We start from the raw sequence: 275,892 nt of genomic DNA on the forward strand, positions 1-275,892 counted from the left end.
CAATTTTGTTTCTTTTTATGGCTGAGTAATATTCCATTGTATATATGTGCCACACACTTAGGTTTCTTCCATGTCCTAGCTATTGTAAATAGTGCTGCAATGAACATTGTGGTACATGACTCTTTTGGAATTATGGTTTGTTCAGGGTATATACCCAGTAGTGGGATTGCTGGGTCATATGGTAGTTCTATTTTTAGTTTTTTGAGAAACCTCCATACTGTTTTCCACAGGGGCTGCACCCATTTACATTCCAATCAGTAGTGTATGAGGGTTCCCCTTTCTCCACATCCTCAAGAAGTGGTGCATTTTGGAGCTGAATCTGTGAACACTGCTCACAGTAGGATCTTTTTCATAGAATTCACACATGAGTCAAGGAGAAGGGACATTAAAGAAGATCTGCTGGAGGGGACATTTAGAAAAGGCTTGATTATTTCCATTTTATCGATGAAAAATGGAGGCACATTAAGTGACTTGCCCTAAAATACATAGCTAGTTAAGTGGCAGAGCCTGGATGAAAGCTCAGATTATATAACTAGAAATCAGTGCCCTTTTTTGCTGTATCATGAGATCTCCAAAGCTAAACATCATATACTGTGCCAGTTAGAGTTCTTGGTTGTAAATACAAAAACTTGCTTCAGTTAGTGCATACAGTAAAGAGATTTACTGGAAGGCTATCAGGTAGCTTACTGAATGGATGGGAAAGCTGGAGAATCTGTTTCAGAAAACATTAACTGAGATAGTAATGGTCAAGCCAAACAAAGAGACCTATTAGGGTGCTGGCATTGACACTGTGGCCTCTGCACCCTTGTAGCAGCAGCAGCTGTTGCCACTGCTGTTCAATTAATGTTACTGATCACAACCTTAGTGAATATCTTAAAGTCTTTGTGTCATTCCTCGAGTCCCAGGTGGGAGCATCTGATCAGTCAAGCCTCGGTCGGATGCTCAAGCCGACAGGTGTTTGTTTAGAAAAGAAACATCTAGGCCTCTCCTTCTCACCAAAGCACATACATTCGGGGGCAGAAGATTCCAAAATGAAATGGGGGTTTTGACTGTTGGCTAAGAAGTAACAGCAAGTGTCTGCTGTACTCATTTTTACCTGAAGTGACCTCATTTTCCTATCCTATTTGAAGTTCCAGGTGGTACATGCCATTCTCATTGGAAACATGTAATGGTCTGAGATAAGGATGCCAGGAGGTGAAAGTGAGGAATGCTCGGCCACGTCCAGGAAACTAGTTATTGCAGTTCACACTCTGAGGTTTATTCTCTACCCTCTGCAGCTCGTAAAGAAAGGGAAAGAGAGGAGGGAAACACTGGCTGAAGGCTGGGACTTGTCCCTGTGCCCATGTCAGCAACACCTGTGTCTACCTGTCTTATCAGTCTAAAGCAATCAGAAAAGATGATGTGAAAGTTATTACATCAGCCTTCTTTGAGGCCAAGATTACAACAGGATGATCTGAGTAAGAATTGCATTTTTCAGAGTGACATGCAAGAATGGCTTTCAGTGAACTCCCCACATGACACCCTTAGCAGACTATGAGAGTATGATGTATGCAGTCTAGTAAATGATTCTCTGTAGACTGTAAGAGAAGGCTCAGAATGAGATAAGGACAGAGAGCCAGACAATAGTTTCATCGGTTTTGGGATTTAATCAGAGGAAGGGAATAAGTGTATATTGATTTTCTTTATAAAACCAACAGGGAAATTCAAGAAGGGAGTCTATAAGAAAGAGAATTCCAGGGTCCAGATTAAGTTGAGAGGAGAATTAGTCAGAGGAGATTATGAGTGAATTTGGCTAAAATAGCGATAAAAACAAACACAGACACTGAGCCAAGGTTTTGTTAGCAGAGAAAAGTTAGACTTGGCATTGAACTAAAGGGATATGATGAAAAGAGCAGAATGAATGACTAGGTCCATTACCAAGGGAGGAGAAAGACTAGAACAAGGAGCCAATATAGAATAAATATGAGAGGGTGAATAGGAAAATAAATTCTCCAACATTGTGTAAGATCACTTAGCACATCCAGTCTGGGTGGGATCCAGTTCTTAAAAGGCAAGAGGCTGAAACCAAGCATTTTATATTTATTGTCTCACACCAGCCAAATGCTCCTCCCTATTTTACAGATGAGCAAATTGAGGCTGAGAGAAGTTAAATCATTTGTACCAAAACCCCATATTTAGCAGTGGGCTAGCCAGGACTTAAGCACAAATCTTAAGCCCAGGCTCTTTTCCCCTTACAATGATGACCCTCTCATTCAGAAAACTTAAGTTCAGAAGTCATCTGCTCTTGCATTTATTTCCCATCTCAGCATTAAGGAAAAGAGAGAGGCTACCATGAGATTCTTACTAAATTTTAAAGGAAATGAAGAGAATTAAAATGAGAGAGACCACCCCTTGCCATTCCCCTTCCCTCCACATATATGTGATCTATTCAGATTTTAAGACTTTTTTTTTTCTAGCCCCCCTTTTTTCTAAATAGAACCATGTAACTCATTAATTCCAGGCCAAGGTTGTGAAGAAGCAGGTATGCCCCCCTTGCCATTCCTCTTTCCTTCTATTCCTTTCCCTCTATTCCTACTAGATGTTAGCACCCGGGGATGACCTTGGAAGTTACTTTGTTAAAGGCAACAGAGCTTCTGTCAGCGTGGCTCCTGAAAAACTATCACCATCTCCTTCCTGTCTCTCTCCCTAAACATGAGGATCAGTATTAAACTATTACTCGAGTAATAAATAAAGTTTTATTTTGTGTTAAATCATTGATATTTGGGGGTTTATTTGTTATAGCAGCTGGCATTACCTGAACTAATACAATTAATTAAAATTTCCAAGCTCTTTAATGTTCTTTCTTCTCTTTCTTTTTTTATTTCCGTTTTGATGCTTTATGTTAGAACTTGCTTAATTATTTGAACTTAATTTGTGAACCTGAGATTCTGCAGCTCATGGCTCACATTTTCATGGCAGATTTAGTCTATTTGTTACTCATTGAGCAAGTATTTAATAACCATGTATCCTGTGCTATATGTTAAATGACATATGGGACTATGAGTAAAACTTCTAAAAATAACTTTTTAGGAGTGACTAACACAATGATGTTAACTACAAGAATATTAAGGCAACATTGCTCATAAAAGCAAAAGAAAGGAAAATATATAAACGTTCAAGAATAGAAAAATGGATAACTAAGTCTATAGTATATTTGTTTAATAAAACACCAATAATTATTTTTAAGGGAAACTGACTTTGAACTTTATTCAGTAGGGAATTCAAGATCATTGAAGCTTTTTGAGAAGATAAGTGAAATGATCAGATTATACTTTAGCAAGAATAATCAGCCAGTAGTATGTAGGGTCAATTGAATTAGCAAGAGAATTGTGGATGAGATGACCAGTTGCCCTCAGTATTTTTTCTCCCCTTCTCTTATTAGCAAGAGAACTCTGGAGTATTAGCTGATCAAATAGCAGCCCAGCTAAAGTCAATATTTCCCAGGATAGGTGTGACCATGTAAAGTTCTGGCTAGGGGTTGCTTTAAACAGGAGATAAGACTGGGGTGTCACACCTATCTTTCTCATGTACCTCCCATGAAGACGTCTTAGCCAGATGGTGAGAGCCCACCCATTGGCAGGGTAAGCTATCTTCATATCCAAGCCTATTGTGTTAAGTTGGAAAGATAGGGTAGAATAAGCAGAACACAGAAACCAGTAATTGCCAGAGTTTTTAAGCACAAAGTTTGTGCTTGAGCTGCAACTGAACTGGTATGCTCTTGACACTGCAGTGCCTTTTCTCTTTCTGGATGCTCTCGATCTTCCCTCAGTGTATTACGATACCCTGTAGGCATTCTCTCATGGACAGGATCCCTTTTTAAAGGATCACACAGCCGAGTTCCATTGAGGATTGTTAGAAATTTAGAGCCCCAATGCTAGGAGGTTGGAGTCCCTACAAAGAAAACTTCTCACAAATTCTGTTTTCTCTCCACTCTTTCGGCTCTCTTGTAGCCTCACATGAGTGAGGTAGTTCAAAAGTTGCATCAATATTTACAGCCATGATTGTTCCACCTCTCAACTGTCAATGAGATATAGCATCTATTATCTTGCCTTAGCGGAAGCTGAGACAGGAGAAATTCCACTTTAACGCACAACCCACAAATAACAGAAAACCACAAGCTAGAGAAAGCAAACAAAGAAATCAAGAAAATTTGTTAAAAGAATATAAGAATAAAAAAGTGCACTACAGGGCCCAGGATAAGGAATACAGCCAGACTTCAGGAATAGAAAGGTGATTGAAAGTCAACACCTTGAAAGTCCTGGTGCTGGGAAGTCAGGAACCATGGATATGGCTCTGGATTCTGAGTTGCTGGCTCCTGCTGCTCTCAGAATGAATTCTTTTCTCTCAGCATATCTTCTTTTTCTGCTGTTCACTCCACTTGGTTGAAGGTAGATGTCCTGTATCAGAACTCTCTAGTTTTTACATATCCTCTATTTGAGGAATTAATCTAAAGTGAATTGGAACTTCTCAGTCCTAATTCCAAATTCCTGAAGGACAGAATGAGAATGGCCCAGCTTTCATCAGGTGTCCAACCAGCTATGGACATGAGGGTAGGAGATAAACATAGCCTCCTGAAACCCATCCTGTGAGTGAGGTATTAAAGGTTATGGGTCATTTGGAGCTGGATAGATACCGCCAAAGTACCTTCTTCATATAATGTCAGTAGATTGTGGGAAATTGAGAAATATTGTGGAGATAGAATCAACAGGCCTTGGAAGCCAATTGAATGTAAAGGGAGAAAAGTAAGAGTCAAAGATGCTGAAGGTAGAGTCAGAGTGACTTCGAGGAATATATTTATTGATTTAAATAGGGAACAAAAGTAAAGGATAATGGTTCGGTTTGGAGATATTGAGTTTAAGGTTCTAATATGACATCTGAATGGCAGTTGGTAAAATGAGCTAGAATTCAGGAGAGAGGTGGAGATATTAATTTTTTCATTTGTTTAACTGAATAATCAATTCTGAGTACCTTTTATGTGGCAGGAACTCTTTCAGGCCTTGGAATTATAACAATGGAAAAGGCGGACAAGTTGTCTTAACTCAGGTAATTGTATCCCATGGTTTCATTAATAGGCTTAAGAAACTCCATGAAGCTCTTAAAATAATTTTTTAAAAATTATATGTGCTATGATTTTTTTTGAATTTTATTTATTTTTTTATACAGCAGGTTCTTATTGGTTATCCATTTTATACATATTAGTGTATATATGTCAATCCCAACCTGGACTGAATGTTTGTGTCCTCCCCAAATTCACATGTTGAAATCCTAACCACCCCCACAATGTGATTATATTAAGGGGTGGGGCTTTTGGAGGTGATTAGGTCTTAAGGGTGGAGCCCTCGCAGATGGAATTAGTGCCCTTATAAAAGAGGCCCTAAAGCACTGCCTTGCCCCTTCTGCCATGTGAGGACACAGTGAGAAGATTAGTAGTATATGAACCACAAAGCAGGTCCCCATCAGACAGAATTTGCCAACACTGTGATCTTGGACTTCCAGTCTCCAGAGCTGTGAGAAACAAATGTTTGTTGTTCAAGTCACCTAGTCTTTTTTTTTTTTTTTTTAATTATAGCAGCCTGAATGACTAAGACAATGTGTATATGCTTAAGTGTATTTTTCTGGGAAGAAAATACCCTAGCTTCAGTGAATCTTAAAAGGATACATGATCTGAAAGAAGTGAAGAACTACAGGCACAAAACTATGTTTAGGCATTGAAAGAAAATATATAGGAAGAACAGAAGCTATTCATTGACAATGTCTTGATTAATACCATTGTTGACAGTGTGGGAGAATGAAGAGAAACTAGGAAAGAAGCGGACCAGACAATCTAACAATAAGATTTTGAAACATTACTCAATGTATTGTATTCTTCCTTCTTGCTAATTCCTTTTTATGCATAGTTGAGTATAAACCCTGAGGCTGCGGCTTAATGTGTTAAGGAAACAAAGAATAATGTGGGGAGAGGGGAATCTCAGCAAGAAAAAAAAGATTATTCTTCTGAGTTCCAAAAGAGGCCCTTGAAAGTCAGTGATAGAGACACTAACTTTGAAAAAGAAAGCTTTTTTTTTTTTTTGGTAAACCCCATCCCCTGCCCACTCCCCCTGTGGCACACACCTAAGAGTCTGGTGGACTTAGACTCTTCTTTAGACTATAGAATCTGTAAGAATTTATGATCATTCAAGAGCAAATTGTGTACCATAGAGAGAGAATTGGGAATCCTTTCTGAAGCCAGGAGAGGAATAGGAAAAAATATCAAGGGAGTTCGGATGCTAGTGAGAGTTGTCATCTCAGGGTCCAAATCTGAGTGGGAGATAGAGATGCCCAGATGGGTTTTGGGATTGAAAAACAAGGGGCTCTGCACTCCTTTGTCAAGTTCTGGAAGGAGATAGATTTCCGGAGGGTCTTTGGTCAACTGGAGTAGCCAGAGGAAAGTGGAAATGTTTACTCACAGGTCTAGGCAGAACGTGGACTGACATAGCCTCCCCCCACCTCTCTCCACTCACTTCCCAACCTTTTTAGATTCCCTTGAGATACATAAGCAATCCCAAAACGTGTTGTATGTCCAATGAAGCTAATTGAGAAATCGTCTTCTTGCAAGTGAACATCACAAAAGATAATGAGTCAAAATGGCCAGTTACTAAAGAATAAAATGAGGATAGGAGAGCCTTCAGCAGAAGCTGCAGGGTGGCCAGGGAAAGCCGTGAATAAACTAAGGATGTGACTAAGACTGAAAGGGTCACAGTGCCAATCTTCGTGAGATAGGAGTGAGGCAGCAGAGGCGGACCACCGAGCTGCCACCATTTGCAGAGCAAGAGAACAGGAGCCACTTCCAGCAGAGACAGTCTCTCCCATGTGAGAAGCAAAGGTAGGCCCCTCAGAGCTTAGGGAAGGAAAAGAGAACGCAGGAGGCAAGAATCGAAGACATGTGTGCTTTAATACAAAAAAGCCTCAGTGACACTGATTTGATAAATTTAAGTTTTTCAGCATTAATGGACATGAAAGTCACTAGGTTCATTTGGAATGAAATAAAATATCTTCTTTATTTGATTAACCGTATGGTGTGTAAAGTTTATACCTGCTACCACATAGAAGTTAAATCAGGAAAGTCAGATGTCAGAGGAAACTGGCAGAAAAGGGTTTCAAGAAAGAGCACATGGTCAGCCCTCAAATCCTGAGAAGGTGGTTGCATCTTCTTAGAACTTTGGAGTTTCCCATCCATTAACTGTGCTGACCTCCTAATTGATCAGGTAGTTAGTAGCAATAAAAAAAAAAAATGAGTTTAGCCAATTGGAGGTACTGGCAGCAAATTGGAAGGAGAGAGACCAGGACATTTTTTCCCCACTCCTCTGTTTGGTCCTGCAGTTTTGGTGCTACTGCCATGGGTGTGCTATGCTGGATATTCTTCACTTATATAGTTTGGTTATCTTTTGAGTTTGGATTAAATCTCTTCAGAACTAGTTCTACTCTTCTCTGCCCTGCTGTGGGCCCTAGAAAGACTGACCTCTGTGGACTGTATCACCTGAATGCACTTGGCCTTTTGTCTTCCAGCTGGGTTCAATTAATGGGAGGTACCAGGAGGAGATCAAGAAGAGGCTATTTCTTATTACCTCCCTTTAGTGCTATGCTTACAACTTCCTTCCTCTTTTGATTACAGCTCCAGTCAGACAGCCTCTCCTCTATGGCTCCAGTTCTCTTAGGCTCCCATAGCACTATTTCCCCTCCTATAGGTCTAGGGATGGAATTATTTCCCAATATTGCTTGTTGAATTTCTTAACTATGTCTACTCTGTAAATAATCCTTTCATTAAAATCACTTTAATTAAACACCTAAGAGGAATTCTATTTTCTGCTGGGATCCTGACTAACATATCTGGGAATGAAAGACAACTGAAAGTTGAAATTCTACACTCCATTCCACAGAAGAATTGAGACAAGAGACCCTCAGGTGGAAGAATGAGAGCCAGCATCTGAAAAAAGTGGGATGGTCAATCCCTAGGACAGGGAGATGAGCTTAAAAGAAGAAAGTGATAAACTTGGGCATATAAATCCACTGAGACCAAGAAAGGTCCCTTGGGATACTACACTGGCACTTATGGTCATACTGGTCATTTTCTTTTGGTTCCTGGAATCCAAAGTCTTATTGTGTCCTTGGAACATGGCATTTCTGCATCCTATAACAAAGCTCATTGTCTTCTACCCTTCCCCTGGCTATTGCCTTCTCAATAGCAGGCCCGGACTTCGATATCACCAACTCACTGAGGCTCTTCTGACCATCCTATCTCAGGTAGGTAACCCGGTCTCGCTATACTAGATATCAGCTCAGTGTTTGTGTCCTTTACAAGACTTATAAATTTTTAATTATTTTATGTCTTTGTTTCTTTACTCTTTTGTCTACTGTTCCCACTAGAATGTAAGTTTCATAAGGGTAGGGGCTATGTCTGACTTGTTCAACATTATATCCCTAGAGCCTAGAATAGAGCCTGGAAGATGAAATATAGTAATGAAATATTCATTAATAGGTGAACTAATGAAGAAATGAGAGAGAGAGAGAGAGAGAGAGAGATGGCATGCATACTATATTTTTACCTTTACCCCAACTAATTATAGCAAGCTATTTAAGCCATTACTCTCTGAAACTATCACTATGCTCCAAAAAAAAACTCATTCTGCAAATACAAGGAAAAATAGCAGGAAATGCTTGAGCTAAGGACCTGGTTAGGAGACAGTATGGGATATAGTGAAAAGAACATAGACTTCGAACCAATAGTCCTGGGGTAAATCTCGGGTCCCTCAGTCGGAAGCTCTTTGGCCTCGGCCATGTCATTTTTTTATTTCTGAGCTTCAGTTTCTCCAACTATACATGGAGATAATACTTGTGTGAGTGATCGGCAAGGCACTTAGCAACAGTGTGCACTCAGTAGATGCTACTATTAATGGCAATACAACTACTCTTTAATTAAATTGTTACATTTTCATTGGTCAACAATCTTGTCTGTCTTATTCACAGTTGTATTTATCCTGCCTATAATACTGCCTGGCACTCTTAGATACTCAATAAATATTTGCTGCATGAATGTTGAGTGAATGAATATTGGTACTTTAAGAACGATAGTTAAAATAGATAATTTATTCAGGAATTCTGATAAGCAATTATATACATCATCTCGCTTTACATCTGCACCAAGTGGGTACTACTATTTTTTTCCCATTTTATAAATAAAAGAACCAAACGTTACAGAGAAAAAGTGAGTTACTAAGTAAAGAATCTAAATGCCTCCCCTTCCTATCCTGTCAACTCCAACCTCTTATGAGGAGGACAGGTAACAGTAGCTTGGTTTACCCCTTCCAGAAGCTTACCAAAGCATAACCTCAGTGTTTTTAAATTGGATGATAACTTATCTGGGGATTTTCACATGTCCTAAATCTAATCTGTTTTATACTGCACTTCCAAGGCCATTTAGCGCAATTATGCACCTCTATTCCCATCCTGCATATTATAATACATAAGAGCTTTGAACAATAATGTAGCCACTAAAAGACTACATCTGAAGAGTGAATAAATTATTAATTTTACTCATAATACATTAAAAATGTATTAAAATGAGATATCTGTGATACCTCATTTTGGTGGCTCAGCTACATCTTTGCTACTTCACCAGCATAATTAAAGAAGATAGGACTTGGAGTTAGATAGAACTAGATTTGTAGCCTTGCTCCTCTACATATTAAACAAGTGATCTTGTCCAAGTTTCTTAGACTCCCTGAGCCCCAGTTACTGATCTGTAATATAGAGTTAATAACACCAGTGTCACCCAGTGGCTATAGATATTAATAGATAACCTACAGGAAAGCAGTTTGCGCAGAGCCTAATGGAGAAGCTCTATGTAAATGCTCAACTTTTTAATCTTTCATTATTTTGTCTGCTGTCTTAACAATTAAGTAAATATTCTATATTCGGTATTTTTCACCAATATTTTTACTTAGTCTTCAAGTTCAGGGTAAAGTACTTTCAGCAGTTTTGAAGAAGGTTCTACTGCCATTGTTTTCATTGTGTCTTTTTCTCAATAAACTACACAAATTAGCCTTCAGATTTACACATCAGATTTTTGTGAGCAGAGTATTTACTAAAATATAAACATGGAATAATTGGAATTTTTGATATTTGTCTTTCAACATATTATGTGTAGATAAAAACTCCTGGATCTGCTAAAATCTTTCCAGAATTTAGAGGGCTTGAGTTGATTGGTTCCCCTCCACCCCCCAAACCAGAGGTGGAGGATTACATTATCTAAAACCAAAAGGAAGTGATTCATATCAGGGCAGTCTCTGATACCTCAGGTTCAGGATCTTTATCAGAATGTGTTTTTTGTTGTTGTTGATTCATTTGTTCAAATATATGTTAAGCATCAGTTATGTATGGTGCTCCGTGCAAGGCACGGAGGCGAGCAGTGCATGCCCTCAGGGAATCTCTAATCTGGAAGGGAAAGAAAACATGTATTTAAATAGGCATATTGCAAGGTAAACTTTGGTAAGTACCACAGGAATGTTGAGGTAAAGTATTATGGGACTTCTGGGCTTCCCTGGTGGCGCAGTGGTTGAGAGTCCGCCTGCCGATGCAGGGGACACGGGTTCGTGCTCCAGTCCGGGAGGATTCCACATGCCAAGGAGCGGCTGGGCCCGTAAGCCATGGCCACTGAGCCTGCGCGTCCAGAGCCTGTGCTCCGCAACGGGAGAGACCACAACAGTGAGAGGCCCGCGTACTGCAAAAAAAAAAAAAAAAAAAAAAAAAAAATTACTATGGGATTTCAAAGGATGAAAATATCATCTCCTATTGAGGGAAGATGGAAGTGTTTTTTACGTTTTGTTAATAGCAGTAAAGGAAGAGCTTAGAATATGCTGCCATTAGGTGAGACTTTGGGAATGCACTAGTGATCTAGAATCTCAGTCGTGAGGAAAGAGAGTTTAGTTGACTGTGGTACTTGCATCCAGGAGCCTCGAAGGCTCCAAGGACACTGTCAGTCACAGGTTGGTATGGGAGAGCACTTCAGTACACTTGGTCCATCCTCAGTTTCGGCTCAAGTCACAGTGTATTCTAGCCATTTATTTTTCTGATTTCCTGGCTAGGTGATGAACTGCTGGTGTGCAGAGACCATGTCCTCCTTTTCCAGTACAGAGTCAGGCTCTAGCAAGTTATACTTGACACATGACTGTGTTATGGAAAGGAAGACCTACCAAACCAGAGAAGCCAGGAAGGAAGGATGGATTTCAGTGTTGCCTGTGTAGTTTAAACGCCTCATAGACAAAAGTTTCAGGGTCTGGCAAGAATAGTGCACTCAAGTCATGTACGCAGAAGGCTGGGGCTAGACCGCTTCCAGAAGAGGCCAGGGTTGGCTGGGCTACAGTGGCACACTGAGCCCCAGGGAAGGTGAAACCACAGCATTACTCAGCCTTGCTCAGTGAAGAAAGCTCTATTCTTCTCTCTTAGCCTCTGGCTTGAGGTTGGTTAGTGGTAGTGACATGAGGCTCAAATTCAAGCATGTGGGTGTGAAAATGCCTAAATGAGGGGAAAAATTTGGAGTGAAGAATTGACTCAAGAATTATAGGTTAGAGAATTTGTTTCATTTTTCTCCCAAATCTTCTGACTGCATATTGTTCTAAAGGGGTAAGTGACAATTCTGAAAATATCTGAAATCCTAAAGGGGTAAATAGATAATTCTTTAAGAATAATATAGAAGGGTAATTTGGGGGAAAGTCTGGGTTCTTTTCTGTCTTCTGAAAGGTAAGATATGGACAAAAATATATTACTGGCCACCTAACTTGCTGATGTAAGAATTGAGAGTCATGAAAATTTTCTGACCCTGAGGAAAATGATATCTCCACACACTCCTCCTTTTCACTACAAATTTATTTTTAGGCATAATTGTTGGCCCAATGCACAATGCTTTCCAGAATACAAGAAAGGAGTTTGTAGAAGGGACCAATATAGCAGACTCTATATTCCAGGGCAGAAACTTAGTTAAGTGTCTCTGAAATTAAGCTTCTTAGACCAGCCCGCTTCAGAATCACCTAGCATGTATCAGTAGATTAAAATGCTGATTCATTGGCCCCATCTAAGACTTCATCAATCAGAATCTCTGGGAAAAGGTTCAGAAACCTGCATTTTAAACACACACCCCAAACGATTCTGGTGTACACTAAAATATGTGAACCACTGCTACATTCTGCAGCCTCTGTGAACCAAGGAGTGCCTTTCCTTGTGTTTGAAGATTAAGCTACTAAACCAGTGCTTTCTAAGGCCTCTTTCTGCTCTCAGCCCTGGTGCAGGGATCTGCAGCAAGTGGAGGCAAGGCTGAACGAGACAAAATAGGCACGGAAGGTGTTGGGGTCATTTTAGCAGCTAAATACAGGGGGTCAGAAAGAGCTGGAAATCATCGTTTTGGCAGACAGACAAAACAGACAAAAAGAGGAGGATACAGTTGCCAAATGGCTAATCAATGTAAGTGATTAAAACTCCAAGTTAAAAATGAGGAAGCAGATCTGCAAAAATGAAGGAGGGCTGAGCCAGCCAGGGAAGCAGAAGACCAGATCTGGGAGGGCTACAACACGTAGGATGCAGCTACACAGGCTAACTTCTTCCTCAGTCAATGGCCTTCAAATGTTTTCTCTAATAACAGGAACCAATAGAATATACAGTAATATGCAGCCATTAATTTCCTCCCAAGAAACAATGTCCAGTTTGAGTTCCCAAGTGCTGCAGAAGTTCTTGACTGATGATAGTAGTTAACATTTATTGAACACTTCTATGTACCAGGCACAATTTTAAACGTTTTGTATGTATTAACTCATTTAATCCTCACAACAACCCTATGAAATAGGTAGTATTAGTATGGCCATTCTACAGATGAGAAAATTGAGGTAGAGAGGTTAAGCAACTTGCTCAAGCGCATGTAGCTGCCAAGGGCATTCCAAGCCAGGATTTGAAATCAGGCAGTCTAGATCCAGAGTCCGAGTTCTTAATCATTATTTCATGCTGTCAGTGCAGAGTAGATATGTCTAAGGATTTTACACAGATATCAACTCTCAATTGCAGTGAACTGTATTGATTCAATCATTATTGTTTCTGTTACAATGTCTGTAAAATTAGGAAGGGAATTCAGAGGTTCTCCTGTACAGCATGACATACTGTTTATGTTTAAAATGCATACAATGTCCTATGCATAAAGGCTAACATTTGACATTACAAATATAAGATCTGGGATGTGATGTGGTTTTCACAAAAAACAATGCCAACATAATTTTCAGAGTAAGAAGGTAACCAAGGAACCAAGAACCTCCAGAGACCCAAGTGCGTGCATGTGTGTGTGTGTGTGTAACAAACTTCTACTCTTTTGTTCTGTATCGTTTTTGTTTTCTTTATTCATTTTTGGCTCAGATTTTGTGGACTTGTTCAAACATTTTTTTAATGTACTTTAGCACGTACATAGAAGAAGCTATTCCTTTTATCTCACATCCTTAGAGTTTGTCTTCCTGCTTGAGACTCCAAGGCGTACCATGGCCACAGGGGAAGGGGGAACTTAAAGAAAGCAAGCCCATGTTGATTAAGAAAGCATTATGATTATAAAACAAAATGGAGCTACCCTCAAATTGAATGATAAATAAATAAAAAAGAGAAAAACATTTCCTAAAGATTTTATTTTATGACAGTTATAGTTTTATTTACATTTACAGATTGCTTTTTCTTTTCAATGTCCAGCATTCAAAGATATCCCTGGTAAAGTCTAACCTTTCAAAATGCTGACAACTGTTGGTGACTGGTCTATAGGTACCCTTAACTAAAAGCTATTTTCTCATTCCTTACGCATAGTTGAAACCCCCTTTAATATAGCCAGCAACTGAAACCACACACACAAACACACTACCCCACATCAGGAATGGGCTACAGAGGACAGAGACAAAATTGTAGAGAAAAAAAAAATGTGAATTTAACATTTTCCTCCAGAATCTGGAGAATAAAGACCAAGCCAGTATGTTTTTAAGTTTATGTGAACACATTTAATTTTACACTTTCCTCTAAGAAGCTGCAGATTATTGGTTTAGAAGTTCTCACTATGGATCCAGTTGGAAATGTAGCCCGTGCATGGCAAATACAATAGAAATTAATAAATATGGAAATCCAATATAAATTAAATTATGGCAGCAAAGATAGATGTACAAAATACATATGTTCTGATATAATTCTGTCACAAGGAGTCCCTACTTTTCTTTCACTTTTTGTTTTTCTACTGTCTAATAAGTTATGAACCCTCTATTCCCCAAAAGCTGTTTCAGCCGCTTAACAGTACAATTGTGTTCAAGTGTAATTTTTATTCTCTACTTATTACAGCACTACAAAGGCAGCCTTTTCTGACGATCCTCTCTCTCTGTCTCTAAGACACACACACACACACACACACACAAACACACTCCAAATAAATTAATAAAATAAATTCCTGGCTTCTTTGGTGAATTACAGGAAGTTTAATAAGAAACAAAGTTGTAGAAACAAAGTGGTAAGAAAGAACCAAGATATAATTCATTAGATCAAAGATGTTCTTAGATATTTCTTCCTGTAATCTTTTGGGAAACAAAACAAAACAAAAAGCAATGCTCTGAATTCTATAGGCACTTTCCTCATAATGATACCAGGTAAATAATGTGGATAGGTTTAATTTTTTTTTAAATTTAGTTTTACCAATATTTTTTCAATTTTTCCTAGTCTTCACTTCCTTTTTTTATTCTTTATTCTTAAAAACACCTGTCAATATCATGAATCCCAAATTGTCAGTGAGAGAAAATGTGAATTAAAGGGAGGAATACTTGGCACCCCTTTTTATACTTTTCAGAATAGCTGAAAACTAAGGAAGCAAAGGGATAAAGGTCAAAATAAACTAATAAATTATAGCAAGCAAAAATATATATGTGAATCAAATTATAGCTACACTTTAGAACATGTTAAACTCAGTTTCAGATTTCATAGCACCCTTTTTAAATAATTTAGAATGGTTTTTCCCCCAAACATAGCACGTGAGCTGAATTCTGTGTGTATCAAGCAATTCTGTTTACACATTATAAGGTTAGATCACGTATATGTTCCTTTGGACCTATGTGTATGTTGGAAGGCATATGAGTGATCAGAAAGGGTGGGGGTAGAAAATGATAATGATTCCTGCCTCAACGCACAATCTCTGGAGTGGTTATTGCCTTAAAGGTGTTGGTAATATTGTTTGTGCAAGTGTTTACTTTGGCTTTTAGTTATAAAATGACAATGATCCAGCAAATGCCTCACGATGGGCATGGACTGCCTGTACTCAGAAGATGCAAGGACAGAAGACTTCTATCACTTTCCAGGTTTCTTTTTTAAACTCCCTACCACCCAGGCTTGAGAGAAAATAAATGTTCTGGGGCAGTGATGGACTACATTGCAGAAGATACAGAAAATATCCAAATTAATTAAAACACATCTATAAGGCTTCCCTGGTGGTGCAGTGGTTGAGAGTACGCCTACCGATGCAGGGGACATGGGTTCGTGCTCCAGTCCAGGAAGATTCCACATGCCGCGGAGCGGCTGGGCCCATGAGCCGTGGCCGCTGGGCATGCACGTCCGGAGCCTGTGCTCTGCAACGGGAGAGGCCACAACAGTGAGAGGCCTGCGTACCGCAGAAAAAAAACCAAAAAACACATCTATATTACCCTAAGGTTTTTTTCCTTTTTCTTTTCTTTGTTTTTCTTTTTCTCTCTTCCTTTCTCTTTTCCCTTTTCCTTTCCTTTCTTTCTTTTCTTTTCTTTTTAATTTTTCTATTCTGCCTGATCTCCCAAACCTCCAACACTTCTGAACCAGACAGGTGACTTTTACCAATGATGGTCTAACCATCAGACTGTGCAAACAGCTCCCAAAAAGTCATGTAAACAACTGGGTGAGAAGAGAGGAGAATCTGAGAGTGCTCCATGATGGTAACAAAAGTAATATCCTACAGTCCACTTAGGACATTTTTAATTGAATAGTGGTAATATCATTTGGAAGTTCAAAAGAGTCACCTGATATTTAAGTGGATGGTTTCTTCAGGAATAAAGAGCCTCCAAGTGAAATTATTTAATGTGTCTGAAGTCAGATATACTTTTGGAAATAATAAACAAAAAATCTAAAATTTGTTTCTCTTAGGGATTTTGGAGAATGATTAGGGACACACAAATTGAAAGAAACCAGATCAGCTCTCTTTTTCTCTTACAAGTACCCTTTAAATTAGGATTTCTCCTAGTTTAAGGAAAAAATGCCTTTTAAAAAAAAAGATTCAGTGACTTCCATGTTGGCAATTGGTATTTTGTAGGTCATAATACATATGTTCCTATTCTACTAAGTAAAACAAATCAGGTAGGTAAAAGATAATCTCTTTTGCTGTTCTTCTCTAAAATTAAATGCCTCAGTTTTGCAAAGCTTTAAGAATACATATCCTGAAAATAAAAAATAATTGTACAAGAAAAATGTGAATCATAAGAACATTAAAACAAATTCATAAAAATTCCCTTTACTTATTATTAAAAGCAGTATTGTCCCAAGAAACTTGAAAATTCCACAGAGAGTTATGTGGTCAGTAATCTGCTCTGTACAAGAAAGATAAGTCAGCAATTCCTCTGGGAGCAAATGGCTTACTTTTGTTATCTGAATTTTCTTTTTTGGATTATTTCATCAGCATCACACGTAAACCATTTCTTCTGACATTAAATGGTACCATGGGGTGCTATAACAACCCCTGCCTCTGTACTTAGTTGACTCAATAAATAACATTATTTTCTCTGATTTTTCTGGATTATCACATGGCACATTTGCAGAGTTGATCTCCCCCATACCTCAGTGCCAAGTGGTCAGTGTGATTATTCCTTGTTTCCAGGGAAATTTAGGATTGGAGAAGCAGAATAGGCAAAGCTAGATTTGCCTATTGGTAAATTTACCTAGTGGTAAATTGGTTTGACAAGCATTTCTCAGTGTTTACTCAAAGGTTCCCATACTCCTTTATGAATGCAGACAGTGAGTTCTATTCTTCTCTGCATGGTCAGTGCCTTACACAATTCCAGCCACACGTTTGATTCTCAGTATTCAAAATTCAGCTATTATTTTTCCACTCAGATAGCCTGACATGCTACTGGGGTTATGCCAATGTAGGCTGCCTACACTCAGATACACACATGCTCTTTCTCAAGAACTACAGTCTTTCCTACCCTGATACAGGAGTGAGAGGCCGAGTAGAGACCGGTGGCATTAACTGAGCATCTCCTGGGTGCTGGCTCTAGGCTCAGTACTTTACAGACACTGTGGCGTTTAGTCCAAATTATTATCCTCATTTTACAGATGAGAAAATAGGTTCAGAACTGTTGGATCTCAAAGTCCTTCCTAAGGAGAACTGGGTTAAGATTCAAATTTAAATAAAAATTACAACAAATAATAAGTTAACACCATTTGATGGTGGTTGAGAAGTTACCATGTACCAGAAAAGAATTATGTGAATCTTAATTTTTTCTCTCTTTGATGAAACACATGCACATTATAAAATATTAAGGCAAGTCTTGGAGTTCAATCTTTGCAGGCCCCAACTCATACCCTCAATTAGTTTTAAGTCTTTAGTTTTATTAGAGAAATAAGACTCTTCCTGACTTATTTCTAACTGCATTTGAAAGGGTTTATATAAGATTTATTTAGGGTGAAGCCCATGAAAGCTTGTTTTTACTTTTTTTTTTTTCTTAAGCTCATGTCAAATTGAAAGAGAAAGTAAACCAGGCAAGGAAACCTCTGTGTTTGTTTGGTTTTTTTTTTTTTACTACAATAACACTCATTGCAGTGTTATTGCAGTTTGTTATTGCTGTATGCAGTATGCATTGCAGTGTTATTGCAGTATGTTATTGCAGTATGTAGATAAGGCTGTATTTTAAAGATTTATCTGTATTTTTTTAAATCACAAAATTAAAATTTCCAAATAGAAGTGAGATGAATACTTATGAGTGCTATGGCAAACTAAGGATTAAAATCCTGATATAAAAAAGCATTATACAGATTTATAAGGAAATCAGTAAGACCACTATGCATACCTAGGAAAAAGATGCTTACAGTTTATACAAAAGGAAATATAAGTGGCTTAATAAAACTTTTAAATCATTAACATCATTAGTAATTAAAAATGGAAATTAAAATAACACAATTTTATTTTCTCCTACTAATTAGCATGGCTTGTTTGTTTGTTTAAAATATACAATGCAGGGGCTTGCCTGGTGGCGCAGTGGTTGAGAGCCCGCCTGCCGATGCAGGGGACGCGGGTTCGTGCCCCGGTCCGGGAAGATCCCACATGCCGCGGAGCGGCTAGGCCCGTGAGCCATGGCCGCTGAGCCTGCGTGTCTGGAGCCTGTGCTCCGCAACGGGAGAGGCCACAACAGTGAGAGGCCCGCGTACCGCAAAAAAAAAAAAAAAAAAAATACAGTGCAGGTAGAAGTATAAATTTAGTCAGCCAATTTTGTAAAACAATTTGTAATTATGTATCAAGGAAGTTTTAAACATGCTTGTAGGGTTCTACTCTGAGGAAATATTCTGAAATGTAAGAAAATATTTAAATATAAAAATATCATTTTGTAAAGTAAAATACCAGGAACCTTAAATGTCCTTAAACAGGAAGCACATATGAATGGTGTAAGCACATTACACCATTTAATGATAGTAGAAAATAAATTCTTATGACCTAATAATAATGGGGAAAAAAATAGGCTATAATGCTACAATACAGCATGACCTCAAGTGTAGAAAATGATACTTATAGAAAGATGTAAATAGCAGTGATAACAATAGTTATCTCTGTTTATTTGAATTATTTCTATTTTTGCTGTATTTTTCTATATTTTACAAGTTTACTTTTATAATTAGAAAAAAATTTTGGAAGAGAGAAGAAAAATCAAAATGAAAGCAAAACTCTCTAATTATATAGGCTAAATAAGATGCAGAAAGGGAAGAGGAATTTAATCCTTGACACCTCAGTTTGACCTGAGGTTCCTTTGTAGTCCCTCTAGTGTCAAAAATCCAACTCAAACCAGGTATTGGTTTACTAGACCACAGGTTTTATGTAATATGCTGTGACTTAGTGACCATCTGAGCATATACACTACTAGGATGCATTAGTCCAATGTCCAGAGCAAAGGAGGCTGTGGCCCAGCCCACTCTGAACCCACCAGACCCTGTCTGGAGCATGTGGTTAGTGCTTTGCACCACATCTGAAGCAGAGTGGTGAATAGCTAGAGTCTGTCCAGGAAATGGGGGCTGAAGCAGTAAAATATCTGGAAATCCTATGACTTCTCAACTTAAAATTCCCCCCTTGTTTGTTACTACTCTGATAATGAAGTCCACAGCCCACTAAAGATTTAGCCTATCTTGTAAGACTCTCCCCCTTGCTCACAAAGTTCTAATCTCACATGTTCCCTTTAATATATTTAGTTCCTCCTCACTTCAGAACTGCCCAAGTACTGCTCCACCAGCCTAGAATGCCTTATTTCACCCCTCCCTATGTGTGTCTCCTCCACACACATACTTTCTTGCCTGGTCAATTCCTACATATTTTCAGGTCTGAGATCAAATATTCTTTCCTCAGAAAAACTTCTCTGGCCACCCAGCTAGGAAAAGTGCCCCTGTTATACACTTTCATTTTTACCCTGTAATTGTCTTTGGTTAATTATCTTTCTTATGTCTGTATTTCTTGCTAGTTGGTAAACTCTGTGAGGACAGTGCTATGAGTCTTATTATGTGTCTTAGTCCATCCAGACTGCTATAAGAAACTACCATAGACCGAAAGCTTATAAATAACAGAGATGTATTTCTTATGGCTATGGAGGCTGAGAAGTCCAAGATCAAGGCACTGGCAGATTCAGTGCCTGGTGAGGACCACCTTCCTGGTTCATACTTGTCTTCTTGCTGTGTCCTCACATGGTAGAAAGAGCAAGGGAGCTCTCTGCGGTCTTTTTTATAAGGGCAGTAATCCCATTCATGAGGGCTCCACCCTCATGACCTAATCATCTCCCAAACACCACCCCCTTCCTAATACCATCAACATTGAGGGGTTAGGATTTGAACATAGGAATTTTGGGGGAATGCAAACATGCAGTATATATCCCCAGAATGTAGTACAGTGCCTGGCCCATACTTTGGGCCATCTGTTGAATGAATGAATGAATTCCATGAAGTGCATTTGTCTGTCTGTTTTTATGGCTACCCTCTACTTTCACACCTAATTTCTCCTTAATGCTTAGAAAATGGGATTAATCTGAAAAGGAAAAGACAAATAAGAGAGGAGGGAATATGATAGCCACTTATCACATAGACATTCTGTGCAACTCTATTTCTAAAAAGAAATGGAGAAATTTCTAAAAATTAAGTTAAAAATGAAATTAGTAATCTTTGTGGTAATGAATTCCCTTTTATGAAGTATGTGCAAGTCATATTTGAACATAAGCATGGGTTAGAGTTGTGAAGAAGATTCCTATATTGGGCAGTTGGATTTCATGACTCTTAGGATCACTTCAAAGAGTTTGATTCTATGACATAGCAATCTCTTTGGTTGTAGAGGCACTACTTGAGGGATAGAAGATTTAAGACAAAACAGGGCATGGACTAAACAAAGACAAGCTTGGGGAAGAAAAGGAAATGTAACACTGTCCCAAAACATTTGATCTCAATCATTTTGAACCTTTTCTGAGGATGAGGTTGGCAAGCCTCCCAGAGAAACCAAAACAAAGCAACCTAACAGGGCATCACAAAACAAAAGGGGACCTAAGCTGAGAGATGAGAAGATGAAAGCCCTGCATTTAGATTCACTGAGGACAGAGGGGGCAGGGGCAGGAAAGGTAGGCTTTCTCTTCGGGGTCCCTTTAACTCACTTAAAGCACACCTCTGAAATGAACATCCTCCATAGAGAGAGGGTAGTTACCCGAATCCAGAAGTCAAGGCATTAGTAAACATGGCTAAAATGGCTAAATGAATCGGGTTGAAATGTCAGTGCAACTGCTTTCTGTATCTTCACTATCCTTAACCCAAACTTGTGTCATCATTCTGGAATGAGCAAGGCCTGCTCAACAAACCCAGGTTTTATCATCTCCTTTCTATCTCCTTATTCACAGTTCAGAAATCATCCAGTGGCCTTCTTACTCTTTAATCAAAGTAATTAATGTTGTGGGAAGACAAACAGCTTCCATTTGGTTTGAGAGAAAGACCCACACAATGTCTCTGTTTGAGGTGAGAAAGTTGAAAACTGAGCTATACTACTAAGTGGTGATTTTTTTTCCCCACCTACTGTGTGGAGATTCCTGATGAGGTAGAACACATGTTTTTTTCAATTTTGACTGCTGCTGAAAATACTTAATGCTTACTGGGTGCTCACTGTATTGCAGGCAAGGTGCTGAGTGATTTGTACACATTATCTTGTGGATCCTAACAACAGTCTGGAAGTAGATGCAATTGCAGTGCCTTTTCCAGAAAAGGCCTAGAGTGGTAGGTTGCTTACCTCAAGTCTGCAAGCTTATGAGGTACAGCCTGAGGAAAGTGTCACACATTTGAGCATCACCTAATGGGTAAAATTCAGCATAAAAATTTTGTGATCTACTGCTGTAACAGATAAATCACCCTCACACTCCTTGCTGATAGTAGACAGAAGTGGGTCCAGCAAAGAAAATTAGGTTCAGAGATGGTTCACATTTGGAACCTGTGTGCTCTCTATCACTATAAGAATTGGGAACAGTGATAGTATTGAAATCAGGAAATGTAATATTGCATTTATTTGAACTTTTTTATAAAAATTCAAATAGTGTACAACAGCGGTCCCCAACCGTTTTGGCACCAGGGACCGGTTTCGTGGAAGACAGTTTTTCCATGGACTGGGGTTGGGGGTGGGCATGGTTTCGGGATGATTTAAGTGCATTACATTTATTGTGCACTTTATTTCTATTATTATTACATTGTAATATATAATGAAATAATTATACAACGCACCATAATGCAGAATCAGTGGGAGCCCTGAGCTTGTTTTCCTGCAACTGGATGGTCCCATCTGGGGGTGATGGGAGACAGTGACACCGGAAGTGTACTGCCTATGTCCAGTCTAGTCTGTAATCTCCTTTTGGTTGCTGTCACTGCAGAAAACCCTGCTTCACAAGGATAGGATGCTGGAAATGGAAGCAGGCTTTCCAGTGCTTTTGTGGCAATCTCAGGATATTCTGTCTTGACTTTAATCCAGACTGGATGGGGATTTGAAGTTGTCTCAAACATACTTTTAAGGACACTGTCATTTGCGACCTCAAGCAGTTGATCCTCTTCTAGCACAAAGTCGGTTCACCTGGCCTGTTCACAAATGGGTCTCAGATCCATTCCTTCCCAGTTTGGGGGTCTTTTGTGGTTGGGAAATAATGCTCAAGCTCTTTTGAAACCTGAGATAGGTGATCATGCACCAGCTGGGAAAAAGAAGGCCGTGGCTCAGTCTCTTTCAAAATCTCTGCTAATGTTTGAGACATGTCAAAAATCCCAGTGTTCACTCGTTGCCCCCATAATTCCGATTTGGCTTTGAATGCAGCCACTTTATCTTCTGACAGGAACACAGTTCTCATTCTCCGCTGAAGTGAAAGATTGATTTCGTTGAGCAAGTTGAATATGTCACACAAGTAAGCAAGTTTTGCGACCCATTCTGTGTCACTGAAATGTGCTGCCAGTGGTGACTGTTTTTCTAAAAGAAATCTCTGGAGTGGCTCTCGTAGCTGAAAAACTCTGGCCAGTGATCTACCTTTAGAAAGCCATCTCACTTCTGTGTATAAGAGAAGACGTGTGTGCTCTGCATCCATCTCCTCACAGAGCTGCGTGAACAGACATGAGTTAAGGGCATGTATTTTAACATGGTTGATAATTTTAATCATATCCTGCAAAACACTGCTAAGTTCAGGTGACATTTTTCAGCTAGCCAGCATTTCTCTGTGGATGACACAGTGCGTAGACTGACATTCAGAAGCGACCTCCTTGACCCAAGTAGTGAAACCAGAAAGCCATCCAGTCATGGCAGCTGCTCCATCCATGCATATACCGACAGAAAATGACCAATTCAGTTTTCCTGATATGTGATCATTCAAAGACTTGAATAGGTCTGTAGCTGTGGTGTTGGTTGGCAACAAAAGTGCACATAACATATCCTAATGCACATCCTCTTGAAAAATATATCGCACAAAAACAAGCATTGTTGCCTTGTTGTCAACATTGGTGGACTCGTCAACCTGGATTGTGTACCACAGTGACTCATTAATCCTCTCTAACAGTTGCGCCTCAATATCCTCTGCTATTTCAGCAATTCGTCTAGTTATGGTGCTAGCCAAAAGAGGAACACGTGCCACCTTTTGAACTCAGCCTCTCTTAAAAGTTCACGACAAATGTCCTTAGCAGCAGGCAGGATCAACTCTTCACCAAGAGTAAAGGGCTTCTTACTTAGCTTTAGCAATGCAGTTAGCCACTAAGAATGATGCTCTCAGTGCAGACACACTTGATGAAGCGGTGGCCTTCAATAATTGCTTCTGTTCTTCGTGTTCACGTTTTTTTTCTTTTGGGAAAATCCAAAGGCTTGTCTTTTAATGCAGGGTGCTTGGTCTCCATGTGGCAAAGCAGTTTTGAAGGTTTCATGGCTTTGTTGGTTAGCCGGTTGCCACGTATTATACAAAGCAGTCTTGGAGAATGTGAATCACCTGTTGCAATGAACCCATAATTTAAGTAGGACTCTTGGTATTTTCCTTTAAATGCAGCTTTCTTTTTTTTGGCAGTCTTAGAGTCTTCTGCCATCTCATCATTGGGTCTTCCCCCATTTCAAAGAAGCTCTCCAGCAATGTTTCTTATTCATTTTGGCTAGGGTTAGCTTGTGGGCTTAGCAAAATTGTGACTGAGACAAATGCATAGCACGGGAAAGAGGCACGGATGGAAGTGGTAAATAAAATAATGGGCGGGCCACATGCAGACTAAAATAAGTGTCAGATTCTGACTTAAAGCCTGCCACAAGATGCAGCTGTACAACTGAAGTACATCAACTCACTTCCCACTATAAAGCCTGCCACCAGATGCAGCTTAATTTTCACTTGCCACTCACTGATAGGGTTTTGATATGAGTCTGCAAGCAATTGATTTATTATGGTCTCTGTGCAGTCAAACCTCTCTGTTAATGATAATCTGTATTTGCAGCCGCTCCCCAGTGCTAGCATCACCCCTCAGCTCCACCTCAGATCATGAGGCATTAGATTCTCATAAGGAGCATGCAGCCTAGATCCCTTGCATGCACAGTTCACAGTAGAGTTCATGCTCCTGTGAGAATCTAATGCCGCCACTTATCTGACAGAGGAGTGGCTATAAATACAGATGAAGCTTTGCTCACTCACCCTCTACTCACCTCCTGCTGTGCAGCCTGGTTCCTAGCGGGTGGTCCGTGGCCTGGGGGTTGGGGACCCCTGGTCTACAAAGTAGAGATAACATTATAATAAAATCACATATACTGATCACCTCATCTTAATAACTTATCATTTTACCGTATTTCCTTCATTTATTTACTCTTTGCTCAATTATTTTAAAGTAAGCACCGGATATCATGACATTTAGCCTCTAAATGTTTCAGTATGCCTCTAAAAGTTAAAGATATTTTCACTAATATCTATTTTCACTATTACTAGTATCACTCCTAAGAAAAGTTTTTCAATTGTTATTTTATATTGGAGTATAGTTGATTAACAATGTAGTGTTAGTCTCAGGTGTACAGCAGAGTGATTCAGTTATACATATACATGTATCTATTATTTTTCAAATTCTTTTCCCATTTAGGTTATTACAGAATATTGAGCAGAGTTTCCAGTGCTATACAGTAGGTTCTTGTTGGTTACCTGTTTTAAATATAGCAGTGTGTACATGTCAATCCCAAACTCCCAATCTGTCCCCTGCCCCACCCCCCCACTCCCCCTCCCGGGTAGCCATAAATTCATTCTCTAAGTCTGTGAGTCTGTTTCTGTTTTGTAAATGGTTCATTTGTATCATTTTTTTTAGATTCCACATCATACAATATTTGTCTTTGTCTGACTTACTTCACTTAGTATGATAATCTCCAGGTCCATCCATGTTGCTGCAAATGGCATTATTTCATTCCTTTTAATGGCTGAATAATATTCCATTGTATATATGTACCACATCTTCTCTATCCATTCATCCATCGATGGACATTTAGGTTGCTCCTATGTCTTGGCTATTGTAAACAGTGCTACAATGAACACTGAGGTGCAGGTATCCTTTCAAACCATGTTTTCCTCTGGATATATGCCCAGGAGTGGGATTGTTGGATCATATGGTAGCTCTATTTTTAGTTTCTTAAGAAACCTCCATACTGTTCTCCATAGTGGCTATACCAGTTTACATTCCCACCAATGGTGTAGGAGGGTTCCCTTTTCTCCACACCCTCTCCAACATTTATTGTTTGTAGACTTTTTGATGATGGCCATTCTGACTGGTGTGAGGTGGTATCTTGTTGCAGTTTTGATTTGCCTTTCTCTAATAATTAGCGATGTTGAACATCTTTTCATGTGCCTCTTGGCCATCTGTATGTCTTCTCTGGAGAAATGTCTATTTAGGTCTCTGCCCAGTTTTTGATTGGGTTATTTGTTTTTTTGATATTGCTGCATGACCTGTTTGTAGATTTTGGAGATTACTCCTAAGAAAATTAACAATAGTTTCTTATCTCATCTGTAGTCCATATTCAGATTTCCCATGTTGTTCCCAATTTTACCATTGGTTTTTTTATAATTGCTAAGTTAAATTCATCATGATAATGATGAGATGAAAGTAATTTAGGAAAATTGCCTCTACAGACAAAGCGAACGTGTGAGGGATTTGGAAGCAGAGTGAAGCGGGATCAGTAGCTGGTTGCCCAGGGTTTACCCCAGGCACTCTGGCAACTCAGCCTAAGTCACCCATACTACTCTCAGACCCCACCTGGATCTGAGCTTCAATGAAAAATCATAGCATAAGGGTTAAAAGAGCATGGACTCTGGAATCAGACTGTCCATATTCATTACTTATTGGAAGAGCAACCTTGGACAAGTTCATCTCTTTCTGCCTTAGTTTCATTTTATATATAAAATAGGAATATTAATGGTATCTACCTTATAGAATTGTTGAAATAATTAAATGAAATAATATGAGAATTAAATGACACTGAACAGGGTCAGGCATGTAATAAGTGCTCAGCAAATGTAAGCCATTGTCATCCATCATCATCATCATCATCATTATGTTTATCCTAATGGCAACTGCGTCCAGGTTAAAGACTGATCCTGCAGCTGATCAGGATACAGGAATGACAGGAATTGAGAATTAAGATAATGGTTGGATATCAGTGACTTTATACAGTTCTTTTTTCCAAATTCTCTTTTTATGTAGTCATATGATCTTTTCCATTAAAAGTAATTTTAAATCCACCTGCTGGGGGCTTGTAAAAACAAACAACCTATGATCTTGAGCTAGTGTCTAGCCCCTCGGTGTGGACCCCCTCCAACATAGCATCCACCATCAGCCTCTGCAAAGGAGGACTCTTTTGGCCCTTTCTAAGCCAAGGTCCTTGTGCACTCCACAACTCCTACCCCTCTTCCTCAGCTTTCCTAACTTGTCTAGACCATGAACCTCAAGTGTCATTTCCTATCATTTTCTAGCCTTGCCTTTTCACTCACCCATCAATTCAGATTCTCTTACTTTGAACTTGGATTACCCTCCTTTTACCATCTTATTTCCTTACTGTGTGTTAGCAGAAGAAAGTCACTTAATAAGCTATATAGAACAACCTACTATGTGGTAGGCACTGTGCTCAGCACTGGGAATACAGAATGAATAACACAATATCTCTACTCCAAGGAGCTCTGGATCTAATGGCTCCCAGAGAAGCCCTCCATGATCTGCCAGCTTTCCATAATATACTACCTGTATGCTACCTCTGGATAGCCACTTACCAGGTCTGTTCCTCCTTTAAAGGTATGTCACAGATAATGATACATGAGAGTCTATATTATTTATCACCATTAGAGGAGTTACATTGTACTGAATTGTATATTCAGTCATCTGTGTGAAAAAATATTTCCAATTAGTCCATTCATATTTATGACTGCCATAAAAATAAATTTTGACAGTTTATGTTATGAGAAAAACCATACTCAGTGTTGCAGACTATTAGGCAGAAATGGTAGAATAAAGAATACTAAATTAGGGACTCCCCTGGTGGTTCAGTGGTTAAGACTTCACACTCCCACTGCAGCGGAGTTTGATACCTGATGGGGGAACTAAGATCCTGCCTCCTGTGCGGCATGGCCAAAAAAAAAAAAAAAATTCTATTAAAGTCTTGTTCTTCTTAAAAAAAAAAAAAAACTAACTAAATTAGAACTGTTCCATGCCTAGCAGTAACAAAGCAAGGGAAGCTTTCTAATTATAAATACAGCCTTCAATTCTGCAAAATTTCTTTAAGAATTAATTTTCTTCCTTCCCAACACCTATTTCTGAACCTTTGCTGGTTGCAAAAGTTGTTGCTGTTTTGAAAGCACCTTGCCAAATTGGATCAAGATGAAGCTCCATAAAAAGAGGAACAGAGAAATGAAAAAACCTGTTGTGCGAGCCTCAAAGAAGAATCCCTGGAAATAAGCAACTCAGCTTTTCAGACATAACTGTTCTTGTCCAACCCCAGATGCTTTCATTGGAGGTTTAGAGCTGTCACAGTCCATCCTCCCCTCCTTCCAGCTCAGGAATTTGGCTGCACTTAACCTTTACTTTGTGCTTCTTTCATATTTGAGAGTGAAATATGAAACATTGATTGATAATGTACATAAAAAGCCTCATGCAATTCCTGATTTAGGCACCAGCCTCAGTGGTAGAAAGGATCAAGCAGGGATTCAGCAGAAGTACCAAGAATGAAGAGAATAGACAAGCGCAGAGTCTCAAGAGTCTACAGGGGGGCACAGAGGGTTTGCAGGGAACAGGAGGCAGGCCAACTATGTGGCAACAGCCTACATCGTGTCGATCAAAGGTTTTCAGTCTTGCGAACTGGAGCTGGTGGTACAAATTCAGTCCCCAGCACATACACACCGTTTTGTGTTTTTTGGTTTTTTTTTCCTTAATTTAATTTTAAAACTCAGCCCAGGCAGAATATGTTGACTTATATGTTAGCACTGGCCCTGGAACAGACTGCCTAAGTTTGTGTCCTTTGTAGCCGGTGGCTTTGATTAAGTTACTTGAATACCATGCCTCAATTTCCTCATCTGAAAACGGGCATAACAGTCACATCTAGCGCACAGAGTTGTTGGAAGGCTTACTTGTTTTGAGTGAGTACAGGTAAAGTTCTTAACTATGACAAGGACCTATTAATTAGTTATTAAAATCTAAAGGAATGTTAACCTGCAATCTGAAGCCATACTTTTCATCACAAGGAGAAAGTCCTTCCATAGTAGGACAGAATAAAGTTGACACATGGACAGAGATAGGAGAAGGAAAGAGAAAGTCTCCATTTGAGTCCTTGACCTCAGTTATCTCCGCAGTCCTCTCCACCTGCCCACACAATTTGCTTACATGAAACAGTATATTCTTCATTTTTCTTAAGATACCTTTAGTTGGGTTTCTGTAAATTGCAGCCAAAGAATTCTAACTTATAGAACTGACTTTGTGACAGACACAGGGCTAAGATTTGAGTAAATATTACATCTTACAGTTCTCAAATGAGTCCATTATAGACAAGGAAACTGCGACTCAGACAGCTCTCTGCTGCATTGTTACCCTATTAAAAAGGCATCAAAGAGTGGTGGTTATTGTATGGGTATATAATGGGGAAGGTGTATCAGTTGTTTACCCTCATGATGGAGTGGCTGACTAGGACCTGTGGTTCGATGCCTCTGCCCAGCATCACTAGAGAGTAAGTACCACATAACACTCACCAAGGAAAAAATCAAAATTCAAAATTTAAAGTATGGTTTTTACTGAAAGAATATCGCTTTTGCATCATTGTAAAGTCAAAAAATTGTAAGTTGAATTGGGGACCGTCTAAAGTACTTTCAATCAAAAAAAAAAAAAGAGTGGTGGTTAGAGGGTACTCTGGAGACAGACCAACTGGGTAAAAACTCCTGCTTTATTACTTACTAGCTGGACAACTTTGGGCTAGTTACTTAACCTCTCTGGGACTTCATTTCCTCACCTGAAAAGGAGGGGTATTAATAGGACCAACTTCATAACATAATGTGAGGACTTAATTACGATTATATGTAAAGCACTTAGCTTGTACTGAAGGCTCTGTAAATATTAGCTATTATTATCAGAAAGGCCTATCCTAATGCCCTTTTTAAAACTTTCTGTCATTCTCTGACCCTCTCATCCAGTCTTATTTTTCTTCTTAGATTTATCACACTTGACATCACAATTTTTTTATTTACCTGTTTTGTTATTCATCCTTAACTGGAATGTAAGTATTTGTTTGCTGCTTATCCTCAGTACCTAAAAAAGTACCTTAAAAAGTAGCTGAGATATATAGTAAGTGCTCAGTAACCATTTGAAGAATGAATAAATGAACTTGTCAAGGTCTTATAGCTAATTAGCAGCCAGGCTGAACGGGATTCCAGTTTAGGGCTGTCTGGCTCCAAGTCAAGCACCTTCAAATATAACCAGAAATTTCCAAATTTGTAGGTTATTAATGTGTAAGGTGTATCATTTTAAGTATGAAAATACTGCAACGAGAAACAGTGTGGTATAAAAATAAGAATGCAGGGCTTCCCTGGTGGCGCAGTAGTTGAGAGTCCGCCTGCCGATGCAGGGGACACGGGTTCGTGCCCTGGTCTGGGAAGATGCCACATGTCGCGGAGCAGCTGGGCCCGTGAGCCATGGCCGCTGAGCCTGCGCGTCTGGAGCCTGTGCTCCGCAACGGGAGAGGCCACAACGGTGAGAGGCCCGCGTACCGCAAAAAAAAAAAAAAAAAAAAAAAAGAATGCAGAGCCTGGAGACATGGGGTCTTACCAGTTATTAGCTCTGTGACCATGGGTAACTCATTTGCATCTCAGTGGACTTTATTTCCTCATCTGTAAAATGAGAAGATTAAATAAAATTATTTCTATGATTTCGTCGGTTCAGTTTTTCTCTGATTCTATTCCAAAGAATTAAATGAACCGAATTCATTAGCAAATGATTTTTGTACCATGGTATTTTGTATTCAGAGCATTTCTCTCTGTATTTTTTCCTTCTACCGTGAATAAAAGGGAAAATTATAAAAGAAATTACAAAAATCGCCCTCTAAAATCTAAGTTATTCCAAAGAAATCATTTTTTGTGTATTTGGCTGTGATGACAAGGCCCAAATTGCAAATGAGTATTGTCACTGGTGATAGAAGTGTCTGGGGACAAAGCCAAGTAGAAATCTAACCTCCCAAATTTCACCAGTCTTCTTTGCTCTCTCCACTAAACGACTCTAACTCTTAACATCTTTAACATAAAACACTGTCAACCATTGTTTACCTAGGTTAAGTGTGTTCACCACCTAGAAGTGAAGTTAGTGAGGAATTCCACCTTACATTTCTGTATTCTTAGCCAGTTTCTAGTATAGGGCGAGATTCATATTAGATGCCACTGAGTAAGTACTAATGAATTGCTCTCATCTCCGGGATTCCATTTAGACTACCATTTGTGCACCTGTTCCCAGTCTCCTTCATTCTACTTTCCATGATGTTTCGTTCTCTTTCTTTCTGCTTTGCCTTTTTCCTTTTGTGCGGCACTAAGCAAATTCACTCCTTTAGTCTGGACCAGGGACCCCCTCTCAGGTTTCTCAGGATCCTCTATTGATGGCAGCGCTGTTTTAAATTCTGATTTTCTTGAAGGAAAACATTTATTTTCAAGATTCTGTGGGGAGGGATGGCTTGAGTGTTGGTGGTGGTAAAGAGATAAATACGGAACAACAGAATATGAAATGCAACACTATTTAAACAGATTTGATTTTAAGTTCCATTTTCCAGTCCATTACTTGGGTTTTCTTCCATTCTCTTGTTTTGCCATTGAAAAGCTAGGCAATCCTCTCATTCCCTCATTTCATATCAGCAAAAGGTTTATTCCTCCAAAAATAACAGCAGGAGGCCAGCACATATATTTGGTACAAATATAAAGTGATATTTTGATCATATATGATAAAAATTATCCCTGAACAACAGAAATGAAAATGGAAAAAGTATCCCAATTATGAGACCTGTTAGAATCCAGGATAATTTCCAGAAGATTTAAATATGTGAAGAAATAGAGGCAAATGGTATTTTTCCATACACAGAAATCCCATTTTGGTAAGGGTTTGGCGTTAGGAAGTTTGGGCCCATTCCATCTCCAGTTTTCCATGATTATAAGATTAGAGCTCTTTAACATTGAACTTGTACTATAAATGTGTCTTAAAGGATTATATTTAAAATAAGATGACAAGACAAAGTGTGAGAACATATTTCTGGGAAGGCATTTAGCTTAGAAAACCAGAAATTGTATACCAGTAGAGAAGAATGATGTCATTATCAATTGGCAAGCTATACTTCTCCTAAATGCCAAAGACATCAATATCTATCTTAACAAGTAAAGAATGTATTGAGTTGGTCAACTAATATCAAGTCAGTGATTTAATCTATTTTGAGAAAGCATTATATTAATTCCAAGATACTAAAAAAAGTACAAAAATCACTAACATTCATTATGTATCAATAATTACTTTTTTTTTTTACTTTTCATTTTTTATTGCTCAGCTGCATTTAAATATAGTGAGAAAATTAGAATTAATTCTGTTAGAAGGATTTCATTTCAGAAACACTCTTTCTTTCTCTTCACAAGTTTTAACTATGGGCCAAGACCAAAAATTGTTCCTTTAGAAATTGCATATAATTTAATCACCATATATCCAGTTTTCTCTTTAAATTCTTTTGGAGGCATGATGGGTATTTATACACAATCACAATTTCAAGAGCTTAAACACAAGAAAATAACAAATGTTATAACAAGCTAGTGGATACTTTCAGCCCAGTGCTTTGCCTCTTTTAGTGGTGTTCCTGTTGTTTTTCTTAAAACTCGAACTGCCCACCAAATATCTCTAGGTTCCGTTATAGCCCACTTTAGATTTATGAATCCAGTTATATCACTTTTGAATCTATGTCATTTTTCAGGCAGCACCTACTGAAGTTTTTAAACTTTTGCAAGTTTACAACCTTATATATAAAGAAAGACACCTTTCTTATATATAAAGAAAGACACCTTTCCACCTGTCTTAAAAACTAGAATAAAAGCTGGTCTGCCCTAGTATTCAGTAAAAGTGCATTTATTCAGCATTCTGTTAACAAGAATTCATTAACAAGCATTTATGGCCATGCATAGTACCAAAATATTTAATTGTCAAAATGACACCTCTGTGGCATTTAACATTTGAAAAGAGATAATAAATTATCGTTAACATAAACAAATTGTTCTATAGCTTTGAAAACTGGTGACTTTTATATATATTATAATTATTCTTATCACACTGACTTTATCCACAAATGGACTTTTTTCTGTCCTTTCTCAAGTGTCATGGATTCTCAGATTCAGAGACCAAGTCCATACCCTTTGTTGTTTTATAAATATCAGTTGTCTTGGACTTCCCGGGCAGTGCAGTGGTTAAGAATCTGCCTGCCAATGCAGGGCACATGAATTTGAGCCCTGGTCCAGAGAGATCCCACATGCTGCAGAGCAACTAAGCCTGTGTGCCACAACTACTGAGCCTGCGCTCTAGAGCCCAGGAGCCACAACTACTGAAGCCCGCGCGCCTAGAGCCTGTGCTCGGCAACAAGAGAAGCCACCACAATGGGAAGCACTCGCACCGCAACAGAGTAGCCCCCGCTCGCTGCAACAAGAGAAAGCCCGTGTGCAGCAACGAAGACCCAGTGCAGCCAAAAATAAATAAAATAAAACAAATAAATTAAAAAAAAATCATCTTGCTGCTCCTACTATTCCCTCCCCTTATCTTCTTAGATCTATCTTTTTACACCTGATCTATCTTTTGAAAACTGTATGCCTGTTATATAAACTGTGTGTGTGCATACATACACATGCGCACACACACATATTTTCATCTTTATATTTTTCTGATAAAAGTTTTTATTTTCTATTTTTCCTCTATGTCTTGCTTTTATTTCCTATTTCTGTTTCATGTCAAGTTTCCCATTCTGTTTAAGGAAGTCATCAGAAGTGATTAAAGTGATCTGTACTGGGGAAAAGGGTGAAAAAAAAAACCTATTGGAGAGAGCAGAGGATAAACCTGCTATGCAAGGACAGTCCACTTTTTAACCTAAGAGTGAATACTCATATACACAGAGGTTTAGCACTAGTTCTTAAGAGAAAGTAAAGGCAGGCAAACAAGATGGAGTTTGTTTGTGTTGGGGCTAAACATACATTCTTTGGGGGGGGGGTGTATTGTTTTGGATGAAAAGGCTTAGATTGCTTTGAACTCACATTAGACAATAAAAGTTTATTTTGATCTTAGAAATACAGTATGTAATGAATTATACCTAGCCTTTTTAAGAAGCTTTGACATCTGTTTCATACATATTAGGACCCATTTCAACTTTAAAATCAATTCTGGTGAACAGTATCTTGTAACATAATAGTTATATAGTGAATTTATGTGTATATTGCATCTCAGTTTTTTTCTTACGGTGATTTGTTCAATTAGTGGTAATGTAAGATGATACTGAGTATTGATTTCACAGACTTTAAGGAAACATGATTAATTTGTTAGCAAAGTTGAACCTATCAGTAGTTCCTTGAACTTAGGAGCTTTATCAGTTCAAATGCTGACTTTGTCACTTCCCCTATGTCACCTTAGTCAAGCTACCTAACCTGGTTGAGCCTCAGTTTCCACATTAAAATGGGGATTGTGATTTTACTTTATAGGATTACTGTGAGAGTCACAAGTGAATGGATCTTGAACTCTGCTTGGAGGAAGGAACTCCATGATTAGTTTTTCCTCTTCAAATAAGCCAAAGAGATAGTGGGATAAAGTTTCAATGTATATTTCAGATGATAAAAACAGATTTTTAAAGGATTATGTTTTATATAAGCAATAACCATGTTTTTATAACTTCGGAGCAAACAGGATACGACAAATTCATTATTTTTTTATACTCCAATTAGGAACAAAAGACAGTCTCCTGTGTTATTATTGTTTTTCTTTTTAAATTAAAGACATGTTCAATAATCATTTTCACCCACAATTTCCATGGGTATGTAAATTGAATATTCAATGAAAAATTGCTAAGAAAAGGTTTTTAGAGAAGAAGTTTCCAAAAGTGAAGAAGTGTCTTCAAATGACCAAGAGAAACCAAAGTATTCCATGATGTCACAGGATGGCTGCTTGTTCTTTTAAGTGTGACTTTGTTTTACTCCCACTCTCAACTTTAACCTCCTTTTCCTTTATTTCCCCTTTTTGCCCAAAACCTAACTATAGACTAGGGTTGTTTATGTTAGATAAATAGAAATAATCATAACTTCATTTTAATTTGCCTCTTGATCATTTTGTTCAATAAGTTAGGGGATTTGATACTATTATAGAATAAAAATCTTGCTCCTGGCCCTATCTTCAGGGCCTAGCAAAATGCCTGGCATATGGTAGGCACTCAGAAAAAAGAGATTGAATGTAGGGCTGACATGCATCTGGCATGCACTGGTATGACCAGGTTTGTTAAACACTGATACAGCTCTGAACTAGCGATAGCTATTATCCTGTGGTCCCTCCAGTGTCCCCCCTATATCCCTGGCCCCTTACCTCTAGACATCTCCTTAACCCTGGATTCAGTATTCATGGGTTAAGTCTTTATAGATGGTGCTTTCTAGACCTCACTCCAGAGCTGTGGTCACCCTCAGCTCCGGTTGGCCAGTGCTCATGCCATACTAGATGTGATATATTTTTAATGTTATCTTCAATTAAATCAATATTCTGTGTGTTGATTTAACAATATCTACTAGCCCTGATACAACAACAGGCGGGAAAAGTACCATATTCTGAGGAGGATAAGAGAATAAAAGAGGAGGAAAGTTGAAAACGAAGGGAAGGTAGGAGAGTCAGGCAAGATGGGAAAGAAGCAGGAGGAAACCTAGGCTAAGAAGATCACCACCTGCAGGGATTTGTTTCCCACAGTCACCTTTCTCACGTGCATTCCATCAATTCAAACCGTCTTCCCAGGATGGCAAGTGAAAACTCTTTGAAAAGTATATGGTACATGTCTAGAATCAGAGCTGTAATTACCGTTTGCAACGCTGACACCATTGTCTGACAAAATATTATGCCAAACATTTCACTTCTTTTGCCCTTTGTGTTGGCTTACTTTGGGTAAAAAACATTAGTCAGATTCATACCCAGGATTTCATACTACATGAAATCCTATTACAATGCACTCCAAGGTGGGGATCTAAATTGTTTCATTGTGCTGGGATTCCATTGTATTAAGTATTGTTGAAAATCCGGTACTTGTGAATCTTTTGGTGTCTTGTTGAAAGGGTATTACCCACTGTAATTTAGAAAGCCTTAAAGAACCGCTGCAGAATGTGTGAATTGCTTTTGTTTGGATTAGAGCTGAGTTTTTCAAACTTTGCCTTGCTAAGCTCCAGAAAAGTAAAAGTGGGTTCAATGGTCAAAACTATTTGGGAAGTATATGCATGCTAGAATATTGAAGGTTCTGAGAAGTCACGTATTTTTTTAAATTGTTTAACTTTTTTAAACCCAAGTTTTCTCAAACTTGTCTGACTCTCAGTTTTTTCATGGAACACCTAATGTGGGATAGTGAGTTTGAGAAATGCAAATGCTAGAACAGGGTATCCATTCTTGGATTTGTAGAGGACCTGCCATGCATTTGGAAATGGGCCAGGCTGGCAAAACAAAGACAAATAAGGCACACTGTTGTCCCTGAAAGGCTAGAAGAGGAGATGCAATGCAAATGATATTAGTTGTTTTGGTTTGTTTTTTAATTGTGGGAAAACAGGAGACAAAGCAACTGAGCAGGAAAGAAGGGAGGTTAGGACCATGTCTGGGAAAGCTTCCATGGTGATAAAATCTCACTGTAAGAATATATTCATGTAAATGTCAGGTATTGGAGGTTTACAAAATAGCCAGAAGGGGAAAAAAGACGATCCTCTCACTATCCTCTTCTAAAATCATTTAAGATATAGCCCAGCAACATAAATGCCTCCTACCTCAGGACATTGGGTATGTGTTGACATGTCTTCCTTAGGACAGGCAGCTCTCATTTCAGATAGTTTCATGGAGGGTGAGTGGTGGCCTTAAAGATAGTCTGCATTTTTTTTTTTCCTTTCACACAGATACACACCCACAATTTGGGTCTCAGTTGGACATCTGCTTAGATCTTAGCTCTCTTCCCATAGCTGTACAGGGATTTAATGAACGTGCCAGGTTTCCCTGGCTATGAACTTGTTTTTTCTTGTATCCAACATGCACACTGGCATGGCCTTTATTAACTCGTCATTCAGTGGATGGGGAGTGGGAATAGATTGGAATCTTGATGTGGTTCCAAATGTTGCTGGCTTTTTCAGCCTTAAAACCAGCAGCCCAAAGACATCTGAAGGTGTCTGATGTGTTCCATACACACCTAATACACTAGGTGTGTAGCAGCACCATTACAGAGCTGAAGGGAAATGGAACTGGCGGTGTGTGTGTGTGTCTCTCTCCACCCCACGCCCCCATCTCAGAAAAAGAGATGCTGTGCCCTCCACTCTACTAGTCAACTCATACACGTTATTTTGTTTAATTTTTACGACAACCATATGAGGTAGGTATTACAGTGTTTTTGCCATTTTTACTGGTGTGCAAACTGAGGAACAAAGATGTTGGGGATTTATCCCAGGTAAGAGGTGGAGTGAGGAGTAAAACAGGAGATCTGTTTCATTCCAAAGCCTAAATACATTTTCCACTGCACCCACTACAATGCTACAATAATGGGATGACTAACACATACTTTGTATCACTCTAAAATAATTCTAATTTAGTGTGCTAAATTGATAAAAGTTCTTTACTTTAGGTAAGATATATTAATACTTTCTTAGAGAAAGTAGCTTACCATTACTTACCTTGTTCAGAATGGTTCAAAACAGAGTTCATCATTTCTTTACTTTTCTCCTTTTCTCTAATAAATATATTCCTTGAAGTAATCAATCCAGTTCCTTTTGAATAAGGAGAGAATGGCTAGAATTTAGGGTGGTACTTGGAACTCTTCAATTGCTGCCCTGTTACTATTGGGAGAGACACACACACAAAGGGACAGGTTTTCCAGAATCTTTAGTTTAAGTTGACCCTTAAGTATTTAGCACTTTAGAAATAGTTTCATCACTGAAAATATTTTGTCCAGACAGCTGACTGAAAGACAAAGCACTGATGCTGAGGGTTTTTTTTATGGTACTGACAATATGCTGCCCATAATGAAACAAAAAGAATGAAAATTAAAATAAGCAATGTTTTCAAGTGGATACTTTTTAAAAACTTGACATCTGAGGATTGACACAATGAAGTAAGATTTAGAGGAAAGTAAGATGTATCAGTGGTTCTTAAACAATTAGGGGCAGACCCTTTGAGAATTTGGTGAACACTAAGAGCTCTCTTTTAAAAAAAAATATATACAGTCACACTTTATATTCAGTGGATTTGTCAGCCCCTGAAACTCACTTATAGACCCAACTAGGAGGCTTTGATGTGGTCCTTGAAAAAAACAAAACAAAACAAAAAATGTCCAGAAAGAAGAAGGGCAAAGGTGATATGATTTCTCAAGGTAACTTCATGTCTCTATTAATCTATGATTTCAGTGGCTCAGTTTTTAATGTTGCTCTAAAATCCTTGCCCCAAGAATCTTGTTTCCTATTTGAGGCCTTAATAAAAATTCCAGGAGTGTTAGTGACCTGAAGATTTCTGCCTTTCCCCAGCAAGAAAAGCCAGGGAACAAAAACCACAGGATTGGAAATGTTTATATCAACGCTGTTGTTTCTCTAGTTCAGTGTTTCCCAAATATTATCGTGCACACACGTCATCTGGGGATCTTCTTTAAATATTCTGGTTCAGTAGATCTGGGGGTGGGATCCAGGATTCTGCATTCCTAACAAATTCCCAGGTGATGCTGATTCTGTTAGTCTGTGGAGCATACTTATTGAGTAATAAGACTGGTAATGGATCCAATTCTTTATCTCTACTGCAAAGCACTTTGGAGCAGCACCTCCCATCTTCTTCTATATAGCCTTGAGCTGCTCCATCTCACCACTCAACTAGAGCCCAAACCTATACAAAGAGGAAGATATCACCAGGTGTTAGGTAAGGGAGAGTAAACTGACTTTTTTCCTTAGGATAACACTGTGACCTGAGTTTTGTATTAAACAGTTCTCTATCTACTTTTGTGGTACTTAACAGAAGTACCTGTGTGTCTTGGTAAGATCTGAGGTGGATTACAAGTAATGTATATGAATGATTTATCTCTTTAAATTAGAGCAAATTTAAGATTATCCCTTTAAAATCATTTCTTTCACTTGCTTTCAAGAGAGGAGCAAGAGATGGAATCAGAGTTAGCAAGTACTGAGAATTACACTATCACAGCTTAATAAATGATGCCAAGCCCATGTAAACCTGTATCATCAATGTGTGCGTTGGAGTTGAGAATCACCACTCTCCCTTATAGGTACCACTGCCATCCTATGAGTCTTCACAATATGAATGCGTCAAAGATAAACAAGGCCACTGATCAGAAAGACAGATTTATTTCTGAGCCAGAGATTAACTTTCTATACGTTAGCAACTCGTGAAACTTTTTTAGCAGCTGGGGTTATTGATTACACTTTCAATTAAGAAAAGTTTAGTAATAGTTCCTAAAATGGGGGTTGAACTGGCAACATTGAAAAATTATGGAAACTGATTTAGCATTTAATAAATGTATAATACTTATACCTAATGGCAATTGCACAATCCAAGAATATGTCACTTCATATTTTCATTCAAGGGAATGAAAACCATTACTTTCAATAAATGTTCTTATAAAAAAACATATAAGGAGCAAAAAAGGGTATTTTTTCATATTCAGTTTATTTCAATAATATGAATATTTCTTTCACTATTCCTACTTTATGGAAGTTAGGTGAAATAAAATGTGTTTTGACTAATTGTTTAAAGAAAATAACACTAGCATGCCAAATGACATTCCAAACTCAGCATAGAATAAAAGATATATGTCATATAACATTTTCAGCTTATTCCTGTTTTAACTACAATATTTACTTTGAAAAGCATGGCATTGTTTCTTTTAGAAATATTCATTTCCCCATTTCTACATGCACCAAAAATGATTCACCACAGTTAGAACTCTTATCCAGAAAGTAGCAGGCATGAGATTGCAGCCACAAAAAACTACAGATGGAAGATAACTAAACTGTTAAAAAACTGTGTAAGGACAAATGGGGAATCACAAATAATTTTCAGTTTACTTTAATGTTTTACTTACCATTGTTATATTCTCTTATTTATTTCAATTTTTATTCTTAATTATGAGCATTTCAAAATGTCAGATATCCATATACCCACTATCTAGTTTTAACAGACATTAACTTTTGCGTAGATATCTATTCTTTTGTCTTTTTAGCAAGTTTTTTTTCACTAAAGAGAAAACAAAAGTGTTTGTCATTGTCGCCAAAGAGGTGAGTCATTTAAACTGAAATTATCTGCTTACTTCGGTATAAAAGCTTATCAGAATTTTAAAGGATGACAGAAAGGCTTCTAACTAAGAAATTCTTTCCCATGCCTCTTGCACCACTTCAGTGTTCAAAAATAATACCAATAATAATCACCCAAATTCAAATTTGCTTATGGGGGAAACTTTTTTCTAAATAAATTAATTAAAAACAGAATAGAAAGTACATCTTATACACTTTCTGTTAATGATTTGTTCCATAATTATTGTAAATATTTATTTTTGAAAAAGATATTTTAGTTCTTCTGCCGGTTTGTCCTGTACTTCATTTGTGTGGGGAGGTGGGGGTGGATGGGTATGATATACATGTGTGTATTTAAACTTGAAAGATTCTGTTCCACTCTCTTGTGAAAATCCTGGGTTGTCAGTGGATGTGTAATGTAAGGATGGGATAAGTAACACTGAACAGTTTTAAGGTACAGAAACTAGTAACAACCGAAACAATAAATTAATCTTTGCAAGTAATATATTTAGAAATTATTTAGGTGCTGGGAGAAATTTTGGCTTATTTGTTCATTTTTAGGTACAGCTAGAAAGTGAACAGTATTTCACCTTTCCCTTGCAGGTGAAGATTGAGGAAGAATTTCTCAAATTTCAGACAATGTTTTCATTATGATGGAGTAAAATGTGAACAAACAATTGTATGTGAAGTTCCCTGGGCCAGCCCTTTCGATAGTTTAAGTGAAAGATGCCTATGTGGTTTGCAGTGTGGGCCATTTATGGCTTTCTGTTACTCCTCGGTTTATTGTGAATCACACTATGTGTTTGTCTCAAGGAAAATAGCTTGTTTGCCTCAAATTGAAGTCTAAAAGATAATTCTTTTTCTGTGAGCTTAAGATAGTTTTTGTTTGGGTTGATATTCACTATTAAAGGTTAATTATCCCTTCTTTAGCTTTTTTCTAGTCATGGTATTATGATACATAATTTTAGTTAAGTAATTGTATAATCTTTTCTGTAACATTATTCAGGGCTTCTGTATAGAAGTTTAAAAATATGTTCCACAAATGAAATGCTTATGTTTGCTTATTCAGTATCTTTTCCTATTGGATTTGCATGAAGTCTTGCCTAGTGGAACTCACTTGTAATGAAATCTTTTTCTTTTTCCATATTATGTTTAAAACAGCTTTTTGAGTTAGATGATACTATGCTTTCCATGATAAAGTTAATGGGTTATTTTTTTTCACTTCAAAGAGTGATTTTAATTTTGAGTTTTCTACAAACAAGTTGCACTAAATATATATATATATATATATATACGGAGATGTATGTCACCATAAATAAAATACCACTATGAACCTTGCCTCGCTGACCTCCACCCCGTGGAATTTTTCTTTGTGGCAATCAGACTGACCTTTGCCAAAAATTAACTACATTCTCACACAGAAATAAAATCTCCCCCGACCTCCGCCCCCATCCTACATCTAGGTGCAAGGCGCCATGCTCGGCTTTCAGAGGATATCGGTAAGTAGGACAGCAGAATTTCCGCCTAGGTCATCTGGTGCGTTCTCTCTATGTACCGCTCAGTATTTGCTTGAAAAGTTCCAGAGATGAGCAATTTATTATATCCTTAACCTTCAAGGAATTTAAACCCAAGTGGAAAGGATTAGGGAAGCATAAATCCCTCTGCTTCTATACGATAGTACTGAATATGAATCCACAGAGTACAATAAAAGTAAGTACCGTCCTTGGAGACGGCCCGTTGCATTTCACAAAGCGCCGTCACCCAAAGGCAGGGCCGGTAAAAAGGTTCAGAGAGCCCCCGCAGTCCAAATGAGGGCGAAATCAAATCTGGACGCGGGTGGGCACCCGGGAAAACTGCACGGTAGAGGCGGCATCTGAGACAGGCCTCGAGGCACCCAACAGGGTTGCGAAGACAGGAGAGGCCACTCCAGATGGAAGGCCCCCCTGCTTGTTCCAAAGGTAGTTAACACCAGGGGGCCCAGGCAACCGGCCAGGTTTTTCGAAGACCCCTACAAATGCAGGGGTCCGACCTAGGAGCCACTTCCGCTGTGCCTTTGGCTAAGTTTGGATTCGGAGAGTGCACGGGGGGAGCTCGGGCTTACGCAGGTGGGCACCCTATCCCTTCCTTAGCTCCGACTCTCTGCGAGACGCTCCCACCCGAAAAAGGCTGCCGCTCCCCTCAACAGATTCCGGCGTTCCGGAGCGGCGCCGCAGGGTAGAGACCTGGGTCCCGCCTCAGCCCGAGGGAGGAGGCGTAGCGACCAGCTCACGCTTCGGGCTCGGGGAGCCTGTTCCCTCCCCCACCCTCCCGCGGCGGCGGCGGCGGCGGCGGCGGACCGGTAGCGGCGGCGGTCGGAGCGGGGGGACGGACGAGGGGCGGAGCCGGGGAGGAGCCGCGGCGGTGGCGGCCCAGGCGGCGGCAGGTGTGGACCGGGCGGAGGTGCGGGGCGTCCACTCCCGTCCGCGCTAGGCGGAGGCCGTGGCTCTGGGGCCGGGATGGCCTCCCTGGAGGTGCTTCGCGTGCAGCTTCGACCTGCGCACAACTTGGGGCGCGGCCCGGGACGCGCAGATTCCACGTACGGCGCCCCGAGGAGAAAGACGCGCGGCCCCTGGCGCGGACCTGAGAGGAGAGGCGGCGGCCTGAGGGCGGCGGGGGCTGAGGGGCAGGCGGGACGGCCGCCCCTCCTTGGGCTCCCCCCTCGCCCCTCCCCTCCGGGAGGCCGCGCGGCTCCTCAGCGCTCCAGCCTGACCCGCAGGTAAGCGAGGAACTCGCGGGAAGCGGGGCGGGGGCGCTTCTCTCCCCGAGTTGAGAAGGGGATTCGGGGCCTGGCACAAGGCCGTCCGCGCCTGGGTCCGAGGGCCGCCGGCGCCGGCGGGCACCCGAGCGAGGATGCTGCGGCCGGATCCGGCGCATCCCGGGCACGGCGGCACTGGCTCTGCGCAGAACCGCCTCCTCCTCTTGCCCAAATAGCAGGTTGTTTCCGCTGGCAGGATCTCCGAAGTCCCAGGTCCGCTCTCTTCCCCTAAACCTCAAAGAAGGAACTGTGTGTGTCCAGGAGCGAGTTAGGGGCGAGAGCTTTCAACCGGTGATGTTTTATCAGAGCCCAATTTCTATTTAAAATTACTACCACTTTACAACTTGCTCTCTGCTTTCCCCTCTTAGAGTGAAGAGAAGTTAAGCGTGTGTTTTAAATCCCCTCGTGCTAGGATTAGAGTTTGTTTTCGCCACATACAGGTGGGAAAATGATGCGCTGTAAAATCCTGGTATTTCCAACAGTACTTCACTTAAAAGAGCCTGAGATCCTACAGCGAGACAATGGCTGTCGTGAAAAGCACGACAGAAATGTTCACTTAGCGCCGCTTTGGCAGGGGAGAAGTTAAGGAAAACTTGAGCGTAAAGTGACCCCTTAATCGGCTTCTTGCAGGACGGTTTTTGTCGCTGCATAAGTGGTATTAGAACTAAGAATGACAGCTCAAGACCCACACTTGTGTTGGAGCTGAGACTGTAGCTGGACACCCCTCACCGCCCGGGGACCTCTAGTTTCTGGAGTCGGGCCTTTCAGCTTTCTTCAGTGAAATCGAGGCAGCTTTGAAGTGAATTAGGAAAATGATCCTTTTTTTTTTTTTTTCTTCTGGAGTTTATTACCTCTGCATTAAAATGTTTCTCTCATGGACACATGGACAGAAATATAAACAGTATTCTGTTTTATACTTTGTTTTAAATAAATGTTGCTTGAATTGGTACAAGTTTGATTTAAAATTGACAACCAAGTTTAGGTTTATTTGTTGTGGAGTTTTGTGTTTGGTTGGGGGAGGGGCTGTTAAGTTATTTTTCAAGCCTAATACTGGTTATTTTTCATTCTCTCCAGACATTAATCCTTAAGTGAAGGCCTTTGTCTTGATATTAAGGGACAAATGTAAAAATAACAGTGGTTTAAGCCTGTGTATAAGAACTATAATTGCTCCCCCTTTTTTTCTTAATTTGTGATAAAGCCTCATGAAAGTTGGGCAACTTCCCCAAACGTAGGATGTAAAACAACCTCTTAAGTTGAATTTTAGGCCCCCAAATGAAAGTTTTTTATTTGTGTTTATCTTCATAGAGTTATCAGACTTCATGGAATTATCAGCATGTGATGTTTATTCTTTATTTATGCCATATTAGGACTTTATTGTACATGGGGATATTGCTTCCATGATAGGTAAATGTAGGGAAACATCAAGAAGCTCCTTTAAAAAGTACAGTTACTCACTGGGTGAAGTTTTATAACTCTGAAGAGGCTGCATCAGGGACAAAGCTTTGACTGAGAACATGAACTATTGTCTCTTTTTGAAATTTTAAATAGATGATTAAGAAGGGAGGTATAAAATGCTTTTATACTTGAGCATTTTTTTAAAATGCAAGTGGGAAGAAAACTTAAGGATATTATTTTTGTACAAAGTAATAACTAGATAAATATTCTAGAAGCTATAAAATGCTTGAGGAATTAAAATTAAAAGGTAGCATAAAATTATGTATTGTACTTTTAGAATTTTAATGAGAGTGCACATTTGTAAATCTCAAATCCTCAAGTGAACGGTATTAAACTGAATGAAATAGAAGAATTTTTCCGCGTATGATTTTCTTTCTCAGATTAAAAAATATTTATCTTGGTTTGCCTTAAAATTGTTAAATTTTGTAGGTAGCTATTTGGGATAATTCAGAGTACTTTAAATCATTTACATTGACAATTTTCTTTATTAATACATTTGTAAGATGTCTTTTGCTTAGGACATTGACACTTAATGACAGTAGGTATTATTAAAATTTTTATGTAATTACCACAGTTTTTCTTCATTTAATGTATCTAAGTAGTTTTAACATATAAACACCGTGGGGTCTCAACAAATTTAAGCTGTAAGAAAGAAATAGATTAAGTTCTTGATTACTAACATTTCAGGGATGAAATCTAGCTTTAAGACCAAATGGCTTTTTGAAGACATTTTAGAATACATATAATGGTATGATTTTTAGAGAATAATATTTTTATAGTTCTTTTCTAATTTTTTGAAATCTTAAATTAACAAAAGAATCAATAATTATGTTTTAACTCTTGATGTATTTTACAGATTGTTTCCTTAGGAGTAATCTCCCAAGTGTTTCAAACATTTGTATGAGAGCAAGAAAGGTTTTTTTTTGTTAAAATGTATTTCTATAGACTAGAAAAAAAAACTTGTTGAATCTAGAGTAGGTCAGTCTTAAATAAGAAACAGTGAAACATGATCTTTGTATTCTGAAATGTATCTTCACTGAGGACTTTTTAACTTTGTCCTCTTTTTAAAAGCGTGTATAGAAGGTAAATCAGTTATTGCATTGGTACTGTATAAGTGCTTTAATGTGCTTACTTTATTCATGGGTATTGAGACTTTTTTCTCCACATCTTATGTGAGGAGTCCAGGAAATTATCAAAATAATTTTGAAGAGGATTGAGATGAAGGGGAAGAAATTCAAACATGATTATGGTGTACATGTGTGTTGGTTTGCATCAAGGAAAGGGTGAAAAAGAAGAGCTTGGGATCAAAATTTATACACATTAATCAGATTCCCTAATACTTTCTTTTTTATTGTATAATTGCCTTTTTAGCCAATATGTAGTTTTTGAGTGTATTAAAATACACAGTGGACAACGGAAAAAATAAATCTCCTTTGAAAATACTTAATCATGGCTTTATCAAATATACAACCTACTGTATGCTACCTATATACCACTTTCCAAGCTATTCAACATTTGAGACCAATTTATAAATTAAATGTATTATAAAAGTTAATTAAATAAGTAATTTCCATTTTGAGAGAAATTCCTCTTTTGAGGGACTATTTTTTAACATCACAAATAGCACCAATCCTTTGAGTAAAATAAGAATGGTTATATTAATTACAAATTATACTTTTAGCAAGGGGAAATGCAATTTTTACTGGCCTTGGGGGCATTCATGCTAAGTAGTTTGTGGCCCAGTTTCCATTTCTCTAATCTGCCCTGCCTCTTACAAAGGACTGGTACTGAGAGAGATGAAAGACTGTGAGGAGAAAATTAATGAAACCAGCTCTATGGGCTGAGCATAGTTCTGCCTGGTAAGCCTATGTCCACATGAATTCAGAACCAAAAGAGGAATTCTGAGAGTCAGATTCCCCAGCACCCTTTTACACTAATTCTAGTGGCAGGGAAGGGAGTAGTCGTCTTCTGCCATTTGCAAAGCCAACTTCACATCCACAGCAAATCAAACCCACGAAATCTTTTAGTCTTGTCCAGTTCATTTCTACTTCCTTGCCAAGGGCATAACAGCTGAAGTTAAAAGATATACTCAAACGGGGAAATTAGTGCCATTTTTTAGCCTTGTTCAAACTGCTTTCAACCTTAATTGGAAAGAAAAAAAAAAAAAAACACCAGAATATGATTTGATTATAAGTCTTCCAGGGTTGGTAGTATGTAGGAGACTGTTGCTCAAGAATGCAGTTAGGTTTTTCACTTATTTTGAATTACTTATAGTTTATATTGTAGTTCTCTAGTTTGTGATGGGAGGTGGGAGGGTTACTTCAGCCTCTACAATTTGAAAGAGGCGAAAAGTACAATAAAATGATGCATTTCAATGTGACCAAGATGATAAAGCATTGGTCACGTAAAAGCTGTTCCACTACTGCTGAAGTAATTCTCTGTTGGACTTTCTTCCTTGTATTGTAAATATAAGTTCTTTGCTTAGAAGTAATCCTGATTTTGAGAAGGGTAGCAGGAAAGGAAAAGAGCTATGTCTAAAAACCAAAATGCCATCTGACGACCAACATTGTAAGTTATCTCTATCAAATTTCAGGTGGACTTCGGCCACATTAGTAAATTGGATATGTATAAAATAAGATAAAGAAATCAGCTCGGAAAGGCCTGTGTCAGAAACTTGTGGTACGTGTGCTTTTCTAATTGATCTGAATGTGGCATCCAATGATCAGTCAAGACCAATCATTATTAAACATTTGAGGTGAAACTTTTGGAGTTTAAAAGTTGATGCAGGTAAAGAATTGGTCCCCCAAAAGTCAAACTGATAAGATCTTTCTGAAAGAAAATAGCCTGAGATTTGTGAATTACACTGCATGCTCAAGTGGAAATTCAAATCATAAAGTCATTATTGAATAACCCTGTGGGGTTCTGGTAATTTTTTCCTTCTTTAAATCTGATCTTTCACCTATCATCTCAACTTCATTAACTTAAAAAAAAAAAAAGGCTCAGGAAACAATAGACTAAAGCAATAAAGGTGTGAGAGCTCCCTGTCGTAAAATCTACATATAGTGAATGAAGCCTTTTAAATTAGGATTTAACTGGCTTTTAACTAGAATGGGTTTTCGAGTAACTAATAACTGGTAATACTGTCACTTGACATTTCCTTTAAATATTCTGTGCCATGACTCAAAACTGATTTTCTTTTTATAGGTAAGAGTGGAACTGTATTAAATTAAAAAACAAAAGGAACAATTTATAGCTTAACAGCCTGACTTTTAATAGTTTTGTAACAGTGCTGCTGCTGCATGTTTGCTAGCACCCTAATAATGATAAGATTCTAGGTTGTTTTATTATTTGTTTTTGGGATTAGGATTTTTTTAATGAAAAGAGTAACATTAATTTCCTTTTTAAGTGAACATCTGTGCACATTAACTGTCAGTCATGACAAACAATAGTTTGAATTGTAATTTGAAGTAAAAAAATTACAAGTTAGTACTTGGACCTATGTGTGATAAGTAGCATTCTAATTGCTTCTAATAATTGAACAATTAAAATTTTATCATAGTTTTTTAACACCTGGAAACAAATTTCTAGTTTCATACCAAAGAGAAAAAAATATAAGACATTTTAATCTTATTAAATTAGCCAAATGATATTTTCTTTCAGTGTTGTGGTTTTTCAACCAGCAGTACTGAAAATATCTTTATAGACAAAAGAAGACTATATGGAAAGGTAATGAAAAGAAATATAAAATAAAAGACTAACCAACTGGATTTTTTTTTTAAGTCTGGAGAAATGTCAGTAAGTCATATTTAATGACAAAGACAATCAAAACATTTGACAGAAGTCAGTTTCCTTTTAAAATAAATGTATTTAGTAATTGGTAAAACCTCATGTTCTGTATTTCCTCTTTTTAATTAACACATTGTGGCAAAGAGACCAATGAAAGTGGAAAGCTAATTATGAATCAGGTAAGAACAATTTTAAAAACACTTGGCTGCAAAGTAAATCTTCCTTCTGAAGGTGTTCATTGTACTAACAATTGTTAGTGCAAATTTTTTTGGAAACTTTAGTAAAGTAGAAATGATAAGACAGCTACATATTTCAGAAAAATAGATGGCTCTATTAGCTAACCTAAAAATGTAATTTATACTGGGAATATTAAACTATAAATGGAATAGCATAGTTTATTATTGTTTGCTTTTATTTCAGAACACATGTCCAAATTACTATCTACAGCTAACACAAAACTCTTTTCCAAAACTGCTGGGTGGGGGGTCAGGGGGTCCACTTCATAGACCCCCCCTGCTCTTTTCTCAAAAACAAATATTAAAATGTGTCAACTCTTCTAATTGCCAGAGCGGTAATGATAATGACAATTATAGCTCTCTTTATTGATAATTTTCTGTGAGCCGTGCTTTGTTCCATTTGCTTTATCTGTATTACCTACAGTAATCTTCACAGCAACCTTACAGTCTCAGCACCATGATTGTTCCTGTCTTACAGGCAAGAAAACCATGGCCTGGTAAGAAGAAAAGGCTCAAACAGCTCATAAAGAATGTGGCTCTGGGATTTAAACCAAAGTCTTTCCTATTCCCACCTCTCTGTTCTTGATTACTTTGCTATACTTCACAGTAATTAAGCAGAATATTTGTGGAATTCTTGTGAAAAACTGTTTGGGAGTCATTTGTATAGCAGTTTAAATGTTCTCAGATATAGCACTTTTTTTTTCTTTCATTTTTAGAACTAGTTCAAAGCCTTTCATGTCCAAGTTTGACAAAAGACATAGATGAGATATAGGTAGTAATGTTTGTGACCAAAAGAAATAAGTGGTGTCTTTAAAGTATTCAGCCTGGTTTTTAGGTGGATTGTAAATTTTCTCTGAAAATCATTTTGAAAGAATCGTATAGACAATTTTTTTGTTGTTTTTTGGGAGCATGGCACCGGAAGTGGAATATAGTTAAAACCTCTGGGACACCTAACCCATAATAGGTGTTCAATGAATATTTTTTGAAACAATGAATGTGAGAGAATGAGTAAAAAGATAACATTTCTTTGTCCATGAAAGTTGTAATATGCACTTGTGTGTTGAAGTGTAGTAGACAAGTGTGGGTATTTTACCATTAATTGTGCAACCAGGACTGTACCATCTTGAAACTCAGTTTCCTCTTTTGTGAAATGGGAATAATTACATCTTCCTCAGTTAATTGTTGTGAAAGTTAAATAAATGATCATTCACTTTTCTTTATTATCACACCTGACCTTTTGTGTTGGTACAAAGCCTATTGGCGTGTGATGATTGAAGAAAATCTGTCAGAGCCAGCCATAATTAAGGCATGAGTTGAGATGAGAGTTCGTGTAACTGAACCCACTAGAGGAAAAATAAAGGAATGAGGTGAAAATGGGGCTTTGCTGGTTCTGGAGTAAAGGTCTGAGCCCAGGCAGAGAGCAGCAGAGGAAGGGACCTGTGTTCCAGTGCTGAATCTTCAGTGTTGACTTGTGGCTTTAGACAAGTCACCTGGGCTGTCAGTGTGTAAACTGAGGGCACACTTCAGGGCTGCCTAAGAGTCTCTAAAGTGTGGTCTGTCTTAAAGCTTGCAAAGTTTCAAGTGTCTCCTGCCACTGTACCTCTTCTAGGGGACTTAGGGGAACTCCCCATGGGAGGACACTACCATTCCATATACACACCCTCCTCTCTCTCTCTCTCTCTCTCTCTCTCTCTCCCCCCCCTCCCCCTCCATCCCTCCGTCCCTCCCTCCCTCCCCCTGCTTCCATATCCAGGTTAGCACTACTTGGACCTCAGCTTTTCCTGTAGCACTATTCTCCATTCCCCTCAGCCTCTTCCATTGTTCTCTATGATGGTAAAGGAGGTAGGGGCTTGTTAGTATTTATTTTGTAGAGGTTAAAGATCCTGCACTCCTGAACAGGATAATTGCAGAGGCCCCTTTTCAGTCTAACATTTTGCAGTGTCTGAAATTCAACACAGAGACACAGGAAAAGAGCAAAAGGAGAGGGCTAAAGAGTGGACTGAGTCAGCTTGCAGGCTGAACAAAACAGGGATTAAAACACAGAGAAACAAAGGGAACTTTAATAGCAAAAAAAAAGATTTGTCAAAATGAGCTCAGAGGTCAAAACAAAAATGTTAAGGACAAAGTCAGACGAATTAAATTTACGTGAGAAGAAAGTAAAAATGTAAAAAACAAATTTGATAATGGAAAAATGACTTGTAAATAGTAAAAGCAATTAAAGCTCTTTTTTTCATCAGAATTCCTCTTTTGAGACCCATTGGAGCAGAGTGGTTATATTCCAGAAAAGCAAACTTTTTATGTGCATGGGGAAGGAGGTTAAGAGGAGGAGGATGTAAAACAACATTCTGAGACACCACCAAATCCAAATCCAAGCATTTTGAAAGGGGTTTTTGACAAAAGAAATTCTAAAGCAGTTTGAAAGTACAAAGTCATTTTCTTTTTGTGTCTGAAATGGAAAACAGGAACTACACAAGTTGATAGTCACCCGAAATTTAAAGCATTTACAGAAAAAGCCAAAACAGACAAGTTTATCATAAGAAATATTTCAAAAAATCTTTGGAATCCAAAAGCTAGAAACAATATGACAAACACAAAAGAACTTACAAAAATAATAGCAAATGCTGAATTCTGTTTGGGTCAGAGGGAACCAATATAGTTGCTGGAACCTGTGGCATTCTAGAAAATGACACTAGTTTATGCATAATCATGTATGAGAGTGAACTGCGAGGAAATGAGTGAATGTTGCTGATCAGTTACCTACTCAATCTAGCAGTAACTTTGTTAAGTAGGTTGCTGTGGATAGAAGAGTCTTAACATAAGTTTTTGTTTTAAGTTTCCCTCCCCCACCCCAACATTATAGATACCACCCAGGGGGAATGGACTGGGTTTGGAATGTTGGGAACCCTGTGTTTGAGTCCCAGCTCAGCACTTAACTTCTGGCTGTGTGATTTGGACAGGTCTTTTAAAAGCTCTCTGCCTCACTTTCCACATTTGTTAAATGGGGTTAATGCTAGTCTAATACCTTCTTCACAGGGCTCTGATGAGAATCAAATGAGCTCATGTATTTTGTAAGTATACCTGGATGATTTACTGTAACAGAAAGAGATCTTTCTGAAATTACTTCCAGTGAGAAGAAGAAATTAATATGATGAGTTACTTTTTTGTTCTTTTCTATCACCAAAGTTCTTGAGACTTCAGGATATCACCCAAATGTAGGGCTTCTTAACCTGGGGTCCATGGATCACAAGAGGTCCCATAGATAGAATCCAGGGGATTGTGAGCTTGGATGCAAAAATGTTTTTATTTGTTTGCATTTTATTTGCATTAACCTCTAATCAAAACTTAGCATTTCTATCAGTTATGAATGGAGGCAAAAAATTACAGTAGTATTTTAGCAGGACCTGTGACTTTATCACCAGTAGAAATCACAGATACTTTTGTATCACACTACAGTTGTTGCCGACATCTAGAAATACTGTTTGTGTATGACACAGCTTTAACATAATGGTAGTTACTAGATACATTGCTAGATCTTATTATTAATATGTTAATAAAGAATCACATATATATTATTGTATTAAAATGTGTGTTTTAATATTTAGCTATTTCACTATACTTGGTTTCCTTTGTAGTCTGGTTTATTTTTATGCATTTCATCTGAGAAGGGATCCATTGATGCAAAAAAAAGATAGGGGTTTTTGAGGTTATTATTCTGCCAGAGGGCCTATGGGTTTCACCAGATGCTGGTATTGAGAAGGATTACCTGTACACTGGCTGCTTAGATAGCCATGGCTGAAAGTGAGAAATTCTAGTTATGCAAATTAAAGTACCTTAAAGTTATAATATAATGACACAGTGCCCTGGACAATACAAAGCACAGATCTCTTCTCCCAGTGCCACCTCTGTCATGCATGGCGGATTCAGGCCAGACCATACAAATGCACTCAGAGGGGTGAAGATCACAGGGAATGACAAGCTGCATTCATATCCTCCAGCTTAGTTACCTTCCTGACAGCTGTAGATGATACCCAAACAGCAGGCAGTAAGAATGTTCATCTGGAAACCCAAACAAGAAAATAGATGTTTATATTTCTTTTTTAAGGTTTATCTTGTGTTTTTGCCATTGTGCATTTGACTTACCAAAAAATAGCAATAAGTAAGATTACTCTTCTTTGTGGGTCTTTGTTTAAACCTCTGTCAGAGCCCTCACTGGATTCCTGATATATGTGCATCTTTCTCCCCAAATAGAGTTTTAGTTCCTTGAGGTAGCAATCCTGTCTTGTCATGTTCTCTGCCAATTTTATTTAGCGCCTAACAAGAAGTAATTGAGTAGATTATACTGGTGTGCATTTTGAGTAGTTGAGACTCTTTTTTTTGGTCTCCATATTCTTCTCTGCTAGCCCCACCTTCTGCTTAAAACGTAGGCTGCATTTGCAGAAACAACAGCGACACATAAGCTAGCATTTATTGTGACATCATACGCATCTTGATTTCCCAACATTGAATATTTGAGCTTCTTTAATAATAGGAATTTGGCGAACATTATTGTCCTGAGTTTTGTCACAGCTCTTGATTTTGCTTGACCATGCTGTCCTTGTTATCTGATAATGCACGACTTTGAGGTCTGCTAGAGATATTCAATGTGCAGGAGAGCCAGAGCCTTTCAGAACTGGAAGGGCCCAAATTCTCTTTTTCATTGGTGATCCCTGAGGCCAAGAAAGGTCAAGGGACTTATCCAGGCTTCAGAGTGGGTAAGTGGTAGACTCAAGAGCTGAATCCTGTCTGTAGATTCTCAATTCACTATCCTTTCACCACACAAGCCTTTCCTTAAAATGTGTTCAATCTTGCAAGATTCTGCATAGGATTCTTTATTCAGATCAGTTGTGAAAATTCTGCATGCCATATATTTTGGTTTATTAAAGATTCTGAGAAATTCTGTAATATAGAGACTTGTCTGATTTTAAGCCACCATTTTCCAGCTTTATTTGATCATAGAATCCTTTTTTTGCCCCCAGAATCCACCTAATAAGGTGTCGTGCTTTGGGGAATACTGCCCTGCACAGTGATGAGTTTTGATGATAGTGAAGATGGCCGCGGTGGTGGTGGTGGTGATAACAACATTTGCTGAGTACTTACTGTGCCACAGGCACTGTTCTAAATGCTTTGCATAGTAAGACTCTAATCCTCACAACAACCCCATGAAACTACAACTCCATTTTACAGATGAGGAGACTGAGGCCAGAGAAACAGCTGGAGTATAGTATCAATAGTTGTGTTGCTCAGATAACAGTGTCACCTGTAAACCAGGGTTTCTCAACCTTGGCACTGTTGACATTTTGACCATATTATCTGTTGTCGTGGGAGGCTGTCCTGTGCACTGTAGAATGTTTAGCAGCATCCTTAGCCTTTTCCCAGATGTGTCAACCAAAAATGTCTCCAGACATTGCCAAATGTCCCCTAAATTGCTTCTGGTTAGGAACCACTGTTGTAAACTTATAGCAGAAATTACTTTTTCAAACGACCTTCTTGGTAACTTTTACAGTGACTCATGATCATGATTGGGCAAATTACATATTGTAGATTTTGTGACTATATCAAGCTGTGTACACTTGTTTGGGGGTGGGTGTGAGTTAAACTTGACCCATGCTGCTCTCTTCTACTCCGTTTCCTTACACAGCTTCTGGTGAGAACCTAAAGGCTAAAATTGTGATTCTGCCTGTAACTTCTTTTAACTGCCCTACACACCCCCAAATCATATATTGTTTCCATTTTATACTTCCCCTTGGACTTTACCCACATAAACACACACAAACACACACATACACACACACACACATGCACACACACACACACATACACACACAGAGTCTTGTTTTTCCTCTGTGTAATAGAGGACTTAACACATTTGAATTACTCTGCAGTAAGAATTTATGTCTGAGCCAAGATTAACAGCTGCCAAGAAAAACATACCCAGCAGTGAAACACTCAGAAAAATTTGGTGAAGAAAAAATAATGTTATATGCTGAAGTACATTACTAAGGTATTGGGTTTTATTTTTGCAGTGTGATAACCTGTTAAATTCACACACTTCAAATGGATTCAAGGCTTCTGGTCATTGTTTCTTTGTAACTTAGTATGCCGTTTTCACAAGTAGCTGAGGTATAATAAAAAGAGCAGTGACATTAATCATTAGAGAAATGCAAATCAAAACTACAATGAGAGGGCTTCCCTGGTGGCGCAATGGTTGAGAGTCCGCCTGCCAATGCAGGGGACACGGGTTCGTGCCCCGGTCTGGGAGGATCCCACATGCCGCGGAGCAGCTAGGCCCGTGAGCCATGGCCGCTGAGCCTGCGCGTCCGGAGCCTGTGCTCTGCAACGGGAGAGGCCACAACAGTGAGAGGCCCATGTACCGGAAAAAAAAAAAAAAAAAACAAACTACAATGAGATATCATCTCACACCCAGAATGGCCATCATCAAAAAATCTAGAAACAATAAATGCTGGAGAGGGTGTGGAGAAAAGGAAACACTCTTGCACTGTTGGTGGGAATGTAAATTGATACAGCCACGATGGAGAACAGTATGAAGTTTCCTTAAAAAACTACAAATAGAACTACCATATGACCCAGCAATCCCACTACTGGGCATATACCCTGAGAAAACCATAATTCAAAAAGAGTCATGTACCAATATGTTCATTGCAGCTCTATTTACAATAGCCAGGACACAGAAGCAACCTAAGTGTCCATCAACAGATGAATGGATAAAGAAGATGTGGCACATATATACAATGGAATATTACTCAGCCATAAAAAGAAACAAAATTGAGTTATTTGTAGTGAGGTGGATGGACCTAGAGTCTGTCATACAGAGTGAAGTAAGTCAGAAAGAGAAAAACAAATACCGTATGCTAACACATATATATGGAATCTAAGAAAAAAAAAAAAAGGTCATGAAGAACCTAGGGGTAAGACGGGAATAAAGACACAGACCTACAAGAGAATGGACTTGAGGATATGGGGAGGGGGAAGGGTAAGCTGTGACAAAGTGAGAGAGTGGCATGGACATATATACACTACCAAACGTAAAATAGATAGCTAGTGGGAAGCAGCCGCATAGCACAGGGAGATCAGCTCAGTGGTTTGTGACCACCTAGGGGGTGGGAGGGAGGGAGACGCAAGAGGGAAGAGATATGGGAACATATGTATATGTATAACTGATTCACTTTGTTATAAAGCAGAAACTAACACACCATTGTAAAGCAATTATACTCCAGTAAAGATGTTAAAAAAAAAAACAAACAGTGAAATACCTAGATTTAAATACTGGCTTTACCAAACACTTACTGTGTGACCTCACCTCTTTTTTTAAGGGTTTTTTAAGGGTTTGGTTCTCCACCATTAAGATGGGGTAAAGCTATGAAACTGCTCATATTATTGAAAGGTTGAAGTGAGAGCATAGATACACCGATATCCAGCCCAGGTCCAGGTGTGTCGGTTTTTCTTCTTCCTTCCAGGACCAGTTTATCAAGGAACTCTACCATGGTTTTCAACTTCATAATCCTTTTTGGTAATTCTTTCTATGTAAACCAATTGTTTTTGAAGGTAATAGAGATAACATCAAGTAGCCTAGTGCACTTTCATTACAGGATGGGGTTTGGAAAGAAGGGAGAGTACATACAGTAGTTTAAGCCATTGAATCATGGAAACTTTACATTTAAAGATATAACAAGGTAGCCAAGAGAGGGAGAGAAAGGATTCACAGAGGAAGTTTCAGAGCCAAAGCTTACCCTCTAATCCTAGTGACTGTTTACTGATTCATCTTTGTAATGGATATTTGAGTACCTACTGTGTGCCAGACAAAAGGAAGCACTGGGGATATAAAGAGAGCAAATAACAAAAAGAGCTATTCTACCTCTGTACCCTGTCCCCTTGGAAATAAGATAGTGACTGTCCTAATTCCAGTTGATATTTGCTGCCTAGAACACCAGTTTGGAAAGAGTCCTGAGGCTTGACTGAACTCATTGGAATGAATGCTGTGATCCATTAATATTGTCTGCCTTGGACAAAATAAAGACAGTGGCAGCACAGGATTTGACAGTCCTCTGGCAGAGGGGTTTTTAAAGTGTGGGTCTGACCCATTAGCGTATCATGAAATCAATTATGTGCGTCACCATAAGCATTATTTAAGAAAGGAAATAGTGAAATAACAAAGTCATTGCACATAGTGATTATAAGTATTGCTTTGTAAGACTTTTGTTTTTGTTATATATGTATTGTGTAACAGGTCATGACGTAAAATGCATTTCCTACAATGGGTCGCATAAAAATGTGATTCTAGTGGTTTCATGAACACCTACTCCTTTTTCTCTATGTTCATACTGGTTTTATTTTTCTGAAATTACATAATCTGTTTGATAATTTATGCCTGATTAATCAAAAACAGAACAACTCATACGTTCTAGGAGTCGTTCTTCAACACATGGTATGTTTCCCTTTGAGTGTACTTGTTAGACTCTTTGTATTTTGTCTGAGGTGGTTAATAATTTTACTTGTAGTCAGTTCTGGTGGGAAGCAAAATAGCCAAGTAGTTAGAAGCATAGGCCCTAGAGTGAAGCTTCCTTTGTAATGTAGATCATGCCACTTCAGAGCTGTGTGACCTGGAGAAGCTACTTAAAACTTGAATTCTGTGACTATCACACATCATATTTATTTTTTACACACGTGCAGAAGATGTTTCAGAATTCTTTGGTTACTACTTAGGGCAACGCAGATATCTGCTCTCTTATATTGCACGGCCGTATCATCATATCGCATGGCAAGAATTTGTAGAAACAGCATCAGAATTAAACAGGAGAAGTAAAAATGCTGCTACATATCATATATTGGGAACGTGTCCACCATGAATGATAATGAGCTACCAACACCATTATAGTACTTCAACCACCATCTGTTGGTTCTATTTAATTTCAGAAGTGTAGGGAGGAAAGTGAAAGTCTGTAATAACGATAAGAGTATGTAGAAGGAGAGTATTTGGAAACCATGAAGGAAAAGGATGGGGAACAAGGGGGTAAGAAGCAGGCTAATCTGAAAGACCACACTTTGCCCCGATTCCAATACTGGTTTCAAGCATAAAATCATCACTTGAAAGCCCCACAGTGATTCTTTTATAATAAGGGAAAACCCCACTGCATGGCTTGCCTGACTACCCCTTGGACAAGAATTAGATATTTTAAACGTGCTTTTAAAATAATTTAATTGGAAGCACCTTGAGTTTGGAGCAAGACAGGTTTGAATCCTGTTTTTGCCATTCTTTGGCTCTTGGCAGATCACTTCACCCTCTGGAACCTCAATTCTATTTCATATGAAATGGATGTAATACCATATTTCATAGGGTGATGATCAAGATTAACTGAGAGCGACTATGTAAAATCCCTAGCACATGGTGAGTAGCCAAAAAAAGTTCTCCCCAACCTCCTACCCTTTCAGAAAAAGTCAGATTTGGGTGTATTTTTATAGCATAAGCAATTTCCATGTGAATACATAGAAATTACAGACAAGAACAATGTTTGAGAACATAAAGCAAAATGTTCCAAAAAGAACCTTTAGTTGCAAAGTAATTAAGCCTTTGACACCCTACTTCTGTACCTGTGACTGCCTTCTTTGTCATGAAGCCAGGAACAGGAAAAAGAGTGCACTGAGGCCATCCCCTCCATAGCCTGGCTTACTCTCTGTTGCATCTCATACCACACATTAGATGAGCAAATTAATGTATCATGCACATTTAATGTGAATTTGTTATTTCTTGTAGGTTAAGAGGTCTCACAGATGACTTGTTTTTACTTCTGTGAATTGGTTAAATAAGGCAATTAGACTATCCAGTCTAGTCCAATAAAGGTTCCATCCAAGCTTTCACATCCTAAGATTCTATGGTTCTTCCTTTAATTGAATCATATAGTCTGCAGTATCCCTGTTAACTTTTCTTCTAGTCTATATCTTCAAGACTTTTCAGCTTCCAGTTGGCTTGAATGGTAACTATACCTATGATTAGAACATTAGCAAAAGTAGCTATGCTGTCCTTGACTCTTCAATCCCCACCTCCTAAAAACCCTTTTTTTAATATCTCAGTAATTTCTGACAGCAGCACTTCCTTTTCAAGAAGTAATCTACCAAGCGACAAGCCATACGCGCCTTTGAGCACAAAGAGATGATATATTTGTCAAAACAAGCACTGTTATGCTTGCATTGTATAAAACCTCCTGTGAATGGGCACTTTAAAAAGTGAGCGTTCATTCAGCTTCCTGGGAAGGACCAACCTAGAGCTGACTTTGTTTGCCAGTGCAAAATATGCTACACCATGATTTTTCTCACCATTCCAAGAGTTTTCTGCCCTCCATCCATGAATGACTTTGGTGTGTATTTTATTTTCTGCTGGCTCCTCTGTAGATTGGTATTAACTTGTCAAACCTTTCATAACTTTACTGGATTTTTTTATATGAAAATGTTCTGCTTGGTTAGTTACTAGGTTAAAAGACATGGGGATCTAACTTCATGAGAAGGTTTTGAAATTGCCACCCTGCATATTGTGGAACACTTCATCACCACAGGTAAAATTCTAATAGCTACCAATGGAGGAAGAAAACAAATGTTATTCCAGTAACACACAAGACAGCTATTTTATTGTCTTCCTGGACTTGGGAATATTTTTATTAATTAATTTCAAATCTGCAATGTTTTATACTATTGAAATTTATGAATTAGTTTAATTTTACTTTTTATGAGTTGCTAATTCAGAAGCATGATGATATGAAATTTTTACAGATTTCTTGGCAGAATACTACAATTATGAGTCCTAAAGGAGTAAGTGCTTTTTAAAATTTTGTTCACTTCACCAGCTTCTCTCAGATCGTTACAGGCAATGTGCTTTTTTTTTCAATTTTGGTTATAATTTTAGGAAATGCCTGCTAGGTACAGATAAAAGCTAAATAAAAGCTAATAAATGCTAATATGCAAAAACAACATTATTTTCTAAATAGACCTAAGAATTTAAAATGTTTTAAGTTTCTTGAAACCTGTTGACCATCCTTTAAAATCTTTTTTTTTTTTTAATTTATTTATTTATGGCTGTGTTGGGTCTTCGTTGCTGTGCACAGGCTTTCCCCAGTTGCGGCGAGCAGGGGCTACTCCTTGTTGCGGTGCATGGGTTTCTCATTGCGGTGGCCTCCCCCGTTGAGGAGCATGGGCTCTAGGCACGCAGGCTTCAGCAGTTGTGGCATGTGGGCTCAGTAGTTGTGGCTTGCAGTCTCTAGAGCGCAGGCTCAGTAGTTGTGGCACACGGGCTTAGTTGCTCTGCGGCATGTGAGATCCTCCCGGACCAGGGCTTGAACCTGTGGCCCCTGCATTTGCAGGCAGATTCTTAACCACTGTGCCACCAGGGAAGTCCCCATCCTTTAAAATCTTTAAAAAAAATTTTTGACACTCACCATCAAAGTGACAGAAAATTTAAACAATTCGGTTTTTGCTTTTGCCAATGGTCGTTTTATACTAATCAAGTTAGTAAGTTGGAAGGCTCTCACGGATTTGACGTGCTGAATGCAGTGAGCCATTTTCTCTAGAAGCCAAGCCTCCTAAGTAATTTCCTGTAGACTGGCTGATGTGCTCAGTCTCAACAGTGCTTCCCACTTCCTCTGTCAAGTGCCCCCGACCTCCATAAACCACCACCATGTACTCAACTTGATAAATGTAGTGTGTACAGACACACACACACACACACACACACACACAGGTTGTATGAAGGCCACACTGTGCAAAGGCTTCATAAGCAGAGGTACTGGTGGGAGGGCAGGCATCTAATCTCAGCCTCACCACAGTTTATAACTTCCTACAGAAAAATCAATGGGTTCTTCTAGATTCTTAGATTTAGTTTCCCACTATTGGATCCACTAGAGTTTGTCTTTTGAGAGATCATCCTTTTTAAAGTCTATTTAAAGTGTTAAAAATTTAATTATATAATTTATCAAATTTCCATGCCAGTCTGAATCATGGTATTTGATGTAATACATAGAGAAAATAGGCTGAATTCTAATACTTGGTTATTTGGGGTAACACAGATGTAATGCTAAGGCTAGGTGGAGGGGTCTGCATGGAAGATATAGTGGTGTGCGGACTTCTCATTGCGGTGGCTTCTCTTGTTGCAGAGCACGGGCTCTAGGCATGTGGGCTTCAGTAGTTGTGGCTCGCAGGCTCTAGAGCGCAGGCTCAGTCAGTAGTTGTGGTGCACGGGCTTAGTTACTCCGCAGCATGTGAGATCTTCTTGGACTAGGGATCAAACCCGTGTCTCTTGCATTGGCAGGTGGATTCTTAACCACTGTGCCAGCAGGGAAGTCCCCAGAATAGTGCTTTTAAATGTGCTTTGTGCCTAAAAGTTGTGGAGAGCAAAATGTGGTATGGAAAGTGCATTTTTTTTGGCCTGACTTTGAATTTACTTGAAAGAAAATACAGGCTACATGCTTATATCTGCACCGCCTCCTCACTTTGAGGGATATTGAAGCATGGATTAAAAAAAAATAAAGAGGCACCAAAAAATTATAGAATGGTAGCTCCCTGTGATTTTATTTTTAAAAATAATTATTACTCTTGACACACTTTATCTTCAAAGTGCTTGGCGAATATTAATTAACTTTCTCAAAGTTTAAAGGAACTCAAGTCAGCTTGCTTTTTTGTAGAATATCCCATTGAAGTCAGGTGGTATAAGGTTGAGCTATAATAGAATTAAAAGGTTCTTAATTGGATGCCTGGGCTTCAAAGACCAGAGATCTAAGTGGAGTAAAGCAACAAACATCTAAGAAAGTAATTTGGTTTGTGCTGAAGAAAAACTGAATTTATTGTCTTGGCCAAATAAATTTATGCCCAAATGAAATCCCTTAATGGCGAGAGGTGGACTGGGCTTAACTTGATTTCTTGATTTCTGTAGAGTGACGCTTGACCTGATATCTACATTAAACATTTGTAGATTTTGGCCCACATAGGCATATTATTAAATAATTACTTTTTGCATACTTAGGAAGTAGCAAAAATTAATAACCCCAGAATTAACCCATTCTAATAAAAATAAGTGGCCTAAAATAGTTAATATTGGAAAATATTTTCAAAACGACAAATACAAGTATTTATCAATAGTTTTGAGAAATTCTACCAGATCCAGAGCCCAGAACATCCTGTAATTTTAAAAGAATTTAATTCCTATGTTGAATTCCTTAAAGATTTGCTTTCATTGAAGGTTTCACGTTTAAGGTGATTATTCCAGCATGGCACATGTTATTTTCTGATTACTTGCTCCCTAAACTGCTTACATTTACGACATGTCCCATTTGAACTTGCCCCCTACACATACACACACACACACACACACACACACACGCACTCTATGGACAGGTATCAGCAGTGAATTAATTCTTGTTACGATGAGGAAGTGCTCTGGTGGGTAAATCCAAAACCCTGGACACCATTAATTCATCTTAATCCTTTGCATGTAATGAGAACAAGTGATAGAATACAATATAAAAACAAGGGAAAAAAGATTGCATATAAACATAAGAACAATATAAAGAAAGTAACTGCCCGTGAAGGTATAATTCCAGAGATGTCTAAAATAGCCCTTACTTCTGTGGGCCTCAGTTTTCTTATTTGTAATATGGTCTCAGTTTGGGGGGAAAAAAAAAACAGAACTAGCCTAATCCTTGATATATAGTATGTTTTTCATAAATGCTTACTCCGTGCCCCTCAAAGTCAAGATCCTTACAAGTTTCTATTTTAGGAGAAAGAGAGCAGAACTAATTCCGTTTAGTTGCTGGCTGTTTCATGCCTGAGATCATTTGCATGGACTGTTCTCTCCTAGAAAAGTTCCATCCTGCCTTATCTGCTTTTTGAACCATTGTTTAGTCTTCACAGTCCTGCTCAGTCATTAGTTCCTCTGTGAAGCTCTTCATGACCTCCTTCCAAACAAAAGTCATCTCTTTCCCTGTATTTTCAAATCTTTAGCTGTTTCTGTTCTTGCCTGTGTTAGAGTGATGTGTTATTTTTCAGTCTGTCCACCTTCTCCACTTGGTTGTTAGCTCATCGGTGCTGAACTGTGTCAGTTCTTTAATCTGGTCTACAAAGCTTAAGCAATAAGTCTTAATTGAGAGGGGATGAAGTGAAAATGCTCACCAAAATCTCCAAAAGGGCTTTACGATTCAGTTTAAAATGTATTGTAGCAACTTCTTTTTTTACTGTACTCCGTTTTTTCTTTAAGTTTTTCTGTTTGTTTCCTATCGTAAATCATTCTGCAATGAACAGCATTATATACAGGATTCACTAACCTTCAGCTGGTTTGGCTATACTTGCTAAAATACTGGAATATTTCCATACTGACTGGAAAGTAGTCACTACCCCAACCGTCCTGAGTCCCCTCTCTCTACCCCTCCTGGACTCCTCATGATCTAATTTAATGCCTGGCGTGGCACAGTAGCAGGCCTCTAGGACACAGGTGACACTCATTCTGATCAGTCCTGACTCTGGTATATCTCTTCAAAATAGTTAATGATACCCCTGAATCTTTGCATACATCTCTCATTATTTCTTGAAAAATCTAAAAGTGAAAATCTTTGGCCAACAAATATGTCAGGAGCCTATCAGGAAACAGATCACTCAAATTAGGATAATTCTTGTTGGGTTCAATAAAGGAACTATTTAAAACAGAGGGGGCGGAGTAAGAAGGGCTTCTAAGAACAGAGATGGTTTGCACTCCTAGACAAGAAGGTGAGGGGTGGGAATAACTGGAACCTGCAAGAGGGCCACTTTGAGTGGACCTATGACTTTGGGCTGAGGGGCACAGTCCCACAGGGAGCAAGCCCAGGGAATTTATATTCCAGTTTCCCTCTCTTTCCTCTGATCTCCTATCAGGACTCCTCAGTGCTGTCACCAGCAGGAAGTCAGAGGACTGGGGAATTGTTTATATAGTCTGTCACAGGTCTGCCTCCCAGGGCAGAGAGCAGGGTGGAGAGCTGATTTGGAGAGGTAAACCCAGAAGACAGCTGGAACACGTATAGACTCTTTATTCCACAGTGAAAATTTGTCTCCAGAAAAAGTGATGTTTTAGGGCCTCAAATGTAGGCTATAATCTGGGCATGAGTTGATTACATTTACTTTACAGATAATCTGAATTGACTCATAAAAGAGTGCAACCTGGTGCAATGGTGGGAGGGGAAAATCACAGAGATATTGTGTACCTGGGAGATGCTGGGAGAGGGAAGGCCAGTGAGGATGGGGGAGCATCTTGGATAAACTCCTCCTGCCCACAGAGTTGATCTGTGGGGAAGAGTGGGTGTAGGACCACAGAGAATAGAAGCATCACTGTGATTATCTTAAATTCTTTTTTATTCTTAACTTATGCTGGGCCAGTAAGCCAATTCCTCGTATTTATGTTACCCGGGATGTTGTAAAATTACCTCAGAAGAGACCTTAGAGGACATGTGGATCAGCCGTGTTCATGCTGTTCTTAGCCACAGAATCCTGCAGAAGCAAAACATAGAAAACAGACAAAACAGCTGTGGTTAAGACTGGTGAATCTTCCACTCTGCCTTCTCCTCCAATTCTGCACTCCAGGGGACTTAGAGGATTTGCCTAAAGCCACACAGCTTGCCCAGGACTTAACATTCTCTGGCTATTGGCTCCATCCTCATGTACCTACAGATAGAGCTTTCTCTGGTCATTATCAATTCATCATGGAGGCTTCCCCTCATTTTTTCTCCGCTCAACATTATTGGTTCACCAGCTTGTTAAGCTGACCATGATGTAACCATCCATCTGTCTTAAAGCCTTCTATCTGTGGTTCTCTACCCTGCTTGCACATGATAATCATGTGGGGAGCTTTTATAAACATGCCAATGCTCAGGCCCCATTTCTAGAGATTCTGATTTATTCACTGTGCTGTGAGGTCCAGGAGTAAGTAAAAGGATTCTAGTGAACTGCAAGGGCTTGAGAACCCTGTTGTGCTGGAAACTCTGAGAGCACTAGAATTCCCAGAAAGGAGAAGAGTTTGCTTAGCTCCAACCCCAGGCTGTAGTTTGTACCCTCAAGAGTTTCACCTTAACCCCCAGGTGATCATGAAATGTGGAGGAAGTGAAAAGTTAGTTTCTTATCTGGAAGAAGATTGGAATCTGATCTTCTAATGTGGAAGTTGGGACAAAATTGCTCATTGTTATGCTGCTTTTAAGACATTTTGTAAGTCAAAAATAAACTGAGTAGTAAAACTCGATAGAGAAGCAAATATCTGTGCTTTCAAAATGTGATTGCAGTTAAAGAGTTGTATTTTCCCAGGGTTTATCCATTGATATTCCATTATACACTTTTAACTGGTTACCATATATGAAAAATAAATGTAGTTCTTAACATTTAAGTTTACTGGGGAAAATATACATTTTAATTAGAGTGCTTGTGTTTTTAATGTTTCTGAAATGGATCAGTAGAATCACCTTAAGTTACAGAGTAAATTTTTTTATTTTTACATCTTTATTGGAGTATAATTGCTTTACAGTGGTGTGTTAGTTTCTGCTTTATAACAGAGTGACTCAGTTATACATATACATATGTTCCCATATCTCTTCCCTCTTGCATCTCCCTCCCTCCCATCCTCCCTATCCCACCCCTCTAGGTGGTCACAAACCACTGAGCTGATCTCCCTGTGCTATGCGGCTGCTTCCCACTAGCTATCTATTTTACGTTTGGTAGTGTATATATGTCCATGCCACTCTCTCACTTTGTCACAGCTTACCCTTCCCCCTCCCCATATCCTCAAGTCCATTCTCTAGTAAGTCTGTGTCTTTATTCCCATCTTACCCCTAGGTTCTTCATGACCTTTTTTTTTCTTAGATTCCATATATATGTGTTAGCATACGGTATTTCTCTTTCTGACTTGCTTCACTCTGTATGACAGACTCTAGGTCCATCCACCTCACTACAAATAACTCAATTTCGTTTCTTTTTATGGCTGAGTAATATTCCATTATATATATGTGCCACATCTTCTTTATCCATTCATCCGATGATGGACACTTAGGTTGCTTCCATCTCCTGGCCATTGTAAATAGTGCTGCAATGAACATTGTGGTACATGACTCTTTTTGAATTATGGTTTTCTCAGGGTATATGCCCAGTAGTGGGATTGCTGGGTCATATGGTAGTTCTATTTGTAGTTTTTTAAGGAAACTTCATACTGTTCTCCCTAGTGGCTGTACCAATTCACATTCCCACCAGCATTGCAAGAGTGTTCCCTTTTTCCACACCCTCTCCAGCATTTATTGTTTCTAGATTTTTTGATGATGGCCATTCTGACTGGTGTGAGATGATATCTCATTGTAGTTTTGATTTGCATTTCTCATGATTAATGATGTTGAGCATTCTTTCATGTGTTTGCTGGAAGTCTGTATATCTTCTTTGGAGAAGTGTCTATTTAGGCCTTCTGCCCATTTTTGGATTGGGTTGTTTGTATTTTGTTATTGAGCTGCATGAGCTCCTTATAAATTTTGGAGATTAATCCTTTGTCAGTCGCTTCATTTGCAAATGTTTTCTCCCATTCTGAGGGTTGTCTTTTGGTCTTGTTTATGGTTTCCTTTGCTGTGCAAAAGCTTTGAAGTTTCATTAGGTCCCATTTGTTTGTTTTTGTTTTTATTTCCATTTATCTCGGAGGTGGGTCAAAAAGGATCTTGCTGTGATTTATGTCATAGAGTGTTCTGCCTATGTTTTCCTCTAAGAGTTTGATAGTTTCTGGCCTTATGTTTAGCTCTTTAATCCATTTTGAGCTTATTTTTGTGTATGGTGTTAGGGAATGATTTAATCTCATACTTTTACATGTACCTGTCCAGTTTTCCCGGCACCACTTATCGAAGAGGCTGTCCTTTCTGCACTGTACATTCCTGCCTCCTTTATCAAAGATAAGGTGACCATATGTGCGTGGGTTTATCTCTGGGCTTTCTATCCTCTTCCATTGATCTATATTTCTGTTTTTGTGCCAGTACCATACTGTCTTGATTACTGTAGCTTTGTAGTATAGTCTGAAGTCAGGGAGCCTGATTCCTCCAGCTCCATTTTTCATTCTCAAGATTGCTTTGGCTCTTCGGAGTCTTTTGGGTTTCCATACAAATTGTGAAATTTTTTGTTCTAGTTCTGTGAAAAATGCCATTGGTAGTTTGATAGGGATTGCATTGAATCTGTACATTGCTTTGGGTAGTATAGTCATTTTCACAATGTTGATTCTTCCAATCCAAGAACATGGTATATCTTTCCATATGTTTGTATCATCTTTAATTTCTTTCATCAGTGTCTTATAATTTTCTGCATACAGGTCTTTTGTCTCCTTAGGTAGGTTTATTCCTAGATATTTTATTCTTTTTGTTGCAATGGTAAATGGAAGTGTTTCCTTAATTTCACTTTCAGATTTTCCATCATTAGTGATAGGAATGCCAGAGATTTCTGTGCATTAATTTTGTATCCTGCTACTTTACCAAATTCATTGATTAGCTCTAGGAGTTTTCTGGTAGCATCTTTAGGATTTTCTATGTATAGTATCTGCATGTCATCTGCAAACAGTGACATCTGCAAACAGTGACAGCTTTACTTCTTCTTTTCCAATTTGGATTCCTTTTATTTCCTTTTCTTCTCTGATTGCTGTGGCTAAAACTTGCAAAACTGTGTTGAATAAGAGTGGTGAGAGTGGGCAACCTTGTCTTGTTCCTGATCTTAGTGGAAATGGTTTCAGTTTTTCACCATTGAGGACGATGTTGGCTGTGGGTTTGTCATATATGGCCTTTATTATGTTGAGGAAAGTTCCCTCTATGCCTACTTTCTGCAGGGTTTTTATCATAAATGGGTGTTGAATTTTGTCAAAAGCTTTCTCTGCATCTATTGAGATGATCATATAGTTTTTCTCCTTCAATTTGTTAATATGGTGTATCACGTTGATTGATTTGCATATATTGAAGAATCCTTGCATTCCTGGAATAAACCCCGCTGGATCATGGTGTATGATCCTTTTAATGTGCTGTTGGATTCTGTTTGCTAGTATTTTGTTGAGGATTTTTGCATCTATGTTCATCAGTGATATTAGCCTGTAGTTTTCTTTCTTTGTGACATCCTTGTCTGGTTTTGGTATCAGGGTGATGGTGGCCTCGTAGAGTGAGTTTGGGAGTGTTCCTCCCTCTGCTATATTTTGGAAGAGTTTGAGAAGGATAGGTGTTAGCTCTTCTCTAAATGTTTGATAGAATTTGCCTGTGAAACTCTGTGGTCCTGGGTTTTTGTTTGTTGGAAGATTTTTAATCAGAGTTTCAATTCCAGTGCTTGTAATGGTCTGTTCATATTTTCTATTTCTTCCTGATTCAGTCTTGGCAGGTTGTGCATTTCTAAGAATTTGTGCATTTCTTCCAGGTTGTCCATTTTATTGTCATAGAATTGCTTGTAGTAATCTCTCATGATCTTTTGTATTTCTGCAGTGTCAGTTGTTACTTCTCCTTTTTCATTTCTAATTCTATTGCTTTGAGTCTTCTCCCTTTTTTTCTTGATGAGTCTGGCTAATGGTTTATCAATTTTGTTTATCTTCTCAAAGAACCAGCTTTTAGTTTTATTGATCTTTGCTATCGTTCCTTCATTTCTTTTTCATTTATTTCTGATCTGATCTTTATGGTTTCTTTCCTTCTGCTAACTTTGGGGTTTCAGAGTAAATTTTTAGTAGGATTTCTAAGGCATAATTTAAATAGAATAGTATTTCTAAAAATATACATTTCTCTCTTTCAGTAAATATGAAGGTTTAAATGTGAAACTCTATAATTTATTATATGAAGACATTTTCATTATTCACTATGTAATATTTTAAATGAAGCGTAATGAGTTGTGTTTTTTTGTTTTACATTTTCTTTTTACTAACTTTCTTTTGATATCCATGTGTCCCTGGGTCTGTTCTAACCATCCCATTGTGTTTGAAAAGTGCCTTGTCTCCTATTTGCTTCTTCTCAGAACAATCCAGCCTAGTTCTTTGTTTCAGATCTTTAAAATGTCATCGTCCTTGCAGTAGCAGATACTTTGCAATACAGTAAATGGAATAGTTTGCATTTTCTTCTGGATATCAAACATGATAGAACCAAAGTTGAAATCATCTAGTTAAAGCATTCTCCATTCCTTTTTAAGTATTTTATCTTGCTAAAATCCCAGCACAAGTTATGTCTGTAGGAGAGAAAGCTAATTGTAAATTAATAAGGCAAAGACTCTTCTTATAATTGTCTTAAAAGTGTAACGTGTTTATTTGCCTTAGAACGCTACATACTAATTAATGACTGTCATCAGGAAATGAAATTTTGATTTTGTGTTTCTTGCATTTTTGAGTGAACATTCTCAGGCTGACGTCAGTAATCAAGACGTAGGTCTTTTAGTAAAATATAATTCCTGTCAATATTAGCAGAAACATAATTAGGAATATGTAAATGGATCTTCATTGTAATAAAAGATAAACATATTTGTAGTAATATATACCCAGTCCTATGAAAAACAAAAATCTCGAGGGCAGGGGCTTCCTCACCATCTGGGGGGATAAGCACTTTTTCCTGTGGTTGTATCAGATTACCAAAAGCTGGCAGAAAGAGTAGCATAAAAGGCTAGTGATGACAGTTTAAGTATGATGTTGCTTCTGTGGCCCAGAGGGCAGCCTCTTCATTGCACTGCCAAGTTCATTACTGTTTGGACTTGCCTCCTCCTCACTGAAGCTGGTCTTGTGTCTTTGGTTCTCCAGGTTTTCTTTTGTTCTCCATTTTTTCTCTTTTTTTCCTTGAGCTTATTTGAGTTTTTTGTAAGCATTTACTAGGAAGATGATTTATACACTTTAATAAGTATTTCCAGAGCAGCTCGAGTTGTTTAGAGGAAATATCTAAAAATACACACATTTACTCTGATTCTTGTTTAACATCTATTAATATTTATCTTCCCTTGGCAGGTATTAAAATGAAAATTTTAGCCCTAGACAAGAACTTGGAGATATATTTAGCGAAAGGGTAGCACAGCTGGAAAAGGTGCAAAGGAAAAGCTGGTATTTTGTTCTTAAACAAAGCAGAACTCCTTTTCATGAATCAGAGTTGGGTTATAAAGCATCAATTTTGCACATTCTCTATAAAGAGAATAAAATAGAAATGCTGGTGTGACCTTGCAGGACTTTTGGGAGGATTGGAAATAGTCCAGTAATGTATATGAAAGCCTAGCATGGTATCCGCACAGAGTAGAAACAAATGGTAAGCATTGTTGTTGCTGTCACTGCTTTTCTCTCCTACAGGCCGTCCACCTCGCCACCTCCTACCCCAGGTTACTTGCGGCCTGTGCACTGTGACCTTTACTCCAGTCTCCTTGACGTAGTCAGGCCATATTCCTTCCTAAAGTCCCCTTCTGGAATCCAGCTCTTCTTGGAGCCTTGGTAATCTCTGGGTCTGAAAACTGCCCCATCATCATTAGCGGTTTAGGGCATTGGATTTTAATTTGAGCAAAAGTATACACGGCTTGGGCCCAGTTTGTCAATGTGCCTTCCAGTAGCACCAAAATTACCTGCAAGGGACCATTAAAAAACAAAATAAAACAAAAAAACAACCTCCAGTAAATATAACTTAGCATTCCTCAGTCTGTTCCTTTGTTAGAAAAGGGCATTTAACAGCAGCAGCAGCAACAGCAGCAAGACACTACCTGAGCAGTCTTGAAGATGAATTCTGGTTTTCTAGGGAGACCAAGGGGCGTGTTAGGAGGGGGTTAATAGGCTTTAGGGAACAATACTTGCAAAGGGCTGGAGACTTAGCATTCTAAGGCTAAGCATTCTCCACCGCTTACAGGTGATGGAGATATTTGAGAGCCTTTGGTTTTTGGATTACTTGGACGATTCCCCTGTAATGTGTTCTTTATGTCTGAATTTGGTGCTAGTTGGCTCACAGGTAAACATCTAGCATGTTTTATATTTTTATTATGTTTAGACGGTGTCCAAAAGATTACTGAAGAAGACTGAGTCCTTTATAGATTTGCTGTGAATCAACTTGGTGGATAATTTTTTGAGTTCAGAATGCTTCCTTTTGGATGGATCCTTTTGGAATCATGAAGCAGAAAAATCATTTAGAAGAATATTTCAGGGACAGAAGAAATGGTGTGAACACAGTGGATCTGGGGGTGGATCTGGCATGCTATGGAGATGGTGAGATGAATCTAGCTGCAAAGGGAGAGCCATGTTGTTAAGTAGGAAATAAAGCTGGTGAAGCTAGAATTCAGTATGCGAGCACAGATACAGTGTATGGGGGAAGACATGCTGATTCTGCCTGTAACATTTACTAGCAATGTGATTATTAACTAGTTACTTAACCTTTCTGAGGTTTAGTTTCCTCATGCACAAAATGGAGATAATTTTCCTCAACAACTCTTCAGTTTGGAGTTAGGATTTAATCACAGAATAGATGTAAAGTGTTTGACACTTAATAAATTCTAAATTCATCCTCCCTTTGGTTAAGGCTTTGGAGGATCTAGGATATGAATTTAATGGGAAACTCAACCATTATAAAGATTTTTTACTGAAGTGTAGTTGATTTACAATAGTATATTAGTTTCAGGTGTACAGCATAGTGATTCAATATTTTTATAAGATTTTGTTTTTTAAGGTATGCACTATACCAGATCTTTAAGGGTGACGGCTATCCAGTGGTTAAAGGGTCCCCTTGGCTGGGCTTTCAGAGGTATCATATATTACTGGTAAGTCACTCACCTCGTGTGTGACTCACAACAGCTCCACCTTCTCTACATTTTCACACATGAAAATATTGCTCACCCACCATCAGAATGCTCTGGTGTCTTTCTAGAAGTGTTGATAGGTTTGCATGGTTCTATCCCCAGTCTCTCATAACCCCTTTAAGGCCAATAGCACACAATCTTAGGTAACTAGCTAGGATTGGGGTGGCAGTCCATGGCCATGAAATCAAGAGAAAATAGAATGACTCATACTCAAATAAAGTAATGACCCTATTGTAAAATAAACATTTTAATTTAATAAAGGACATGTTTTAAGGGCTTGATTAAGGACTAAAATCTTTAGGAAAAGATGCCATTTACCAAATCAAGCCAATGCTTTTACACTGGTGTAGACCACAGTATGGTGGCAATAGCAGTATTCAAAAGGATAATTGAATCATGACCTTAAACAATTAGATTTTTAAAAATAATTGCATTAACTGAAATTCTAGGAATATGGAGTTTAAGATGAATGAAAGGGAGCAAAGTAAGAGTGCATACTTTGTGTTTATGGAGCGCTGTAAAGTCTAGTTCAATTTTTAGGTCCATGGAAAGTTAGTTAAGCAGGAAAGGATTCACCCTTAGTCTCTAAAACTGATTTCAAATGTGTCACATACACTCTTTTCTTCCTTAAGCTTAATTTCCTTTAAAGGTTTAATATAGTTCAAGAAGTTTCCACAGCAGGGTTGTATTTTGTCCTCTAACCAAGACGCAGCATGGCTTTCCTTCAGATCACTTTGGCCACATAAGGCAGATGAACTTTTCTAGTGCAACAGGTTACAATTTACTGTTCAAGGAACATCAATCTTGAAGTAAATTGATACCACAGATTCTTTAAATTGAATTTCCAGATGGTAGCTTTATACTGGGATTAACTCAAGATCTCTCTAATTAGGAGTCTACATTTTTAAAATATTTGTCCTCTTTCAGAGTTCCCTATTTCAGTGAAAGTCACCGATGCCCATCTAGGAGCACAGACCAGGAAACTGGGTTTTTTTCTTGGTTCTTCTATTTCCTTAAGCCCAGAAGCAAGTTTTTTCTATTGTGCCTCCCAAATATATCTAGAATCTGTGTTCTTTTTTCTTCTAATCCAAGCTGACACCATCTCTGACTGGACAACCTTCGTGGCTGCCAGCTGGTCTCTGTTAATCCGTTCTGGCCCCTTTGTCCATTCACTACTAAAGAGCAGCCAGAGTCATCTTGCCACATCACAAGTCTTAAAAATAAAGAGATAAAAAGTGTTGAAACTTAGGAAAAAAATTGTGTTTTTAAAAACACAAAGCTTCTCATTTTGCTTCCTTACAGCTCTTTGGCAGCTTCCCATTGATTTGATAAAATAACCCAAATCCTTACTATTCTCTTATTCAACAAATACTGACTGACCTTTCTGCTGAAGGCCTTGTATCACGTTGTGTCCTGGGGATGCAGAGATAAATGAGACTTGCCGTCTATCCTCAAGGAACCCACCATCTAGCAAAACAGTGGTTGATCAAAGTTTACTCATTTATTAATATTCACTGAAATCCTACAATTTACCAGCAGAGTGCTGGAAGGAACTTGGGTGTCTGTTGACTTCGCTATGACTTTAGTGAAATGGATGGCTTGAACAAACATGGCCTACACTGCTCTCAGGATAATTTTGACCCTGTCAGCCTAAATCCAGAGCACATAGTCTTAATCATTATTTATGTCACTTATTGTCAAGCAATAATGCTGCATAGCAAACAACCAGAAAAAAAATCCAAGGAGTTCGGCAGAAGTGTTTTTTTGCTTACACGTTGGGGTGGTCAGCTAAGCAGCTCTGTTCATCTTGGTTAGGCATGCTCACGTGTCAGGGCAGGCTATTGACTGATCTAGGCTGGCCTTGGCTAGGACGACCGGGGAGACTTTGCACTATGTGTCTTATTTTTCAGTAGAGTAGTCTAGGTGTGTTCTCATAGTGATGGCTAAGGCTCAGGAAAGAGCAGGCAAGCACAGTCTCACAGTGCTTTTTAAGCTCTGCTTGCATCCTGTCTTGCTAACGTAACAAGTTGACTAAAGTGAATTACACAGCTAATAACTCCAGAGTCAGAATGGGTACTGCAAAGTTACATGGCCAGAATGCGAATACAAGGAGAATTGAGGCCGTAAATTGTAATCCATCACAATGCTATGTTTTCTCTTAATACACTTTGTGCATAACTGATCATAGGACTTACCAAAGTAAGTTGAGACATATAATGTGTTAAGGGTTTACCCCTCCCCCAACTTGGGTAACTCACTATGGACGGAGACCTGTCTTCAGCACAATGTTTAGCATATAATAGATGCCAACAAATAAAGTAATGGAATTATTGGTAGGTTAACTTCCGTCTGTTTCCTTGAGATAATTAAGAGGATAATAATACCCACTGCAACCGCCTTTCTGAGGGTTAAAAAGGGGAAAAAATGTAAAAGTATATACCGTTTTCTCAAGAGAATTGGTTCTCCCCCCCCACCTTCCTTTCTCACTGGCTTTACATGAATTTGGGAAAATGGTCAATGATTTAATCTTGGCCTATTTTAGGCAGGAAGTTGTAGGATAGTGATCCCCCTATTAAAACCATCTTCCGTATCTTCTCATTAAAAATTAATTTTGTATAATACTCATCTCCTAAAGAAGTCAGGTCCCCTTAAAGGCTTAAGCCTTTGAACCATTTGCAGTTTGTCTTAAATTCCTATAATGAAGGGATAGATTTCTTCTTTCTCATTCCCACAGAGAACTTATGCAAAGAGGAAAGGCAGTTTAGAATGGATAGAGGACTGTAATTTGGGGGAATGGAGTTCTTTGAGGGAGAACAAGCCTGGTAGGTGCCACAGTATATGTGTGTGTGGGGAGGTGGACATTGGACTGGCAGAGGGGAGTATGAGATATTCCAGCAGGAAAGCCAGGGGCTAATGGGGAGGGCAAGGAATAAAAACCCAACCCTTTCTGCCAGTTTATCTTTAATTTAGTGGTTGCAGCATGGGGGTTGTTTGTGATGCCTGATACAGATATTCAGTTGTGTTTTATTAATATTTCTAAATTAAAATGTATAATATATATTTATATAGTCTTATTTCTTATTTTTTCCATATAGTTTATATAATTATATATAATTAAATATATATAACTCTATAAATAAATATATATATATATAATTATATATATGTATAACTATACCCTTTTCTTTCTTGCAGTCCCCCAGATGCAGGGCAGACACACATCTGGCTTCTATCAGTTGGGGAGTAGCTTTAAGCACATCCTGTCAAATTGTCTGTTCCCAAAAGCAATACCAACACATTCAGTGAATGTTATTTTTTCCCCACAGTTACGTTCTTGATTGGACCACAAATTTTTCCATAATACTGTACTTGAAAAATAGGACATTCTAGCTCTTTATACATAATCAGCCCCCTACCTCCAGCCACTTTTAGAAAACTTTTCTTTTAATGAAGTGTTAAGTAGATTGTATTCCAGCTCTGAAAAAAAAGTAGATTGTATTCCAGCTCTAGTTACACCATTTTTCTTTTTTTCTGTGATTGAGTTGTTCTCATTCTTTATATCTGTGTACTAATGGGGGCTGGTATAGCTAACTGCCTCCTGTCCCACTCATGTCTGAGACATGCTGGATTTGCTGCCAGAATGGTTATAAATCAGTTATTCACAAAATGAAATCAGATTATTCATTTTAAATGAATTTAAAGTTAGTTAAAATAGTTTGAAAGTTCTATAATTTAAACTTTATTTTGTTAATTTTACTACAAAAAGGTTTAGTAGGTTTGAGGTGTTTTTAAAAATTATTTTTAGGGTTTCCCTGGTGGCACAGGGGTTGAGAGTCTGCCTGCCAATGCAGGGGACACGGGTTCGTGCCCCGGTCCGGGAAGATCTCACATGCCGCGGAGCAGCTGGGCCCGTGAGCCATGGCCGCTGAGCCTGCGTGTCCGGAGCCTGTGCTCCGCAACGGGAGAGGCCACAACAGTGAGAGGCCCACGTACCGCAAAAAAAGAAGAAAAAAAAATATTTTTATTCTTCTTTTAGGAAAAAAATTATAAATAGGCGCTGCATTCTCTCCAGGGCATTTCATTGACAGTATTTTTCAAAGTTTAACCTTAACTGCCAAAGGCTATAATCAGGTACCCATAATATTTTTTTGCTTTCCAGTTGTAACATAATTCATGGTTAGGCTATATTTTTGCAAGAAATTTGTCTGAGGTGTATGTGGTGAGGAGGTGCATTTTACCAGTGTCTGATGGAAGCCATCTTCCCTGAATACATCAGAGAAATTAACAAAAGGACCCAGGTTTTAACAGCAACAACTTCTTTAATAGGGGAAGGGCATGATCTTGTTCTAGACTTTTAAATTATAAATTGAACAATTATTTGATAACTTACAAAAGTAAGTTTCATCTTATTTTTAAAAAATGCAAGTAAATAAGGAAGAGGAACATGGGGCAGGTTATTGCATTATCCTAGCTTTTCCCTTTAAGTGATCTTCATTTAAAATAGCCTGTATGACTTCTTAGGTATCTGCTGTATCTACTGCATCTGACTGGTAAATCACATAGTTGCTAGCATTCAGTTTTCTTTCGCATATGCAAAATGGATCTGAAAAAGTCACAAGGAATTATTGTTTTCAAATATGTAGTCTCTTCCTTCCAAAATGATGGCAATCTACATCTTCCTCTCAATTATGAATATTAGGAATATTTTAAAAAGACTAAACTTTTGGAAGAAATTTGATTTAATTAAATCTTCTTAATTCAGTGGTGCATTTTGTAACCTAAGCTATATTGTATTTACCATTAATTTTGAACTGATGTTCTGTACTTGATGAACCAAAAATGGACCAAAAATTCCTAAATACCTTTACATTAATAGATCATGATCAAGTTGAATTGTACTCTAGGAAGTCAATTAGTACCTCTTCCACCAGTTCTCTAGCTCCAGGACAATGTTTACAGGGTCTTGTGCTATAGAACCCTCATTACCTCCTGTCCTCCCACTAGAAGTGTGTGCCACATAGTGCACATGTATAAGTGAATGTGTCTGTATATGCCTAGCTCCAGGCTTAGGGAACAGTGAACTTTTGTTTCTGGCAAATGCAATTGATATTAGTCAAGTTTAAGTGAAAGTGATTCTTTCTTATCTGTACCTTGGTAGCACTATGCAGCGAAATGTTTTATGTTTATGTGGGTATATCTTAGGTTCATTTTTTTGTAAGTAATATTTATTAGTATTTTTATTAGAAATGTATATAAAGAGGAAAACAAAAATAATTTATAATCCTGTCATCCAATTACTTTTAAAATAATAAAACATTAGTTAAAATAATAAATCACTCATGTACCCTTCAAGAAAAAATTTATATGTGCACCCCAGGATATGTGTATGATTATACATACTTTTTCACTGACACAAAAGTTCTCATACACCGTGTCATTATTCTTATGCCATAATAGTTTGTAAGAATGACAAAGTACTTTATTGTGAGGCTATATCATAACTTATAATCATAATTTAGCCAATATCAATCATACTGATGGACATTCAGGTTGTTTCTAGTTCTTTGGCTATTAAAAACAGTGTTTCAGTGAACATCTTTGGACATGATACTGGTGCTTTTGCAAATGTTCTTGTGGATTAAGTTCCCAGCTGGGAGTTAACTGGCTCAAAGGGGCACTATTTTTAAGAGCACATAAAGCAGTGAACTACACATTGCAGGGTGACAGTTTGTTATTGTTTGAGTACATCTGAGTGGCAGAAATTGACCAAGAGAGTTATTAGAGTAAAAATAAAACTGTACTGAGAGTCACTGGGATGTACCGTGGACTGTGAATATAGTGGTAATAACCTATAATTAACTGTCATCAACTTCAGACTTTACTGACTTAAAATTTTTGTCAGCATTTTCCCCCCGTCGTTTCACAAGCAGTCAGTAAACATTCTCAGGACTCATTTTAGATCAAAGGCCATGAAAAAAAGAAACTAGCCACAACCTTCCTGTGCTTAACTACATCTTCAGAATTGGATGCTCTAAGAAGATTGTGTTGTAATGTTCAGAAACCAGTTTGCATTTTCAATTAATGAGTGTGTTTTCCCTCCCTCAGGTGGAAGGGAAGATTCTGGAAAAGTAAAACATCGAAGAGGCATGGTGCTGCCCCTGTAACTTGGAACTGGAGAGGAGGCAAGATGCTGGCATAGCTGTTGAACTGAGAGCCTGCTATGCCAGCATACTGCCACCTCTCTTGTCTGACAGCAGCCATCGCCACCTGCGTGCCACTCCTCCACGCACTGCTCCGGACGTGTACCCTTTCTTGGATGTGGGTTTCCATTACATGGCACCTCTCACCTCCCTGACCTCTCCTGCCATACTCTGAGTCACTTCATTTTCACCGCACTGCCTTTCTGGCTGATCCTTGAACACATCCAGGATGTTCCTGCCTCTTTCTCTTCATTTGGGTCTTAGCGAGGACATCACCTCCTCAGGGAAGCCTTCCTTGACCACTCTTTAAAACAGCTGTCACATACCATAGTCACCCTTCATGCCTGTACCCTGCCATATGTTTTCAAAACATTGGTCACCATCTGAAACACATTTGTTGGCTTGTTGAGTATCTTTATCTCCCTTGTTAGAATGTAAGCCCCTTGGAAGTTAGGGACCTTGTATCTTGATCAACCACAGTATCCCCAGAGCCTGACACATAGTAGTCCCTTAATGCATATTTTTGAGACTCCACCCTGATTTTATTATGCTGGAGAGATGTCAGTCTCTTCCCATTTTGAATGGTTTTGGTAAAACCGTTCTGTGCCTGCAAACCTAACTCCTTAAAACAGTCCCAACATACAGTCAGTCCTCTGTATTCAGACTGAAATTTGATCCAAAGTTTGTTGAGCATGCAGATGCAGAGAGCCAGCTATACTACACCATTTTATATAAGGGACTTGAGCATCCATGGATTTTGGTATCCATGGGGACTCTTGGAATCAATCCCCCACGTACACCAAGGGATGACTATATAGATCATTGGGTCCACAGACTCATGGAACTCAGCAAATCATGGTGAGAAAAGCATGGGCTTCAGAATAAAACTTATGTTCGAATCTCACCACCGGTATTGCCTATGGTGTGTTCTCGGACAGTCATTTAACCTTTGAGCTACAGTTTTCTCAATTGCAAAATGAGGATAATACTACTAACCCCTCAGGATTCTTGAGACTAAGAAATGAGATATTTTAGCCAGATAATTCTTACTTTGTGTCTAAGTTAGTGTCTAAAATTTCTGAGGTATGTGTAGTAGTAGTAGACACCCAACAAATTTTATTTTACTACCAAGGAAAAAAAGTTAACTTTTCTTTAGCTAGAAACAGGTAATCAGCCATGGAATGTGTGGAACTGCGTTGCCAGAACTATAGCACACATGGAATTCTTTGTTAAGGCACAGAGATCTCAAAAGGCCAAGGAATTAATTGTCCAATATCTCAAATTCTTCTCTCTGGGTTAGTTCTTACTCCTCTATCTTCTTTTATTTCTAGAGTTGCTCGTTGTCTGTAGATCTCTTTTAAAAGCAACTTTTACAGATTCACTTTACAGAATCAAAGTATTTAACAAATACTGTTTGCTGATCATGTTTTTTAAGCATTGAAGTTTTAGTAAAACGTTTTGCTTTTAATAAACTAAATTTTATTTTAATTTTGATGCTTTTCCAAGAAATAGCAGTCACTACTCATGACTTATTTATTTTTTTATAAATTTATTTATTTTTGGCTGCGTTGGGTCTTCGTTGCTGTGCATGGGCTTTCTCTAGTTGTGGCGAGCGGGGGCTACTCTTCTTTGTGGTGTGCGGCCTTTTTGTTGCAATGGCTTCTCTTGTTGTGGAGCATGGGCTCTAGGCGCGCTGGCTTCAGTAGTTGTGGTACGTGGGCTCAGTAGTTGTGGCTCGTGGGCTCCAGAGCACAGGCTCAGTAGTTGTGGCGCACGGGCTTAGTTGCTCTGTGGCATGTGGGGTCTTCTGGGACCAGGGCTTGAACCTGTGTCCCCTGCATTGGCAGGCGGATTCTTAACCACTGCGCCACCAGGAAAGCCCATGACTCATTTATTGTTGCTCATGGTATTATAACATCCAGAAACTGTGTATTATACATTTTTGTCTTGCCTCAGAGTATATTAATCTGAGCTGTGAATTTAACAAAAATACATAGCACAAAGTATGGTAGTTTTAGTCTACAAGTCTTATAAAAGTTCCATTGATACCTGAGGATAATTAGTTTAGAGACATCATTTAAAATTCAGTATGGTAAGTACCTTAAGCAATATTATGCTACTTTCCTAATCTGAAGTTCTACAGATTTATCATCTCAATCTTGATGGTTTGTGTATTCATCACCTTGTTTTGTTCTTTGAATTCTTGAAGTTATCAGCCAGAAATAAATGCATAGAACATCAGCCCTGAAGGGTCATTGTGTAAGCTAATATTGCCCATGAAAACTTTTAAGAACCCACACAATAGCTGTAGCTAAAAACAGAGATCCACATCACCTTATTCATTCTTTATCTTGCTAGTAAAGAAAATCGGTGCAGAGTCAATAGGCTGGGACATTCAGTCTATTCTAGGAACTGCTGTTATTTAATACTTTTTTAACCTATAACTTTGTTCTAAAAACTTGTTTCGTGAGTTTGTTTGGGCTGCTTCTGCCTTTTTCAGACTTCCATTTTACCCTCATCTACATCCATTGAGAGAGATCCACTACCCCTTGACCTCAGTACCACTGATGGCTGGATCCATAATGGAAATGAACCCTGAGGTCACTTCAATCAATCCTCCACATCTTAATGTGTTTTACAGTAATTTGCTAAACACCTGAACCTTCTTTTTTATTTTAAGTGATCATGGGGGCAAAAACAAAACTTGGGATATAGAAACATCAAAATGAGAGGCTAAGAAATTAATATTCTAAAGTATCCAATAACTCCTCTAAGTCAGTGGGTTTTTTTTTTTGCGGTACGTGGGCCTCTCACTGTTGTGGCCTCTCCCGTTGCGGAGCACAGGCTCCGGACGCGCAGGCTCAGCAGCCATGGCTCACAGGCCCAGCCGCTCCGCGGCATGTGGGATCTTCCCGGACCGGGGCACGAACCCATGTCCCCTGCATCGGCAGGCGGACTCTCAACCACTGCGCCACCAGGGAAGCCCAGTCAGTGGTTTTTAAACTTTGGTGTTGCATTATCAGTCAACTGGAGAGCTTGTTAAAAATGAAGATCCAAAACCATCCCCTAGACATTCTGATTTAATAAGTCTTGATTGAGACTCAGGAATCTTCATTTTTAACAAGCACCTTATTTTGATGCAGTTTGACAATGTACTTTGAGAACACTTGTCTTATATCTTAAGTCACAGGGCAGGTTTTTAAAAATCATATACAATTCCCAATATGGAACTTGGGCATGGTTTTGAAAGCAGCCTGCTTTCCCACTGCATCTGTGCTTATGGAAAACTGGAACAGTGTTTTGTAATTGTGCTTCATATTCTGAGGTTTCTTATATAAACAGGCTATATAACTACACACAGGAGCACCATGGGCTGCTGATGTGTTTCTGCGGAGTTGTTTTTAACTTCAATTATCTTTTCTCCACTGGTTCACATTACAGTTTCCAAGATGTTTTCTTTTCTTTTCTGATTGACTTGATATTGACCAAAATCCTTTACCTCTAAATATACATTCTTCTGTAAGATTTCTGTTAAATTGCAAATGATATATGAGCTCCTCAAGGCTAGAGACTAAGTCTGATGGTGCAGAAGGGGAATTTTCAACATTTATAGGACTCCTACCGTGATAAATCTTTCTGTAAAATAAAGGATTACATCTTAATTGATCTATTTCTTAAGTTTAGACTTTTGTGGATTTTTTTTTTTAATTGGGACATCTTTTCCTCTCTGAGACAGTATGGGGTAATAGAAAGAGCTTCAGAATGAAATGCAAAAAGACCTACGTTCTAGTCCAAGTCCTGTCATTTTCTAACTGTGTACGTGAATTCGGACAGATCATTTAATCTGTTACCTTATTTGTAAATTGGGGGTAATAGTAGAAGAGACTATATGATATATTAGAAAATAGGAAAACACAGCTGTGAAAATTGAGCATGTAGGCAAACTGGAAGGCAATCTACAGAAAGAAAATAGTTGGACATTTTCAGTAGTAATTTAAACTTCTTTCAGTGTTTTGTTGCTTTATGTTGTTATTGTCTAGTTTTAAAATTATTTAAAAATTATGACTCCCGGGTAAAAGGCAGAACTTGGTTCTCATTTAGCCTCAATCACTTATTTCCTAACTAACTCCAGTCAAAAGAGAAGAAAGGTGATATTTTAGTTAGTTTTATCTTGAAGAAAGGTCCAGCTTCTCTTACCCTATTTTAAGCCTAGAAATAGCTTATAGGACTTAAAATAATGATAATTCTGTGAATCATATACCTTTCTCTATCTCATTGGCTTATTATGAGGTTCAAAGTATGAAACTGCTTCAAAAATGGTAAGAAGTTATATGAAGTCCTAAGATACTGTTTATAAATTCTTTCCAACCCACCCTTTCTCCCTTTATCCCTACAAAAGTTTGGCTTTGAAGTGATTGAAATTTTAACAAAAATGAAACATGTTATTCTAAAGCTGGCTATAAAGTTTTAATTCGTAGGGTTCTCATTATTTATCAGTATACCTGTAGCAGCTAAACTGACTACAGGAGATTGTATGTTAGGCCCATCTTCTTTCAGTTCTGCTCATCTGGGAATGCAGAGGCAAAAAAGAAGCTTAGAGCATCCACTACAGTGGGTTTCCTGTTCCATCCACACGTGTAACGAAACAAGCCAAAGTACTACTTTTAGTTTCACTGAAACTTAGATGATGTTTTTATTCCCATATAAATATTTTACATGTTTATTTAATGTATATTAGAAAAAATACACAGAGTTTCCTTTTGAAAGTAAATTTGTTTTAATGTTTTAAAAGTTAATTAAATAAAATGTTACATTTATGCTAAGTGCATATGACAAAGGTTGTGGAATTGCTGCCCAGGTAGTGGGAAACGGGAGTTTGGGTGAGCAAGAGCCTGCGCTGGGAGCAATAGGTGAGAGCTTTATGGATCTGGTGAGATGTTTCCTAAAGTCTCTTCAATGCATAGTCCAAACAGAGAAGTTCATGTATTATTCATAAATGAAGAAAATTTTAGTTTTGAGTGTTAATGGACTTTGCCTGTGCATTGCATATATGGTCATATACTTAGTTGCTGTCAGAAACTACTAATACTTCCCTGATGTAAAGATAATATGTCTTTGAAAGCAAAGCCCAGTTGGTAAATGATAAGAAAGTCCATTTAAGTTGATTTGCCAGTTGAGCAAGTATTTGAGGCTAGGTGTGTGTTCTGTTTTTGGAGATAAGAGGGTCCTCAGTGCCCAAAAGTGGCAGTTTCCATTGACAGAGCAGGCACATCACTTGCGTATATGCAATAAAGCCAGATGCCCTTTCTTAAATAGCCTAGAGAGCTTTCAGAGTCTCAAATCAGAAAATAGCACTGAGAGATTTGCCTTACAATGCCTATGTAATGCCATGAGAACTGCAAATTAGAAAATGTCAGCAAAGATAATTTGCTAAGTTTGGAATTAAAATTCTAGAAGTCCAAAAAGATGTGTACTGAGGAGATCATCAAGCATGTATGAGGAAACAGAACCGGGATGGCGTTACAGGAAGATGATGTAGTTACTGGGAAGCAGGCCACCTTCATAGTTTGCATATTTTGGAAATATGTTCTATCTAATTGTGTAACTTTGCTGAAAAATGAGTGACTTGACTTGCTGATTCCGAATTAATTACCTGGCTGTTAAAAGAATTTCTAGAAGAGCACTCAAAATTTCTGTAACCAATAATGGTATCTGCCCATGTTTTCTCATCTGCCTTTTCACTTGCAAATCTTTCCTGATTTCTAAAACTGTGTAAGAGACCCATATACTGGACTTTAGAGACTGTTCATAAAAAATAGGTTGACTCCATTGCTGTATTGTGGGGAGAGAGGGAGGAGAGAGGAGGTTATTTGGGAAGATCAAGGTCTAATCTTAGAAGAATCAGCACTTGAGAATGAAAAAGAGGTAAAAACAAAGGTAAAAATGTAACTGGTGACAAGGCCACAAACTGAAAAATTAGGGGAAAACCCACCTTTTTTTAAACCATTTTTTAAATTGAAGTATAGTTAATTTACAATGTTGTGTTAGTTTCAGGTGTACAGCAAAGTGATTCAGTTATATGTGTGTGTATATATACATATATATGTATATATATCAGTTTCAAATACATATATCTCTATTCTTTTTCAGATTCTTTTCCATTATAGGTTATTATAAGATATTGAATACAGTTTCCTGTGCTATACAGTAGGTCCTTGTTGTTTATCTATTTTATATATAGTGATGTGTATCTGATAATCCCAAACTCCTCATTGATCTCTCACCCACCCCCCACTATCCCCTTTGGTAACCAAATTTGTTTTCTATGTCTGTGAGTATTTCTGGAAAACCCTTTAACCTTTTAAAATTAAAATTTTAAATTTAATTTAATTTATTAAATTAAATTAATTAAATTAAAATTAAAATGATTAGCGTCTGTAGATGAATACTTCCCCTAAATTTAATGACTCTGCATCACTACCTTCACTGAATATAAAAGCTCTATATAAAAGTTTTTTTGAGAATTACAGAAGTCTTCTACCCAACTTTCTGTGTCATGGCCTCGATTTTTTCAGTTATTTATTCACCATTTAGTATTTATTAAGCACACACCATGTACCAGATACATAGTCAGTCCTGTCCCATGGCTTGGAGTATTAAGGAAAGAGATAAGCCATTGCAAGTTTGATTATGATAGGGAAGTACTTTTTTGCATATGGAAACATAACAAGGGAACCTAATTTAGACAGGAAATGGTGAAGTAATCTCATTCCAAGGAAGAGGTGTTTTAAGTTTGGTTAGATCCTCCTAAGAGTGCTTTGTGAGGGGAGAGTGCATGTCTTCTTACTTCTTCATGGTACCTAGTGCAAAACCTTATGCATATAATACATTTGATGAGTCTCTGTCATGATGGTTATCAATTGTTGTATAATGTACAAAGTACTTGCAACGGATCAGCTTTCATTAATTCATAAAACACACACAAAACGCTGCAGTTGCTGCGGTCCCTTTGCTCAGTGAGAGCTCATTTCCTTGCTCAGGCATTCCAGTAGTGCTTTATTATATAAACTACTGCTGTGGTTAAACTCTAATGATTTCAAGGATGCAGTTACCTCAAACAGGACGGGTCCAGTGTAAGAATTCATGACTGGAACTAGAAGATGTCAAGAATCAAAGCAGCTATAATGGAATACTCTTCTCCACCCATCATTTCCTATATATCTATTGCTCACTGCTTCCCTGCTCCCTCTGAGAGTACTCCATTTTCTTCTTCAGTACACTTTTCTATTCTTACTCATTTTTCTCTTTCTCATAGCTTTGGCTTAGGAGGGGCTCTTATATGAGTGCCACCACCTGCTTTTATGGACTGTCTGCATCACAACCTTTCAGCTTCACTTCCCACTGTTAATTGTAACAGACTCTCCATGTGTCCCAGTTCTGATTCCCAGGAGTGAGAAGCTGACGGGCTCAATTCTCCTTTTGTACCAGACCATGTCATAGGGTTCTGGCAGAGGCAGTCCTTGGGTCATGTACCTCCTCTGGCCCAGTCACCTCTAAACAAACAAACGTGGCTACCTAGGTCATAGAAATTGTGGGCAGGGCTCTATTCATAAGGGGTGTAAGGAGTATCTGCTTATACTCACCAGGTGCCATCACTGAATATCATTAATATATTTACATATGCTTAAAAGTTTAGAATTATTTTCCTACTATCGTATATCCTAATCATACTTCCAGAAACACTAAAGTAATTTTGATTATAAAACATCATAACCCCAATTTTTGGTTTTCCTTTCTTCTGTTTCTCCTCTATATCATAATGAACTTTGTCCTTTGAACCATTCATTTATAGGACTTTCTCATACACTTGCAAGATTTAAGTATGCTGATATTTCAGAAAGTCCTAAACCTTAGAGATTTCTTGTCTCTCCTCTTCCTCATCTTTTCATAATATAGCCCACATAAATTCCCAATTTTTGGTGTTTGCCTTCCCTTTTACCATCCTTTATCACTGCTTTCAAGAATTTTAGATGAACACTGGAGTTCGTGTGAGACTGGGTCTCTTCATGTTCTACTTTAGACCAGTTCTTTTAACACTTAACTAAAAAATGAATTTAATGTTCAGTGATTGGCTGAGTGAATGAGTTAGAGAAATCATGAGAAAAAAGAACGCCTTTCTAGATTAAAGAAATCAAGTCTAATATCTTGTGAAATTTCCAAAACCTTTCAACCTTGATTTAATTCTGAAGTTATATAATACCGAGTATCTCAGTGACATGCCTATAGCATAAATAGCCCGTTTCTTCTTTAATCTCATCGTATACATTTCTTGATGTACTGAAAACATCCTTTTATGGTTGTAGCCAGAATCAGAGTTAAGCATTCCTTTAATTTTTTAAAACATTAATGGACTGAGTTTTTTTAAATAGTAATCAAGCAATGTGCTGATATGCAAAGTTTTCTATGGTATTTCTCTTGCCTTTAGCTAATATTTGTAATTCCTTGTTAATGTGTTTTAGTATGAGGGTTTATTCTCTAGTTCCTCTTAAAAGATGGCAAAATTACAAGAGAATCTAAATGCTAACAACTTACTCTTTCTCTCGGGAAGGCCAAGAGGAGTGATAATTTAGAAAAACAGTGATGTAGAAATCAAAACCAATCTCTAAGGAATCAAATGAGGAGTATCTAGATTTCACTGTTATTATTGATAGGCACTCAGTAAATATTTGTTAAGATGACTGACAGTTTTCATTGTTTAAATAAGTAAATTTTATGGTTATTTCAAACCCTTACTGTCCAGGTTTTAAAGGAGTAACAAGTACTTAAAAATCAAGTTCCCTTTAGGAGGAATATAAAGAGTAATTAATGACAGCACTGCCTTCCGGAAAGTCTCAAAATTAGCTGTGTAGCACTTGCTGAAACTTCATCCTTTGAAAAGACTGCCAAAGATATCGACGTTGCCTTAAGTGCAGTGCCCTTCTTTTTCACAGACCACAGCCAGTGTCCTCATTTTTGTCTGAGGCACAGAAGGATGCCCAGGCTCCTTTCTCTTTATTTATTTAAGCTTACATTTACTTACCTGCCAATAGATCAGTGGTCTTAGTCTATTGTTTTCTGATGTCTTTAAAGGGAAAGAACATGTAGGAGTCATGGTGTTATTAAAAGAACACCATGAATTATTGCTATGGCAACCTTAATTATATATTATGGACAAATCAGAAGCTACCTTGAGAAGTCAAGGTAAATCATTGCCCACATTAATGGTTTAAGACCAAATTATGAGGAAAATGCTTACAATTTAGAAAGCTCTGTCCATTAACTTACTCTATATGCATTGGGAAATGCTTGCCATTATTTGAGTTTAGCAGTAGATCGTCCAGCTTCAACTTGCAAAATCTTTGTTCCATTCCATCCGAGAACCAGTGGTCTTAGTTATTTACCTCTTGATAATTTAAAAAATAATAAATCAGCCTAATATGAAGGCTAATTTAAAATTTTTAGACTTTCAGAAAATTGACTGCTTTTCTTGTTTAGAAAAGTGGTTGTGCCTGTACTGATCTCAATAAATTACAAACTGCTTTGTACCTATTGCCCATCTTAATGCCCTAGGTTTCCTACCTCACTCCTCTCCCACCATACATATCTGTACTTTTTCTTTTCACATCAGTGTGATTAGTGTGATTACTAATAGTGTGATTTGCTAATTATGGCTGAATAGACATGAATTAGGGATGTAAAAGTGCAATTTTACTAAAATCTAAAATGAAGCACTATAATGTTTAGGCTTATACTCTCCTTTAAAATAAAGCACTGTCCTTAAACTGTTTTGGATGGTAACGTGAAAGTACAAAGAATGTGGCCATGAGCTGTGATGCAAAATTATACATTTTTTTAAAGGTCCATGTGATGAATATAAAATGATGGGTCTCCTTGGTCTCTGAAATTCTCACAAATAACCTCAAAGTCTTGTAGTAGTACAATACTTTGTATTCAACACTCAATCCCAAATAACAGCTGACTGGCAACATTTCATAGTGTCCATTTTCCCCCTTCTGTGATACAAGATGTTTTCTTTTAAAATGCTATTTTCTGCCTTGTATGTAAATATTATGCATACTGATGGATAAAGAAAAACACTTCTGAGGTCCTCAGACACTGATGTAACTAAACCATCTTGAAAGTATCAGTACACCACCAGCAGGGGAGTTAGTTCATTTCAGGGTGATCTTAATCTTGTTCTGACCTTCAGGATGGGTGAGATGAGTAGGAAGAAGCTCCATTTATATTCCCAAAGCTAGTGAATGGTTTCATTATATGACCTGACTGTATTCGCTACCCAGTCACAGTGACAAAGAGGACATTTGTTTCTGCGTCTAAGGACTTTTTACAAAACCTTTATTTCTGCCCCAAAGAGGAGAACTGCCACCACAAAGGATGCTTATCAAAGACACTGTCATTGTTCCAGCTTGCTCCACCCATGCCCCAGTTGCTACCTGATGTTGGGTATGTGTTACCATTTCTAAGCCATCTTCTCTTGAATTTCCAGAGGGCCCACTCTGGGCAGCAGTCTCCCTGTTTTACATCTGTAGAATGACCTTCCTCATCTTGCATTCACACATGACCCAAGGCAGCACAGATTAGGCTTCCTGACTTCCTAGGTTAGTCGGAGTGAAGTTCGACACTGATAGATGGGGTCAAACTTAGGTGCCTACAGGAAGTTAATCATGAAGATAAATTGACCTGATGTTAATATCTATTAAGCCCGGAAAAATTGAAATTGAATTTAAGTAAATCTGTTCAGTGCTTCTCCCTCCATGTTCCAGGCATAGATTTTCAGCCTTCATAAAGAACTTTGCAAATCTACTACTACACCTTTAATAAGATTTTTAAGCAGCAGTATTTTGTCTTCATTTTTAGTTCATTTATTTAGAAGAGCGCATTGTTTGAGACAACACATCTTAGCCCACAAAGAATATTTTTACCTGGAATTCAAGTGAACTTGGGTTCTTGGCATGGCAGCCTGTAGATCACTTGGATACCCTCCCAGCTCACTGGTCTTTTGATAATACTCTCACCAATCTGAGAATTTCCTGGCACCACTTTAGGCCACAGCCTCTGTACTAGTCATCCTTCCAGTCCTATGCCAGGAGAAATGTGTGACTAGGTAGTCAGACTATGTTTTTCAGCAAACTCATTAATCTCTGGGCCAGGTCAGGCACCGGTCTTCATAACTGCTTTCTGGTGGTTATACAAGGTAGCAGTATTGATTTTAGACAACTCTGTCTCTTGATAGTTGCTTAGAGCCTTGAAAAATGTAGGCTAGGTTAAGAAGGCAAAGGGCAAAGTTTCCAGCTCTTTAATATTTTATAGTCTCCTGGTTTATTTTTCTCTTTGCTCTACCAAGGAGTGAAGCCAACCAAGTTCTTCTCAAAACTCAGAGATTAATGAACCCCAAATGTGACAAAGCTCTGTGAGGTTACAATGACTTCTCTTGTGTTTGTCTCTTTTAATCCCTCAAATGTTGATTCAGGAAAGGAAGAAGTGATAAGCCTAAACTGAGAGAGTTGACATCAGAGACCAGTGGTATGGAATCTTAGTTCAATTTCCATCTGAGGAGGATTTCATAATATCAGATAAAATAAATAGGAATTGAAGGGAAAAAAGGACTCCCGAAGGGCAAGAAACAAATAAAAATTAAATTACTAATACTAGGCAATTTATATATGTTACCTTATTTAACCGTTATAACTACAAGGTTATTATTAGCATGCCAGTTTTACAAAAATGGAGACTTAATAAGGTTAACTAACTCTCCAAGTACTGTACATCTAGTATGCTGGGTTCCAGAGCCAGTACTATCTCAGGGTAAAACAGACTCTGAAATACATCATTTTGTTCCAAGGGAAAATGAGAACATTCATTACAATGTGAAGTTGACTGGCACATTTCCTAAAATATGTATTTTGGCAGATCCTTTTCAATGATGATTTCCATCTAGAATTCCTGTAAACGTTTTTTTAGGTCAAAAGAGTAATATCCATTAAGGCTTTGTATGCTATTCTGGGAGAAATATGTTCACGCACATCATCTGGCCCACTGGCTTTAAAAGTGGCTAGAAGCCTGGTACAGAATCCTTGGCATCCAGGACCACCCCCTTCCACACACACAGATAGACACATACATGCACACACATCCTATAGCTTTTCCTGAGCCTGATGCAGGCCTTCTAGTCATTGATATTTAGTTTCTTGAGCCCATGTAAGAATTTCAGCGTTCTCCCCTACCAGCTATTGAAAAAGTTATGTGCCTATGTGCCAAGTGGAGTGATAAGTATCCTCTCACTTTATCTTAATTGTTGCTATATATTGCCGTGTATTGGTCCTTTCTTTCCCAAATTTACAAATGAGTCAGTGAATTCAGTGTTCATGGATTTGAGTTCACCTAGCTCAATAACAGAGCTAGAATTTGAGCCTATGTCTGTCTTGTTTCTAAAATTCTTTTCTTCATTATGCGAACTTTACATTTGTCCCTCTAATCACAGTCCCTCTGCATGAATGATATTTCTACCATTGTTGTTATCTGTGGCTTTTTATAGGGCACTATAAAATGAGAAGCACCATGAGAAAATCATAATACCTTGGAGTCATGTGGAAGTGACTTTGAGTTCTATTTATGACCTGACCGTCTCTGTTGTGTCTTTGTTGTATGGTTGTGAATCCCATAGTGACATATTCAGATAGTGTATTTTTCAAATCTTGACTTTCTCTTTGGCTTGTTTATTTTGTTTTCCGTTTCTCTTCTCATTGTGTTTATGTTTGTTTTCCTCTATGTCCTTAAGCATATGGAGCATAATGTTAATATCTTTGCTAGTTCCATTATTTCTCAATCTGATTCATTAACTCATTATTCTCCTAAGTATGGGTCACATTTTCCTATTTCCTCATAGGTGCAGTAGTTTTTAATTGAATGCCAGACATTGTGATTTTATGTTTCATTGTGCTGGATTTTGATGTATTTCTTTTAAGAGTTTTGTATTTTGCTCTGCCAGGCAGTCATATATATATATTTTTTTTGGCAGTCATATTGATTGTGGATTAGTTTGGTTTTTTCCAGTCTTGTTCTTAAGCACTTTTGACAGGTCTAGAGCAGTCTTTACTTTAGGACTAATTTAGTTCCACATTTAAGAGTGGCTCTTTAAGGGCTCTTTATGGAATGCCCTATGTATTCTCCCATGTGCCTGATGGGAACCTGAATGATTGCTATATATTGCTATGTATTGGGCCTTTCTTTCCCAAATTTACAAATGAGTCAATGAATTCAGTGTTCATGGAATTCAGTGTTCATCAGCTCTGTGCTCTTTAGCCTAAAAGTGCATGTTACTTACTTTCTTCTTCTGAAGATTATACTTGTTGTGCCTTGTAGGATTTCACCTAACATGTACACACATTAGTATCCACCAAAGGCTCAAGAGTACACCTCTGAAATTCTAGATAGTTCCACCCTTTTGGGTACTCTTCCCTGCAAATTCTAGCTGTGTCGGCTCTACGAACTCTGATCTCTCTTTCTTTAACTCAGATTGTCCAGGGAGGTTTCTCCTCCCTGCAGCCTAGTCTAGAAATTGTCTCCAAGCAGAAAGCCTCATTTGTTTCCCATCTCTCAGGGATCACAGTCTTCCACTGCCTATTATCCAGTGACTAAAAATCGTTGTTGCCTGTATTTTGTCTTGTTTTCTAGTTGTTTACAGTGGGAGGGTAATTCTTGACCCTGTTACTCCCTTATAAGCGGAAGTGTAAGTCCATGTAGTTGGAAATGTTATTTAATTCTCTAAATCAAAGGTGTTTTTTTCTTTTCATTTTTTAAGTGGAGATAATAAGACCTACCTCTCAAGCATATTATAAACATTAGAATTTTATCTTTTAAAAAAAATATATATTCTTTTTCAGATTTCCATTATATGTTATTACAGGATATTGAGTATAGAGTTCCCTGTGCTATACATTAGGTCCTTGTTGTTTACCTATTTTATATATAGTACTGTGTATGTATTAATCCCAAACTCCTAAAAAAAGATTAGAAATAATATTAATGTATTTTCTTAACGATGAACAACATTTGTATTTAATATGTCTCCATCTAAGCTTCCTTGTTTATACAGTGGGGGTAATAATAATACTTACTTCATAGAGTAGTTGTGTGGATTAAATGAATTAATATGATATTTGCAGTTTGCCTAGAACAATGCCTTGCACAAAGTAAGAGGTATAAGTGTTAGTTAAATAAATAATTTTGGACAGTTGTGGAGGTGTTGTTTACTACCAGAAAGGAAGTAATCTTACCATTAATCAACAGTGAACACACTTGGCATTCAGAGAAAATACAAACCATTTCTTAACCTTTCCCATTGAAATACTTTTCAGTCTGTAGCAACCATCTCAGATGGTTGTCCAGGGTGCCATCTCTTTCATTGGCCCCCTTCATCTTCCCTTTGTCTAAACCTCTCTTCCCTACCCTGCCTAATTTCCTGGCTCACTCCTAGCCACATGATGAAATGTCCTCAAGATCGTGCCTCATACTTGCCTTTTTAAAACTTTCATCTTTGAAGAGCTTTGGATACCTTTTACTGTTCATCTTAGAAAAGCTTAGGTCTTTTAATTTGTCAGAACATATATAGGACAAATTTTTCTCGTTATGTAGACCACTTCTCATAATTTTGATGTGTTATATAATGCTAAGAGAGTCTCTGTTACTTTACACTATTTTACCAAGAATCCTGCTGAGAGGGAGAGGAAGGAGGTAAAGCTTTTTGAGAAGTGTCTCATAGATAGTATATATTCAGTAAGCAGTGGCTATTATTTGGATATTTCCATGTGAATGGATACACAAGTAACGTTGTTATCTAGCCAGGTATTCAAACTAGAGAAAATATGATCAGAGGGGTTTAGGAGGACTATACTGCTCCTGAACTCGATCATTTAGGTATAATCCAGACTCACCTGTTACCAATTCCAGGGTCCAATACTTCTACTACTCTCTTACTAATATCTTGGAATTATTTCGTTGTCATTCAGTTGAATACCACCTGGCAAAGCCCCAACCCTGGGTGGACTGTGGACCTTCTCTGCTTCTGCTCAAAGCAAGGTAAATTGATGCCATTATTAACTTAGGTTCACCAATGTACCCAACAAGGTGTAATAGTCAACTAATAGGATGTGTGTATGTACACAGAGGCATAAGGAGGCTGGCAGATCCAAAATCTGCAGAGTGGGCTGGCAGTCATGAGACCTGGAGACAAGCTGATGATACATATCGAGTCACTGTGGAATTCCTTCTTGCTTGGAGGGGGGTCAATCTTTTGTTTTATTTTGTTTTATTCAGACCTCCAACTGATTGGATAAGGCCCATCCACAGTATGGAGGACAGTCTGCTTTACTCAGAGTCCATTGATTTAAATGTAAATATCATCCAGAAACACCCTCATAGAAACATCCAGGATAATGTTTGACCAAATATCTGAATACTGTGGCCTAGCCAAGTTGACACACAAAATTTATTATCACACCAGGTCAATATTACTCTCCTACCCGTTCAGCCATCTCTTCCTCACATTTTTTGCTATCACAGCCCTAAATCTTGTCCCTTCTCTTCAAACCTAGGACACTTCTCCCTCTTCTGTTGAATTAAAAACACTAATTCATCCAATTTTTATTGAATCCCTACTATTCCAAGCTAGGAATATAATGTGCTAGGCTGTGTGATTTCAATGTGAGCAAAACAAAGACTTGGCTACTGTCTCCTTAGGAGAGAGAGAAATTAATAAAATAGTCACAGATCTTATAGACTATGATGAAAACAATGAATGGGGATATAAGAGGATGCAGAGAGGCACGTCAGTAGGTGAAGAGGGGTTGGAGACAAGAAGGGCTTTGAGGGCAGAGGAAACAGCATGTGCCAAGGCAAATGCTGATCTCAAAGATGGCCCTTCAAGTGATCTAACCTCCTACTTCACCAAGAAAATAAATAGAAACCATCAGAATGAAACTCTCAACTTCCTCATCCACACCTGCACACCAACCTGCATCAATGCCTATTCTTTCCTCTTTCCTTCCTGCTAAAGACCAAGCCGCCATGAGTTCTCTCTCTTTCTCTCTCTCTCTCTCTCTCTCTCCTGGCTTCTTGCAGCCAACGGGTAGTCGTTCTCACCTTAAATCAAAATTTATAAACAGAACCTTTCAAGATTGAACATCCTACTCCTGCTTCCACTCTATTTTTCTCCTCCCTGGAGTGATCAAATTTTTGTTGGCATTGCCTACATTGTTTTTCCATTTCTTCTTAAAAGCGTTGAAATCTGGCTTCTACCGAGACTACCCTATTGAAAATTCTGTTTATCAGAGTCACTAATGACTTCCATGACATTAACTCAAACATATGCTTTCAAGTACTTTATTTTGCTTATCCAGTCAGCAGCACTGGACACTGTTAGACTACCCTTTTTTCCTGAAAAATGGTTTTCCTTCTACTGATCTAGGCGCTCTTTATTTCCCTTGTGGTGTCCTCTTCTACTCATTCCTTAAGTACTGGTGATCCTCAGGGTTGATCTTCAGGCTGCTTGCTCTTCTCATTCTGTATACAGAGGTTGTATAACAAAAAGGTGAATAAATGGAAAGAAAAGATGCTCCCAACTGATCTTATTCTGATCTACTTCTGTTTTATATTGTGCTACATAATTTGATTATATTTCACTGTTTCTCCCTTCTCATCCTTCCTAATCAATCCAATTAAACCACATTCCAGTAATCTTTATCTCTGGCTCAGTGAACAGGTCTAAAGCAGTAATAGGAAGATAATAAGCAATCAATAAAAATGTGTTGAATGGGGGCTTCCCTGGTGGTGCAGTGGTTGAGAGTCCGCCTGCCGATGCAGGGAACACGGGTTCGTGCCCCGGTCCGGGAAGATCCCACATGCCGCGGAAAGGCTGGGCCCGTGAGCCATGGCCGCTGAGCCTGCGCGTCCGGAGCCTGTGCTCCACAACGGGAGAGGCCGCAACAGTGAGAGGCCCGCGTACCGCAAAAAAAAAAAAAAAAATGTGTTGAATGAATTAGTATCATGAGGACCAGTAAATGTTGTGTAAGTGCTTCTAGAGCATGCACCCACTTGGTCCTTCTTTCTTTGGATTAATCAACATTTACTGAAAAACCATTGATGGAAGATAGGCTTCATCTTATTTCCAGCTGTGATTGATTAATAGGGGTCTGCTTGGAGAGCTATGTTGAGAGCAGTTACCTAGGGATCAGTGTGAAAGAGTGCTATAATCTTTTGATATTAATACTGTTGTGCCTAATACAAATAACATACTACTATTAATTGAGCACAGACCATGTGATAAGCACATTAATTGGATTATCTCAGTTAGATCTCACAACAGCTCCATGGGATACCATGACTTTACATTAATGTAACTGAGACACAGAAATGTTAAAACTTGCCCAAGACCAACCAGCAAACAAATGATAGAGTTGGGATTTAAATCTAATATATCACACTTTAGATTCCATGGGCTTAAGCATCATGCTATATATATTCATAATGGGGAGTGGTGGCCTTTTTTTCCCTGAATTTTTGCCATTCTTGGCCTAAATTAAACTATGAAGAGGGGAAGAAAGAATAGTATAGGTGATGATAGTATGTAAAAAGAAGGATACTCTGCCCTATGAGGCCTCAGTTACCACATCTCAAAAATGGGTTATTTCACTTAAAAAAATACACACAACACAAACTTTTTTTTCCTTCTGATATCTCAAAAGTTGCCAATACAGAGGAGAGAACCTTAGTTTTGGAATTATTTCAGAGTAAGTTGCCAATCTGATGCTCTAATACTCTCAAATACTTTAATGTGTACTTCCTACAAACAAGAACATTTCTCCCATATAACCACAATACCATCATCAAAACTGAGAAATCAACATTGTTACATTAGTACCGTATAATACTCAGCCTTCATATTTAGATTTGTGCAGTTGTACTAATAATATTGTTAATTGTGAACGGACAGTGTTCAGAATCATGCTATGTATTGAGTTGGCATATCCTTTAGTCTCACTGAGCATCCAGCAACTCACCAATTACAGTTCAGGTTTTCCCACCCAGCACTGGTTCCCACAGTGGTTTCCTCTTCTGAGTCTCTGCTCCAGTAAACTCTTACTCCCTGTATTCTCCTCTCTCTTTCTCTCTCTCTCTGAATTGTGGGACAGAAGCTTGCTCTGTGTTTTCCCCTCTTTTATGGATCCTAAAAGAGTTATTGATTTCTTGGTCTGTTCAACTTTTTACTTGTTAAGACAGAGTGACTACTTCCATGCTCCTTACACACAGAACTGGAAACTGGAAGTCCCTTTAGTCTCTTTTATTCTGAAACAGTTCTTTGGTCTTTTGTTGACTTTCACAACCTTGAAATAGTCAGGGCAGTTGTTTTGTAGAATGTTCCTCAGTTGGGTTTAAGTAATGGTGCTTCATGATTAAAGTTATTTACACTTGGCAGTAAGAGCACAAAAGAGATGGTTGTGTTTTTTGAGTTGCATCTTATCTGGTCATCCATGATTTCAGTTTGTCCCATTTTGAGGTTCACTTTGATCCCTTGAATGAGGTTATGGCTGCTGGGCTTTTCCACTGTAAAGTTACTCTTTCACTCTTTAAAACTAATTAAGTTATTTAGGTAATTATGTGAGGTAATAGACATATTAATTAGCTTGACTATAGTAGTCATTTCATGATGCACATGTATATCAAAACATCACATTGTATACCTTAAATATATACAACTTGTACAAATAAATAACAGAATTTTACTTTGAAACTTTGTCCATAAGAAACTTTGCTCTCCTCACCCAACTCAGGCTGTGACTCTTCACAGCAGCTGCCCATCCCACCCACTGCAGGTACTCTACTCATTCTTCTCAGGCTCCAACGTCTCATGCCAGGTTATCTCTTCATGTGGGTGCTTGACCCATCCTCTTTGAACTCTGGCATCCTACCATGGCGTCTGGACCACCATGAGTCCCTGCCCCTTCCAGCACAATGCTTACTTTTTCCTACCCATCTTTTGGCTTTAGAACTAGTTTTTCAGGAAGGGAAAGGGAAGCAGAGATTACATACTATTTAAGATCACTTCCAACTCCAGCATTCTGTGATAGATAAATTAGTATGGTTAATTTAATTTGCAAGTTTATGCTTAGAAAATGGGGATAGAGGTTTGTTGAAATCATTGGGACAAATGACCATGCCTGAAATAATCACTGAGGCCAGGTCAAAGTGGGGCACTGAGTATTTTGGACTAGGGCTGGATGTATCACACTGAGGAGTCTGGCCAGAAGCACAAGATCCAAGAGTAGGCAGAGAAGTCAGGATATGTTTACCTGTAACCCCCAGAGAAGAGAGCAGTGATGACAGTGGATATCCAGAAAGCAGTAAATGTCCATTAGAATAATCAAAGCAAAAAAAGAAAAATATTTAACACTAACCAGTAAGTATCTTAGTATGAGTCAGAGTGATTAGTAAGCTTATGCATTATGGGAACAATTCAGTTGGTCAAAGCAATAACATGTTGACTACATATTATTAGACTACTAGATGCCGTGAACGTTTTGATTTCTTTTGCTAATGGTGCAAGCTGATTCCAGGCTATAAGTAATTGATCTTATACTGCCATCCTTTGGTTGAGTTTTAAATGCCTTCCATACTAACAAACTATTTTGGCATATTTTTAGCACACAGAGGTAATCAGGATTCTAATTACAGCACTTATTTTTTTAGATTAATAGTAAATAAATTATGGGAAAAGTGAAGAAATAGAAATATACTTTCAGCTAATAAACTTAGAAGTCACTGACAAAGCCCATTTTTGTCACAACTAAACTCGCCAATTATAGCATGAAAGTGTCATATGCAATACATAATTGAATGGGCACAGTTGTGTTCCAGTAAAACTTTATTTATGAAAACGGGTAGTGAACTGGATTTGGCTCATGGGTTGTAGTTTGCTAACTTCCGATTTAGATCATTAATGTTGAGAGAACTTTCACTTCCAGACATGTTGAGAGACTAGATTCACCCTCCCACTTTAAACAACTAAAATATGAAAGAAAACATATTAAACAATAGGTTTCAGACATTGGGTAACAGGAAGCATAGGATAATGATCCTTGAGAAAAAGAAAATAAATATAGTTAGCCCTATTATTGCTCCTGCTTACTGTGTGGAGAAAATTTCTAGGAGCACAAGGAGGAGGAGGAAACCCAAACAGATCAGTGATCTCACTGAGTTGATAGTCAAAGTTTGGAGTTCAGAGAGGTAGTTAGATATTGCAGGGCAAAATATTAGAGAGAAAAGAGATAGAGACAAATACTGAGATATAAAGATACAGAGATCTGTAGAAGGGACTGCTGGAGTCTGTAGCTAATTTGTGATGTGTGAATTAACCAAGACTGGGGAAAAAGACCCAGAAAGGAACAGGCCAGCTATCCCCAGGGCTGACACAGGGCTGGGAATATTTCATTTTCTACTGACCAAATTGCAAAGACTTCCTAATACAGGGAACATTGAGGAGAGTCCTTACAAGGGTATTCTCTTGGTAGTGGAATAACATTGCCCTAGACTGTAAAGTCTGATCCATCCACTCTAGCAAAGCTTAAAAGCAAGGCCCCAAGAAATCAAACAGATTCCAAGTAAATTAACTATGTCTTAAACAAAGCCCAACCATATATATAGGACTTAGCAAATTCAGTACCCAGTAAAGTAAAACTTAGAATGTTCAGAATCCAACCAAAAGCTACCAGGCATGCAAAGAAGCAGGAAAATAGGACCCATAAGCAGTAGAAAAAATAATCAAGAAACCAGACCCAGAAATGACACAGATAGAATTAGCAGACAAGGAGGTTAAAAGGCCTATTATAAAAATACCCCATAAGCCCAAGAAGGAAGAAGAAAAGATGAACATAATGAAGGAAGAAATGAAAGATGTCAGAAAGGAACAAATTGAACTTCTAGAGATGAAAAATGTAATACCTAGAATGATAAATATATTGGGTGGGATTAACATTAGATAAGATATTAGGATATAAGATAAGATATAAGATATTATTCAATCAACTTGAAGATATAGCCATAGAACTATCAAAAATAAAAGAGAAAAAGACTAAAATAAATGAACAAAACATCAGTGGCCTGTGTGAAAATATTGGATGGTCCTGACATATCTACAATAGAGTCCCAGAAAAAGATGAAAAATGTTGGAAAAAATAATGTCTGAAACTTTTCTGATTCTGATGAAAATTGTAAAAACACAGATTCAAGAAACTCCTAGTAGAAGATACAGGAAGAAAATCACACCAAGGCATATCATAATCAAATTGCTGAAAAATGATGATAGAGAGAAAATCTTAAAAGCTGTCAGAGAAAAAGGAGACACATTATGCACAAGGGAATAAAATTAAGAATGACAGCAGTCTTCCCTTCAGAAATCATGTAAGCCAAAAGACAGGAGGAAAATAACACCAGACAGAAATTTAGATCTACAAAAAAAGAATGAAGACCACCAGTAGCTATGTGGTAAATATATGATGATGGTAGATATGGTTGGTTAAATGGTAACTATGTGAATAAATATAGAAGACAGATTTCCAGAATCTCTTTACAATATAATTGACTATTTAAAAGACAAATATAATATCAATGCATTAGAGGTTTAAAATATGTGAAAATGTCTGACAACAATAATACAAGGATGAAAGGGAAAAGATAGAAATATGTTGTTGTAATATCCTTACAATATACTTTGTGTTATATAATATTGTTTGAAAGTAAACTGTAATATGCTAAATAAAAATATATACTTTAAACCCTAGAGAAGCTATTATAAAAATAAAACAAAATGGTGTAGCTAATAAACTCATGGTAGAAATAAAGTGGAATTACTTTTTAAAAATAAATCTAAAAGAAGGAAAAAGAACATGCAGGCAATTAGAAAACAAATAGCAAAATGGTAGATGTAAACCCAGACATATCGATAATCACATTAAATGGAAATGTCCCAAACACTCTAATAAAAAGCAAAGATTGTTAGATTGGATAAAAAGCAAGGTCCAATTATATGCCATATGGAAGAAACTCACTTTCAATATGAAAAAACCATGTATAGGTTAAAAGTAAAAAGATACAGCAAGATACACCTTGCAAACACTAATCAAAAGAAAGCATGAGTATATAATATGAGACAAAGTTGATTTCAGAATAAGGAATATTACCAGGGACAAAGAGGGACATTTCAAAATAAAAGAGTCAATTCATCAAGTGGACAGTGATGTGATGTACCTAACAGCAGAGTTTAAAGATATATGAAGCAAAAACTGATAGAACTGAAAAGGAGATAGACAAATCCAAAATTATAGTTGGAGATTTCAAGGCATCTCTCTTGATAGTTGATAGAACAAATGATAGAAAGAGCATAGAAAATTTCAACAATGCTATCAACCAAGTTGACCTAATTACAATTTATAGAGCAGTTCAGCCAACAAAAGCAGAAAATAATTCTTTTGAGTTCACATGGTACAAGTCACCAAGATAGAACATATCCTGAGCCAGAAAATAATTCTTTTGAGTTCACATGGTACAAGTCACCAAGATAGTACATATCCTGAGCCATAAAATAAGTCTCAATAAATTTAAATTTCTTTGACTACAACAGATTCAAATTAGAAATCAATAACAATGATATCTGGAAAATCCTCCAGCATTTGGAAATCAACACAATTTTACATTATTATAGTCAATTGGATGAAAATGATGTGAAAGTCTTGATTGCAGATTGGAGATTGTTCTCATTTATCCTTACAGTGTTTTCCTGAAGTTCTGCATTAAAGATTTATAGATATATGTTGAGATCAGGTCAAAAATCTGTTGTCTAGATAGAGAATCAGAATGTTATCAAAACAGATGTTATTCCTTTTGTATATTATAAATAACCATAGGTCTTTGTTGAGAGAGAGAGAGAAACAGAGACACAGATAGAGAAAGAAGGGGCAGAGAAGGAAGAGGAGAAGAAGGAGGAGAAAGAGGAGAAGAGGGAGAAGAAGAAATTTCAAGAACACTAGTGGAGTTGCTGCCACAATATAAATTATTCAGATATAGTGAGATCAGACCCTTCCAGATACCCAGAGCAACTCAGCTTATCTTCAAAAGAGCCACAAGAAGATAAAAATGTTGAACTTTTAATTCCTATCTTCTGTTCTATCTGTAAAAATATTTTACCATAACTATCTATGAATCCCCAGGAAGAATGTGGCTGATGAAGTCATTTGTTAAGTGAAAGTAAAATAATATGCATTAGTTATTTATCATAGTTTAGACACCATACTAGATTTTTATTTATAATCTTATTATCTGCTGATCCTCAAAAATGTTTATAAATTAGAGATGAAAAAACTGAGTGAGAAAGGAATTAAGTAACTTGCACAAAGTCACACAGCCAGCAGATGGTATAGAGAATATTTCATTCCAGGTCTTTGTGACTTCAAAATCCAAATTCCGTAATTCCGATGATAATATATAACAGATTTCCTTCTTTTTCCCTAGCCTTTTCTTAAGCAATTGACTTCTCTAGCAGCCAGTGGGAAAGAACAGAGCCCTTAGTTCACTGAATCACTTTATAAAGTTACTGGTTGCCCTAGGAGATGTGAAAACATGAAAGAAGTATTTGTCATCCTGATGGACACCATGGTCCCAAGCAGAGGAACACTATATACAGATGTCAAATAACCAGTAAGTCTAGTGGAATTACTAGGTAATTTTTGATCCTGTGAAAAGTTTAAAAACTTTTCAGAGAGGACATGCTTTACAGAACAATATCCAATACAAGCTGTGCATAGCTTAGATGTTAAGTTTGTAGTCATGGGCCCAAGGTTTAACATGACATAACCTACCTTTGAACAGAGTTAATACTCTGTCCAATTTGGTGTGAAGTTTTCTTTTCTTTCCAACTCCCACTCCCTGACATCAGTTTAAAGCCTATTTACCTTGTTAGCTCAGATAAGAGATTTCTGTAATTTGACTCTCATGGACCTGGATCTGAAAGTTCAAATTCCACAGCACCCAAAATGTTAGAAATCTTTTGATCGATGTAGTTGAACTTTTTGTACGGGAAAAGATTCCTCCATGGAGCATGTTGACTCAGTTTATTTGAGCTTATTAATACCAGACTGACTAAGTGACACCAGCATATAGCTGAGCTGGTAGATAATGAGACCACACATGTTTATAGTCTCTTTTCGACACTTGTGATCTCACCCAACTACCTGCAGAGAAATGGTCAAATATAAGATGTAACATCTTGTATTACTTTGTGGTAGAGCACATTGTCACTCCAAGTCAACACAGGTTTGTTAAGCTCCTATTATAGTTGTATAGACAGTAAAAAAGATGAGTGTTTATGCCACTCTATTAAGAGGTTTTAATGTTGGAAGGTTGTAAGACAGGTAAATAAATAACCATATATAAGGCAGACCAGGAAAAGTGGCTTAAAAGGTGCAAAGTGCTGTGAGGATCCAGAGAAGAGATTAAACCTCCTTGGGGAGAGATCTAGGCCCTAAAGGAGAAGTTGTCCTTAGTCCTTGGACAGACAGGTACTGGGAGTGAAGGAGGCAACAAGTGATGTTTCAGAGAGAGAAAATATCATTAATACACACACACAAGTCTAGCTATATTAAGGGAATAGCGCATCATTAACTTTATTTGGAATTCAGGTTCCCTCATACTACATTTTGAGCAATCTTATCTAAGATCGGAAAGGTTGATTGGGGGTTTATTCTGGAGGACTTAGATATGGAACTGGGAATTTGTAATTCAAGAAGCATTACTGATGTAAACTAGTCACATTGATTTACCATAGTTATTGGTACCCTAGGGAATATAGACTAACCAACTGCTCCCAAACTCTTTTCACGCATAATTTTTATCATTTATAATGGTTACATAGCATTTCATTATGTGGACTTACCAACATTTATTTAGCCATTCCCCTATTGTTGGACCTATAGGCTGTCTCTAATATTCTGCAATTGCAATAATTTTTTAATGACCTTCTTTTGCTAATATTTTCCCTTTTATATTACTTCCATAGGCTAGAATCTTAGATGTTAAACCGCTTGGATAAGACACAAAACAATTTAAGATTGCTGATACATAATCTTAAGATTAATTTGCTCAAGGATTTGTGCAAATTTACAGTTCTACTTGAGGTTTTAAATTTAGTAGTGTTAAAAAGGAGACAGCAGACCCAAAATGGAGTTACTTGTGCTAAGCCCCATGTCAGTAAACCAAGACTTAATATTTAATTTAATTGCCGTTTCAACAGCCCAGGAATGTAACCTTTAACCAGTCAACCTAGAATTACCTGGTTAGCGCTAGTGAGGTAATCTGCCGTATAGGCCCCTCCATTCCCCTTAGGAAGGAACCTTGCCTGAGACAATACATTTTTTGCTAATAATTTTCTTTTTTCTGCCCCCTTTCTACCTTTAAAAACCTTTCCTTTTCTACAGCTTGGTGGAGCCAGTTTGACCTTTAATTTTACTCAAATTTTTGTTATTTAATTTTTGCCCCTGAGTGCCTTACAGATGCTTCTAAGCCTCTGATACATATAACTCCATGAAACACTACTACTTTAAGAAGAAACATTTACTCTCAATAAAAGAACTTTAATAAGCTTGACCAAATGACTAAATATTTAGAAAGCGTATTGTGTTGAGTCAAACTTTGTGTGTAATAAATAATGAGAGTAATAGAAGATCATTTTGGATGACTGGTCTGTAATTGTCTCAAGGAACACATACAAAGAAAACAAATTCTTCTGATTACTTCCTCAAACAGCCAACACAATGGGGAGGAAATGTCCCATGAACAGTATGAAAAGGGAACCAGAAAGCCTAACATGTAAACTTTGAGAAATGACAGCATTAGAAACAAAACTGCAAAAGAGATCCCCTTCCAGAATAATCTGAGATGCACGAAAGACATATAGCCACTAGAGTTGGAGCCTTATCAAGTCTGTACAGAGGTGAGTGGAGTATTTGACCTTCACCATGATTAACAAGCCTTTCTTTGAAATTGTGCTGGTGCTGTTGGCTTCTTCCTCTGTCTGCTCCCGAGAGCTGAAACTGGTTCTTTTCCAACAAAAGAGAGTGAACAGAGAGAGTTTAAAACTCTTGAATAAATTGCAGACCTCTTCAATTCAGCAGTGTCTACCACACAGGAAAAACTTCCTGCTTCCCCAGAAGTCTATGAATCCTCACCAGTACCAGAAAGGACAAGCACTGGCCATTCTTCATGAGATGCTTCAGCAGATCTTCAACCTCTTCAGGGCAATTATTTCTCTGAATGGTTGGGAGGGAAGCCACATGGAGAAGCTCCTCATTGAACTTCATCAACAGCTGAAATACCTAGAAGGGCTCATGAGACGGCAAGCAGAGCAGAAAAGAGACACCTTGGGCAGTGAGAACCTTAGATTACAGGTTAAAATATATTTCCAAAGGATACGTGATTACCTGGAAAACCAGGACTATAGCACCTGTGCCTGGACCATTGTCCAAGTAGAAATCAACCGATGTCTGTTCTTTGTGTTCCGACTCACAGGAAAGCTGAGCAAACAAGGAATGGAAACTTGAACCATGTGGAGGAAGAGCCAACGGCAGGCTTTAAAAGCATAGGGTAGGTGGAGGGGTGGTAAGATTTCTCCAGACACTATTATTTCTTTTTGTTTTAAAATGGTAGTATTGCTTTGGTTTTGTGTTTATATATATATATTGTTTAATTTTGTTTTATATTTATATATATAAATATATATATTGTTTAATTTGGTTTATATATATATATATTGGTCTATGCTTTAAGATGATGCACATTGACTACAAGTGTTTTTATTTTGTAATGTCACTTTGTATTTTCTATCCATCTGAAATTTTTATGAGTTGAAATGAGCCATTAATATTTCATAATTGTTCTTCAAATGGGTATATCTTCATAAAAGTTGGCCAAGTAGATATAATGATATATGTCTCCACTATAATACTTTCCTTATCATAGAATATCCATCCCAGTGATTTCTTTATTTGCCAGAAATTGGTAGGAGCAATGAGAAATACTAGGAATAATTTGTATTGCAAGATCTGAAAATATCATCACACACTGAATATTTGTTACAGGTGACACAATAGAAGTAAAGCCAAAGGACATGAGCAAGCAGTTTGCAGAGGAAAACATAAATGCATGAAAAGAGGTTCAACCTCATGCACAATAATAAAAGATAGAAATTAAAAGTGACTAACGTGCCATTTATAACCTATCAGATAGATGAAACTGCCGAGTTCGGTTTTAAAAACACTCTTATGGAGACTTTGGGGAGGGATGCTCTTATAATTTGCCAGAGTCCTGGAAATTGACACGATCACTGTGGAGGCAACTTGGTGAAATCTATTAAAATTACAGATGCATATAGTGTTTTATCCATCAAGTGCAGGTCTGAAATGTGTCCTATAAAAATACTTGCATCCATGTGAAATGACTTACATACAGTATTATTCATTGCAATGTTATATATAATATCAAAAGACAGAAAATCACCCACATCCTTCCAATTAGAGATAGTTAAGTCATATTCACACAAAGGAAAACTATTCAGCTGGAGGAAAGAATTGGGTGCTCTTCCTATACTGGAAAAAAAAAAAAAGCAAGATGCAGACTGTATATATAAAATACTACATTTGAGATTAAAATGTAAAACACATTTTATATTTGACCTTACTTAGGTATGACTAAATAAAGACTATATACAAGGAATAAATTACAGTGATGATAACCTGTATTTGGTGGAGTGGGGTAGGGAGAGAAACTAAGGGAGGAGAACAGGGTGGAAGAGGATTTACAGCATATTTTTGTATTTTAATTTTTAGCCATTTGAATGTTACAAATTAAAATAAATAAAATATATCTAACAAGTCGCAGTAATCAGAAATATACATGGAGGAGTCTTGTCGGTGAAAGGAAGTGTTTGGTGAAGGTTAGAAGAAACAGGACTGAGCCAGCCTGCCCTTGGGGTGGCCCGGAGGAGGGCTAGACGGGAGGAGAGCTGGATAGAAGGGTGCTCATGCCAAACAAGAGGAGATGCTGGTGATGAAGGTATTCCAGCTCTTCCATCCAGGAGCTCCCCAAAATCGTCATGGAACAAATGTGAGGCCAGAGAAACTGAAGGTCACTGAGGCTTGTTAACTTTCCCACAGTCACAGCAACTTTTGCCCAACGTGAGAAGCATAGCTGTGGCCCCAAAATCTGGTGCTCATTCTACTACTTTATGTCATGTTCTGCTTCAGAATCATTGTATAATTCTAGTTAAAAGTTATCACTGGCTGTAAAAGCTTGCTGAGGAACATATTCCATTTCAGTTTAATTAATGTAAGTATATTAACTATTGGCCGGTGCTTCCAGATTTGGATTGAAAGGAACGAGGAGGAACCGAATAGGATCCTGAGACTGAGGCAGGGTCAGCTGCAGTAGTGGAAGAGGGTGAGGAAGCAGAGGCTGGGCAGTCAGGAGGAAGTCTTTGTTGGCTTCACATTTTCAGCCCACGGGTTGACCTGCTTACCTTCGCGTTCATGCAGAGGTAGGGAAGTGGAGAAAGGAGAAGTATTTATCACACTCAGCTGTGTTTACAGGTTATTTGCTTCTCATGTCTTCAATTTTTGTTGTTTTCTTTAAACCAGGAACCTTTCAGAACCAAATCCATCATTTAGCATGTTATTCAGTTCTCTAGTTAATCTCGCAAGGTAATTTCTGTTATTCTTTCCTCAGGTGAGGAGAACAAGACTTTAAAAGTCAAGTACGTAACTTGCTCAAAGTAACGCAGCAAGCCACAGAGCTAGCAAATGCCAGAGCAAAATTTCCTCCCAAGTCTGCGCGCCTTGAAAGCCTGCGTTGTATTCTAGTCACCACAAACCTGAACAGCATTGTGCAATATCACTGGGAAATATAATGATGACAGTCATGATAATAATTCGCTCCTGGCTTTCCTTATTCAAGTTCACGTACTCTCACAGTCTTGAATTACAGAAAGGATATTTTCTCCCCCGGACATTTTTTTCTTCAGAACTAAGGTAAACAGAATGGAGAAGCTGCCAAGTGGAAACTTACAGCAGATGATAATCATATTTAGAAGCTAGAACCAATACTTTACATGCTAATGTTTCCCCAAACATTTAGCTTAAGTTGACATGCTGCTTGTATAACTGTTTTAACTGCATAATACAGACTAAAAATTGCTTGCTTTTAAATATACGTACCCTTTTAAAACTTTAAACCAGAGTTCTAAGCTTGGAGATATTGAGGAAGAGAAATACTTTAAAAGACTAGACGCCATGCTAGCAATGCATGGGTGAGCTCAGAGTCAAGGCAAGTTCATTTGTACTCGCACGCTGAGTCATCTGAATTATCATTGTTACATCTACATGTCCTGAGCTAAATAGATTACTAAATCAAAAAAACGAGTTACTAAATAACAAGTACAGTATCGTATTTTTTCCAAATAAAATATGCATGAAAAATGTCTGAAAAGAAATGCATTGAAATGTTCACAGCGGTGCCATCTGGGTGATAGAATTTCCATTCTCTTATACTATTCAGATTAAATACTCCTGTTATGAATATGGATTCATTTTGGAACCAGGAAAAATAAAATAATTTTATTTTTGAAATTTAAAAAAAGAACAAATAGGGAATTCCCTGTCCGTCCAGTGGTAAGGACTCCACACTTCCACTGCAGGGGGCATGGGTTCAATCCCTGGTCTAAGATCCCACATGCCGCATGGGGTGGCCAGAATATAAATAAATACATAAATACAAATATTTTTCAAAAGAAAAAATATGGCCTCTTGTAGACATTTGGCTTAGTATGCTTATCATGTACAGTAAATTAAGCCCCACCTCCAGCACATCAGAGTCATCTGGAGGGCTTGTTAAAGCACAGATCACATGACTCCACCCCCACTGTTTCTGATCTAATAGGTCTGTGGTGGGGACTAAATCCCGCATTTCTAACAATTCTTAGATGAAGTTGATGCTGTTGGTCTTGTGACTACACAGTATTAACCACATCCCTATTTCTTGATAACCAAGGTAGACTTTTAACAGATGAAGGCATGGTCTCCTTGAGGTTACTGATCTCATATTTTCCCACAGTGCCTGGAGAGAAATGGGCATCCTATAGATAGGAGGTAGTTGGTAAGGATAGTTTTTTCTGTCACTGCCTTTTCACAGCAGCAGATTAAATGGCTTTTTCCCCTCTTAAAGAAGCTGTAATATCCCAGTTACACCCCATAACAATAACTGCCTTTTAAGGAAAATGATCCAAACCAAGTTTCTTTCTGTAAGAGTTTCTGTTTCTCATGCCTGTGGTTAAGTGAAATCAAAACTACAACTACAGGGGCTTCCCTGGTGGCGCAGTGGTTGAGAGTCCGCCTGCCGATGCAGGGGACGCGGGTTCGTGCCCCGGTCCGGGGGGATCCCACGTGCCACGGAGCGGCTGGGCCCGTGAGCCATGGCCGGTGAGCCTGCGTGTTCAGAGCCTGTGCTCCGCAGCAGGAGAGGCCACAACAGTGAGAGGCCCGAGTACCGCAAAAACAAACAAACAAACAAACAAAAACTACAACTATATGATTGATTGGAAAAAGAATATGTTGTGGACACAAAGGAAACCACACTTCTGAAAGATAGAGGATTCCCGGGTGAAAGATGACAGGTGATTCAATAATCTCTATTGAGACGTATAGATGTTTGGTAAATAAAGAGATTTGGGGTTCATTCCTGGAATTACTTTTGGCATTTAGCCCAAGTTTTCTCCCCTTTCCTGGGGTCTGCCTGTATTCAATGACTGGTCGATGTAGAGGTATAAAGACTCATACCCCTCACTCCACCTCAGAAGGGTCATCCCAGCTTCGGAGCTCCTCACTGTAATTAGCCAAGGCCACTTTGTGACTGCACTGCAACTCAACATTCTCTGTCTCAATCCTCCTGGCTTCTCTTCCCTTAAGTGTTGATCCCATAGTACTCCCTAGTAAACTCCTTGTATGGTAATTTTTGTCTCAAAGTCTGCTTTCTCAGCACCTGAACTCCAATGCATAGCATATAGAACTTCCCTTTAGGGCCATAGAAAACCCAAACTCACATTCTGTTTCTTTGGCCTGGTACATATCCTTTTTCTAATATGTGTTAATAGCTCATTCTTGCTATTTATGACTCATTTAAAAATTTTCCCTTCACTGAAAGCCCTTACAGTCAGATTTCTCTGAATCTATTTGTGCCCCTGCAGATCACAACTCTTACCATGTCACAAACTACATTGTACTATAATCAATTACTTCTCTTTCTTTCAGCTAAAGTGTGAACTACTTCACGGTAGGCAAATGACTTCTTTACCTGAGCACATAACAGGGACAATCTAAATATTGAATGAATGAAGAAATTTTAAATGTATTAAAAAAAAGAAGGGATATGTCAGTACCATATTGTCACGGACAGTTGTATATGTGCGGAGACTCTGTCTAGAGATGAGAAGGTCTTGTTTACCTGTGTCTGCCAAGGGGTAAAGTTTTTTTTTTGTTGTTTTTCAGTTTCTCTACTTTTCCTGAATGGGATATTTGGATAAGCTATTTCTTGGAGTAAAAAGTGAAGTATCTATCTTTCTCTGATGAAAGAGTGGTTTTTAACCTTGTATATTAAGGGCATAATAAAATAATGTCATGATATGTAGGGCCGGAGCCTCTCTTCTGATTGTTCTGGTCTTCTTAGACAATCCTTTTCTGAATTCACCCTTCCTGGGCCTTTGATCCCTGTCAGCCTGGTGATGGTAAGTTGTGCTTTCAACTGCCGAGTAGTATAGAAACCACTGGTACCAACTTAAAATTTTTGTTCAGTTTATAGAAAGCTTAATATGTTGGAAAAATTATGAAGACAATACATGGAAATGGTGTAAATGGCTCAATTTTTCTTCACTGAATGTGGAGATGTGTACCTCTTAGCAACAGTGGAGCAAGTTTGAATAGAACAAAAGGCAGGTTCCCTTGACCCATAAATCATGTAACTTTTTCTGTGTAAGAGAGCTAAGTGCACATTGTTTTAGTGAAATTTATTCCAAGTTAAGTTTCAGTATAAGCCTTGTACTAAATAAGGCATAGATCCCTGGGGGAAATTTAATTATTCTAAATAACAGAGATTCATTTGGGTTCATGTCAGATGAACAAGGTTGTTATCAATCTGATCAAAATAGAGTTAGTTTGAGAGCATTAAGCTAGCTGGTGTATTATTCAGTATAACAGACATTTTTAAAGTAACATCTCCTAATCTATTATCACTCCTTGGGAGGGAGGGACAAGTGGAGGAGAAAAAGGCTGGATGGAACTGGGAAGGAAATAAGCATATTTCCAGAGCAAATTGTGCTATTACAGGAAAATTACCTTGAAGTCCCCACTTTTGTCTAGTAGAGGGGTAGGGGAAAGAGGACACACTCTCTGTGGGTGGGATAGTGTTCAGGAGCTGAAATAAATAAAGTAACAGAAATGTCCCCCAAATGCCTCTAGCTAAGTGGATTTCTACCATGGATTGAAATTAGAAGGGCAAAGAGATGAGTTTGGACATATCAGGGATTCAGTTGTAGCATTCTACAGGGAAATTGTCTCAGAAGATACCAGATCAAGGGTCCCGGGGAAAAAGGATGTTAGAATTTCCATCAGTAGGTTCATGCTGTAAGTTCTAGGCACGAAGTTCCCTGGAGCACTTGGGGTCATATCTGAGGCCTTGAACATCAAAAACCACATGTGGCATTATATACACGTGGGGTAGAGTGTAAGATTCCAGAGGAAAGATTTCTTCCCCAAAGCATTTCTCTCAGATTATCATGTGTTGTCTTGTGCAACTAATGCCTGACATATTAAAAATAAACAAAAAGTCAAATGAAAACACTAACTGTCCTTCTCTTTCACAGCATTCAGGGGTGTGGTTATAAGGGTTGGGCCACCGGAGATCCTAGTGTCAAACCCCATGGCTTTGTCAAAGCTGACTTTCTACTCCCAAGCAGAATTAGTGTGATTGGACCAGGTTGTGGTCCTCAGGATGTGTTCTTCTTAGAAGCTCCCTTGTCATCTCATGCAAATGGAACCCTGTGAGCCCACTCTAAGACCCCTGACACAAGCCACACTGGTATGAATCCAAGGACAACACTAGTTAAGCTCAAGCTAGGCATCTTCAGTACATAAGGAAAAAATGTAAAATATAATACATTTATTATATAAATATATTTAGGCAATTCAGATGATGATATCATATCCTGAATAAACGTTGAGTAAACTGTGAAACCCATACCTAGTAACGTATTTTTGAAGAAATAGATATACCCCTACCAGAGTACTAGCTCTGCTTGAGCCTCAGCTCTCCCTGAGCTGGGCTCAGACTCGGGGGTATAATAATCTACGCAAGAAGGAGACCTCACAGCTTCTGCACCAAAAGAGAATCTTGCTTCTCTTATGCCTGGAGAATAGGAAGGACCAGATTCCCTCAGGAGCTGATGGAAGATAGTCAGCCATGGACAAAAGACCAGGCCACTGTGTCCTCTGTGAGTAGCACCAGCAGATGTTCAGCCTTGAGGCACAGCAGATCTCATGCTATTTGGGATAAGACCTGGATGGAAAAATTCCTCACTGGACTTCATCAGCAGGTGGACAGCTGGAGATGTATCAGGGGCAGGAGAGAGAGGAAGGAGGGGCTCCTCCTGAGCAGTGAGGAGGCAAGATTGGAATGTTAGAGGGCCTTCCAAGGAGTAAGCCTCTAAATGAAAGTAAGTGAATATAGCCTCTGGGAGGATATCAGGGTGGAAATCAGGAGGGGCTTCCTATCCATTAAAAAATTTGCTAAAAAATTAAGGAAATAAGGAAAATAAAAGAATAAAGGAGACCCTGGGTCTCTCCATATGGGGGTGAATGTTGACTCTCTCTGGTACCCACACAAGCAATATGGTTTGGTACCCCAGGGTTAAGAAGGGTAACTTACTGTTGCAGTGCTATTGAGGATAACAGGGATCTGTTCTCAAGAGTAGAGATCAGGCCATAGAAACTGGGGTCCATGCCGTGTCCTCTGAAGAGAAGGGGACCAGGATCCCACCTTCCACGATGACTGCCAGAATTACCTTAAGCACCCTGAGCAGTGCCATTCAATGGAAGCCGTGAGTGAGAATCATCTGTAGACCTCCTTGCCCTTCTCCCTCATCAGCTCCAAGTCCTCATTTTATTTATTTATTTAAATGTATGATATAAGCTATATACAAATTCATATACATTGAAATGTTAACAAGAGCAAAGTAAAAAACGAATGAGTATTTACAACCTCTCTCGCTCAGGTACCCTCTAAGAAAGATTGTACATCTCCTTGCTTGGTTTTTGGTCTTTTGCTCTGCTGCGTTATGTGTATTTATAAAGTATAGAAAGGGATGCAGAAATTGTCCCAGAAAAAATATAGAGCAATTTTCATAATATAAAGGAAGAAAACAATTGGGAGACAGATAGAAGAATGGATCCAGAAAAGCAGTGGCAGGAATCAAAAAATGGGCAAATTTCCATGTAGTCAGAGAAGATTTGAAGAGAGGGTCTCCAGGGATTTAGAAAGAGAGGAAAAGGGAAAATATCTTAAGGGTTCTGCAGTGCAGGGGCTGGAGAAATGGGGTACAGAATGCGGTGAGCAGAATCCAGATGGAAGAGCCTGGAAAAGATGGATTTTAAGTTTTGTTCTGGGTTTTGAGTCCCAAAACGATCTGAATTGCATTTTCATATGACTTTGCAAAAAACATATTTTTTTGTTGAGACGTATGTAACTTTTTATTTAAAGAGAAAGAAAATGTTTTTAATTGGAATTTTTAAAGTTGGTACTGGCACAAAAATAAACAAAACTGCTTTAAGATTCCTTGCATACTCATGTATATATGAGAAGTGATAGTTGAATAATGGTTGTTTTTAAACTAAATGGGGAAAGCTTGACTGATGCAATAAATATTGTTGGGAAAATAGGATATCTGGGGAAAAAATTAGATTCCAAATCTCCCACGGTACGCAAAATGAAATTTGATGTATACAGAATAAGAGGCAATAAGAGGGCTGGCTCTGAAGGCAGATCACCTGGGTTTCAATACCAGCTTTGCCATACACTGCTTTATGGCCATGAGCATGTTACTCTGCATCTCTGTGTCTCAGGTCATCCAGCTGTTAAGTTAGTATAATAAATCACTGAATGGTTATGGTTATAAATATATGAAACAAAAACAAACCTATTAAATACTAAAAGAAATGTGTATATAAAAAGTTTTTAAATTTTCAGATAGGAAAGCTCTTCCTGAGTGATGTGAAACACAAGGCTAAAAGGAAATGAGCAACGCATTTTAATACATGAATTAAAAACAAAAGTCTCTCCAATACAGAACTATCAAGAAAATTTAAAGACGTGAAAAAAATCTTAAAACATGCAATAGAGTAATAATATTTTCAATATAAAAAGAGCTCAAAAAAGTTTAACCCAATAGCAACATGAGCAAGAAATATTGAGGTAATTTTCAAAAGCAGTAATAGCTACAAGTAGATAATATACATGTGCCAAATAATCAGCCTTCCTAGTGATCATGGATTTTTCATATAAATGAAAAATATGATAAAGAACAAGATAGCTTGGTGATGGTTGTGGTAAGAGCCCACACCTATACACAGTAGAAACATAAAAATTTTTAAAAATCAGTAATTAATTTGGTAAAAATTACCAAAATTTTTGAACCACTGGACTCACCAAATGCAGTTCTAGGTACTTATATTACAGAAATATTCTGTCCATACCCCTGCCCAAATATGAATACGAATTTATTTATAGCAGCCCTATTTATATAAAAGGGAATTGTAGTCAAATTAATGTGCTATTATAGAGGATTGGTTAAGTAAACATTGATCCCCTCATATTATGGAATACTAACTACACAGCAATTAAATTCATTTAGGTAAAGGACAGTCACCTAAATCCAAGCTTGTTCATAACATATTGAATGATGTTGAATGAAAAAGCTAATTAAGGAATAAGAATGATTACACTGGGGAAAACTGATGTCTCATTATTCCTAGAGAGTGGGATTTGATGGAATGGAGGGTAGAAATGAGACCTTTAAACTCCATTTTAACTTTTGGAACCTAGGTATCTTTCCCTTCTTTTTTTTTTTTTCTCTTAGCTATGTGTTTAAAATTGACTCTTTTAAATTGTGTCCAGTATTTCTGTTTTTCTGAAAAGAAGGGGGCTTATCTTAGCTCAGTATCCCAAAGTTGGTACTGGAAGATGACTCCTGACTTTGTATCACCAGGGACAGTATGGAGGAACCACTTCACTGGACTCTGTTAAAAGGTGAAGATGGAACAGACAGAATTTGGATAAAAATGTTTTCCTGATAATATATAAATAAGAAAATTTTAATATGTTTCTCATTTAATGAATAAAACCATTGATATAGCTTTAAATAAGAGTAAGTAACTGACTCCTGAATGCTGATTTTTTTCTTTACTATATGGTTTTTCATAGTATTTTATGGAGGAATAAAGTATATCCTGATTGTTTCCTCCAGCACTATTCTAGATCTTGGATCTATGTTTCTGCACCTCTTGGTATTAACTTATTTTCTCTTTAGAGCAAATATTTTCACTAAAAAGGAAGTCTCTAACTCAATATCTTGCTTCAAACTTACCTTTAGCACTTCCAGCAATTGTTGAATAAGTTCCAGAAGAAATTTCTCTACATGTATCTATTCCAATCAGAAGGGATGCTCTTGGATGAAATTAACGTGAAGGAAGAACTTCTGGGATGCAAGTTAGGGAAGAAAGACATTGAGAAAAGGACTTCTGGTAAAGAATTAGCCAAGATCTCTTACCTGCAGGAAGTATGAACCTACAACAAAACTCTACAAACTCAGAAGGATCCTGCAGCAATCCAAAAGACCATTGTGATGTTGCCAGAGTAACCAGATTTTAAAAAACTCAGAAGATTATGAACTTACTTGCATCTCTAGCTTATTTACATCTGTAGCTTTCTTGCAAATTTTTAAAATACGTGTTTCAGTATCAACAAGAAAATGAGAAAGTATCTTCACACTTTGTGAAACTGCACTTCACAGAGGAAGATATAAACTGTACTTCACAGAAGAAGATATCCAAACCATCGATAAACTTGAAAAAGAGTGATCAACATCGTGACTGCTCATGGGAGGTAAATTAAAGCCAGAATCTCATACCACAACACACACACCAGAACAGCTAAAACGAAAAATATTAAATTAAAAAATTTAAAATACTGACATTACAGTTGTTGACGGGAGTATAAATTATTAAAACTTTTGAAAAGTGTTTGGTAGATTCTATAAAGATAAGCATGTATGTACCCTGTGACAAAGCCACTCCACTACTGGGCATATATCCAATAGAAATTATTGCTTAGATCCACCAAAAGAAATGTCCAAGTATGCTCACAGAAGCCGTAATCATAGTAGCCCCTACACATGCCAAAGAAAGCAAAAGTACATTAATACTAAAGTGACACATATATTTTGATCTATTCAAAAAACATAGTACATAAAAATGAAAACAATGAATTATTGATACACAAAACCAATATGGATGATTTCACAGACATAGCATTGAGTGAAAAAGCTAGATATAAATAAAGTATCTGAAGTGTATTTTCATTTATAAGAAGTTCAGAAATTGGCAAAACCAATCCATGGTGATAGAGGACTCAGAGTGGTTAGACTTATGGTGGAGTGTTCATTAATAGGGCTCAAAGGTAGTCTTACTTTTACCTTAAGGAACTGTATTTTCTACTTACTATAATAATTTTGCTTCCTTTTTTTTGCTTCATATTTATCGTTATTATTCCACCACAATATTAAATACTAGAAGGGAGGTAGGCATTGTTGTCTTTTACCTAATTTTTAGGAAGAATACAGGCGTATCTTCTTTATTGTGCTTTGTAGATACTGCGTTTTTTACAAATGGAAGATTTGTGACAGCCCAGCATTGAGCAAGTCTATCAGCACCATTTTTCAAACTGTGTCTCTGTGTCACATTTTGGTAATTCTCACAATATTTCAAACTTTTTCATTATTATTATATTTGTTATGGTGATTCATGATCAGTGATCTTTGATGTTACTATTGCACAAATTATGACTCACTGAAGGCTCAGATGATGGTTAGCATTTTTAGCAATAAAGTATTTTTTAATTTAGGTATGTGCATCATTTTTTTAGACATAAAATGTTATTGCACACTTAATAGACTACAGTATAATATAAACATAACTTAGATGCACTGGGAAAGCAAAAAATTTGTGTGACTCACTTTATTGCAATATTGGCTTTATTGCAGTGGTCTGAAACTGAACCTGCAAGATCTCTGAGGTATGCCTGTATTCCAGTTTATCATTTCTCCTGTTTATAAAGAAAGCTGCTTGATATTATTCTCATGTTTCTGTTTATTTCTCATCAGTTTGGAATTTTTAAAGATGATGCATATAATTTCTTTTTCTTACAAATATCACATCAAAATATTTGAGATGAAAGTTTATTTTTCTCATGTTAAATACTGATGAATAGATTATTTTGAATTGTTCCCAGGAGTTGGATCAAAAATCCATGTTACTGGTTGCCTTATCAATTATGGTAACCAACTTAGAAAAACATTGTACAAAAATCTTCCAAGTGCCATTGTATTAAAAAATTAAATATGTTTACAAAAATCTAGAATAAGTAAATATTGTAAAAATGAAGAGGAATAGGTAAGCTTTAAAATGGCTATGTCAGCCTGTGTTGTTATATACTACGTAATCTGACCATATCAGGCATCCAATATAATTTAAGGGAAGTTCTGGAATTTTTTCCATTCTGATTTTAATAACATATCTTTGTCCTCTGGTTTCTCTTTGCTAAGAAGTATATTTGAATGGCTGAGTGCTGTTAAAAAAAATAAGTCTTGTGTTCATTAAGGATGAACATAACATGGTGTTATGTTAACTAACCAAATGCACTAAGACATATGAATACCTGGACTTAATTTATTTGCTTACTGTTGACACGGTAAGCAAGTGCCTTCTATGACTAATGTTATTCTGCCCTCTACTGGTTCAAATTGAAATCCCCAATTTAGATACATTCCAGGAAAACAGCTTCAGGTGGAATTTTAATGAAATTTTCCCCTTAAAAAGAAAACAAGCAAAGGAGATTGGTTCAAGATGGCGGAGTAGAAGGATGTGCGCTCACCTTCTCTTGTAAGAGCACCAAAATCACAGCTAACGGCTGAACAACCATCAACAGGAAGATACCCCACATCCAAAGACAAAGGAGAAGCTGCAATGAGACAGTAGGAGGGGCACAATCACTATAAAATCAAATCCCATACCCGCTGGGTGGGTGACCCACAAATTGGAGAACAATTATACCACAGAAGTTCTCCCACTGGAGTGAAGGTTCTGAGCCCCTCATCAGGATTCCCAGCTTGGGTGTCTGGCAAGGGGACTAGGAGTCCCCAGGGAATCTGACTTTGAAGGTCAGTGAGATTTGACTGCAGAACTTCCACAGGACTTGGGGAAACAGAGACTCCACTCTTGGAGGGCACACACAAAGTCTTGTGTGCACCAGGACCAAGGGAAAGGAGCAGTGACCCCATAGGAGACTGAATCAAACCTACCTGCTAGTGTTGGAGGGTCTCCTGCAGAGGCAGCAGGCGGCTGTGGCTCATTGCAGGGACAAGGACACTGGCAGCAGCAGTTCTGGGAAGTACCCATTGGCATGAGCCCTCCCAGAGGCCGCCACTAGCCCCACCATATAGCCTGTAGGCTCCAGTGATGGGTCACCTCAGGCCAAAGAACTAACAGGGAGGGAAAACAGCCCCACCCATCAGCAGACAAGTGGATTAAAGTTTTACTGAGCATAGCCCTGCCCACCAGAGCAAGACCCAGCTATACCCACCACCGGTCCCTCCCATAAGGAAGCTTGCACAAGCCTCTTGGATAGTCTCAGCCACCAGAGGGCAGACAGCAGAAGCAAGAGAACTACAATCCTGCAACCTGCAGAACAAAAACAACAATCACAGAAAGTTAGAAAAAATGAAAAGGCAAAGGATTATGTCCCAGATGAAGGAACAAGGTAAAACCCCAGAAAAACAACTAAATGAAGTGGAGATAGGCAACTATCCAGAAAAGGAATTCAGAATAATGATAGTGAAGATAATCCAGCATTTTGGAAAAAGAATGGAGGCAGTGATTGAGAAGAGGCAGGAAATGTTTAACAGAGACCTAGAAGAACTAAAGAACAGAGATGAACTGAAATGAAAAATACACTAGAAGGAATCAATAGCAGAATAACTGAGGCAGAAGAACGGGTAAATGACCTGGAAGACAGAATGGTGGAAATCACTGTCATGGAACAGAATAAAGAAAACAGAATGAAAAGAAATGAAGACAGCCTAAGAGACCTCTAGGACAACATTAAATGCAACAACATTCTCATTGTAGGAGTCCCAGAAGGAGAAGAGAGAAAGGACCTGAGAAAATATTTGAAGAGATAATAGCTGAACTCCTCCCTAACATGGGAAAGGAAACAGTCAACCAAGTCCAGGAAGTGCAGAGATTCCCAGGCATGATAAACCCAAGGAAGAACATGCCAAGACACACAGTAATCAAACTGATAAAAATTAAAGACAAAAAATACTGAAAGCAACAAGGGAAGAACAACAAATAACATACAAGGGAACTCCCATAAGGTTATCAGTTAATTTCTCAGCAGAAACTCTGCAAACCAGAAAGGAGTGGCACCATATATTTAAAGTGATGAAAGGGAAGAACCTACAACCAAGAATACTCTACCCACCAAGGCTCTCATTCAGATTTGATGGAGAAATCAAAAGCTTTACAGACAAGCAAAAGCTAAGAGAATTCAGTACCACCAGACCAGCTTTGCAACAAATAGTAAAGGAACTTCTCAAGGCAGGAAACACAAGAGAAGAAAAAGACCTATGAGACCAAAACAATTAGAAAATGGTAATAGGAACATATGTATCAATAATTACCTTAAATGTAGATGGATTAAATGCTCCAACCAAAAGACATAGACTGGCTGAGTGGATACACAAAGAAAACCTGTATATATGCTGTCTACAAGAGACCCACCTCAGACCTAGAGACACATACAGACTGAAATTGAGGAGGTGGAAGAAGGCATTCCATGCAAATGGAAATCAAAGGAAAGGTGGAGTAGCAATGCTCATTTCAGACGAAATAGACTTTAAAATAAAGACTGCTGTAAGAGACAAAGAAGGACACTACATAATGATCAAGGGATCAATCCAAGAAGACGATATAACAATTGTAAATATATATGCATCCAGCATAGGAACACCTCAATATATAAGGCAAGTACTAACATCTATAAAGGGAGAAATCGGCAGTAGGACAATAATAGTGGGGGACTGTAACACCCCACTTTCATCAATTGACAAATCATCCAGACAGAAAATCAAAAGGAAACACAGGCCTTAAATGACACATTAGACCAGATGGACTTAATTGATATTTATAGAGTACTCCATCCAAAAGCAGCAGAATACACATTCTTCTCAAGTGCACATGGAACACTCGCCACATGCTGGGCCACAAGGTGAGCCTCAGTAAATTTAAGAAAATTGAAATCATATCAAGCATCTTTTCTGATCACAACACTATGAGGTTAGAAATTAACTACAAGAAAAAAAACTATAAAAAACACAAACACATGGAGGCTAAACAATATGCTACTAAACAACCAATGGATCACTGAAGAAATTGAAGAGGAAATCATAAAGACCTAGAGATGAATGAAAATGGAAGCACAATGATCCAAAACCTATGGGATGCAGCAAAAGCATTCTAAGAAGGAAGTTTATAGCAATACAGGCTTACTTCAGGAAATAAGAAGAATCTCAAATAACAACCTCAACTTACACCTAAAGCAACTAGAGAAAGAAGAACAAACAATACCTAAAGTTAGTAGAAGGAAAGAAATCATAAAGATCAGAACAGAAATAAATGAAATAGAGACAAAACAATAACACAGATCAATGAAATGAAAAGCTGGTTCTTTGAAAAAATAAACAAAATTGATAAACCTTTAACCAGACTCATCAAGAAAAAAAGGGAGAGGACTAAAATCAATAAAATTAGAAATGAAAAAGGAGAAGTTACAACTGACACCACAGAGATACAAAGGATCATAAGAGAATACTACAAGCAACTGTATACCAATAAAATGGACAACCTGGAAGAAACTGACAAATTTTTAGAAAGGTACAGTCTCCCAAGACTGAACCAGGAAGAAATAAAAACTATGAACAGACCAATCACAAGCACTGAAATTGAACCTGTGATTTTAAAACTCCCCGCAAACAGAAGTACCGGACCTGATGGCTTCACAGGCAAATTCTATCAAACATTTAGAGGAGAACTAACACCTACCCTTCTGAAACTGTTCCAAAAATTTGCAGAGGAAGAAAAACTCCCAAACTCATTCTATGAGGCCACCATCATCCTGATACCAAAACCAGACAAAGATACCACAAAAAAAAGAAAATTACAGGGCAATATCACTGATTAACATAGATGCAAAACCCCTCAACAAAATACTAGCAGTCCGAATCCAATAATACATTAAAAGGATCATACACCATGATCAAGTGGGATTTATCCCAGGGATGCAAGGATTCTTCAATATTCTCAAATCAATAAGTGTGATACCCCACATCAACAAATTGAAGAATAAAAACCATGTGATCATCTCAATAGATGCAGGAAAATCTTTTGACAAAATTCAGCACCCATTTATGATAAGAACTCTCCAGAAAGTGGGCATAGAGGGAATCTACCTCAACATAATAAAGGCCATATATGACAAACCTACAGCCAACATCATACTCAATGGTAAAAGCTGAAAGCATTTCCTGTAAGATCAGGAGCAAAACAAGGATGTCCACTCTCGCCACTTTTATTCAACATAGTTTTGAAAGTCCTAGCTGTGGCAATCAGAGAAGAAAGAGAAATAAAAAGAAAGAGAAATAAAACTCTTAATATTCTAAGTGCTTTGTATACACTATTTCCTTGTAGACAGTAGGCTTTTTGCTGCTGTAGCCGAATAGCTTTCAATACACACACAAGAACAAAGGCACATGCGTGAACCACCCCCCTACCCTCCGACACACACACACATGTACAGGCACCCATGTGTGAATGATACAGACTGGCTTCTAGACCAGCTAACCCAAATTCTCCAGATACTCATGCCTGTTTCTGCCCAGGTTACTTGTTGACCATCTGAATAGTCAGGTGGCACTGACTGCATTCCCCCACTCTCCAGCCATTATCTCTGCAGGATGTTCTCCTTATACTAAGCATTTTCCACTTGGGATGGATGTGGCTATAAACACATGTGCTTTTCTATGGTGCTTTCTAAACTGCAGCTTGCCTGCACATATTTTCATCTTTCTTTTATAGATATAACCAAAGGCATAAGTTTAGATAAGAGGCAATATCAGAACAGAATCAATATACCGTGGATGAGAGCTCCCCAGGTCTGTGACTCAAGCACTGCTGTTTTATTTTTGCAGTCTCCATTCCTAGTTCTTGTCTATAAAAGCATGTCCAGCTCTTTATTGGTCCATATCCTCAAATTTGTTATGATAAAAGTATGGACTTAGCATTCTTTGACTTATGTCAGGTGCCTGCAGATTCTCCCTCATCCCAAGAACTTAATATGTCCATTGGTCCTGAACAAAGATGCTTCACTGAGATTCAGCCCCAAAATCAGCCTGGGAAATATAGGTATTCTTGTTTCCAGTGTAGGTCTCACATGGGAAAACATCAACTCCATTGCAGTTTCTGTGTGCATTGATTTAGATTTAAAAATTGAACACATGAGCACATAACTTTTGAGAAATTGCATGTATGTTTACAAAATAAAGTTTTATACGTTGTAATGAGAACATTTTGTTCTATAAGATATAAATAACATGTAGAAAATAAATGTGATAAATTTAAAGCTGTCAGCCTTATGATCATTGAATATAATTCATATTTCTCTGCTTTTAAGGTCACGATTGTTGATTCTAGGCTTCAGTTTTCAGTTGGTAAAGGAACTTCTAAAATGCATGAAAACCTGAACTTTGTAAGGATCATTTTGTCACCGTTTTGTGAAAGCTTAGTTTTCTTCCTTTTTTTCTTTAATTTCTTTTACAAGTTTGTTAATGAAGAGAAAGCACCTGTTGATTCCCACTGCGACAGTTTGTTAAACATGGGATCTGTATTCTTCCCCCTTTAGGGAAAGGTTCATTCCTTGAAAGTAACTATTCTTATCCAGTCTTGAATCCTCACTTCTAGCAAGTTCTCTTCTAAATCTCTCTCTTGTCCCAAACACATCTCCAGCTGTTCTGCTGCTGCTGATGTCCAATGTGGAATTTCTCCAAGAGAGTCTCATCCCAAACATCCTGGGGCCCTTTGTACTGAAGATGCTACAGAGAAATCTCACGGAAAACAGCGTGATGTGGACTCCTTGAAACTGCCCAGCATCCCCTGGATCTCAGAGATCAGTCAGATGTGTTTTCCAGAAATAACAGATGGGAAGCACTTGCTTTTTGTTGGAGAAACACTAAGATGTGCCTCTTGTCCAGACCATGACCTGAGTCACCTCACAACTTGAGCAAAATTTGGGGCAGAAGAATGGAAGTTCTTTAAATTCTTTAAATTTTTTTCTGTAAAGTATTTTGCACTGATTTGATAGACTTTTACAGGCAGGTTCCCAAGGAAAATGTGCATGTGTAAATGTCAAATAAAGATGTGAAAAGATGCTCAACATTATTAGTCACCAGGGAGATACAAATTAAAAGCACAATTAAATACCACTTCCTAGTTATGGAAGTGGCTAAAATTAAAAAGATTGTCCATAACTAGTACAGAGGATGTGACATCACTGGAATTCTCCTCCATTGCTGGTGGAAATATCAAATGGTACAACCACTTTGGAAAACGGTTTGGCAGTTTCCTAAAATGTAAAACCTATACCTTTCATATGATATAGCTGTTCTACTCTTAGATATTTACCTGAGAGAAATGAAAGTACATGTCCTCATAAAGACTTATACATGAATGTTCTGAGCAGCTTTATTCCTATTTAAAAACCCTGGGGAAAAAAATGTCCATCAACAAGTGAAACAATGAATTATCATAGATCCATAAAATGGAAGATTATTCAGCAATAAAAACAATCAACTATTGAAACATGGTAAAATATGGGTGAATCTTAAAATGTTGAAGCCGAATGAAAAGAAAAAGAGCACATACTGTGTTATTCCATTTACATGAAATTGTAGGAAATGCAAACTTGTCTTTAGGGATGGAAAGGGCTGACTGGCAGGGTGAGAGGTGAGGTTGGAAAAGGAAAGGGATTACAGAGGTGCATGAAGAAACCTTTGGAGGGTGACTGGCATCTTCATTATCTTAATTGTGATGGTTTTATGGATATATATATAAATATCAAAACATGATTTAGATTTATATTCTCTGCAGGTAGGAGATCTTTGCTCTGTCTGTACCAGAAGACCTTGTTCAATGTTTTTTTCTTCCATAAGGCACATTCCAGCAGACCCTCCCTGCTATTTTCTGCCAAGAGTGTACCTAAGGATTGGAATAGAGACCCATGAAGGATTTCTCAGCTGATGGAACAGCTAAAGGTAAATTTAGAGCAGGATATTGAATCAAAAGTCCTTTTGGTGCAAGCTCTGGCTCTATAGAGGAAACAAACCACTACCAAGAGGAGCAGAAACATAGCTCTAAGACCTAGAAGAGTCTGGAGAAAAAAGCCAGGAGGTGCTTTTTATTCATTCATACTAAGAAAACTCAAATGTTGAAGAAATAAACTTCCAAGATTGAAAACATTACTTTTGTATAAAATTATCTAAAAGTTTTTATTAAATGAGAAACATCACTAGCATTCTCTTCTTTCTGTATTGGTAGACAACTCTGACTGCTATCTAAAGTTTTAAGTGGTCAATGCTGTCTGCTCTACCTCTGCCTTTTAAAGAGTCCAGTCAACCATTTTCCCCCATGTTTTCTCCTGGTGATACAAAGACAGTGCTCTTTTTTCAGTATCAAACGTGTGGGATACTAAGCTAAGATGGACATCCCTTGCTTCAATCTAATAGAAATGTTGGAAACAATATTAAAAAATCAATTCTAAGTATATAGCTTATTTTTTTAAGTAAACAAAAAGCGATCTATAGGTTCCAGAAAACAAAAGGAAGTCAAATGATCTTATCTCTACCCTTTATTTCCTAAAGTCCTAATCTTTAGGAATAGCTAGATATCAATTTTCACCAATGTGTTTACTCTTATCCCTTAACTTGCTTTTTCACTCGAGAAGACACTCAGAATATCATGAACATCCTTGGATGCTGGTGAGCATTGGTCCACCTTATTTAAGTTAATGTGGCTGCACAGTATTCTGTGAAGGAATCCTGATTTACTTAACCATTCATCTGTACTGTCACACATTAAGTTGATTTCAATTACCGTTCATATAAATAATGCTACACAATGAGCAAATTTGAGTATTCACTTAGTATTTCTGTAAGATAGACACATACTGCTATATTTCCTGGGTCTAATGCTTTAGAATTTTTGATAGATGTTACTAAACTAATGATCAATAGTGTTTGAAATTTTTACACTTCTACCAACTCTGTGTAACTGTGCACTTTTACCCCAACTACCACCAAGCAATCTTTTTGTTGTTGCTGTTCATCAAATTTTCATTTGAGATTTCATTTACAAAATCTGTGATCACTAGGAGACTGATTATTTAGCATATGTATGTTACCCACTCAGTTATTTCTGCTTCTGTAAATCGCCTCTTTATATTCTTTTGCCCAGATTTTTTTTGGATTCCTAAACTTTCTTGAGCTCTTCCTATCAGTAAAAATGTTAATGCTCTATTATACGTTATAAGGTTTTTTAATACCATGTGTTTTAAAATTTTATGATGCTTTGCTAAACAGAATTTTTAAAAATTAATGTGTTAAAATGCGTTGCTCTATTCCTTTATCGTTGCTGTATCTCAAACCTTTGCATCTGTTAACAAAACAGGCTGATGTAGTTTCTTTCATTATTCTCATTTTTATAGAGAAGAAAACAGAGCCATGGAGCAATTAATAACGTTCCCAAGGTCCTGGCCTCATTTTAGAATCCAGGCCCTCTGAATGCACAGCTTGAGCTCTTTACCAATTTTGGGAATATCAAAGTCCACAAGGATGAGAAAGACCGCCGGGAATCTGAGCATTCTTTCTCCAGGACAATCTTAAATAGATAAATAATGATAAGTTCTTTCTCCCCAATTCCCATTTGTCCCAGTCATAATAGGCACCATCCCCTTGTGACAGACTTTTTATGGTACCATTAATTTGGTCATCACTTTCCTTATACCTGTTACAAACCAGCCTTGTCATCCTGAGAACATTTCTGTGTTTGACTAGCAGTGTTATCTAAAAACTGAATTTGGGTGATGTATACATGTTGTGTTATATGAAGTATTTATTTTCTGCCTTTATTGAATTTCCAATCAGGCTCTGATTTCCAGGCTCTGATTGCCTCCTTCAACAGCCAGCCATTCTGCAACTTGTCTGAAAATACAGCTGGAGGCAGAAAACCATAAATGTAGACAGAGAACCATAAACCAGTCCATGGCCTGGGGGTTGCGGACCCCTGCTCTTGATCTATCCATGTTGTTGCAAATGGCAGGAATTGTTTTTCTTTTTATGACTAATATTCCGTCATGTGTGTATACCATATTTTCTTTTTTCAAATATGAATGGACACTTAGGTTGCTTCCATATCTTGACTATTATAAATAATACTGCAGTGAACATTGAAGTGCATATATCTTTCCAAATTAGGGTTTTTCTTTCCTTCTGGTAAATACCCAGGAGTGAAATTGCTGGATCATACGGCAGTTATATTTTTAATGTTTTGGAAAACATCCAGACTGTTTTCCATAGTGGCTGCACTAATTTACAATCCCATCAACAGTGCACAAGGGTCCCCTTTTCTCAATATCCTCGCCAACACTTGTTATGTGTTGTCCTTTTAATAATAGCCATTCTGACAGGGGTAAGGTGGTGTCTAATTGTGTTTTTCAACTGCATTTCCCTGATGATTAATGGTGTTGAAGATCTTTTCATGTGTCTGTTAGCCATCTGTATATTTTCATTAGAAAAATGTCTATTCATATCCTTTGCCCATTTTTAATCAGGTTTGTTTTATTGATGTTGAGTTGTATATGTCCTTTGTATATTTTGCATTTTTTTCCCGTTGAATATATTGTTTGCAAGTATTTTCTCCCATTCAGCCGATGGCCTTTTCATTTTGTTGATAGTTTCCTTCACTGTGCAAAAGCTTTTTAGGTTGATGTAGTCCCATTTGTTTATTTTTGCTTTTATTTCCCTTGCCTGAGGAGACGGATCCAAAAAAAATATTGCTGTGTCAAAGAGCATACTGCTTATGTTTTCTTCTAGGAGTTTTATTGTTTCAGGTCTTACATTTAAGTCTATAATCCATTTTAAGTTTATTTTTGTATATAGTGTGAGGAAATAGTTGTTTCATTCTTTTACATATAGCTGTGTAGTTCTCCCAACCATTTATTGAAGAGACTGTGTTTTCCCCATTGTAATATTCTTGCGTTTTTTTGTCATAGATTAGTTGATCATGTAAGTGTGGCCTCTTAAACTATCCTCTTTTTTTTTTTTTTTTTTTTTTTGCAGTACGTGGACCTCTCACTGTTGTGGCCTGTCCCATTTTGGGGCACAGGCTCTGGACGCGCATGCCCAGCAGCATGTGGAATCTTCCCGGACCGGGGCCGAACCCGTGTCCCCTGCATCGCCAGGCGGACTCTCAACCACTGCGCCACCAGGGAAGCCCTATCCTCATTTTTTAAAATTCTTTTTTCTCTTTAGCTTGGGTGATTTCCACTGCTCTGGGTTCCAGTTCACAGATCCATTCCTCTGTATCATCTAATCTACTGTTGATTCTTTCTAGTGTATTTTTTATTTCAGTTATTGTATACTTCAGCTCTGTTTGGTTCTTCTTTATATTTTCTAAGCCTTTGTTAAAATTCTCACTGTGTTGATGTGTCCTTCTCCTGAGTTTGCTGAGCATCTTTATGATCATTACTTTGAACTCTTTTATTGGGTAGATTCCTTATCTCCACTTCAGTTCTTTTTCTGAGGTTTTGGCTCGTTCTTTTGTTTGGAATATATTCCTCTGTCTCCTCATTTTACCTAATTCTCTGTGTTTATTTCTACATATTAGGTAGATCAGCTATAGTTTTGGATATTAGAGAAGTGATCTGATGCAGGAGATGTCCTAGGGGGCCCAGCAGCACACTCTCCTCTGATCACCAGGCTGTATGCTCTAGGGGTGCCCCCTGTGTGGGCCCTTCTGTTTTGGTGGAGCTGACTACTGTGGACACACTGGTAAGTGGCTGGCCCCTGGCCCAGTTGGCTGCTAGGCCCTGCCTTGTGTGGTGGCTGCTGGCCCGCTGGTAGGTGGGGCCTGGTCCCAGGGCAGCTGGTTGTGGGGCGGGGAGTGGCAGTTCAAATTCTTGAAGGGCTGCTGGCTCCTACAAGTATTTCATAGTTCTTGATGCTTTGTTTATTGAGCAATTGAGCATTACATGACTGGTGCATTATTCTAGTGGAATCAGAACTTAAACGCACCTAAACATTGATGCAATGAGCTCCTGGGTTCTTGACCAGCTTGTGACATGTGGGCAGTGTTGGTGCTTGCACCTACCTCTATTTACTGCATTTCTGTGCATTCCTGGATATCAGGAGCACCTTGACCTCTGCAGAGGAGGGCTTGGCAGATGGAGAGGGTTGAGTCATGGCCATGTTCCTACTCTACTCCAGCAGCCAGCAAATCTCAGCTGCCTCTCACTGACAATGCACTGTGATCCCCTGCAGAAGCTCATGGCCACCATAGCTGCAACCCTGTCTTCCCTCATCCTTTCCTCAGTTGACCACATGTGTCTTGAGCTGCTAAAGTCCAGAGCCTGGGCAGGACCTGTGCACGGTTGGCTGGCAGCGCAGTGCTGGCAGCAGCTCAGTCATCCCTAGCTCTGCTTTGCCAGCTCAGCTTCTTGTTTCTCCAGTAATTTGGAACGTACAAGTTAATAACTTCTGAATATTAAACAGGATATGACTGCAAGAGATTTTCAGGGCAAGGTGATAGTACGGAACTAGCTAGGACAAGTTTTTCACATAAAATATAACAATGTAACAAAATGAACGAAAAGTAAAATTATATGTATATATGTATACCAACTGGCCAAATGGGTGGGCCAACACTACATCCTATATTGTGAGGTATGTATGACTCCTTAAGTTTCATACTATGGATTTCTGTCATCATTTCTTAAATTTGAATTTATTCAATCCTTAAACTCTCTCTTGCTCTCTGTTCTTTTTTTCCTGGCTAATGTTATAACTTTTCCCATATATTACTTAGTAATTGTTCTTAGCCTTAAGTTTTGGGAGAAAGATTCTCTGATACCATTTCTTTCATTCATTTTTATTGGATGTCTCTTCTTTGTTATAATTAGCCATTTGGGGATCCACAAATGTTTGTGATTCTCATTAAGCCAATGCTCTTAACCTTAGAACAATTCTAAAACTAGTCAGGAACTACTGCAAGCAATAATATTTAAAAGCCGAAAGGAATTCTTGACCTTGGTTTGCTACCTCAACCAGAAGTATTAAATGAGTTTTAAAGTAGCTGTAGTAAAACAAGTGTAGCAATGAGTAAAGTTCAGTAATCATATTAATAAAACAAAGAAAATCTCAAAAATAGTTGTATTATCAGAATTAATTAGATTTATGCTAAAGATGTACCTATTGTTAATAAGGAAAGAAATAATATTTCAATAAAATGTTCTAGAAAAATTGCCTTGCACTCTAACAGAAAGCAATTTAGATTCTCATATCATAGATCAAAAAAGGAAAAAAACTGCCAATGAAATACTGAATTTAATGTAAAAACAGGTGGACAAGAAAGGGCACTGAATACATGTAAACTCAAAAGAGGAATGAATGTGACTAGGGAGAGCCTTGGTTCTATGTCCTAAACAGCCCTTGGAGAAATATACAAGGAACTGTCCAGGTCTTTGTACACAGGAAAAATTAAAAACAAGTGTCCATCAAAAGAATATGGCTATAATTTATAGAAAATGTATGTGTCAATGATTAGAGATATAAAATGATAAATAATGTAAATTACCAATATAAAATTAAAGGAAGTGGCAGATAAAAGAAAATGAAGCTTGATTGTAAAAGTTGATTGAAAAAAGAAATTAAATTAGCAAGCAAATGAGTTACCATAGAAATTCACTACAAAGTGATATGAATTAGAACAATGCTAAATTAATTTTTAGCCAAATAAGCAATGTATTAAATATCTAAGCAATTGTTTAATCAAATAAGTTAGATACTAAAAATGTTCTTCTGTTTTGTGGCAATTCACCCATTCTTTGAAAATGATTCTCGAAAAACATGAGGAAAAATGTGCATGGGCATGTTAAGCCACAGTCTCCTCCACGTACTGTCTTATTTTACTTCTCCACTTCACAAACAAAATTGTGAAGGTAATTGTCTATACACAATGCCCCTAATTCTCTTTCTTGTGTTTGCTTTTCAACCTACTCCCATCGAGTTTCTGTCTCATTAATTCTACTAAACCAGATCCTGCTAAGGTCACAGTAGCCTTTGTTTACAGGTCTACTGGGATAGTTCAGTCCTCACCTGCCCTACAAGCACCCCTCCTTCTTTTAAACACACTTCTTTCCTTCAGTTTTCTCTCCCCGGTTCATCCTTGTGTCCTTCTAACTGCACTGCCACTCTGCCTTAGTGCCTGTTGCAGACTCTCCTCTGTTCAACCTTTAATGCTGAGGGTCTGCAGGATTAGGTTTAGGTCCTCTTCTCGTTGTCCACTCTATTTATAAGTGACTACATCCATCCCCATGCCCTTATTACCAGATACACAATAACTTCAAATTAATACCTCCCCCTTGGCATTTTTTTTTGACTCAAGACCCATATTTCCAGCTGTCCATAAGACTCTGCACTTATATGTCTTCCAAGCAGCTTAGAAAGGATATACTGTATAATATTATTTTTCCTTTCCAGCATCATTTGTACCTAAAACTTGCAGTGTGAGAAAATTATTTTCCTTTACTTCTCTTTGCAGTGTTTAATATACTTGAAATAAAATGAACAATAATACTGTTTTATGTCCTCTTCCCTGTAAGACTGAGAGTTTCAACACAGTAAAAACTGCATGTGCTTTATTCGCTTGTATTTCTTGATAGCAATTACAGTCTGTCATTTAGGTACTCAATTTATATGTATAATCTGAATGGAATGAAGAGTAAATGTTACCATCCATTCTTCAATATCATTTACCAAATGAGTGTTTGAATTTAGAGTAAACAAACTCAAATTTTCTTTGTTAAGAATTTAATAAATAAAACAAAGTGCAAACTTAATAACATGAAATGAAAAACATGTTTTAAAAATTTTATTACAATGTACAGATGAAATGTAATTTTATAAATAATTTTTAAATATTATAAATATGAGAGATGCAAGAAGGAATAGATAAATAAACAATAAATAAATAAATAACATCAGGGCAGTCATCACTTAGGGACTGATGACCCTGTAGCTGAATACTTTTATATATACTTGCTTATTACTACTGACAAGTAATGGCTGAATTAATGCAATAAATTTTGTGGCTAAAGCAGAAATAAATCTTTTGAAATGACCAAAGATGAATGTGCAAGGGTGATGTGGCATCTTAGTCAATGAGAATCATTTCAAGGTGATCCCAGGTCTGCATTCATAATTCTTAACCTTTCTTGCAAGTTGGTTGATGAAGACAGCGATCTCATGATTTCCACTCTGACAATTTCCCAGGCACAGTCACTGTATTTCTTCTCTTTCAGGTAGAGGTGGATTCCCTGGAAGTACCTCTTCATGGCCAGTGTAGGGCCCGTCACTCCCAGGGCAGTTTCTTCATCTCCCATCGCCTGCACCAAGCAGGCGTCCAGGTCCTCCAGCTGCTGATGGAGTCCAGTGCAGAGTTTGTCCAGGAGGGAGGTGTCCCAGGCAGCAGGGGAGCGCTCTGTGTGGAAGAGGCGGAAGGTCTGCTGGAGCATCTCGTGGAGGACAGAGGTGGCCTGGGCCTTCGGGAGCTGGCTGCCATCCACCATGTCCTGGGGGAAACCGAAGTCTTTTCTGTCCTTCAGACAGAAGCGAGGGGAGATTCTCCGCATCTGGCCCAGAAGCATGAAGTTCTTCTTGCTAATCCGCACGTGGTTCTGAGACAGGTCGCAGCCCAGAGATCCACCAGGGCCATAGCTGAACACCACCAGGGCGGTCAGTAGAGGGAGCACGAAGGCCATGGGGCAAATGAGGCTGCTGCTGGCCTGGCTGAGACGGGTGTCTGGGGGAGCCTTGGGGGTAGGTTCTCTGATGAAATTCTTTCTAAGCATGGCTTTTAAATAGGGAAGACAGTTTCCATTTTCTGAAAATTTCTCTCTACTTTCACTTCCAATTTGTGTTTTCATTTAGATATTTTCTTTTGACCTAAGACGATGTAATCAATCTAAACTCTTAATTTACAATAGAAGTTTAAGTTTCCCAGTAAACTTTGGATGTGTCAATCCAAAAGGATATCAATTAAATGAGAAACTAATTAAAGGCTGAAGTATATGTAGGTATGTAAAGATTCATGCACATACTTATGTACACATTTTATTTTATTATTTTTTTCTTTGTACAATTTATTTATTTTTGGCTGCGTTGGGTCTTCGTTGCCGTGCATGGGCTTTCTCTAGTTGCAGCGAGAGGGGGCTACTTTTCATTGTAGTACATGGGCTTCTCACTGCAGTATCTTCTCTTGTTGCAGAGCACGGGCTCTTGGCATGTGGGCTTCAGTAGTTGTGGCATGCTGGCCGAGTAGTTGTGGCTCGTGGGCTTAGTTGCTCCGCGGCATGTGGGATCTTCCCGGACCAGGGCTCGAACCCGTGTCCCCTGCATTGGCAGGCGGGTTCTTAACCACTGTGTCACCAGAGAAGTCCCTGTACACATTTCGGTATGTATAAATATTGCTCTTCTCTGTGTTAGGAACAAAATTTGTCCTTGACTCTGGACTACATTTTTACCATCCTTACTGTTATACATAGGAAGTTGGGGTCCCTCACCCCTATAGGTTTCTGTATTTTGTTAAGTAATTACCAGACCATGCATGGTAAATAAGCTGTTTAGAACCAAAGACTGGTTTTGTTTTCTGTTTTATTCAGAGCAGAGGCTTATGATTACTAGTGAATGACCTTCTCAGGTGTTTGTTTTCTTCCTAGAATGCATTCATTCAAGTTCCGGAGGGTATTCTTCACTGGGGCCACAAGGTCAGGACTAATATACTAGACATCGCCCTTTCTTTCCACCATTTTCTTACAGGAGACCTATAGTGCTCCACAGGCTGGGCCAATACCCTCAGCAGGAATCCTGGTTCTTTTCTGGTGAATGTAGGTATGGAGATTTTAATTCCAAGATAATTAGTTGTATTTTCCAGCACCGCCTCACTCACAAGGTAGTTATCACATCTAGTAGCACTTTCCTGGAATGACAGAGTATCCTCAGCCCAAACTCTCTGGGGCTCACTCCCTGAGAGCAGGCTCACCACATCCCGAGGAGTTCAGAATTCTACTGTGGAGGGGCTTGTTTCTTTGTTTGCAAAATAATTCATCTTCCAGGACCCGCACCCTTGTCCCTGGAGTGTTCGTGTTAAGGACCCTCGTTCTCAGTGGGGACCTCCTCCTCCCCTTACCTGTGTCCCCAGGTATCAAAAGTATGACCAGCCCGCAGAGGCTAAAAGCAAAAGTTTGTTTTGTCTAAGTAGGTGGAGGAATTATTCAATTGCAATTGTTTCACCTTTAGTAGACAATTTTTATTTTGCCAGTACAGCTTTTGTTGTTCAACTCTTTTAAACTGTTGAACTTTGTTACACTCAGAATTTCTGAGTTGGCTATAGGGAATTCAGTGATGATGCTGTCTCTCATTAGAAGTTTATGTCACAGAAACTAGTGACCTTCAGTTGTTCATTCAGTCTACGTATTTCTACTGGGCTTATTTGTTTGTCCATCTCTGCCTCGTGCCAGAACGCAGAGCAGTGAGGCCCAGATTATGTCAGAGAGAAACAGCCTGGTTTCCTTTACTTATTCACGATGTTTTGTTTTAAATTTAAATAACAACCAAAAAAATTTAGGAACTTATTTATTACATAGTGATTTACTGGCCATAGTTACTTTCCATTTCATCCTGAGGTTAATAAAATAGGAAGTAAAAGAATGGCAAAGGGGTTTCACCTTATTTTCTATGATTTTCAAGACTTGAGATTTTTTGTTTCTCATTTCAACTTTCCTAGAAAGCAAAACTTGAGAGCTGTTTGTGGACAAAAATAAAACAAAGGTAATTCTGAATGTCATGAAAGTGAAAAAAGAGAAGTGACGTTTCTGCTGACAAAATGGCAAAGTGTAAGTTAAACCTAAAAAAAGCATCAACCAAAGAATAGAAGGAATCATCGTATTTGAAGGATGTTAAGCAGCCACAAAGACAGAGCCAAGTGAGTCCAAAAAATGTCCATGTTGTCCTGCCCTGAAATGGGCTCCCAAAGTGGTGAAGGAAGATAGAAAGACAAAGGACAAAAATTATTTAACATGTAAATTAGAGAGCTCTCTCCTCGGTCAATTGGTTATGAAGTCTGTAACCTAAAGCAGAGATTTGAGAGATCTAGGCTAAATTGAAGCCCTTCCCTGCTACCTGAGCAATTCACACACACACACACACACACACACACACACACATGCATGCACACTTCCTGGTTAACTTTGCCAATTACAATATTGGATTACCTTAATAGTTCTCAATTCTACCCAAATAGACATACCCCAGGCTGTCAGTTGGCAACAATTGTATTCTCTGAAATTCCTTTATGTATGTCTGTGTTCACTCTTACTACTGAGTCAATGTGGAAGGGATGCAAGTGCAGTCATTATTCAAAGGGATATTGAGAATTTTCTCCCAACTTTAAAGTCAAGCAACATGATCTCATACTGGGAATGCATTTGAAAAACTGACAACATACTCTTAAGAAAGAGTTAATGCACCTTCAAACAGGAGCTATTTCCTCTGAGTCCCCTTGCATTTCCACACCCAGAATGGCAGGCTCTAAGCCTCCAAGAGTCCTACAGTATGTAAAGCAAATAATGATTCAGGAGCCTTGGCCAGCTGAGCAGCCTGGGGGCAAGGAACACATTCTGACCCTTCTCTCCACACAGCTGCCTTAGCCCAAAGACATGTCCTGCCGGAAGCTGGGAGTATTTTCCCCCCCTAAGATGCAAAGCTAAGGAAGCAGGCTTAGCCAAGTTATTGGTGTCAGTTCTTTCCAGGAAAGATCCTCTTTTAGCTCTGAAGAAAATGCTAGTGGAAGAAGACAGACTTCTGCCTAGAACAGAAAGAATCCTGCTCTGCAGACTTGGTCAGTGTCCTAGTCCATCTTGGCCAGTAAGTGGCACTCTTCCTCCATAAGTGTTTTAACAGCCTCCAGAGTAAAATGGATCCTGCTTTCCAGTTCATTTTTGCTACAGCTACTGTTACAATATTGTAACAAGGACATGCCCTCATTCCCAAAAATATTCATCATTAGAAAAACAATAACCTCTTATATAGGAGTTTCTGAAAAGTCCAGAACTTTCACTCAACTTTTGCTTTTAATTTGTGGCTTTGTACTCTTAAGGGGAAGTTGGTGGCCAGAACCACAAAGGAACAGGAAACAGCTGTATGAATGGCTGGTGCAGGTGAAGGAGGAGTGAATGAGGGGAGCATACTGCGAATTTCTACATTGGAGAGGAAGTACAGGCATACTTTGCTTTATCGCACTTCACAGATAATTGCACTTTTTACTAATTGACGGTTTATGACAACCCTACGTCAAGCAAGTCTATTGGTGCCATTTTCTAACAGCTTTTGCATACTCCATGTCTCTGTGTCACATCACCTTAATTTTCAGGATTGTTCAAACCTTCACCGGCAAAAAAATTCTGACTTGCTGAAGGCCCAGATGACCATTAGTAGTTTATAGCAATAAAGTATTTTTTAAATTAACGTATGTATGTATGTGTGGTCAGGCCACTCAAGATGGCTGCTCTCTTGCTCTCTGTACATCCCCTGCCCCACCAGTGCCTGCTTCTTCACCTACACCCTATGCACATGACTGACCTTCTTATGTACTTGCACCAGGCCCCAGCTAGTTAGTTATCTTATCAAAGGGGCGGTGAGGGGCGTGCCCCTCTACTGGTTTCCCTGGTAACTAATGAGCCCACCTGATGTCAATTCCCCTAGAACTGGCAGTCTCCCCTTTGTTAGGGGAACCACTGACCAAAACTGCCCACCCTGGCCAGGCAAGATAGTAGCCACTTGCATGAGTTATCTTACAACAGCAGGTCCTGGTAAGGAACGTGGAACTAACAAGCTACCACCAACCAGAAGATTTCCGGAAAGGTCAAAAAGAGAGAGGAAACGCCAGTCCATATGTCCTACCGACCTCCCAGAATCCTTCTTACTGGAATCCATCTTGGCTGAACGATGGGCGCGCCACCAGGAAGGACCCTGAGTCAGAATGATTGCTCAGAGACAGCCCGGAAACTAACCCCATTACCATAAAACCTGAGACTGTGAGCTACGTGGCAGTTCTCCTGGGTTCCCTTACCATGCTGCTCTCCTTCCGAGCACCCCTCCCCAATAAAGTCTCTTGCTTTGTCAGCACGTGTGTCTCCTTGGACAATTCACTTACAAGTGTTAGACGAGAGCCCACTCTCAGGCCCTGGAAGGGGTCCCCCTTCCTGCAACACCTTCCCCCGCCAGGATCGAAGACTGCCACGAAGTCTGGCCCACTGCGCACCGCACACGGTGGGATGTCACTCCAGGACCTTGCTTCAGACCTGTAAGTTCCCCCGTCCATTAAACCATTGATGTCTCTGTTGCTGACTCTGGGCTCTTCAATCTTGAAGCTGGGCAAGCACAGGACTTGCAGGCCTGTGAGGTGCAGCCCAACAATTGGCGGAGCAGCCAGGAGCCCGAGGAAACTGCCATGAGCACAGAGATGTTGGAAAATACAGGAAGGGTAATGGAAAGTTGCAGAGGCTGTCCACTAGCATGCAGGGCCGGAAAGTTGCAGGGGTAATCGTGTGGTGGCTGTCTACTAGTCTGTGGTGGCTGTCCTTGGTTAATGGGGGCTGCCAAGAGATATGGAGAACAATGGTCTCTAATGGCTCCGCTGTAGTATCAAAGTGAGCCTTTTGTAATTGGTTAAGCCAGCTTTCTAGAAGGAATTCGTATTTCTCTTATGCCTTTGAGATGTAAATGATCTACCTGGGCTCTCTGGAACTTAATCTTATGTGATCTCTAAGAGTAAAGGAGAAAGAAGAGCTTTTAGGTAAACTCTGTAGAAACAAACTATGTTTGGGGAATGTCTATATAAAATAGTCTCTCCAGATTTTGGTAACTTGAAACTAAACGAAGTTAAATGAAGAGAATTCATTGACTATCTGGGTCATTTCAAATAGGATAAAATATTGAAACATTAATTGCTGGGCAGGCCTAAGATTATCTACCCTTGCCTTCTTAGGAGAGAAAGACTAAAGTGTAAGTTTCCAATCAGGAAATGCACAATTACTTGCTTCTTGGTTTTTGCCAGAGATTAAGGTTTTTAAGGGTTAAGATTATAATCGGTTATAATTCTAGTTATTGTAACCAAGTTTCTTTATGGATTACATTGTGATCAGGTGCTTAACCATGGCTTTTTAAGTCTTCTGTCATTTATAGACAGTGTTTGTTGTACTCTGATACGTTTGCAAAAGTGCTTCATCTTCAAGATTCATAGGAAGGACCTTTTGACAATAACAGGTCTCTGATAAATGTCAGATTATACCGTTGAACAGGGTAAGAAATAAAGGTATCCTAATGGAAAACCTGATGGCTTCATAAAAAGAAAACAGAAAGATTGGTTACTGAGTGAACTGGTGAATATGGTTATAATTTTTATGGGTTTTGTCTGGAAAGTTACTGGTATTTATCTGTGTTTTCCAGATAGAGGGAAGCCATTCCCCTCAAGTTGGTTATGATTTACAGCAATTTTGGTAAACTACACCTGTGGGTAGAATTAAAACACTTTTCTTTTCTCTCTGCCTGGTCCCTCCAGATATTGGAGACTCTTGGGTTCTGAGCAGACTTATTAGGTGAATGGGAAAGAGTCTCCTGGCATGTGCAAGAATCTCAATATTTTGGGGACTAAGAAATCCACTGAGGCAGAGCCTGATGGCAGGCCTTGGGCATGACTTTCCTGGCCTTGAGAAGCCTGTTGGGAATTCAGTCTGAGACTCCTTCTGAGGAGTTCTACCTCAGCCAGTTTGGAGGAGCCTGTATGATCAATTGACCAGACTTGTTTTGCAGACAAATTAATCTTGATTTAGCTGTGTTTAGTGGAGATGAGGGTAATTTTAGAGAGAAAAATATATGTTTCAGTGGATGTTAAATTCTAGTTTTGCTAATTGAGGTCCAGATTTATTGTGGTGGTCTGGAACTGAACCTACAATACTCTGAGCTATGCCTGTAAGTAACTGTGGTATGTATGAAAATAAAAGAATGTGATTCAGAAAAGCAAGGAGGGGAGGGCAAAAGGAGCCAGATATCAAAATCTGCAAATTAATACTATACATATTTCACTTCAGTTTAGAAAACTAACTTCTCTTCCAGATGTTTATGCAGGCTGCCATTTTGGAACTGAAAATACACATCAGTTACCTTTGATGTGAAGAGTGACTATATTTCAGTCTTCTCCAGAACACTTCACAGAATTCCATTTCTCAGACTGTCATGTTTTTGCAGGTGTTGAGAAAGAGGTGGGAGACTTCACTATTCTGATAGATATCTATATGAAAAAATAAGAAAATCGTTACCATATTTAAGCCCTAACTCTGTGGAAAATAGCCTACTAAGTGTTTTAAAATGTGTTAGTTTAGTACAATAATTCTTAGAATATTTTCACCTTATTGAACCTTTGAGAAAACTGAGGCTCAGAGAAGTTAGGTGAATTTTCTAGGATCACACATAATTGCTGGCAGAGTCAAGAGTCAATACAGAACCCTATATTGCATATTATAGGCAATTGAAAAAGTTTCATGTTTTAGAATTCTATTCAGTTTTAAAATATGCTTTGATCCCAAAATTAAATAAACGTCTTGCTCCCTTGTTTTCTTTTTATTGGTGCATACTATTTTATTTCTTTTTTGCTGGTTTCCACCTATTCTTTACCTTAGATATTGTGGAAGAGAACTTCCTTGATCCAGTTTCAGTCTTCCATCTTATGAAGGAATTGTCCCAGGCTATTATACTCATTGCAATTTGGTTATCTGTGCATCCCCAGGAGCCTGTGATTTTCATAAAACTGATGCTCCACTTTGAGGACGAAATATAAATTTAATCAGGAAGAATGCAAATAATGTTAAAGAATAGAAGAATTCTTAGCATACCTATCTTTTCTAGAAAATGAAATGAGATTATAGTAGTAATACTAAAAACTGTGATAAAGGGAGAAATTAGGTAAACAGATTATTAAATTTCAATTCTGAAATTGAATTATCAGTATTAATTAGATTTAAGATAAAAGATATATCTGATGTTAACATGATGGAAAAACATTTCAATAAATGGTTCTAGGATGATTAGTTAGCAATCTAGGAAGAAATCAAAATAAAATCTCATCTCATACCATATGTGATAGTAAAATCTTGATGGAATGGAGAATTGACAGTAAGATTAGATTTAAAAAGGAGAGAGGAGGCCCACGGTAACCTTGTAAGCTCATGAGAAATAGCTAACCTATTAAAAAAAGTTGGTTATTTTTTAATATATACAAAAATTTAACTTCAGATGAAACAGGACATGGCTACAGAGACTTGCCTGGAAAGATGCCTGAATGAAGCCTGATCTCAGAATTTCCTCACCCAGAAACCAACAAAATAAGGAAAATTAAGTAAAATGTACAAAATACATAAGCAGCCATCAAAGAATGGAAGAGGAATAATATTTGAAAAGTGTTAAGACATGAATTAGGGAGGAACAATGGAATAGCTCATTTTATATGTCAGCTTGGCTAGACCATGGTACCCAGATACTTGGTCAAACACTATTCTAGATGTTTCTGTGAAAGTAGGTTTTACATGAGGTTATAGGAATTTGACATTTAAGTCAGTAGACTTTAAGTAAAGCATATTACCTTCCATATTACAGGTGGGCCTCATCCAATCAGTTGAAGGCCTTAATAGAAAAAGACTGACCCTCCCAGGAATAAGAAGGAATTCTGCCAGATACTGCCTTTGGACTTGAACAGCAACTCTTCCCTGGGTTTCCAGCTTGCAGCCTACCCTGCAGATTTTGGACTCGCCAAGCCTTTACAATCACCTAAGCAAATTCCTTAAAATATCAATCTCTCTCTTTCTCTGGTTCCTGCTGGTTCTGTTTCTGGAAAACCCTGACCAATACAGGCTGGGAAGCCAAATGTTTCCAAGCCTTCTCCGTCTGCTGAATGTTTCCATCTGCCCCTCCTCCAGAGGGGAGAACAAGATAGCAAAGGACAAAAGTCTGTTGAAATTTTACTAAGGCCCTGGCCAACGCCAAGTTGGAGAACAGCAAATCCAAATGTTGAGTGAGTAACCTCAGGAAAAGATTGGAGACACACAGTTGCAGGCCCTCCCTGCTACCTTAGCAATTTACACATACTCCCCATTGAAATACCTCAATGAAGATATTGATTACAGAAATTCCTCTCAACTTATACCAAAATTGATACATTTGAATTTTAAAAAATGTCACTAAGCTCTCAGATACTATTCATTCACGCTTCTTAGTTTCTCTCTTTTGCTACCTAGGCAGAATTTTTACTACTGAGTACAATAGATGTCAAGATTGTTATTCAAAGTGGCAATGAGAATAGTTTTCTATTTTATAATAGTTGAAGTCTCATATTTGGAATAAATCTGTGAAACTAAAATTTTATTTTTGACAGTTGTTTAATGCATTATAAACCTGAGGTTTTCCTGGTTATCACTGAATTCCATGTCCAGGTTGGCAGCTCTGCCTGTTTTGTTGTACGTGGAAGGAGTAATTCAAAGGGAGGCTCTGGTCTGCATAGTGGGCTGTAGGCAGGGAACACATCTTTGTCCCTTTGCCTGATCCCAAAGAGTCCATGCCCTGCCTGAAGCCAGAGACTCTGGAGACTCTTTTTCTTTTTAACAGAGAGTAAAGAAACAAGTTTATGACAGCATTAGAATTAATTAGTGCCAAGAAGAAGCCTTTTTGTAGCATGAAGGGACATCCCCAGGAAGTGGTAGGATTTCTGCATAGATCAGAGGCCTGTCCTCCAGTCTTGGTCGCTGCTGTTGTTGCACTTAGCCACCTGAGGGCTGTCTTCCCTGAGAGGAGTTTCATCTTCCCACCCATAAGCTGGATCCTGCTTTGTTTCCTTTTAGCTACAGCTACTATTACATCATACTCAGCTGAAATTAAGGAAAGCCTCTCTTGCAGATGCTTCTACAAAACCTAGAAGTTTTATTTAACTTTTGCTTTCTACTTGTGTTGTTCTGCTTTTTAGGAAAGGATTAAGCTGAAAAAACAGCAGAAGGGAGTTGTGTGCATGGTGAAGAGTTTAAGTGAATAAGAAGGATGGTGTGGGAATTTCTACCTTGGAGGGGAAGGAAATATTGTGATATGGGAATGTATCCTGGAATGCTGAGAGGGAGGGAATGTGCCAGGTGCCAGAACCATTAAATAGATAGCATGTTCTTCTGCCATTTATCTAAATATTTATTCCTGTCTCTCAGATATCAATACAAGCCACCATTTCATCTCTGAATGTAAACAAGACACTTCTTTGAAATGAGGGACGAAATGACAATTTTTCAACCTTCTCTAAAATTCATGACAGAATTCTGTTTTTTTAGGCTGCCTCCTTTGGAGGTCAGTTACTGAAAAGTAGGTCACAGTTCCTGAGAATTTTATAGAAAGAGACATATAATATTCTCATATACAACTGTCTGAAGGAAAACAGGAAAAAACCTAGTATATTTTAATTCCTTACTCTAATATATGATGCTAAATGCTTTAAAAAGCATGAGTTCATTTAATATTCATAAAAAATCTATAAATATTTTGAACCCATTTTATTTATGGAAAAACTGAGGCTTAGATTAAGTGGGTTTCACGACATAACATGTGTACAAGCAGAATGGAATTTCAATGAAAAATTTTTTATTGTGAGTTACGGGTGATTTTTTGAGCTTTGTATTCTGGATTTCTGTTATCATTGTTAAATCTGTTTTTACTCCTGAATTATACACAACACTCTCTCGCTCTATGGACTTCCATGGTTCATGTTATATTTTCAGGCGGTTTTGACTATTTTTTTCCTTTACCTTAAGTATTGAGAAAGAGGTTGCCTGATCCAGTTTCCCACTTTCCTTTTTTGAAGGAAGTCTGTCAGTCTTTATGTTCAGTATAATCTTTGTTATTTTGGAATCCACAGAAGATAGTGATATTCATAAAGTTAGGAAAAATTACCAAGTACTCATATAAAAGAATTCTTTTCATATCTAGCTCTAATATAAAATGAAATGTGTGTAAAGTTGCTGTAGTAACCAGTGTCACAATGATGAAAGTTAAGTAATGTAACTAATAAAGCCAATAATTCCAGGAAACATTACATTATCAGTAGTAATTAGATTTTTTGATGAGGGATTGAATTAGTTATCTATTCCTGCCTAATGAATTTTTTAAAATGATGAGCAGCTTACTGATATACAAAGTAGTATTAACTTAGATAAATTATCATTGTAAGTAATTAAGTCATAATTTAAAATAAATACAATATTAAACACATTAATATGATTTGCCAGGACATCGATTACATAAAATCATTTAGAAAAAAGATATACTACGTAAAAAGGAAAACTATGCACAGAAAAACTAACCGACATTATTTACCAGATCCTATACTATTTCCTTCTCTACCTCAGAGTCACTAACTTCTCTGATTTACGCTTCTACCTACTCCATTGTGGTTTCCGCTTATTCACTCCACCAAGCCAAATCTCATTAAGGTTGCCAATGCCATCTATATTCCTGATGTGGTATGTAGTTTCAATCCACATCTTCCATGAATCCACTGATTTCTTCTAAGCACCTTATTTTCTTAAATACACTCTTATCACTGTTCTCTGTTATTGTCCTTGTAATGTATGGCCATTCCACCTCTGTTTCCTTTGTGGCTCTTCTCTCCCCTCACTTTAAAGGTGAAAGATCCTCAGAATCAATTTTAAGTCTTTTTCTCACTCTTCACTATCTCCCCACACAACTACCTCCATTTCTGGCTTTCATTTGCCAGATAAGGTACCTCCAGCTACAGCATTCCTTTTAAATTATAAACTCACATATCCAACTTACAAATGACATTTGCACTTAAATGTCTTCCAGTCAACTAGAGAGGATATCTACTGCTTTTATTTTTATTTCCTGACATTCTCCACTCTTGCTTCTGGTGAGAGAATTCATTTGTTTTTCCTTCTTCTCATTAATGCATTAAGTATGATTATTATTTTTAGATTTCTTTCCCTTCAAAAATCTAAGAAACAAGAGGGCAGGAGCTGTATTTGTTGTGTTCACCTTTATATCCTGAGGGCAACATCCAACCTGGCTTACAGAAAGTCAGTTGTTACTTTTAATTTGAATATAATGTGATGGGTAAATGAATTGTGACATCCATTTCTTTAATCAAGTTGCACAATCAGGCTTTAATCAAGTTGCACAATCAAAGAATAAACAAATACAAGAAGTTTGCTATAATAAAAATTTAATAAATAAGACAAAATAAACTAATTATAAAGAACATATTATATTACACAATTTAAGGTACACAAAATATTATAAAAATAAAAATAATTTAAATCTTATAAATAGTTAAATAAATATTAAAATAGATAAATAAATATTTAAGTACATAAATAAATATATCAGCATGGGCATCTGTGAGGGACTAGTACCTGTAGAGTAGAACATCATGTTGCTTAATATTCCTGAAGACATTTGACAAATTAATTCAATTCAGGGCATGATGAGAGCAGAAATGAGAGTCTTTGACACGGCAGCACAGGTGGAAGTGTGGTCTCGTTAGTGAGAATCATTTCCGTGTTGAACCAGGTGTGTGTCATTCCTTCCTCCTGAGTCTTTCTTGCAAGTTTGTTGATGAAGAGAAGGATCTCATGACTTCTGCTCTGACAATCTCCCAGGCACAAGGGCTGTACTTCTTCTCTTGCAGATAGACAGTGATTCTGTGGAAGTATTTCCTCACAGCCAGGATGGAGTCCTCCTTCAGCAGGGGAGTCCCTTCCAGCCCCGCCTCCTGCATCAGACAGGCTTGCAGGTCAGTGAGCTGCTGATAAAGTGCAGTGCAGAACTTGTCCAGGAGGGTCTCATCCCAAGCGGCAGCCGAGCCCTCTGTGTTGAAGAGCTGGAAGGTCTGCTGGATCATCTCATGGACGACGGCGATGGCTTGAGCCTTCTGGAACTGGTTGCCACCAAACGCCTCCTGGGGGAATCCAAAGTCATTTCTGTCCTTCAGGCAGGAGAAGGGGGAGATTCTCCTCATTTGTTGCAGGAGCATCAGGGCCCTCGTGTTAGCCAGGCTGTGGGTCTGAGGCAGGTCGCAGCCCAGAGAGCAGTTGGAGTTGCAGCTGAGTAGCACCAGGGCCAGGAGTAAAGACAAGGTTGGGGCCATCGGGGACCCTGAAGATGCTGCCGGCCTGGCAGAGGTGGGGACTCAGTGAACCCTGCTCTCTAGGTTCTCTGAAGACCTTCCTTCAGGCCTGGGTCTTAAATGGGAACCCATTCGTTTCCATTTTCTGAATGTTCAGTCTTACTTTCTATTTCTGTTTTTGCTTTTCATTTTGCACTCTCCAGATGGGTTAGGACAACATTTCTCAACCTTTTTTTCATTATTGCCTCTCTTTCCTCTGCCCACAGAGCCTTTTTAGATAGTTTTTTCCTAATTGCCCCCAACATGAAATTTTGATACCACAGATATACTGTGTATCTATTTTTGTACTCCATGTGTATCTTTACTTTATACATAGAAAAAGAAAGTGAAAATCTTTTTCTATTCAGTGCAGGGTTAAGAATACGTAAAATTTTAAGCTATAATTTAAATTAAAAGCTATTGAATTTTAATTTAACTTTATAACTAAGTTTTCAAAGTGATTTTAATGTAATATATTTACTTATATAAGTAGGAATGTTTCAAATTATATATTCAAATAAAATTTAGATACTTTATAATAATACCAGTGTACAGACATACTTAAAAATCATTCAAAGCTGCTCAAAATCATAGCAAAACTAAATTATTTCTTTAATATTTATTTTTAGGTACTTAACTTTTAATTTTGCTTCATATCAGAAAATAATTTTTAATTACACTGACTGCTAGATATTCATCTAGATATTGTCAACATTTTTTTCTGTTTATCACTTGCCATAATTATGGATGTGTTGAACAACTTTAGTAGAATTAAATAATAAAATATCATATTTTTTGTATTTTACTTACAAATACAATTTACGACTTGTATTTAATTTCCCAATCCCAAATCACGCTGACCCTCAAACATAAGCAACATCCACAAGACAGCCAATGGCTGCTCGTAAGTATGTAAAGGCCACCTCTCACAATATGACTTTGAGATCAAGAAAATGATGGCGAGAAAGTCCTCCAATGAACCATCAAGTCACCTTAGGTCGTAATACTGATTTGTATACAGTGTGTTTACCTTCCCTGAAGTCAATGTCAATACTTCTCTTATGTATGATACACACAAAAAAATCTCAAAGACAAAAATGAATACAAAGGAATAAGGTTTTGTAGTATCAGGTTGAGTTTTGGAGTGCCACAAACCATTGTAATAGCAAGATTTGTTCATACTCCTAAAAACTATGTTTGCACCCATGGAAGCAGTATCATCCCCAGTGAGAATGCATGATTTAGCAATCATCACCGATTTGAAGGTTACTCTGTATTTTTGCATTAAATTTCAAATTTCCCAAAGACTGTCAAAGGTTCCAATCCAAGTCTATTCAAACAAAAGGAAACCATCTTTGTAATTAATTGAGAACTGGATAAATATTGATTGGTATTATGGAAAGAATTAACTTTCAACTCTGATCATGAATTCTTTTATTTTGCAGTGGATGTTCTGTGGCCTCAGCCCTCTCCAATTCCGATCTTTCAATAAATAATAGGTATGTGACCATCTTTGGCAAATCAGCTCTGTAGCAATTGGACTCTGTCATATTCTCTGTGGTATCCTCGGCACCAGGCCCAGTGTAATCACGCAACAGGTACTTTTAACTAAAGCAGTTTCTCAGATGTTCTCCTCCCACTGGAAGGCAGTTACGAATGACCAAGCTATTTTCCTTTATCACGGTCGTATTTGCTGGGATTATAATAGACAGTGGCTAGTATTCCCACTTTACTCCTACTGGTATCAGTCATGCCTACTGAGTTTGTTGCTAAAACCACTAGGATTCTCTTTCCTTCACGGTGCATATGGCTCTGGGGATTCAAGTTGTAAGAGCAGCACAATTTTCAGCCTTTGCCCGGCACTCTATTAAACTCAGGAGGATGGCCTCGTCGCTAATTCGTCCTGTACTAGGTCATGACAGAAAATAACCAGCTTGGTGTCACATACAGAGCCACATATCTGAACTCAAACTTTCCCTGATTCACACAGGTCACAGCAGCCAGACAATTTGCCACATTACTCTTTGCTGGATCTTTACTGATGTGACAATTACTACCTATATCCTGAGATTCTTTGGAGACTCCTCACAAGGAATGATGAGTGATCATTTTTATCCTGTATCTTCATTCCCTTCCATGGGACGATAGGCTCCATTCCTGATTTATTTCCAAAATTTGACACATAATAATTAAAGCATTACTGCAGGTCGAAAATCAAGGGTTTGGATTCTGAGTCCTTGGCCTGCACTTTTGGCCAGATAAATTGCTCATTCTTCTTTATTTACTCAGCATGAATATATTCTCTCTTCTAGATGCCAAGCATGTAGGTTTAAATGACCTTTCTGGTTTGAATATTTCAGTCCCCCCAAAATTATTAGTTTGAAGTCCTAACCCCCAAAGTGATTGTATCAGGTGGCGGACCCTTTGGGACTTTATTAGGGTGTGGGGATGGAGGCCTCACAAATGGAATTAGTACCCTTATAGAAGAGGTCTGAGATAAATGCCTCCCTCTCCTGCCCTGTGATGAAACAATGAGAACTCTGCAGTGTGAGACCTGAAGCAGGCTCTCACCAGAACTGGACCACATGGACACCCAGATCTTGGATTTCCAAACTCTAGAACTGTGAGCAGTACATTTCTGCTCTTTACAAACTACCCAGTCTATGCTGTTTTGTTGAAGAAGCCCAAATAGTAAGACATGACCTGATCTATTGTACCCTCGGAATACCTCCCAGAAGTCTTTAAAATACCTAAAGGGAGAGATACCATCTTACCCAACCCCGTTTCCTAGACAGCTAGTCCAGTCCCTGTCATTTCAGGAGCTTGATCCATACTCATGATGATAATAATAATAGAAGAAATAATACCAACATAGATAGATATGATGTGAGAGGACAATAATCTACAGAGAATTTGTAAATTCTTCATGGTTCTACAAGGGAAGTGATAATGGAATATTGTGTGAGATATTTTTTGAAGATCGTCTGCAGGAATGTTTTCTTCAAGTTTGTATTTCCAATATTTAGAAGATCAGGATGAGAATCACAGGCTTGGACACAAACGGAAGGCTCGCTCTCCACTTTTTCTTCAGTTATCCTCAAGTACTTGCAAGGAGCTGCCTGATCATACTTTTCTCGTCTCCCTCAGGAAATAAGGAAACAACTTGTAATGTGTCTACACTTGTGGATATTTTCCTTGTAGGCTATGCCTTTGGGCATCAACTTGAATGCTTCTTTCAAATAGTCTATGTTGCTGTGAACTCTGAGTGACATCTGTGTCATCTTCTCCAAGCTGAACTTGTGGAATAAAAATTTGAGTCTGATTGCAGTTTTTTTTTTCCTTCTCTTTATTCCAGCCAATGAACAGTAAAAATACATGAAATCATAATATCACTAAGTCTGAGAATAAACATCAAAACTTGACTCTTTTCTTTCTTTTAAGGCAGAACTAGGGGATGAGATTTTTTATTTTTTTATTTATTTTAAAAAACTTTTTATTTTATATTGGAGTATATTTGATTAACAATGCTGTGCTAGCCTCAGGTGTACAGCAAAGTGATTCAGCCACACACATACATGAGTCCATTCTTTCTCAAACTCTCCTCCCATCTAGGTTGCCACATAATATTGAGCAGAGTTCCCTGTGCTACACAGTAAGTCCCTGTTGGCCATCCATCCCAAATATAGCAGTGTGTACATGTCAATCCCAGACTCCCCAACTATCCCTCCCCCACCCTTCCCCCCTGGTAACCATAAGTTTCTTCTGTTAGTCTGTGGGTCCGTTTCTGTATTGTAAATAAGTTCATTTGTATCATTTTTTTAAGATTCCACATATAAATGATATTTCTCTTTCTCTGTGGGTCAGATTGTTTTTTAATGAAGTGTGTGCAAGCAAGAACATTAGTTGTTCCCCTCCACCCCACCCAGAACTTCATTAGGACAAATAGTGTAAAGATGAAAAGTGGTCTTATGCACTGAACTTGTCTCCTCGTCTATTAATCATCCAATAATTTGCCAACTTCTTTGCAGTGAGATTTCCACGAGGATAAATCCAGGCCATGTAATGTGAGCAGAAGTGCTCTTGCCCTGTATAGTCCTGGCCCTTGAAAACGTCCCATGTGATGCACCAGACTTTTTCCCTTTACCACTGAGTGGAATAGACTCAAATACTGCAGAAAAATTTGCAGTCACCTGTTGATGATGGAAAAATCCACAAAACAGGGGGTACCCATGTCCCCGAATCACTCTTTGGAGAGCAACTTAGAACATCCATCTGATCAGGAATGCCTGCCTTGTGTTCTTATACCAGGGAAAGATAAGATTCTATTATGATCAAATTCCTGACAGCATTCTGTTTACCCGTTACAGCAGTCAGCATTAAGTTAACTGACAAATATCTTTAACACCACACTATCCAGAAAACCTTTCTATACTTCATGTGTTGAAAATAGCAAATACCTCTGCCAAAACTTAAAGTGATCTGTTAAATTACGTTATAAAATTATTTATACAAGAAAAGAGATTGTGTTCTGTCAAAACCTTCTTTAAAATCATGATTTTCATTTCAGACATTTTTCAGCCTGTGAGGAAACACAAGTCGAGATTGCTTTGGACTTGAACACTAATGTAATTGAATGAGAAGTGTCACGAGTATAAAAAATATTCTGTATTTGTTGACATTTCTTTGAGGATTCTTACATAAGGGAAAGGCACCTTTTAATTTCCACTCTGACAACCTCCCAGGCACAGGGGCTGTATTCCTTTGCCTTCAGATAGACATGGATTCCATGGAAATACTCCCGGGCAGCACGTCCCAAATCTCGACAATCCAGATGGTCTTTTTTCATCTGCTCCAGTCGGTGCAGCCTCAGATGAAGGCTAGAGAGAAGTTTATCGAGGAGGGTGTTGCTCCAGGCAGCACGGCTGTCCTCCGTGGTGAAGAGGTTGAAGATCTGCTGGAGCATCAGACGGTGGTGACAGGTGCCTTGAGTCACCTGGATTGGGGTGATATTCTCTCTTTTCCAAGGAAATTTGAAGTCGGTTCTGTCCTTTAGGCACCACTGAGAGGGGATCCTTTGCATCTGTTCCAAATGTTGGAAGACGTCCTTGTTTTCCTGGCTATGGCTTCTAGGCAAGTTCCAGCCAAGAGAGTAAGCAGGGATAGAGCAGAGCATCACTCCTGCCACTAGCAAATAGATCTGGGCCATTAAGAATGAGTGATTCACTAGACGGCCGCCAGGAGACGCGTGGGCACCGCCAAACAATTAGTGGGAAGCTTCCTTCCCTGGAACTGTGGACAGCGTCCTTCCCTAGGCGGCCGGTAGAGGGCGCAGGGCTTGTTTGGGAAACGCCGACTATTCAGTTTGCCTTCTGCAGCTCGAGAGACAGGGCGAAAAGTAGTCAGAGGCTGCTTTAATAATCAGCATAGGGCGCGAAACACCGTTTTCTCGGCGCTGAGTGTTGAAGAGGAAGCCTTGTCGCGGCCTCGCCACAGACATTTTTGTCTGGCTGGGAACAAGAACCTTGCATTTTCAGGCTTCCCCTGAGTTTTGCGCCTTATTTTCTCACAGAAAGTTGAGCGAGGCAATTTTTGGGAAAGAAGCCTTTTTCTGAGCGGTCTGAGGTGGGGAATCAGAGCGATTCCTAGCCTCAGAGAAAGGGGAGCCGATTTTTCAGATTCGGGCTCGTTTCTGGCGCGAGACAGCGAAGGCCCATTGAAAGGGGAACGCGGCGGCGGCGGCGATGGGACGACAGGACGGTGTTGGGGACGCCCTGAGGGGTGAGTCGGAGCGCGGCCACCACCGGGGCCGAGGACGCGGGAGCTGAGCGCCCGTGTAGATTCTCTGGGACTTCATGGTGTTTTTCAAGGGTACAGCGTTAAAGTGAGGGAGAAAGTATTGAATATGTGAAAAGTAGGAATATTAAAAAAACTCACAGCCTTTTATTTTTTACATTTTAAAATTAATTTTATATTTAACTTAATTCATATCATATTTAAATTAAATATTTTAAATGTTTCATATTTTTATAAATTTATGTTAAAATATTTTCAATATTAAGCATAGAATATTAAAATGTATTTTCATATTAAAATATAGCATTTTATTAAACTTTATTGAAACTATCTTGTCTTTATACTAAAGTAAGTATTTAATATAATTAATTATTTGTTTATTTATTTTAGGCTGGGTTTATTTATTTTAGGCTGGGTTCAGTCTTCATTGCGGTGGCTTCTCTTGTTGAGGAGCACAGGCTCAGTAGTAGCAGCACATGGACTTAGTTGCTCCACGGCATGTGGGATCTTCCTAGACCAGGGCTCGAACCCGTGTCCCCTGAGTTGGCAGGCGGATTCTTAACCACTGCGCCACCAGGGAAGCCGCAAGTATTGGGAAGCCCCAAGTTTTTAATATAGTTTTACTTTTCTATCTTTAATGGAAGGCAACTCATTAATATTTTCAAGATTACTTTTTCACTTGTTTTTAATTGAGGGAATTACCATGTTTGACAATTTCTAATGACCCCGTGATAGTCTTAACTGATTTTTAACTCATGTTCCTGAAATGTCTTTCCCAGGACCTCACCTTGACTATAAGGTTAGAAAGAAGAGTTGGTGTGTACAAGCAGATTTCATTTACATCATGAAGGCTTACTTTGTAAGACTGTCAGGGCCATGCAAATGGAGGTCAACTTCATTTCTTTACTTAAAATTTTTATATTTTGTTCCTCGTGCATGTTTTGGTATTAATTTTCATTTTAAAATATTGCATTAAAACATCCTTTATCTTGATGACTTAGATTTGGTGCCTTCTTACCATTCGTGCTTTAGAGAAGTACTAGCTTAACGTTGCCCTAATGCTAACCCAGGAAATAGCTTTTGAATTAGAGTATTGTGCTGTTCCATGGCTGAAAATCTAGGACTGTTTCATTTCTCATCACCCTCTCATCCATAAATATATTTCTTACCATTTTCCTGGTCTCTACAATATTTTAATGTCTTTTTTTTAAGGAAGAAAAAAACCCTTTTACTGCCTTCATCTGATTTCCTCTCCCCCCACCCCCTTGCCAATGCTAACCACAAATTTGATCTCTTTTTTTAATAGGGTTTTTTAAAAAAACATCTTTATTGGAGTATAATTGCTTTACAGTGGTGTGTTAGTTTCTGCTTTATAACAAAGTTTATCAGCTATGCATAGACATATATCCCCATATCTCCTCCCTCTTGCATCTCCCTCCCACCCTCCCTATCCCACCCCTTTAGGTGGTCACAAAGCACCGACCTAATCTCCCTGTGCTATGTGGCTGCTTCCCACTAGCTATCTATTTTACATTTGGTAGTTTATATATGTCCATGCCACTCTCTCACTTTGTCACAGCTTACCCTTCCCCTTCCCCATGTCCTCAAGTCCATTCTCTACGTCTGCGTCTTTATTCCTGTTCTGCCCCTAGGTTCTTCAGAAGCATTTTTTTTTTTTTTTTTAGATTCCATATATATGTGTTAACATACAGTATTTGTTTTTCTCTTTCTGACTTACTTCACTCTGTATGACAGACTCTAGGTCCATCCACCTCACTACAAATAACTCAATTTTGTTTCTTTTTATGGCTGAGTAATATTCCATTGTATATATGTGCCACATCTTCTTTATCCATTCATCTGTCGATGGACACTTAGGTTGCTTCCATGTCCTGGCTATTGTAAACAGTGCTGCAGTGAACATTGTGGTACATGACTCTTTTTGAATTATGGTTTTCTCAGGGTATATGCCAAGTAGTGGGATTGCTGGGTCAAATGGTAGTTCTATTTTTACTTTTTTAAGGAATCTCCATACTGTTCTCCATAGTGACTGTATTAATTTACATTCCCACCAACAGTGCAAGAGGGTTCCCTTTTCTCCACACCCTCTCCAGCATTTATTGTTTGTAGATTTTTTGATGTTGTCCATTCTGACCCATGTGAGGTGATACCTCATTGTAGTTTTGACTTGCATTTCTCTAATAATTAGTGATGTTGAGCATCCTTTCATGTATTTGTTGGCAATCTGTATATCTGCTTTGGAGAAATGTCTGTTTAGGTCTTCTGCCCATTTTTGGATTCGGTTGTTTGTTTTTTTGATACTGAGCCGCATGAGCTGATTGTATATTTTGTAGATTAATCCTTTGTCAGTTGCTTCATTTGCGAATATATTCTCCCATTCTGAGGGTTGTCCTTTTGTCTTGTTTATGATTTCCTTTGCTGTGCAAAAGCTTTTAAGTTTCATTAGGTCCCATTTGTTTATTTTTGGTTTTATTTCCCTTTCTCTGGGAGATGGGTCAAAAAGCATCTTGCTGTGATTTATGTCATAGAGTGTTCTGCCTATGTTTTCCTCTAAGAGTTTGATAGTGTCTGGCCTTACATTTAGGTCTTTAATCCATTTTGAGTTTATTTTTGTGTATGGTGTTACGGAGTGTTCTAATTTCATTCTTTTGCATGTTGCTGTCCAGTTTTCCCAGCACCAGTTATTAAAGTGCCTGTCTTTTCTCCATTGTATAGTCTTGCCTCCTTTATCAAAGATAAGGTGACCATATGTGTGTGGGTTTATTTCCGGGCTTTCTATCCTGTTCCATTGATCTATATTTCTGTTTTTGTGCCAGTACCAGACTGTCTTGATTACTGTAGCTTTGTAGTATAGTCTGAAGTCAGGGAGCCTGATTCCTCCAGCTCCATTTTTCTTTCTCAAGATTGCTTTGGCTCTTTGGGGTCTTTTGTGTTTCCATACAAATTGTGAAATTTTTTGTTCTAGTTCTGTGAAAAATGCCATTGGTAGTTTGATAGGGATTGCATTGAATCTGTACATTGCTTTGGGTAGTATAGTCATTTTCACAATGTTGATTCTTCCAATCCAAGAACATGGTATATCTTTCCATATGTTTGTATCATCTTTAATTTCTTTCATCAGTGTCTGATAGTTTTCTGCATACAGTCTTTTGTCTCCTTAGGTAGGTTTATTCCTAGGTATTTTATTCTTTTTGTTCCAGTGGAAAATGGGAGTGTTTCCTTAATTTCTCTTTCAGATTTTTCACCATTAGTGTATAGGAATGCAAGATATTTCTGTGCATTAATTTTGTATCCTGCAACTTTACCAAATTCATTGATTAGCTCTAGTAGTTTTCTGGTAGCATCTTAGGATTCTCTATATATAGTATCATGTCATCTGCAAACAGTGACAGTTTTACTTCTTTTTTTACGAATTGGATTCCTTTTCTTTGTTTGTCTTCTCTGATTTCTGTGGCTAAAACTTCCAAAGCTATGTTGAATAATAGTGGTGAGAGTGGGCAACCTTGTCTTGTTCCTGATATTAGAGGATATGGTTTCAGTTTTTCACCATTGAGTACAGTGTTGGCTGTGGGTTTGTCATCTATGGCCTTTATTATGTTGAGGTAAGTTCCCTCTATGTCTACTTTTTTGGTGTGTTTTCATCAAAATTGGGTGTTGAATTTTGTCGAAAGCTTTTTCTGCATCTATTGAGATGATCATATAGTTTTTATCCTTCAATTTGTTAATATGGTTTATCGCAATTGATTGATTTGCATATATTGAAGAATCCTTGCATTCCTGGGATAAACCCCACTTGATCATGGCTTATGATCCTTTTAATGTGCTGTTGGATTCTCTTTGCTAGTATTTTGTTGAGAATATTTGCGTCTATGTTCATCAGTGATTTTAGCCTGTAGTTTTCTTTTTTTGTGACATTTTTTGGTCTGGTTTTGGTATCAGGGAGATGGTGGCCTTGTAGAATGAATTTGGGAGTGTTCCTCCCTCTGCTATGCTTGTTTGAGAAGGATAGGTGTTAGCTCTTCTCTAAATGTTTGATAGAATTCGTGTGTGAAACTCTGGTACTGGGCTTTTGTTTGTTGGAAGATTTTAAATCACAGTTTCAGTTTCAGTGCTTGTGATTGGTCTGTTCATATTTTCTATTTTTTCCTGGTTCAGTCTCGGAAAGTTGTGCTTTTCTAAGAATTTGTCCATTTCTTCCAGGTTGTCCATTTTTTGGGCATATAGTTGCTTGTAGTAATCGATCATGATCTTTTGTATTTCTGCAGTGTCAGTTGTTACGTCTCCTTTTTCATTTCTAACTCTATTGATTTTAGTCTCTTCCCTTTTTTTTCTTGATGAGTCTGGCTAATGGTTTATCAATTTTGTTTATCTTCTCAAAGAACCAGCTTTTAGTTTTATTTACCTTTGCTATTATTTTCTTCATTTCTTTTTCATTTATTTCTGAACTGATCTTTGTGATTTCTTTCCTCCTGCTAACTTTGGGGTTTTTTTTTTGCTCTTCCTTCTCTGATTGCTTTAGGTGTAAGGTTAGGTTGTTTAACTGAGATTTTTCTTGTTCCTTGAGGTAGGATTGTATTGCTGTAATTTCCCTTTTTGAACTGCTTTTGCTGCATACCATTGGTTTTGGGTCATCATGTTTTCATTGTCATTTGTTTCTAGGTATTTTTTGATTTCCTCTTTGATTTCTTCAGTGATCTCTTGGTTATTTAGTAGTGTATTGTTTAGCCTCCTTGTGTTTGTATATTTTACAGTTTTTTTCCTGTAATTGATATCTAGTCTTATGCTGTTGTGGTCGGAAAAGATACTTGATGTGATTTCAATTTTTTAAAATTTACCAAGGCTTGATTTGTGACCTAAGATATGACCTATCCTGGGAATGTTCCATGAGCACTTGAGAAGAAAGTGTATTCTGTTGTTCTGGGTTGCAATGTCCTGTAAATATCAACTAAGTTCATCTTGTTTAATGTGTCATTTAAAGCTTCTGTTTCCTTATTTACTTTCATTTCGGATGATCTGTCCATTGGTGAAAGTGGGGTGTTAAAGTCCCCTACTATGATTGTGTTACTGTCGATTTCCCCTTTTATGGCTGTTAACATTTGCCTTATGTATTGAGGTGCTCCTATGTTGGGTGAATTAATATTTACAATTGTTATATCTTCTTCTTGAATCGATCCCTTGATCATTATGTAGTGTCCTTCTTTGTCTCTTGTAATAGTCTTTTTTTAAAGTAAAGTCTATTTTGTCTGATATGAGAATTGCTACTCCAGCTTTCTTTTGATTTCCATTTGCATGGAATATCTTTTTCCATCCCCTCACTTTCAGTCTGTATGTGTCCCTAGGTCTGAAGTGGGTCTCTTGTAGACAGCATATATATGGGCCTTGTTCTTATATCCATTCAGCCTGTCTATGTGTTTTGGTTGGAGCATTTAATCCATTTACATTTAAGGTAATTATCGATATGTATGTTCTTACTACCATTTTTTTAATTGTTTTTGGTTTGTTATTGTGGTCTTTTCCTTCTCTGTGTTTCCTGCCTAAAGAAGTTCCTTTAGCATTTGTTGTAAAGCTGGTTTGGTGGTGCTGAATTCTCTCAGCTTTTGCTTGTCTGTAAAGGTTTTAATTTCTCTGTCAAATCTGAATGAGATCCTTGCTGGGTAGAGTAATGTTTGTTGTAGGTTTTTCCTTTTCATCACTTTAAATATGTCCTGCCACACCCTTCTGGCTTGCAGAGTTTCTGCTGAAAGATCAGCTGTTAACCTTATGGGGATTCCCTTATATGTTATTTGTTGCTTTTCCCTTGGTGCTTTTAATATTTAATTTTTGATAGTTTGATTAATATGTGTCTTGGCATGTTTCTCCTTGGATTTATCCTGTATGGGACTCTCTGTGCCTCCTGGGCTTGATTGACTATTTTCTTTCTCCTATTAGGGAAGTTTTCAACTATAATCTCTTCAAATATTTTCTCAGTCCCTTTCTTTTACTCTTCTTCTTCTGGGACCCCTATAATTCTAATGTTGGTGCATTTAATGTTGTCCCAGCAGTCTCTGAGACTGTCCTCAATTCTTTTCATTCTTTTTTCTTTATTCTGCTCTGCGGTAGTTATTTCCATTATTTTGTCTTCCAGGTCACTTATCCGTTTTTCTGTCTCAGTTATTCTGCTATTGAGTCCTTGTAGAAAATTTTAAATTTCATTTATTGTGTTGTTCATCATTGTTTGCTCTTTAGTTCTTCTAGGTCTTATTAAATGTTTCTTGTGTTTTCTCCATTCTATTTCCAAGATTTTGGATCATCTTTACTATCATTATGTGAATTCTTTTTCAGGTAGACTGCCTATTTCCTCTTCATTTGTTTGATCTGGTGGATTTTTACCTTTCTCCTTCATCTGCTGTGTATTTCTCTGTATTCTCATTTTGCTTAACTTACTGTGTTTGGGGTCTCCTTTTCACAGGCTGCAGGTTTGTAGTTCCAGTTGTTTTGGGGGCCTGCCCCCAGTGGGTGAGGTTGGTTCAGTAGGTTGTGTAGGCTTCCTGGTGGAGGGGACTAGTGCCTGTGTTCTGGTGCATGAGGTTGGATCTCGTGTTTCTTGTGGGCAGGACTGCGTCCGGTGGTGTGTTTTGGGTATCTGTGAACTTATTATGATTTTAGGTAGCCTCTCTGCTAATGGGTGGGGTTGTGTTTCTGTCTTGCTAGTTGTTTAGCATGGGGTGTCCTTCACTGGAGCTTGCTGGTCATTGAGTGGAGCTGGGTCTTAGCGTTGAGACAGAGATCTGTTGGAGAGCTCTCGCTGACTGATACTACATGTGGCCAGGAGGTCTCTGGTGGTCCAATGTCCTGAATTCGGCTCTCCCACCTCATAGACTCCGGCCTGACACCCGGCCAGAGCGCCAAGACCCTGTCAGCCACTGCTCAGAAGAAAAGGGAGAAAAGAAGAAAGAAAGAAAGAAAGAAAAAATAATAAAATAAATAGTTATTAAAATAAAAAAAATTTTTAAAGTAATAAAATAAAAGAAGAGAGCAACTAAACCAATAAACAAATCCACCAATGACAATAAGCGCTAAAAACTATGCTAAAAAATAACTGACAGACAGAACCCTAGGACAAATGTTAAAAGCAAATGTATACAGACAAAATCACACAAAGAAGTATACACATTCACAAAAAGAGAAAAAGGAAAAAAATATATATATATATATTAAAAAAAGGAAGAGCACAACTAAATCAATAAGCAAATCTACCAATGATAATAAGCTATAAATACTAAACTAAGGTAAACATTAAAGTAGAAACAAATTAGACACAGAAAGGAAACCCCATTTCTACAGTTGCACCCAAAGTCTACCACCTCAGTTTTGGGGTGATTTGTTGTTTATTCAGGTATTCCACAGATGCAGGGTACATCAAGTTGATTGTGTAGATTTAATCCGCTGCTCCTGAGGCTGCTGGGAAAAAATTTCCCTTTCCCTTCTTTGTTCGCACAGCTCCTGGGGTTCAGCTTTGGATTTGGCCCCACCTCTGTGTGTAGGTTGCCCTCTGGCATCTGTTCTTTACCCGGACAGGAGGGGGTTAAAGGAACAGCTGATTTGGGGGCTCTGGCTTACTCAGGCCATAGGGAGGGAGAGGTATGGAATGTGGGGCAAGCCTGCTGCGGCAGAGGCTGGCATGATGTTGCAACAGCCTGAGGTGCACCATGTCTTCTCCTGGGGAAGTTGTCCCTGGATCACGGGACCCTGGCAGTGGCGGGCTACACAGGCTCCCGGGAGGGGAGGTGTTGATAGTGACCTGTGCTCGCACACAGGCTTCTTGGTGGCGGCAGCAGCAGCATTAGCATTTCATGCCCGTCTCTGTTGTCCACGCTGATAGCCGCAGCTCATGCCTATCTCTGGAGCTTCTTTAGGCAGTGCGCTGAATCCCCTGTCCTCACGCACCCTGAGTCAGTTGTCTCTTGACTCCTAGGCAGATCCAGACTTTTTCCCGGACTCCCTCCTGGCTAGCTGTGGCACACTAGCCCCCTTCAGTCTGTGCTCACACAGCCAACCCCAGTCCTCTCCCTGGGATCCCATCTCCGTACCCTGAGCCTCAGCTCCCAGCCCCCACCTGCCCCGGCGGTTGTGCAGACAAGCCTCTCAGGCTGGTGAGTGCTGGTCAGCACCAATCCTCTGTGCGGGAATCTCTCCACTTTGCCCTCTGCCCTGTTGCTGCGCTGTCCTCTGTGGCTCCAAAGCTTCCCCTCTGCCCACCCGTGCCCCCTGGCTCCGCCAGTGAAGTGACTTCCTAGTGTGTGGAAACTTTTCCTCCTCCACAGCTCCCTCCCAGAGGTGCAGGTGCTGTCCTTATTCTTTTTTCTCTGTTTTTACATTTTTCTTTTGCCCTACCCAGGTACGTGGGGAGTTTCTTGCCTTTTGGGAAGTCTGAGGTCTTCTGCCAGCGTTCAGTAGGTGTTCTGTAGGAGTTGTTCCATATGTAGATGTATTTTTTGATATATTCGTGGGGAGGAAGGTGATCTTACTCCTCTGCCATCTTGAAGGTCCTCTCTCTATTTGTTTGTTTTTAAAGTATAATTTAATCTGTTTCTTTTTTTTTTTTTTTTTTTTTTTTTTTTTTGCGGTACGCGGGCCTCTCACTGTTGTGGCCTCTCCTGTTGTAGAGCACAGGCTCCAGACGCGCAGGCTCAGCGGCCATGGCTCACGGGCCCAGTCACTCCGCGGCACGTGGGATCTTCCCGGACTGGGGCACGATCCCGTGTCCCCTGCATCGGCAGGTGGACTCTCAACCACTGCGCCACCAGGGAAGCCCTAATCTGTTTCTTAAACATTAACATCAAAGGTGGTCTGAAACAAAATCAAGATGAGGAAAAGGACTATTTATCTCATTTATACTATTCACAGAGCAGTGAATAGTATTTTTTGGTCAGAAAACTTTCTTAGATGATGGTTGTCTCCAAAGAGCTTCAGGTGCTTTAGGATTTCTCTCCTTAATGTACCAGGTACTGCCCTAAGGGTGGAAACGTGGGCTCTGCTCCTTTACAGTTCCACAGGCAATCCCTCAACTACAGTTTGCATTTAGGGGCCTCAAGATGCAGACCCCTGACAGTGTTAAGGGACCTGTAGTCAGAGCTTCTCTTGGCTGGGCCAAGGGTGGACTATACAGGTTACTATTTGTTATATTAATACAAAAGGCTGCTATCATTCAGTCTGTTCAAATTCTCAGCCTGTAATTTGCAGGTTATAGCAGCTGGAGCTTTTCTCTTTAACTTATGCTTTCTCAGAGAAAGCATGTCTAATGGTTTTTTTAATTCAACTTCAGCATTTGAGGCTCGAGAAACTAAAGTGAAATATATTATAGAATCATGGAATTTAAACTTCAACATATAAGTAGTGAATATGTCTTCCATTTGTTGGTACTGTGGTGGGTGCCAGGTACAATGAAAAGAGTAGATGCATTGCCCGCTGTCACAGAGCTTGCAGTCTGGTGGGGATATGGGTAACTAGGTGTTCAATGAAAGGAATGCTAATGCTGTGACAGGGAAAGTACAGGTTCTTGGGAGCATGTGAGCTTGCATGGATCAGGGAAAGCTTCTGCAAGAGCAGTTGGTAAGCTGGCATCCCAAGGGTCTGCAGGAGTTTGCCAGGTAATTGCATCATGGTCAATTTTGGACATGTTGTGGAGAGATAGTCTAGGGAAGCAGGTAGATATAAGGGTTTGGAGCTAATGACATTTGTTTGGAGATGTGACCCTGGGTAAAGACATGCATATGGAGGTCACAATCATAGAGAGGACATTTGGAACTATTTGGGAGGTTGAGAGTGTATGTGCAGAGAGGATGAAGTGTGGGACTAGCATGGAATTTTGAGGAACACCAGTTCCCTAAGATGAGAGGGAGCAGTCAACAAAGGAAGGAGAGGAGGAGGGGCAGAAAAGCAGAGGATGGTGGTGACACGGAGACCAGATGAGCGTCAGACCTTAAGATGGAGGGCGTGGTAACAAGTGTCCGATGCTTCTGAGATGTCAGCTGAGGCTGCCTGACAGTGATCTCTGATCTCAGTAACATGTATTGATAGTTTATTATAAACTTTGGCTGAGCAGTTTTAAGAGAACAGGGAGGTTGAAGCCAAATTATGGCAGTTGGAGGAAGGAGGTGCATATGAAGAAGTAGAGGCAAATATTGCAGAGAACTTTTGTGTATGAACAGAATGACAGAAGCAAGATAATACTTACAGATGGTTGTAAGGCTAAGGAATGGTCATGTTTAGGATGAATAAGATGAAAATTAAGCACATTTAATGTTGATCAAAACTAGCCTTTGGGCTTCCCTGGTGGCGCAGTGGTTGAGAGTCCGCCTGCCGATGCAGGGGACATGGGTTCGTGCCCCGGTCCAGGAAGATCCGACATGCCGTGGAGCGGCTGGGCCTGTGAGCCATGGCCACTGAGCCTGCGCGTCCGGAGCCTGTGCTCTGCAACGGGAGAGGCCACAACAGTGAGAGGTCTGCGAACCGCAAAAAAAAAAAAAAAACTAGCCTTTGAAAAAGAAGATGTTGATACAGCAGAGAGAGGAAGTAACTGATAAAGCATAAGCATCTTATTGTACTAAGGCCTTCTCTACTTTGCATCAAGGGAATCTCTCCCAAAAGCTAAACCTCCTGAAATTATCCCTCTGTGTGGTGTCACAGAGGTTTTTCACCCCGGGGCAGTGAACGATGGGGAGGCTTGGGATGAGTAAGAGATACTTTCTTTTATTAAGTGATATAAGTTCCAAATGTGAGAATGGAAGTGGAAATGGAGATGCACCAGACGTACATCTCTCTTCTCAGGCAGATATATTTTGTGCAGCATGGTTGTCAGTGTTGACAGTGTTAAAAATCTGCTTAATGAAAAATGTAAATAGACTTTGATAACTTTTTAAATGAATTAACTTCCAAATAATTAAAAAATACAACTATTTGGCTTAGGAGAAATGGAATTTACCTAATCTTATCTGTAAGAACTTATGCATAATTGGGGGACAGGATTTAATATTAGCGTCATGTAATAGTAAACTCAGACAACAAATTAAGAGAGATTTTTTCTTTGATACCTGTGACAGTTACATATAGATTAAATCTTTATGTGGTTGAACATTTATATTAATTTTAATCATGTTAGAAATATATTGTACTAAGAAACAGATCTTCAGTTCAATATATTACAAAGTATAAACTTTTTTTAACATTTAAATGTTAATGAGTCTGCATTCATCGGGATATCCTTTCTTTATTAATATGCATAGTACATATTACACATCCACTTTTGTTTTTTGGGTTTTTATAAATGTATTTATTTACTTTTGGCTGTGTTGCGTCTTTGTTGCTGCGTGCGGGCTTTCTCTAGTTGCGGCGAGCGGAGGCTACTCTTAGTTGTGGTGTGTGGGCTTCTCATTGTGTTGGCTTCTCTTGTTGCAGAGCATGGGCTCTAGGTGTGCAGGCTTCAGTAGTTGTGGCACGCGGGCTCAGTAGTTGTGGCTCACAGGCTCTACAGCACAGGCTTAGTAGTTGTGGCTCATGGGCTTGGTTGCTCCATGGCATCTGGGATCTTTCCGGACCAGGGATTGAACATTTGTCCCCTGCATTGTCAGATGGACTCTTAACCACTGTGCCACCAGGGAAGTCCCTACACACCCACTTTTGGATTAAAGTATATGTGGGTTTACTAGTAAAAGAGGTAAATTGCCAACTGCCTTAAGAATATTTTTCCCTGAGTGTATTAAATGTAAATGTGATAATGTCTTCTTACTGGCCTATTAAATAATAACAGGAAAATAGATGAAGGTAAGTTAGGTCCTAGAATCAAGTAGGTTAATTTTCTTTATAACAAGTTGAGAGGGGGATCAAGATTGTGGAGGAGTAGGAAGCAGAGTTCAACGTCCTCCACAGGAACATTAAAAATACATCTACAAATGGAACAATTCACACAGAACAGCTACTGAGTGCTGACAGAAGACCTCAGATGTCTGAAAAGACCGGGTAGGACAAGAGGAAAAAGAAAAAGAAAGAATCAGGATGGGGCCTGCGCCTCGGGGAGGGAGCTGTGAAGGAGGAAAGATTCCTGAACCTTGGGAAGGCTCCTCATCAGCGGAGAAATTAGACTGGATGGAGGGGGGAGTTATGGAGCCTAAAAAGGGTAGAGCAGCAACCGGTTTGTGGAAAGCAAAACAGAGAGTAACCTGCACAGAGAGTCGGCACTGCCACCCTGTGCTCCCCAACCTGAGATACTCCTCTGTTGGTGAGGGTGGGGGTCGGGTGCTGAAGCTCACACTACAAAGCTCAGTCCCAGGGAGAGGACCAGGATTAGGTGTGGAAACAGCCTGAACAGTTCAGGCTGTGGCAACTGAGGGTGTATTAGGCAGAAGCCTGGGCCCTCCAGAGAGGCAAGCCACCGTTATTGGGAGAGGCATGAGGAGAGGGGCAGGACCACCATAAAAGCTCCTTTCCCTGTGAGCACTCCCAGGCAACAGGACTCCGCCTACAGGAGCTCTGGGAATGGGAGCGAATTTCTGCCACCATCTTGGGCTGCAGAGGCTGGCACTGGCTGCCTCTTCCAGGCCCTGCCCCTGCTGACCTGGAAGGGCGCAGACAGTTCCCCAAACTAGAAATTCTGCCAGTGGGTCGCAGGACCCGCTCCACTGACCAAGAATGGTGCAGATAGATTCCCCCACTGGGAATTTTGCCAGCGGGCCACAGAACCTGTCCCCACTGACAGATCCAGCCACTGGGAATTCTGCCAGTAGGCCCAGGACCTTCCCGCTGTCCTGGAAGGGCACAGATAGTTTTCGTGACTGGGAAATCTATCAGTGGGTGCCAGAACCCACCTGACTCTCCTGGGAGGGGACGGATAGCTGTCCCTGCTAGGAGAGCTGTCGGTGGGCGCCCGGACCTGCCCCACTGTTCCGGCAAGGTGTAGAAAGCTTCCACAACTGGGAAATCCATCAGTGGGTGCTGGAACCCACCCTGCTGTCCCAGGAGGGCATGGATAGCTCTCCCTACTAGGAAATCTGTCAGTGGGTGCTGGGACCTGCCCCACTGCCCTGGGAGGGTGCAGATAACTCCCCCCACTAGGAAAATCATCAGCAGGTGCCAGGATCTGCCCCGCCATCCCGGGAGCACACAGAAACCTCTCACTACTAGGAAATCTGCCAGTGGGTGCCGGGACCCACCCTGCTGTCCCAGGAAGGCATAGATAGCCCCTCTCACTAGGAAATTAGCCCAGGGGAGGGACTGAAATCACAGCTGAGCCCCAGGGCTATATGACTAATGAAGAAGAGCTGAAATCTCTCCTCGTGGCTGTGTGAACTGCAGAGTTACACTTCCACTACCAGCTTCCTAAATTCAGCACCTGCAAAACAGCTGAAAGGACAAGTGCTCCTGCAGCTGGGATGGGTCTGGAGTTAGCAGCTCTGGGCTCTGTGGGCATGTACACGTTGGGGGTAGGGGCAGACCAGAGTTTGAGCTGCCTCCTTAGCTCCCACAGCGGGTCCAGGTGCATGACCACTATAGTACTGGGACCTAACCTCAGTGGACCTGTTCCAGTGGACAGGTGAAACCAATGCCTAAGAGTCACCAGGGCCAATTTCTGGCATACTCACAGTTAAGGTGGGACCGAGAGTGGTGCCAACAACAATATACTTTGTGAGCCCGCACAACAGGCAAAAGGGGACACAACAGAGCACATTCACAGGTGAACAGCTCCAAAGGAGGAAAACTCAGTGGCTTCCCTCCAAGTGGGAGTACTCCAATCCCACCTACCTCATACCACAGATCAGAATCACAGCTAAGAAACAGATCTGGGACCTCTACTACAACAACTAGGGAGCAGGCCTCACCCCTGACAAGGCAGTGACAACCACAAAGCAAAGAGGAGGCCCTGCTCCATATCTAGGGCAGGATCTGATCACCACAACACCAATCAAACCCCCATCAAGGGGATAACAGCACAAGCCTCTGGACCAAACTCACCCACCAGGGGGCAGACTCCAGAAGCAAGAGGAACTGCAGTCCTGCAACCTGTGGAAATGGGACCACAACACAGTAAGTTTGACAGAATGAGGCGACAAAGAAATATGTTGCAGATGAAGGAGCAAGATAAAAACAAGAACAACTAAATGAAGAAGAGAAAAGCAATCTATCTGAAAAAGAATTCAGAGTCATGATAGTAAAGATCATCCAAAATCTCTGAAACAGAATGGAGGCACGGAGCAAGAACATAAAAGAAAAGTTGAACAAAGACGTAGAAGAACTAAATAACATACAAACAGAGATGAACAAGACAATTACCAAAATGAAAAATACACTAGAAGGAATCAATAGCAGAATAATTGAGGCAGAAGAACAGATAAGTGACCTGGAAGACAGAATGGTGGTAATCTCTGCCACAGAGCAGAAGATAGTCCATGCTAATGGAAATCAAAAGAAAGCTGGAGTAGCAATACTCATGTCAGACAAAATAGACTTTAAAATAAAGACTCTTACAAGAGACAAGGAAGGACACTACGTAATGATCAATGGATCAATCCAAGAAGAAGATATAACAATTATAAGTATTTATGCACCCAACATAGGAGCACCTCAATACATAAGGCAAATGCTAACAGCCAAAAAAGGGGAAGTTGACAGTAACACAATAATGGTGGGGGACTTTAACACCCCACTTCACCAATGGAAAGATCATCCAGACAGAAAATTAGTAAGGAAACACAAGCCTTAAGTAACACATTAGACCAGATAGAATTAATTTTTATCGGACATTCCATCTGAAAGCAGCAGAATACACTTTCTTCTCAAGTGCTCATGGATCATTCTCCAGGATAGACCACATCTTGGGTCATAAATCAAGCCTTGGTAAATTTAAGAAAATTGAAATCATATCAAGCATCTTTTCTGACCACAATGCTATGAGATTAGAAATAAATTACAGGGAGAACCCTCCTACACTGCTGGTGGGAATGTAAATTGATACAATCACTATGGAAAACAGTATGTAGGTTCCTAAAAATACTAAAAATAGAACTACCATATGACCCAGCAATCCCACTACTGGGCATATACCCTGAGAAAACCATAATTCAAAAAGAGACATGCACCACAATGTTCATTGCAGCACTATTTACACTAGCCAGGACATGGAACTAACCTAAATGTCCATCGACAGATGAATGGATAAAGAAGATGTGGCACATATATACAATGGAATATTACTCAGCCATAAAAAGAAATGAAATTGAGTTATTTGTAGTGAGCTGGACGGACCTAGAGTCTGTCATACAGAGTGAAGTAAGTCAGAAAGAGAAAAACAAATACTGTATGCTAACGCATATATATGGAATCTAAAAAAAAAAAAATTGGTACTGATGAACCAGGGCAGGAATAAAGAGGTAGACATAGAGAATGGACTTGATGACACAGGGTGGGAGGGTGAAGCTGGGGCGAAGTGAGAGTAGCATCAACGTATATACACTACTGAATATAAAATAGTTGGCTGGTGGGAAACAGCAGCATAGCACAGGGAGATTGGCTTGGTGCTTTGCTATGACCTAGAGAGGTGGGATAGGGAGGATGGGAGGGAGGCTCAAGAGGGAGGGAATATGGGGACATGTGTATGCATATGGCTGAATCGCTTTGTTGTGCAACAGAAACTAACATGGTATTGTGAAGCAATTATACTCCAATAAAGATGTATTTAAAAAAAGAAAGAAAAATCAATTACAGGAAAAAAGCAGTAAAAAACTCGAACACATGGAAGCTAAACAATACACTACTAAATAACCAATGGATCACTGAAGAAATCAAAGAGGAAATCAAAAAATACCTAGAAACAAATGATAATGAAAACATGATGACCCAAAACCAATGGGATGAAGCAAAAGCAGTTCTAAGAGGGAAGTTTATAGCAATACAGTCCCACATCAAGAAATAAGAAATATCTCACATAAACAACCTAACCTTATACCTAAAGCAACTAGAGAAAGAAGAACAAACAAAACCCAAAGCTAGTAGAAGGAAAGATCAGAACAGAAATAAATGAAATAGAAGTGAAGAAAACAGTAGCAAAGATCAATGAAACTAAAAGGTGGTTCTTAGAGAAGATAAACAAAATCGATAAACCTTTAGCCAGACTCATCAAGAAAAAAAGGGAGAGGACTCAAATCAGTAAAATTAGAAATGAAAAAGAAGTTGCAACTGACACTGCAGGAAGACAGAGTATCATAAGAGAATACTACAAACAGCTATATGCCAATAATATGGACAACCTGGAAGAAATGGATAAATTCTTAGAAAGGTACAACCTTCTAAGACTGAACCAGGAAGAAATAGAAAATGTGAACAGACCAATCACAAGTAATGAAATTGAAACTGTGATTAAAAATCTTTCAACAGGGACTTCCCTGGTGGCACAGTGGTTAAGAATCAGCCTGCCGATGCAGAGGACATGAGTTTGATCCCTGGTCCTGGCAGATTCCACATGCTGTGGAGCAACTAAGCTGGTGCGCCACAACTACTGAGCCTGTGCACTAGATCCCACAAGCCACAACCACTGAGCCCATGCGCCATGACTGCTGAAGACCGCACACCCTAGAGCTCGTGTGCTGCAACTACTGAAACCTGTGTGCCTAGAGCCCATGCTCTGTAACAGGAGAAACCACTGCAATGAGAAGCCTGCGCACCTCAAGGCAGAGGAGCCCCCACTTGCCGCAACTAGAGAAAGCCTGCGCACAGCAACGAAGACCCAATGTAGCCAAAAAAACCAAACAAACAAACAAAAATCTTCCAACAAACAAAAGTCTAAGACCAGATGGCTTCACAGGTGAATTCTATCAAACATTTAGAGAAGAGCTAACACCTATCCTTCTCAAACTCTCCCAAAAAATTGCAGAGGAAGGAACACTCCCAAGCTCATTCTATGAGGCCACTATCACCTTGATACCAAAACCAGACAAAGATATCACAAAAAAAGAAAATTACAGGCCAATATCACTGATGAACATAGACACAAAAATCCTCAACAAAATACTAGCAAACAGAATCCAACAACAAATTTAAAGGTTCATACACCATGATCAAGTGGGATTTATCCCAGGGATGCAAAAAGATTCTTCAATATACGCAAATCAATCAATGTGATATACCATATTGACAAATTAAAGAATAAAAACCATATGATCATCTAAAGAGATGAAGAAAAAGCTTTTGGCAAAATTCAACACCAATTTATGATAAAAACTCTCCAGAAAGTGGGCATAGAGGGAACCTACCTCAACATAATAAAGGCCATATATGACAAACCCACAGCAAACATCATTCTCAATGGTGAAAAACTGGAAGCATTTCCTCTCAGATCAGGAACAAGGCAAGGATATCCACTCTTGCCACTGTTATTCCACATAGTTTTAGAAGTCCTAGCCACAGCAATCAGAGAAGAAAAAGAAATAAAAGGAATACAAATTGGAAAAGAAGAACCATATTCCCCAACACCATACACAAAAGTAAACTCAAAATTGATCAAAGACCTAAATGTAAGGCCGGACACTGTAGAACTCTGAGGAAAACGTAGGCAAAATACTCTTCAACATAAATCACAGCAAGATCTTTTTTGATCCACCTCCTAGAGTAATGAAAATTAAAACAAAAATAAATGGGATCTAAGTAAACTTAAAAGCTTTTGCATAGCAAAGGAAAACATAAACAAAACAAAAACCCCTCAGAATGGGAGAAAATATTTGCAAACGAAGCAACCAACAAGGGATTAATCTCCAAAATATACAAACAGCTCATGCAGCTCAGTGTATCAAAAACAAAAAACAAAACAACCCAATCAAAAAGTGGGAGAAAGATCTAAATAGACATTTCTCCAAAAAAGATATACAGATGCCCAACAAACACATGAAATGATGCTCAACATCATTAATTATTGGAGGAATGCAAATCAAAACTACAATGAGGTATCACATCACACCGGTCACAATGGCCATCATCAAAATATCTACAAACAATAAATGCTGGAGAGGATATGGAGAAAAGGGAACCCTCCTACACTGTTGGTAGGAATGTAAATTGGTACAGCCACTATGGAGAACAGTATGGAGGTTCCATAAAAAACTAAAAATATAACTACCATACATATGACCCAGCAATCCCACTCCTAGACATATACCCATAGAAAACCATAATTCCAAAAGATACATGCACCCCAATGTTCATTGCATCACTATTTACAATAGCCAGGACATGGAAGCAACCTAAATGTCCATCAACAGAGGAATGGGTAAAGAAGATGTGGTACACATATACAATGGAATATTTACTCAGCCATAAAAAGGAACAAAATAGTGCCATTTGCAGAGGCGTGGATAGACCTAGAGACTGTCATACAGAGTGAAGTAAGTCAGGAGAAAAATATCATATAATATTGCTTATATGTGGAATCTAGAAAAATGGTACAGATGAACTTATTTGCAAAGCCGAAATAGAGACACAAACTTATGGATACCCAGGGGGGAAGGGGGAGGGGTAAATTGGGAGATTGGGATTGACATATACACATTACTATGTGTAAAATAGATAACTAATGAGAACCTACTGTATAGCACAGGAAACTCTACTCAATGCTCTGTGGTGACCTTAATGGGAAGGAAATCTAAAAAAGAGGGGATGTAATGTATACATATAAATGATTCCCTTTGCTGTACAGCAGAAACTAACAAAACATTGTAAAGCAACTATACTCCAATAAAAATTAATTTAAAAAAACAAGTTGAGAACTTCCCTGGTGGTGCTGTGGTTAAGAATCTGCCTGCCAATGCAGGGGACACGGGTTCAAGCCCTGGTCCGGGAAGATCCCACATGCCATGGAGTAACTAAGTCCATGCGCCACAACTACTGAGCCTGTGCTCTAGAGCCTGCAAGCCACAACTACTGAGCCCACATGCCACAACTACTGAAGCCTGCGCTCCTAGAGCCCGTGCTCCACAACAAGAGAAGCCACCAAAGACCCAACGCAGCCAAAAATAAATAATAAATAAATAAATAAATTTATTTCCAAAAAGTTGAAAGGAAAACTGAGATTATGAAAAATATTTTGACTCTCAAGTTATTGAGCATCACTGACTTTCACTGGTAAATGAAGTTCAGCAAATTGGCAAATTTCATTGCCCCTTTTTCTGACTGTTTACTGATTAAAGGAATGGTTGCTGCAAATATTTACACCAAGACATAGTTAGGGAACAGTTGGTTAAGTGGCCTCCAAAACATTTTCAAAAACTAGAATAACAATAATTTTACAAATTTATTTGGGATTATGCCTTGGAAGGAACCAAACACCAGTGTATTCTTTCTTGTAGCCTCAGTCTACTTCTTGCCATTTCCTTTCTCTCATTAATACTCATATCTTTTAGATGGGCCATGGTTCCTCTCTCTCTTTGATTAAGCTTCTATGATTTTTAACCTGTGAGCACAGATATCAGTTCTTCTTTTCAAGAAAGGGATTGAGAATAACTGTACGTGACAATTTCATCTCGGTCATGTATGATTTGAACTTGAACTATTTAGGCACAACCTCAACTAGTGTATTCTAGGAGCTAACTAAATGATGCCGTGTGTCTTAGTTCAGGCTGTTCTAACAGGGTACCAGAGACTGGGTGGCTTATAAAGGGCAGAAATTTATTTGTCACAGTTCCAGAGCCTGGAAGTCTGAGATCAGCATGCCAGCAAGGTTGAGTTCTGGTGAGAGCCCTCTTCTGGGTTGCACACTGACAGCTTCTCTTTGTATCCTCACGTGGTGGAGAGCAGAGAGAGGAAGCAAGCTGTCTTATGAGTCTCATGAAGGCATTAATTCCATTCATGAGGGCTCCAGCCTCCTAACTTCATCCAATCCTAATGACCTCCCAAACACCATTGAGGGTTAGAGTTTCCATGTATGAATTTTGGATACATACAAACATTCAGTCTGATGATAAGATCCCAAGGTATTGTGGTTATGGCAGGGGTTCATCAGAATATTTTTCGTTCCCAACATTTTTTTGAGGATAAAGAACACTTTCCTTGATGCTGCCTTCATTTATTATGGCACATTCATCCTGAATTGATTACTAATTAAGTGTTACAATGCTACTGTGAACAAGATCACCAAGGACCTACCAGACAGATTCCACAGACTTTAGTCTTTATCAAAAATGATGATGGTACCAGCTACAAATTCCTTTGCTTTTTCTGAGGGACTCATTTAATCCTTCCAACATAGTTGAAACTGACTTGTTAATATTCTCATTTCCAAAGAGCCACCTGCTAAGAGTTTATATAAGTAAAACAATCTAATAAGTAAATGGCAAATCCAGGTTTCAAAACCTAATATGTCAGATTCCAAACTCCACCTCCCTATCCACACCATAGACACCTGTGCAAATCACATGTATTGAACCATCACTTATTTTCTGGAAAGCCCTATACTTTACTTCTAACACACTAATGTTCACTTGTTGTCTCATACCTCGCTGTTACAAATTCTCTATGTTTTCAGTAATTTATCATCCACTTCCAAATGTGGAGATGAGTTGACCAAATAACAAATATTCTGATTATTTTATACAACAAATAAAATGAAATTATCAACTGGCAATTACTTCTGAGATCCTAGTGATCAATAAAATTAATAATTCTAATAATTATAAAATAAACACATTTAATTATCCCCGGTGATTCATGTAGATTGCTCCATTATTTCTCACCATAAATTTATGAGATGCGTGATAGACAAGACCCTTGAGAGTTATGGCCCCTGCACCAGATAGTGATTGAATTACAAACATTTCAGGGAGTCCTCTGTGGAAAACACAGAGCTAATGGCTCTGTGGATTCAAGGTAACAAAAACCTATCTTATGCTACCAACTTACATGAATATGGGAAATGATTGGAGGAAGAAATTAAGACGACATTCACTAATGGGTAAAATGGGTAAAATGTGGGGAACAGAGCAGAGCATCACCAGTGCCATCAGCAGAGAGACCAGAAGTCCAGTTGTTCAGCACTTCACCTGGACCACAGTGAAACTAAGTGCATGCCGTCAACTCAGCAATGTGCTCAGAGCTCCAAAAGATGGGTTTTATTTACTGCCTGATTCACAGCACAGGCTGATTACTATGAGTCCATGAGCTTCTCCCATGTTTCCTTTCCTTCTAGAACATGTTCCTTCATGTCTATTTGGTTATGCTGCAGGGGGACCACAACGTCAGGACTATTATAGACATTGCCCTTTCTTTCCACCATTTTCTTACTGGAGACCTATAGTCCTCCACAGGCTGGGCCAGTATCCCCAGGAATACTGGTTCTTTTCAGGAGAATATGGATGTGGAGGTCCTAATTCCAAGAGAATTGTATTTTCTCAGCAACACCTCACTCACAAGGGAGAGATCACATCTAGTTACACCCTCTCCTCTAGAGTGACAGAGTCCCCTTCCTAACCTGGACTCCCTGCCTGAGGGCACGCTCACCACATCCCTGCCCCTCAAGAAAAGCTGAAGTCACAGCCCTCGTGCTGTGTGTTATTTTCAGTGGACAGCTTTGGCGAACAAGGAAGGGACCCAGAACAGACTTCTTTCCTTCACCTCAACTCTATGAGGATATGGAGCGTTGGTACCAGTAGCGCCTCTTGTGCCCATCCACCTTCCTGCAGAGTCCAGATGAATCTGGGTGTCTCCTGGTTCTTGAATCTCCCAATTCTTGGTTGATGATCCTGAGTTTTATTTGGCAGTATATACCAGATACCTGCCCCTCAATTGAAGGATCCTCGGGGGGAGTGCCCCCAACTGAAAGAAACTTCGGAGCCTGTTTGAAAGACACTGGGAATAAAGTGCCCCCCTCCCCATTTGAAAGATACTGAGATAGCCCAGGTGAAAGATACCAGGATTTGCTCAGTTGAAAGACACAGCCTTCTGGGCTGACTGGTTAGGTAGGAGGCTGACCTGACATCTTTCCTCAATTCAGCTACCCTAACAGAATTGGTCAGGATAAGAGTGAAGATATCACATAATAGCTTTGCTCCTAAGAAGAGGGACTTCTTCAATGCTTTCTGAAGATCGTTCTTCCCTGGTTGACTCCTAAGTGCACTGACTACTCCATCTCTGTGCCCTTTCCAGGCTTTTCTTCTCTGTCTCAGTCATAAAAGTTGAAGGTTTTCAGAAGCTTTAGGTCATCTTCTCATTCTACCCGTCTACTCCTAAGGAAGGACATCTGTTACCATGTCCTGATTTCCAAATAGGCAACAAACAGTTGCAAATTAATATATCCAGGATGTACATTGTTGTAGTTTCCAGATCCACATGTTCATCTATCAATGGGAAGTCTGCTTTTAGATGTTTCTTGGGCACTTTATAGACTACATCTGTTTTTCCCCTTCTTGACATCCCTTCCTTCTGTTTCTGGTGAGAGAATCCCTTGTCCTCTACTTATCGTTGTAACATGAGACATAATTGAAATTCATTGATTATGATTACTATTTTTTCATCTCTTTTCTTTTCCAAACTGAAAGCTCCAAAGGAAGAGGCTTTTTATTTTTTCAACTTTTTGTTTGTTTGTTTGTTTGTTTTGCGGTACGCGGGCCTCTCACTGTTGTGGCCTCTCCCGCTGCAGAGCACAGGCTCCGGACGCGCAGGCTCAGCGGCCATGGCTCACGGGCCCAGCCGCTCCGCGGCATGTGGGATCTTCCCGGACCGGGGCACAAACCTGTGTCCCCTGCATCGGCAGGTGGATTCTCAACCACTGTGCCACCAGGGAAGCCCTTTTTCAACTTTTGTATTCAACTTTGTATTCTCAGAACGATCACATAATCTGACATAGAAATATGAAGTTTTAAAACATAACTGACTGGAAAAAATGAATGAGCTAGGTGAATTCATCATAGGTTTTCAATATTGGTTGCATATTTAAGCTATTCCTTTTTTAAGAATAAACAAATCCAAGATGTCTTCTGGGGAAGAATTTCATCAACTAAAGAAGAAAGTAATTTGAGAAAAGATGAAGTTGAATATACTTTGTTACATTTGAGTATATTATAAATGTGAACATGATATCATATGAACAAAACTATTTTAAACACCATACATAGTATGACTGAGATAAAGTAGATAACTACTACATGAATACATTAGACACCTTAGCATATTAATCACTGTCACTTTAAATTCCTGTCCTGATAATTCCAAAATCTACTATATCTGAGTCTAGGTCTGATGCTTGCTCCTTCTCTTCAAACTGTGTTATTCACCTTTTAGTAAGACTTGTAAATTTCTATTGAAAGTTGGACGTGATGTACTAGGTAAAAGCAACTGATGTAATCTGGCCTTTAGGATGAGGTTTTACATTTATCTTGCTAGGAGCTGGGATGTGTTTACTGTTTGCCATAGCTGTAGAAGTCAGAAGCTAAAACTTCCTCTTTTGTTGATGATTTTTTTCTCTCCTGTTGTCATGTGGTTTCCCTAGAGACTTCTTATATAAAATCATACACGTGCAGTTCTTTTCTGTTGTAATCCCCTGTTATACAGGAATCCTGTTGATGTGATGGTAGGTATGGGGAGGGGAAGTGTTCTATAATCCTATGATTAGGTCTCAGTCTTTTAGTGAGCCTGTGCCCCTGGGCTGTGACCACCAAATTTCAGATGTTTCAAAAAGTGGATTCAGATCTTTCAAATGAGGAAAGTCTTTTTGTTAAAGTCAAACTTAATGTAAATAATGTTCTTTCTAAGAATGGCATTTTAATTATGACCTGGTCTCTGTTTTTGCCCTCTTTGTTTTATACATCAGCCACACTGCCTTATCCTTCTGGATTGGTCTTCTTGAAGATCATTTCTTAGACCTACTCAATAAGTAACCACCATGGGAGAAAGGTCTACGTCTTGTTCACTATTGTATCATCATTAGCACAGAGTACATAATAATTACAAAAGGTATAAATAGTAACAAATAATATTCTCAGATTTTCCATCAGACCTCTCTTCAGAAGCTTCTGCTGACCTCCCAAAAGAACCTTATATTAAAGCAATTAATAGGCATCATTAGATTATTTAGTACATTTCTACTGAGCCTCTTGGTTCATTACTCTCCATCTCACAGTGAAGATGCCAAGCAGTGAAGATGTAGGGCATATGATGCTAGGTAAAATTAGACTTCTTTGCTTTCCTGATTTGAGTCTTTATAATTGTATAAATTCTTTCTCATTTAGTATTATTCGGGGCAATGGTTGTCTTGCTGCTTCTGAATTATTTTATGTTTCATCTTGAAACAGAAACCAAAATAGAGAAGTAAAAATAGAAACATAAAGGGGCCATACCATTATTTTCCATAATTTTTGTTACATCTTTTTGATTTTCTTTCTCCATTCACCTTTCATAGAAAGCTGTCATTGCATTGGATGCACTGAGGCAAAAGGAAAACAAATGCAACTCTGACTATGATGAGAGTGAAAGAAGTAAAGTGACTCCCCAGGTGAAACAATGACAATGGGAGTTCTTCTCTTCTCTTCTCTTGTCACTCTTCCACCTACTCCAGTATGGTTTCTGCTGATTAATTCCACCAAATCAGCTCTCACTAAGGTCAGTGCCATCTGTTTCCCATGTAGTGGATGATTTCAATCTACAGAGCAGCTTAGTGACATTCAACATCCTATTAATCAAACTGATGGTAAATCATTGTAAGTAATTAAATATGTCATGATTTATAGTATATCAAATATTAAACATGTTGATGTGAGTTGTCAATACATCAAATCCATGGAGTCTCTTCAGAGACAAAAATATTTCAAAAAAGGGAAAACCACGCCCAGAAAAAATAAGCCACTTCCATTCTAGGTCCCACCCTATTTCTCTCCTCCACTTCCTAAGGAAAACCTCTCAAACTGTCATTGCCTTCTCTTATTCATCCTTCCACCTTCTCCATGATGGTTTCTGCTGATTAATTCTACCAAACAGGCTCTCACTAAGGTCGCCAATGCCGCCTATTTTCCAATGTAAGGGACAACTTCCATCCGTATTTTTTACAAACGCATTGAGTCTTCTAAGCAGTTTCAGTTTGTAAACATGGTCTTATCACCGTCCTCTCTCCTCTGTTATCATATGGCCACTCCACCTCTGCTTCCTTTGTGGTGTCCCCTCCCTTTTAAGGTTGGAAGTCATAAGACTCATTTTATTTCTTTTTAAAAATTTATTTATTTAGGCTGCATTGGGTCTTTGTTGCTGCGCTCAGGCTTTTCTCTAGTTGCAGCGAGCGGGGGCTACTCTTTGTTGGGGTGCGCGGGCTTCTCACTGTGGTGGCTTCTCATTGCAGAGCACGGACTCTAGGCATGTAGGCTTCAGTAGTTGTGGCGCATGGGCTTAGTTGCTCCACAGCATGTGGGATCTTCCCGGACCAGGGCTTGAACCCGTGTTCCCTGCATTGGCAGACAGATTCTTAACTACTGCACCACCAGGGAAGCCCCATAGGACTCATTTTAAGTCCTTTTCTCATTCTATACTCTCTTCTCATTTGACCACTTCTGTTCCTATGCCTTCCAATTAATGGAATTGCTTGTAAATTGCAAACTCAAATATCCAACAGACATTTGTAGTTAGATGTCTACCAGCCAACTACAGAGAATATCTACAACTTTTGTGTTTATATCCTCACATGGACTGATGTACCTTCTGCAGAGAGAAGTCAATTTTTTACCTTCTCATTATAGCAGTAAATCTAACTGATATTAATTTCTAACATTAATTAGTATTAATTTTAAACATAATAAATATTATTTATACTGTCTTTAGGTTATTTTCCCTACAAAAATCAAAGATACAAGAGAGCAGGAGCTGTATTTGTTGTGTTTACCTCTGTATCTGGAGGGATACAACCTGGCTTAGGGGAAGTCTATTTTACTTCTAACTTGAATATAATACTGATGGGTAAATGAATTGTACCATCAATTGTTTAATCAGATTGCACATTCAGCCTTGGTTTTCTTTTTTAAAGACGAAACTAATACCAGAAGTTTTCTATAGAAAGAATTTAATGAACAAAGAAAATAATAAATTGACTAAATACAAAGAATGTATTTTTTCTCTGAAACTACAGTGTAAATGTGCACATAATATTATATGAACAAAAATAATTGTAATCTTTATAAATAGTTAAATAAATAAATATTTAAATAGATAAATAGATAGATCAGCATGGGCATCTGTGAGGGACTAGTACCTGTAGAGTAGAACATCATGTTGCTTAATATTCCTGAAAACACTTGACAAATTAATTCAATTCAGGGCATGAGGAGAGCAGAACTGAGAGTCTTTGACATGGCAGCACAGGTGGAAGTGTGGTCTCGTTAGTGAGAATCCTTTCTCAGGTTGAACCAGGTGTGTGTCATTCCTTCCTTCTGAGTCTTTCTTGCAAGTTTGTTGATGAAGAGAAGGATCTCATGACTTCTGCTCTGACAGTCTCCCAGGCACAAGGGCTGTATTTCTTCTCTTGCAGATAGACAGTGACTCTGTGGAAGTATTTCCTCACAGCCAGGATGGAGTCCTCCTTCAGCAGGGGAGTCCCTTCCAGCCCCGCCTCCTGCATCAGACAGGCTTGCAGGTCAGTGAGCTGCTGATAAAGTGCAGTGCAGAACTTGTCCAGGAGGGTCTCATCCCAAGCGGCAGCCGAGCCCTCTGTGCTGAAGAGCTGGAAGGTCTGCTGGATCATCTCATGGACGACAGCGATGGCTTGAGCCTTCTGGAACTGGTTGCCACCAAACGCCTCCTGGGGGAATCCAAAGTCATTTCTGTCCTTCAGGCAGGAGAAGGGGGAGATTCTCCTCATTTGTTGCAGGAGCATCAGGGCCCTCGTGTTAGCCAGGCTGTGGGTCTGAGGCAGGTCGCAGCCCAGAGAGCAGTTGGAGTTGCAGCTGAGCAGCACCAGGGCCAGGAGTAAAGACAAGGTTGGGGCCATCGGGGACCCTGCAGATGCTGCCGGCCTGGCAGAGGTGGGGACTCTGTGAACCCTGCTCTCTAGGTTCTCTGAAGACCTTCCTTCAGGCCTGGGTCTTAAATGGGAACCCATTCGTTTCCATTTTCTAAACGTTAATTTCTACTTCTGTTTTTGATTTTCACTTTGCACTCTCCAAATGGGTTATGGCAACATTTCTCAACCATTATTTTTTCCATTATTGCCTCCTCTTCCCCTGCCCACAGAACCTTCTTAGATAGCTTTTTCCTAATTGACCCCCCATGAAAATTTGAAAACACATAGGTACTGAATATTTACATACTCCATGAATATCTGCATACATAGAAAAAGGAAGTGAAAATTTTACTGTTTTTATTCAATGCAGGGTTAAGTATGAAAAAAATTTGAGCTAAACATTATATTTAAAAATTATTGAGAACTAGGGACTTCCCTGGTGGTCCAGTGGTTAAGAATCCACGCTTCCACTGCAGGGGGCACGGGTTTGATCCCTGGTCGGGGAACTAAGATCCCACATGCTACGCAGTGTGGCCAAAAAGAAAAAATAAAAAGTTATTGACAACTAATTTAACTTTATAACTAAGTTTGCAGAGTAACATTTTTTTAGTCAAAAGATATATTTGAAGAAGCTTACTGATTTTCTAAATTAAACTCTATATTATAAACATTTTCTCATGCCATTAAAAATTACTCAGGGACTTCTCCGGTGGCGCAGTGGTTAAGAATCTGCCTGCCAATGCAGGGACACGGGTTCAAGCCCTGGTCTGAGAATATCCCACATGCCGCGGAGCAGCTAAGCCTGTGTGCCACAACTACTGAGCCTGTGGTCTGGAGCCCATGAACCACAACTACTGAACCCCGTGCGCCTAGAACCCATACTCCGCAACAAGAGAAACCACTGCAATGAGAAGCCCGGGCACTGCAACAAAGAGTAGCCCCCGCTCGCCGCAACTAGAGAAAGCCCACACGCAGCAACAAAGACTCAATGCAGCCAAAAATAAATAAATAAATTTATTAAAAAAAAAAAAGACAGATTTAGATAAAAGACAAGTTAAAAAAAAAAAAAGAATCCGCCTGCCAATTCAGGGGACACAAGTTCGAGCCCTGGTCCAGGAAGATCCCACATGCTGCAGAACAACTAAGCCCGTGCGCCACAACTACTGAGCCCATGCGCCTAGAGCCTGTGCTCCACAACAAGAGAAGCCACCACACCACAATGAAAAGTAGCCCCCGCTCGCCGCGACTAGAGAAAGCCCGTGCATAGCAACGAAGACCCAGTGCAGCCAAAAATAAATAAATAAATAAACTTAAAAATATTACTCAAATAGAACATCTACAATGACTGTATAATGTTCTAGTCTATGGATGTAGCCTTGTTTAACATTTTACTTTTTTTAGATGAAGAATATTTCAAAATTTCTTAATTACCAGTCATGTTGGGAGAATGTCCTTCGGTATAAAATTGTACCCGATTTGACAAAGTATAATTACGAGATCGAAAGACATCACCTTTTTTAAAGTTCTTGAGGCCTAAAACTAATTTGTTTACCAGGGAGTTGCTGAAATTTATGCTAGGACTGTGGTAATGTCCATTTTATTGCTCACTTGCTAATTTTTTTTCCAGTTCAATAAAAATTTGATACTGGTTTTACTTTGAATTTGTATAGGGTATTTGATATAGAGTGAAATTTACCTAATTATGCAGAGTAACTTTTAATGTAATATATTTACTTATATAAATAGTAATATATCAAATTATAATTTCAAATAAAAATTTATATAAATATTTCATAATAGTACCAATGTATAGATATATTTTAAATAAAATCATCAGAACTGCTAAAACCACTGAAAATTTAAATTATTTACTTAGCATTTATTTTTAGGTAATTATTAATTTTGATTCATATCATAAAATTTTTAACTTCACTAGCTGCTAGGTATTCATCTAGATATTGTCAACAGTTTTCTGTTTAGAAATAGGCATAATTAGTGTTGTGCTAAATAACTTTAGTAGAATTAAATAATAAAATATAACCTATTCGTGCTTAATTCCCAAAGCCCAAATCACACCAAGGCTCAAACATAAGCAGCATCCTCAAGACAGCCAATGGCAGCTCATAAGTAAGTAAAGGACACTTCTCACATTATGACTTTGAGATCAAGCAAATGATGGCGAGAAAGTCCTGTAATGAACAGTTAAGTCACCATAGGTTGTAGCACTGATCCTGCGTGACATTTGTTTATATTCCATGAACTCAGTGTCAATGCTTCTCACATCATATACAAGAAAACCTGAAGAGCAAAATGAATACAAAGGAATAAGACTTTGTTGGATAAGGTTGACCTTTGAACACCAAAGCCATTATAATGGCTGAGATTTGTTCATACCCCAGAAAACTAATGTTTGCACCCATGGGAGCATCCCTAATGAGAATGCATAATTTAGGCAACATCAAAAATTGAATTGTTGTGATGTGGTTCGAGATTCTCCCCGGGATCACAGTCATGGCCGCGTGCTTGTTCATCCTGGGAATGGCCACTGCACGCATCCACAGGTTCACTAACGGAGGCAAGGAATAAAGGGTTGCCCATTATTCATAACAGTGGAATTTGATGGAAAGAAATAGGTGCATCTCTGCAGTTAATCGTTACTATGTGTCAAAGGGTTTGGAGAACATTGATTAAGGAAGCATTTTCCTGATTGATGAAAAATAACTCAGTTATGCTTGTCTACCCCTGCTAGAAGGTTATGCAGTGTATTGTGTAGCATGCAGTGTATCTTGTAGTGTGTAATAAAAATAAAACAAAAAAAGTAAAAAAAAAAATCGAATCATTCTCCATATTTTTTCATTAATGTTCAAATTTCCCTAAGGACCTCCAGAAGTTCCAATCCAAGCCTGTTCTTTTAAATGGAATGAATACATCTTTGTATTTGACTCATAACTGTATAAATATTGATTATTATCATGGAAAGAATTAACTTTCATCTCCCATCTTAAATTCTTTTATTTTGCATAGGAAGTCATGTGGCCTCAGCCCTCTATATTCCTGCTCTTTACATGGTAGTATGTGATAATCTTTGGCAAATTAGCTCATTAGTAACTGGACTTTATCCATTCCCTGTATTATCCCTGGCAGCAAGCCCAGTGTAATCACGCAAGTAATTTTTTTTAATAGACTCATCTATGTATTTTATTTTATTTTCATTGAAGTATAGTTGATTCCAATGTTTGTTAGTTTTTCTGGTGTATAGCAAAGCAATTCAGACATATATATATATTCTTTTTCAGATTCTTTTCCATTATAGTTTACTAGAAGATATTGAACATAATTTCCTGTGTTATACAGTAGGACCTTGTTGTTTTTCTATTTTATATATAGTAGTTTGTACCTGCTAATCTCAAACTCCATTTATCCGTCTCCCCCCTTTCGTTTTGGTAACCATAAGTTTGTTTTCTATGTCTGTGAATCAGTGTCTATTTTGTAAATAAGTTCATTTGTATCATTTTTTGATTCCACATATAAGTGATATCATGTGATATTTGTCTTTGTCTTACTTCACTTAGTATGATAATCTCTAGGTCCATCCATGTTGTTGCAAATGGCATTATTTCATTCTTTTATATGGCTGAGTAGTATTTCATTGTATATTTATATACCACATCTTCTCTTTCCATTCATCTGTCGATGAACATTCAGGTTCATTCCATGTCTTGGCTATTGTGAATAGTTCTGCTGTAAATATTGAAGTGCATGTATCTTTTCGAATTAGAGTTTTCTCCAGATATATGCCCAGGAGTGGGATTGCTGGATCATATAGTAACTCTAGTTTTCTTTTTTTAAGGAACATCCATCCTGTTTTCCATAGTGGCTGCACCAATTTACATTCCCATCAACAGTGTAGGAGGATTCCCTTTTCTCCAAATCCTCTCCAACATTTATTGTTTGTAGACTTTTTGATGATGGCCATTGCCACTGGTGTGAGGTGATACTTCGTTGTAGTTTTGATTTGTATTTCTCTAATAATCAGCAATGTTGACATCTTTTCATGTGCTTATTGGCCATCTGTATGTCTTCTTTGGAGAAATGTCTATTCAGGTCTTCAGCCCATATTTTGATTGGGTTGTTTATTTCTATGTTATTGAGTTGTATAAGTTGTTTGTATATTTTGGGAATTAAGGCCTTGTCAGTTGCATAGCTAGCAAATATTTCCTGCCACTCCATAGCTTGTTTTTTCATTTTGTTAATGGTTTCCTTTGCTATGCAGAAGCTTATAAGTTTGACTAGGTCCCATTTGTTTATCTTTGCTTTTATTTCTATGCCTTGGGAAACTGGCTTAAGAAAATATTGCTACGATTTATGTCAGAGAATATTTTGCCTATATTTTCTTCTAGGAGTTTTTTGGTGTCACGTCTTATATTTAAGTCTTTAAGCCATTTTGAGTTTATGTTTGTGTATGGTGTGAGGAAGTATTCTAACTTAATTGACTTAATTATGGCTGTCCAGCTTCCCCAAAACCACTTGCTGAAGAGACTGTCTTTTCTCCATTTTACATTCTTGCCCCCTTTGTCGAAGATTCATTAACTGTAGGTGTGTGGGTTTATTTCTGGGCTCTGTATTGTGTCCCACTGATCCATATGTCTGGTTTTGTGCCAATACCATGCCGTTTTGATTTCTCTAGCTTTGTTGCGTTGTCTGAAGTCTGGAAGGGTTATACCTCCAGCTTTGTTCTTTCTCCTAAGGATTGCTTTGGCAATTCTGGGTCTTTTGTGGTTCCATATAGATTTTAGGATTATTTGTTCTAGTTCTGTGAAAGATGTCATGGGTAATTTGATAGGGATCGCACTGAATCTGTAGATTGCTTTGTGTAGTATGGCCATTAATTCTTCCCATTCAGGCCCATAGGATAACTATCCATTCCTTTGAATCATCTTCAGTTTCCTTTATCAATGTTGTATAGTTCTTGGTTATAAGTCTTTCACCTCCTTGGTCAGGTTTATTCTTAAGTATTTTATTATTTTTTTTATGAGATTTTAAAAGGGATTGTATTTTTACTTTTTCCTTTGATATTTCATCATTAGTGTAAAGAAATGCAACAGATTTCTGTATGTTAATCTTGTATTCTGTTACCTTGCTTAATTAATTCATAAGTTCTAGTAGTTTTTGACTCAACAAGTAATTTTACTAAAGCACTTTCTGAGATTTTCTCCTCCTCCTGGCAGACATTTACGAATGACCAATCTATTTTGCTTCCTCACAGCCATATTTACTGGGATTATAACAGACAATGGCTAACATTTCCACTCTACTCCTGCTGATATCAATAATGCCTACTGAGTTTATTGCTAAAATCACTTGGATTCGCTTTCGTTTAAGGTGCATATGGCTGGGGATTCAAGTTGCAAGAGCAGCACAATTTTCAGCCTGTGCCCAGAACTATATTAAACACACAAGGATGGCCTTGTCTCTAATTTGTCCACTAGTATGTCACAATAGAAAATAACTAGACTGGTGTCATATACAGAGCCAAGGATCTAAACTCAAACTCTTTCTGATCCTCATAGCTCACAGCAACCAGACATTTACCACATTACTCTTTCGTGGATCTTTACTAATGTGATAATTATTACCTTTATCCTGAGATTGTTTGGAGACTCCTTACAAAAAATGATGAATATTTTCATCCTGTGTTTTCATTCCATCGCATGAGACAGTGGGCTCCTTTTCAGTTTGATTTCCAATATTTGACATATAATAATTAAAGCATTATGGCAGGTTGTAAATCAAGAGTTTGGATTCTGAGTCCTTCGTCTACTCTTTTTGCCTGCTAACCTGCTCATTCTGCTCAGTATGACTATATTCTTATTTCTAGATGTGTATAACCTTTAAAGACCTTTAAATTCATATATTGATGTCCTAACCACCAAAGTGGTGATATCAGGTGGCGGACCCTTTGGGACATGATTATGCTGTGAAGATGGAGACCTCACAAATGGAATTAGGGCCGTTATAAAACAGGTCAAGATAAATCCCTCCCTCTTCTGCCCTGTGCTGATACAAGAAGAACTCTGCAGTGTGAGACCTGAAGCAGCCTCTCACCAGAACTGGACCACGCTGACACCCAGATCTTGGATTTCCATACTCTAGAACTGTGAGCAATACATTTCTGCTCTTTACAAACTACCCAGTCTATGCTCTTTTGTTGAAGAAGTCCAAATAGTAAGACATGACCTGACCTATTGTATCCTCAGAATACCTCCCAGAAGTCTGTAAAATACTTAAAGGGAGAGACACCATCTTATCCAACCCCGTTTCCTAGACAGCTAGTCCAGTCCCTGTCATTTCAGGAGCTCAATCAATATTCATGTAACATCAATCCACAATAATGGTAATGATAGGAGAAATAATTATACCAACATATATTAGATAGATATGATGTGAGAAGACAATAATCTAAAGATACTTTAAAAGTTCTTCATGGTTCTACAGGGGAAGTGATAATGGAATATTGTGTGAGGTTTTTTTTGTTTTTTGGGGGGTTTTTTTGGCTGTGTTGGGTCTTCGTTGCTGCATGCGGGCTTTCTCTAGTTGCAGCGAGCGGGAGCTACTCCTCATTGCAGTGCTCAGGCTTCTCATTGCAGTGGCTTCTCTTGTTGTGGAGCACGGGCTCTAGGTGCGCGGGCTTCAGTAGTTGTGGCACGTGGGCTCAGTAGTTGTGGCTCGTGGGCTCTAGAGCACAGGCTCAGTAGTTGTGGCGCACAGGCTTAGTTGCTCCGTGGCATGTGGGATCTTCCCGGACCAGGGCTTGAACCCATGTCCCCTACATTGGCAGACGGATTTTTAACCACTGTGCCACCAGGAAAGCTCGTGTGAGGTATTTTTTTAAAGATTGTTTGCAGGAATATTTTCTTCAAGTTTGCATTTCTAATATTTGGAAGATCTGGTGAGTGGAAGGCTCACTCTTCACTCAGTGATTCTCAAGTACTTGCCAGGAGCTGACTGATCATTCTTTTCTCGTCTCCCTCAGGAAATAAGGAAACAACTTGTAATGTGTCTACACTTGTGGATATTTTCCTCATAGGCCATGCCTTTGGGCATCAACTTGAATGTTTCTTTCAAATAGTCTATGATGCTGTGAACTCTGAGTCACATCCATATCATCTTCCCCAAGCCGAAACTGTGGAATAAGAATTTTTTGTCAGATTGTTTTTAATGAAGTGTGTGCAAGCAAGAACATTAGTTGTTCCTCTCCACCCCGCCCAGAACTTCACTAGGACAAATAGTGTAAAAATGAAAAGTGGTCTCATGCCCTGAACTTGTCTCCTCATCCATTAGTCATCCAATAATTTCCCAACTTCTTTGCAATTAGATTACCATGAGGATAAATCCAGGCCATGGTAATATGAGCAGAAGTGCTCTTGCCGTGTATAGTGCTGGCCCTTGGAAACATCCACGCGATCTGCCAGACTTTTTCCCTTTACCACTGAGTGGAATAGATTCAAGTACTACAGACAAATTTGGAGTCACCTGTTGATGATGGAAAAATCCACACAACAGTGGGTACCCATGTCCTCGAATCACTCTTCAGAGCAGAGCCAACCAGAATATTCACCTGATCAGGAAGGCCTGCATTGTGCCCTTAAAAGAAGAAAAGATAAATTTCTATTATGATCAAATTCCTGTCAGTTTGCTGTTTACCTGTTACAGCAGCCAGCATTAAGTTAACTGACAAATACCTTTAGCAACATACTATCCTAAAAACTTTTCCACAAAAAGAAAATAAACTTCATAGGTTGAAAATAGCAATACCCCCAAAAAACCTAAACAGACCTTTTATTATTATGAAATTGTTTATTTAAGAAAAGAGATTGTGATCTTCTGTCTAAATATATTTTTGTAAAAGTATGATTTTCATTTCAGACATTTATCATCTTGTGAGGAAATATGAGTCAAGATTGCTTTGGAACACTAAGTAAACACTAATCTGATTAGAGAGTGTCACAAATATAATTTTCATTTTATTTGTTGACATTTCTTTGAGGATTCTTACATGAAGGAAAGGACCTTTCAGTTTCCACTCTGACAACCTCCCAGGCACAGGGGCTGTATTCCTTTGCCTTCAGGTAGAGATGGATTCCGTGGAAATACTCCTGGGCAGCAAGTCCCAAATCGCGACAATCTAGATTGCCTTTTTTCAGCTGCTCCAGTCGGTCCAGCCTCTGATCAAGGTTAGAGAGAAGTTTATCGAGGAGGGTGTTGTTCCAAGCAGCATGGCTGCCCTCCGTGGTAAAGAGGTTGAAGTTCTGTTGGAGCATCAGTTGACAATAAACGAGTGCCTTGAGTCGTCTGGATTTGGGTGATATTCTCTCTTTTTCAAGGAAGTTTGAAGTCGGTTCTGTCCTCTAGGCACGACTGAAAGGGGACCCTCTTCATCTGTCTTAAATATATGAAGATTTCTTTGTTGCCAAGAAAGCAAGCAGGGATGGAGCAGAGCATCACTCCTGCCACTAGCAAGTAGATCTGGGCCATTGAGAATTTCAGTGAGCCACAGGGCAGCGGGCGGGCACTGCTAAACAATCAGCAAAAGGTTCCTTCCCTGGGTCCTGGGACAGCGCGCTTCTCTAGGCGGCCGCAAGAGGGCGCAGGATGTCTTTTTCAATCGATTTTGTTAGGGAAACGCCGATTTCTGAGAGCCTGCAGTTTTCAGCGGGTCTGGCAGCTCGAGAGAAAAGGCGTTGAAGCGTCAGAGACCAACTTTGTGCTGCTTTAATAGTGAGAGAAAAACATTCATTTCGGAAGCCCAGAGGGCTGAGGAAGGAACTTTGTCGCGGCCGCGCCAGCGACATTTTTGTCTGGTTGGAAGCTGGAACCTTTCGGGGCTGCCCCTGAGTTTTGTGCTTTATTTTCGCACAGAATCTTGAGCGAGTCCATTTTGGAGAAAGAAGCCGTTTTCTGAGGGGTTTGAAGCTGGGAATCAGAGCGAGCTGGGGCCGATTTTACAGATTCGGGCTCGTTTCTGGCGCTGTGCTGCGACGGCCCAGAGAAAGGGGAACGCGGCGGCGGCGATGGGACGCCCGGACAGGATGGGGACGCCCTGGGGGTGAGTCGGAGCGCGACCACCACCGGGGCCGGGGACGCGGGAGCTGAGCGCCTCTGTAGATGCTCTGGGACTTCATGGTGTCTTTCAAGGGTACAGCGTTAACGTGGGGGAGGAAGTACTGAATAACTGAAAAGTGGGAATATTTTAAAACTCACAGCATTTTATTTTGAAAATTTTAAATTTAATTTATATTTAATTTATATTATGTGTAACTTAAATATTTTTTAATTTTTTATATTTTGAAATATTTAATGAAAATATTTTAATTATTAGATATAGGATATTAAAATATATATGAGTATCAAAACACAGCATTTTATTAAACTCTATTTAAACTATAGTTTCTTTATACTAAGACAAGAATATAATTTTACTCTCTTAGCAAATGGAAGCAAACTCATTAATATATTCAAGGTCACTTCTATACTTGACAATTTCTCGTGACTGTGTGACAGTCTTAAATAATTTTTATTTAACCCGGGTTTCTGAAACACCTCTCCCAGGACCCCATCTTGATTGCATTGTAGAAAGAAAAGGGCAGTGGTTGAGACTCTGTGCTTCTAATGCAAGGCATATGGGTTCGATCCCTGGTGGGGGAACTAAGATCCCGCATGGAGTGTGGCACACCCAAAAAAGAAGAAAGAAAGAGAGAAGAAAGAAAGAAAGAAAGAAGGAAGGAAGGAAGGAAAGAAGAAAAGAGAGAGGAAGGAAGGAAGGAAGGAAAAAAGAAGAGTTAGTGTGCTGTACAAAGCATTGAGGACATTTACCAGGTCTGATCTTTTCATTTTCTATGAAAAGAATTTCATAGATTAAAGGAAAATTGCCCAGATTTCATTGGCAACGTGAAACCTTCCTTTGTAAGACACTCATAGTCATGCAAATGCAGGGTCATTTCTTTATTTAAAATTTTGATGTTTTGTTCAGCAGGCATGTTTTGTCATTTTCATTTTTCAATATTGAATTAAAATATTATTTATCTTGACATCTTAGATTTGGTGCCTTCTTACATTCCATGCTTAAAGAAAGTCCTTTTCACTTAACCCTAAAACTAACCTAGGAAATAGCTTTTGAAGTACTGTTGAGAAAGTACTTCCCTGGATGAAAGTATAGGTGAAAGTCCTGTCACCCTCTCCCCCGTCTACATTTTATAACCAATTTCCTGGTCTCTTTAACGTTTAAAACAATGTCTTAAAATAACACCAGAGGTGGTCTGAGACTAACTAAGGATGAGGTACTATTCATTTATACTATTCGCAGAGCAGTCATTTTTTGTGTGTGTGAGACAATTTTCCTAGATGCTGGTTCCCTGCAAAATTATTCAAGGGCTGTTAAGATTTCTTTCCATAATGTACCAGGCACCTCTCTAAGACTGCTTTACAGTCCTGTGGGCAATCCCTCTCCTAGAGTTTGCATTTGGGGGACTCAACATGCAGACCATATATATACATTTTAACCATTTTCCTTCTCTCTAAATCTTCTTTTTAAAAATCTGTGTCTCTTTACTTTTTAAGAAAAAAAATACCTCAGACTGCCTTCATCTGATTTCCTATCTCCCCACCCACTGCCCTTTGGTAACCACAAATCTGATTTCTTTTTCTATGAGTTTGTTTTTGAAGTATAATTTAATCTGTGTCTTAAAAATTAACATCAGAGGTGGTCTGAAACTAGCTCAGGATGAGGAAAGGGACTGCTTGTCTCATTTACAGTATTCACAGAGCAGCTATGTTTTATCAGACAACTTTCATAGATGCTGGTTCTCTGCAAAGAGCTTCAATTGCTGTAAGATTTCTCTCCATAATGTACTAGGTACTGCTCTAAGGGTGGAAACTTGGGCTCTGCTCCTTAACGGTCCTGCAGGCAATTCTTCTCCTAGAGTTTCCACTTGGGGCCTCAACGTGCAGACCCCTGACAGTGTTAAGGGACCTGCAGTCAGAGCTTCTCTTGGCTGGGCTGAGGGTGGACTATACAGGTTACTATTTGTTGTATTAATACAAAAGGCTGCTATCATTCACTCTGTTCGGATTCTCAGCCTGTAACTTGCAAACTTTATTTTATTTGATCTATGCAATGTCCTGTGTGACCACTACTAAAGTTGACTCAATTTTTTAAAAGAGGAAGTGAAAGTCTGATGTCATTTAAATTCAGGAGCCGCAGACCTTTGTCAGAGTGGAGCCTTCTGCTGCTCCCAGGCCCTCCTCTTCATCAGCTCTGAGCACTGGCCCTCAGTTGCACTGAGCACATGGTGCTTCCTTCATCCTAATCCTGCCTCTAAAGTCTGTTCTCCCTGCTCCCTGGAGGGCGGTCACCATCCCTGCCTCACTTTCCTGGAATCCACATTGGCAAGCACATTGTCACATATATGTGCAGTCAGAACATTTTTGGTGACAGAATGAAGAGGTCTGTATGAATTAACCCTTGTTGTTCAGTATTATGCCACCATTATCTGCAGACTATGTCAGAAAATGAGAGCTATAGTTCTGTAAATAATTGTGGAAGAATTCAAATCTTATGTATTAGACCCTTAAAAAAGAAATGCAGAGAGGTGTGGCTAGATATATTTTGGTGCAATTTAAGAAGTGTCAAAATAGAGTACAGGGTCAAACCTCTAAGTTCTCTTATTAGACTTAAAAAACGAGTTAGATTGAGCCTCAGGTTTTTGTTTTTTTTTTGAGCCTCAGGTTTTTATTTCAACCTGAGTTGACTCACTTAGATGACTACATCCTGTTGGATTGAGTCTTCTGTCATTTTCCATGAATATATTTAATTTCCAGTGTAATAATACAAAAAAAGCATTGAAGATGTGACATTCTCTGATGCCCAAAATAGAAGAGAATTTTTTTTAAAGTGAGGAAACGAAATTGAGATAAGTACAGAACATGACAATTCTGGCCTAATTAAGAATCTAATTTGCGGGAAGATTTTCAGCACAGCTGGATAAAGGCCGCCACAGCCAGACATCTGCAGCATCACCAAGCTCACCAGAGGCCTGCCAACCTCTTCACTGATGACACCGAGGATGATGTTCTCCAGCCCTGTAAAATGTGATGGATGGAGCTGATCATCACCATTGCCATCCTCTGAGAGACCAGGAATCCGCAAATTCAGCGTTTCAGTGAAACAGCGCCAGGGCTACAGCCCAACAACGCGCAAAGCTCCTTTCCCTGCGCCGCAGCGGCCAGGAGCGGCGCCCGAACTCGCCGTAAGGGACCGACCGACACCGCCCACCCAGTGGGACCCGCCTCCGGGTCCAGTACCGCGGACTCGGGCGCTGCATACACGGGGAGAACACGGCCGTTGCCGTGGGCAGGAGCCCAGGCCCGGGCGAGGCGCCGCCGGGGTGCAGGGAGCGAGTGGGGCCGCGAGAGCAGTGAGTAAACTTCCCTTGATGCTGCCCTCACTCTTTAGGACACATTAATCCTGAATTGATTACTAATTAAATGTTACAATGCTACTGTGAACATGATTACCAAGGACCTACCAGACAAATTACACAGACTTTTAGTCTTTTTCAAAAATGATGATGACAGCAACTACAAATTCCGTAGCCCTTATAAGGGACTCACTTAATCTTTCCAACATAGTTGAGTGTTAATATTCTCATTTCCAAAGAGCCACCTGCTAAGGCTTTATGTGAATAAAACAATCTGATAAGTAAATGGCAAATCCAGGTTTCAAAACCTAATATGTCAGATTCCAAACTCCACTTCCCTATCCACACCATAGACACCTGTGCAAACTGCATGTGTTGAACCATCCCTTATTTTCTAGAAAGCCCTATACTTTTCTCGTAACATATTGATATTCCTTTGTTGTCTCATACCTCGCTGTTACAAATTCCCTATATTTTCATTAATTTTTGTCCACCTACAAATTTCTAGATGAGTTGAACAAATTGCAAAGTATCCTGATTACTTTACATAATAAGCAAAGTAAAACTATCAACTGGTAATTATTTCTGAGAGCCTAAATGTGATCAACAAAATTAATAATTCTAATAATTATAAAATAATCATATTTAATTGTCCAAGATGATTCATATAGATTGTTCAGTTAATTCTCACCATAAATTTATGAGCTGCGTGCTAGACAAGACCCTTGAGAGTTTTGACCCCTGCACCAGATTGGATTACAAACATTTCAGGGAGTCCTCTGTAGACACCACCAAAGCTCTGGTGGATTCAGGCAACAAATACTTAACGCTACCAACTTACATGGATATGGGAAATGATTGGAAGAATATAAGACGATGTATACTAACGGGTAAAATGTGAGGGATGGAGCAGAGCATCCCCACGGCCATCAGCAGCGAGATCAGGAGTCCAGAAATTCAGCACTTCACCTGGACCACCGTGAAAGGGAGCTCAGGTCCTCCGCTAGGCAAAGCCCTCAAAGCTACCTTCGCTGCGCCCCAGCGGCCGGGAGGGGGCGCCCGAACTCGCCCCAACGGACCGACGGGCACCGCCCACCCAGCGGGACCCGCCTCCGGGTCCAGCTCCGCGAACTCCCGCGCAGCGCCCACGGGAAGAACCCGGGCGTCGCCGTCGGCAGGAGCCCCGGCCCAGAAAGGCGCCGCCGGGGCCCAGGGAGCGCGTGGGGCCGCGAGAGCAGAGAGGAAACTTCCTTTTCGGGCCTGACTGCGGAGGGGAGCTTTGCCGCTTCGCAGTCTTCATTTTCTGCACCTGCCTCTGCGTCCATCCTTCCCTTCCTGGTAGGAGCTTTTAGCCAGACCGGTTGACGCCGGTGCCCATTTATGCAGGGATTGACGGCTCGAAATCAGAGCATGTCGTGGTATGTGTTCAGATTTCAGGACTGTTTCTGGGAAGAAAGTCGAATTCAGGGAAAGGAGAAACGCATCTACAATCTGGACACGAATTTTATTACAATGATTTTATTAAATTTTAATGGTTCATTTCTTATACATAGTTATGGTAGTTTAAAAGTATTGAAAAGTGGATGTATTAAAATTCAGATTATTGTAGCTGTAAACATTTTACTTATACCAAAACCACAATTTGTTAAAATGTACTGGGCTTTTGAAAGCAAATTCAACAATAATTTTGTCAGAATTACTTCTTATCTCATTTTCAATTGAGAGAATTACCATCTTAATTTAATTTTAGCTTACTGAAACAGTTATTGAGAAACAGCATATAAATTTATGATTTATATTAATTCCTTTCTCCATCTCATCCCTAATGCGTTTCCAAATTATAGGGGATATTCTTCCTGTCCCACAGTTTGAAAATAAGATTCTGTGGCAGGCCAATATTTTGATATTTCTTCTTTGATTGACAACAATGATAACCACCTTGTTGGCACATTTTTATGGGGCTACCTCTTTCTCTTTTGACAGAGTCAAAATTTTCATCAAGTGCTTCTGTATGTATTGAGACTGAAAAGTGACCAAAACTTTTCACTATAAAAGCTTCAGTATCACAGGTAAACACATCACACCCTGTTTTAGCAGTGTTGTCTGAAAGGTGTCCAGATATCTAGCAAGTAAGTACATTTAGGTTTCTTTGGTCAGAAATGTATAGAATGCATGGAATTTGTCAAACTTTAACTTTGTGCTAGAAGCCCTCCTCCCTCCCCCACTTGTACAACTCTTAAGCTTTTGTAATTCTGGTGCCAGATTTTGTCTTCATGTATAATTTTTATATGTTCATCAAGGGTTTTTTATCATTAATTCTAATTTTTTTAAAACATTGCAATAATATATTACTTTTCCATATTACTAAGTCACTTGGCACCCCTTCTCTATTTGTATCTGAGGCAAGTTTCTAGCTTGCCTAAATCTAATCCCTACACTGGAAAGAGTTTTTGAAATGAAGTGTTGTGATTTTCCTTGGGTGAAAATTATGTCTGAAAATCAGGGAACATCCCTTTCCCCATCCCTCACTTTATTGTTTTTTTTACAAGTTATCTTTGTCTTTATAACATTGTTTTACCTATACCTTAAACACTATCACCAGAGGTAGTCTGAAACTAAGTGAAATGAGAGTCGCGATTATTTATATCATTTATTTATACATTTCACAGAGTAGCTATGATCTGCCAAACAACTTGCTAAGATTCAGGTGCTCCAGAGAGAGCTTCAGGTGTGCTGTGTGATTTCTCCTCTGTGCTAGGCACAGACTTAGCAACGTAGCCTGGGCTCTGCTCCTTCACATTTCTGCAGACAACCCTTTGTCCAGGAGTTCCCATTTGGGAGGTGCTAATTTCTCTGATCCTTAAGTTTAAAAACACCTGAAAAAATTGTCAAGTAGTCAGTTAAACTATGTCACACCCCAAATACAAAATTAGGTCAGTCTATGTGAACTTCCCTGGAAAGATTTCCATGATAAATATTATATAGAAATAAACTGTACAGTGATGTCTTTGATATAATTATATAAAAGCATATCCAAAAAGAACATTGGTCCTGTAGAGAGTTTGAGATTCCAACCCCTCAACTTTAGTGGAAAGGGGCCACTTTGAGTTCTCACTGAGGCAGTCTTGATATTTCTAAGGCACTGGGACTCTGGGGGGCTCTGGACAGTGTTATTTGCCAAGTCCATGTGGGAACTCTAACAAGGCCAGGCCTTAAATTTGTATAAAGTGCTTACCTGTTTGTTCTGTTCTTCATGACTATGTTATTAAAATATATGAATATTCTCCAGTTAGTAGATGAGATTTGGGGATTAAATATGCAGTTTTCTGTATTAAATATCATAATTGTTACTACCACTGTTATCTTCATGGAGCTGCAGCAGAGAAGGGAGGTCCTGACCCCAGCAGGCCCAGACCACGAGCAGCCCTTGGAAGACATTCTGAGGCTGAGGCTGTGCCTAGGGGATCTGAGGTTCCAAGCTTCTCCTGGCTGGAGCAGCCTCAGAGGCCCCCAGAGCTGAGCCCTCCCCGCTGAACACTGATAGAGGAGCTGGCAGAAGAGTCCCTTTGGCAGGGGCACTGCAGGGTTCCCAACATGTCCAGAAAGCTGTGCTAGAACCTCATATGTGAGGCTAAATCTCCAGCTCTTGTCTTCCAGAAGCCACAGGGCCAGAGCAAGTTTCCTGAGGTGAAACCTATGGTGGCTTCCAATAGACAGCGTAAGGGGGGCATCCCTCAGACTCCTGTCCTTTCTGGTGGCTCTGTCCTAGGACATGCTGTGGATGCCCTCTCTCCAGCTAGCTCTCTCATTTCTCATTCATTTCCCAAATGGCTCTTGAGTACCAACTAAATCCTAAGCCCCTAAGGCTAGTGATAGAGCAGCGAATACCTGTTCTGGAAGAAAATAGATAATTAAGCCAAAAGTCACAACATAGACTAAAATGTATGCCTGGGGAAGTAAAGGCACCTTTCCCAACTGTAAAAGTCCAAGAAGGATTATCCCCTGGGAAACTTTTTTCACTATAACAGGAAGGAAGGAGGAAGGGTGGCAAATGTTTTAGAGTTTGGTAACAAAAAGTTCTCTTCTAATGGCTTTTACGTCCTCTGTGAAGTGGCATCCAGCACATCTGCTGAGGTTGGGGGACAGAAGTTTGTCAAAGTGGAGAATGTTTGAAATCGTTTCGTTAAGCATAAGAGAGTTGACAGTGGAACCAGTGATATAAGTTCCGAAAAACAGGGAGCTTTGTCACCTTTGTTCACTTATGTATCCTAAGTGCACATAGAAGGAACTTACCAAATATATGGGATGAATGAAAGTACGAATTCCATGCAGTATTGGAGATGCCCATTAGTTGTAGACCATAGAACTACGGTAGCACAATATACTCGTTTGTGTAATTTTATCTAGTGGGTGTCCACCACTTACCAGAGGTCAGGCGTGGAAGAGGCAAAGAGTTTGGACTTTAGCCGGACAGGAATGATGAAACAAGAATGACGTGAGGGTGTTTAGAATGTTGCTTAGCTGATGAACCATGAAGACCACTCTGTTAGTTTGCTAGAACTGCCCTAACAGAATGCTGCAGATTGGGTGGCTTAAACAACAGAAATTTATTTTCTCATAGTTCTGGAGGCTAAAAGTCCAAGATCAAGGTGTAGGCAGATTTGGTTTCTCCTGAGGCCTCTCTTCTTGCCTTGCAGATGGCTGCCTTCTTGCTGTGTCCTCACATGGCCTTTCTCCATGTGTGCCCATCCTGGTATCTCCTCCTTTTATAAGGACACCATTGGGACTTCCCTGGCGATCCAGCGGTTAAGACTCCATGCTTCCACTGCAGGGGACATGGGTTCGATCCCTGGTCAGGGAACTAAGGTTCCCCATGCCACGACATGGCAAAAACTAAAAGACAGCAGTCATACTGGATTAGGACCCCACCCTACGGGGCTCATTTTAACTTAATCACCTCTTTAAAGACCTTACCTCTGAATACCATTGCATTCTTAGGTACTGGGGGTCAGGACTTTTGTATATGAATTTGTGCGGAGAACATAATTCAGCCCATAATGTCTACGGGGTGGGGAGAGAGAGAGAGAGAGAGAGAGAGAGAGAGAGAGAGAGAGAGAGAGAGAGAGAGAGAGAGACAATTTGGAAACTGAAGGTGGAGGTCAGAGGGTGGAATGCTAGACTGTATTGCTTTATTACTTCAGAGTGCAGAGCAGCTCCTAGTAAAAAGCAAAGATCTGTGAATCAGGTGTAACTTGTCATATGACCCATGGCCAGTCATTGGCACTTCTGAGCCACTACCTCTCTGGATGAGTAGTCTTTGTCTATGGGAGCATAAGGAAGGTCACCGTCTTTAGAGTCACCTTCTAACTCTACAGAAATAGAGTTCTCTGGTCCTGGATTTTCTACTTGTGTGGTTACTCATCCTATCTGAACTTCAAGTTAGGAGAATCACATTTTTTAAATGAGTGAGCAGTGTTATTAATTATATAATGAAAAGCAGATAGTAATTTTCCCCAGGCTTTACTTGCTCTGTAAGTGTGGACTTATCTGTAGGAGATAAAGGTTGATTCTCAGGGCCTGGATATGGGAGCCAAGGCAGCTGAAAAACTGGTGTGGCTACATTGACCCCAACCTCCTCTCTCCTCCAGGTGCAAATGGCACAACAGGTGGCTCAGTGGCTCCTTTCTCTATTTCATGGGGACTCCTCCTTTTGCGTGACTCCACTTCTTTGTGGCTCTTCTTTTTCAGCCATCACTCCACTCTGCCCTTTATTTATTTATTTTTAAATTTTATTTACTTTATTTATTTTTGGCTGTGTTGGGTCTTTGTTGCTGCGCGCGGGCTTTCTCTAGTTGTGGAGAGCTGGAGCTACTCTTCGTTGCGGTGGTGCCTGGGCTTCTCATTGTGGTGGCTTCTCGTTGCGGAGCACAGGCTCTAGTTACATGCGCTTCAGTAGTTGTGGCATAAGGGCTCAGTAGTTGTGGCTCGCGGGTTCTAGAGTGCAGGCTCAGTAGTTGTGGCACACGGGATTAGTTGCTCTGCAGCACATGGGATCTTCCTGGACCAGGACTTGAACCCGTGTTCCCTGCATCGGCAGGCAGATTCTTAACTACGGCACCACGAGGGAAGCGCCACGAGGGAAGCCCCACTCTGCCCTTTAATGGCGTTAACCAAAACCATTTGGATGTGGAGGGATATGGAAAGTCTTTAGAATGTTTTGCCACCTTGGCTTCAATGGGCTGAGTAGTGGTCCAAAGTGAGCCCAGAAAAACTGCACCCTTGTCATAAATTGCAGAACCACCTGTGGTGCATGCGCTTTGTGTATCCTGAAGAAGATATCCCATGACTGTAACAAGCATATAACTAACGACCACAGAGGACACCTCAACCCTGATAGGCCACCTGTTTGCATTGAGTACAAGATCCTGCACAATGTCAGAAAGAATGGCTGTAAGGAAGGCCAAAAAGGAGTTTGGCAGGCCTCAGAACATCCCTGAAGGCATCATTGTTTTTGTGCTCAAAGACAAGCTCTCCCTCTCCACCACTTGTCCCAGGGACACACATACACACACTCTTGCCAGGATGGCACCAAGTCCATCTTACTTTGTCAGTGTTCTAGTAAGTCACCAGCAGGTGGCGCTCGAGTCAAGTAGTTGGGGAGTGAGGCAGGGAGTGGGAGTAGCTTGATTAGTGATTAGTGATAGACACTCCTGTGCCTTCCCACCCACTGGGTCATTCTTTCCCCTCTGTTAGTTTCCCTCCTTTCCACACATTCAATCCTGACCTTTTCCTCATTGTCTCCTCATTCTTCTGCAGGCCCTGTGTGGCCGCACTGTGAACATTCCCATCATTGAGGGCCATTTGACCCACATGCCTTGCACTGATGTCATTGAGTCAGGCAACATGCAGTCTCAGTGAGGAGTTAAATCCCTGTGCAGGGTGACCAGCCAGCAGGGAGAATTTATTTATTTTTAGTTCAACGTTTGTTTGAAAACAGATGAATATCACAGCTATAGCAGATGTTTAAATAGCACCTACCGTAGTATTAGGCCTTAGCATGTCCATCTCAGTATCCAAGCACAGCAACATCCCTGTCCTCCACCCAGTTCTGCATCCACCGTACAATGGATACTTTTCTAATATCTAAAAAAGCCACTTTTAAGAGGGAACTTATCCTGTTTCTGAACCCCTTCAGAGCTGGACTGCCTGGAGGGCAGAAGGTGGGGTGACCCAGCTCACGGGTCCATTTTCAGGTCCCTAGCTTTGAATCCAGTTCCCCTCCAGTGGCTAGAGAGTGATGGGAGTGTTACTTGAACGTACATGGAGATTTCCTCCCCAAGCCTGGACACAGTGTATTCTCCTTCCCCTCCAGTTCTGCTGAGGCCTTTCACGGCTCTCCCTTCCCTTTAGCCACCTCCTGTCGGGAGGGGCAAGAGCAGAGGACTCATCTTGCTTTAGCAGCACCACCAGACCCTGGGTCCACAGTGCCCCACAGTCAGAGAGTTGTGGTGACTACACACATCCGTGCCCTTGTACCACCCACTCAGGGCTTCCTACCGCCCCTCTGGGGTGGAGGTAGGAAAGAAAGGCAGGTAATCTGTGAACACTTTTCACAGGAGCAGGGAGATGAGCCAACACCCACGGCAGCCTTGCTGAGAGCTCCAATCCCTGCCAACACCACTTCCCAAAACACAGAGCCAGGGGTTCTGTGTCCCCTACTGGCATGTCCTCCTACATTCCATCCAGCGCAGGTCACATGGGGAGAGGAGAGGAGTTGTGGTGTGATCAGCTGTATGTTTTCCTTAAGGTTGAGAAGGGAGTAAGGGCGCCCAGCACTGCAGCTTTCATCAGGAAGGGTGTAGGATCTTTGGTGCAGATGGAATCTATGGCCCACCATAGATTCATGGTCATAGATTTTTTTTTTTTTCCTCACACTTCTGAACTCAGGGGCTCACTGCTCCAAAATCTTGAGTTCCACTTTGGGGATTTGTGAAGTTTATTTTCTCTTACTATTCCTAGATGCTCAGTGGGGAATCTTTGGCCCCATGAGGCATGTATAACCTGATTCACTCCATGCCATTACTACGTAATGCTCAGGGTAATGCGGAAGCAAAGGAGAGGACTGACGGGTCCAGATACTGTGCTGTGGTCTTTGTTACAGTTTCTCACTTTTATAAACATTGAATGGTTGCTGAGTAGTTACTTGTTTTTCTAATAAGAGTATTATGGAAAAAGTAATGAATTTTTAAAGTGGGCTATCTTCACAAATACAAATGAAGGAAACCAGGATGGTGGTGTGTCAGCAATGCCATCATCAACTTCTCTCCCTAACCTTTGTCTCATTTTATAAGCCAAAGCCCGCTCTCAATAAAAGCTGAAGGGACCCCTTCCTTTCCCTAAATCCAAGCTCATAGCATATTCTATTTCCCCCTGAACACAACAGAGACAGATGGCACCATTCTCCTTTAGGAAAAAAACAAGCATATATGGGGGAATAATAATTATCCTTGCTGACGAGAAACAGAGACCATCCTTACCAGAGGATGTGATATAGGAGCTAACTGATGTTCTCTAAATGTAATAAAACATCTTTGGGAGGGAAAGTTTCCTCTAAGGAGATTATTGAAGAGCAATATCGGGCTAATTGGAAGTGTCACCCCCCCTCCCCCCATAGACAAAGCCTAGGGCAGAGTTAAGGACATCCAGGGACCTGGCGTCGTGGCCCAGGCCAGGGGATACAGACTCCCTGGGAAGCATTCAAATGCAGATCAGTTAGAGGGGGTGAAGCATAGTACTCGCTTCCACATAGCGCTTTGCAGGTGGTTTCACAGTATTCTTTGAGTTTTATCCACTTTCTTGTAGCTCAGAAAGGTGTGGAGAGGCATGAGGGTCAAGAAGGGAGGGGACTTGCTCAAGGGCCACAGCTGGTAAGGAGCCGAGTCAGATGTGAGCACAAGACAGATTGGGGACCATTATTTTCTTCTCTATTTCATAGACGGCAGGAGATAACTGAGGCTGGGTGGGTTGTATAAGTTAGAGTCCCTTCCCTCCAGTGGGTCCTGCTCACCCCTTTGCAGGTGGTTGGCGCTAAACCTGTATGAAGTCCTAGACTGGCCTTGACTCGGCACTGAATATTTAGAGGCTACTTGAACCCTGAGACTCCTCAAGGGAACCTGAGATCTTACTGTACTCATGCTGGTGATAGATTAGCTACTTACCCAGGCAGATAATGTAATAGGATGAGAGGAGAATTAGAAGTGAGACATAGGGTGATCAGGGCAGGGGCTGTCAGTGAACCCAGGTTCTAGAAGGGGTGACTTGCTGTTCCTGTGACCCAAACAAAATTCAACTTTCAACAAATATGTGGAATCCCAGAGACTGTCCACCCATATTCTTAAGTGGAGTCACCAGGATTATGGAGATATAAGCCCTCGGTATTTCACCTTCCACCCCGCTTGGAAAAAATGTTGAGCACACACCTCCAATGTATTTATTTTATTGATAATATACCTAGGTATTACCGTTATAAAATACTGTGCATATTATACAGTATACATTTGTAATAGAAAATTTTAAATGGATAATCTATGATAAAACATTTTAAAATTGTATCTTTTTATTATTAAAGGGACATCATGGTGTCCTCAGAAAGTACACACATACTTCTAAGAAGATGTGACAGTCTGCACTGATATGAGCTGCAAGGTAATTATTCCAGGAATACTGCGATAGCTCACAGAATTCAAGTAGAAGTTAAACAATAAAGCCTGAGAAGAGGTAAGAACTGTATAAACTCCAGCAACCTTAGAACATTCTCATTCATGTGACTCAGCTCCTGAGTCTCAGGTTCTGGCTTTCTTTAGTCAGATTCTTAAGATTAGCTTTCTGATTGGCTCACACTGGTTTTATCATTCATAGCTTCCAGGTCCGGATATCAGGGCAGTTCTTAGGGAAGGGCTGTGAAGACAGATAATGTGTCCTCCTACATTCCATCCTTGGTTTCCCAGTATCTACATCTTTCCCATTCACAGGGAAGGTGCCCAATCCAGTTACCCCATCTGCTACTATTATGCCCTCAGGTAGAGACAACAAATATCACATCCATAAACTGCTTATAATAAACATCAGAGGGCCACTGTTTTCAGAGTATACTTTGTCCATCACACTCTTGTTAGACATTTTTGCAAATTATGGACCCAGCTGAAAGTTTGAGTATGACCATACAAAAGAAGAAAAAGGAAGAGAGAAAACAACAAAGCAAACAAACAAAAAAAACCCCAAAACTTCTTTTTCAAAAAGACATTTATAATAGACATCTGATGCACCGTTCACAGCTCCCTGTAAGACCTGAGAACTTACTCCCTTTAGCTGCTGATAGAGCTTCATGCTGACAGCATGCAGGTCTTCTCTGGAAACTGCTCTTGGCTAAAGTGACTCATTTAGCCCAAAGTTATTTCCCCCTCCTGGGTCAGGCTGCATCCAATTACCTGTCAATGTGGGGATATAAAGGCCTGGCCCCTTCTCTCTACCTCCACAGGGTCATCCCAGAGTCAGAGCTCCCTTGGGATTGGCTAAAGCCCTGCTGTGACTGCACTGCAGCTCAACTTCTGCTCAAATTCTCTTTGCCACAATGACTGATCCACGCATTCTCCAGTAAACTCCTTGCATGCTTATCTCTGTCTCAGAGTCTGCTTTCCCAGTTATCTGACCTACAATAGCATAATATATGAGATCTTCTATTTTAACCCCCCAGACATTAAAAATAATGAATGAACCCTGCTCATATGGCTCTGCTAAGAAATTAAGCTATTTTTTTTTTATTTTTTAGCCTTTCCACTCTTCCCAGATGGACCATTTGGATCAGCTACTCCTTGGAGTAAAAAATGAAGTATTTCTCTTTCTCTGATGAAAAGTTAGTTTATATCATTAGACAGTAAGGGCACAATAACATAATGATCAGATATATAGGGCAGAAGACCAGGTGGGGTTTCTCTTCTGATTGATTGTTCTGGTCTACTTAGACAACCGTTTCTCAATACACCCTTTTTTTTTTTGCCTTTGGTCCCTGTCAAGTTTGTGGGCCTGCTCGTGTCTTCAACTGACGGATAATATAGGCACCACTGGCACTACCTTAAGTGGGTACAATGGGACACATTTTAACTTATTAAAAACAGAATCTTTTGAAAAGTATACAAAAGAAATACATGTATAAGGTGTATATGATTCAATTTATGGGCTTATAAAGTGTAGCACTCTTTCCACTGGTCTAATCCAAGATCACTTGTCTTTTCATTGGGTAGCATGGAAGCTCACTGGACTAGTCTTTCTATGATGAACAGTATTAAATTTTTGTAGCAGTTTTCCTCATTTTTTTGTATTGTGTACTTGAAACATTGCAGGTTGGCAGAAGACAGCCAGCATGTAGCAAGTGTATTTAAGGTTAAATATAACCAGTATGCAGGGAATCAGCCAAAAGGCAAAAACAGTTCATGAGTCTACCTTCAGTACAAGAAGAATCCAGTTTCTTAGACATGTGGAAGTTTTTAGGCAGCAAAGGTAAAGGTGTGTACCTCTCGGAAAGCATGTAGTGAAGTTTGGGTAGAACAAATAGCATGGATGGTCAGTGTACTTGGGCCCTCACACCTGCTTGAAGGCTGCAGGATGTGACACTCAGCCCTTACCTTTCTTTGGGGGAGGAGGGGCCCTGCCATCACAGGAATTTCTATCTTTGGACTCTGTTGGTCCTTGAGTTCCTCCATGGGTGGACTGTCTTTTGTTTCCTTAATTCATGCATAAGCCTCAGTTTCTTCTCTAGGATCTGACCAGTATCTGACTTGTTCTTCTGAGTTTCACTACCCACTTTATCCATAAACACTGCTCTAATTTCTAGTAGGTTTAGGCTGTCAACAGAGGCTGACATCACTATGGATTTGTGCTGTGGATCTTCCTGTACCTTCCCAGTTTTCTGTGGATGAAGCATCTGACACAAACATTTCATCCGGTTTTTAAAGTTATTCTTTCATGGAACCTGTAGCACGAACTGGGGAGACTTGCTCGCAGGAATCTCTGCTAATTCCCTGTCCTGGGCAAGGTAACTAATCTGTAACGTGGAAGGACCCAAATTCCTGCATGCCCTCTTTAATACTGTCCTTCTAAGAGTCTCCTAGGGTATTCTCCATCCTGAGTAGATTATAGATTCTTGTCCTGTTTGCGATCCTTCCCACTCTGAGGGACTAATTCTGCAAGCCTATGAGAAGAATTAGAGCAGGCCCCTCTCATGGTCATCTGGCCTTCCTTTGCCACAGGTGAGGGTGAAGGGAAAGAGGTATACAGGCTGGGGACTGAATTTCTTTTCCCTAATCTGCTTGAGGGTTTCTTCCAAGGAGCTTTGCAACCTTGGCCATGGAGTTAGTCTTTGAAACATGGGTGACGGAAGAGGGAAAGATGGACTTGGGAAGTGTAAAATGATCCTTGAGTATTGTGGCATCCAGTGATAAAAAGGGATTTGGAGGCTGGCATGGAGCAGGACTGTGACCTTTTACTACTGTATCAGGGGTAGAAGGGGCTGTTGCAGTCCTTATGCAACGTTACAATGAACGTATTTTTCTAATGATAAAGTTAAAAGATCGGTTATAAAAAATGAATTTGTGAAACTGGGAATTTACTGTTAATAGAGAAATTTAGTGCACCCTCAAATATGAGATTGTACTCAGATATACTGTTGTGGTTTTTACCCTGAGATTTTCAGGGCCTACCCACCTCCCAGTGTCAGTATGTGGATCAGATCATTAATCAGGAGCCCTGGGTCTGCCCAGCAGGTTGGAGGAAGGAACCTCCTTTTGGCTCCTTTTTCTCTCACCATACCTGCTCCTAGATCAAAGGAGCCACGCCCTGTCTGAAGTTGAAGACTTGTTCTCTTCATAACAAAGACTATGGCAAGAGGCTTATTCCAATATTAGGGTCAGTTCCTGCCAGGAAAGAACCTCTGATCAGCTCTGGAGGAAAATTCCCTAAAAGGAGCACATCTGCACAGGCCAGAAGACTGCCAGACTTGGTCTCTGGCCCTGTTACACTTGACCAGCAGGGGCTTCTTTTCCTGGGAGGGCTTTGTAGCCCACCCAGTTACTGGACCCTGCTTTCTGCTTCCTTTGAACTATGTGGGCCCTCATGTTTCAAAAGTATTCAACATAAAAAAGGAAGACTTCTCTTATATGTGTTCCTATAAAATCTGAAAATATCATTCAACTTTTACTTTCTATTTGTGTTCCTCTGGGAAAACTTAAACCAGAAATCACACAGAACAGGAGGTAGCTGTGCAAGTAGGAGAGGGCAGTGCAAGGAAAGGGAGTGAAGGAGGAGGGCTCCCTGGAAATTTCAGCCCTGAAGGAGAAGGAAAGTACTGTGAAATGGAAGCCAAAGAATAGATCCAGGAAAGCAGGGAGAGGTGCCAGGCGCCAGAATCAGCAAAAGAATACAGCATATTTTTCCCATTCCAGCCTAGGAGATTCCCTTCAATTTCAGATATTGATTTAAGCCATTGTGCTGACTGAATATAAATCAAACATGTCTTTGATATGATCATACCTATCTTTCACTCTTCTAGGTTCTCACCAATTCAGTTGACTTTGTCAGTCAGCTATCAAAAGTGAGATGGTACAGTTTCAAACCAGTTTATAGAAAAAGACACGTAATATTCTCATTTAGGTTTATATGGAGAAAATGAAGAAAAGAGTTACCACTTATGGTTAACCCCGAGGAAGGAGCCATTCTAAAGAGCTTTTTATTTTCAGTTGCACTGCCTCGGCATGTGGGATCTTGGGATCCAACCTGCGCCCGCTACAGTAGAAGCGCAGAGTCTTTACCACTGGACCGCCAGGGAAGTCCCTCTAAGAGCTTTAAAATGTATTTACATCAGCTCTACAAATATTTTTCATTCCATTTTCCATTTGAGAAAACCGAGACTCAGGGAAGTTGAGTTGCCTCCGAGCAGAATAAGGGTTCCATGCAGAACCTCAAATAGTACATTGTGAGTTATGAGTGATTCTTTAAGCAATATGTTGGATTTCTGTGCGGTTTTTTAAATCTAATTATTTTTACTTGCAGAATTATTCTTTTTCTTTTTCCCTGAGCTTCTCTTTTTGGTGGCTACATTTTTACTTTCTGATGATTTTAATCTATTGTTTGTTCTTTACCTTAGATTTTTGTGGAAGAGAAATTCTCCTATCCAGTTTCATTTTTCCATCTGATGAAGAAAATTCCTCAGAATTTTATATCCACTGCAATATGGTTATTATTTTTTAAAAATAAATTTATTTATTTATTTATTTTGGGCTGCATTGGGTCTTCGTTGCTGCGTGCGGGCTTTCTCCAGTTGCGGCGAGCGGGGGCTACTCTTCGTTGCGGTGTGCGGGCTTCTCCTTGCGGTGGCTTCTCTTATTGCAGAGCACAGGTTCTAGGCACATGGGCTTCAGTAGTTGTGGCACACGGGCTCTAGAGCGCAGGCTCAGTAGTTGTGGCGCACGGACGGGCTTAGTTGGTCCACGGCATGCGGGATCTTCCCGGACCAGGGATCGAACCCTGCATTGGCAGGCAGATTCTTAAGTATGGTTATTTTTGAGTCCACAAAATTTCATGATTTTTATAAACCCAATGCTGACTTCTGTAGAACAATTCAAAAGTTAATTAAGAAAGATCACCAAGCAAAAATATCAAAGTGTAGAAGAGGAAAAATTCTTACATATATAGCTTTACCAGAAAATGAACTGTATTATAAAGCAGCAACTGTATAAATACAGTGACAGTAAGGAGTTAGGTGATCAGAGTAATAAAGAAAATAAATCCCAGGAGAGTTACCTGGTGGTCCAGTGGTTAGGACTCCAAGCTTTCACTCCTGTGGCCCGGGTTCAATCCCTGGTCAGGGAACTAAGATCCTGCAAGCCACATTGGTGCAGCAAAAAAAAAAAAAAAAAGAAATCCCTGAAATTGTTATATAATCTGTAGTAATTAAGTAAAGGCTATCTTAGACGTTAATATGGAAGAAAAAAGTTTCAGTAAATGGTAACAGGATAAATGCCTGGCAACCTAGACAGAAATCAATTTAGATTCTCATCTCATATTATAGATGAAAAAAAAAATCCTAATGTACTATAAAAAATAAATGTGAAAGATTTAAAACATAAAAGGGAATTGATAATCCATACGATCAATAGAGGAATGAAAATAGGAGAGGATTGGTTCTACATGTTCAACATTCTGGCATTAGGAGAAAATATAAAGAAAATGAGCTATTATTTGTAAACATAAAATTGACAAATAGTTGCATCATAGGAATATAGCTACCATCTGCATAAATGGTTTATATGTACTTTTAAGACTTAAGGATACATAAAGACAATTCACAAGGGCAGTACAAAACTAGTTAATGTTGTAAACTGAAACACAAATTAAAGAACTAAAAATAGCAAACAAAGCATATGAAAAGGCATTCCAGCCTACTAGTATTTAGAAATGATTTAACAATGATGCTTGACATTTTAGGCTGTTATGTAAGCAGTTATTTAAAAAAATAAAATACTGATTTTTATGTGCTTTGTGCTACTACATACATTTCTTGAAATCTGTCCCCAAAAAATGTTTGTAAAATTTTTTTAAAATTATATCCAGTAATATAAACACACACTTTTATTCTCCAGGCGCTACCCTAGTTCTCTTCTTCTTTTCACAGATAAACTTCTCAAAAGAAGTTTCTATTCATTCTGTCTCCAAAACCTTTTCTCTTATTTAAACTTAGTCAGTATATTACAGTCCGGATTCTGTGGAATTAACTCTGCCAAACCAGCCCTCATTTTCCCTGAATATAAGATATCATGTTTTAAATGTATTTCTTCCTTGAAACATCCTCTCAACACCACTGTCTCCTGGTTGTCCTGCTGTTGTGTTGCATACCATTCCAGTGTGCTTTTCAGGCTCCTTATTCTCTTCTCTTCATTAAAATATGAAGGTCCCTAAGGTTTAGTTTTTGGTTCTCCTATTCTCTATTTCTAAAGGACCTCACTCCTTCCTGGGCCTTCAGAGACAAGGATAACCCAGCTTCTAGGTTAACACTTCTAGCCATAGCACTCTGAAAGTTCTAGAACTGTACATCCAGCGTCAAGTCTTAGAATCTCTGCATCCTCCAGTTTCTGGTGACAGAAGCCACTTTTCTTTTGCCTATGGTGTTAGTATATAATGTAGTTGAAATGAATTAACTGATTGATTAATAGTTTTATGTTTCCTTCTGGCAAAAAGGGAAGTTTCAAGAGGGCCGGCACTTCATTTTCTTTCTTCACTTTTTTTTTTTTTTTTTTGCGGTACGCGGGCTTCTCACTGTTGTGGCCTCTCGCATTGCGGAGCACAGGCTCCGGACGCGCAGGCTCAGCGGCTATGGCTCACGGGCCCAGCGGCTCCGCGGCATGTGGGATCTTCCCGGACCAGGGCACGAACCCGTGTCCCCTGCATCGGCAGGCGGACTCTCAACCACTGCGCCACCAGGGAATTGAGGTTGCAAAATCAGTCTTGGTATTACTTTCTTAAAAATAAACAAATGCAAAAAGATTTGAAAGTAAAACTTTAAATAACCTATAAAGATGAACACTTGTGTAATTAGCACAAATACAAGCAAAAATACTGAAATATAATAAATATAGTAAAATAGATATTTCAGTACGTAAGTACATTAATAAGGTTATCTGTGATGGTCTGGTGCCCCCTGAACTAGATGCTTTTACTTATAGTTGCTTAACCAATAAATGTTTTGACAAATTTAATCTGTTTATTTTATGATGAAGGCAGAAAAAAACAAGTCTTTTGAAATTACTAAACATGTGGGAGTACAATGAGTTGTATCTGTCCATAATTGTTTCTTTAAGAGCATAACTCTAGTTCCTTAGTCGGAGGAGAGCTTAAACAAGCTTTATTTGGGAACGCTCCCGGGCGAGGTTCACTGGGCCGAGAGAAAGGGGCCAGAGAAGTCGCGCCCGGGCGAGGGTTTGGGCAGAATTTATAGGGGAAGAAGGGAAAGGGGTGTGGTGAATCCGGGAGGGCGCAGGGTATTCGTTATTTGGTGGTCTTTTCGGGTATCGTGGCAATATCCGGTGCCGGTCGCATCAGTCTTGGGACCATTAGTCCCGCCCCTCGAAAGGCGGGAAGGCTGGGCAGGGGGGAAAGTCCCCAGGTCAGTTCCTGGAACTGGGTGGTCCGGAAAGTTTCGGTCTGATGCAACCTGTGAGTCTGATTGCGTTCCCCTGCCTTGGGCCAGTTGGCCTTACACTTAGCTCTTAATCGTTCTTGCAAGCTTGATAATAAAGAAAAGGATTTCATGATTTCTTGCTCTGACAACTACCCAGGTGTAGCAGCTCTGTTCTTTCTTTTCCAGAGAAAAACTGTTTCCTTGGAAGTGCTTTTTCACAGCCATTATGGAGTCTTCACAGCTCAGGGGAGTCCTTCCATCCCCAACTACTGCAACAAGCCGGTCTCCAGGACTTGCCAATGCTGATGAAGTCCAGTGAAGAACTTCTCCAGGCCAGTCTCATTCCAACCACCCTCTTAGGCTGAACAGTTTGAAGATTTGCTGAAGCATCTGATGGAGGAGAGCGGTGATTTGAGCCTTGTGGACCTTGCTGCCATCTACCAGAAACAACAGACCATTGGAACCAGCTAGATGTCCATCGGTAGGGGACTAATCAAATAATGTAGGACACACCCATTCAATGGGAAACAGTACAGCTATTTAAAAAGATAAAGCAGTTATCTATATATGAATGAGAAGATCTCCAAGTTAAAAAAGATAGGTGCAGAAGAGTGAGTATAGTATGCTATCTTTTATATTAAAAAAGGGGGAGAGTGTAATAAAATAATGTACCTATATTCTCATCAGTTGGCATATGCATAAAGAAACTGGAAGGATTTAAAAGACAGTAATAACTTCAAACTGTGGAAAATGTTGGAAGCAGTTGTGTCAAAGTATACATTTATTCATATGCCCAAATTCCAATTTACTAGTAATTTAAAAAATGTAAGTTAGCAAAATATCCATAAAGGGAAAGATCAGTAGCAGGGAAATACACACTCAAACATTGCTGGTGACAGTATTTTGGGAAAAAAAAATTGTCTTCAATCAGCATTCTGCCCTTAGGATTTATCCAAAAACAGGTAAAGTTTTGTGCTCAGATTCTATAAAACAGTGGAGAACAAGAAAGTACATATTCAGGAACAAATGATGGGCAAGGAAACTATAGTATGTGTAGTTATCAGACAATTGTGTATCCATTTAAAAATTTGTGAGTAGAAAACAAAAGCACGAAAAATTTACTGATGATGGAATTCCATTGAGTGGCAAAAATTCAGGCTAAATTACTTACATAGCATAGTCACAATTTGGTATTTTAAAAGAGGCAAATGACATGTTTTAAATGATTAAAATTTGAAACTATGAACCAAAGTTATAACTGAAGTGTCTATTAAATTGTGCGGGCCGGACGCGGTGATAAGTTTTTTTTTTTTTTGGGCTGCGTGGCTCGTGGGATCTTGGTTCCCGGATCAGGGATTGAACCCGGGCCACAGCAGTGAAAGCGCCGAGTGCTAACCACTAGACCACCAGGGCATTCCCCTGTGGGATAAGAATTTTAAAGTTTTTTTTATAGAGAAAAAACTTTAAGCATTTTCCCCCACGCTGCCTTTCAATTTCTACAAAAGCCGCATTTCATTGCCACTCAGAAGTAACAAAAGGAAGAAGCCAGGAAGTGTAAATCTCAAAGTATGCATTTAGGGGGACAGCTCAGCTGCCGTGAAAGGTTTAGGTCGAGCATAATATACATGCACCCATTCCAGCGCATTTAATGCCACACACAAAGTACCCCAAGAGGCCCCGCGGGCCCATCCTGCACAGCCCCGCCTTGCCCAAATCCCGCCCTTCCAGTCCCCCGCCCACTTCCTCCCATCCCCCCACACGACCGCCCACTGGCGAGGTCAGGCGGCCGCGCAGCCGCAGTAGCTGCCACGGCCGCTCCTAGCCCGGGGGATCCTGGGAGCAGGCCTTTCCGGAAGGACTGGTTCGGCGTCGGGGCCTCGGCCCGTGTTGCAGCCCAGTGTTCCAGGCCCTTGCTCCACGACGGGCCCGTAGCCGCGGCGACGCTCTAAGGACAGCGGAGGGCGCGGCGGGCCGCTCGCTGAGGTGCCCGGCTTCGCCGCCGAGCGAGCCACGGGGCCGCAGGACGTGGCGGCACCTCCCCCTTGGCCCGGAGCGGAACTGCGGGAGGAGCGGCAACGCAGGCCGGACGCGGTGAACCGGCTCACTAAACTGCCTTCAGGTGATGAATTATCTACATAATAATCAGATTTGAGGTCCACAGCCCTCTGTGGTCCTGCTATAGAACAATTTTCAGAGAGTGACTGGTGTGTTCTAAGGTGTGCTACAGTGACTGTTTGCCCTTGATAAGGAAAGCAAGCTCTCTTGCTCTTGGGACATCCTCGTTTCCTTTAAAGCTTTCAGGTCATAACCTCTTTGGCCGGCATACATCTTTGTGCAAGAGGAAGGCTTTCACATGAAAGTGTCTCTTGGTAACGGTGAAATGGGCGTCTCCGCCCATTTACAGCCTTGCAAGGCAGGAACCACACGTTTTTTTACCAGCAATACTCACAGTTCGGTGGTTTTGCAAGGCTTTGATCAGCTTAGAATAGAAGGATTGCTTTGTGACGTGACCCTGGTACCAGGTGATGGAGATGAAATCTTCCCTGTTCATAGAGCTATGATGGCGTCTGCTAGTGATTATTTCAAGGCTATGTTCACAGGTGGAATGAAAGAACAAGATTTAATGTGCATTAAGCTTCATGGGGTGAACAAAGTTGGTCTGAAGAAAATAATTGATTTTATTTATACTGCAAAACTTTCTCTTAATATGGACAATCTTCAGGACACACTTGAAGCTGCCAGCTTTTTACAAATTTTACCTGTTTTAGACTTCTGTAAAGTGTTTCTTATTTCAGGAGTCTCTTTAGATAACTGTGTTGAAGTTGGACGAATTGCTAACACCTACAATCTTATAGAGGTAGATAAATATGTCAATAATTTCATCCTGAAGAATTTTCCTGCATTATTGAGCACTGGGGAGTTTCTAAAACTCCCTTTTGAACGGCTTGCCTTTGTGCTTTCTAGCAATAGTCTTAAGCACTGTACTGAACTTGAGCTTTTCAAGGCTGCCTGTCGCTGGCTAAGGTTGGAAGACCCTCGGATGGATTATGCTGCAAAATTAATGAAGAATATTCGATTTCCACTGATGACACCACAGGATCTCATCAATTATGTGCAGACAGTAGATTTCATGAGAACAGACAATACCTGTGTGAATTTGCTTTTGGAAGCTAGCAATTACCAAATGATGCCATATATGCAGCCAGTGATGCAGTCAGATAGAACTGCCATTAGATCTGACTCAACCCACTTGGTTACATTAGGAGGAGTTTTGAGGCAGCAGCTGGTTGTCAGTAAAGAATTACGGATGTATGATGAAAGGGCGCAAGAGTGGAGATCTTTAGCCCCAATGGATGCTCCTCGTTACCAGCATGGCATTGCTGTCATTGGAAACTTTCTTTATGTAGTTGGTGGTCAAAGTAATTATGATACAAAAGGAAAAACTGCCGTTGATACAGTTTTCAGATTTGACCCTCGGTATAATAAGTGGATGCAGGTTGCTTCATTAAATGAAAAGCGCACATTTTTCCACTTGAGTGCTCTCAAAGGACATTTGTATGCCGTTGGTGGGCGAAGTGCAGCTGGTGAGCTGGCCACAGTAGAATGTTACAATCCAAGAATGAATGAGTGGAGCTATGTTGCAAAAATGAGTGAACCCCACTATGGCCATGCTGGAACAGTGTATGGAGGCTTAATGTATATTTCAGGAGGAATTACTCATGATACTTTCCAAAACGAGCTCATGTGTTTTGACCCTGATACAGACAAATGGACACAGAAGGCTCCAATGACTACAGTCAGAGGTCTGCATTGCATGTGTACAGTTGGAGACAAGCTCTATGTCATTGGTGGCAATCACTTCAGAGGAACAAGTGATTATGATGATGTTCTAAGCTGTGAATACTATTCACCGACCCTTGACCAGTGGACACCAATTGCTGCCATGTTAAGAGGTCAGAGTGATGTTGGAGTTGCCGTCTTTGAAAATAAAATCTATGTCGTAGGTGGATATTCTTGGAATAATCGTTGTATGGTAGAAATTGTCCAGAAATATGACCCAGAAAAGGATGAGTGGCATAAAGTTTTTGACCTTCCAGAGTCACTTGGTGGCATTCGAGCTTGTACTCTCACAGTTTTTCCACCTGAAGAAAACCCTGGGTCACCTTCCAGAGAATCACCTCTTTCAGCACCTTCAGATCATTCTTAGGACCAAGGTGTAAAATACCTTTGCAGTGCATCATGGATGATCCCATTCTTCCCCTTCAGTTGTATCTTCTTACATTGATTGGTACAGTTATTAGATAAAAAGGTAATTGATGTTATTTGTATTGCTTGGCTTAGTATGTTTATCAAATGGTTAACAAATGCATTCTGAAAATGTATTCAACATAGCCATTTTAACAAATGTAAAAAGATAAGTAGAAAAATGTTTGTTAGATGTCTTTTTGTGGTGGTGTGTAAGTCAAAGTGTAGGTGATTGTAGTAAATGTATAATTATATTCATTATGCTTCAAAGTTGAAAGTTTTCATCTTTGACTACAAAACATCAAAGGGAGGCTGCCTGCTCTAACCTAAAATAATAAACAAAAAAGGTCTCCAAGCCTTATTAGCTGCCTCCCTTTTTTCATAGAGTTTTTGACATAGCTGCCAACTCACCGATTGTGTGGGTACATTCAGAATATGTGACGATTCTTAGGCAGACCAGAGAAATAATAAATTCAAAAATATTAACTCAAAAAATAGTACAACCCTAAGTCAGGACTTCATATCTTTCTGGGGAGAGGGAGAGAGAAAATACACACACACACACACACACACACACACACACACACACATACACATACACAATGTATATGCATGCATACACATAATTTTTAAATCAATTGGCACTTTAGCTATAGTGAAATTGTTTTTAAATTTAAATTCTTTTCTGCCTAGCAGCTATTTCTATTCAAACGGGAATTCAGTACTAGAGAATAAATGTCTGTGTTGTCTTACTGAATTGATGTAGATAAGAACTACAACATTAAATTGACAACCAAATTTGTCATTTGACTGAATTGTTACTACAGATGAAACTTGTCAGTTTTTCTGCTTGTATATTGTTTTCTGTAGAGTTGCCTTTATACAGGTTATTTAGCAAAGTTCAAGTCTCAGAGAATTGCTTCTTCTCAGTAACTTTAGGCTCTGCTACATTCCACCTTTTTGTTCAGTAAAATTTATGAACAACAAAGAAAAACATACTGATCAAAGCTATAGGTTTTTAAGTTCAGTCTCCCAACTTAGTCATTCTAACATGACTGTTTGATTTGAGGTGGTTGCCCTGGTGCTGCTCCAGCCCGTGTGCATCCTGAGCTTTGTGTGATCTGCCTCAAGGCTGTAATCTGAGCAAGCAGAAGATGTACTGTTTGGCATCAGGTCAGAAAAATGTCTTTTTGGCTATGTCTAAAGGACAGGACCAACTTCAGATTCCCTACGAAGCCAGCTGTAGAAAGCCTAGGACACTGCTGTCTTGCATGCAGTACTAAAGTAGATCTTCAGCCTCTTCAATACCAAGGGCATCCCTATTGGTTCAGAACCACATGGGGAGATCTTAATGGGACCTTATCCGCAAATGGAATCATAAGAGTCCTCTGAAGTGAGTGATTCTGAAGAATCTGAAGAGTTACTTCCCTGGAATAATTGTCTACCTGAAGAAAAAATTTACATATATACATTTACATACATATGTTTATATTTATATCTCTATACTTGGTATACTTGGGAGATTGTCATAGTGTAAATCAGGAACAACCTTCTCTTTATTGACAACCTCATAATAAAACTCAGGAACCAAGACAAAAGGAATTGGCTTCAAGGGATCTGAACCTCACTGCCCATACAGGTATTGATTCATTTTAATGCTTTTATGATTTCTGCATTGGCAGAAAATTTCATACTTCCTATTTTTTTTAAATGATTCAATTTTTTATTACTAAAAATAGCACATTTGAGAACACTTAGGAAATAGAAAAAGTAGAAATTGCTAATAACTTTGTACATTGAATAAGCAAGAAATAGCATCCCAGTTATTTCCTTAATTATTAATGAAGTTAAATATTTGTGTTTTTTGAGTAGCTGTGTTCCTCTTTAATCGAATGTTAATATCCTTTGCCCTTGTAATACCTATTGGAGTTGCTTCCTTTTTCATATCCAGTTATAGGATCTCTTTATATAATAAATATAATTTAACTGGCATTTGCTTGCATTGACTTTTTTTCTCAATCTGTTAGAGGTTTACAGAGGCAGGGCCGTTTAGTTAATTTTTGAGATCAAATTTGTCCATCTTTTTGCATTTTGACCTTTTGGGTATAATTTTGCTATGGTTCCTTTATTTTTTACATCATTTTGATGTATTACTTTTTTGGTGCGAATTCTGACATGCTGAGATGGTATTGCCCCATGTCTGCTCTGCATAAGCTTTTCTCTTTCCCTTGTTGAGAAAAGGTTTCTGCCTTCTATTACATTTGACTGTGTTGCTTTGTAATTAACTAAATATTGTTCAGCCAGGTAAGTTAACTGCTCCACCTTTACCCCCTGCCTCCAGCCTCACACATCCCACCTCTCATTCTTTTACTGTGTAACTTTCTGCAATTGACAGGACTCGTGATAATCATAAAACAGCTGACTGGTGTTATGCTAATTAAATCTAATTAAATCTGGAATTCCTTCCTTACAGATAAAGAAATTTGAGGTGACTAAAATGATTGGAAAGATATCTTTATTTTACAAGCTGATAGTTTTTTTTTTACAGAACATTTAGAAAAATATTTAAAAGAGGATAAAAGCTGCAAGCATGTAAAGCATTCTGTTAACATTTTATTTCTTGTTTTAGTTTTTCTGATAGTTTCAAAAATAAGCTTTTGTTAACTTTCCTGATTATAAAAATAATTCCTATTACAGTAAGTACAGGAAAATGAAAGTGAACAGAGGGTGTAAATTATCAGTGATTCCACATGTCAAAAGTAACATGTTAATACTAGGTATATTATGAATTTATATATGTACAGACATTTGTCAAATACTTTGCAAATATGTCAGAACTTAAGCTAAAATCTGGATGATAAAAGGAAGTAAGTTCAACTTCCAAAGGCACACACTGCTTTCATTATGGCTTTCTCCAAGTTTTCTAAAATCTGTATGTATTAGAAAATAATATGTAAGGTGCTTTCTTCCTAATTATCAAATGCATGTACATTAAGAAAAACATTCCATTTTAAAACCAGATAAAAATCCATATTTAATTTTTTTCCCACTTGCCAAGAGTAGTATTTCTGTAGATTACCTGCAAAGCAAACATATTTAATCATGTTCAAATTTTTCTGGTTTGTAATTAAAATTATCTTGTTCTGATTATAAAGACAAAATATACTCCTACAGAAAATTTCATTCAAAACTACAGAAGCATACTATCAGAAGTAAAACGAACGTTCTATCCGCAGCTCAACGATTGAAAGACCTTAGGGTAAGTTAACCTCTCTAAGCTTCATTTTCTCATTTGTCTATGGGATTGGTGGTGGGCATTAATAATTGTTATCTATATCAGAATTGGAAGGAGATAATATTATGAAGTGATTAGCATAAAACATACACAGAGAAGCATTTAGTAAGATATTTGTTACTGTCATTGTATTGCATAATTTTTTACTTTAGTTTTGTCTTAATGATTTTCACAAGTTCTTTTATTTCAAAGTGTTAAATGTCTATACAGTATTTCACCCATGAATGTGCCTTCATATTTTTTTCCATTTCCCTATGGTTATATATTTAAATATCTACCCCCAATTTTTATCATAAATTAAGCAAATTTAATATTCTTTCAAAAAATTTTATCTCTTATTACCCTGTGATAATTTCTAAGTAAAATCTGAGTCAAATAGTGTAGGCTTTTTTAGGCTTTTGAAAAATATTTCCAGGATTGTGTGACTATGCGTTTCCACCAGAATATGTTTAGTGACTATTTCAAAGGCAATCTTGGCAGTTCCAGTTATCTTACTGTTTGGATTTATATTTCTTTAATTATTGGAAACACTGAATTTTTTGCTTATTGAGCATGTGCATTTTTTCATATGTGAATCATTTGTTCCTGTCTATTATTTTAAGTATCCTATTAGCTACAAAGACTTTTTTCCTCAATTTATGTCATTTTTGTGGGGGCTGGGCTATTCAATTTTTTAAAATTCAGATATAATGATATTTGTTTCAGGCATACAACATAATGATTCTATATATGTATATATTATGAAATGATAAGTCTAATTAACTTCCATTACCACACATAGTTAATACAATTTTTTTCTTGTGATGAGAACTTTTAAGATCTACTCTCTTAGCAACTTTCAAATATACAATACAGTATTATTGATAGTCACCATGCTGAACATTATATCCCCAGGACTTATTTGTACCTTTTGACCACCTTTACACATTCAGTTTAATAGTCAAATATGTCTGTCTTTTATTGCATTTTGACCTTTTGGTGATAATTTTTTTTGCATAGTACTGATGTCACATTCCTTGTCCTTTATTGCTTTGTCAGTGCTTATTCTTAACGTGCTAAGGTAGCATTTACTGCTTGTCTCTTGTTCAGATAGCTTTTCTTTTTTCTGGTTGAAATGAAGATGAATTTTTAAAATAAATTTATGAAAATTCCTTTTATATTAAGACTATTAATCTATCTTTACAGCACGTATTTTCCCATCTTTCTTAGAGTGCATGTCTTAACATACAAGGTTTTTTTTTTTTTTTTTTGCGGTACACGGGCCTCTCACTGCTGTGGCCTCTCCCATTGTGGAGCACAGGCTCCGGACGCACAGGCTCAGCGGCGATGGCTCATGGGCCTAGCCACTCTGCGGCACGTGGGATCTTCCCGGACCGGGCACGAACCCGTGTCCCCTGCATCGGCAGGCGGACTCCCAACCACTGCACCACCAGGGAAGCCCCCAAGGTATTTTTTGTAATGTAGTGAAATTAGTTTCTCCTTTGTCATTTTTTTAATGCTGTCTTGCACAACTTCCCCCCATCATGTGAAGGTGTAATTACCCTGGTATTTTATGTTATTGTTATGGATACAGCTTTTTACTAGTTTTCTGTTTCCAAGTTATTATCCACTTGTTCCATCACAACTGTTTGAATAATCTTTACTTTCTCACTGAATTTTTATGCTTTGTAAAAATCATGTAATAAAGGTCTTATTTATAATATGGGCAAACTAGGGTCTTTTTCTTCAGTTATAATGATATTTTATTCAAGTTGTCCTTGGCATGTAGATTGCTGTTTTGAATGGGGTTTTGTTTTCACATTATATTTCAAACTATTGCAGTAGTAGGAAATACATGATTTTACCATGTTTTTGTTATTACTCTCATTGATTCTTAACATTTTGAGGGGATTTTGGGGGATTCTCTTTTTTTACCTTAGAGAGTCATGTTATCTGCACAGTGTAAAAACCTTTTTTCATATTATTTGTATCATAATTTAAAGCATTGGTTAATACTTCCAGCAGATTATAGTTGTAACACGAGGCATTGTGCCTTGTAGGTAATTTTAATAAGGATAATTCTAGAATTAGAATTTTAAATTCCTTTGTTAAAGAGAGGTATTCTTTATTTTTTTTTAATTAAGAACAATTTTTTTTATTGGGGTATAGTTGCTTTACAATGTTGTGTTAGTTTCCACTGTACAGTGGAGTTCCCTGTGCTATGTATATAGCAGGTTCTTATTAGTTATCTATTTTATACATATTAGTGTATATATGTCAATCCCAATCTCCCAATTCATCCCCTCCCACCCCCACCCCCCACTTTCCCCTCTTGGTGTCCATATGTTTGTTCTCTGTATCTCTATTTCTGCCTTGCAAACCAACTCATCTGTACCATTTTTCTAGATTCCACATACATGTGTTAATAATTTTTGGCTGTGTTGTGTCTTTGTTGCTGTGCATGGGCTTTCTCTAGTTGCGGCGAGCAGGGGCTGCTCTTCATTGTGGGCTCAGTAGTTGCAGCGCGTGGGCTCTAGAGCGCAGGCTTGGTAGTTGTGGTGCACGGGCTTAGTTGCTCTGTGGCATGTCGGATCTTACCAGACCGGGGATCAAACCCGTGTCCCCTGCATTGGCAGGCAGATTCTTGAACACTGCACCACCAGGGAAATTCCCATACTTTTAAAAATGAATGTTTTGGAATTTCTGCCCCGATTTTGATACCTTATCTGTGTTGCTAGTATCCATTTTTAAGCATATATTTGAATGGCAGAGTGATAGTTGAAAAAAGAAGACTTAGATATTCACTAAAGATGATTGCATACACTACAGAACTGTTAAAGTTGTGGTCCTTAACCAAATACACTAATAATAGATAGTTCCTCTATTTTCTTGGTAACAGTCTCTGAACAACTACTTTCTAGGGGTTGATGTTATTCTGCCACCTACTGGTTGAAAGTCAAAATCCTTAGTTAGATGGATTACAGAAAATGTACGCTTTTTAAAAAAACAGTAATGACAAAAACCAGCAGAAGTTTTTATTGTGTGTGTGAAAGTTTAGTCTTCAGGTGATACTCAAATGAATACAAAATCCCTATGGTAACTCTTAGTGTATAGAGAGGGTCAGATATTCAGAGAAAAAAAAAATTTTCCTGTGGTTCCATTAAAGAAATTTTTTAAATTGAAATATAGTTGATGTGTAATATTATATAAGGTGTACAGTATAGTGATTTATAGTTTTAAATGTTATACTCAATTTAGTTATTATAAAATATTGGCTATATTCCCTGTGTTGTACAATATATCCTTGTAGCTTACTTTATACGTAATAGTTTGTACCTCTTAATCTCCTATCCCTTGTATTGCCCCTTCCCCCTTCCCTCTCCCCACTGGTAACCATTAGTTTGTTTTCTATATATGTGAGTCTGCTTGTGTTATATTCTCTAGTTTGTTGTGGTTTTTAGATTCCACACGTAAGTAATACAGTATTTGTCTTTGTCTGACTTATTTCACTTATTGTAATACCGTCCAAGTCCATCCATGTTGCTACCAATGGCAAAATTTCATTCTTTTTTTTGGCTGAGAGGTATTCCATTGTATATAGATACCATGTCTTTATCCATTTACTTCTGTATATTGGCAATTGTAAATAATGCTATGAACATTGGGGTGCATGTATCTTTTTTAATTATTTGGCTGCATCTTAGTTGCAGCATGTGGGATTTTCGTTGCGGCATGTGGGATCTTTGTTGCGCCATGTGGGATCTTTCATTGCAGCGCGTGGGATCTTTCATTGCAGCGCGTGGAATCTTTCATTGCAGCGACGGGCTCTTCATTGCGGTGTGCAGGCTCCAGAGCATGCGGGCTCAGTAGTTGTGTCGTGTGGGCTCTAGAGTGCATGGGCTCAGTAGTTGCAGCATGCAGGCTTAGTTGCCCTGTGGCATGTGGGATCTTAATTCCCTGACCAGGGATCAAACCCATGTCCCCTGCATTGGAAGGTGGATTCTTAACTACTGGACCACCAGTGAAGTCCCACACGTATCTTTTTGAATTGGTGTTTTTGTTTTTTCCGATATGTGTTGCTGGGTCATATGGTAGTTCTATTTGTAGTTTTTTGAGAAACCTCCGTACTGTTTTCTCCTGTGGCTGCACCAATCTGCATTCCCACCAACAGTGTACAAGGGTTCCATTTTCTCCACAGCCTCACCAACATTTGTTATTTGTGTTCTTTTTGATGATAGCCATTCTGACAGGGGTGAGGTGACATTTCATTGTGGCTTTGATTTGCATTTCCCTGATGATTAGCAGTGTTGAACATCTTTTCATGTGCCTCTTAGCCATCTGCATTTCCTCTTTGGGAAAATATCTGTTCAGTTCTTCCCATTTTTTAATCAGGCTGTTAATTTTTTTGATGTTAAGTTGTATGAGCTGTTTATATATGTTAGATACTAACTCCTTATAGGTCATATCATTTGCAAATATCTTCTCCCAATCAATAAATTATCTTTTCATTTTGTTGATGGTTTCCTTTGCTGTGCAAAATCTTCTCAATTAGGTCACATTTGTTTATTTTCGCTTTTATTTACTTTGTTTTAGGAGACAGATCAAAAAAAATATTGCTACAATTTATGTCAAAGGGTGTTCTGCCTATGTTTTCCTCTAGGAGTTCTGTGGTATCCAATATTACATTTAGGTCTTTAATCCACTTTTATTTTTGTATATGGTGTTAGAGGATGTTCTAATTTCATTCTTTTACATGCAGCTGTCCAGTTTTCCCAGCACCACTTATTGAAGAGACTGCCTTTTCTCTACTGTATATTCTTGCTTCCTTTGTCATAGATTAACTGACCATAAATACATCAGTTTATTTCTGGGCTCTATATTTTTCCATTGATCTATGTGTCTGTTTTTGTGCCAGTACATACTGCCTTGATTATTGTAGCTTTGTAATATACCCTGAAGTCAGAGAACATTATTCTTCTAGCTCTATTCTTCTTTCTCAAGATTGTTTTGGCTATTTGGGGTCTTTTGTGTTTCCATACAAATTTTAAAATTATTTGTTCTAGGTTGGTGAAAAAAACGCTCTTGGTGTTTTGATAGAGATTGCTTTGAATTGTAGATTGCTTTTGGTAGTTTGGTCATTCTAACAATATTAATTCTTCCAGTCCAAGAACACGGTATATCTTTCCATCTGTGATGTCTTCAATTTCTTTCATAAGTGTCTTACAGTTTCTGAGTACAGGTCTTTTACCTCCTTAGCTAGGTTTATTCCTAGGTATTTTATTTGTTTTGGTATGATGGTAAATGGGATTGTTTCCTTAATTTATTGTTCTGATAGTTCGTTGTTAGTATACAGAAATGTAAGAGATTTCTGTATATTAATTTTGTATCCTGCAACTTTACCGAATTCACTGACTAGCTCTAGTAGTTTTCTGATGGCATCTTTAGGATTTTCTGTGAATAGTATCATGTCATCTGCCAACAGTGACAGTTTTTCTTCTTTTCCAATTCAGATTCCTTTTATTTCTTTTTCCTTTCTGGACTTTTCTAGGACTTCCAAGACTGTTGAATAAAAGTGGCAAGAGTGGGCATCCTTGTCTTGTTCCTGATCTTAGAGGAAATGCGTTCAACTTCTCACTGAATATGTTAGCTGTGGGCTTGTCATATATGGCCTCTATTACCTTATGTTCCCTTTATGTCCACTTTCTAGAGTTTTATCATAAATGGATGTTGAATTTTGTCAAAAGCTTTTTCTGCATCTACTGAGATGATCATATGGTTTTTATTCTTCAGTTTTAATGTGCTGTATCACATTGATTGATTTGTGGATATTGAAAAGTCCTTGCATCCCTGGGATAAATCCTACTTGACCATGATATATGATCCTTTTACTGTATTGTTGGATTCAGTTTGCTAATATTTTTTTGAGTATTTTTGCAACTGTCTTCATCAGTGATACTGGCCTGTAATTGTGTGTGTGTGTGTGGTATCTTTGGTTTTGGTTTCAGGGTGATGCTGGCCTCATAAATGAGTATGGAAGTGTTCCTTCCTCTGCAATTTTTGGGACTAATTTGAGAAGGACAGGTGTTAACCCTTCTTTAATGTTTGGTACAGTTCACCTGTGAAGCCATCTGGTCCTGGACTTTGTTGGGGTTTTTTAAAATTATTGATTCAGTTTCACTATTGGTAATTGGTCTGTTCACATTTTCTATTTCTTCCTGATTTGGTCTTGGGAGATGGTACCTTTCTAAGATTTGTCCATTTTACTGGCATATAGTTTTGTAGTAGTCTTTTAGGATCCTTTGTATTTCTGTGATCTGGGTTGTAACGTCCCCTTTTTCATTTCTGAGTTTATTGATTTGGGCCCTCTCCCCTTTTTTCTTGATGAGCCTAGCTAAAGTTTTTCGATTTTATTTATCTTTTCAAAAAACCAACTCAGTTTCATTGATCTTTGTTTTTTAGTCTGTATTTCTGCTCTGATCTTTCTTTTCTTCTACTAACTTTGGGTTTTGTTTGTTTTTTCTCTAGTTCCTTTAGGTGTAAAGAAAGATTGAGACTTTCCTAAGTTTCCTGAGGTAAGTTTGTATCACTATAAACTTCCCTCTTAGAACTGTTTTTGCTACATCTTGTAGATTTTGGATTGCATTGTTTTCATTTTCAGTTGCCTTCAAGTATTTTTTGATTTCCTTTTTGATTTCTGCAGTGATCCATTGGTTGTTTAGCAGCATATTGTTTAGCCTCCACGTGTTTGTGTTTTTTTGCACAAAACACAAGTTTGTAGTTGACGTGTAGTCTCATAGTGTTGTGGTCAGAAAAGATGATTGATATGATTTCAGTTTTAAATTTACTGAGGTTTGTTTTGTGCCCTAGCATGTGATCTATACTGGAGAATGGTCCACGTGCACTTGAAAAGAATGTGTATTCTGCTACTTTCGAATGGAATCCTCTCTATATATATCAATTAAGCCCATCTGCTCTAATATGTCACTTAAGACCAGTGTTTCCTTATTGATTTTCTGTCTGGATGATCTGTCCATTAATGTAAATGGGGTTTTAAAGTCCCCTACTATTATTGTGTTACCATCGACTTCTTTTATGTCTGTTAATGTCTGTCTTACATGTATATAGGTGCTCCTATGTTGGATGCATATATATTTACAATTATATTTTATTCTTGGATTGATCCCTTGATCATTATGTAGTGTCCTTCTTTGTCCCTTGTGACAGTCTTTGTTTTAAAGTCTATTTTGTCTGATAAGTATTGCTACTATGGCTTTCTTTTGACTTCCATTTGTGTGGAATACCTTTATCCATCCTCTCACCTTCACTCTGTCTCTAAATCTGTAGTCTCCTGTAGGCAGTGTGTGTGTACACACACACACACACACACACACACACACCCTGCCTTATTCTTGTGTCCCTTCAGCCACTCTATGTCTTCTGATTGGAGCATTTAGTCCATTTGCATTTAAGGTAGTTATCAACATGATATTGCCATTTTGTTAATTGTTTAGGGGTTGTTTTTGTAGGTCTTTTTTCCCCTTTTCTTTTGTTCTCATGATTTGATGGCTATCTTTAATGTTGTTTGGTTTTCCTTTGTGTGTGCATTATAGATTTTTGGTTTTTGGTTCCCATGAGGTTTTTATATAGCAATCTGTATATCACACACACACACACGTGATTAAGTTGCTGGTCTCTTAATTTCAAATGCATTGTACTTTCCTCCCCTCACAATTACTGATTTTGATATATTTTACATATAATTGTTTTGTGTATCCCCTAACTGCTTATTGTGGATATAGATGATTTGATTACTTTTGTCTTTTAAGCTTCCTACTAGCTTTGTGCTTGGATGATTTCCTACCTTTACTGTATGTTTGCCTTTACTGGTGAGCTTCATTTCATAATTTTGTTTCTAGTTGTCGCCTTTTTATTTTTTTGCCTAGAAAAGTTCCTTTATCATTTGTAAAGCTGGTTTGGTGGCGCTGTAGTCTTTTAGCTTTTGCCTGTACATGAAGCTTTTGATTTTGCCACCAAATCTGAAGGAGAGCCTTGCTAGATAGAGTATTCTTGGCTGGATACACCCTCCTCAAGTACCATAGCAAAGGTTTTTCCTCTAGAGCCTTGCTAGATAGAATATTCTTGGCTGCAAACACCCTCCTCAAGTACCATAGCAAAGGTTTTTTTCCCTGTCATAATTTTAAATATATTGTGCCACTCCCTTCTGGCTTGCAGAGTTTCTGCTGAAAAATCACTTGATAGTCTTATGGGGATTCCCTTGTATGTTTGTTGCTTTTCTCTTGCTGCTTTTAATATTCTCTTTAATTTTTCTCATTTTAATTACAATGTGTCTTGGTGTGTTCCTCTTGGGGTTAATCCTCTATGGGACTCTGTGCTTCCTGGACTTGGGTGACTGTTTACCAGGTTAGGGAAGTTTTCAAGTATTATGTCTTCAAATGTGTTCTCAGCTCCTTTCCCCCCTCTCTCTTCTCATTCTAGGACTCCTATAATGCAAACATTAGTGTGCTTATTGTAGTCCCAGAGGTATCTGTAACTGTCCTCATTTCTTTTCATTCTTTCTTTTCAGTGGCAGTGATTTACATGACTCTGTCTTCCAGCTCACTGATTCATTTCTCTGTATCATTTAGTCTGCTGTTGATTCCTTCATATATATTTTTCATTTCAGTAATTGTATTCTTCATATCTGTTTGGTGGTTCTGTATATTTTCTAACTCTGTTAAAAACTTCTAACTTCTCTCTCCGTTCTTCTCCCAGGTTCTTTGATCATCTGTACCATCATTACCCTGAATTCTTCTCCTCAGGTAAGTTGTGTATCTCCACTTTCTTCCTTCGTCTGGAACATGTTCCTCAGCAACCTCATTTTGTCTGTTTCCTGACCTTGGAGAAGGGGCCTCCCGTAGGAGATGTCTTATGCGTCCCAGCAGCGCACTCCCATCTCATTTCCCATGCTATATGCTCTAGGCATTCCCCCCATGAGGATTGTGTGGGTCTTTCTGTTGTAGTGGGCTGACTATGTGGGAGGTCTGGTAGGCTTGGTTAGCCTGCAGTGTGGTTGGTTGCCAGGCCCTGCCTGGTGCAGAGGCTGCCAGCTGCTGGTTCGTGGGGCCTTGTCACTGGGAAGCTGACTGCAAGACCCCAGGGGGGCCACAGGGCTAGTGCTGGCTCACTGGTAGGTGGAGCCAAGGTCCAGAAGACTCTGGGGCTGTTGCCTGCCCATGTCCCAAGGTTAGTGCTGGACTACTGGCAGGCAGAGCCAGGTCCTGGAGTCTGGCTGCAGGGCCCAGGGATCACACAGCTGGTGTCAGATCACTAGTGGGGGTTGGGGGAGGTGGTTCCTAACACAGTTGGGTACAGGGTCCAGGGTGTCCCCAAGCTTGTTTTGGCCTGCTAGTGGGCAAGGCTGGGGACCAGCTTATCCCAGGGCAGGGTGTAGCTAGCTGTGGGTAGACTGGGTCCATTGGCTGCAGGACTGTGGTTTTGAATCTGGTGTCTGCCTCCCTAATGGGTAAGGCTGGTCTAGAGCACCAGTGCTTGCCTACTGGTGGGTGGAGCCATGTCTAGAGGCCTCTGTGGGCTTAGGAGGTCCTTATACAGCCTGTCTGCTGTGTTCCCACCTAGTAAGTTGCTTGGGCTGAGGTGTCCCAGCACTGGCATCTACAGGCTGTTGGATGGGGTCAGGTCTTGGCACTGATGAGCTAGAGAGAGGATCCCACAACAGTGCTTGCCCGCACCAGTGTCCACGTGGTAGAGAGAGCTCCCAAGTATGGCTGCTGCCAGTGCCCATGTACCCAGGGTGAGCTGCAGCCCCCCGGCCCCCCACTGCCACCTCTCTCAGAGACTCTCCAGGACCAGCAGGTAGGTCTGGCCCAGGCTTCTGTCAATTTACTGCTTTTTCCCTGGGTCCCACTGCAGGGAGATTCTGTGCCCTTTAGAAGGGGAGTCAATGTTGTGAGTCTCAACTGGTGGGGAAATAAAGCCCCACTGACCTGCAAAGCCAAATGCTCTGGGGGCTCGACTTCTTGGTGCAGGACCCCCTGGCTTGGGAGCCCAACGTGGGGCTCAGAAGTTACTCCTAGGAGAGAACCTCTGCAATACAACTCTTCTCCAGTTTGTGGGTCTCCCATCCCGGGGGGTATGGGACATGGTTATATCTAAGTCTGCCCCTCCTACCCGTTCTCATCGTGGTTCCTTTTTTGTCTTTAGTTGTAGAAGATCTCTTCTGGTTGGTTCTGGTCTTTTTCATTGATGGTTGTTCTGCAAGTACTTGTGATTTTGGTGTGCTCATGAGAGGAGGTAAGCTCAGGGTCTTTCTACTCCACCATCTTGGCCAAAGAGAGTATCTTTGATACAACACAAAAACACAGATTTAAATATCTTTGACCTTTATCTTATTGATAAATTCATATAATTTGAGTTTTATAAAAAATCTGCACCATTTCATCTGGATTCTAAGCATTCACACCCACTACTGTGTGTTTTTTTTAATGGATTGTAAACTAAAGAGCTTCAGCTTACAAAGTATCACACTAACAGAGTAAATCTTTTCAGTGGCAGAAGGAATTTAATGTGCAAATATCCAGGTATAAGTAAACTTGATTAACTTATAATATTCTAAGAGCTTTTATATATTGGTTTGCCCATGCAGATGCTAGGATCAGATCACTGCTCTACCCACAAAGCTTTTATCCACCCCAGACAACAACACATACATAGCACACATGTGTGATACAGAGTGGCTTCTGGACCAGCTGATCCAAATTCTTTTTAGTACCATCCCTGGGTTCCAAGAAAGCCTATTTCTTGGCTAGGGAACTACCCATTTCCTCTATCTCCAAAACACTGTCTCAGAGCAGAATATTCTGAGTATTCTTTCTCCCAGGATGGATATGATTGAAAACAGGTGACCTCTTAATTGTGCCTCCTGAAGCCTGTCAAAATGCACTTATGCCAATAGTTCTTTTCTAGATATAACCTTCCTTGTTCCTTCTGTTCTTTTTAATACAGTATTAGAACAAGATGAATATAAAGCTGCTGATGGCAGTTAAGGTCTGTTACCTGAGCTCAGATGTTTCATTGTGTATACAGCCCTTTCCCAATTTTAAGTTCATGCAGTATTCTAGCTCTTTATTGGCCCATCTTCCAGAAGGCTGTGACTATAGAGGTAGAGGTTTATCATTCTTTGCCTCGTTTCACCTAAGAGCCCATCAGCAGAGTCTATATTTGTGAATGGAGGGCAAGTCTAATTTCTACTGACTGAACTTTTATCTTAGTTTGGAAGGATACTTTATCACTTAGAAGCCAACACATTCCAGCCAGGAATTAGTGATCCATAAAAACAACTCATTTCTTCCTACTAGGCAGAGTGTTTGGTTATTAATCCCTCCATCCTTCTCCAGATAACACAGATTTCACAAACCTTCTATGCATCCTATGTATACAGGCACACTCAAAGGCATCACTTAAGCTCAGAGAATGGGGAAAGAGGGTTTTCTAACTTTCCAGGCTGACTCTCCATTAATGAGCTAACCTGTGCCCTCAACTTTTCCTACTTCATCCTGTAAGGGGAGTGGGTTATGGATTCCACTTACATTGTCCACTTAGTTTACTTCTCCATCTTCCATATCTGCATTTCTCATTCACCCCCACCACTTACCTCATAGTGCACTTACCAGCCATGTGCAACACGTTCCTGGCTATCATTTGGGAGGAATACTTCTGTGTGTAGACCAAGCTCAAGGAGATGCCTCTAGTTAGCCCCCAAACTCAGTGTCCAGAAATGAGTTTTTACATATCCTGCTGGGCGCTTGCAGCTGGTCAAAGCTCCCAGTGGACAACCTGCTAATGTGGAGTACCTATTGGGGCACAGTAGAGAAGCCCTATCAAGATCTAGGTAGCGATCAGGATTATAACTTTGAGAATGACCTAAGTCTGCTGAAGCATTGGTTGTGTGCAGAGGCAGAAGCCGCAAGGGGACTTCGTTCAGGACAGTGGTAGAACTGGGGTCATCTCATTACTGCTACTAACCAGTCTCAAACTACAATCAAGTCACTAGCTGGATGTTTTGTTAAAAAATCATTAAAACTGATTATTCTCCTATCTATAATCTCACTTCCCTAGGGTAGTTATTACATCACTGATGTTGCTGGACCAACACCATTCTATTTGGAGAGATGTGCAGATGACTGCAGATGGTGGTATCAGGCACAAGAAAAATGTATAACTTGCCACTCCAGTGCTCTATCCCTGCATAGAAAGAGTGGTTAATTTTTCTCTAGTATCCTGTACTGTCACCATCCCACTGCTGGCTTTCAGAAGAGCATGGTCAAAAGAAAAATCTCAACAGTACTACAATTTAACTCTTAATAGCCTTTGTCCATCCCATAGGAATGACTTTACACCCCAGACCTTACCTCTACCACAGTCTCAACAGTTCTCTTCTACTCAAGGTGACCTATAAAAACGGCTTTTATTAATACCCAGAATATAATGCTGAGAAGCACTGTTCTCTCACATCATAGACTATTATCTATTTTCTCATACATCTCTAATCATCATCTTAAAGGATCTGAGCCATGTGGTCACTTTGATACAACAGAGCAGCAACCTGATTCCCAAACCAGATGCAAAGCTACATACAGTGGGTTTTCATACGCTGCATTCCTCATTTATCCTGGCATTATATTTTCCAAAGAAAAACAGGAATGGGATTCTCCTTAGTTCCCTTGCGTGGGGGAACACAAGGTGATCTTCCTAACATTTCTGAAGAAATGTGGCCAACAACACAACCCTCTCAGCTTTAGAGTGACTGTAAGAAAGCAGCAAGGGGCTTCCCTGGTGGCGCAGTGGTTGAGAATCTGCCTTCCAATGCAGGGGACACGGGTTCGAACCCTGGTCTGGGAAGATCCCACATGCCACGGAACAACTAGGCCCATGAGCCACAACTACTGAGCCTGCGCATCTGGAGCCTGTGCTCCGCAACAAGAGAGGCTGTGACAGTGAGAGGCCCGCGCTCGCCGCAACTAGAGAAAGCCCTCACACAGAAACGAAGACCCAGCACAGTCAAAAGTAAATTAAAAAAATAAAATAAAAAAAAAAAAGGCAGCAAGAACTACCCAAGCTGCACTGCGTTCCTAGAACCTTTAGAAAAAACACTAGTTCACATGAGCTCAAACATTTCAATCCTGAGCTGATACCCTCTTCCCTGAGTTCCTTAGAATCAGGTAACCCAAGCTCAAACTGTGTACAAATCCCGTTACCCCTCCTTCCTACTGAGCCTCATCATGGTTCTTGACGGTGAGTACGCTCACTTGCTGCAAGTTAGGAAACCTGACTTGGGTTAACTATAGAGCTGATCCTGGGGCGTCTAGCTGGGCTTCATTACAACTCCAGGAAAGAAAGTCATGTGAGAGCACCCAGAGAGAACTAGCCCAGTCTTCCAACTGTGCTGTTAGTGGTCAGAGACAAGAGAATTTGGTGTTAATTTCTTTGGAGGCTACTAATTATTTTGGAGGGTGAGGGTGGAACATGCTCCCTTTTCCTTTATGCATGTAAGTAATGTTTTTAACTGTTCAAAAAATATCTGAAAGATTTGAGGAAAGCTCTGTTTCCTTCAATTAATGTGACAAGAAAAAAGGTCCAGAGATTTAGGTCTGTCCATAATATTCTCATAGCTATAGTGTAGACATATTGTACATTAAAAACTCAGCAGCGTTGTGACCACCTTAGAGGGGTGGGATACGGAGGGTGGGAGGGAGACTCAAGAGGCAGGAGATATGGGGATATATGTATATGTGTAGCTGATTCACTTTGTTATACAGCAGAAACTAAAACAACAGTGTAAAGCAATTATACTCCAATAAACATGTTAAAAAAAAAGAAATACTGGCATCAAAGCATAAAAAAAATTAAAAAAAACAAAACTCAGCAATGTGAACACATCTTGTACCCAAGTCCCTTGAAATAAGATTATCAAAAGATTTTGAATACTTCCTGGAAGATAAAAACATATTTCACAGTCTTCGCTCTAAGAGCAGAACGCACAACTTAAAACCACACAGCAAGAGAAATAGAACGAGACTGACACATTTTATCTTCCAAGGACAGCAACAATGCTGTCTCCCACCCCATGTGTGCCTTGAAAACTATGCCATTTCTCACCAACTTGAGGTTGGTCTACTTCATCCCTCTTTAAATATGGAAAGGCTTGTATTGGGCTGCACCCCAAAGGCCTCCAAGCCCCGTGGCTGCCCAGCCTGAAGACCTAAGAAAGAGCCCAGACAGCGGAAACATCAATGTCTTACTGGACAGGGAATGTTAAGAAAAAGGTCCTGCAGCGACACCCCGTGGACAGCAAGCAAGACGTGGCAGCAATCTTACCTATTTGAGGGAAGCTACTATTATACAGGGAATTTTCATCAGATTGGCTCATCACTTACCAAGGAAACCAGTAGCAGGGGCCCTTCCATCACAATGCCTCAGGTTAACGACCAACATCAGAGCAGATACTGATATTTCCCTTTTATGAGCTAGCAGGTGGAGCCGTTTTGGCCTAAGCATTAGAACAATCACTAGGCAGACCCGGGGCGATCACGCTGGTGGGCGTGGGGTGTGAGGGAAGTGGGGGCTGGTCTAGCGGGGGATGCACGAAGAGCAAGAGAACAGCCGTCCTGAGTGTCCTGACCACACACCCCACCTCTACGCACCCTACACGACCCTTACAATCTCCGTCCGCCCCTCTTCCGAGACACCCCCAGGGTCAGGTACATAGCGGCGCACCTCAACCAGATACCACAAATGCAATACACACAACGGCTGCTAAGAAGTGTCAAGAGTAAGCTAGGCCCTTGGCACACAGGGCAGGAAGAAGGCAAGAGTTTTCAGTTGCCCCCCCTTATGGCGGCATGAGCCAGGTGGATTTCCCATGGCATCTCGCTGCACACCCAGCCATCAGACTCATTTTGCAGCCTGGCCACCACGGTGGCCCAGTCCGCAAGCGGATTCCCTGCCCTCAGGCTAGCGAGGAATTCTAGCAGTACAATACAGGGAGGTCGTGACCAGTAAGCAAAATACAAGCCTTAACAGCATTCTGAGATAACACCACCCCTACCTGTGGTTTCTGTCCTGGCCTGCAGTACAATACCGCCTGTCCACCCTCAGTCCCCACAGCCGGCGCTAAATAATGGAGCCTTTCAATTAGCAAGGCATCAGCAGGGTTGGAAGGCAGGTGGAAATACCAGCACTTACCTTTACCAGCCCATTCCTGAACTGCATGGCCAAGAAAGTGGGATTCCTTGGTCGATATCGATGTCTATGGTGAGAAAGGAAGACAAGAAAGAGTACAGCCATTCTGAAAAAAAGACCAGACAACGGTCTTGGGCAAAACAGGTCTTGCAAGCTAGAGAACAAAGGCCAAGGGGTCCTGAGTCCTGGGGGTGGGATCAGAGAGGAGGACAACATCCTCCTAGGAATAAAAGATGATCTCTGTTACATTAACGAGTATACCTAGTTGCCACAAGGGAACAAGCTCAACTGCAGGTTTCAACCTTACCTGTTCCAGGGCTCTCTTGCAGAAACTCCTCACGCACTCCTTTCCCCTCCCACAAGCGTTCCCTATTCCTGAGAGCCACCATGGAGCCTCCTGCTGCTGAACGAAGAAGTGTAACTATCTCTAGAAATTGTCAGGAATCATGAGACAAACCCTCCCTTTGGTTATAAAAAGCAACTCGCCCCTTCCTCTCAGGAAGCTGCTTTTTTTCCTCCGCCCCCCACCCCAGCCTTCTCCCTTGTGCACAAGCTCTCTCTTTTAATAAAAATCTTTGCTTGCCTAAGAGTCTTGTGGAAGTGGTATCATTTCTATGGTATTGCTGCCCAAGAATCTGTAAAGGGCCCGGTAACAATGGGAGTCCTGTTTCTCTCCCACAGCTGTTCTAGGTCCTGAAGAGTGGTCCTTTGCGTTGCTCTACGCATCATGGAAGCCTTCTGTAAGGGCTTGCACCTGTTGTAAGACACTGCAGACTTCAAAGAGCTGTCGTTCCAACGCACTGCATCATGGCTCTGCCTCCTTCCACAGCTGGGCCCAGAAGCGCCAGGGTATTAGTATTTTGCCATCGCCAAAGGCCCAAACCACACCTGCCGGGGAAGTGGCCACACCCAATTCACAAGCCTATCCTCAGTTAATATCCCTAAAGCCTGTGGCTTTTAACTGTTTAGGGGTTTGGGGTTGGGGGTACGCTCCATTACCCAAACAGATAACTCCCAAAGTATCTGATAGGAAACCCAGGTCCTCGCGTTTTGCCTTCACCAGCCAGTCCCGGGCAGTCAGATCGGCCACAAGCACAGGGCTGCTACTTTTAAACTGCAAAGAGCCTCTGAGGTTAACAGGATATCATCAGTATAAGGGTCGAGAAAGACATGCCTCATGGTAGACGGCTGCCACAGATCCCACTTGCTAGTGGATGGCCATCTTGGGATTATCCCCCCACCCTACCCCGTTATCCATCATTATTTCCCGATATCTCAGCACTCACCGGAGTATCCTCGGCCTCTGGGTTCTTGGCTGGCTCGCCACCTGTTGAGCGGCACGCTGCAGGCCTGCAAGCCTTATAGCTGCCCAATCTCCAGACCCAAGAAAGAGCCCAGAGACGGTGGCAGAGACATCAGTGGTCTACTGGACAGGGGTCTTACGTGTCTGTATTAAAAGGTCCTCAAAGAACACCCAGCCGTGAAAAGCAATCGGCCGGCAGCCATGTTTGCCACTCCTCCGGGACACAGGAGACTACCATTTCTAGGGAGAACTGACCTCAGGTTCGCTCATCAGTTACCAAGGACACCAGCAGCTGGGGCAGGTCTCTCACCACCCCTCAGGTTAATCACCACCACAGATATTTCCCTTTTATGAACTAGCAGGTCAAGCTGTTTTCGCCTAAGCTTTAGAACAATCACGTGGTGGGGCAGGGCGCAAGCATGTTGGTGTGAGCGGGGTGTGACTGAAGCAGGGACTGGTCTAGCACGGGATGCACAAAGAGCAAGAGAACAGCCATCTTGAATTGACTGACCATACAGAGTGTTAATTTTTTGGAAATAATATTCTATGACTTCCAAAGGTAGGTTAGAGTTTATCAAGCTCGGCGGTGCACACATTTGAGGCCAGATAATTCTTTGTTGTGGCTGCTGTCCTGTGGGTACTGTAGGGTATTTAGCAGCATCCCCGGCCTCTATCCATTAGATGCCAGTATCAGCCCTCGTCACCAGTTGTAACAACTGAAAACGTCTCCAGACATTGCCAAACATGCCCTCGGGGAAAACTGCCCTCACAGAGAACCAATGGATTAGGTCATAATAGCTTGCTTACTGGGCCACTCACTTGTGAGCCCAAGGCGCCTTTTAAAAAGTTCAACTACACTGAGTCTACCATGCTCACAGAAAAACCAGACCACAAGGAGAGTCACTGTGAGGTGCTTCTGTACCGAGTACCAGCTGAGGTCCCAGCTGAGACTTATTCGCATCAGACAGGCAAGTGAAAGTGCCTACCACATGCCAGGTCAATCCCAGCCACCCAGTGGAGTGTGCTCCTGAGGCCCTAGAGACGGTGAAACAGAGACAAGCCATTCCTTCTGTGCCCTGTGGGAATCCCTGGCTCACAGAATCTGTGAGATGAGACATTGATTATTTTGGGTGATAGATTTTGGAGTCATTTGTTTCAAAGCTATAATACTGGGGACATCATGTTTGTTTGTATTGTGAGTGGAGGTCTACAACAATAAACAAACAAGCCCTATTTATCAGATCAGATTGAGTATGAGTGTAAAATCCTTTAAGACTTCAGAAAGATCTAGGTGGTGTCTCAGAGAGTCTTTCAAGCAAACAAAAGGCCTTCTGAGGATCCTACGGAATGCCTCACAGATTCTCTCCATTAAGTGACAGGGCTCTAAAACACCAACTTCCTGTCTCACTGGAGACTCATGGGTAGCCCAAAGTGAAAAAAGGTATATATCTGAAGAGATTTGTGGGTGTGCCTCTTATTCAATGGCATTCATTATAAACGGATATACAGCAAACCCAGTAAATGTTTACAGTAATCATATCAGTTTAGACTGAAAGTAATAGCATACACAATAGAGAGGGCTTCAGATCCCCAAACTTTTCCAGAAAGGAAGCAGGATGAGAAGTCTGCACGATGTAAGACATAAGCACTTCTTGTGGGAAAGGAAGGATAACTTAAAAGGCAGAGCCAAGAAGCCAGAAAGGAGAAAAACCAGCCTTGGAGAATAACTCCCAGAGACTTAGAACTGAGCCCTAATCTGAACATTGACACCACCTGCCCTAATAGGTAGCCGAATTACAATAGGCCGGTGACTGCTATGTGCTTTCTGCTTTACCCCATTTTGAATGGCACTATTATAGTATCTTATGCCTGCCTCACCATTGTATGTTGGGAGTAAAGGAACAAATAACCTCTCTATTTAGATTACAGGGCTTCACATTGAGAAGAACGGCACTCAAGGAGCAGTGCTAGAGGAACTGTGCCTGAGGAACTCCATCCACACCTTGATCTGAGGGAGAAGGTGAAACTCTGGACCTGGATTTTTGCCATAATAAGATGAGACTCTGGAAGGTTTTGAGAAGTGATGAATGTATTTTACATGTGAAAGGATGTGACGTTTTATGGACTGTAGCAGATTGTATTTTTAAAAGATGGCAGCAACATTTCCCTCATTTCACATATTTTTCTAGAATGTTGAAAATCCTCCACTAAGAGATATATTGTCTAATTCGTCTCTCCTTGAATCTGAATGGGTTTGTGACATCTACAATACGTAAAAATGATACTGTGATTTCTGAGGCGTGGTCATAAAAGGTACTGCTGCTTCTGCCTTGCTGACCGAGCCATCACAGGAGAAGTGCTATCACTCTGAGTATCACTCTTAGCCACTGCGCCACCAGGCAAGTCTGAGCAGATTACATTTAAAAGAAGTATCTTCCTTCTGACCTTTTCAAAGGTAACAGGAAAATAAATAATATATAACTTAGACCTTCGAATCAAGTGGGGTCTTTTTCTTCATTAACAAGTTGACAGGAAAACTCAGGGATTAAGGAAAAGTATTTTGGCTCTTGAGATACAGAACTTCACAGACTTTCACTAGTCACGGAGTTCAGCAAGTGGTTATTTTCACTGCCCTCATTAAGACTGGTTATTGATTAAAGGAATTGTTGATGCAAATACTTAGACCAGTCCATGCTTAGGGTACCATTGGTTCAATGGCCTTCAAAGTTTTTTAAAAAAAATAAAGAGTAAGTGGGACTTCCCTGGTGGTCCAGCGGGTAAGACTCCACCACACCCGCAATGCAGGGGGCCTGGGTTCGATCCCTAGTCAGGGAACTAGATCCCGCATGCCATGCCACAACTAAGAAGTTCGCATGCAGCAACTAAAAGATCCCGCATGCCGCGACAAAGATCCCACATGCCACGACGAAGATCCCACATGCCACAACTAAGACCCTGCGCAGCCAAAATAAATAAATATTTTTAAAAAATGAAGAATAAAAATTGTTTAAAAAAGCTATTTTGGACTGACCTCTAGAGGGGAAACAACATCTCAATTTCTTCCAAAACCACAAATTTGATTCTATTTGTTTGTGCTCCAAAGGAAAGAGATTCCAGGTGAGTAAGTAAAGACCAGTGAAGCCTCTGAATACTGGTATCCATTAATATATCAGTGTTCAGGGACTTCCCTGGTGGTCCAGTGGGTAAGACTCTGCACTCCCAATGCAGGGGGCCTGGGTTTGATCCCTGGTCGGGGAGCTAGATCCTGCATGCATGCCACAACTAAGAATCCACATGCCACTACTAAGAAGTCCACATGCCGCAACTAAAGGATCCCGCGTGTCGCAGCAAAGATCCTGTGCCACAACTAAGACCCAGCGCAGCCAAAATAAATAAGCAAATATTGAAATATATACATATATATATATCAGTGTTCAAACCTAGATACTGGTATCCCTGAGGGTACATGATTACTATCCAAGGGCATGCAAGCCCATAGATTTTAAGAACACATTTTTTACATCCTCAGCATCGATAAACATCCTTGATGAAACTGATCAGCCAGAGAAGAGAGATGGAAGTTTGGCCCATCGCCATTCTCACATTTAGACTTTACATCACTTTGTAAAATAAAGTCCTTCTTACCCATTCCAAGCCTCAGCCTGGCGCACTGCCTCAGGGTGCAAAACCTCTGTGACACCAGAGGGACAATTCCAGAAGGCTTAGTTCTTCAGAATGATTCCTTTGATAGAAAAGCAGAGGGGACTTTAATAAGATGTTTATGCTTTATCAGTTACATCCTCTCTCCTGTATCAACATCTTTCTTTTTATTGGCTAGTTTTGATCAACGTTAAATGAGCTTAATTTTCATTTTATCCTAAACATGACTACTCCTCAGCGCTATGACCACTTGTTAGTATTATTTTGCTTCTGTCATTCTGTTCACACCCAAACTTCTTCAACGTTCTCTGGATTATCTGTCCCTATTTCTTCACACGCACATCATTCCTCCAATTGCCATAATTTGCCTTCAACCTCCCTGTTCTCTTAAAACTGCTCAGCCAAAGTTTATACTGAACTATCAATACATGTTACTGAGATCAGAGATCACTGTCAGGCAGCCTCAGCTGACATCTCAGAAGCATCGGACACTTGTTACCACGCCCTCCATCTTAAGGTCTGACGCTCATCTGGTCTCCGTGTCACCACCATCCTCTGCTTTTCTGCCCCACCTCCTCTCCTTCCTTTGTTGACTGCTCCCTCTCATCTTAGGGAATTGGTGTTCCACAAATTCCATGCTAGTCCCACACTTCATCCTCTCTGCACATACACTCTCAACCTCCCAAATACTTCCAAATGTCCTCTCTATGATTGTGACCTCCATATGCATGTCTTTCCCCAGAATCTTATCTCCAAACATTAGATCCATATTTCTACATGCTAGAATATCTAGAATATCTCCACTTCACGTGTTCAAAGTTGAATCCATATTTTCCAAACTTTCTCGCCCTTCTATGTTCCTTGTGTGAATAGGTCCCAATCATTCTGCAGCCCAAGAGAGAGACATGGACATTATCATTGAGTTCTCAACTTCCTCAAAGCCCATAGCCAATAAATCATCACAGATTGTTCTTCTGACATCATACTCATGGCCACCCATCATCTGTACAACAGCCTTTCTACATGAAGGGATACGCCTACCTTATGACTCCTACTTCTTTCATTGCAGTTGTTTTAAAATATATTCACAGACTGTCTCATACTCTTTCCTGTCCCTTCCCTTGACTATGTGCTTGATGTAGCAACTTCCCTCTAATCAATACACAACACAGGTTGAAGTGATGGTGTGTAACTTATAAGACTCTGTCATAAAACAATTTACTGCCTTCTCCACTTCTGGTTTTCATCACTCACTTTGGTAGAAGCCAGCTGTTGTGAGGACACATCACAGGGCTTAGTGGAGGGGCTCAGGTGACTGTGATGAGGAACTGAGGCTTCCTGCCAGTGGTCATGTGAATGACCCACGTTAGAAGCAGATCCTCCAACCCAAGTCAAGCCTTCAGGTGACTGCAGGCCAGCTGACATCTTGACCGCCACCTCATGAGAGATCCTGAGCCCACTGAAAGCGCTCTCAAATTCTTGATTCATAAAAACTGTTAGGTAATAGACTAGTGGTTAACGCCACTGAAGTTTTAGGTTATTAATTATGCATCAATAGAACACTAATTTACCAATGTAGGAGACCCAATGCAAATTTCTAGCCTCCTTTGCAGATAGAATGCAGGCACTTGAATAAGACTTTGCCAATCTGAAGCACCTGTGTGACATTTTGATCCGGAGTGAAAAATGAGAAGATATATAGGCTCTGTGTGGCGATTCCATGTTTGCTGGCTGAAGTAGTGGTTTCCCATGGTGGCAAGTTCAAGTTTCCAGGAAAGAAATGGCATCAAAAAATGGCATTTCCTTTCAGTTCTTACTGGAATATCGGCAAAAACATAAACAGAATTAACGAAACCATTTATGTGCCTTTTGGATTTTATGGGTGACTGAAGGTCTAAGGGCACTTTGCACCTCTTTAAAAGCAAAAGAGTGAAGTAAGCCAGAAAGAGAAAACCAAATATCGTATATTAACGCATATATGTGGAATCTAGAAAAATGGTACAGGTGAACCTATTTGCAGGGCAGGAATAGAGACGTAGACATAGAGAACAGATGTGTGGACATGGTGGAGGGGGAAGGGAAGGGTGGGATAAACTGGGAGATTAGGATTGATGTATATACACTACCATGTGTAAAACAGATAGCTAAGGGGAACCCGCTGTTTGGCACAGGGAGCTCAGCTCGGTGCTCTGTGATGACCTAGGTGGGATGGGGGAGGGGGTGGGAGGGAGGTCCAAGAGGGAGGGGATATTTGTAGACATATACCTGATTCACTTCATTGTACAGCAGAAACTAACACAACATTTTAAAGCAATTATACTCCAATAAAAAAATAAGAAAATAAAAGCAAAAGTAAGATTCAGCGGACTTCCCTGGCGGTCCAGCAGTTAAGACTGTGGTTCCACTGCAGCGGGCAAGGGTGGGATCCCTGCTCAGGGAACTAAGATCCCACGTGCCGCGCGCGGCCAAAAAAAAAAAAGTTAAGACTGACCACTTAATATATAGATTAAACTACCCCCACAAAGCAAAATAAAACAAAAGGCAAAGCTTGTCATATTATAACATAAATAGTAAAATTTGCAAATATAGCAATTATCCTAAGATAATAAATACTATTATAAATTAAAATGAAATTTCTTTCTATTCAAAACTACAGTTTCTTATTATTGATAAAAATCTGCCAAAATGACTCAATATATTTTTTAATGGAAGCAGACAAAAAAGTCTTTGAACTGAGTAAATATTTACAAGATTGAGGCCACTAATAAGTGCAGTCAGCCCTCCAAATACATGGGTTCAACCACTACAGGTTGAAAATATTTGAAAAAAAAATTCCAGAAAGTTCCAAAAAACAAAGCTTGAATTTGCCATGTGCCAGCAACTATTTATAGCAATTACATTCTATTAGGTATTATAAGTAATCTAGAGGTGATTTAAAGTATATGGGAGATGTATGTAGGTTATATGCAAATACTATACCGTCTTATATAAGGAACTTGAAGATCCACACGGTATCCGTGGAGGTCCTGGAACCTCTCCCCCTCGGGTACTGAGGGAGGACTGTAGATGAGACATACTGTGGAAGCTTAATTCTCCTTTTTGACTTCCTGAGTTTTCTGAGGAGCTGATTAATACAAAGAAAGCATTTACTAATTTTCATGTCTTAACTTCCAGTATGACAATGTCCCAGGCACAGCAGTTGTGTACTTTCCTTCTCATATCGACCCTGGTACTTTGTGTTTATTTTGGGGTTTTTGTTTTTTCTCCTTTCTGTTGTTTTTGGCCACGTCCAGCAGCTTGTGGGATCAGGGACTGAATCCGAGTCACAGCAGTGAAGGCGCAGAGTCCAAACCACTGGAGCACCAGGGAATTCCCTGAGCCTGGTACTTTGGAAGCAGTTCTTCAAAGTCTGACTAGAGTCCTCATTGCTCAGAAAGTCTTTCCATCTCCATTTTCTGCACCAAACAGGCCTCCAACAATTCTAGCTGCTGATCAGTCCAATGAGGATTATCATCCCTCTTTGCTGAAAAAGTTGAAGATCTGCTAGATTACCGCATGGAGAAAGAGGTGGCCTGAGCTATTTGCAACTGGCTGCTCCTGGAGGAACCTGAAAACCTTCTTGTCCTTCAGGCAGGAAAACAATGGAAAGGTTCTTCCACTAGGTGCAGAACTTGTGAGGGTCTCCTGCTTTGGCAGGCCGTGGTTCGGGGCTGGTCACAGCTAAGGGTGCAGACAGGGCTGGAGAACATCATCCTGGGTGACCTCAGTGAGGAGGGTGGCAGGCCCCGGTGAGCCTGGTGATTCACGTGTCTGGCTGTGGGAGCCTGTATCCAGCTGCTCTGAGTACCTGCCTGCAAATGAGATTCTTAAATAGTACAAGGTTGTCAATTCTGTACTTATGCCAATGTTGTTTCCAAGTTTTTCCAATTTCTCTTCAATTTATTGGCAACAGATAATGTCGCAACTTCAACGTTTCTTTTATTACGCTGGAAATTAAACATTCATGGAAAAGGACAGAGTATAAATCCAATAGGGTGTGCTCATCCAAATGAGACCCAAGGTTGAAATAAAATCTGAGTCTCAATCTGTGTCTTTTTAAATTCTAATAAGAGTACTTAGACATTTTACTGTATGTTCATGCTTTGTAATGCACCAAAATACAACTAGCCTCGCCTCTCTCCATGTCCCCTTTAAGGGGCTAAGACATTAGATTTGAATTCTTCCACATGACTTGATAGGAGTCATAGCTCATGTTTCCAGACATAGTCTACGGATAAGAGTGGCATAAATGTTAACACCAAGGGCTAGTTCATACCATTCTCTTCCTTCTGTCACCAAAAGTGTGCTCACCACATATATATGTGACAAGGTGCTTGGCAATGTGGATTCCAGGAAAGTGAGGCAGGGATGGTGACCGCCCTCCAGGGAGCAAGGAAGACAGACTTTAGAGGCAGGATTAGGATGAGGGAAGCACCACGTGCTCAGTGCAGCTGAGGGCCAGTACTCAGAGCTGATGAAGGGGAGGGCCTGGGAGCAGCAGAAGGCTCCACTCTGACAAAAATCTGGGGCTCCTCAATTTAAATGACATCAGATTTTGATTTCCTCTTCTAAAAAACGGAGACAACTCAAGTAGTTGTCACACAGGCAAATGTAAAGATTAAATGAAGTTTGCAAATTATAGTCTGAGAATCTGAATTTAGTGAACATAGCTGCCTTTACCATTAATGTGACATAGTAACTTGTAGAGTCCATGATCAGCCCCGCCAAGAGAGGCTTTGACTGCCGCTCCCTTAACACTGTCAGGGGTCTGCGTGTTGAGGCCCCAAATGCAAACTGTAGGAGAGGGGTTGCCTTCTGGACTGCGAAGGAGCAAAGCCCAAGTTTCCAGGCCTAGAGCAGTGTCTGGTACATTAAGGAGAGAAATCCTACAGCACTTGAAACATTTGCAGAGAACCAGCATCAAGGAAAAATGGCTGCTCTGTGAATAGTATAAATGAGATAAACAGTCCCTTCCCTCATCCTCAGTCTCAGACCACCTCTGGTGATATTATTTTAAGACAAAGGTGTTTTTAAATGTTATGGGGACCAGGAAATGGGTTATAACATGTACACGGGGCAGAGGGTGACGAAATGGGCCATTCCTATATTTTTAGCTATGGAAGGTCACAAGGTTACTTTGAAAGCTATTTCCTGGCTATTTGGGTAAAGAAAGGGAGGGCTTCCCTCAAGCATGGAATGTAAGAAGGCACCAAATCTAAGTGATCAAGATAAATCATATTTTAACGCAATATATAAAAATGAAAATGCCACAACACACATGCTGAAGAAAATAGCAAAATTTTAAATAAAGACAGAAATGACCCTGCATTTGGATGACGCGGACAGTCTTACAGAGGAAGGCTTCACGTTGCCAGTGAATTTGGGTAATTTCTGTTTAGTCTATAAAATTCTTACCAGAGAAAATGAGAAGATCAGACCTGGTAAACGTCCTCAGCTGCTTGTACAGGACACTAGTAACTCTTCTTTCTACACTAAAGTCAAGCTGGAGTCCTGAGAAAGGTGTTTCAGAAACTCGAGTTAAATAAAAATTATTTAAGACTTCACAGAGCCACAAGCAACTGTCAAACACTGCAGTTCTCTCAACCAAGAGAAGAAGTAGTCTTGAAAATATTAATGAGTTTCCTTCCATTAAAGCTAGGAAAGTAAAATTATATTAAATTCTTGTTTTAGTATAAAGAAACTATAGTTTAATAAAATGCTATGTTTTAATACCCATATATTTTAATATCCTACCTTCAATATTTAAATATTCATAAATTATAAAAAATTCTAAAATATTTAAATCAAGCAATATAAGTTTAATTTAAAAATATAAAAAATAAAATGCTGTGAGTTTTTTTGTTTGTTTTCTGCGGTAGGGGGGCCTCTCACTGCTGTGGCCTCTCCCGTTGCGGAGCACAGGCTCCGGACGCGCAGGCCCAGCGGCCATGGCTCAAGGGCCCAGCTGCTCCGCGGCATTTGCGATCCTCCCGGACCCGGTCACGAACGCGTGGCCCCTGCATCGGCAGGCGGACTCTCAACCCCTGCGCCACCAGGGAAGCCCCCTGTGAGTTTTTTAATGTTCCTACTTTTCAGTTATTCAGTACTTCCTCCCCCATGTTAACGCTGTACCCCTGAAAGACACCATGAAGTCCCAGAGCATCTACAGGGGCGCTCAGCTCCCGCGTCCTCGGCCCCGGTGGTGGCTGCGCTCCGACTCACCCCCAGGGCGTCCCCAACACCGTCCGGGCGCCCCATCGCCGCCGCCGCGTTCCCCTTTCTCTGAGCCGTCGCAGCATAGCGCCAGAAACGAGCCCGAATCTGTAAAATCGGCCCCAACTCGCTTCCCTGCTTCAAACCCCTCAGAAAACGGCTTCTTTCCCAAAAATGGCCTCGCTCAAGTTTCTGTGCGAAAATAAAGCACAAAACTCAGGGGGAAAGCCAGAAAATGCAAGGTTCCAGCTTCCAACCAGACAAAATTGTCGCTGGCGCGGCCGCGAAAAGGCTCCCACTTGAGAACTCAGCATCGCGAAGACAAAAGTTTTTTTCTCACTATTAAATCAGTATAAAGTTTCTCCGTGAGGATGCAACTCAAACCTTCTCTCGTGCTGCCCAGACCGCGGAAACTGCAAACTCTCGTAAATCAGCCTTTCCCTAGCCGAGCCGATCAAAAGACATCCGGCGCCCATTCGCCGCCGCCTAGAGAAGCGCGCTGTCCCGGGTTCCAGGGAAGGAACCTTCCCGCTAATTATTTAGTGGTGCCCGCGCGCCCCCTCGCGGCCAGCTCGCGAATCACTGAAATTCTCAATGGCCCAGATCTATTTGCTAGTGGCAGGAGTGATACTCAGCTCCATCCCTGCTCGCCCTCTTGGCTGGAATTTGCCTTGGATCCATAGCCTACAGAACAGGGAACTCTTCATACTTCTGAGACAGATGAAGAAGATCCCGTTTCAGTCATGCCTAGAGGACAGAACCGACTTCAAATTTCCTTGGAAAACAGGGAATATCACAGAAATCCTGACGACTCAAGGCACCGGCTACCACCATCTGACGCTCCAGCAGATGGTAACTTCTTCAGCAAGGAGGAAAGCCAAGCTGCTTGGAATAACACCCTACTCCATAAACTACTCTCTAGCCTTGATCACACCTTGGAACTACTGCATGAGCAAGTGGAAAATGACAATCTGGACTGTCCATATTTGGGAATTGTTGTCCCTAAATATTTCCAAAGAATCCATCTCTATCTGAAGGAAAAGGAATACACCCCTGTGCCTGGGAGGTTATCAGAGGAGAAATTAAAGTGTTCCTTTCTCTCATGTAATAATTCTCCAATTACTGTCAACAAATAAAGAAGAAAGGTACACCTGTGACACTTCTAATCAAATGATTATTGTCTAGTCCTCTAAAGGTAGGTCCACTCATATTTCTGCACATGCTGAAAAATATCTGAAGTATCACGAGTTTACAAAAATATATTTACAAAGAGGAACACAATCTATTTTCTTATACAAGTAATTTTACAATGTGCTTTCTAAAATCTGTTTAACTTCTTGGAGGGCATTTGGATTCCCAACTATGACGTTCATTTTAAAATGGAAAGGTTGTTAGCATAGTATGCTGTTCAAGACATTTGTCAGTTAATTTCATGCTAGCTGCTGTCACAGAGAAACAGGAAGATGTCAGTAATTGGGTCATAATAGAAATTTATCTTTCCATCCTTAAGAGAAAAATGCAGGCATTCTTAATCAGATGAATTTTCTAGTTGGCTTCCTCTAAACAGTGATGTAGGGACATGGGTGCCCTCTATTGTGTGGCGTTGCTCTATTCAACGTGTGATTTCCGATTTGTGGTGTGTGAGTCTATTCCACTCAGTGGTAAAGGAAAAAGTATGGGGACTACATGGGATGTTTTCAAGGGCCAAGACAGTATAGGGCAATATCACCTCTGCCCACATTAGTTGGCCTGAATCTACTTTCATGGGAATCTAAGTGCAAAGAAGTTGGGAAGTTATTGGGTGACTAATGGAAGAGGAGACAAGTTCAATGAATAAGACTACTTTTCATTTTTATACTATTTGTACTAATGACATTCTAGAGAAAAGAAACCAAAACAATGTCCTTGCTTACACTCACATTATAAAAAAAATTTGACTTGGGGTCTGACTCCACAATTTCAACTTAGGTATGATGACATGGATGTCACTCATTAGAGTTCACAGCGTGATTGACTCTTTGAAAGAAGCATTCAAGTTCATTCCCAAAGGCACAGACTAACAAGGAAAATATCCGCAAGTGTAGACACAAGTTGTTTCCTCTTTGCCTGAGAGAGACAAGAAAAGTAGGGTCACGTAGCTCCTTGAAAGTACTTGAGGATGACTGAACTAAATAAAAGTGGAGAGTGGGTCTTCCCTTCATGTCCAGGCCCGTGATTCTCATCCTTATCTGCTAAATACTGAAAATGCGAACTTGAAGAAAATAGTGCTGCAAAGACTTTTAAAAAATACCTCACACAATATTCCATTGTAACTTCCCTTGTAGAACCGCAAAGGATTTTAAAGTATCTGTAGGTTATTGTCCTCTCACATCATATCTATCAAATATATCTATCAAATATATGATTGAGCTCCTGAAATGATAGGGACTGGACTAGCTGTCTAGGCAACGGGGTTGGGTAAGACGGTGTCTCTCCCTTTAGGTATTTTACACACTCCTTCCTGGAAGGTATTCTGAGGATACAATAGGTCAGGACATGTCTTACTATTTGGGCATCTTCAACAAAATAGCATAGACTGGGTAGTTTGTAAAGAGCAGAAATTACTCACAGTTCCATAGTCTGGAAATCCAAGATCTGGGTGTCAGCGTGGTCCAGTTCTGCTGAAAGCCTGCTTCCAGGTCACACACTGTCCACTTCTCCTTGGCAGAGACTGGGGGATTTATCTGAGACCTCTTTTAAAAGGGCACTAATTCCAATTGTGAGGCCTCCATCCTCATGACCTAATCACCTCCCAAAGGGCCCACCACCTAACACCATCACTTTGGGGATTAGGGCTTTAATGAATCTTGTGGGGTACCAAACCTTAAGAACATAAAGGTCTGTAAAGGCTACACGCCTGTCATTTAGAAGTAAGAATATATTCATGCTGAGTAAATAAAGATGAAAGGGCAGGTTAGCAGGAAAAAGAGCAGACCAAGGACTCAGAATCCAAACTCATGGTTTTGGACCTGAAGTCATGCTTTATTACCGGTCAAATTTTGGAAATCAAACTGAAAGGAGCCCACTCTCCCATGGAACGGAACGAAGATACAGGATGCAACAGATCATTCATCATTCTTTGTGAAGAGTCTCCAAAGATTCTCAGGAGAAACGTAGTAATTGCCACATCAATAAAGATCTACTAAGGAGTAATATGTGTCTGGTTACTGTGAGCTGTGAGATTCAGGGAGAGTCTGAGTTCAGACAGGTGGCTCTGTATATGACACCAGGCTAGTTCTTTTCTATTATAACCTAATAGAGGGCAAATTAGAGATGAGGCCATCCTCATGAGTTTAATATAGTGCCAGGCAAAGGCTGAAAATTGTGCTGCAACTTGAATCCCCAGAGCCATATGCATCTTAAAGGAAACATAATCCTAGTGGTTTTAGCAATAAACTCAGTAGGCATGACTGATACCAGTAAGGGAAGAGTAGAAATATTAGCCATTTCGATTATAATCCCAGCAAATATGGCCCTGATGAGGCAAAATAGCTTGGTCATTTGCAAATGCCTTCCAGTAGGAGGAGAAAATCTAAGAAATTGCTTTAGTTAAAACTACCTGTTGAGTGATAACACTGGGCCTGGTGCCCATGATACCGCAGAGAATAAGACAGAGTCCAGTTACTACACAGCTGATTTGCCAAAGATGGTCACATACCTATTGTTTGAAGATGGGAATGTAGAGGGCTGAAGCAACATAACTTCCACTGCAAAATAAAAAGTATTAAAGATTGGAGCTGAAAGTTAATTCTTTCCACGACATAATATTTATTCAGTTCTCAATTAATTATGAAGATGGTTTCCTTTGGTTTGAAAAGGATAGACTTGGAGTGGCACCTCTGAAAATCCTTAGGGAAATTTGAAATTTAATGCAAAAATAGACAGAAAGATTCAAATTGATGATGACTGCTAAATCATGCATTCTCATTGGGGATGCTAACTGCTTCCATGGGTACAAACATTAGTTTTTAGGGGTATGACAAATTTTGCTATTACAATGCTGTGGCACTCCAAAGCTTAACCCTATACAACAAAATCTCATTCCTTAGTATTCATTTTTGTCTTTGGGTTTTCTTGTGTATCATACATACAAGAAGCCTTGACACTGAGTTCATGGAAGATAAACAAACTGCATACACGATCAGTGCTCCACACTATGGTGACTTGATGGCTCACTGGAGGACTTTCTCTCCATCATTTGCTTGATCTCAAAGTAATATTGTGAGAGGTGGCCTTCACTTACTTCTGAGCTCCCATTGGCTGTCTTGTGGATGTTGCTTATGTTTGAGTCTCAGTATGATTTGCGCTATGGGAATTAAATACAAATAGAAAATTGTATTTGCATATTAAATACAAAAAAGGTTATATTTTATCATTTAATTCTACTGAAGTTGTTCAACACATCCATAATTATAGCAAGTGCTTAACAGAAAAAAATGTTTATAATATCTAGATGAATATCTAGCAGCAGTGAAATTAAAAATTATTTTCTGAAAAAATTTTATTGTTTGATATGAACCAAAATTAAAAGTTAAGTATCTAAAAATAAATATTAAGAAAATTTTTTTTTTTTTTTTTTGCAGTACACGGGCCTCTAGCTGTTGTGGCCTCTCCCGTTGCAGAGCACAGGCTCCGGACGCGCAGGCTCAGCGGCCATGGCTTACGGCCCCAGCCACTCCGCAGCATGTGGGATCTTCTGGGATCGGGGCACGAACCCGTGTCCCCTGCATCGGCACGCGGACTCTCAACCACTGCGCCACCAGGGAAGCCCAAGAAAATAATTTTAAAATTTCAATGATTTTGAGCAGTTTTGAATGATTTTTAAGTATATCTATACCTTGGTAGTACTATAAAGTTTATACATTTTATTTGAATATGTAGTTTGCTACATTCCTCTTTATATAAGTAAATATAGTAATTAAAAGTCACTCTGAAAACTTACTTGTAAAGTTAAATTAAAATTCAATAGCTTATCAATCAGTGTGATACACCACATCAACAAATTGAAGAATAAAAAGCATATGATCATCTCAATAGATACAGAAAAATCTTTTGACAAAATTCAACACCCATTTATGAAGAAAACTCTCCAGAAAGTGGGCATAGATGGAACCTACCTCAACATAAAAAAGACCATATACAACAAACCCACAGCAAATATCATTCTCAATGGTGAAAAACTGAAAGCATTTCCTCTAAGATCAGGAACAAGACAAGGATGTCCACTCTCACCACTATTATTCAACAAAACCTTGGAAGTCCTAGCCACAGCAATCAGAGAAGAATAAGAAATAAAACAAATCCAAATTAGAAAAGAAGTAAAACTGTCACTGTTTGCAGATGACATGATACTATACAGAGAAAATCCTAAAGATGCTACTAGAAAACTACTAGAGCTCATCCATGAATTTGGTAAAGTTGCAGGATACAAACTTAATACACAGAAATCTCTTGCATTCCTATACACTAAAAGTGAAACATTAGAAAGAGAAATCAAGAAAACAATCCCATTTACCATCAGATCAAAAACACCTAGGAATAAACCTACCTAAGGAGGCAGAAGATTTGTACTCAGAAAACTATAAGACACTGATGAAAGAAATCAAAGATGACCCAAACAGGATTTCCCTGGTGGTGCATTGGTTAAGAATCCACCTACCAATGCAGGGGACATGGGTTCGAGCTGTGGTCCGGGAAGATCCCACGTGCCGTGGAGCAACTAAGCCCATGCGCCACAACTACTGAGCCCGCATGCCACAACTACTGAAGCCCGTGTGCTAGAGCCCGTGCTCTGCAGTGAGAGAAGCCACCGCAATGAGAAGCCCACACACTGCACCGAAGAGTCGCCCCTGCTCGCCGCAACTAGAGAAAGCCCTTGCACAGAAACAAAGACCCAACACAGACAAAAAAAAATTAAAAAAAACAAAAAAAAAAAGGCAGCAAGGACTCCCCAAGCTCCACTGTGTTCCTAGAACCTCTAGAAAAAACACTAGTTCACATGAGCTCATACATTTTAACCCTGAGCTGATACCCTCTTCCCTGAGTTCCTTAGAATCAGGTAACCCAAGCTCAAACTGTGTACAAATCCCGTTACCCCTCCTTCCTACTGAGCCTCATCATGGTTCTTCATGGTGAGTACGCTCACTTGCTGCAAGTTAGGAAACCTGACTTGGGTTAACTATAGAGCTGATCCTGGGGCGTCTAGCTGGGCTTCATTACAACTCCAGGAAAGAAAGTCATGTGAGAGCACCCAGAGAGAACTAGCCCAGTCTTCCAATTGTGCTGTTAGTGGTCAGAGAGAAGAGAATTTGGTGTTAATTTCTTTGGAGGCTACTAATTATTTTGGAGGGTGAGGGTGGAACATGCTCTCTTTTCCTTTATGCATATAAGTAATGTTTTTAACTGTTCAAAAAATATCTGAAAGATTTGAGAAAAGCTCTGTTTCCTTCAATTAATGTGACAAGAAAAAAGGTCCAGAGATTTAGGTCTGTCCATAATATTCTCATAGCTATAGTGTAGACATAGTGTACATTAAAAACTCAGCAGCGTTGTGACCACCTTAGAGGGGTGGGATACGGAGGGTGGGAGGGAGACTCAAGAGGGAGGAGATATGGGAATATATGTATATGTGTAGCTGATTCATTTTGTTATACAGCAGAAACTAAAACAACATTGTAAAGCAATTATACTCCAATAAAGATGTTAAAAAAAAAAGAAATACTGGCATCAAAGCATTAAAAAAGTAAATTAAAAAAAACTCAGCAATGTGAACACATCTTGTACCCAAGTCCCTTGAAATAAGATTATCAAAAGCACTGATTTTGAAGACTTCCTGGAAGATAAAAACATATTTCATAGTCTTCGCTCTAAGAGAAGAACGCACAACTTAAAACCACACAGCAAGAGAAATAGAGCGAGACTTTGACAGATTTTATCTACCAAGGACAGCAACAATGCTGTCTCCCACCCCATGTGTGCCTTGAAAACTATGCCATTTCTCACCAACTTGAGGTTGGTCTACTTCATCCCTCTTTAAATATGGAAAGGCTTGTATTGGGCTGCACCCCGAAGGCCTCCAAGCCCCGTGGCTGCCCAGCCTGAAGACCTAAGAAAGAGCCCACAGACAGCGGAAACATCAATGTCTTACTGGACAGGGAATGTTAAGAAAAAGGTCCTGCAGCGACACCCCGTGGACAGCAAGCAAGACGTGGCAGCAATCTTACCTATTTGAGGGAAGCTACTATTATACAGGGAATTTTCATCAGATTGGCTCATCACTTACCAAGGAAACCAGTAGCAGGGGCCCTTCCATCACAACCCCTCAGGTTAATGACCAACAGCAGAGCAGATACTGATATTTCCCTTTTATGAGCTAGCAGGTGGAGCCGTTTTGGCCTAAGCATTAGAACAATCACTAGGCGGACCCGGGGCGAGCACGCTGCTGGGCGTGGGGTGTGAGGGAAGTGGGGGCTGGTCTAGCGGGGGATGCACGAAGAGCAAGAGAGCAGCCGTCCTGAGTGTCCTGACCACACACCCCACCCCTACGCACCCTACACGACCCTTACAATCTCCGTCCGCCCCTCTTCCGAGACACCCCAGGGGTCAGGTACATAGCGGCGCACCGCAACCGGATACCACAAATGCAATACACACAACAGCTGCTAAGAAGTGTCAAGAGTAAGCTAGGCCCTTGGCACACAGGGCAGGAAGAAGGCAAGAGTCTTCAGTTGCCCCCCTATGGCGGCATGAGCCAGGTGGATTTCCCATGGCATCTCGCTGCACACCCAGCCATCAGACTCATTTTGCAGCCTGGCCACCACGGTGGCCCAGTCCACAAGCTGATTCCCTGCCCTCAGGCTAGCGAGGAAGTCTAGCAGTACAATACAGGGAGGTGGTGACCAGTAAGCAAAATACAAGCCTTAACAGCATTCTGAGATAACACCACCCCTACCTGTGGTTTCTGTCCTGGCCTGCAGTACAATACCGCCTGTCCACCCTCAGTCCCCACAGCCAGCGCCAAATAATGGAGCCTTTCAATTAGCAAGGCATCAGCAGGGTTGGAAGGCAGGTGGAAATACCAGCGCTTATCTTTACCAGCCCATTTCTGAACTGCATAGCCAAGAAAGTGGGATTCCTTGGTCGCTATCCATGTCTATGGTGAGAAAGGAAGACAAGAAAGAGTACAGCCATTCTGAAAAAAAGACCAGACAACGGTCTTGGGCAAAACAGGTCTTGCAAGCTAGAGAACAAAGGCCAAGGGGTCCTGAGTCCTGGGGGTGGGATCAGAGAGGGGGACAACATCCTCCCAGGAATAAAAGATGATCTCTGTTACATTAACGAGTATACCTAGTTGCCACAAGGGAACAAGCTCAACTGCAGATTTCAACCTTACCTGTTCCGGGGCTCTCTTGCAGAAACTCCTCACGCACTCCTTTCCCCTCCCACAAGCGTTCCCTATTCCTGAGAGCCACCATGGAGCCTCCTGCTGCTGAACGAAGATGTGTGACGATCTCTGGAAATTGTCAGTGATCATGAGACAAACCCTCCCTTTGGTTATAAAAGCAACTCGCCTCTTCCACTCAGGAAGCTGCTTTTTTTCCTCCGCCCCCCACCCCAACCTTCTCCCTTGTGCACAAGCTGTCTCTTTTAATAAAAATCTTTGCTTGCCTAAGAGTCTTGTGGAAGTGGTATCATTTCTGTGGCATTGCTGCCCAAGAATCTAGAAAGGGCCCGGTAACAATGGGAGTCCTGTTTCTCTCCCACAGCTGTTCTAGGTCCTGAAGAGTGGTCTTTTGCGTTGCTCTACGCATCATGGAAGCCTTCTATAACAGCTTGCACCTGTTGTAAGACACTGCAGACTTCAAAGAACTGTCGTTCCAACGCACTGCATCATGGCTCTGCCTCCTTCCATAGCTGGGCCCAGAAGCGCCAGGGTATTAGTATTTTGCCATCGCCAAAGGCCCAAACCACACCCTGACGGGGAAGTGGCCACACCCAATTCACAAGCCTGTCCTCAGTTAATATCCCTGAAGCCTGTGGCTTTTAACTGTATAGGGATTTTGGGTTGGGGGTATGCTCCATTACCCAAACAGATAACTCCCAAAGTATCTGATAGGAAACCCAGGTCCTCGCGTTTTGCCTTCACCAGCCAGTCCCGGGCAGTCAGATCGGCCACAAGCACAGGGCTGCTACTTTTAAACTGCAAAGAGCCTCTGAGGTTAACAGGATATCATCAGTATAAGGGTCGAGAAAGACATGCCTCATGGTAGACAGCTGCCACAGGTCCCACTTGCTAGTGGATGGCCATCTTGGGATTATCCCCCCACCCTACCCCGTTATCCATCATTATTTCCCGACATCTCAGCACTCACCGGAGTATCCTCGGCCTCTGAGTTCTTGGCTGGCTCGCCACCTGTTGAGCGGCACGCTGCAGGCCTGCAAGCCTTATAGCTGCCCAATCTCCAGACCCAAGAAAGAGCCCAGAGGCGGTGGCAGAGACATCAGTGGTCTACTGGACAGGGGTCTTACGTGTCTGTATTAAAAGGTCCTCAAAGAACACCCAGCCGTGAAAAGCAATCGGCCGGCAGCCATGTTTGCCACTCCTCCGGGACACAGGAGACTACCATTTCTAGGGAGAACTGACCTCAGGTTCGCTCATCAGTTACCAAGGACACCAGCAGCTGGAGCAGGTCTCTCACCACCCCTCAGGTTAATCACCATCACCACCACAGATATTTCCCTTTTATGAATTAGCAGGTCGAGCTGTTTTGGCCTAAGCTTTAGAACAATCACGTGGTGGGGCAGGGCGCAAGCATGTTGGTGTGAGCGGGGTGTGACTGAAGCAGGGACTGGTCTAGCACGGGATGCACAAAGAGCAAGAGAACAGCCATCTTGAATTGACTGACCATACAGAGTGTTAATTTTTTACAAAAAAATTTTTTGGAAATAATATTCTATGACTTCCAAAGGTAGGTTAGAGTTTATCAAGCTCGGCGGTGCACACATTTGAGGCCAGATAATTCTTTGTTGTGGCTGCTGTCCTGTGGGTACTGTAGGGTATTTAGCAGCATCCCCGGCCTCTATCCATTAGATGCCAGTATCAGCCCTCGTCACCAGTTGTAACAACTGAAAACGTCTCCAGACATTGCCAAACATGCCCTCGGGGACAAAACTGCCCTCACAGAGAACCAATGGATTAGGTCATAATAGCTTGCTTACTGGGTCACTCACTTGTGAGCCCAAGGCGCCTTTTAAAAAGTTCAACTACACTGAGTCTACCATGCTCACAGAAAAACCAGACCACAAGGAGAGTCACTGTGAGGTGCTTCTGTACCGAGTACCAGCTGAGGTCCCAGCTGAGAGTTATTCGCATCAGACAGGCAAGTGAAAGTGCCTACCACATGCCAGGTCAATCCCAGCACACCCAGTGTGCTCCTGAGGCCCTAGAGACGGTGAAACAGAGACAAGCCATTCCTTCTGTGCCCTGTGGGAATCCCTGGCTCACAGAATCTGTGAGATGAGACATTGATTATTTTGGGTGATAGATTTTGGAGTCATTTGTTTCAAAGCTATAATACTGGGGACATCATGTTTGTTTGTATTGTGAGTGGAGGTCTACAACAATAAACAAACAAGCCCTATTTATCAGATCAGATTGAGTATGAGTGTAAAATCCTTTAAGACTTCAGAAAGATCTAGGTGGTGTCTCAGAGAGTCTTTCAAGCAAACAAAAGGCCTTCTGAAGATCCTACGGAATGCCTCACAGATTCTCTCCATTAAGTGACAGGGCTCTAAAACACCAACTTCCTGTCTCACTGGAGACTCATGGGTAGCCCAAAGTGAAAAAAAGGTATATATCTGAAGAGATTTGTGGGTGTGCCTCTTATTCAATGGCATTCATTATAAACGGATATACAGCAAACCCAGTAAATGTTTACAGTAATTATATCAGTTTAGACTGAAAGTAATAGCATACACAATAAAGAGGGCTTCAGATCCCCAAACTTTTCCAGAAAGGAAGCAGGATGAGAAGTCTACACGATGTAAGACATAAGCACTTCTTGTGGGAAAGGAAGGATAACTTAAAAGGCAGAGCCAAGAAGCCAGAAAGGAGAAAAACCAGCCTTGGAGAATAACTCCCAGAGACTTAGAACTGAGCCCTAATCTGAACATTGACACCACCTGCCCTAATAGGGAGGTGAATTACAATAGGCCGGTGACTGCTATGTGCTTTCTGCTTTACCCCATTTTGAATGGCACTATTATAGTATCTTATGCCTGCCTCACCATTGTATGTTGGGAGTAAAGGAACAAATAACCTCTCTATTTAGATTACAGGGCTTCACATTGAGAAGAACGGCACTCAAGGAGCAGTGCTAGAGGAACTGTGCCTGAGGAACTCCATCCACACCTTGATCTGAGGGAGAAGGTGAAACTCTGGACCTGGATTTTTGCCATAATAAGATGAGACTCTGGAAGGTTTTGAGAAGTGATGAATGTATTTTACATGTGAAAGGATGTGACGTTTTATGGACTGTAGCAGATTGTATTTTTAAAAGATGGCAGCAACATTTCCCTCATTTCACATATTTTTCTAGAATGTTGAAAATCCTCCACTAAGAGATATATTGTCTAATTCGTCTCTCCTTGAATCTGAATGGGTTTGTGACATCTACAATACGTAAAAATGATACTGTGATTTCTGAGGCGTGGTCATAAAAGGTACTGCTGCTTCTGCCTTGCTGACCGAGCCATCACAGGAGAAGTGCTATCACTCTGAGTATCACTCTTAGCCACTGCGCCACCAGGCAAGTCTGAGCAGATTACATTTAAAAGAAGTATCTTCCTTCTGACCTTTTCAAAGATAACAGGAAAATAAATAATATATAACTTAGACCTTCGAATCAAGTGGGGTCTTTTTCTTCATTAACAAGTTGACAGGAAAACTCAGGGATTAAGGAAAAGTATTTTGGCTCTTGAGATACAGAACTTCACAGACTTTCACTAGTCACGGAGTTCAGCAAGTGGTTATTTTCACTGCCCTCATTAAGACTGGTTATTGATTAAAGGAATTGTTGATGCAAATACTTAGACCAGTCCATGCTTAGGGTACCATTGGTTCAATGGCCTTCAAAGTTTTTTAAAAAAAATAAAGAATAAGTGGGACTTCCCTGGTGGTCCAGTGGGAAAGACTCCACACCCCCAATGCAGGGGGCCTGGGTTCGATCCCTAGTCAGGGAACTAGATCCCGCATGCCATGTCACAACTAAGAAGTTCGCATGCAGCAACTAAAAGATCCCGCATGCCGCGAAAAAAATCCCACATGCCACGACGAAGATCCCACATGCCACAACTAAGACCCTGCGCAGCCAAAATAAATAAATATTTTTTAAAAATGAAGAATAAAAATTGTTTAAAAAAGCTATTTTGGACTGACCTCTAGAGGGGAAACAACGTCTCAATTTCTTCCAAAACCACAAATTTGATTCTATTTGTTTGTGCTCCAAAGGAAAGAGATTCCAGGTGAGTAAGTAAAGACCAGTGAAGCCTCTGAATACTGGTATCCATTAATATATCAGTGTTCAGGGACTTCCCTGGTGGTCCAGTGGGTAAGACTCTGCACTCCCAATGCAGGGGGCCTGGGTTTGATCCCTGGTCGGGGAGCTAGATCCTGCATGCATGCCACAACTAAGAATCCACATGCCACTACTAAGAAGTCCACATGCCGCAACTAAAGGATCCCACGTGTCGCAGCAAAGATCCTGTGCCACAACTAAGACCCAGCGCAGCCAAAATAAATAAGCAAATATTGAAATATATACATATATATATATCAGTGTTCAAACCTAGATACTGGTATCCCTGAGGGTACATGATTACTATCCAGGGGCATGCAAGCCCATAGATTTTAAGAACACATTTTTTACATCCTCAGCATCGATAAACATCCTTGATGAAACTGATCAGCCAGAGAAGAGAGATGGAAGTTTGGCCCATCGCCATTCTCACATTTAGACTTTACATCACTTTGTAAAATAAAGTCCTTCTTACCCATTCCAAGCCTCAGCCTGGCGCACTGCCTCAGGGTGCAAAACCTCTGTGACACCAGAGGGACAATTCCAGAAGGCTTAGTTCTTCAGAATGATTCCTTTGATAGAAAAGCAGAGGGGACTTTAATAAGATGTTTATGCTTTATCAGTTACATCCTCTCTCCTGTATCAACATCTTTCTTTTTATTGGCTAGTTTTGATCAACGTTAAATGAGCTTAATTTTCATTTTATCCTAAACATGACTACTCCTCAGCGCTATGACCACTTGTTAGTATTATTTTGCTTCTGTCATTCTGTTCACACCCAAACTTCTTCAACGTTCTCTGGATTATCTGTCCCTATTTCTTCACACGCACATCATTCCTCCAATTGCCATAATTTGCCTTCAACCTCCCTGTTCTCTTAAAACTGCTCAGCCAAAGTTTATACTGAACTATCAATACATGTTACTGAGATCAGAGATCACTGTCAGGCAGCCTCAGCTGACATCTCAGAAGCATCGGACACTTGTTACCACGCCCTCCATCTTAAGGTCTGACGCTCATCTGGTCTCCGTGTCACCACCATCCTCTGCTTTTCTGCCCCACCTCCTCTCCTTCCTTTGTTGACTGCTCCCTCTCATCTTAGGGAATTGGTGTTCCACAAATTCCATGCTAGTCCCACACTTCATCCTCTCTGCACATACACTCTCAACCTCCCAAATACTTCCAAATGTCCTCTCTATGATTGTGACCTCCATATGCATGTCTTTCCCCAGAATCTTATCTCCAAACATTAGATCCATATTTCTACATGCTAGAATATCTAGAATATCTCCACTTCACGTGTTCAAAGTTGAATCCATATTTTCCAAACTTTCTCGCCCTTCTATGTTCCTTGTGTGAATGGGTCCCAATCATTCTGCAGCCCAAGAGAGAGACATGGACATTATCATTGAGTTCTCAACTTCCTCAAAGCCCATAGCCAATAAATCATCACAGATTGTTCTTCTGACATCATACTCATGGCCACCCATCATCTGTACAACAGCCTTTCTACATGAAGGGATACGCCTACCTTATGACTCCTACTTCTTTCATTGCAGTTGTTTTAAAATATATTCACAGACTGTCTCATACTCTTTCCTGTCCCTTCCCTTGACTATGTGCTTGATGTAGCAACTTCCCTCTAATCAATACACAACACAGGTTGAAGTGATGGTGTGTAACTTATAAGACTCTGTCATAAAACAATTTACTGCCTTCTCCACTTCTGGTTTTCATCACTCACTTTGGTAGAAGCCAGCTGTTGTGAGGACACATCACAGGGCTTAGTGGAGGGGCTCAGGTGACTGTGATGAGGAACTGAGGCTTCCTGCCAGTGGTCATGTGAATGACCCACGTTAGAAGCAGATCCTCCAACCCAAGTCAAGCCTTCAGGTGACTGCAGGCCAGCTGACATCTTGACCGCCACCTCATGAGAGATCCTGAGCCCACTGAAAGCGCTCTCAAATTCTTGATTCATAAAAACTGTTAGGTAATAGACTAGTGGTTAACGCCACTGAAGTTTTAGGTTATTAATTATGCATCAATAGAACACTAATTTACCAATGTAGGAGACCCAATGCAAATTTCTAGCCTCCTTTGCAGATAGAATGCAGGCACTTGAATAAGACTTTGCCAATCTGAAGCACCTGTGTGACATTTTGGTCCGGAGTGAAAAATGAGAAGATATAGGCTCTGTGTGGCGATTCCATGTTTGCTGGCTGAAGTAGTGGTTTCCCATGGTGGCAAGTTCAAGTTTCCAGGAAAGAAATGGCATCAAAAAATGGCATTTCCTTTCAGTTCTTACTGGAATATCGGCAAAAACATAAACAGAATTAACGAAACCATTTATGTGCCTTTTGGATTTTATGGGTGACTGAAGGTCTAAGGGCACTTTGCACCTCTTTAAAAGCAAAAGAGTGAAGTAAGCCAGAAAGAGAAAACCAAATATCGTATATTAACGCATATATGTGGAATCTAGAAAAATGGTACAGGTGAACCTATTTGCAGGGCAGGAATAGAGACGTAGACATAGAGAACAGATGTGTGGACATGGTGGAGGGGGAAGGGAAGGGTGGGATAAACTGGGAGATTAGGATTGATGTATATACACTACCATGTGTAAAACAGATAGCTAAGGGGAACCCGCTGTTTGGCACAGGGAGCTCAGCTCGGTGCTCTGTGATGACCTAGGTGGGATGGGGGAGGGGGTGGGAGGGAGGTCCAAGAGGGAGGGGATATTTGTAGACATATACCTGATTCACTTCATTGTACAGCAGAAACTAACACAACATTTTAAAGCAATTATACTCCAATAAAAAAATAAGAAAATAAAAGCAAAAGTAAGATTCAGCGGACTTCCCTGGCGGTCCAGCAGTTAAGACTGTGGTTCCACTGCAGCGGGCAAGGGTGGGATCCCTGCTCAGGGAACTAAGATCCCACGTGCCGCGCGCGGCCAAAAAAAAAAAAGTTAAGACTGACCACTTAATATATAGATTAAACTACCCCCACAAAGCAAAATAAAACAAAAGGCAAAGCTTGTCATATTATAACATAAATAGTAAAATTTGCAAATATAGCAATTATCCTAAGATAATAAATACTAATTATTATAAATTAAAATGAAATTTCTTTCTATTCAAAACTACAGTTTCTTATTATTGATAAAAATCTGCCAAAATGACTCAATATATTTTTTAATGGAAGCAGACAAAAAAGTCTTTGAACTGAGTAAATATTTACAAAATTGAGGCCACTAATAAGTGCAGTCAGCCCTCCAAATACATGGGTTCAACCACTACAGGTTGAAAATATTTGAAAAAAAAATTCCAGAAAGTTCCAAAAAACAAAGCTTGAATTTGCCATGTGCCAGCAACTATTTATAGCAATTACATTCTATTAGGTATTATAAGTAATCTAGAGGTGATTTAAAGTATATGGGAGATGTATGTAGGTTATATGCAAATACTATACCATCTTATATAAGGAACTTGAAGATCCACACGGTATCCGTGGAGGTCCTGGAACCTCTCCCCCTCGGGTACTGAGGGAGGACTGTAGATGAGACATACTGTGGGAGCTTAATTCTCCTTTTTGACTTCCTGAGTTTTCTGAGGAGCTGATTAATACAAAGAAAGCATTTACTAATTTTCATGTCTTAACTTCCAGTATGACAATGTCCCAGGCACAGCAGTTGTGTACTTTCCTTCTCATATCGACCCTGGTACTTTGTGTTTATTTTGGGGTTTTTGTTTTTTCTCCTTTCTGTTGTTTTTGGCCACGTCCAGCAGCTTGTGGGATCAGGGACTGAATCCGAGTCACAGCAGTGAAGGCGCAGAGTCCAAACCACTGGAGCACCAGGGAATTTCCTGAGCCTGGTACTTTGGAAGCAGTTCTTCAAAGTCTGACTAGAGTCCTCATTGCTCAGAAAGTCTTTCCATCTCCATTTTCTGCACCAAACAGGCCTCCAACAATTCTAGCTGCTGATCAGTCCAATGAGGATTATCATCCCTCTTTGCTGAAAAAGTTGAAGGTCTGCTAGATTACCGCATGGAGAAAGAGGTGGCCTGAGCTATTTGCATCTGGCTGCTCCTGGAGGAACCTGAAAACCTTCTTGTCCTTCAGGCAGGAAAACAATGGAAAGGTTCTTCCACTAGGTGCAGAACTTGTGAGGGTCTCCTGCTTTGGCAGGCCGTGGTTCGGGGCTGGTCACAGCTAAGGGTGCAGACAGGGCTGGAGAACATCATCCTGGGTGACCTCAGTGAGGAGGGTGGCAGGCCCCGGTGAGCCTGGTGATTCACGTGTCTGGCTGTGGGAGCCTGTATCCAGCTGCTCTGAGTACCTGCCTGCAAATGAGATTCTTAAATAGTACAAGGTTGTCAATTCTGTACTTATGCCAATGTTGTTTCCAAGTTTTTCCAATTTCTCTTCAATTTATTGGCAACAGATAATGTCGCAACTTCAACGTTTCTTTTATTACGCTGGAAATTAAACATTCATGGAAAAGGACAGAGTATAAATCCAATAGGGTGTGCTCATCCAAATGAGACCCAAGGTTGAAATAAAATCTGAGTCTCAATCTGTGTCTTTTTAAATTCTAATAAGAGTACTTAGACATTTTACTGTATGTTCATGCTTTGTAATGCACCAAAATACAACTAGCCTCGCCTCTCTCCATGTCCCCTTTAAGGGGCTAAGACATTAGATTTGAATTCTTCCACATGACTTGATAGGAGTCATAGCTCATGTTTCCAGACATAGTCTACGGATAAGAGTGGCATAAATGTTAACACCAAGGGCTAGTTCATACCATTCTCTTCCTTCTGTCACCAAAAGTGTGCTCACCACATATATATGTGACAAGGTGCTTGGCAATGTGGATTCCAGGAAAGTGAGGCAGGGATGGTGACCGCCCTCCAGGGAGCAAGGAAGACAGACTTTAGAGGCAGGATTAGGATGAGGGAAGCACCACGTGCTCAGTGCAGCTGAGGGCCAGTACTCAGAGCTGATGAAGGGGAGGGCCTGGGAGCAGCAGAAGGCTCCACTCTGACAAAAATCTGGGGCTCCTCAATTTAAATGACATCAGATTTTGATTTCCTCTTCTAAAAAACGGAGACAACTCAAGTAGTTGTCACACAGGCAAATGTAAAGATTAAATGAAGTTTGCAAATTATAGTCTGAGAATCTGAATTTAGTGAACATAGCTGCCTTTACCATTAATGTGACATAGTAACTTGTAGAGTCCATGATCAGCCCCGCCAAGAGAGGCTTTGACTGCCGCTCCCTTAACACTGTCAGGGGTCTGCGTGTTGAGGCCCCAAATGCAAACTGTAGGAGAGGGGTTGCCTTCTGGACTGCGAAGGAGCAAAGCCCAAGTTTCCAGGCCTAGAGCAGTGTCTGGTACATTAAGGAGAGAAATCCTACAGCACTTGAAACATTTGCAGAGAACCAGCATCAAGGAAAAATGGCTGCTCTGTGAATAGTATAAATGAGATAAACAGTCCCTTCCCTCATCCTCAGTCTCAGACCACCTCTGGTGATATTATTTTAAGACAAAGGTGTTTTTAAATGTTATGGGGACCAGGAAATGGGTTATAACATGTACACGGGGCAGAGGGTGACGAAATGGGCCATTCCTATATTTTTAGCTATGGAAGGTCACAAGGTTACTTTGAAAGCTATTTCCTGGCTATTTGGGTAAAGAAAGGGAGGGCTTCCCTCAAGCATGGAATGTAAGAAGGCACCAAATCTAAGTGATCAAGATAAATCATATTTTAACGCAATATATAAAAATGAAAATGCCACAACACACATGCTGAAGAAAATAGCAAAATTTTAAATAAAGACAGAAATGACCCTGCATTTGGATGACGCTGACAGTCTTACAGAGGAAGGCTTCACGTTGCCAGTGAATTTGGGTAATTTCTGTTTAGTCTATAAAATTCTTACCAGAGAAAATGAGAAGATCAGACCTGGTAAACGTCCTCAGCTGCTTGTACAGGACACTAGTAACTCTTCTTTCTACACTAAAGTCAAGCTGGAGTCCTGAGAAAGGTGTTTCAGAAACTCGAGTTAAATAAAAATTATTTAAGACTTCACAGAGCCACAAGCAACTGTCAAACACTGCAGTTCTCTCAACCAAGAGAAGAAGTAGTCTTGAAAATATTAATGAGTTTCCTTCCATTAAAGCTAGGAAAGTAAAATTATATTAAATTCTTGTTTTAGTATAAAGAAACTATAGTTTAATAAAATGCTATGTTTTAATACCCATATATTTTAATATCCTACCTTCAATATTTAAATATTCATAAATTATAAAAAATTCTAAAATATTTAAATCAAGCAATATAAGTTTAATTTAAAAATATAAAAAATAAAATGCTGTGAGTTTTTTTGTTTGTTTTCTGCGGTAGGGGGGCCTCTCACTGCTGTGGCCTCTCCCGTTGCGGAGCACAGGCTCCGGACGCGCAGGCCCAGCGGCCATGGCTCAAGGGCCCAGCTGCTCCGCGGCATTTGCGATCCTCCCGGACCCGGTCACGAACGCGTGGCCCCTGCATCGGCAGGCGGACTCTCAACCCCTGCGCCACCAGGGAAGCCCCCTGTGAGTTTTTTAATGTTCCTACTTTTCAGTTATTCAGTACTTCCTCCCCCATGTTAACGCTGTACCCCTGAAAGACACCATGAAGTCCCAGAGCATCTACAGGGGCGCTCAGCTCCCGCGTCCTCGGCCCCGGTGGTGGCTGCGCTCCGACTCACCCCCAGGGCGTCCCCAACACCGTCCGGGCGCCCCATCGCCGCCGCCGCGTTCCCCTTTCTCTGAGCCGTCGCAGCATAGCGCCAGAAACGAGCCCGAATCTGTAAAATCGGCCCCAACTCGCTTCCCTGCTTCAAACCCCTCAGAAAACGGCTTCTTTCCCAAAAATGGCCTCGCTCAAGTTTCTGTGCGAAAATAAAGCACAAAACTCAGGGGGAAAGCCAGAAAATGCAAGGTTCCAGCTTCCAACCAGACAAAATTGTCGCTGGCGCGGCCGCGAAAAGGCTCCCACTTGAGAACTCAGCATCGCGAAGACAAAAGTTTTTTTCTCACTATTAAATCAGTATAAAGTTTCTCCGTGAGGATGCAACTCAACCTTCTCTCGTGCTGCCCAGACCGCGGAAACTGCAAACTCTCATAAGTCAGCCTTTCCCTAGCCGAGCCGATCAAAAGACATCCGGCGCCCATTCGCCGCCGCCTAGAGAAGCGCGCTGTCCCGGGTTCCAGGGAAGGAACCTTCCCGCTAATTATTTAGTGGTGCCCGCGCGCCCCCTCGCGGCCAGCTCGTGAATCACTGAAATTCTCAATGGCCCAGATCTATTTGCTAGTGGCAGGAGTGATACTCTGCTCCATCCCTGCTCGCCCTCTTGGCTGGAATTTGCCTTGGATCCATAGCCTACAGAACAGGGAACTCTTCATACTTCTGAGACAGATGAAGAAGATCCCGTTTCAGTCATGCCTAGAGGACAGAACCGACTTCAAATTTCCTTGGAAAACAGGGAATATCACAGAAATCCTGACGACTCAAGGCACCGGCTACCACCATCTGACGCTCCAGCAGATGGTAACTTCTTCAGCAAGGAGGAAAGCCAAGCTGCTTGGAACAACACCCTACTCCATAAACTACTCTCTAGCCTTGATCACACCTTGGAACTACTGCATGAGCAAGTGGAAAATGACAATCTGGACTGTCCATATTTGGGAATTGTTGTCCCTAAATATTTCCAAAGAATCCATCTCTATCTGAAGGAAAAGGAATACACCCCTGTGCCTGGGAGGTTATCAGAGGAGAAATTAAAGTTTTCCTTTCTCTCATGTAATAATTCTCCAATTACTGTCCACAAATAAAGAAGAAAGGTACACCTGTGACACTTCTAATCAAATGATTATTGTCTGTTTAGTCCTCTAAAGGTAGGTCCACTCATATTTCTGCACATGCTGAAAAATATCTGAAGTATCACGAGTTTACAAAAATATATTTACAAAGAGGAACACAATCTATTTTCTTATACAAGTAATTTTACAATGTGCTTTCTAAAATCTGTTTAACTTCTTGGAGGGTATTTGGATTCCCAACTATGACGTTCATTTTAAAATGGAAAGGTTGTTAGCATAGTATGCTGTTCAAGACATTTGTCAGTTAATTTCATGCTAGCTGCTGTCACAGAGAAACAGGAAAATGTCAGTAATTGGGTCATAATAGAAATTTATCTTTCCATCCTTAAGAGAAAAATGCAGGCATTCCTAATCAGATGAATTTTCTAGTTGGCTTCCTCTAAACAGTGATGTAGGGACAGGGGTGCCCTCTATTGTGTGGCGTTGCTCTATTCAACGTGTGATTTCTGATTTGTGGTGTGTGAGTCTATTCCACTCAGTGGTAAAGGAAAAAGTATGGGGACTACATGGGATGTTTTCAAGGGCCAAGACAGTATAGGGCAATATCACCTCTGCCCACATTAGTTGGCCTGAATCTACTTTCATGGGAATCTAAGTGCAAAGAAGTTGGGGAGTTATTGGGTGACTAATGGAAGAGGAGACAAGTTCAATGAATAAGACTACTTTTCATTTTTATACTATTTGTACTAATGACATTCTAGAGAAAAGAAACCAAAACAATGTTCTTGCTTCCACTCACATTATAAAAAAAATTTGACTTGGGGTCTGACTCCACAATTTCAACTTAGGTATGATGACATGGATGTCACTCATCAGAGTTCACAGCATGACTGACTCTTTGAAAGAAGCATTCAAGTTCATTCCCAAAGGCACAGGCTAACAAGGAAAATATCCGCAAGTGTAGACACAAGTTGTTTCCTTTTTTGCCTGAGAGAGACAAGAAAAGTAGGGCCACGTAGCTCCTTGAAAGTACTTGAGGATGACTGAACTAAATAAAAGTGGAGAGTGGGTCTTCCATTCATGTCCAGGCCTGTGATTCTCATCCTTATCTGCTAAATACTGAAAATGCGAACTTGAATAGTGCTGCAAAGACTTTTAAAAAATACCTCACACAATATTCCATTGTAACAAGTATCTGTAGGTTATTGTCCTCTCACATCATATCTATCAAATATATCTATCAAATATATGATTGAGCTCCTGAAATGATAGGGACTGGACTAGCTGTCTAGGCAACGGGGTTGGGTAAGATGGTGTCTCTCCCTTTAGGTATTTTACACACTCCTGGAAGGTATTCTGAGGATACAATAGGTCAGGACATGTCTTACTATTTGGGCATCTTCAACAAAATAGCATAGACTGGGTAGTTTGTAAAGAGCAGAAATTACTCACAGTTCCATAGTCTGGAAATCCAAGATCTGGGTGCCAGCGTGGTCCAGTTCTGCTGAAAGCCTGCTTCCAGGTCACACACTGTCCACTTCTCCTTGGCAGAGACTGGGGAATTTATCTGAGACCTCTTTTAAAAGGGCACTAATTCCAATTGTGAGGCCTCCATCCTCATGACCTAATCACCTCCCAAAGGGCCCACTACCTAACACCATCACTTTGGGGATTAGGACTTTAATGAGTCTTGTGGGGTACCAAACCTTAAGAACATAAAGGTCTGTAAAGGCTACATACCTGTCATTTAGGAGTAAGAATATACTCATGCTGAGTAACTAAAGATGAAAGAGCAGGTTAGCAGGAAACAGGAGCAGACCAAGGACTCAGAATCCAAACTCATGGTTTTGGACCTGAAGTCATGCTTTAGTTATTACTGGCCAAATTTTGGAAATCAAACTGAAAGGAGCCCACTCTCCCATGGAACGGAACGAAGATACGGGATGCAACAGATCATTCATCATTCGTTGTGAAGAGTCTCCAAAGATTCTCAGGAGAAACGTAGTAATTGCCACATCAATAAAGATCCACTAAGGAGTAATATGTGTCTGGTTACTGTGAGCTGTGAGATTCAGGGAGAGTCTGAGTTCAGATAGGTGGCTCTGTATATGACACCAGGCTAGTTCTTTTCTATTATAACCTAGTAGAGGGCAAATTAGAGATGAGGCCATCCTCATGAGTTTAATATAGTGCCAGGCACAGGCTGAAAGTTGTGCTGCAACTTGAATCCCCAGAGCCATATGCACCTTAAAGGAAACATAATCCTAGTGGTTTTAGCAATAAACTCAGTAGGCATGACTGATACCAGTAAGGGAAGAGTAGAAATATTAGCCATTTCGATTATAATCCCAGCAAATATGGCCCTGATGAGGCAAAATAGCTTGGTCATTTGCAAATGCCTTCCAGTAGGAGGAGAAAATCTAAGAAATTGCTTTAGTTAAAACTACCTGTTGAGTGATAACACTGGGCCTGGTGCCCATGATACCGCAGAGAATAAGACAGAGTCCAGTTACTACACAGCTGATTTGCCAAAGATGGTCACATACCTATTGTTTGAAGATGGGAATGTAGAGGGCTGAAGCAACATAACTTCCACTGCAAAATAAAAAGTATTAAAGATTGGAGCTGAAAGTTAATTCTTTCCACGACATAATATTTATTCAGTTCTCAATTAATTATGAAGATGGTTTCCTTTGGTTTGAAAAGGATAGACTTGGAGTGGCACCTCTGAAAATCCTTAGGGAAATTTGAAATTTAATGCAAAAATAGACAGAAAGATTCAAATTGATGATGACTGCTAAATCATGCATTCTCATTGGGGATGCTAACTGCTTCCATGGGTACAAACATTAGTTTTTAGGGGTATGACAAATTTTGCTATTACAATGCTGTGGCACTCCAAAGCTTAACCCTATACAACAAAATCTCATTCCTTAGTATTCACTTTTGTCTTTGGGTTTTCTTGTGTATCATACATACAAGAAGCCTTGACACTGAGTTCATGGAAGATAAACAAACTGCATACACGATCAGTGCTCCACACTATGGTGACTTGATGGCTCACTGGAGGAATTTCTCTCCATCATTTGCTTGATCTCAAAGTAATATTGTGAGAGGTGGCCTTCACTTACTTCTGAGCTCCCATTGGCTGTCTTGTGGATGTTGCTTATGTTTGAGTCTCAGTATGATTTGCGCTATGGGAATTAAATACAAATAGAAAATTGTATTTGCATATTAAATACAAAAAAGGTTATATTTTATCATTTAATTCTACTGAAGTTGTTCAACACATCCATAATTATAGCAAGTGCTTAACAGAAAAAAATGTTTACAATATCTAGATGAATATCTAGCAGCAGTGAAATTAAAAATTATTTTCTGAAAAAATTTTATTGTTTGATATGAAGCAAAATTAAAAGTTAAGTATCTAAAAATAAATATTAAGAAAATAATTTTTTTTTTTTTGCGGTACACAGGCCTCTAGCTGTTGTGGCCTCTCCCGTTGCGGAGCACAGGCTCCGGACGCGCAGGCTCAGCGGCCATGGCTTACGGTCCCAGCCACTCCGCAGCATGTGGGATCTTCTGGGACCGGGGCACGAACCAGTGTCTCCTGCATCGGCACGCGGACTCTCAACCACTGCGCCACCAGGGAAGCCCAAGAAAATAATTTTAAAATTTCAATGATTTTGAGCAGTTTTGAATGATTTTTAAGTATATCTATACCTTGGTGGTACTATAAAGTTTATACATTTTATTTGAATATGTAGTTTGCTACATTCCTCTTTATATAAGTAAATATAGTAATTAAAAGTCACTCTGAAAACTTACTTGTAAAGTTAAATTAAAATTCAATAGCTTATCAATCAGTGTGATACGCCACATCAACAAATTGAAGAATAAAAACCATTAGATCATCTCAATAGATACAGAAAAATCTTTTCACAAAATTCAACACCCATTTATGAAGAAAATTCTCCAGAAAGTGGGCATAGATGGAACCTACCTCAACATAATAAAGACCATATACAAGAAACCCACAGCAAACATCATTCTCAATGGTGAAAAACTGAAAGCATTTCCTCTAAAATCAGGAACAAGACAAGGATGTCCACTCCCACCACTATTATTCAACATAACCCTGGAAGTCCTACCCACAGTAATCAGAGAAGAAAAAGAAATAAAAGGAATCCAAATTGGAAAAGAAGTAAAACTGTCACTGTTTGAAGATGACATGATACTATACAGAGAAAATCCTAAAGATGCTACTAGAAAACTACTAGAGCTCATCCATGAATTTGGTAAAGTTGCAGGATACAAACTTAATACACAGCAATCTACTGCATTCCTATACACTAACAATGAAAGATCAGAAAGAGAAATCAAGAAAACAATCCCATTTACCATCAGATCAAAAACAATAAAATACCTAGGAATAAACCTATGTAAGGAGGCAGAAGATTTGTACTCAGAAAACTTAAGACACTGATGAAAGAAATCAAAGATGACCCAAACAGGACTTCCCTGGTGGTGCATTGGTTAAGAATCTGCCTACCAATGCAGGGGACAAGGTTTCGAGCCGTGGTCCGGGAAGATCCCACGTGCCGTGGAGCAACTAAGCCCATGCGCCACAACTACTGAGCCCACATGCCACAACTACCGAAGCCTGTGCGCCTAGATCCCGTGCTCCACAACAAGAGAAACCACTGCAATGAGAAGCCCGTGCACTGCAACAAAGAATAGCCCCCGCTCACTGCAACTAGAGAAAGCCAGCACACAGCAACAAAGACCCAACACAGCCAAAAAATAAATTAAATAAATTTATATTTTAAAAAAGCTTTAAAAAAATGGTCAGAATATCTAAATAGACATTTCTCCAAAGAAGATATGCAGATGGCCAAAGAGCACATGATGCTCAGCATCACTAATTATTAGAGAAATGCAAATCAAAACTACAAAGAAGTATCACTTCACACTGGTCAGAATGGCCTTCATCAAAAAACCTACAATAAATGCTGGAGACTGTGGAGAAAAGGGAACCCTCTTGCACTGTTGGTGGGAATGTAAACTGATACAGCCACTATGGAGAACAGTATGGAGGTTCCTTAAAAAACTAAAAATAGGGACTTCCCTGGTGGTCCAGCAGTTAAGACTCCGCACTCCCAATGCAGGCAGCCTGGGTTCAATCCCTGGTCAGGGAACTAGATCCTGCATGCCACAACTAAGAGTCTGCATGCCGCAACAAAAAGATCCCGCATGCTGCAACTAAAGATCCCACATGCTGCAACTAAGACCCGGCTCAGCCAAATAAATAAATAATTTTTAAAAACCCTAAAAATAGAACTACCATATGACCCAGCAATCCCACTCCTGGGCATATACCCGAAGAAAACCATAATTCAAAAAGATACATGCACCCCAATGTTCACAGCAGCGCTATTTACAATAGCCAGGACCTGGAAGCAACCTAAATGTCCATCAACAGATGAATGGATAAAGAAGATGTGGTACATATATACAGTGGAATATTAGCCATAAAAAGGAACACAATTGTGCCATTGGCAGAGATGTGGATGGACCTAGAGACTGTCATACAGAGTGAAGTAAGTCAGAAAGAAAAAAACAAATATCGTATAATATTGCTCATATGTGGATCTAGAAAAATGGTACAGACAAACTTATCTGTAAAGCAGAAATAGAGACACAGATACAGAGAACAAACTTATGCATACCAAGGGGGGAAAAAGGGGGTAGGATGAATTGGGAGATTGGGATGGATATATATACACTACTATGTATAAAATAGATAAGTAATGAGAACCTACTGTATAGCACAGGGAACTCTACTCAGTGATCTGTGGTGACCTAAATGGGAAGGGTACCCAAAAAAGAGAGTATATATGTATAACTGATTCATTTTGCTGTACAGCAGAAACTAACACAACACGGTAAAGCAACTATACTCCAATAAAAAGTAATTAAAAAATAGAGAAAAAAGGGAAGAAAAGACACATGCACCCCAATGTTCATTGCAGCACTATTTCCAATAGCCAGGACATGGAAGCAACCTAAATGTCCATTGACAGAGGAATGGATAAAGAAGATGTAGTACATATATATATATAATGGAGTATTATTTAGCCATAAAAAAGAACGAAATAATGCCATTTGCAGCAACATGGATGGACCCAGAGATGGTCATACTGAGTGAAATAAGTCAGACAGAGAAAGATAAATATCATATATCGCTTATACGTGGAATCTATAAAAAGGGTACAAATGAACTTATCTACAAAACAGAAACAGAGTGACAGATGAAGAAAACAAACTTATGGGTACCAGTGGGTAAGTGGGGGAGGGATAAACTGGGAGATTGGGATTGACATATACACACTACTATATACAAAATAGATAAATAATAAGAATCTACTTTGTACAACAGGGAACTCTACTCAATACTCTATAATGACCTATATGGGAAAAGAATCTAAAAAAGAGTGGATATACGTATATGTATAAATGATTCACTTTGCTGTACACCTGAAACTAACACAACACTTTAAACCAACTCTACTCCAACAAAATTTTTTTAAAACTTCAATAGCTTAAAAAAAAATTCAATAGCTTTAAAACTTTTTGTCATTCTTAATCCTGCAGTGAATACAAAGAGTAAGCTTTGCACTTTTTATATGTACAGAGTAGACATATCCATGGAGTACATAAATACATACACAGGACATATGTGTTATCAAAATTTAATGTTGCAGGGGCAATTAGGAAAAACTATCTAAGAAGGCTCTGTGGGCAGGGGCAGAGGCAATAATGGAAAAAAATATTTGCGAAACGCTGCCCTAACCCATTTGGAGAGTGCAAAATGAAAAGCAAAAACAGAAGTAGAAAGTCACAAGAAGTATTCAGAAAATGGAAATGAATACATTCTTATTTAAGACCCAAGCCTGAAGGAAGGTCTTCAGAGAACCTAGAGAGCAGGGTTCACAGAGTCCCCACCTCTGCCAGGCCGGCAGCATCTTCAGGGTCCCCGATGGCCCCAACCTTGTCTTTACTCCTGGCCCTGGTGCTGCTCAGCTGCAACTCCAACTGCTCTCTGGGCTGCGACCTGCCTCAGACCCACAGCCTGGCTAACACGAGGGCCCTGATGCTCCTGCAACAAATGAGGAGAATCTCCCCCTTCTCCTGCCTGAAGGACAGAAATGACTTTGGATTCCCCCAGGAGGCGTTTGGAGGCAACCAGTTCCAGAAGGCTCAAGCCATCGCTGTCGTCCATGAGATGATCCAGCAGACCTTCCAGCTCTTCAGCACAGAGGGCTCGGCTGCCGCTTGGGATGAGACCCTCCTGGACAAGTTCTGCACTGCACTTTATCAGCAGCTCACTGAACTGCAAGCCTGTCTGATGCAGGAGGCGGGGCTGGAAGGGACTCCCCTGCTGAAGGAGGACTCCATCCTGGCTGTGAGGAAATACTTCCACAGAATCACTGTCTATCTGCAAGAGAACAAATACAGCCCTTGTGCCTGGGAGACTGTCAGAGCAGAAGTCATGAGATCCTTCTCTTCATCAACAAACTTGCAAGAAAGACTCAGGAGGAAGGAATGACACACACCTGGTTCAACATGGAAATGATTCTCACTAACGAGACCACATTTCCACCTGTGTTGCCGTGTCAAAGACTCTCATTTCTGCTCTCCTCATGTCCTGAATTGAATTAATTTGTCAAGTGTTTTCAGGAATATTAAGCAACACGATGTTCTACTCTACAGGCACTCGTCCCTCACAGATGCCCATGCTGATCTATCTACTTACTTATCTACTTAAACATTTATTTATCTATTTTAATATTTATTTCACTATTTATAGAGATTTAAGTTATTTTTATTTACATAATATTATGTGCATGTATACATTGTGGTTAAGAGAAAAAATATATACTTTGTATTAACTCAGTTTATGAGTTTTCTTTGTTCATTAAATTCTTACTAGAGAAAACTTCATTTGTTTATTCTTTAAAAAAGAAACACCAAGCCTGAATGTGCAAAATGATTAAAGAATGTGTTACAATTCCTTGACCATCATTACGATTCTCACATTAGAAATAAAAATAGACTAACTCTAGCCAGGTTTTGTGTTGCCCTCAGGACACAGACATGAACATAACTAATCCAATCTTGCTTTTTATAACTTTGATTTTTTTTTAAGGAGAGTAACCTAAAAACAATAATTAATTCATAATTCAATTAAATTTTATTACTTATTTTAAAAATAGTTCTGATTTGTAGTAGAAATGAATATCAGTTAGGTTGAACGCTACAATGAGAGGGAGAAAAATGGAATTCCCCCAGCAGAAGGTGGATCATGTCATGCGAGGATACAGAAATTAAAGCAGTAGATATTACCTATAGTTAACTAGTAGACATTTCAGTGCAAATGTCCACTGGATACTGGAGATGGCAATTTACAAGCAATCCCATGAAGTGTAAAGCATGGAACTGAAGAAGTGATCAAATGCGAGGAGAGTACAGAATGGGAAAAGGACTTAAAATTGAGTCCTATGAGCTTAACCTTAAAAGGGAGGGAACACCACAAAGGAAGCAGACATGGAATGGCCATATGTTAACAAGAGAGAATGGTGAGAAGACCGTGTTTGAAAAGACTGAAACTGCTTAGAAGACTCAATGCATTCATGAAATCATAGATGGAAAATGCTCCCTACATTGGGAAAAGAGATGGCATTGGCCACTTAGTGAGAGCTTGTTTGGTAGACTTAATCAGCAGAAGGTGAAGAGAAGGTGGAAGGATGAGTAAAAGAAGGTAATGACAATATACATAGAAAACAGGTTTGAGATATTTGCCATCTGAATTGGAGGAGAGAAAGGAGGTCCTATGCAAGGCTGGGACCTAGAGTAGAAGGTGGATCATTTTAGTCTCTGCATGGTTTTCCCTTTCTGAAACATTTTTGCCTCAGAAGAAATTTCATGGATTTGATATATTGTAACTCATAATCATATTTAATATTTTATTTACTTTAAAACGACATATTTAATTATTCACAAGGATAATTTATCATCATTTTGATTAACATTATATTGATTGTCAGTAAGCTGCTCTGTAGATTGAAATCATCCACTACATGGGAAACAGATGGCACTGACCTTAGTGAGAGCTGATTTGGTGGGATTAATCAGCAGAAACCATACTGGAGTAGGTGGAAGAGTGACAAGAGAAGAGAAGAACTCCCATTGTCATTGTTTTACCTGGGGAGTCACTTTACTTCTTTCACTCTCATCATAGTCAGGTTTGTATCTGTTTTCATTTTACTTCAGTGCATCAAATGCAATGACGCTTTCCAAGAAAGTTAAATGGAGAAGGAAATTAGTGATGTATTGAACATTATGGAAAATCATAATGTTTCCGTTTATGTTTCCGTTTTTACTTTCCTATTAAGCTACTAACCTCAAGTTGAAACAGGAAGTAATTCAGTAGTAGCAAGACAACCCTTGCCGAGAAAAATATGAACTGAAAAAGAAAGTATAGCATTACAAAGACTCTGACACCAGGAAAGCAAAGAAGGCTAACTTTATCTAGCATCCTATGCCCTACATTTTCACCACCCTACATCTTCATTGTGAGATGGAGAATGATGAACCAAGAGGCTCAGTAGAAATGTACTGAGTCATCTAATGATGGTTATTAATTACTTCAATATAAGGTTCTGATGCGAGGTCAGTAGAAGCTTCTGATGGGAGGTCTGATGGAAAATCTAATACTCTGTTAATAATTATTTGGAGTAACTGTTATGAACTCTGTGCTAATGATACAATGGTGAACAAGATGCAGACCTGTCTCCTGTAGTGGTTATTTGCCAAACAGGTCTAATAAATCTATTTTCAAGAAAACCAATCCTGGGCTGCCCTGCTGATGCAGTGGTTAAGAATCTGCCTGCCAATGCAGGGCACACGGTTCAAGCCCTGGTCCGGGAAGATCCCACATGCTGCGGAGCAACTAAGCCCGTATGCCACAACTACTGAGCCTGTGCTCTAGAGCCTGCGTGCCACAATTACTGAAGCCTGTGCACCTAGAGCCTGTTCTCCGCAACAAGAGAAGCCACCGCAATGAGAAGCCCGCGCACTGCAAAGAAGAGTAGCCCCCGCTCGCCGCAACTAAAGAAAGCCCATGCGCAGCAACAAAGACCCAAGGCAACCAAACATAAAGAAATAAATTAATTAATTAAAAAAAAAAAAAAGAAGACAAATCCTGAAGGATAAGCCAGCTTGGCCGATATGGAAAATAAAGACGGTAGAAACAGAGTCCAGGACTAGAAGTAAACACAGCCAACCTCTTAGCAAGATAAATGTAAATACTCATCTAATGGTCAATTTACCTCAGTTCCTTTTATCCTGTACATCATGTTCAACTTTTAAAGAAACTTACCATACTAAAAGGTGAAAAACACAGTTTGATGAGACAGAGCAAGTATCAGAAACGGACTCAGATATAGTAGAAATTTAGGAATTATCAGACCAGGAGTTCAAAATAACAGTGATTAAAGTGCGAAAGGCTCTAATGTATTCACCTATTTTATTCTTCTACTTTATCTCAAGCTATGTATGGTACTTAAAATAGTTTTGCTTGTATAATATCACGTTCAACTTTATAATGTATTCAAATATAAAAAATATGCTTACCTTTATCTTTTTTCAAATTATTTTCTTGTTTAATTTATGAAAATCTTCCCCAGATGACAGCCTGGATTTATTCTTACAAAAAGAAATAGCCTAAATTCTCAAAGCATAGTGAAAAATGGATGATGAATTTTTTTTTTTTTTTTTTGCTGTGTTGGGTCTTCGTTGGTATGCACGGGCTTTCTCTAGTTATGGCGAGCGGGGGCTACCCTTCATTGTGGTGCACAGGCTTCTCATTGCAGTGGCTTCTCTTGTTGCGGAGCACAGGCTCTCGGCATGCAGGCTTCAGTAGCTGCAGCGAGTGGGCTCCGTAGTTGCGGTGCGCGGGTTCTAGGGTGCACAGGCTTCAGTAGTTGTGGCTCGCAGGCTCAGTATTTGTGCCTTGTGGGCTCTAGAACTCAGGTTCAGTAGCTGTGGCACACGGGCTTAGTTGCTCCACGGCATGTGGGATCTTCCTGGACCAGGGATCAAACCCGTGTCCCCTGCATTGGCAGGCAGATTCTTAACCACTGCGCCACCAGGGAAGTCCTGTATGATGAATTCTACTCATCATTCACTTGTTTCAGTAGGTTATATTTTACAACTTCATATTTCTATATCAGATATATAATAGTTCCGCGAATAAAGAGGTGAAAAAAGCAAATACCAAAGAGTTCTGTTTGGAAAAGAAAGAGATATAAAAACAGTAATCATGCTAAAATTATTTCAATTAAGTTTCCTGTTACAATGAGAGATAAAGGAACCGGGATTCTCTTACTAGCATCTGGAATGAGGCTTTTCAAGAAGGCAGATGTATTCTATAAAGTGCTCTACAAACATCTAAAGACAGATTTTCCATTGGTGGATGCATATGCAGATCTGGAATCTAAAACAACGTACATCATGGAGATATTAATTTGTGTTTGTTGCATATTTGAAAATCAAGATTTGGTAAGGATGTCATTACTTATGACTAGGATGTAGAATGAGAAGAGGACCTAAAGCTTATGAGGACCTTCAACTTTTAAGACTGAGAAAGAGAAGGAGAGGCTGCCAAGGACACAGAGATGGAGTAGCCAGTGCAGTTAGGAGTCAGCCAGGGAACAATGATCTTCAGGAAACACTGAAGAAGGAAACCAAGGGTTTGAGAATTAAACAAGATGAAATTTAAATAATTATTTATATGTGAGATAGGATTCTGCATTGAATGTAGATTCTGCCAGGACATATGTGTGCTCCTGGAGAATCACGTAACTTCCCTGAGCCTCAGTTTCCTCAAATATAAAGTAAATGAAAATATTCCTAGAGTTGTTGTGGTATTAGACAAACTGGAACATTAAAGAGCCTTTAGCAGAATATCATCCACTGAGTGAAGGCTAACAGGTTTTTCATACAGATCTAAATGGGAATAATGAATTCTCCTCTCCCTCTCTCTGTCACTGACTGCAAAACACTGACAGCCTAAAAAACAGAACTGGGAAAAACTGTTTCATCAATTGTATGTAATTTTATGCATAATAATATAATAATACATATCTATGCTACATACTTATGAATATATAGTATAAGGTATACGATATATATAAAATTCTATATATCTATCTGCTGATTCTGATACATGGCATAACTCTCCTTCATCTCTGCTTTCCTGGATCCCATTTTTTCATTTTTCAAATACCATAATCATTTACTTCCTCCCAGTGTAGAAATCCAGTGTACTCTCCCCATTCACTCTGCATTAAGCTGTACTGCCCATTCATACAGCTGTTTCCTTCTCCATTAGGGTTTCTGGCTGTCAAATTCCCCTTAAGACTACAAAGCCACCAATGGAAAGCAGAAGCTGAGTGAAAGTTCTAGGTTTGTCAGAAACTCTCATATGACTCCATACTCTCTGCCTGCCAAGCACTGCAGGTCCAGACTGTCCAGGCTCCCAGAGAAACATAGTAAATAGATGGCACCCTGCCCAACACTGAACAATGGTGGAGAATCCAGGAGCTCACCTGTGCCTCTATTTGCACACTTCCAAGTGCTGACTGCACTAGGAGGAACTCACCTGGTTCAGGACTCTTATTTGCTCAAAAAGCCCAAAGCGCAGGAAACATGGAGTTGAAAGGCAGCAGCAGCTTGAGAACTTAGAAGGAGAACAGAGAGGTTTAAAGCGTTCACTGGAACAGCAGCAGGTCCTCAGGACATGGAAGAACACAGATGAGCTGCACTGAGGCAAGTGTTTCTCCAGAACATTCCTTTTCAGAGAAGAAAACATTGAGGTGCATGCGATAGCACAGAGCTCTCCCAGAAGGACGTGGCCACTAGCAGTGTCCCCAGCACTGACACCACAGCAGCCTGAGGAGTCTTGGAAGGGACGAGGGTTACCTCAGTGCCAGCTGCAAACTGGTTTTGTCCTTAGGACCCAGCAAGTAATCACAGAGCAGGGAAGGATATTCCTGGGGACAATGCAATCCAAGGAATTTCTTACATTCCATCATGATGTCTTTGCCCCTTTGAAAGACAAAACAAAACAAAATATGCTTGAATAGAAGGGACACAGGCAGGGATTTTAATATATTTAGCAACAACTGGGGTAGAGCCTTTCCAGCAGGGCAGGTATCAGTAACATGCACACTGGAAGGTCACAATTTCTAAAAGCAACAAAGAGCGAAGTGGAAATTCATTTATTTAATTTAGGCACTTTGGAAAGAGGACACTGATGGATCATCTTTCTGTTCTTTCCAGTTGGTGCATACAGCACTGAGTAGGTACTTTTAAAGTCAGAAGTACATTTAGAGGTTTGGGAACCTTCCTAAGGATTAGGGTCCTAAAACAAGCAGAAACCATTCCTATATTACTGCTAAAAATATCATTTTATTAACAAATGATTTTTTAAATAATATTTTTATTTCAATTCTTCAGTATTATGATGTTTTAATGGGCTGAGGCTAGAAACTTAAATAAAGACAACTATACAAGGCCATGAGGGTGACTCTGGAGTTCAAGCCAGACTCTCCCTGCTAAGGAGCCCATTAAAAACCTTCACTGCTTCTGTCTAAGAAGCGCGTATGCTCTTCCGTCTTGGTCATACATAAGGCCTCTTCGGTACCCACATCTTAACCAATAGTTGGAACAATAAAGAGTAGAGATTCTTCCCTGGACTCTATCAGTAGACAAACGGATGTCCAGCCTGGACTGTAGGTGAGAAATGGAGGTGTCTTCATTAAGAATGAGAACAGGCTGACCTGAGGAGGTCTCCTGGGAAATCAGTGAGGTCCTTGTTGACTGAAAACAAACCACAACATGAGAGCTGAGAGTTCATTTTTTTGGGAGGACTTACTGAGGACTATAGCCTGGAGGACAGCCTTTCAGCTCTGACGAACTGCCCCAAGGACATAAGGGGGACGTCAGTATATACTGGTGATTTTGGTGAGGGAGGTACATGCAATCAAGGACACATCTTGGTAGAAGCTTGCTGCTAGTCATGAGGAACAGATGTCTCTGTTAATGATTTTAGGGCTTTTTACATACGGAGAACATGCAAGAAATTGCGTTTATTAAATTTTCTTGGGAAATTATTTAACGACCTACTGGCCTGTTCTGTCAGTTTTCCCAGAGCACAGCGTGCCTCGTTCTTAATCTCCACCCTGAACTCCTAACAGGGCATGCTGGGGTCAGGGACTACAGTGACTAGTGACTTCATTCTTGTAGAGCCGGATGGCGAGTGACTTTTTAGTTGTTATCCTGAAGAAGAAACGTCAGAGCTCATATGGATAGAGATCGTTAGGTGCTTTTACTTTGTTCTTAAACTCACAAGAAAACTCAAGAGTTAAAAATACATAGATTCCAGAAGTCTGCTGTTCTTGGATTAATAAAGCTATTTACTATATTTCGTTGAAGAAATCACTCATAAAATCTTAGACTTGTTCCTTCAATTGGCAGAAAAATCCACTCCCTTCTAACTGTTTAATAAGGATTTTGCCTATTTTTGCTTAGAACTTAAAGTCAGCTCAGTTGACAGACCACACCCTGTGTAGCCCTCCAAAACAAGTGACAGCAATCCTTTGGCATCTGAAGTGGAATTAAGGGTCCTTTGTCATCTCGCTGTCTTCCCTCTGATGATTTAGTTGGTTCCTAAGTATCATGTTCTTTTCCACCCTTCACTTTCTTTAATGGGCTCTTTCAGACAAATCACAGAAAAGCCCCTCACTAAGGTTTGCCCTTGTATCTATGGTACGTTTGGAACAGTTCATCCGTCCAGATTGATATTTGTCTCCAGCTGTATAAGTGAGTGTGATCGAAATAGGGTTACTGAGAGGACCAAGTTAATAGAACTTAGAAAGTGGCTAGTTCCTTATAAGCAAACAATAAAATTCGGTTGTTACTTTTTTTTTTCAACATATTCCCTACATCTCTCAGCAAAGACTCTGTTTCTCTCTTTTTTTTTCTTAATATTTATTTATTTATTTTGGCTGCACCAGGTCTTAGTTGCAACATGCGGGATCTTTGTTGAGGCATGCAGGATCTTTAGCTGTGGTATGTGGACTCTTAGTTGTGGCATGCATGCGGGATCTACTTCCCCAATCAGGGATTGAACCCGGGCCCCCTGCATTGGAAGCTCGGAGTCTAACCCACTGGACCATCAGGGAAGTCCCCAGTTGCTACTTTTATATGACGATTACTATCCAGATTAAGATCAGTATCATTTGGCATCATCTAATTCCCTTCCTTTTAATTCTAGTGTTCTCAAAGCACTCTTCTTATTACCTGAGTGGATTCATCAACTAGACAGGTGCTCAGCAAGGCTGATCTCCACGATCCTGCCACAGAGGGTTAGTGTTCTAGCCATTGGGTTCTGGTTGCCAGTTGCTTGTGAGCTGATCGGTGTGACTTCTTCCCTCTTTCTTCAAAAATAATCACATATCGATT

At 39.7% G+C, this 275,892-nt stretch overlaps 9 protein-coding genes and 2 pseudogenes across 28 annotated transcripts; 6 read left to right on the plus strand and 5 right to left on the minus strand.

Moving 5' to 3' along the window:
* Positions 1-42,220: 42,220 nt before the first annotated feature.
* On the plus strand, positions 42,221-193,584 carry LOC149748941 (uncharacterized). Its single transcript, XM_089913142.1, has 4 exons — positions 42,221-42,609; positions 122,946-123,047; positions 126,129-126,839; positions 130,367-193,584. The coding sequence occupies exons 1-2, from the start codon at positions 42,350-42,352 to the stop codon at positions 123,031-123,033; spliced, it is 348 nt and encodes a 115-aa protein (XP_089769268.1). The 5' UTR covers positions 42,221-42,349; the 3' UTR covers positions 123,034-123,047; positions 126,129-126,839; positions 130,367-193,584.
* On the plus strand, positions 49,830-115,125 carry IFNE (interferon epsilon). Of its 12 annotated transcripts, none has more exons than XR_016393546.1 (4): positions 49,830-103,900; positions 106,037-106,338; positions 113,616-113,656; positions 114,000-115,125. XR_016393546.1 is itself a non-coding variant. In XM_089913140.1 (4 exons), the coding sequence occupies exon 3, from the start codon at positions 103,276-103,278 to the stop codon at positions 103,855-103,857; it is 582 nt and encodes a 193-aa protein (XP_089769266.1). In that variant the 5' UTR covers positions 49,830-77,273; positions 92,224-92,293; positions 103,064-103,275; the 3' UTR covers positions 103,858-103,900; positions 106,037-110,196. The 12 variants fall into 12 exon arrangements, 9 of the variants coding, with proteins under 9 accessions (XP_089769266.1, XP_089769259.1, XP_089769262.1 ...); XM_089913140.1 differs by lacking the exons at positions 113,616-113,656; positions 114,000-115,125 and having other exon boundaries at positions 49,830-77,273; positions 92,224-92,293; positions 103,064-103,900; positions 106,037-110,196; XR_016393545.1 differs by having other exon boundaries at positions 113,616-115,125.
* Positions 129,868-131,355, minus strand: LOC111163129 (interferon omega-1-like). Its single transcript, XM_022551609.3, has one exon. It carries the CDS (start codon positions 130,988-130,990, stop codon positions 130,238-130,240), a length of 753 nt encoding a protein of 250 aa, XP_022407317.3. The 5' UTR covers positions 130,991-131,355; the 3' UTR covers positions 129,868-130,237.
* LOC149748942 (interferon alpha-1-like) lies at positions 142,447-143,325 on the minus strand. Its single transcript, XM_089913130.1, has one exon. The coding sequence runs from the start codon at positions 143,308-143,310 to the stop codon at positions 142,741-142,743; it is 570 nt and encodes a 189-aa protein (XP_089769256.1). The 5' UTR covers positions 143,311-143,325; the 3' UTR covers positions 142,447-142,740.
* LOC149748943 (interferon alpha-13-like) lies at positions 147,067-149,187 on the minus strand. Its single transcript, XM_089913141.1, has one exon. It carries the CDS (start codon positions 148,532-148,534, stop codon positions 148,022-148,024), a length of 513 nt encoding a protein of 170 aa, XP_089769267.1. The 5' UTR covers positions 148,535-149,187; the 3' UTR covers positions 147,067-148,021.
* LOC111171122 (interferon alpha-1-like) lies at positions 175,526-177,504 on the minus strand. Its single transcript, XM_089913132.1, has one exon. The coding sequence runs from the start codon at positions 176,225-176,227 to the stop codon at positions 175,547-175,549; it is 681 nt and encodes a 226-aa protein (XP_089769258.1). The 5' UTR covers positions 176,228-177,504; the 3' UTR covers positions 175,526-175,546.
* Positions 184,021-184,860, minus strand: LOC111163132 (interferon alpha-H-like; annotated as a pseudogene).
* A 14,061-nt stretch (positions 193,585-207,645) lies between the features above and the next one.
* KLHL9 (kelch like family member 9) lies at positions 207,646-229,195 on the plus strand. Of its 9 annotated transcripts, none has more exons than XM_089913145.1 (7): positions 207,646-211,249; positions 213,232-213,335; positions 214,672-214,817; positions 219,876-219,922; positions 222,123-222,169; positions 223,572-223,661; positions 225,486-229,195. In XM_089913145.1, the coding sequence occupies exon 1, from the start codon at positions 208,185-208,187 to the stop codon at positions 210,036-210,038; it is 1,854 nt and encodes a 617-aa protein (XP_089769271.1). In that variant the 5' UTR covers positions 207,646-208,184; the 3' UTR covers positions 210,039-211,249; positions 213,232-213,335; positions 214,672-214,817; positions 219,876-219,922; positions 222,123-222,169; positions 223,572-223,661; positions 225,486-229,195. The 9 variants fall into 9 exon arrangements, with proteins under 9 accessions (XP_089769271.1, XP_089769275.1, XP_089769269.1 ...); XM_089913149.1 differs by having other exon boundaries at positions 207,646-210,140; positions 211,146-211,249; positions 213,232-214,817; XM_089913143.1 differs by having other exon boundaries at positions 213,232-214,817.
* Positions 229,196-240,374: 11,179 nt separating this feature from the next.
* On the plus strand, positions 240,375-241,011 carry LOC111163101 (interferon alpha-8-like). Its single transcript, XM_030763811.2, is given in 3 exon segments — positions 240,375-240,673; positions 240,676-240,870; positions 240,873-241,011. Coding segments are annotated over 3 exon segments (510 nt in total). The 5' UTR covers positions 240,375-240,417; the 3' UTR covers positions 240,932-241,011.
* Positions 241,012-259,335: 18,324 nt separating this feature from the next.
* On the plus strand, positions 259,336-260,503 carry LOC149748944 (interferon alpha-8-like; annotated as a pseudogene).
* Positions 260,504-267,045: 6,542 nt separating this feature from the next.
* LOC111171121 (interferon alpha-1-like) lies at positions 267,046-268,076 on the plus strand. The gene has a single exon (XM_089913153.1). The coding sequence runs from the start codon at positions 267,344-267,346 to the stop codon at positions 267,911-267,913; it is 570 nt and encodes a 189-aa protein (XP_089769279.1). The 5' UTR covers positions 267,046-267,343; the 3' UTR covers positions 267,914-268,076.
* Positions 268,077-275,892: the final 7,816 nt, after the last annotated feature.

This window comes from Delphinapterus leucas, chromosome 6 (assembly GCF_059928025.1).
Source record: "Delphinapterus leucas isolate spDelLeu-1000000601 "Yukka" chromosome 6, BTC_Dleu_Yukka2, whole genome shotgun sequence".
Lineage (NCBI taxonomy): Eukaryota > Metazoa > Chordata > Mammalia > Artiodactyla > Monodontidae > Delphinapterus > Delphinapterus leucas.

What these genes read in the sequence shown, in the direction of transcription:
- LOC149748941 (XM_089913142.1), top strand. Translation starts at nt 42,350, where the DNA reads ATGGCCTCCCTGGAGGTGCTTCGCGTGCAGCTTCGACCTGCGCACAAC. An exon ending in CGCTCCAGCCTGACCCGCAG is followed by an intron (nt 42,610 to 122,945) that starts GTAAGCGAGGAA and finishes TTCTTCCATAAG; the next exon opens with GCACATTCCAGCAGACCCTC.
- LOC149748942 (XM_089913130.1), bottom strand. Translation starts at nt 143,310, where the DNA reads ATGGCCCCAACCTTGTCTTTACTCCTGGCCCTGGTGCTACTCAGCTGC.
- LOC111163129 (XM_022551609.3), bottom strand. Translation starts at nt 130,990, where the DNA reads ATGAAAACACAAATTGGAAGTGAAAGTAGAGAGAAATTTTCAGAAAAT.
- LOC149748943 (XM_089913141.1), bottom strand. Translation starts at nt 148,534, where the DNA reads ATGGCCCAGATCTATTTGCTAGTGGCAGGAGTGATGCTCTGCTCTATC.
- LOC111171121 (XM_089913153.1), top strand. Translation starts at nt 267,344, where the DNA reads ATGGCCCCAACCTTGTCTTTACTCCTGGCCCTGGTGCTGCTCAGCTGC.
- LOC111171122 (XM_089913132.1), bottom strand. Translation starts at nt 176,227, where the DNA reads ATGGGTTCCCATTTAAGACCCAGGCCTGAAGGAAGGTCTTCAGAGAAC.
- KLHL9 (XM_089913143.1), top strand. Translation starts at nt 208,185, where the DNA reads ATGAAAGTGTCTCTTGGTAACGGTGAAATGGGCGTCTCCGCCCATTTA.
- IFNE (XM_089913134.1), top strand. Translation starts at nt 103,276, where the DNA reads ATGATTAACAAGCCTTTCTTTGAAATTGTGCTGGTGCTGTTGGCTTCT.